Source organism: Delphinapterus leucas, chromosome 3, assembly GCF_059928025.1.
Source record: "Delphinapterus leucas isolate spDelLeu-1000000601 "Yukka" chromosome 3, BTC_Dleu_Yukka2, whole genome shotgun sequence".
NCBI classification, from domain to species: domain Eukaryota; kingdom Metazoa; phylum Chordata; class Mammalia; order Artiodactyla; family Monodontidae; genus Delphinapterus; species Delphinapterus leucas.
Genome location: NC_143131.1, coordinates 64,464,875 through 64,753,232, shown reverse-complemented (window position 1 = coordinate 64,753,232; position 288,358 = coordinate 64,464,875). Strand labels below are relative to the sequence as shown.

The 288,358-nt window shown below is 39.4% G+C and overlaps 2 protein-coding genes, 1 non-coding gene and 1 pseudogene across 11 annotated transcripts; 2 read left to right on the top strand and 2 right to left on the bottom strand.

The window, feature by feature from the left end:
* Positions 1-114,473: 114,473 nt before the first annotated feature.
* Positions 114,474-228,848, bottom strand: CMYA5 (cardiomyopathy associated 5). Of its 2 annotated transcripts, XM_089909058.1 has the most exons (13): positions 225,643-228,848; positions 170,578-180,661; positions 167,535-167,630; positions 165,927-166,160; positions 164,309-164,322; positions 159,845-159,963; positions 154,841-154,990; positions 152,138-152,284; positions 150,629-150,776; positions 130,328-130,461; positions 128,949-129,048; positions 126,680-126,853; positions 114,474-121,537 (listed from the first exon to the last, which is right to left on the bottom strand). In XM_089909058.1, exons 1-13 carry the CDS (start codon positions 225,789-225,791, stop codon positions 121,291-121,293), a joined length of 11,796 nt encoding a protein of 3,931 aa, XP_089765184.1. In that variant the 5' UTR covers positions 225,792-228,848; the 3' UTR covers positions 114,474-121,290. The 2 variants fall into 2 exon arrangements, 1 of the variants encoding a protein (XP_089765184.1); XR_016392711.1 differs by lacking the exons at positions 114,474-121,537; positions 126,680-126,853; positions 128,949-129,048; ... (3 more) ...; positions 164,309-164,322; positions 225,643-228,848 and having other exon boundaries at positions 154,879-154,990; positions 170,578-180,680.
* On the top strand, positions 184,361-184,489 carry LOC115801684 (small nucleolar RNA SNORA72). The gene has a single exon (XR_004021995.1). It is a non-coding gene; the product is annotated as a small nucleolar RNA SNORA72 (small nucleolar RNA).
* Positions 228,849-228,943: 95 nt separating the features above from the next.
* TENT2 (terminal nucleotidyltransferase 2) lies at positions 228,944-287,265 on the bottom strand. Of its 8 annotated transcripts, none has more exons than XM_022593940.3 (16): positions 286,776-287,141; positions 286,481-286,549; positions 280,903-281,076; positions 280,602-280,691; positions 277,582-277,819; positions 262,526-262,640; positions 262,343-262,434; positions 260,467-260,545; positions 258,594-258,663; positions 255,080-255,156; positions 254,572-254,700; positions 249,744-249,787; positions 242,692-242,828; positions 234,219-234,310; positions 231,955-232,034; positions 228,944-230,364 (listed from the first exon to the last, which is right to left on the bottom strand). In XM_022593940.3, the coding sequence occupies exons 3-16, from the start codon at positions 281,037-281,039 to the stop codon at positions 230,290-230,292; spliced, it is 1,455 nt and encodes a 484-aa protein (XP_022449648.1). In that variant the 5' UTR covers positions 281,040-281,076; positions 286,481-286,549; positions 286,776-287,141; the 3' UTR covers positions 228,944-230,289. The 8 variants fall into 8 exon arrangements, with proteins under 8 accessions (XP_022449648.1, XP_022449676.1, XP_022449657.1 ...); XM_022593968.3 differs by having other exon boundaries at positions 260,467-260,533; XM_022593949.3 differs by having other exon boundaries at positions 286,481-286,544.
* On the top strand, positions 244,253-246,422 carry LOC149749582 (NHP2-like protein 1 pseudogene; annotated as a pseudogene).
* Positions 287,266-288,358: the final 1,093 nt, after the last annotated feature.

The window sequence follows — 288,358 nt, the reverse complement described above, 5'->3', positions numbered from 1 at the left end:
ATTCTTAGAAATGCACAACCTGCCAAGACTGAATCAGGAAGAAATAGAAAATATGAACAGACCAATCACAAGCACTGAAATTGAAACTGTGATTAAAAATCTTCCAACAAACAAAAGCCCAGGACCAGATGGCTTCACAGGTGAATTCTATCAAACGTTTAGAGAAGAGCTAACACCTATCCTTCTCAAACTCTTCCAAAATATAGCAGAGGAAGGAACACTCCCAAATTCCTTCTACGAGGCCACCATCACCTTGATACCAAAACCAGACAAGGATGTCACAAAGAAAGAAAACTACAGGCCAATATCACTGATGAACATAGATGCAAAAATCCTCAACAAAATACTAGCAAACAGAATCCAACAGCACATTAAAAGGATCATACACCATGATCAAGTGGGGTTTATTCCAGGAATGCAAGGATTCTTCAATATACGCAAATCTATCAATGTGATAAACCATATTAACAAATTGAAGGAGAAAAACCATATGATCATCTCAATAGATGCAGAGAAAGCTTTCGACAAAATTCAACATCCATTTATGATAAAAACCCTGCAGAAAGTAGGCATAGAGGGAACTTTCCTCAACATAATAAAGGCCATATATGACAAGCCCACAGCCAACATCATCCTCAATGGTGAAAAACTGAAAGCATTTCCACTAAGATCAGGAACAAGACAAGATTGCCCACTCTCACCACTCTTATTCAATATAGTTTTGGAAGTTTTAGCCACAGCAATCAGAGAAGAAAAGGAAATAAAAGGAATCCAAATCGGAAAAGAAGAAGTAAAGCTGTCACTGTTTGCAGATGACATGATACTATACATAGAGAATCCTAAAGATGCTACCAGAAAACTACTAGAGCTAATCAATGAATTTGGTAAAGTAGCAGGATACAAAATTAATGCACAGAAATCTCTGGCATTCCTATATACTAATGATGAAAAATCTGAAAGTGAAATCAAGAAAACACTCCCATTTACCATTGCAACAAAAAGAATAAAATATCTAGGAATAAACCTACCTAAGGAGACAAAAGACCTGTATGCAGAAAATTATAAGACACTGATAAAAGAAATTAAAGATGATACAAATAGATGGAGAGATATACCATGTTCTTGGATGGGAAGAATCAACATTGTGAAAATGACTCTACTACCCAAAGCAATCTACAGATTCAATGCAATCCCTATCAAACTACCACTGGCATTTTTCACAGAACTAGAACAAAAAATTTCCAATTTGTATGGAAACACAAAAGACCCCGAATAGCCAAAGCAATCTTGAGAACGAAAAAAGGAGCTGGAGGAATCAGGCTCCCTGACTTCAGATTATACTACAAAGCTACAGTAATCAAGACAGTATGGTACTGGCAGAAAAACAGAAAGATAGATCAATGGAACAGGATAGAAAGCCCAGAGATAAACCCACGCACATATGGACACCTTATCTTTGATAAAGGTGGCAGGAAAATACAGTGGAGAAAGGACAGCCTCTTCAATAAATGGTGCTGGGAAAACTGGACAGGTACATGTAAAAGTATGAGATTAGATCACTCCCTAACACCATACACAAAAATAAGCTCAAAATGGATTAAAGACCTAAATGTAAGGCCAGAAACTATCAAACTCTTAGAGGAAAACATAGGAAGAACACTCTATGACATGAATCACAGCAAGATCCTTTCTGACCCACCTCCTAGAGTAATGGAAATAAAAACAAAAATAAACAAATGGGACCTAATGAAACTTCAAAGCTTTTGCACAGCAAAGGAAACCATAAACGAGACCAAAAGACAACCCTGAGAATGGGAGAAAATATTTGCAAATGAAGCAACTGACAAAGGATTAATCTCCAAAATTTACAAGCAGCTCATGCAGCTCAATAACAAAAAAACAAACAACCCAATCCAAAAATGGGCAGAAGACCTAAATAGACATTTCTCCAAAGAAGATATACAGAAGGCTAACAAACACATGAAAGAATGCTCAACACCATTAATCATTAGAGAAATGCAAATCAAAACTACAATGAGATATCATCTCACACCAGTCAGAATGGCCATCATCAAAAAATCTAGAAACAATAAATGCTGGAGAGGGTGTGGAGAAAAGGGAACACTCTTGCACTGCTGGTGGGAATGTGAATTGGTTCAGGCACTATGGAGAACAGTATGGAGGTTCCTTAAAAAACTACAAATAGAATTACCATATGACCCAGCAATCCCACTACTGGGCATATACCCTGAGAAAACCAAAATTCAAAAAGAGTCATGTACCAAAATGTTCATTGCAGCTCTATTTACAATAGCCCAGAGATGGAAACAACCTAAGTGCCCATCATCGGATGAATGGATAAAGAAGATGTGGCACATATATACAATGGAATATTACTCAGCCTTAAAAAGAAACGAAATTGAGCTATTTGTAATGAGATGGATAGACCTAGAGTCTGTCATACAGAGTGAAGTAAGTCAGAAAGAAAAAGACAAATACTGTATGCTAACACATATATATGGAATTTAAGGGAAAAAAATGTCATGAAGAACCTAGGGGTAAGACAGGAATAAAGACGCAGACCTACTGGAGAACGGACTTGAGGATATGGAGAGGGGGAAGGGTGAGCTTTGACAGGGAGAGAGAGTTATGGACATATACACACTAACAAACGTAGTAAGGTAGATAGCTAGTGGGAAGCAGCCGCATGGCACAGGGATATTAGCTCGGTGCTTTGTGACAGCCTGGAGGGGTGGGATACGGAGAGTGGGAGGGAGGGAGACGCAAGAGGGAAGACATATGGGAACATATGTATATGTATAACTGATTCACTTTGTTATAAAGCAGAAACTAACACACCATTGTAAAGCAATTATACCCCAATAAAGATGTTAGAAAAAGAAAAAAAAAAAAAAAAGAAAACACCAAGTAGCGTAAATGAAGAAAAATACACTGAGGCATATCATTTTCAAACTGCAGAAGATCAAAGATAAAGAAAAAAATCCTGAAAGAAGCTAGAGGGGAAAAATATATTACCTATGGAACAACAAAGATAAGAGTTAATCTGACTTCTCTTCAGAAACCATGCAAGCAAGGAGAGAGTGAAGTGAAATATTTAAATTATTGAGAGAAAAAATCCCACCAATCTAGAATTCTGTACTCAGAGAAATTATCCTTAAAAAGTAAAGGAGAAATAAAGACTGAGACAAACAAAAATTGAAGGAATATGTTGCCAGTAGACCTGACTTGCAAGAAATTTTAAAAGAAATTCTTTAGAGGGAAGGAAAGTGATATAAATGTAGATCTACATTAAAAAAAGAAGAGCATTGAAGAAGGAATAAGTGAAGGTAAAATAAGAACTTTTATTTCCTTATTCTTTTTTTTTGAATTTTTTTAATACAGCAGGTTCTTATTAGTTATCTATTTTATACATATTAGTGTATACATGTCAATCCCAATCTCCCAATTCATCCCACCACCACCACCCCCCTCTCACCACTTTCCCGCCTTGGTGTCCATACGTTTGTTCTCTACATCTGTGCCTCTACTTCTGCCTTGCAAACAGGTTCATCTCTACAAGTTTTCTAGGTTCCACATATATGCATTAATATAGGATATTTGTTTTTCTCTTTCTGACTTACTTCACTCTGTATGACAGTCTCTAGGTCCATCCACATCTCTACAAATGACCCAATTTCATTCCTTTTTATGGCTGAGTAATATTCCATTGTATATATGTACCACATCTTCTTTATCCATTCGTTTGTTGATGGGCATTTAGGTTGCTTCCATGACCTGGCTATTGTAAATAGTGCTGCAATGAACATTGGGGTGCATGTCTCTTTTTGAATTATGGCTTTCTCTGGGTATATGCCCAGTAGTGGGATTGCTGGGTCATATGGTAATTCTATTTTTATTTTTTTAAGGAACCTCCATGCTGTTCTCCATAGTGATTGTATCAATTTACATTCCCAGCAACAGTGCAAGAGGGTTCCCTTTTCTCCACAGCCTCTTCAGCATTTGTTGTTTGTAGATTTTCTGATGATGCCTATTCTAACTGGTGTGAGGTGATACCTCATTGTAGTTTTCATTTGCATTTCTCTAATAATTAGTGATGTTGTTGAGCAGTTGTTCATGGGCCTCTTGGTCATCTATATGTGTTCTTTGGAGAAATGTCTATTTAGGTCTTCTGCCCATTTTTGGATTGGGTTGTTTGTTTTTTTGATATTGAGCTGCATGAGCTGTTTATATATTTTGGAGATTAATCCTTTGTCCACTGATTTGTTTGCAAATATTTTCTTCCATTCTGAGGGTTGTCTTTTCATCTTGTTTATGGTTTCCTTTGCTGTGCAAAAGCTTTTAAGTTTCATTAGTTCCCATTTGTTTATTTTTGTTTTTATTTCCATTACTCTAGGAGGTGGATCAAAAAAGATCTTGTTGTGATCTATGTCAAAGTGTGTTCTTCCTCTTTTCCTCTAAGAGTTTTATAGTTTCTGTTTTTACATTTAGGTCTTTAATCCATTTTGAGATTATTTTTGTGTACGGTGTTAGGGAGTGTTCTAATTTCATTCTTTTACATGTAGCTGTCCAGTTTTCCCTGCACCACTTATTGAAGAGACTGTCTTTTCTCCATTGCATATCCTTGCCTCCTTTGTCATATATTAGTTGACTGTAGGTGGGTGGGTTTATCTCTGGGCTTTCTATCCTGTTCCATTGATCTATATATCTGTTTTTGTGCCAGTATCATATTGTCTTGATTACTGTAGCTTTGTAGTATAATCTGAAGTCAGGGAGTCTGATTCCTCTAGCTCTGTTTTTTTCCCTCAAGATTGCTTTGGCTATTTGGAGTCTATTGTGTCTCCATACAAATTTTCAGATTTTTTTGTTCTACTTCTGTAAAAAAAATGCCATTGATAATGTGATAGGGATTGCACTAAATCTGTAGATTGCTTTGGGTAGTATAGTCACTTTTACAAATAGATTTTTCCAATCCACAAACATGGTATATCTCTTCATCTGTTTGTGTCATCTTTGATTTCTTTCATCAGTGTCTTATAGTTTTCTGCATACAGGTCTTTTACCTCCTTAGGTAGGATTATTCCTAGGTATTTTATTCTTTTTGTTGCAGTGGTGAATGGGATTGTTTCCTTAATTTCTTTCTGATCTTTTGTTGTTAGTGTATAGGAATGGAAGAGATTTCTGTGCATTAATTTTGTATCCTGCAACTTTACCAAATTCACTGATTAGCTCTAGTAGTTTTCTGGTGGCATCTTTAGGATTCTCTATGTATAGTATCATGTCATCTGCAAACAGTGACAGTTTTATTTCTTCTTTTCCAATTTGTATTCCTTTTATTTCTTTTCTTCTCTGATTGCTGTGGCTAGGACTTCCAAAACTATGTGAATAAGAGTGATGAGAGTGGACATCCTTGTCTTGTTCCTGATCAAAGAGGAAATGCTTTCAGCTTTTCACCATTGAGAATGATGTTTGCTGTGGGTTTGTCGTATATGGCCTTTATTATATTAAGGTAGGTTCCCTCTATGCCCACGTTCTGGAGAGTTTTTATCACAAGTGGGTGTTGAATTTTGTCAAAAGTTTTTTCTGCATCTATTGAGATGATCATATGGTTTTTATTCTTCCATTTGTTAATATGGTGTATCACATTGATTGATTTGCATATATTGAAGAAGCCTTGTATCCCTGGGATAAATCCCACTTGATCATGGTGTATGACCCTTTCAATGTGTTGTTGGATTCTGTCTGCTAGTATTTTGTTGAGGATTTTTGCATCTATATTCAACAGTGATATTGGTTTGTAATTTTCTTTTTTGTAGTATCTTTGTCTGGTTTTGGTATCAGGGTGATGGTTGCCTCATAGAATGAGTTTTGGAGTGTTCTTTCCTCTGCAATTTTTTGGAAGAGTTTGAGAAGAATGGGTGTTAGCTCTTCTCTAAACGTTTGATAGAATTCACCTGTGAAGCCATCTGGTCCTGGACTTTTGTTTGTTGGAAGATTTTTAATCACAGTTTCAATTTCATTACTTGTGATAGGTCTGTTCATATTTTCTATTTCTTCCTGATTCAGTCTTGGCAGGTTGTGCATTTCTAAGAATTTGTCCATTTCTTCCAGGTTGTCCATTTTGTTGGCATAGAGTTGCTTGTAATAGTCTCTTATGATGCTTTGTATTTCTGTGGTTTCCATTGTAATTTCTCCTTTTTCATTTCTAATTTTATTGATTTGAGTCCTCTCCCTCTTTTTCTTGATGAGTCTGGCTAAAGGTTTATCAATTTTGTTTATCTTCTCAGAGAACCAGTTTTTAGTTTTATTGATATTTGCTACTGTTTTCTTTGTTTCTATATCATTTATTTCTGCTCATTTTTATGATTTCTTCCCTTCTACTAACTTTGGGTTTTTCTTGTTCTTCTTTCTCTCATTGCTTTAGGTGTAAGGTTAGATTGTTTTTTTGAGATTTTTCTTGTTTCTTGAGGTAGGATTTTATTGCTATAAACTTCCCTCTTAGAACTGCTTTTGCTGCATCTCATAGGTTTTGGATCATCGAGTTTTTGTTGTCATTTGTTTCTAAGTATTTTTGATTCCTCTTTCATTTCTTCAGTGATCTCTTGGTTATTTAGTAACATATTGTTTAGCCTCCATGTGTTTGTGTTTTTTACATTCTTTTCCCTGTAATTTATTTCTATTCTCATAGTGTTGTGGTCAGAAAAGATGCTTGATCCGATTTCAATTTTCTTAAATTTACCGAGGCTTGATTTGTGACCCAAGATGTGATCAATTCTGGAACAATTCATGTTCCATGTGCACTTGAGAAGAAAGTGTAATCTGCTGTTTTCGGATGGAATGTCCTATATATATCAATTAAATGTATCTCGTCTAATGTGTTATTTAAAGCTTGTGTTTCCTAATTAAGTATTTGTCTGGATGATCTGTCCATTGGTGTAAGTGAGGTGTTAAAGTCCCTCACTATTGTTGTGTTACTGTTGATTTCCTCTTTTATAGCTGTTAGCAGTTGCCTTATGTATTGAGGTGCTGCTATGTTGGGTGCATATATATTTATAATTGTTATATCTTCTTCTTGGATTGATCCCTTGATCATTATGTAGTGCCTTCCTTGTCTCCTGTAACATTCTTTATTTTAAAGTGTATTTTATCTGATATGAGTATTGCTACTTCAGCTTTCTTTTGATTGCCATTTGCATGGAGTATCCTTTTCCATCTCCTCACTTTCAGTCTGTATGTATCCCTAGGTCTGAAGTGGGTCTCTTGTAGACAGCATATATATGGGTCTTGTTTTTGTATCCATTCAGCGAGCCTGTGTCTGTTGGTTGGAGCATTTAATCCATTCACATTTAAGGTAATATCAATATGTATGTTCCTATGACCATTTTCTTAATTGTTTTGGGTTTGTTTTTGTAGGTCCTTTCCTTCTCTTGTGTTTCCCACTTAGAGAAGTTCCTTTAGAATTTTTGTAGAGCTGGTTTGGTGGTGCTGAATTCTTTTAGCGTTGGCTTGTTTGTAAAGCTTTTGATTTCTCTGTCAAATATGAATAAGATCCTTGTTGGGTAAAGTAATTTTGGTTGTAGGTTCTTCCCTTTCATCACTTTAAATATATTGCACCACTCCCTTCTGGCTTGTAGAGTTTCTGCTAATAAATCAGCTATTAATCTTGTGGGAGTTCCCTTGTATGTTATTTGTCATTTTTCCCTTATTGCTTTTAATTTTTCTTTGTCTTTAATTTTTGTCAATTTGATTACTATGTGTCTCAGCGTGTTTCTCCTTGGGTTTATCCTGCCTGGGACTCTGCACTTTCTGGAACTGGGTGGCTATTTCCTTTCCCATGTTAGGGAAGTTTTCGACTATAATCTTTTCAAATATTTTCTCGGGTCATTTCTCTCTCTCTTCTCCTTCTGGGACCCCTATAACACGAATGTTGTTGTGTTTAACGTTGTCCTAGAGGTCTCTTAGGCTGTCTTAATTTCTTTTCATTCTTTTTTCTTTATTCTGTTCCACAGCAGTAAATTCCACCATTCTGTCTTCCAGGTTACTTATCCGTTCTTCTTCCTCAGTTATTCTGCTATTGATTCCTTCTAGTGTATTTTTCATTTCAGTTATTGTATTGTTCATCTCTACTTGTTTGTTCTTTAATTGTTGTAGGTGTTTGTTCTTTAATTCTTCTAGGTCTTTATTAGGCGTTTCTTGCAACTTCTCGATCTTTGCCTCCATTCTTTTTCGAGGTCGTGGATTGTCTTCAATATCATTATTCTGAATTCTTTTTCTCGAAGGTTCCCTATTTCCACTTCATTTAGTTGTTTCTCTGGGTTTTTATCTTCTTCCTTCATCTGGTACATAGTCCTCTGCCTTTTCACTTGGTTTATCTTTCTGTGACTGTGGTTTTCGTTCCATAGGCTGAAGAATGTAGTTTTTCTTGCTTCTGCTGTCTGCCCTCTGGTGGATGAGGCTATCTAAGAGGCTTTTGCAAGCTTCCTGATGGGAGGGATTGGTGGTGGGTAGAGCTGGGTGTTGCTCTGGTGGGCAGAACTCAGTAAAACTTTAATCTACTTGTCTGTTGATGGGTGGGGCTGAGTTCCCTCCCTGTTGGTTGTTTGGCCTGAGGTGACCCAGCACTGGAGGCTACATGCTCTTTGCTGGGGCTAATGGCAGACTCTGGGAGGGCTCACGCCACGGAGTACTTTTCAGAAATTCTGCTTCCAGTCACTTTGTCCCTGTGGTGACCCACAAACACCCCCCCCCACCTTTGCAGGAGACCCTTTAACAGTAGCAGGTAGGTCTGGTTCAGTCTCCTATGGGGTCACTGCTCCTTCCTCCTGTGTGCTGATGCACATACTACTTTGTGTGTGCCCTCTAAGAGTGGAGTCTCTCTTTCCCCCATTCCTGTCAAAGTCCTGAAATCAAATCCCGCTAGCTTTCAAAAAGTCTGATTCTCTGGGAATTCCTCCTCCCATTGCCGGACGCTCAGGTTGGGATACCTGACATGGGGCTCAGAATCTTCACTCCAGTGGGTGGACTTCTGAGGTATAATTGTTCTCCAGTTTGTGAGCCACCCACCCAGTGGTTATGGGATTTGATTTTATTGTGGTTGCGCCCCTCCTACCATCTCATTGTGGCTTCTCCTTTGTCTTTGGATGTGGGGTATCTTTTTCGGTGAGTTCCAGTGTCTTCCTGTCAATGATTGTTCAGCAGTTAGTTGTGATTCTGGTGCTCTCACGAGAGGGAGTGAGCACATGTCCTTCTACTCTGCCATCTTGAACCAATCTCTTATTTTCTTTTTCTTTTTTTTTTTCTGTATGCGGGCCTCTCACTGTTGTGGCCTCTCCCGTTGCGGAGCACAGGCTCCGGACGTGCAGGCTCAGTGGCCATGGCTCACGGGCCCAGCCGCTCCGCGGCATGTGGGATCCTCCCAGACCGGGGCACGAACCCATGTCCCCTGCATCGGCAGGCAGACTCTCAACCACTGCGCCACCAGGGAAGCCCCCATTTTCTTATTCTTAATTGATGTAATGGAAAACAGTTTGTTCAAAATAATAATAGCAACAATGTATTCAACTATGTATGCTTTTATATTTATATCTTATGTGCCTATATGTATTTTATATATATATATATATGAAATGAATGACAGCAACACAAGGGACAGGAGAAAGGAGTTAGAATTATTTTGTTGTTAAAAGGTATGTACACTACCCGTGAGGCATTATAGGGTTTTTTAAAAGTGGACTTGGATTAGTTGTAAATGTATATTGTAAACACTAAGACCACCACTAAAAAAAGTAAAACAAAAAAAAATATATATAGCTGATATGCTAAGAAAGGAGAGAAAAATGGAATCATACAAAATGCTCAATTAAAATTACAAAAGGCAGAAAAATATTACAAAAGGCAGAAAAAGAGTGGAGGACAAAAACAGGAACAAGGGCAACAAGTAGAAAACAGTAACATATATGGGAGATTTTAATCTAATAATATCAAAAATCACTATGAATGTCAATGGTCTAAATGCACCAATTAAAAAACAGGGATGCAGAAACAGATACACAGATGTAGAGAACAAACATATGGACACCAAGGGGAGAAAGCGGGGGTGGGTCGTGGTGGTGGGATGAATTGGGAGATTGGGATTGACATATATACACTAATATGTATAAAATTGATAACTAATAAGAACCTGCTGTATAAAAATTAATTAATTAATTAAAAATTAAAAAACAGGCACTGTCAGAGTGTATCAAGGAACAAGATCTGACTATATGTTGCATACAATAAACTCACTTTAAACATAAAGACACATATAGATCAAAAGTAAATGGATGGAGAAAAATATTACATGCTAACATTTCAAAATTTCAGAAGAAGACAGGAGTAGCTATATTAATTTCAGACAAAGTAGACTTCAAAATAAGAAATGTTATCAGGGATAAAGAAGGGCATTACATAATGATAAAGGGGCCTATTCTGCAAGAAAACATAACAATCTTTAACATGTGTGTGTCTAACAATAAAGTACCAAACTACGTGAGGCAAAAACTGATAGAAACACAAGGAGAAATAGATGGATACACTATAATAATTCGAGACTTCAACACTCCTGTAGCAGAAATGGACAAATCCAGCAGACAGAAATTGAGGAAGGATATATTGAACTCAACAACACCATTAATCAATTAGATATAATTTATATCTATAGTCTACTTCATCCAACAATAGCAGAATAGCATTCTTCTCAAGGTAACACACAACATCCATTAAAATTGACTATATTGTGGGCCATAAAACACACTTTAATGAATTTAAAAGAATAGAAATTATACAATGTCTGCTCCTAGACCACAGTGGAATTAAACCAGAAATCAATAACAGAAAGATAACTGGAAAATGGCCAAATGAGTGGAGAGTAAATAACACACTTCCTAATAATGCCTGGGTCAAAGAAGACATTTCAAGAGAAATTTTAAAATATTTTGAACTAAATGAAAATGAAAACACAACTTATCAAAATTTGTGGGAGGCCGCAAAAGTAGTGCTTAGAGGGAAATTTACAGCATAGAATACATATATTAGAACAGAAGAAAGACCTGAAATCAATAATCTAAGTTTACACCTTAGGAAACTAGAAAAAGAAGAGCAAATTAAATCAAAATTAAACAGAAAGAAAGAAATAATAATGATTAGAGCAGAAATCAATGAAATTGAAAATAGGAGAAAATCAACAAAACCAAAAGCTAGTTCTTTGGAAAAAATTAGCTTAGAGAAAGCCTTGCTTGTTTTTCATCTCTCAATAGAGAGAATCAACAAAACCAAAGCTAGTTCTTTGGTGGGGGGAAGCAATAAAATTAATAAGCTCTATCCAGACTAACTGAGAAAAAAAGAGAATACAAATTACTAATATATGAAATGAAAGAGGGAAGATCACTACACATCCCACAGACATTAAAAGAATAATAATGGAGGGCTTCCCTGATGGTGCAGTGGTTGAGAGTTCGCCTGCCAATGCAGGGGACACGGGTTCATGCCCCGGTCCGGGAAGTTCCCACATGCCACAGAGCGGCTGGGCCTGTGAGCCATGGCTGCTGGGGCTGCACGTCCGGAGCCTGTGCTCCGCAGCGGGAGAGGCCACAACAGCGAAAGGCCCACGTACCGCAAATAAAAGAAAAAAAAAAAAGAATAATAATGGAATACTTTGAACTACTCTATGCCCCTAGATTTGATAGCTTAGATGAAATGGACAAATTCCTTGAAAGATACAATCTACCAAAACTCACACAAGAAGAAATATACAATCTGAATAAGCCTACATCTACTAAAGAAATTGCATGATAATTAATGACCTCCAAACCAGAAAGCACCAGGCCCAGAAGGTTCACTGGTGAATTCTACCAAACATTTAAGGAAGAAATTATACCAATTCTCTACAATCTCTTTCAGAGGATAGAAGCAGGGGAATACTTCCTAATTCAGTCAAAGAGGACAGCATTAGCCTGATACCAAAACCACACGAACACAATATAAGAAAACTACAGACCAATATCTCTCATGATCATAAAGGCAAAAGTCCTCAACAAAATATTAGCAAATCAAATTCAAATAACATATAAGAAAAATTATACACTACAACCAAGTGGGATTTATCCTAGGTATGCAGATCTGGTTCAACATTCAAAAATCAATTAATGTAATCATCACATCAACAGGCTAAAGAAGAAAAATTATATGATCACATCAATAGATGCAAAAAAAGACAAAAAAGCATTTAACAACATCCAACACCCACTCATGATAAAAACTCCTCAGTAAACTAGGAATAGAGGGGAACCTACTCAACTTGATAGACTACAAAAAAACCTACAGCTAACATCATACTTAGTGGTGAGAAACTCGAAGCTTTCTCACTAAGATCAGGTATGAGGCAAGGGTATACCCTTTCACCACCTCTTTTCAACATTGTACTGGAATTTCTCGCAATGCAATAAGAAAAGAATAAGAAATTTATATGAATTGGGAAGAAAGAAGTAGAACTGTCTTTGTTCATAGATGACAATAATTGTCTATGTAACAAATCTGAAAGAATCAACAACAACAACAAACTCCTGGAATTAATACATGCTTACAGCAAGGTTGCAGAATACAAGGTTAATATAAAAAAGTTAATTGTTTTCCTATATACTACCAATGAACAAGGGAATTTGAAATTAAAAACACAATACCATTTATATTAGCATTACAAAAATGAAATACTTAGGTATAAATCTAATAAAATATGTACAAGATTTATGTGAGGAAAAGCACAAACTCTGATGAATGAAATCAAAGAAGAACTAAATAAATGGGGAGATATTTCATGCTCAGGGATAGGAAGAATCAATATGTCAAGATGTTAGTTCTTCCCAACTTAATCTATAGATTCAATGCAATTCCAGTGAAAACCCCAGAAGTTATTTTGTGGATACTGACATACTGATTCTAAAGTTTATTTGAGGAGGCAAAGACCCAGAATAGCCCACAAACCATTGAAGAAGAAGAATAAAATTGGAAGACTAATACTACTAGACTTCAAGACTATACTATAAAGCTACAGTAATCAAGGCAGTGTGGTATTGGTGAAAAAATAGACAAATTGCCTAATAGAACAGAAAAGAGAGCCCAGAAGTAGACCCACATAAATATAGTCAAGTGATCTTGACAAAAGGTAATACAATAGAACAAAGGTAACACAATGGAGCAAAGATAGTCTTTTCAAAAAATGGCATTGAAACAACTGGACATCCACATGAACAACAACAGCAAAAAAATCGTAGACTTTTAACTCAAAATGATCATAGACCTAAATGTAAAACAAAACTGTAAAACTTTTAGAAGATAAAATAGGAGAAGACTTATATGGCCTTGAAAATGTTGATAACTTTTTAGATACAACAACAGTATAATCTATGAAAGAAATAATTGATAAGCTGGACTTCATTAAAATAGAAAGCTTATGCTCTGAAAAAATATAATGCCAAAATAATGAGAAGACAAGCCACAGAGAAAATATTTGCAAAAGACACATCTGATAAAGGACTGTCATTCTAAATATACAAAGAACTCTTAAAATTCAACAATAAGAAAGTGAAGAACCCAATTAAAAAATGGACAAAAGACCTAAACAGACACCTCACCAATGAAGATATACAGATGGCAAATAGCATATGGAAAAGACGCTCCACATCATATGTCAGCAGGGAAATACAAATTAAGACAACAATGAGCTACAACCACACACCTATTAGAATAGCCCAAAATCCGGAACACTGACAACAAAATACTGGCAACAGATGAGAGCTCCCGTTGCTCTCTAATTCATTGCTGGCGGAGATGAAATTATATAGTCATTTTGGAGGACAGTTTGGAAGTTTCTTACAAAACTAAACATACTCCTACTATATGATCCAGTAATCACACTCCTTGGTATTTATCCAAAGGAGGTGAAACTTATGTCCACACAAAAACCTGCAAACAGATATTATAGCAGCTTAATTCATTCATAACTGCTCAAACTTGGAAGCAACCAAGATATCCTTCAGAAGGTGAATAGATAAACAAACTGTAATATATCCTGACAGTGGAATATTATTCAGCACTAAAAAGAAATGAGTGCTTAAGCCATGAAAAGAGACGGAGGAAACATAAATGCATATAAACAAGGAAAGAAGTCAATCTGAAAATGCTATACACTCTGTGATTCTAACTATTTGATATCCTGGAAAAGGCAAAACCTTGGGAACAGTAAAACATCAGTGGTTGCCAGAGGTTGGTGGGGGTGGTGGAGAGGGATAAGCAGAGGATTTTATTCATCTCTGTGAGGACCACAGAGGATTATTAGGGCAGTGAAAATACTCAGTATACTATAATGGTAGATACATGTCATTATACCTTTGTCCAAATGTATAGAATGTACAACACCAAGAGTGAACCCTAAGATAAACTATGGACTTTGGGTGGTTAAGGTAAGTCAATGTAGGTTTATCAATTGTAACAAATGTTCTACTTTGGTGGGGATGTTGATAATGGGGAGGGGGATATATGAGATATCTCTACACCTTCCTCTCAATTTTTCTATGAAACTTAAACTGCTGTAAAAAAAAAAAGTCTAAAATAAATTCAAACAATAAAAAAGTGAAAATCACCTGTAAGTCCCCCTCATGAATAGAACAATTGCTAGTTTTTGTACACTCACACAATTAAAATGGGAATATGATATGAATGCTTTTTTGCTACTTGTTTTCTTATTCAGCAATGTGTTGTAGCCAAAAATAATATGGATCAACATCTTAATTTTTATGTTGCCTCTATGTATGTATATGAGTGTGTGTAGATGTGTGTGTGTATATATGTATGTGTATACTCATCTGATTATCAACATATTATAAATTTCTGGAAATGGAATTAGTGAAAGGGAATGCCCATGTACCATTTTAATACATAATGCCAAATTTCCCACCAGAAAGCTTTTGCTAATTTACACATCCAACACTGTTAATAAGAGAGTTCACTTTTCCAGTACTAGGTATTGGAAATATTTTTTATCTTTGCCAATCTTTTAGGTAAAGAAATGATATCTCTTAAATTTTTTTTCCTTTCCAAAGACTAGGAGCTCTACCTGCTAGTTCTCTCTTTTATTGTTATTTGGTTTTGTAAAATATATCTCAGTATTTTTAACTGGCATTTTTTTGTTTCCAGAAATGTTGCACATATTGCCATGCGTATAGTGGCCATTTGTGTTATCTCTTTTAAAATTTTCTTGTCTGTGTGCTCTGTCATTTTTTTCTGTAGGGATGTATTTTCTCACTAATTTATTTTATTTATTTATTTTAAAATTTATTTACTTTTTAAACATCTTTATTGGAGTATAATTGCTTTACAATGGTGTGTTAGTTTCTGCTTTATAACAAGGTGAATCAGTTATACATATGTTCCCATATCTCTTCCCTCTTGCGTCTCCCTCCCTCCCACCCTCCCTATCCCACCCCTCTAGGTGGTCACAAACCACCTAGCTGATCTCCCTGTGCTATGTGGCTGCTTCCCACTAGCTATCTATTTTACGTTTGGTAGTGTATATATGTCCATGCCGCTCTCTCACTTTGTCACAGCTTACCCTTCCCCCTCCCCATATCCTCAAGTCCATGCTCTAGTAGGTCTGTGTCTTTATTCCCATCTTACCCCTAGGTACTTCATGACCTTTTTTTTTTTTCTTAGATTCCATATATATGTGTTAGCATACAGTATTTGTTTTTCTATTTCTGACTTACATTCTATTTCTGACTTACTTCACTCTGTATGACAGACTCTAGGTCCATCCACCTCACTACAAATAACTCAATTTCATTTCTTTTTATGGCTGGCTGAGTAATATTCCATTATATATATGTGCTCTCACTGATTTATTAAAACTCTTTGTAGATTGGGAATATTGATTCCTGAACAGTGCACAATGATCTCATTTAAATATAATTTTCATGAAGTTGGTCTGTAACTTTATTTCTTCTCTTCCCACTAGGTTTGTTCAATCCTGGAACATTCTATACAAGCTCTGTAAAATGCCTGTTGCTTGCTACCCTGGGCATATTTTCTTTCTGTGTATAGTATTGTGTTCTATATCTTTAAGTTTGCTTACATTCCTTAATGATGAGAAGGAATTTATGTACTTAGGTTTTTTGGTGAAAAGAGATCATCTTCCAGTTTTATAACTATCTGGAAAAATATTCTATTCCCTACCTGTGCTCTAAGCCCTACACTCTAATCACATTATTAGCCTTGATGGCATAGCCAGCCTCCATCCTGAGCCATCTTGTTAGTGTAAATTTAGTTGTGGTCGAGGGGCCCACCATGAATAACAGAGACACTTCTATCCCTAGGAAAATTCCAAAAATTTAGAGGTTGTCTCCCAGGAACTAGGGAGAAAGGCCAGCCACATTTTTTTATTATATAACAATGATGATAATGACGATGATATAATTTCTAGTGTACCCTACTTCTCCCATTTCAAAAAACATAATGCCCTAGCCCAGTGAAACTCCTATCTTTTAAGAAAATGCTTAAGAAGTAAGTGTCACGGGGAAATCTGAGGTACAAGTGTGGATCTGCATTTCAATTCCTGCTTTGGTATAGAAGAGATTCATGGCCTCAGCTTCAGGTAAGAGGCTTCCTGTTGGTTGATGCTCCCTAGCACGTACTCTGAAATCTCATCAAACTGTTAATTTCCTTTCCTGTGAACACTTCTCTTGTTAACCAGCCCCTGGGCATTTTCCAATGGAAAATGGAGTTGTTGGCTTTCTCTGGCTCCTGTTTATAGTCCAGTGAATTTAAAGATGGATCAAGTAATTACTGTATTCCATACTGATAGAATACAGGTGGAGGACTGAAAACAGGAGAATGTCAAGTAGTCCATTTGGGTCCATTGGGACCAGTGGAGGGAAAGAAAACTGAAAAGGAGAAATACGCTGAGACAGAAACAGCGGAAGACACAGCATTTAAATAGGAGCCGTCTTAATGAGACTGTGTCACCTCAGAGCCAACAGATGTCAGCAGATGGGATGCACCTTTGAGAAACTCACAAAGCAAAATCAAGTACCAGAGCCCAAAATGGAAACAGGAAAACCAAATCACACTCCCAGATATGTCTTAGCAAATAAAGTCTGGGCTCCCCAAACAACAGGTGTTGTTCAGAGGGGGTGCATCTAACATTCCTGCACACCTCTACAGCTTCTGAGAGAAGAGCAGTCTTCAGGGAATTTTAGAACCTGCTTCTTTGGTCATTCTTAGAGCAATCGATTTTCACCGCCAACACTCGCTCATCTGTAAAAATTAAGTCAGGTTGCTCTGGCTATAAAGAGCAGCTGGAGTTAGACCAGCCCAAGTCTCTGGGGTCTGTTTTGCAAGAAGGTAATTTTAACTCAGGTGATGAATTCACTAGGATTTTGGAGGATGGCAAGAGGAAACCTGGTAGAGTCTTTTTTTCTAGCTGTCGTTAAAGGCGGGACCCTAGAGCTCTTGGAACAAAGGAGAATCAGGAGATGGGTTGGCTGGTATTTCACAGCGTCCATGCTAGCCTAACTTAACCCCCAGTGTGCAGTGCAAATACTTACTGAGCTTTTGCTGCCTGAGGAGGATGGTTGGTGGAGGAGAGGTTTCTACGTGAGGCTGCTGATCTGATCATTCAGACCTCTCCCTTCCTCCCCAGCACATTCGTGTTAATTCTCTACTTGTACCAGGGAGGAGCACTTTGGAGGCCTTCATGATACAGGCTGTGGCCTCAGACTCCACTCCCTTCTTGCAGAATTGCTGCTCCTGGGGCTGGGTACAGACATGAAGGGAAAGGTTATTCCAGGAATATTCCATTTCAGCTTCTAAAGGATGACGTTCCAGGGACAGGTTTATACTTTCTGAGCTGCTGCTCTTCGACACAGAAGCCAATAGTGACTTAAGGAGAGAAGCTGAACCATAATAATAAGCAGAGGCCAAAATCAGAGTGAAGGGTTGGGGCAGGCTTCCCACCCAGTTTCTAACTCCTTTCACTCCAACAGGGCGAGGACCTTGCCTTTGTTGATATCTTTGTAGCTACAACAAAGGCTTTCCTTTCCCCACCGCTACCCCCATCTCCACGTTCCCCTCCCTGCAAAGATGTGGCATCTCTTATAAACCCTGGGATCGTGCTTTAGTCCCCCAAGAGATCTCAAAATTACTGTAAGGGGAGGCACACTGTTCCTTGGCTTTTCACGTTGCTACTTAGTCGCAAAGATCAATGTTATGAAGAAACAACAACAAAAATAAGTGTGGCGGGGTTGGGGAAGTGGGCCTTCAGACTGTGTTGATGTTCCCTGGGGTGGGGTGGGTGTGCAGTGGGGTGGCAGAGACATATTTGGAAGCAAGTAATGGAAAGGATGGGAAGGACATTTTGGTATCCTTAAGAGTGTCCTGGGTGGAGAGACTCAGGCCTTCAGGCCAGATCAGCCCCAGGAAAAGATGTGAAGGAAGCAGCCTGACCCCCATGGCTCCCTGTTCCCCATGTGTTTTCCTTCCTTTTTCCAAAAATTATTCCGGTGGTGAATCGTGTGACCCATGGTGGTTGCTGGTTACCCCTCCCGGAAGTACCTGGGGATGATCCTTTCATTAAAAAAGAAAAGTATTTCTAGCCTTTGCATTTTCAGTTTCATTGGGTGATAAGGACATATTTGAGGGCAGGCTACAAGGAACGGGGATGTTTAACCACTTGTTCATTCAACAAATAATTATTGGGTACCTGTTATGTTCTGGACCCTGGCAGGAGCAAGATGGAGGGCCCTTCATGCCCAACATCAATACCATGGCTGGTTTCCTCCTAAATTACCCAAGGGCAGTATTCACCACAGTGAATATTGATTTTCTTTTAAAGTCAATATATTCTGTTCTCAGTGAGGAAAGCATTAAGGTTTTAAGAGACATTTGACCTTTCCTCGGTCAGATTATATTGCAAGGGTCCCAAACTTAGCTGAGAATAGCTCTATATGAGTCATGTGCAGTCGGCTCCAGATTTAAATTTCTAGATTTCTCTTGAGCTCCATACACATACCTCCATTTGCTTGTTAATCAGCTCTGTTCATTTTTCCTACAGGCACCTCAAATTCCACATGTCCAGAGTCAAACACCCTGTCTTCCTGGGAAACTTGCTCTCCTCCTCCTATGACCCCTGTATCACTGAACATCTTCTTCCCCTACTGGTTACCCAAGCCGGCAGCCTGGGCATCATTCCTGAAGAGTCTTCTTTGCCCAATCTTTCAAACAAATCACCAAGTCCTGACTATCCTAACACCTACGGAAGAACAACGCTTTGTCATGTATTTAGATCAGAATTGGCCGAAGGCATGTTTTAATTTCAAGCAATTTGCAGGGAGAAAACTAAACTAAGCAGTCAGGTGCTTTCTGTCTAATATAATACATTGAGTGGTAGATTAATAAGTGTCAAAATGATTACTGAGATCACTTACAACTTAAGCAAGTAAATTCACTTTCCCATAACGAACAGACTTGTGACTTAAATAATTTCTTAAAAGAATGCATTTTCCTCTGAGGTTATCATAAGACTTGAATGGTTATTCTGAGAGAATAAATAAGAGCTTTGTAAATAGTTGTGGATCTTGGCAAAACCCTTTCTCTTTCTTACTGAAAATCTTAACCATAGAGAGGAACTGGCATCATGATTCAAGATGCAGAACATGTACATTTTAATCCTATTTCAGACCTTTGCCCTACATGGATTATTTTTTAATTATACTCCTGTTGTCACTAGAATGTAAATATGGAATATTCTGTAAATTTTCTTCCTTATTTTGTGGAGAAGGGCAATAAATAACACAGCATTTAATTTCTTAAAGTACTTATGTCAACAATATGAGTTTTTTCTTGTCTTAGTCTGTTTGGGCTGCTATAACAGAATACCATAGACTTAGTGGCTTAAACAACAAACATTTGTTCCTTACAGTTCTGAGAAGTTCAAGATCAAGGCACTGGAAAATTCAGTGTCTGGTGAGGGCCCACTTCCTGGTTTATAAATGGGCACATTCTCCCTGTTTCCTCACATGGTGGAAGTGGGGAGGAAGCTCTCTGGGGTCTCTTATAATCCCATGCATAAGGGCTCTACCCTCATGACCTGATCACCTCCCAGTGGCCCCACCTCCAAATACCATCACATTGAGGATTAGGTTTCAACATATGAATATTGAGGGGACACAAACATTTAGCATTTCTCTTTACAGAGCTTCTCAGAAAATATCTTGGTGACCTAAGTTTTCAATTTTAGCTGTGGTTAATCAATGTTTGAGACATAATTTTTCAGGCCATATTCTTAAAATTCTCTTGTACCTATCCTCTACCTCACCATCTCTACTGTTATCACCTGAGTTTAGGCCCCATAATAATTTGCTTGGAGGACCAACCAACAATCCCTAATGGGTACCCTCTTTCTAGCCTTGATGTCTTCCCACCTATTCCCTAGACTGAATGTTTCCAAACTGTGCAGATATGCCCTTGTAATTCTTCTGTTTAAAACTATTTATGGGCTTCCCTTTGCTTATGGATTAAATAGAAACTATTTACAGTGGCATAATAGGCCCTGTATAGAAAATAAATGAAGATCTGTGATATTGTGATTTATAATAAGAAATATATATTTGGTCTTTGTCCCTGTTTCTGACACAGAGCTCCTAAAACCCTTGGAATTTTCTAAATGATAAGAGCAATAAAGGTGTCTTGATATTCATAACAAACTGCTTTCAACCACACCTGAGTTTATGGTAACAAAGTTGGCTTTTGGAAAGCAGGAATGATGGGGCTGGTTGCCAGGTGAACCAACCCTGTGATTGGAGGGTTGGAACTTCCAGTCCAACCCCTGATCTCTGAGGGAGAGGGAGAGGGGCAGGAGGCAGAATCAATCACCAATGGCTAAGGATTTGATCAATCATGCCTAGTTAATGAAGCCTCCATAAAATCGCAAAAGAACCAGTTCTGACAGGTTCTGGTTGGTGAACACATGGAGATTTCACACGTGAGGATTTAGGGAGAGTGGCATGCTCAGAGAGGGCATGGAAGTTCTGCACTCCTTCTCACTTATTATACTTTGCCCTTTGCATCTCTTCTATCTGGCTGTTCCTGGGTCATATTCTCTTACAACAAACTGGTAAACCTAAGTGAAGTGTTTTTCTGAGTTCTGTGAGCTGCTTTAGCAAATTAATTGAACCCAAGGCAAGGGTTGTGAGAACCTTCGATCTACAGCAGTTGGTCAGCCCAGGTGACGACATGAACTTGTGATTAATGTCTGAAGGTGGGGGTGGGGAGTCTCGTAGGACTGAGCGCTTAACTTGTGAGATTCGATGCTATATTCATGTAGATAGTGTCAGAATTGAGTTCATTGCTTGGTGATATGGAAAAACACACACACAGAAGATTCCTCCCTGAAATAACCCCTTCATTCAGTCAGTATTCAAAAAGAAAAAAAGAAACCACTGTAGATCTTTTATGCAGAAGAGGATTGGTATAGAAAATAGGTGTTTATTAAAGTGTTGGAAGAGCTTTGGGTATAACCAGATCTCCAAGAATACCATCACAACTGACCTGCCAGGGAGACGGTACCTTTGTCAAAATTGGGAAGGTAGGGAAACAGAACACACTATAATGGCTACAATCCATGTGCTAGGAAACTGCTACCTCCAAGACAACTGACCAAGCGTGAAGCTATCAACTAGGCACTAGAACACTGCTGCGGAAAAGCTCCACAACTTCAACAGAAATCAGCTAAGAGCATCAGGACTATCAGCCTCTGTCTCAGCTCTAAACCTTCTAAATCTTCAGTAGTACATGGAATTTCTGGAACCTAATTTGCATCCAGACCTCTGGTTGCAAGAGAATCTTGGAAAAGAAGTTTTTAGCTGTCCAGGAAGACAAATAGAACAGAAAGTAGGAATGGGCACTAAGTGCCCATTGACCACACCCAACACACCATTCTCTTGCCTTCTGTTATGACACAGTATTCTGGTTTTCTCCATAACCCTGTGATGCCTTATCTTCTACCTGTTTCTTACATGTTGCTGTTACTCAGGACTCAGACCTATCCTTTTCCCACTCTATATTCCCCTTCTGGGGAATTTCATGCACTCAGTATGTAAGGATTCCAAAATCATCATCTCCAGTCAGGTTTCTTTCACACATGGTACCCACATCTCCAGCTGCCTACTGGATCTCTGCCTAGATATGTCACAGGCATTTCAAGCTGAACATATCCAAAATTAAACTGATCATGTCCTCCTTCCTCAGACCTGCTCTGCCTCCTGATGTCCCTATCTCAATAAATGGCAAGATAAACTATCTCACTTCCCAAGCAAGACACCTAGGAGTCATCCTTGACTCCTCCTCTTTACCTTCCGTGTCTAGTTAATCCCCAAGTGTTGAGAATTGTACATATTAAATATCTCTCATACCTACCCATTTCTACTATCATCTCCAACCCGAACTCCGGCAAGGGTGTCTCAACTGGTTTCCCTGTCTCCAGTCTTGCCTTCCTTCAACCTGTCCTCCAACTGTATTCAGCAAGCTTTGTCAAAATCATACATCAGATCTCTTAAAACCCTTGTAGCTCTCCATAACTTTAGGATAGAGTCCAGAGCCATTAATATGGCTTTCAAGGTGCCAAGGCTAATATACAGCTGCTGTTTACCTGTACAACTAGTTATCCTGGCTGTTTTGTTTAGTTGCTTGTTTTTTTTTTGGCTGCGTTGTCTCTTTGTTGCTGCACACAGGCTTTCTCTAGATGCAGCAAGCGAGGGCTAGTCTTTGTTGCGGTGCATGGGCTTCTCATTGTGGTGGCTTCTCTTGTTGTGGAGCACGGGCTCTAGGCACTCAGGCTTCAGTAGTTGCAGCACGCAGGCTCAGTACTTGCAATATGTGGGCCCTAGAGCACGCGGGCTTCTGTAGTTGTGGTGAACGGGCTCAGTAGTTGTGGTGCACGGGCTTAGTTGCTCCGCGGCATGTGGGATCCTCCTGGACCAGGGCTAGAACCTGTGTCCCTTGCATTGGCAGGTGGATTCTTAACCACTGCACTAAGGGAAGTCCCCTGGCTGTTTAAATATTGAAATTCTCCCATACTTTGAACCTATCTCCCCTACCTCTGCACTATCCATCAACTGAAGAGTTAATGCTGAATCTGTTCTAATTAGTTGATACTTATGCCAGTCAGTACCCCAAAAAGTACAGACTACTGGGCTCTGCCATTGGTTTCCACCATAAGAGGGTTGATACAGGTCTGTGTCTTGGTGCTCCCTTCCCCTCAACCCCCGGTAGGTGTTGCTTAGGGATCATTCTGGTTTTCTTCAGTACACCAATCCAATATGCTTCCCAAGCTCCATTCCTTGTCCCAGTGAAGTCCTCTACCAGTGTTCCCAAGAACACTCCATGGTCAGGGGATGATGTTGGTCCTGGTGGACATGCTGGCACCCCAGGGCTCTCTGAGACTGTGGCCAACTACCACAGGCCAATGCTCCCTCAGAGTCACCCTCATCTGGCCACATGTGGGAACTTCAGCCTCTGTTGGACTTGAGTTCCCAGAGAATGGGATGAAAAGTGGGAGAGCAGATGGGTAGATGGTCAAAGGTTCCTACAGGTCACTGTTTGGCACCAGGCAGAGTTTCTTCAGGAATGATGAACACTCCTGAGAAAGATGGGCACCCATAGGGATGGTCTGGGGACTAGTGTGAAATTCATCTCTGTTAAATTCCTCTGTTATTTATTGGAAGGGCTTGGTTAAAACCCACCTGATGCCCACCTGTCTTGGGCATTTATGATGTTAATTTTATTACTAAATAGGGGAACTAATGAGTGTATAGTGCCAGCTCTGCTCCACTCTAAATGTATATTAATTCACTTGAGGACTATGGATGTGATAATCTCCATTTTCTGGATGAGAAAACTGAAGTACAGAGAGGTTACCTAAAACCTAAGTGGCTGAGCCAGGATTTCAACTTATGGTTCAGTATTTATCTACCAACTAGAGCCTCTCATCTAGTCTGAAGGATTAGGTGAGACCAAAGTATGTCACTCCAGTAGACAATTTTCATAATTAAGTCAATATAGAGATATTGAATAGATAAAAATCTAAAACAGTATTATATGAGCTAAGACATTTTGTCAACATAATTGCTGTTGATTCTACAAATGCCGAGAGAAAATTTAGTGTCTTGAAAAATATCACTGAAGTTAAGTGAATTCTCCTCTTACTGAGCCTACAGTTTACTTAATGTCCTGCAAATTAATGGGAAAACCTTTGGAAAAGTTTTATCTTGACTCAGGGGACATCATTTCTCTAGTGGCAGGTACACCAATCACAAAAATTATATCTTTGAACAATTTGTACTGTTACTTAAGTCTCTTAGTAAGCAAGAGAATATCTATAGTTTCTCATATTTAGAGAATAAAATAGGATATATTTTTAAAATGGAATATATTTTATAAATGGATTTATTTTATAAATGGGGTACATTTTAAAAATTAGAGTTATATAATTATTGACTAATTTATATTCACGTCTCAGTTAAATGTTTTTATCTTACTCCTATAAGGCCTGTACATTCTAGACCCTGCCTTCTTTTATAATTCTTCCCCTCACTCTGTGCTCCAGCAATTCTGGAATCTTCAGTTCCTTGGAGTCCTCTCCTCTTCTTGGAAACTTCTTCTCCTGACAATCTCAATTCTGAGCAACAGCTTAAGAATCACTTCCTCTGGGAGCTCTTCCCTGCCCTCTGGGGTCCCCTGGTTATACATTAGCAGAACCAGCTAGAATTCCCCCAGCAAAACCTCTTCAGCTGTTATGGTGATCACTTATCCTGGCCTGTCCTTCTTGCCAGGCTACAAGCCCAGTGAGGGCAGGGCTGCCTGCTGCATCTCCAAGGTCTACCAGATGGCCCTAAACATCATAGCTACTCAACAGCTATTTGTTGAATGAATGAACATCTGTGTGTGGTCCCTCAAAGCACTTTGCATTTACCTTTAAGGTAACAGATGATATAGATGTTTATTTTTAAACTGACTACTGAAATTTTGCAGAAAGTTAAATTCAAAGTATTTTCTAAAGGGGTTAAAATTGGGATTGAGAGTTTTCTGACTGCCAGGAGTCTCTCTCTAGGGCTGGTTGTTTAATTGACTGAACAAGACCTCTCATTATTCTTAGATTTTCCTTTGTTGTCCAGGGTACCTCGACCCACAATTCACCACCTTCAGAACCTCCAAATGTAAGCCTGGGCATGCCCCTCATGTTGGTTTGACTTGGATGGCATTTTGACCACTAGACCTTTGTTTGCTGTGTGTGTGTGTGTTTTTTTTTTAACATGCAAATGTTATGTTTGGTTGATCTGTGGTTAAACACTTCTTGAAAGTCTCAGACCTCAGCTTCTTGGTGATCTCATAAAATTTCCACAGACTGTGTGTCACTCACAACCTAAGTATCTGGAAGGAAACCCAACTTTAAAATGCAGTTCCCTGAAAGGTGATACGTCTGTTTTTCTAACATCTCCAAGTCACTGGAATGTGCATTGGCAATATTTCTAGACCAGATTTCTGGGGAACTGGCTCACTTGTCTAAGAGACACAGTTAATTTAAAGACACTAAAATCTCAACAAGCCTCTTGGCTACTCCATTGCAACTACACAGATGGCTGAGTTGGAGACTAGCATATATATTAGCTGAAACAAACAGGCATTTGTCCTGAAAGAAGAGTACTGTCCATTCTAAGAATGCCATTGACAAGATCATAAATGTGGTACGTGGTAAGACCATTGGTTGATAAAGCTCAACATTCCTTCCTTCATTCATTCACTCATTCATTCAACATGTACTTTCTGCATGGGGGCTATGGGCCAGGCTCTGTGCTAAGCCCACATGGAATAGACACAATATCTGTCCAGTTGGGTAAACAATTACAGCGCACTGTAGAGTTGTTCCACTGGTGGAAGAGTGACCAGCCTTGCCCTGGAGGAGTTGTGGGGACTTCCTAGAAGAGGCTCCACTTGAATTGGGTCTGGAAGTGGTAGTTTTCCAGTCTTAAAAGAGAGTGGCAGGGGAACCTCAAGGAAGTAAGTGTGACAAAGGCATGGCATCGAGTAAGAGCACCCTCTGTTCTTAGGAACTTGGAGAGCCCAGAACACAGGGGCACCAGGAACATTTCTGTGGGAACATGGTGACTTGGTTTTCGTCGGTTGACCTTCACAACATTTCTATCTAATATCCAGGAATTTATCTGACCTCTTCTTGGACCCATTTTTAATTTTCATCTTGAACACATTATGGGGGTAACACATTCCATTTATAGGCCACAGGTTGTTAAAGATGTACTTCCTTTTATTTGTCCTAAAATACTTCTCTGAATGATCACCAGCAGGGTAATTTTTTCTCTTTTTATAATTGCAGCGTGTTGGTGCTCCTACCTAATCCCCAGGAGTCACACAGATAAAGAATGGATTCAAAACGCACTGTTGAAATCCTGACTGTGGTAACTGGGGCCACCTAAAAGCCAAAATCCACCCTCCTCATCTTCCACGTCACACCCACATAGGCTACATGTTGCTTTTTTTGTAACGTTTCCCCTCTTTGATGACCTCCCTCGATGTTAATGTTCTTTTATTTGTTTTGAAAATAAAACCAGAAACCCAATTTATTAATGGCAATGAGAACTAGATCTGCTGAGTGACTTATGGTAGCCAGAGCAGGACATTCTCCCTGTGCAGCTGGGAGGAATCTGAGCCTGGGCTGCTGGTTGGAAGGATCTAGATGCTGAATGGCAGCAGGTGCTGATAGCCTGTGGTGTCCATCTCCACAATAAAGACTCACCTGGGCTAGACTGGCCAAGTCTGAGGCCTGGGATGGACCCTCCCAAGGTGAGACTCTGGAGAGCCACTTGCTTCTGATACCATAAGGATAAAAATGTTCCCGGAAGGGAAAAGTCCTTATAAATGGAATAAAAGATGGCTTTGGGAACAATGTTCCTCTATACCCCAGCACCCTTTGGGATGCTGTCCTGAAACAGGATGCTATTATCCAGAGCCATTCTGGAATTTTAAAAGGAAGGGACAGAATTCTAGTCTTGAACAATCCCTGGAGTAAATTGTTAGCTCCTTGTGTGTGACTTTTTCTCCTCCTACTGAGAAAACCAAACTTGTACAGTTCTGCCCTGGGCCCTTTCCCCTTGGCTTCTCCTTGCCTTTTGGCTCAACTTACCTCAGCCTTCTCACCCTCCCTGTGTAGTGTCACCCACTCTCACGGCAGCCAGTAGAACTGAGGGGCTGGATAAGGAGCACAATGCCAGTCTGAGACTAAGTGAAGGAGAGACGGGAGGAAGGGCTGGTGGAAGCATCTCGAGCCACCAGCAATCTAAGGAAGTTTGACAAGCCTGCGGGGGTGCCCTCGAGCCAAACTGCCATCAGAAGCGTCCTGGCCTCCAAGGAACAGGCTGCCTTAACACCCCCGCCATGTTCAGTCACTGGCCGGAAGTGCGTGTGGTAAGCATGGCCTTGGCGCATGGTGATAGATTTCAGAGCACAGCAGCTGGGCCTTGGGCAGTTAAGTTCCTTGAACTTGGAGGTCTGTGAGACTCACGCTTATGGCTGCCATACTTGGAGTCCTCCTCACCTCATCCCCACCCACCCAGCTTCTACCACCCTTTAGATCTTAGTTGAAACATCACTTCCTCAGGGAAGTCATCTCAAACCCTTGGATTGACCAGGCTTCCTTGCTCTCGGCTCCCACAGCACATACCTTTTCTATAAGTTCCTGTTTAATTACCTGACTCCCCAGATGCACTCTGAACTCAGAAGGGCTGGAACTGTGTCTATATTGCTCCCCACTGAATCCACACTACGTGCAACACCTGGCCCCTGGAAGACAATAAATGTTTGTTGAATGAACAAATGACTAGTCGCTGGTGCAGCTGAGATAGCTCAAACTGTGTGACAATCTTCGTTTCAGGGAATATGCTTATGAAATTGCTCGTTCTAGATAAATCTTCACATTTATGTGGTATTTTCAATTTTCAGGCTGAGCTTTCAGAACAATTTAAGAAACCCCTTGAGGGAAACATTTCAAGTTAGAGCAATGCTCCTGAGTCACGGTGGCTATTTCCCAATTCCATCTTGGAATAGAGTCTGGGGCAAAAAGAGATGAAGACAACAGGTTTCAGGAGAAACCTAAATCCTCATACTGATTTGATCACTAAGAGGATCTTAAATTTCTCCTCTGGAAACCCGTGTTCATACTTCTTGGGTTAGTAAGAGCTCTAAACGACATAATAGATGTAAGAAGGTGCTGGCTAGTTCTGATGCCAGCCCAACCTGGATAGTATTACTACTGCTATTCTTTATGGACTGTAGGTCAGGGTGAGGGGAGTACGGAGGTGAGTGAGTGAAGGGGAGGGAAGATGTAGATCAGGACATCAAGACTCCCCAAAATATTTGGGGGGAGAAGTTGTGCCTTGGAAAATAGCACAGGGGTTCAGAGAAGACAGTTTCCTGAAAGGACACCAGACCTGTCTGAAAACTAAGGAGGGATGTATAAGCCATGGAGACCCATTCACATGACTATGCATTGGGTGTAAAAATAGGACCCTGAGGTTGCCAGACTCTGAAATGATTGCCTTAGTTCTAACTAATACTCTTAACTGGGAAAAATGTGGGCAGTTCTGTGGTATGAAGCAGCACTTCCTGACAAAGAAGTCTGTGGATCCATTTAAGATGTTCCGAGCAGTGTCCCTCAAGATGTCTAAAATGCCTCAGCCAAGTTGGCCAGAGCCTTAGGAAACATTACATGCTGCTGAGAACCATGTGGGTTGGCAGAAGCTGCTCTGTGCACAGATCAGTTCATCCTCAGCCCACCAGGGACGAGCCACTGGGGCCGCTCCCTGCTGCCAGAGCACCCAGTGGAAGCACCTAGGGATACGAGCCCCTTCCTGGTTGTTCCTGAAGTTGCATGGCATGCTTGGAATGAATACTGGCATCAGAGAACCCAGAGATCTGGGTTCAAGCCTTGAGGTCACCAAATCAGCTCTGGGACCTTGGGCTATCTCCTTAACGATGACATTTTCATCTATAAAATGGAGCTATAGTAGCAGCCTTCCTCACAGATTTGGTATAAGAATTTCATATAATGTATGTCAAGTATCTGGAACACAGTAAATGTTCAGTAAATGAGAATTATTCTTATTTAGCTTAGGAGTGGAAAACAGACCTGATTTGGACACTGGTTTTGCTACTTAGTAGCTGTGTGATCTTGGGCATGTTACTTAATCTCTTTGAACCTCGTTATTTTCCTTATTTGTAAATTGGGAAAATACTACTTAACCTGCCGTGGTGTTGTAAGAATTAGAGTTAATTTAAGAAAGGTGCCTAACTAAGTAACTGGCACATAGTAGTAGTACTCAATAAAAGTTATCTGTCAGGATTATTTGTAGATCAAAGAAAGAATAAAAATTCTTGATTTGGTTTGTACAGAGCAAGTATGTGTAAGGACAACAAGCCAATTTGAATTGTTCTGTGGGAAACAAATTGTCTTCTAAGACAGGCTGCCTTATTTCCCCAGGTTAGACCAGTTCTGAACCTGTGGGCAACAGAGGCAGAGGCTGGAGACTGGCCCTAGGGCCTGGAAGGGTCAGACCCCAGCCCCCTCCTATGTGGGCCTCCTTCATCTGTCCATTTTCCAGGAAACATTTTCGCCTCCAGCCTCAGGTGCCCTGAGAAGAGGTGAAGCATTAGGTCACCATTACTTATACTGCCACAGAATTTTCAGACCATGAGACTCCTATCTCTCCCCAGGCTGGGCTGGCCTGTCCCCAAGAAGGAAGGAAGCCAGGAAGTGGATGAGGTTACAAAACTATTTTATATCTGTTCTGTTTTTAATTGATTTCACAGTGCAGGAAGAAAAATCGGAATCCTTCCTACATTACCTTTCAACGCAGGAGTCCTCCTCTGGTTAGGAAACCCATCTGGGGAAGAGCTGGAGTTGGTCTTTGTGTGGTCAGTGTTCCTCCCTGCATCCTGCAAGCCCGGGCAGCGCCAGCCCTGCTCCCATCAGTGGGTCCCCTGTGAGCCACCCCCTTTACACACTGGTTTGGAGAGAGGGGGAGCCCTGCCTTTGCCCTGGGCTCCAAAAGGGCCCAACTCTTTTCCACTTAGTGTAGCCTCCCTGTCAGCTGGGGTCTCCCAGACCCTTATATCCAGGTACCACAGGCTCTGTGGAAGCCCAAGTCCTCCTGGGATTTTCATGGATTCCTGGTGGGATGCAGGGGTGACTAACTTTTTACAATTATCTTTGGCCTTGCAAATTTTTTGCACCTTGTGGCAGAAAAGCTGCCCCCCGCCCAGCACCCCTGCAAATGGTGTGTGATGTGTTCTTTGTCAGGATTTGATGGTTGTAAGGAGTGGTCACATAATGAGCTACAAAGAAATCAGTGAACACATGTATGTTTCAGACTTCCGTTCTTATAAGGCTGTTCAGCCATCCAGCCATTCATGTGGGAGGATGGGGGTACATCTGCATTTATTAACTATTTTTTAATATGAACTCTGCCTTTATGGAGGGAAACTGGGTGACTGAAGAACAAGGAGGTGGGAGATTTTGCTATCTTTTTAAAATTTTGTACCATTTATATGTACAACTATTGTGTGCCTACATGTGTGCGTGCACACACACACACACACACACACCCCACATCCCACATCCCTCATTCTTTCTCCCTATGCCATCTAAAATGCTCTAGCCCCTTCTCTCTACAGAGCTAATCCTTCAAGGGCTGACTTCAAAAAGTCTTCTTTTCCCAACTACTCACGTCCTCAGTAGTCCCTTTCACCCTCTCTGAACCCTGAATTTCCAGTCAGTCTTGCTAAGGTTGGGACCTACTGCACAAACCATCTCATAATGTAAGAGTGTAACATAGTGTCAGTTTCCTGAGAGCTGTGCTTGTCTCTAGTCAATTCCTTAAAGGTAGAGACCAGCCACAGCTTAGTTTCTCTGGATCTCTTACAGCACGTAGCTGAACAAATGAATTAGAGGCAAAGGCAAAACTAGACAATTCTGAAGGAAAAGGGCATGGCTAAAACAAAATGCCCTTTGGAACCTATATCACGTACCTGGTATTAGCTCTTACTGCTCCCAGAACCAGTGGGAATGATGGAAGTGAGAAGCTGCTGTCACTGGACCCATTACCTGTCTCTGTTCCATCGCAATGAGAACAGTTGGGTCTTTTCAAGGGGGTGTGTTTTGGATGAACATCCCCATATAGGAACATACATGCTTATACAACATATACCTCAGCAGGCAGTAATCTTTTTGCTGATGGAGGGTTTTGCCTCGATGTTGATAGCTGCTGACTGATCATGGTGCTGGTTGCTGAAGGCTGGGATGGCTGTGGCCATTTCTTAAAATAAGACAACAATGAAGTTTGCTACACTGATCGACTCTTTCTTCCATGAATGATTTCTCTGTAGCATGCAATGCTGTGTGATAGCATTTTACCTACAGTAGAGCTTATTTCAAAATTGGAGTCAATCTTTTCAAACCCTCCCACTGCTTTATCAACTAAGTTTATGTAATATTCTAAATCCTTTGTTGTCATTTCAACAATCTTCACAACAACTTCACCAGGAGTAGATTTCATCTCAAGAAACTACTTTCTTTTCTTATCCATTAGAAGCAATTCCTTATCTGTCAATTCAATTTTTATCATGAGATTGCAGCAATTCAGTCGCATCTTCAGGCTCCACATCTAATTCTAACTCTCTTGATATATCTACCACATCTACAGTGACTTTCTTCACTGAAGTCTTGAATCTCTCAAAGTCATCCATGAGGCTGGAATCAACTTCTTCCAAACTCTTAATGTTGATATTTTGAGATTTTCCCATGAATCACACATGTTCTTAATGACATCTAGAAAGGTGAATCCTTTCCAGAAGGATTTCAATTTATCCTTCCCAGATCCATCAGAGGAATCACTACCTATGGCAACAATAGCCTTGCAAAATATAATTCTTAAATAATAAGACTTGAAAGTTGAAATGACTCCTTGATCTGTGGGCTACAGAATGGCTCTTGTTAGCAGGCATGAAAAAAACATTAAACTCATTGTCTCCATCACAGCTCTTGGGTGACCAGGTGCATTGTCAACAAGTAGTAATATTTTGCAAGGAGTCTTTTCTTTTTCAGAGCAATAGCTCTCAACAGGGGGCTTAAAATATTCAGTAAACCAGGTTGTTAACAGATGTGCTGTCATCCAGGCTTTGTTGTTCCATTTACAGAGCACAGGCAGAGTAGATTTAGCATAATTCTTAAGGGCCCTAAGATTTTCAGAATGGTAAATGAGCATTGGCTTCAACTTAAAGTCACCAGGTAAGGGCTTCCCTGGTGGTGCAGTGGTTAAGAATCTGCCAGCTGGTGCAGGGGACACAGTTTTGAGCCCTGGTCTGGGAAGATCCTACATGCCATGGAGCAACTAAGCCCATGTGCCACAACTACTGAGCCTGTGTTCTCAAGCCCATGAGCCACAACTACTGAGCCCACGTGTCACAACTAATGAAGCCTGCACACCTAGAGCCCGTGCTCTGCAACAAGGGAAGCCACTGCAATAAGAAGCCTGTGCACCACAACGAAGAATAGCCCCGGTTCACCACAACTAGAGAAAGCCCACACGCAGCAACGAAGACCCAATGCAGACAAAAATAAATAAATAAATAAATAAATAAATTTAATAAAAATAAAAAGGTCACCACGTGCACTAACCCCCAGCAAGAGAGTCAGGCTGTTCTCTGATGCTTTGAAGCCAGGCATTGACTTCTCCTCTCTAGCTATGAAAGTCCTAGATGGCATCTTCCTATAGAAGGCTACTTTGCCTACACTGAAAATTTTAGTGTTGCCACATTCATTAATTATCTTAGCTAGATCTTCTGGATAACTTGCTGCAGCTTCTACATCAGCATTTGCTGCTTCACCTTGCACTTTGTTGTTAATGGAGATGCCTTCTTTCCTTCAACCTCTGCTAGCTTCAAACGTTTCTTCTGCAGCTTCCTCACCTCCCTCAGCCTTCATAGAATTGAAGAGAGCTGGGGCCTTAAGCTTTGGCTTAAGGGAATGTTGTGGCTGGTTTGATCTTCTTTCCAGATCAAGGAAACTTTCTCCTTATCAGCAATAAGGCTGTTTCATTTTCTTATTTTTCATATATTTACTGGAGTAGTAATTTAATATCCCTCGGGAATTTTCCCCTTTGTATTCACAATGTGGCTAACTGTTTGGTGCAAGAAGCCTAGCTTTCCCCCTATCTTTGCTTTCAACATGCCTTCCTCACTAAGTTTAATGATTTCTATCTTCTGATTTAAAGTGAGAGATGATGTAAGACTCTTACTTTCACTTGAAATCTTAGAAGCCATTATAGGGTTATTAACTGCCCTAATTTCAATATTATTGTGTCTCAGGGAATAGGGAGGCCTCAGGAGAGATGGGGGAAGGCTGGTTGGTGGAGCAGTCAGAGCACACACATTTTGATTACTTTTGCTGTCTTATTTCTCCAAAGAAGACATACAGATGGCCAATAGGCACATGAAAAGATGCTCAACATGGTTAATTATTAGAGAAATGCAAATCAAAACTATAATGAGGTACCATCTCACACCAGTCAGAATGGCCATCATTAAAAGTCTATAAATAACAAAAGCTAGAGAGGGTGTGGAGAAAAGGGAACCTTCCTACACTGTTGGTGGGAATGTGCGTTGGTGCAGCCACTGTGGAAAACAGTATGGAAGTTCTTCAGAAAACTAAAAATAGAATTACTTATATGACCCAGCAATCCCACTCCTGGGCATATATCTGGACAAAACTATAATTCAAAATGACACACGCAACTCTATGTTCATAGCAGCACTATTCACAATAGCCAAGACAAGGAAACAATCTAAATGTCCATCAACAGATGAATGGATAAAAAAGGTGTGGTCCATATATTATACAGTAGAATACTACTCAGCCATAAAAAGAATGAAATAATACCATTTGCAACAACATAGATGGGCCTCAAGATTTTCATACTAAGTAAAGTAAGCCAGACAAAGACCATATGATATCACTTACATGTGGAATCAAAAATATGACACAAATGAACTTATCTATGAAACAGAAACAGAATCATGGACATAGAGCACAGACTGGTGGTTGCCAAGGGGTAGGGGGTTGGGGGATGGATGGAGTGGGAGATTGGGGTTAGCAGATGTAAGCTTTTATATATAGAATGGGTAAATAACAAGGTCTACTGTATAGTACAGAGAACTATATTCAATATCTTATGATAAACCATAATGGAAAAGAATATTTTAAAAAATGTATATATATATATATGTGTGTGTGTGTGTGTATAACTGAATCACTTTGCTGTACAGCAGTAATTAACACAACATTGTATATCAACTATACATCAATTTTTTTAAAAAGCTTGCCATCTTCTCTAGGTGTAGTTTGTGGCACCTCAAAATAATCATAACATCAAAGATCACTGATCACAGATCACCTTAACAAATATAGTAATAATAAAAAAGTTGGAAATATTGTGAGAATTACCAAAATGTGACACAGAGAAAAATGTTGTTGGAAAAATGGCACTGACAGACTTCCTCGATGCAGGGTTACCACAAACCTTCAGTTTGTAGAAAACGCAGTTACCTGCGAAGCACAATAAAGTGAAGTGCAATAAAACGAGCTATGTCTGTATAGACTATGTTTTTCCCTATAAATACATACTATGTATAAAAAACTCATAAAGTTTAATTCACAAATTAAGCACAGTGAAAGAATTTCTAGCATCACTCCACTTGCCCTTCGAGGCCATTATTAAGTAAAATAAGGGTGACTCGAACGCAAGCAATATCGCGACAGTTGATCCCATAACCCAGATGGACGGTAAGTGACTAATGGCAGGATATGCTGGACAAAGGGATGATTCACTTCCCAGGCTGGATGGAGTGGGATGGCACAAAATTTTGTCATGTTACATAGAACGGCCCACAATTTAAAACTCATGAACTATTTCTGGAATTTTCCATTTCATATTTTTGGACAAGTTGACCATAGGTAACTGCAACAGGGGTAAGTGGGGACTACTGTACTCCTCGCTTTTGAAAATGGAACCCAAACAGAAGAATGCCTCCCTCCTACAGCTGACCCCCACTCCCCAGGAGGGACTGGGAGGGGTAAGGCGGTCCCACCACCCAAAGCCCTAGAGGTTCTTACAGTGTTCCTTCCCCTCCCCTGTTTAGCATGAATGGTGATGACCCTCAGCTGGTGCTCCCGCATGGAGCAGCCAATCCCAGGAAGCTCCAACCCAACTGACCCAGGCCTGCGGGCCATGCCAAGGTTCCTCCGGGGCAGTCACAGTTCCATAAAACTCCAGGCACAGAAGGCAAAAGGGTTCATCCTCCCTGCCTCAGGCCTTCCAGAAATGCCCCTCCCAGGGACCAAGACTCCGCTGCCCTCCGCGACGCAGCTGAATGCCAGAATTAGCCAGACTCCTCTCCCGCCATCACCTTCCAGAGCCCCTTCATCTCTAAAGCCTGAAAGTCGGACGTCTGCTTTGGGAGCCCAAAATAAAGTCTCATTTCCTTTCAAGTTCAAATTGCATCTGCCTGGGATTAGCAGAACAGCTAGTCTGCCACGCGGTGTCTCCCTCCATTTCTGGAAATCCCTGGAAGATGCAGCCCGGTAAGCGTTTATCTCTCCATCTGCCACTTGTGGTGCCACCATGGCAGTCTGAGCCCCCGGTTCACTCACGCCCTCTTGTAACTCATTTCTCCAGGATGAGTTCTTTTACACACGTAGACTCACTGCAAGCAGGCGCTGGACACCTCCCCCACCCCCTCACCCTCCCTTGATCCCACACAATTTAACTCCCCAGTCTAGGACAGAAGGCAGTGTTTCCTGAATATTTGGGAGCTAAGAAAAGTGGATAACTGTGTTCTTCCTGGAGCTCACAGGCCCCAAAACTCCAACCTCTAGGCCATGTATAGCTCCCAACAGGCTCTCCCACCCTCAAGAATCTTTAGATGAACACTGATTCTAGATCCCCTAAGACCCCTTTCCAGAGAGCAGGGGGCATTTTCCCCTCCTCCTGGCCTATGGCTGGCTCATGCTGCACCAGCACAACTGGCCCTGGGAACCTCCATTTCCTTCAAGAGAAGACCCATCTCTGATTCCCCAGGGCCCAGATAAGACAGCTGCACTACTCGACCTTGCATTGCCTGTGTTATACTAATTTAAACACCACGTGGAGTCTGATACACAGTATAATGGCCACCTCCCTCTACCAAAGATATACACATTTTAATCCCCAGAACCTGTGAATACTGCTGGTTACTTGGCAAAGGGGAACTAAGGTTTCAGACAGAACTGTTTGCCAATCAGCTGACCCTGAGATAGGGCGATTACCTGCAGTGCTGGCCTGGACGCTGGAGGAAGGGGCCATGAGCCAAGGAATGTGGGTGGCCTTGGAAGCAGAGAAAAAAGCTCTACAGTCTCCAGAAAGGAACACAGCCCTGCCAGCACCTTGATTTTAGCCACATGAGAACCATGTCAGATTCTGACTTAGAATACTATAAAATCATATAAATTTGTGTTGTTTTAAGCTGCTAAGTTTGTGGTAGTTTATTATGGCAGCAACTAGGAAACCAATACATGGAGGATACCAAGAATTCAGTCTAAATTCTAACTTCAGGAAAAACTGTTCTAACTCTTCACCACTTAGCATCTAAATCTGCAGCTGTCACACTCAGATTCATGATGTCTTCACCACTTGCTTCCAGAATAACTTGCTTTACTCTGGTGTAAATAGACAGTTTATCCTGGTGACTTCCTTGAAAACAAGAGAATCTGTTCCAAAGTTTCAAGAGCCCATCTCCAGAAACCCAAATGGCAGTTCTCTTTTACAGCAATCCTAAAATGGCATTTCCCTTACTAAAATATAACATACTTTAAATTCTTCTTCTCTCGGAATCCTGATACGTAAATCACAGGTATCTCTCTAAGTCATCTTCCCTCCAATTCAATTGCTATTAGTGAGGTTCAAGGCCAGCTCTATCACTTTCTAGAAACACTGTGAAGGCCTCACTCCACCCCCATTCTATTACTCAACACTACCGTGGAGGGATCTTTCTAGAATCTGATCATCCTCCTGTTGATAAACATTCCATGGCTCCCCATTGCTCTCAGGAGACCACACATGGCTTCCAAGCACATGATTGGCCCCTGCCCATGTTTCTGGCCTCATTTCCAGCACATGTAGAACGAGCACCAGGGTGGTCCTATCAAATGTGTAGTCACAGAGCACTGAGTGTCAACCTGTGGAATGGACTGTGCAAAGCAGATCCCCACACTTTCATGGCATCTAGCTTGTACAACACAGCTATGGCTGTGATGGTTTGAATTGTGTCTTCCCCAAACTCATGTCTTGAAGTCCCATCTTCCAGGACCTCAGAATGTGACCTTAGTTGGAAGTAGGGTTTTTGCAGTTGTAATCTGTTAAAATGAGGTTGTCTTGCAGAAGGTGGGCCCCTGTTCCAACATGACTGGGGATTCTTACAAAAAGGGGCAAGTGGACATAAGCACACATGCAGGAAGTGTGCCATGTGAAGACTGGAGGTACGTGGCCAGGAGCCAAGGAACCACCAGCAGCTAGGAGAGAGGTCTGGAGCAGATTCTTCCCTGGCACCTTCCGAGGGAGCATGGCCCCGATGACACCTTGATTTTGGAATTCTAACCAATTGAACTGTGAGGCAATAAACTTCAGTTGTTCTAAGCCACCTGAGTAGCGGTATTTTATTACAACAGTCCTAGGAAACTAATATAGTGGCCCCACTGGCTCCTCAGCTTCAGACTTCTCCAGCATTTGCCAGCAATGCCTATGGCTCTCTGTGTGGAAATGTGGACACACAGTAGGGCTGTGAAGTAGTGAAGGTCACATTTTCAAAGATCCAGAAAACTCATTACTACAGAAACTGAGAGGCCCCTGCCCTTTGCTCTCTCACTGCTTCTCAACTTCATGGAAACCAGTGGCTAAGAAGAATTCATTAAAGGAGAGCATTAGTCAGTTTGCCTGCAGTGGGTTGGTTTTGTTCTCTTCCTCCTTAGAGATAATGAGGAGTGAAGAAGAATTCAATATTCTCAAAACATCAAATGTTCCAGTGAGGTCAAAGCATGGCTTTCATCTCTTACCTTTGTTCCTGTTTCTTACTGCCACACAGTTTACTCCAATCCTTGTGTTCTCTTATTTTTTTAATACATTTATTTATTTATTTTTGGCTGCATTGTGTCTTTGTTGCTGTGCGCTGGCTTTCTCTAGTTGCGGCGAGTGGGGTCTACTCTTCGTTGCAGTGCGCGGGCTTCTCATTGTTGTGGCTTCTCTTGTTGCAGAGCACGGGCTCTAGGCATGTGGGCTTCAGTAGTTGTGGCATGAAGGCTCAGTAGTTGTGACTCACGGGGTCTAGAGTGCAGGCTCAGCAGTTGTGGCACATGGGCTTAGTTGCTCCGTGGCATGTGGGATCTTCCCAGACCAGGTATCGAACCCCCGTCCCCTACATTGGCAGGCAGATTCTTAACCACTGTGCCACCAGGGAAGTCCCCCTTGTGTTCTCTTAATTAAAACCAAAATGGACTTGACTTTTCAGTCCCAGTTAATAAGAGGTGAAGCCAGCCTGTTATGTCTGGGCTCCAGAAACTGCTCTGAACAAGATGTACCTGCAAGAAAAGACTGTGCCGGGGAAAAGCAAACACAGTAAGTCACCACCCCTTCCTGGCAGGACTACTGTCTTCTGTGTGGGATCCAGGAGGCTGATTCTCAGGTAGGTCCCACCATCTCTGGGAAGGAGACTAACTGGACACAAGGGCCCTACTTGGAGTGGGTGAGGCTGGAACAAGGGGCCAGAAAGTAGGTTGGGGACTCACGTCAGATTTGCTCTTAATCTCCAGGTGGAGAAATGTCCATAGGAAAGGGTGAGGAGGTGAAGGCCAGGCTTGAGGAGGAGGAGGAGAGGGAGAAAGGAGAAAAAGAAAGCAGAAGGAAGGACTAAAAGGAGGAAGGGAGAGATTGAAAAGAAAATGGTTTCAGGGCTGATGGAGGGAGAGAGCCTGTGTCCTGTGGTTAGGCCCAGAGACTGTCTGTAGTTGGCCCTGTCCTTGTCAACTTGGCCCACCAGAGGTGAGCTTGTGCCCCAGGCAAGACTGCCTTCCCACATAGGAGGACCATGCAGTGCCATGTAAAGGGCTTCCATAAAGGCCAACCCACCCCCAAACGTCTTCCCCATAAGCCTGACATTTGCCTCAGATTTCTTTGCCATTTGTCCCTGTGGATTAAATCTTTGTCTTGAAGCAAATAACTAAAGCTAAGACTTCTTGAATGTTTACATCCTCCAAGCACTGTTCTAAGTGTCGTACATGTATCAGCTGACTTCATCTGTAAAATAGCTTCCCAAGGTAGGTGCCATGATAGTCATCATTCTCTCCACATTTCAGATGAGGAAACTGAGGCACAAACTAGTGGAGCAACTTACATAATGTCATCAAGCTGGTAAGTGGTAGAGCCAGGATTTGAACCCAGTCTGGCTGGTTCCAGAGTCCACATTCTTCCCATTGCACTATACTTATTCCCAAAATGAAAGCCATCAGGAACTCTCCCACCATGGCTTTCAAAGCCATGTGTTGCTCCTTAATTGGGTTTTTTAGTATGAGAGGTTGCTTTGAAGATAATTAATGAGAAGCACTTGGAACCATCACCTCTGAGCACCTCTCTGTAGTCCTCCAGCTGGGTTCACTAACAATTACTGTTCACAGACTCCTGCCTTCCCCCACACACACCCCTGAGCTATGACTGGAAAGCAATAGACAGGCTCCACAAATCATAAAACTCAGCCTCATTACCTCATAATATCATGTGTAAAGGCAGGTCATCAGGCTGGCAAAGCTGTTACATCAAGTACCATTACTTAATTTTTGGAAGCCAAATGACAACACTGGATGATAGAAAAACAAGTCTGCTTGCTATCTGAGTTTACTGACACTTTGCTCTCAAGAAAAATACAACCTAAGCTTCTAAAGGCAGTGAGATTATGTAACAGTATTATTACCCAAAACAACAATAACAACCATCACAAAAATAGTACTCTTAGGCAAATTTATCCATTAGAATGGAATGGTAGATCTGAAAATTACCTGATTTTACAGTGGAGAACACTGAGGCACAGAAGGTATACAGGTTTAAATGATTTACTGAAGGTCGCATATAAGTCAGTAGCTTTTAATCCTAACAGTACATCAAAATCACCTACAGAAGCATCTAAATATGCAGCTACTTGGGAACCACTCCAGACTTGCTGAGTCAGGACCTCAGGTGGGTAGCATCAAAGGGCAGCTGGACAGGTTTATTAGTGACAAGAACCAGAAGCCAAGGGTCCTGACCCCCACACATTCTCTCCCCCACCCCCTGTTGTCTGCTTTCCCACTCTCATTATTCCCAGGATATATAAAAGAGAAAGACATACACACAGGCAGCTCTGTTTCATACACATACACAAAACCTTTAAGCAACATTTCCCTGTAATTGCACAGCACCTACCCCTATTTTGGTACTTATAGTGCATTAAAAGTATCCCCGATGTCTGACAAGGAAGTGTCTTCATTTTCTTAAGTTTTCTATATCCTGATAACAATATAAAGGAATAGAAATGAGGATATGTGGAAAACGCTGAGTGTGTATGTGAATAGGGACAATTAGAATCTTTTACTTGATGGGGCCCAAGATATTCTGAGAATAAGTATGTGACAGGAAAGGACATGTGTCAGAATTACTTAAAGACCATGAGGAAATCTTGGTCAGTGGCACAGATTCAACCAATGTGGGAAGTTTCTCATTATGCTCCAAGCCCACATAAATTTTGGGTAAAATATAACAACAAAATGTTATTGTTGTCATCATTATTACTGTCATTTCATAGCCAAACTCAAAACTAAGCAAGGAAAATTCCCAGGTACCAGGAAGGAAGTAGAAACTCAAACTCATAAAGTTGAGCAGGGGCTAAAAGCAAACTGTCCACAGGGACATGAGAAACAGGTGCTGGCAGAGAAGATGTGTGTTAACAGCAATGGGAACAGAATTAGGCTTCAGGCCAGCAGGTGGTAAGAAGTAGAAACTGACCTCTTTGAATAAAGCTAAAAGCCAGAAAGAGATGTTCCTCCCATGAAATAAGGACTAGAAGACTCTGCCCACTGGTCTAAGGAACAGCAGGAAGCTGACCATCTGGCCAACACTGTGGGTGGTGAAAGAGTAGACCTATAGAAATCAAACTTCCAAAATTGTACCATGTGTAGGTGTTAGTCAGAATTTCTCCAAACCATAACCAAATGAAGTTATACTCAAAAAATAAATATAAAAAGTACCCAGGAATGAACTCTGCAAAGGCAAATGTGAACCAAGTGATACAGATGCCTGCACAATACAAGTTCACAGAGCTCTAACAGGAAACTTTACCTACTGAAGATAAATTCATGGTAAATATGTCTAATTCTAGGAAGAAAGGAACTATCTTGAAATATAGTCAACAGATGAGATAGTTGGGAAAATTTGTACCCCAATAAACTACACATGATGGAATAATATGAAAAGATTTTTTAAATGAGTATGTCTAAAATATTCAAAAAGAGTAAAAGATACAAAGTAACATGAAAAAGACACGTTACTTTTTTATAATATCTTTTGCTTTATTTTAGTAAACAAAATAGTAACATGCAAATACAAGAAAGCAGCATTTTCTGATATTATTATATATACCTGAAAAATATAAGCAAATGAATGGGAAACAATAATGGGACACAGTAAGGTGGTTAGGACAAGGTTAATAGAGAAATCAATGATCTTCCAATATAAAAGCAATAGCCCCTTAGAACATAATAACAAAAGATCTCATTTATAATAAACACAATAACCAAAACATTAAATACCTAGAAATAAATATGAAATATTTAAGATCTATATGAAGAAAACTTTAAAATGCTACCGAGATATGCAAAAGATGACTTGATAAAATGTAAAGACAAACCTTACTCGTGCATAGGAAGATGTGATATCAAAGAATGTTAAATATCCCTAAATTTAATATATTCTTGCCTATTTATTTTTCAGAAATAGAATTTGAAGAAATAATGGCCAAAATTTTTCCAAACTTAGTGAAAACTATATACCCACAGGTCCAAGAAGATCAGCAAAATCCAAGCAAGTTAAAGACAAACCACACAAAAATGTATCATAATCAAATTGCTGGAAACAAGAAACAAAGATAAAATTTTAAAGGCAGTCAGACTAAAATAAAGCAAAAGACATTACACATAGGAGAACAAAATTTTAAATTCCATTAACCGGGCATTAAAAACAATGGAAGCAAAAAGAAAAGAAAATGACATCTTTAAAATGCTGAAAGAAAAAAAAATAAAACTATTAGTCTAGAATTTATATCCAGCAATAATATTGTTAAAAAGCAAAGGTAAAATAAAAACAGTTTCAGGCAAACAAAAGCTAGGTGAATTCATTGCCAGCAGACTTTCACTGAAAGAAATGAAAGAGGATATTTTTCAAGCAGAAAGAAATACCAGACAGAAATTTGCACCTATACAAAGGAATAAAGAAAAATGGTAAATATCTAATATAAAGTAATTAAATATAAAATACTTATTTCTAATATTTAAACTTTTTAAAAAAGACATTTGGTTGTTTAAAGCAAAAGTAATTTACCGTGGGATTTACAACATATGTAGAGGTAAAATGTATGACAAGGAAAATACAAAGGAAGAGAGAAGTAGAAACATACAGATGCCATGTGATGTAATATGTGAAGACAGGTTGTAATATGTGAAGACAGGTTGTGATAAGGTGAAGATAGATACTGTGAATTCTAGAATAACCACTATGAAAATAAGTTAACAAAAAGAGCTATAGCCAATAAACCAATAGAGGAGGGAAAATAGAATATAAAAAACACTCAAAAAATTCAACAGAGGATAGGACAAGATGAAAAGAAGGAACAGAGATCAATTGGGACAAATAGAAAACAAATAGCAGGTGGGGCTAATGGCGGACTCTGGGAGGGTTCATGCCAAGGAGTACTTCCCAGAATTTCTGCTGCCAGTGTCCTTGTCCTCATGGTGAGACATAGGAGACCCTCCAACACTAGCAGGTTACTAGAAGAATGCCAAGGAGAGGGCAGACAGCAGAAGCAAGAAGAACTACAATCCTGCAGCCTGTGGAACAAAAACCACATTCACAGAAAGACAGAAAAGATGAAAAGGCAGAGGGCTATGTACCAGATGAAGGAACAAGATAAAACCCCAGAAAAACAACTAAATGAAGTGGAGATAGGCAACCTTCCAGAAAAAGAATTCAGAATAATGATACTGAAGATGATCCAGGACCTCAGAAAAAGAATGGAGGCAAAGTTTGAGAAGATGCAAGAAATGTTTAACGAAGATCTAGAAGAATTAAAGAACAAACAAACAGAGATGAACAATACAATAACTGAAATGAAAAATAAACTAGAAGGAATCAACAGCAGAATAACTGAGGCAGAAGAACGAATAAGTGGCCTGGAACACAGAATGGTGGAATTCACTGCTGAGGAACAGAATAAAGAAAAAAGAATGAAAAGAAATGAAGACAGCCTAAGAGACCTCTGGGACAACATTAAATGCAACAACATTCGCATTATAGGGGTCCCAGAAGGAGAAGAGAGAGAGAAAGGACCCAAGAAAATATTTGAAGAGATTATAATCAAAAACTTCCCTAAAATGGGAAAGGAAATAGCCACCAAAGTCCAGGAAGCGCAGAGAGTCCCATACAGGATAAATGCAAGGGAAAAAAAGGCCGAGACACAAAGTAATCAAATTGGCAAAAATTTGTCTTGAAAGCAGCAAGGGAAAAACAAGAAATAAGATGCACGGGAATTCCCATAAGGTTAAGAGCTGATTTCTCAGCAGATATTCCACAAGCCAGAAGGGAGTGGCATGACATATTTAAAGTGATGAAAGGGAAGAGCCTACAACCAAGATTACTCTACCCGGAAAGGACCTCATTCACATTCGGTGGAGAAATCAAAAGCTTTACAGACAAGCAAAAGCTAAGAGATTTCAGCACCATCCAAGCAGCTCTACAACAAATGCTAAAGGAACTTCTCTCAGTGGGAAACACAGAGAAGGAAAGGATCTAAAAAAACAAACCCAAAACAATTAAGAAAATGGTAATAGGAACATACATATCGATAATTACCTTAAATGTGAATGGATTAAATGCTCCAACCAAAAGACACAGGCTCACTGAATGGATACAAAAATAAGACCCATGTATATGCGGTCTACAAGAGACCCAATTCAGACCTAGGGACACATACAGACTGAAAATGAGGGGATGGAAAAAGATATTCCATGCAAATGGAAATCAAAAGAAAGCTGGAGTAGCAATACTCATATCAGATAAAATAGACTTTAAAATAAAGAATGTTACAAGAGACAAGGAAGGACACTACATAATGATCAAGGGATCAATCCAAGAAGAAGATATAACAATTATTAATATTTATGCACCCAAAATAGAAGCACCTCAGTACATAAGGCAACTGCTAACAGCTATAAAAGAGGAAATCAACAGTAACACAATAAAAATAGGGGACTTTAACACCTCACTTACACCAATGGACAGATCATCCAAACAGAAAATTAAAACGGAAACACAGGCTTTAAATGACACAATAGACCAGATAGATTTAATTGATATTTATAGGACATTCCATCCAAAAACAGCAGATTACACTTTCTTCTCAAGTGCGCATGGAACATTCTCCAGAATTGATCATATCCTGGGTCACAAATCAAGACTCAGTAAATTTAAGAAAACTGAAATCAGATCAAGCACCTTTTCTGACCACAACACTATGAGATTAGAAATAAATTACAGGAAAAAGAACGTAAAAAACACAAACAGAGGGAGGCTAAACGATACGTTACTAAATAACCAAGAGATCACTGAAGAAATCAAAGAGGAAATCAAAAAATACCTAGAGACAAATGACAATGAAAACACGATGATCCAAAACCAATGGGATGCAGCAAAACCAATTCTAACAGGAAAGTTTATAGCAATAAAATCCTACCTCAAGAAAGAGCAAACATCTCAAATAAACAATCTAACTTTACACCTAAAAGAATTAGAGAAAGAAGAACAAACAAAACCCAAACTTAGTAGATGGAAAGAAATCATAAAGATCAGAGCAGAAATAAATGAAATAGAAACAAAGAAAACAATAGCAAAGATCAATAAAACTAAAAGCTGGTTCTTTGAGAAGATAAACAAAATTTATAAACCTTTAGCCAGACTCATCAAGAGGGAGAGGACTCAAATCATTAAAATTAGAAATGAAAAAGGAGAAATTACAACAGACACCGCAGAAATACAAAGCATCCTAAGAGACTACTACAAGCAACTCTATGCCAATAAAATGGACAACCTGGAAGAAATGGACAAATTCTTAGAAAGGTATAACCTTCCAAGACTGAAGCAGGAAGAAATAGAAAATATGAACAGACCAATCACAAGCACTGAAATTGAAACTGTGACTAAAAATCTTCCAACAAACAAAAGTCCAGGACCAGATGGCTTCACAGGTGAATTCTATCAAACGTTTAGAGAATAGGTAACATCATCCTTCTCAAACTCTTCCAAAAAATTGCAGAGGAAGGAAAACCCCCAAACTCATTCTACGAGGCCACCATCACCCTGATACCAAAACCAAAGATACTACAAAAAAAGAAAATTACAGACCAACATCACTGATGAATATAGATGCAAAAATCCTCAACGAAATCTTAGCAAAAAGAATCCAACAACACATTAAAAGAATCATACACCATGATCAAGTGGGATTAGTCCCAGGGACGCAAGTCTTCTTCAATATATGCAAATCAATCAATGTGATAAACCATATTAACAAATAGAAGAATAAAAACCATATGATCATCTCAATAGATGCAGAAAAAGCTTTTAACAAAATTCAGCACCCATTTGTGATAAAAACTCTCCAGAACGTGGGCATAGAGGGAACCTACCTCAACATAATAAAGGCCATATATGACAAACCCACAGCAAACATCATTCTCAATGGTGAAAAACTGAAAGCATTTCCTCTAAGATCAGGAACGAGACAAGGATGTCCACTCTCGTCACTCTTATTCACATAATTTTGGAAGTCTTAGCCACAGCAATCAGAGAAGAAAAAGAAATAAAAGGAATACAATTGGAAAATAAGAAGTAAAGCTGTCACTGTTTGCAGATGACATGATGCTATACATAGAGAATCCTAAAGATGCCACCAGAAAACTACTAGAGCTAATCAATGAATTTGGTAAAGGTGCAGGATACAAAATTAACGCACAGAAATCTCTTGCATTCTTATACACTAATGATGAAAAATCTAAAAGAGAAATTAAGGAAACACTCCCATTTACCATTGCAACAAAAAGAATAAAATACCTAGGAATAAACCTACCTAGGGAGACAAAAGACCTGTATGCAGAAAACTATAAGACACTGATGAAAGAAATTAAAGGTGACACCAACAGGTAGAGAGATATACCATGTTCTTGGATTGGAAGAATCAATACTGTGAAAATGACTATACTACCCAAAGCAATCTACAGATTCAATGCAATCCCTATCAATTTGCCAATGTCCTTTTTTACAGAATTAGAACAAAAAAATCTGAAAATTTGTATGGAGACACAAAAGTCCCCGAATAGCCAAAGCAGTCTTGAGGGGAAAAAACATACCTGGAGGAATCAGACTCCCAGACTTCAGAATATACTAAAGAACTACAGTAATCAAGACAATATGGTACTGGCACAAAAACAGAAATATAGATCAATGGAATAGGATAGAAAGCCCAGAGATAAACACACGCACCTATGGTCAACTAATCTATGACAAAGGAGGCAAGGATACACAATGGAGAAAAGACAGTCTCTTCAATAAGTGGTGCTGGGAGAACTGCACAGCTACAAGTAAAAGAATGAAATTAGAACACTCCCTAACACCATACACAGAAATAAACTCAAAATGGATTAGAGACCTAAATGTAAGACTGGACACTATAAAACTCTTAGAGGAAAACATAAGAAGAACACTCTTCGACATAAATTCAGCAAGATCTTTTTTGATCTGCCTCCTAGAGTAATGGAAATAAAAATAAACAAATGGTACCTAATGAAACTTCAAAGCTTTTGCAAAGCAAAGGAAACTACAAACAAGACGAAAAGACAACCCTCAAAATGGGAGAAAATATTTGCAAATGAATCAATGGGAAAAGGATTAATCCCCAAAATATATAAACAGCTCATGAAGATCAATATTAAAAAAACAAACAACCCAATCCAAAAATGGGTAGAAGACCTAAATAGACATTTCTCCAAAGAAGACATACAGATGGCCAAGAAGCACATGAAAAGCTGCTCAACATCACTAATTATTAGAGAAATGCAAATCAAAACTACAATGAGGTATCACCTCACACCAGTTAGAATGGGCATCATCAGAAAATCTACAAACAACAAATGCTGGAGAGGGTGTGGAGAAAAGGGAACCCTCTTGTACTGTTGCTGGGAATGTAAATTGATACAGCCACTATGGAGTACAGTATGGAGGTTCCTTAAAAAACTAAAAATAGAATTACCATATGACCCAGCAATCCCACTACTGGGCATATACCCAGAGAAAGCCATAATTCAAAAAGACACACGCACCCCAATGTTCATTGCAGCACTATATATAATAGCCAGGTCATGGAAGCAACCTAAATGCCCATTGACAGACAAATGGATAAAGAAGATGTGGTACACATATACAATGGAATATTAGCCATAAAAAGAAACGAAATTGGGTCATTTTTTGAGACGTGGATGGATCTAGAGACTGTCATACAGAGTGAAGTAAGTCAGAAAGAGAAAAAAAATGTGTATTAATGCATATATGTGGAACCTAGAAAAATGGTACAGATGAACTGGTTTGCAGGGCAGAAATTTAGACACAGATGCAGAGAACAAACGTATGGACCCCAAGTGGGGAAAGTGGTGGGGAGTGGTGTTGTGATGAAATGGGAGAGTGGGATTGACATATATATACCAATAATTATAAAATGGATAACTAGTAAGAGCCTGCTGTATAAAAAAGCTTTTCAAAACAAAAAAACCAAATAGCAAATTTTGTATTTAAACCCAAGTGTATCAATAACTACATTAAATATAAATTGTCAAATACTCAAAATAAAAGTCAGAAATTGACAAATTCGATAAGGCCAACAAGTGCAAACTTCAAGAGAAGCCGAGTGAGCGTGGGGCAGAGCCTGGCACAATATACTCTGGATGATCTCCCAGGCACAATTTCTTAGCAGATGTTAGTCTCCAAGAAAATGTGGTTGACTGTCAGTATGTGAAGAAATCAGTGCAAGGTGAATCGTTTTTCAAAAAGAAAATATGAATTTCTGTCCCCGTTTCAGTTTATAAATATATTTTAGAACTCTAAAAAGAGAAAAGCAGAGTGAAAGATGGCAGAAGAGTAAGACGCGGAGATCACCTTCCTCCCCACAAATACACCAGAAATACATCTACATGTGGAGCAACTCCTACAGAATAACTACTGAACGCTGGCAGAAGACCTCAGACCTCCCAAAAGGCAAGAAACTCCCCACGTACCTGGGTAGGGCAAAAGAAAAAAGAATAAATAGAGACAAAAGAATCGGGACGGGACCTGCACCAGTGGGAGGGAGCTGTGAAGGAGGAAAGGTTTCCACACACTAGGAAGCCACTTTGCGGGCGGAGACTGCGGGTGGTGGAGGGGGGAAGCTTCGGAGCCGTAGAGGAGAGCACAGCAACAGGGGTGCGGAGGGCAAAGTGGAGAGATTCCCGCAGAGAGGATCAGTGCCGACCAGCACTCACCAGCATGAGAGGTTTGTCTGCTCACCCACTAGGGCGGGCGGGGCTGGGAGCTGAGGCTTGGGCTTCGGAGGTCAGATCCCAGGGAGAGGACTGGTGTTGGCAGTGTGAACACAGCCTAGAGGGGTTAGTGCGCCACAGCTGGCCGGGAGAGGGTCCGGGAAAATCTCTGGAGCTGCCAAAGAGGCAAGAGAGTTTTTCTTCCCTCTGTGTTTCCTGGTGCATGAGGAGAGGGTATTAAGAGCACCGCCTAAACGAGCTCCAGAGATGGTCGCGAACCGCGGCTATCAGCTCAGACCCCAGAGACGGGCACGAGACGCTAAGGCTGCTGCTGCCGCCACCAAGAAGCCTGTGTGCAAGCACAGGTCACTCTCCACACCTCTCCTCCTAAGAGCCTGTGCAGCCCGCCACTGCCAGGGTCCCGTGATCCAGGGGCAACTTCCCTGGAAGAACGCACAGCGCTCCTCAGGCTGGTGCAACGCCCCGCCGGCCTCTGCCACTGCAGGCTCACCCCGCATCCGTACCCCTCCCTCCCCCTGGCCTGAGTGAACCAGAGACCCCGAATCAGCTGCTACTTTAACCCCGTCCTGTCTGAGCGAAGAACAGATGCCCTCAAACGACCCACCCGCAGAGGTGGGTCCAAATCCAAAGCTGAACCCCAGGAGCTGTGTGAACAAAGAAGAGAAAGGGAAATTTCTCCTTGTAACCTCAGGAGCAGAGGATTAAAGCTCCACAATCAACTTGATGTACCGTGCATCTGTGGAATACCTGAATAGACAACGAATCATCCCAAACTGAGGAGGTGGACTTTGGGAGCAAAGATATATATTTTTTTTCCCCTTTTCCTCTTTTTGTGAGTTTGTATGTTTCTGTGTGTGATTTTGCCTGTATAGCTTTGCTTTTACCATTTAACCTAGGGTTCTGTCCGTCCTTTTTTTTTTTTGTTTTTACTTAAAAAATTTTTTTTCTTAAAAATTAATTTTTATTTTAATAACTTTATCTTATTTTATTTTACTTTATTTTATCCTCTTTCTTTCTTTCTTTCTACTTTTTCTCCCTTTTATTCTGAGCCGTGTGGATGAAAGGCTCTTAGTGCTCCAGCCAAGAGTCAGTGCTCTGTCCATGAGGTGGGAGAGCCAACTTCAGGACACTGGTCCACAAGAGACCACCCAGCTCCATGTAATATCAAACGGTGAAAATCTCCCAGAGATCTCTATCTCAACACCAAGACCCAGCTTCACTCAATGACCAGCAAGCTACAGTGCTGGCCACCGTATGCCAAACAACTAGCAAGACAAGAACACAACACCATCCATTAGCAGAGAGGCTGCCTAAAATCATAATAAGGACACAGACACCCCAAAACACACCACCAGACGTGGACCTGCCCAGCAGAAAGATAAGATCCAGCATCATCCACCAGAACACAGGCACTAGTCCCCTCCACCAGGAAGCCTACACAACCCACTGAACCAACCTTAGCCACTTGGGACAGACACCAAAAACAACAGGAACTACGAACCTGCAGCCTGCAAAAAGTAGACACCAAACACAGTAAGTTATGAGAAGACAGAAAAACACACAGCAGATGAAGGAGCAAGGTAAAAACCCACCAGACCTAACAAATGAAGAGGAAATAGGCAGTCTATCTGAAAAAGAATTCAGAATAATGATAGTAAAGATGATCCAAGATCTTGGAAATAGAATAGAGAAAATACAAGAAACGTTTAACAAGGAACTAGAAGAACTAAAGAGCAAACAAACAATGATGAACAACAGAATAAATGAAATTAAAAATTCTCTAGAAGGGATCAATAGCAGAATAACTGAGGCAGAAGAACGGATAAGTGACCTGGAAGATAAAATAGTGGAAATAACTACTGCAGAGAAGAATAAAGAAAAAAGAATGAAAAGAACTGAGGACAGTCTCAGAGACCTCTGGGACAACATGAAACACACCAACATTTGAATTATAGGAGTCCCAGAAGAAGAAGAGAAAAAGAAAGGGACTGAGAAAATACTTGAAGAGATTATAGTTGAAAACTTCCCTAATATGGGAAAGGAAATAGTCAATCAAGTCCAGGAAGCACAGAGTCCCATAAAGGATAAATCCAAGGAGAAACACGCCAAGACACATATTAATCAAACTATCAAAAATTAAATACAATGAAAACATATTAAAAGCAGCAAGGGAAAAACAACTAATAACACACAAGGGAATCCCCATAAGGTTAACAGCTGATCTTTCAGCAGAAACTCTGCTAGCCAGAAGGGAGTGGCAGGACATATTTAAAGTGATGAAGGAGAAAAACCTACAACCAAGATTACTCTATCCAGCACGGATCCCATTCAGATTTGATGGAGAAATTAAAACCATTACAGACAAGCAAAAGCTAAGAGAATTCAGCACCACCAAACCAGCTTTACAACAAATGCTAAAGAAACTTCTCTAGGCAGGAAACACAAGAGAAGGAAAAGACCTACAATAACAAACCCAAAACAATTAAGAAAATGGTAATAGGAACATACATATCGATAATTACATTAAATGTAAATGGATTAAATGCTCCAACCAAAAGACATAGACTGGCTGAATGGATACAAAAACAAGACCCATATATATGCTGTCTACAAGACACCCACTTCAGACCTAGGGACACATACAGACTGAAAGTGAGGGCATTGAAAAAGATATTCCATGCAAATGGAAATCAAAAGAAAGTTGGAGTAGCAAATTCTCTTATCAGACAAAATAGACTTTAAAATAAAGACTATTAGAAGAGACAAAGAAGGACACTACATAATGATCAAGGGATTGATCCAAGAAGAAGATATAACAACTGTAAATATTTATGCACCCAACATAGGAGCACCTCAATAAATAAGGCAAATACTAAAAGCCATAAAAGGGGAAACTGACAGTAACACAAACATAGTAGGGGACTTTAACACCCCACTTTCACCAATGGACAGAGCATCCCAAATGAAAATAAATAAGGAAACGCAAGCTTTAAATGATACATTAAACAAGATGGACTTAATTGATATTTATAGGACATTCCATCCAAAAACAACAGAATACACTTTCTTCTCAAGTGCTCATGGAACGTTCTCCAGGATAGATCATATCTTGGGTCACAAACCAAGCCTTGGTAAATTTAAGAAAATTGAAATCATATCAAGTATCTTTGCCGACCACAGTGCTATGAAACTAGATATCAATTACAGGAAACAATCTGTAAAAAAAACAAACACATGGAGGCTAAACAATACACTACTTAAAAACCAAGAGATCACTGAAGAAATCAAAGAGGAAATCAAAAAATACCTAGAAACAAATGACAATGGAGACATGATTACCCAAAACCTATGGGATGCAGCAAAAGCAGTTCTCAGAGGGAAGTTTATAGCAATACAATCCTACCTTAAGAAACAAGAAACATCTTGAATGAACAACCTAATCTTGCACCTAAAGCAATTAGAGAAAGAAGAAAAAAAAAAACCCAAAGTTAGCAGAAGGAAAGAAATCATAAAGATCAGATCAGAAATAAATGAAAAAGAAAGGAAGGAAACTATAGCAAAGATCAACAAAACTAAAAGCTGGTACTTTGAGAAGATAAACAAAATTGATAAACCATTAGCCAGACTCATCAAGAAAAAAAGGGAGAAGAGTCAAATCAATAGAATTAGAAATGAAAAAGGAGAAGTAACAACTAACACTGTAGAAATACAAAGGATCACGAGAGATTACTACAGGCAACTCTATGCCATAAAATGGACAACCTGGAAGAAATGGACAAATTCTTAGAAATGCACAACTGCTGACACTGAACCAGGAAGAAACAGAAAATATGAACAGACCAATCACAAGCACTGAAATTGAAACTGTGATTAAAAATCTTCCAACAAGCAAAAGCCCAGGACCAGATGGCTTCACAGGCGAATTCTATCAAACATTTAGAGAAGAGCTAACACCTATCCTTCTCAAACTCTTCCAAAATATAGCGGAGGGAGGAACACTCCCAAACTCATTCTACGAGGCCACCATCACTCTGATACCAAAACCAGACAAAGATGTGACAAAGAAAGAAAACTACAGGCCAATATCACTGATGAACATAGATGCAAAAATCCTCAACAAAATACTAGTAAACAGAATCCAACAGCATATTAAAAGGATCATACACCATGATCAAGTGGGTTTGTCCCAGGAATGCAAGGGTTCTTCAATATATGCAAATCAATCAACGTGATATACCATATTAACAAATTGAAGTAGAAAAACCATATGATCATCTCAATCTATGCAGAGAAAGCTTTTGACAAAATTCAACACCCATTTATGATAAAAACCCTTCAGAAAGTAGGCATAGAGGGAAATTTCCTCAACATAATAAAGGCCATATATGAGAAACCCACAGCAAACATTGTTCTCAATGGTGAAAAACTGAAAGCATTTCCACTAAGATCAGGAACAAGACAATGTTGCCCACTCTCACCACTATTATTCAACATAGTTTTCGAAGTTTTAGCCACAGCAATCAGAGAAGAAAAGGAAATAAAAGGAATCCAAATCGGAAAAGAAGAAGTAAAGCTGTCACTGTTTGCAGATGACATGATACTATACATAGAGAATCCTAAAGATGTTACCAGAAAACTACTAGAGCTAATCAATGAATTTGGTAAAGGTGCAGGATACAAAATTAATGCACAGAAATCTCTGGCATTCCTATACACTAATGATGAAAAATCTGAAAGTGAAATTAAGAAAACACTCCCATTTACCATTGCAACAAAAAGAATAAAACACCTAGGAATAAATCTACCTAAGGAGACAAAAGACCTGTATGCAGAAAACTATAAGACACTGATGAAAGAAATTAAAGATGATACCAATAGATGGAGAGATACACCATGTTCTTGGATTGGAAGAATCAACATTGTGAAAATGGCTCTACTACCCAAAGCAATCTACAGATTCAATGCAATCCCTATCAAAGTACCACTGGCATTTTTCACAGAACTAGAACAAAAAATGTCACAATTTGTATGGAAACACAAAAGACCCCGAATAGCCAAAGCAATCATGACAATGAAAAACAGAGCTGGAGGAATCAGGCTCCCTGACTTCAGACTATACTACAAAGCTACAGCAATCAAGATAGTATGGTACTAGCACAAAAACAGAAATATAGATCAATGGAACAGGATAGAAATTCCAGAGACAAACTCACGCACACATGGTCACATTATCTTTGATAAAGGAGGCAGGAATGTACAGTGTAGAAAAGACAGCCTCTTCAAATAGTGGTGCTGGGAAAACTGGACAGGTACACATGAAATTTCTACATGAAATTAGAACATTCCCTAACACCATACACAAAAATAAACTCAAAATGGATTAAAGACCTAAACGTAAGGCCAGACACTATCAAACTCTTAGAGGAAAACATAGGAAGAACACTCTATGACATGAATCATAGCAAGATCCTTTTTGACCCACCTCCTAGAGAAATGGAAATAAAAACAAAAATAAACTAATGGGACCTAATGAAACTTCAAAGCTTTTGCACAGCAAAGGAAACCATAAACAAGACCAAAAGACAACTCTCAGAATGGGAGAAAATATTTACAAATGCAGCAACTGACAAAGGATTAATCTCCAAAATTTACAAGCAGCTCCTGCAGCTCAATAACAAAAAAACAAACAACCCAATCCAAAAATGGGCAGAAGACCTAAATAGACATTTCTCCAAAGAAGATATACAGAATGCCAACAAACACATGAAAGAATGCTCAACATCATTACTCATTAGAGAAATGCAAATCAAAACTACAATGAGATATCATCTCACACCAGAATGTTCAGAATGGCCATCATCAAAACATCTAGAAACAATAAATGCTGGAGAGGGTGTGGAGAAAAGCGAACCCTCTTGCACTGATGGTGGGAATGTAAATTGATACAGCCACTATGGAGAACAGAATGGAGGTTCCTTAAAAAACTACAAATAGAACTACCATATGACCCAGCAATCCCACTACTGGGTATATACCCTGAGAAAACCATAATTCAAAAAGAGTCATGTACCAAAATGTTCATTGCAGCTCTATTTACAATAGCCAGGACATGGAAGCAACCTAAGTGTCCATCGACAGATGAATGGATAAACAAGATGTGGCACATATATACAGTGGAATATTACTCAGCCATAAAAAGAAAGAAAATTGAGTTATTTGTAGTGAGGTGGATGGACCTAGAGTCTGTCATACAGAGTGAAGTAAATCAGAAAGAGAAAAACAAATACCATATGCTAACACATATGTATGGAATCTAAGAAAAAAAAAAGGGTCATGATGAACCTAGGGGCAAGATGCGAATAAAGACCCAGACCAACTAGAGAATGGACTTGAGGATATGGGGAGGGGGAAGGGTAACCTGTGACAAAGTAAGAGAGTGGCATGGACATATATACACTACCAAACGTAAAATAGATAGCTAGTGGGAAGCATCCGCATAGCACAGGGAGATCAGCTAGGTGCTTTGTGACCACCTAGAGTTTCGGAGGGAGGGAGATGCAAGAGGGAAGAGATATGGAAACATGTATATATATAACTGATTCACTTTGTTATAAAGCAGAAACTAACACACCATTGTAAAGCAATTAAACTCCAATAAAGATGTTAAATAAAAAAGAAAACCCACCTTATTTTTTTCAACTTAAAAAAAAATTTATCTATTTTATTTATTTATTTGTGGCTGCATTGGGTCTTTGTTGCTGCGTGTGGGCTTTCTTTAGTTGTGGCAAGCCGGGGCTACTGTTCGTTGTGGTGCGTGGGCTTCTCACTGCGGTGGCTTCTCTTGTTGCAGAGCACAGCCTCTAGGCATGAGGTCTTCAGTAGCTGTGGCATGAGGGCTCAGTAGTTGTGGCTTTTGGGCTCGAGAGCACAGGCTCAGTATTTGTGGCACAAGGGCTTAGCTGCTCTGCGGCATGTGGGATCTTCCTGTACCAGGGCTCAATCCTGCATCCCCTGCATTGGCAGGTGGATTCTTAACCACTGCACCACCAGGGAAGCCCCAAGAAAACCCACTTTAAATACAAACACTCAGAAAAGTTAAAGGCTGGGATGGGAAAAGATATACTGGGATGGGAAAACAATCCTAAGGAAACTGGAATGGCTGTATTTATATGAGATGAAATGGATTTCAAGACAATGATTACTGTCAAAGACAAGAGATATTCTGCAATAATAAAGTGGTCAAATCCTCAAGAATACATAATCCTACATGTGTATACATCCAAAAACAGATCTTAAAAAAATACAAAAAGCAAAAATGAACAAAACTGCAACAAACTTTTAACACTGTTTTCAGTTATTGATAGAAGTAAATAGAAAATCAGTAGAGATATAGATCAGAACCACACTTGGCCTAATTAACATTTACAGTTGACCCTTAAACATCATGGGTTTGAAATGCATGGGTCCACTTATACATGGATTTTTTTTTTCAGTAAATATCTGCTACAAAATTAGTGCAGCCATTGTGGAAAATGGTATGGAGGTCTCTCAGAAAACTAAAAATAGAACTACCATATGACCTAGCAATTACACTCCTGGGTATATGCCTGAATGAAACAAAAACACTAATTTGAATAGATACGTGCATCCCAATGTTCAGTGCAGCATTATTCACAATTGCCAAGGCACAGAAACAACCTAAGAGTCCATCAACAGATGAATAGATGAAGAAGCTGTGAGATACACACACACACACACAATGGAATACTACTCAACCATAAAAAAGAACAAAATTTTGCCATTTGCAGCAACATTCATGGACTTGAAGGGCATTATGCTAAGTGAAGTAAGTCAGAGAAAGATAAATACTGTATGGTCTTTGGTGGGGCTAATGGCAGACTCTCGGAGGTCTCAGGCCAAGGAGTACTTCCCAGAACTTCTGCTGCCAGTGTCCTTGTCCCCACGGTGAGCAACAGCCACCCCCCGCCTCTGCAGGAGACCCTCCAACACTAGCAGGTGGGGCTCCCCTGGGCAGCTGACGTGAACCTGGTCTTCTCAGGACCTGCTGGGGCTTTGGCTTCTGGAACACATGGGGTTGAGTCCATGCTGACAGTGCGGGGGCTTCGGGACAACACAGGGTCGAGTCCACACTAACGGGAGCCAAGTATCCTCAGGAGTTGCTGAGGCTTCGGCTTTGGGACGTTGTGGAGTCCAGCTCACACTGACGGGAGCCCCGTTTCCTCAGGACCGGCCGGAAGGTGATGTGGCTGACGGAAAAGCCGTGTAGATGAAAGGCTCTTGGTGCTGCAGCCAGGAGTGAGTGCTGTGCCTCTGAGGTGGAAGAGCCAACTTCAGGACACTGGTCCACAAGAGACCTCCCAGCTCCACATAATATCAAACGGCGAAAACCTCTCAGAGATCTCCATCTCAACACCAGCAGCCAGCTTCACTGAACGACCAGCAAGCTACACTGCTGGACACCCTATGCCAAACAACTAGCAAGACAGGAACACAACCCCACCCATTAGCAGAGAGGCTACCTAAAATCATAATAAGGCCACAGACACCCAAAACACACCAAAGACATGGACATGACCACCAGAAAGACAAGATCCAGCCTCATCTACCAGAACACAGGCACTAGTCTCCTCCACCAGGAAGCCTACACAACCCACTGAACCAATCTTAGCCACTGGGGACAGACACCAAAAACAACGGGAACTACGAACCTGCAGCCTGCAAAAGGAGACCCCAAACACAGTAAGTTCAGCAAAATGAGAAGACAGAAAAACACACAACAGTTCAAGGAGCAAGATAAAAACCCACCAGACCTAACAAATGAAGAGGAAATAGGCAGTCTACGTGAAAAAGAATTCAGAATAATGATAGTAAAGATGATCCAAAATCTTGGAAATAGAATAGACAAAATGCAAGAAACATTTAACAAGGACCTAGAAGAACTAAAGATGAAACAAGCAACGATAAACAACACAATAAATGAAATTAAAAATACTCTAGATGGGATCAATAGCAGAATAACTGAGGCAGAAGAACGGATAAATGACCTGGAAGATAAATAGTGGAAATAACTACTGCAGAGCAGAATAAAGAAAAAAGAATGAAAAGAACTGAGGACAGTCTCAGAGACCTCTGGGACAACATGGAACACACCAACGTTCGAATTATAGGGGTCCCAGAGGAAGAGAAAAAGAAAGGGACTGAGAAAATATTTGAAGAGATTATAGTTGAAAACTTCCCTAATATGGGAAAGGAAATAGTTAATCAAGTCCAGGAAGCACAGAGAGTCCCATAAAGGATAAATCAAAGGAGAAATACGCCAAGACACATACTAATCAAACTGTCAAAAATTAAATACAAAGAAAGCATATTAAAAGCAGCAAGGGAAAAACAACTAATAACACACAAGGGAATCCCCATAAGGTTAACCACTGATCTCTCAGCAGAAACTCTGCTAGCCAGAAGGGAATGGCAGGACATATTTAAAGTGATGAAGGAGAAAAACCTACAACCAAGATTACTCTACCCAGCAAGGATCCCATTCAGATTTGATGGAGAAATTAAAACCGTTACAGACAAGCAAACGCTGAGACAGTTCGGCACCACCAAACCAGCTTTACAACAAATGCTAAAGGGACTTCTCTAGGCAAGAAACACAAGAGAAGGAAAAGACCTACAATAACAAACCCAAAACAATTAAGAAAATGGGAATAGGAACATACATATCGATAATTACCTTAAATATAAGTGGACTAAATGCTCCCACCAAAAGACACAGATTGGCTGAATGGATACAAAAACAAGACCCTTATATGCTGTCTACAAGAGACCCACTTCAGACCTAGAGACACATACAGACTGAAAGTAAGGGGATGGAAAAAGATATTCCATGGAAATGGAAATCAAAAGAAAGCTGGAGGAGCAATTCTCATATGAGACAAAATAGACTTTAAAATAAACACTATTAGAAGAGATAAAGAAGGACACTACATAATGATCAAGGGATTGATCCAAGAAGAAGATATAACAATTGTAAATATTTATGCACCCAACATAGAAGCAACTCAATACATAAGGCAAATACTAACAGCCATAAAAGGGGAAAGTGACAGTAACACATTCATAGTAGGGGACTTTAACACCCCACTTTCACTGATGGACAGATCATCCAAAATGAAAATAAATAAGGAAACACAAGCTTTAAATGATACATTAAACAAGATGGACTTAATTGATAATTATAGGACATTCCATCCAAAAACAACAGAATACACATTTTTCTCAAGTGCTCATGGAACATTCTCCAGGATAGATCATATCTTGGGTCACAAATCAAGCCTTGGTACAATTAAGAGAATTGAAATTGTATCAAGTATCTTTTCCGACCACAACGCTATGAGACTAGATATTACAGGAAAAGATCTGAAAAAAATACAGACACATGGAGGCTAAACAATACACTACTTAATAACGAAGTAATCACTGAAGAAATCAAAAAATACCTAGAAACAAATGACAGTGGAGACACGACGACCCAAATCCCATGGGATGCAGCAAAAGCAGTTCTAAGAGGGAAGTTTATAGCAATACAATCCTACCTTAAGAAACAGGAAACATCTTGAATGAACAACCTAACCTTGCACCTAAAGCAATTAGAGAAAGAAGAACAAAAACCCCCCCAAAGTTAGCAGAAGGAAAGAAACCATAAAGATCAGATCAGAAATAAATGAAAAGGAAATGAAGGAAACGATAGCAAATATCAGTAAAACTAAAAGCTGGTTCTTTGAGAAGATAAACAAAATTGATAAACCATTAGCCAGACTCATCAAGAAAAAAAGGGAGAAGAGTCAAATCTATAGAATTAGAAATGAAAAAGGAGAAGTAACAACTGACACTGCAGAAATACAAAAGATCATGAGAGATTACCACAAGCAACTCTATGCCAATAAAATGGACAACCTGGAAGAAATGGACAAATTCTTAGAAATGCACAACTGCTGACACTGAACCAGGAAGAAACAGAAAATATGAACAGACCAATCACAAGCACTGAAATTGAAGCTGAGATGAAAAATCTTCCAACAAGCAAAAGCTCAGGACCAGATGGCTTCACAGGCGAATTCTATCAAACATTTAGAGAAGAGCTAACACCTATCCTTCTCAAACTCTTCCAAAATATAGCAGAGGGAGGGACACTCCCAAATTCCTTCTACGAGGCCACCTTCACCTTGATACCAAAACCAGACAAGGATGTCACAAAGAAAGAAAACTACAGGCCAATATCACTGATGAATACACATGCAAAAATCTTCAACAAAATACTAGTAAACAGAATCCAACAGCACCTTAAAGGGATCATACACCATGATCAAGTGGGGTTTATTCCAGGAATGCAAGGATTCTTCAATATATGCAAATCAATCAACCTGATACACCACATTAACAAATTGAAGGAGAAAAACCATATGATCATCTCAATAGATGCAGAAAGCTTTTGACAAAATTCAACACCCATTTATGATAAAAACCCTGCAGAAAGTAGGCATAGTGGGAACTTTCCTCAACATAATAAAGGCCATATATGACAAACCCACAGTGAACATCGTCCTCAATGGTGAAAAACTGAAAGCATTTCCACTAAGATCAGGAATAAGACAAGGTTGCCCACTCTCACCACTCTTATTCAACATAGTTTTCGAAGTTTTAGCCACAGCAATCAGAGAAGAAAAGGAAATAAAAGGAATCCAAATCGGAAAAGAAGAAGTAAAGCTGTCACTGTTTGCAGATGACATGATACTATACATAGAGACTCCTAAAGATGCTATGAGAAAACTACAAGAGCTAATCAATGAATTCGGTAATGTAGCAGGATACAAAATTAATGCACAGAAATCTCTGGCATTCCTATACACTAATGATGAAAAATCTGAAAGTGAAATTAAGAAAACACTCCCATTTACCACTGCAACAAAAAGAATAAAATATCTAGGAATAAACCTACCTAAGGAGACAAAAGACCTGTATGCAGAAAAGTATAAGACACTGATGAAAGAAATTAAAGATGATACCAATAGATGGAGAGATACACCATGTTCTTGGATTGGAAGAATCAACATTGTGAAAATGACTCTACTACCCAAAGCAATCTACAGATTCAATGCAATCCCTATCAAAGTACCACTGGCATTTTTCACGGAACTAGAACAAAAAATGTCACAATTTGTATGGAAACACAAAAGACCCCGAATAGCCAAAGCAATCTTGAGAACGAAAAACAGAGCTGGAGGAATCAGGCTCCCTGACTTCAGACTATACTGCAAAGGTACAATAATCAAGACCGTATGGTACTGGCACAAAAACAGAAAGATAGATCAATGGAACAGGATAGAAAGGTAAACCCACGCACATATGGTCACCTTATCTTTGATAAAGGAGGCAGAAATGTACAGTGGATAAACGACAGCCTCTTCAAATAATGGTGCTGGGAAAACTGGACAGGTACATGTAAAAGTATGAGATTAGATCACTCCCTAACACCATACACAAAAATAAGCTCAAAATGGATTAAAGACCTAAATGTAAGGTCAGACATGATAAAACTCCTAGAGGACAACACAGGCAGAACACTCTATGACATCAATTTGCTACAAGCATATAAAACATCAAGTGCTTTCTTGGAGTTTCAAGTCACCTCTTTAAAATGAGATCTTGCTTGCATATATAGTCTTTCTCCAATAATCAGTGTGAACTTTTTTTTCCCCAGGAGGTTTATTTTCCAGGTACATTATAAGCTCAAGAAAACGGACCCAACAATTATGCAATGTAATTATGTCATAACAACTTAATTGCACATAATGCTTTAAAGTAGGTTTGGATGAAGTTCTCAAACTCTTTGGTATATGTTCTTCAGGGACTCCTATTAGAAAAAGCAGGAATTATAAGTCCCTTCAATCCACATTTTGCTTTAAAATGGACAAGTCTTTAAAGTTCTATGTTTTGGGCATTTATTATTAATTAAAATGGTCTCCAAACCAAGAAATGGGGCTGATGTATTATTTGTTCACAAGACTTCATTTAACTTGTTCCTGATGCAGTGGGAGGCTACAGATATTCATTTATTATAACATGTCATTGATAGTTTCAATCTTTCACTTTTAAGCAGAGAAATCAATAGGTTTAGTCAGTATTTCTCTGTTCATTTTCTATTATAATCTAAATGAAACAGTAATTTGCAGTAACTATCAATACTGTTCCACAGTATATGTGATTACGATTGGAAAGATGTATAGAATTAAATTTAGAGTTACTCAGGCTAAGTCAATATTAGACTGTTCAGTAATTCTGCATTAACTATAGTAGGTTGTCAGGTAATGCTTATTTTAAAACCCCAAACCATTCCATTTACAAGAGAAATTGTTGCAAGTGTATAAAACAGCAGGTATACAAGGAGAACATCAAACATACTTTATTTTGCACAAAAAAAGCAGCCATAACAAGGCACAGCAAGCAGAAACATACATTAGCAGTCAAAGGGTTAGTGTTGCATACAAATGTGCTTTTTTTGTGTGTGGCCTTGGCGATAGCCATTGGGATGTAAAATAACTTTCTGTAGCAGCAGGTAAGGAAACTAAGGAGCACTCACCAGTGGTACAGAGCACGTTAACAAAAAGACACAAGAATGGATTCGACTACTTTAGTGCAAAATGTCTAGGACGGAACAGTAAATTCAGTTCAATACTAAGAAGCAAACACTAGAACTTGGTATTACTTCCAAAATGGCTCACTCAAGTAGTATTGCATACTATTCTAAGTGACAAAAAGGTGCTAAGTTATTTATAGATACAATGGTTGTACAGTTAACTTAAAACACATTGGGAATAGCTGCTGCAAGGTAGGCCTGCGTGTGATTTTTTAAGTTGACATGTGCAGTCGAATCACGGATTCATTAAAGTTGGATCTTTTTCTATGCCTGTGATGACTTTGTGAACCATGAAGAAAATGAGACTAGAGGATTCCCAAACAAATCAGATAAGGATAACTACAGTGGTTGCTGACGGTTGAGATTACTGTTAAACTGTAATTCATAATTTGGATGGCAGTATTTATCTCTGTTGTAAAGCCTCATAGCTGAATTGCTTAAGTACAAGTTATAGAATTTCAGCACACTTAATTTTTAATAGAATAACATCTTTTCAAGTATACATAATCAATTTATAGACAATGGCTCTAGGCCATGAAACATGCCTCAAGGCATTTAACAGGATTGAAATTATACTTAATGTGTTCTGTGATGACATAAGAATTAAGCTAGAAATCACTAACAAAAAATATATAGGCAGAGCCTCTAAATATTTAGAAATTAAACAATGCACTTCTAACTATCCCATGGGTCAAAGAGGAAATATTACAAATATTCTCTACACAGAAAATTAGAAAATATTTTGAACTGAAATATTATGGAGATACATCATATTAAAATTTGTGGGATGCAACTGAAGCAGTACTTAGAGGGAAATTTATAGCTTTAAATGCTTATATTAGAAAAGAAAAAAGTCTTAAATCAATTATCTAAGCTTTCATCTTAAGAAGCCAGAAAATGAAGAGAAAATTCAACCAAACACAGGAGAAAACAGACATGGGCCAAGATGGAGTGAGACAATTACACTGACAGGCTGTTACACTGATATAAACTAAAATACTGGACAAAATACTAAGGGAACTACATGAGAACTCTGAAAAGTAAAGAAAAACAGGCAGATTGAGGAGTCCAAATATGAAGAAGCAACCTATATGGGGGTGAGTTTCCAGGGTCCCCCCGCCCCCTTGTTTTGCTTGTGCTTTTGACCCAAGGGTGGGCTGTAGTCATGGTCCCCATGGAGTCTCCAGTCATTAAGGAAAATCAAAAGAGTTCTAAAAGAAATGCTAAAGGAAGTTCTTCAGGCAGAAGGAAGATGTTATCAGAGGAAAACTTGGAACTTCGGGAATGAGGAAGAGCATCAGATATGGTAAATATGTGTACTAATAAAAAACTATTTCTCTCCCCTTAAAATATGTACGACTGTTGAAAACAAAAATCATAAGATTGTATGGTTCACATTTCCATGTATGTAGGTGTAGTACATTTGACAGTTATAACATAGAGAGGGGAAAGTAAAGACCAATAGGATTTTAAGTCTTCTACATGTTACTTGAAGCAGTAAAATATTACCTCTAAGTAGACAAAATTTATATATATAGTATATCCTAAAGCACCACTAAAACTAAAACAAACAAACAAACAAAAAATCCCCACAAAAAAACAAAAGTTAAAGTCAAAAAGCCAACAGAAAAATTGAAATGGAATACCTATAATTCAACTGGAAATTAATCAATAATATTAAATGTCTAAATAATCTAAAAGAAGGTGTGAAATAGAAAACAGAGGAACAAAAATTAGAGTGGAAAACAAGACATAAGAAATCCACTTCAAACATAAAAAAAGAGATAGGTCACAAGTAAAAAGATGGAGAAAAATATACCATGCTGGATTGGCTATACTATTATCAGACAAAGCAGATTTCAGAGCAAGGGCTTTTTCATAGATAAAGAGGGGCGTTTCATAAAAATAAAGGCTCAATTCTCCAAGAAGACATAGCAATTTTAAATGTGTATGCCCCTAACAACAGAATTTCAAAATATGTGAAGCACAAACTTAACTGAAAAGATAGACAGATCCACAATTATAGTTGGAGATTTCAACACTCTTCTCTCAGTGATCAATAAAACGAGTAGACAGAAGATTAGCAAGCATATAGAAGACATGAACAACAAGATCAACAATCTTGACCTGAATGATATTGATATGGAACACTTTACCCAACAGCAGCAGAATACACATCCTTTTCAAGTGCACGTGGAACATTCACAATAGATCACATTCTGTGCCATACAGAAAACTTAGCAAATGTAAAATAATTGAAAGCAAGCTCTATTCTCTGAACATAATAGAATTAATCTAGAAATCAGTAACAGAAAGATATTTGGAAAATGCTAATATTTTTAATCACCAGAGCATCTGTATGTTTACATATTACTTTTCTGTTTTGTATACTTAAAAATTTCACAGTAAAAATGTAAACTAAAACTTTAAATGTTTAAACTAGTACAGAAGGATAGCTTGGTGAGAGTTAAAATAATGAGAGCCCCTCCTTATGACTAGATTGTTCTCAGAGACTCTGATAAAACTCGGAGGAGGGAGTGGGATGGATGGAAGAAAAGTGAAGACCCCTCCTAAACTACATGGAAAAATCCATAATAATTAAGAACACCATAGTGTTGTCAATAGCAAATGAAATCTGCAATGTAAATTGTTAAATTGTGAAATGTAAGCCGTGGTTTTGTTTGTTCTGTGACATTTGGTAAAGGTAGAAAATAAGAGAAGATTGAGAGCTTGCTGTCCCTCCAATAGCCTCTATTTGCCACTCCTCCCTTTGTCGGCCTCCCTTGTCTGCCACCACCAACTCTTTTCAACTTTAGAATCCCAGGCAGAGACTGGACAGAATCACAGCCTCCAGGTTTCATGAGCGATGTCGATCCAGGCCATGGAGAACATCCCACTGCTCTTCCCGCAACATAAGATATTTTGGTCAAGCTCCACCTAAGCTTAGCAGACACCACTATTTCCAGGACGTGGCAATGAGAAGACCCTGAGTCTCAACTGTGGGAATTTGGGCATGCCACCTGACTGCCTAGCCTTGGTTTCCTTATCTGGGAACTAGAGGTAATTAACCCACCTCACAGGACTTGTGAGGATGAAATAAGATAATTGGTGTGAAAGTGCTTTGTCAGCAGGAAAAGTGCCTCTCAAATGATTTACTGCTAAAGACACCAGTCTCAGGATCTGGAGGTGGTGCTCACCTGGAGTAGTGATCACTTTCTCTCAACCTCCTAGAAATGGTGTGACCTGAGTCAGTGAATCGTCCTGTCATACTTACTAGAGGGAGGGCAGAGATGGCCAGCTGACCACTCAAATCCCTGCTCCCCCTCCCATGGTGCAGATTTGGTGCTAGAAAGTGGCTGACCAGCCAGAAACTGCATTTCCCAGTGCCCTTGGCATCCATGTGAGACCAAGGGTCTAGTTCTTGCCACTGGAATGTGAGCCACAGCTTTTACGAAGCAGAAGTGCTTTCTTGTTGCTTTTTTCTCTCCTTCTAGCTAGCTAAACGTGTAGGAAAACGATCCGACCCAGCTAATAGGCAGCCACAGGGCAGAAAGAACCCGAGTCCTGAATCAGCACATGGAAGAAGAGAGGCATCCAGTCACAAGAAACGCCTGCCTGGGGCCATTACATGAGAATGAAATAAAGATCTATGATGGATGTTTGAGCAATCATACATTTTTGGAATATTTGATAAAGCAGTTGGCATGACCTTAACAAGGAGGGTACATAATGCTTCTAGGTTTAATTCCTCACTCTGTCAAGCTTTTGTGACCATGACCATGGTCCCATGGTACCTATACTCTTTATACCTCAGTTACCTCACCAGTAAAATATGGATGATAATAGTTCTTAATGTGAACTCTGGGCTGTTGTGAACGCTAACTGATGTCACGCATACAAGGTAACAATAATGATAAATGTTCAATAAATGTGGGCCACTATTATTATTAAACAGCATAGAATTACCAAGCCTTTTTTGAAAGTTCATTCATTCCAGAAAAAAAAATTCTAACTCTGTAGCTTGTCTCCAGGTGACTGTGGCCATTATGCTCATATCAGATATTTTCCAAAGAAATTTTTTCAGGGCCTTAGCATTTTTCCTGGACAGTTTTTAATCTTTATTTGAACACAGTTAACTGGCAAATCTCCAAGTCTAAAGCTTAAGGCTCAGCTTATACCTGAAGGGTCATGTGTATTGATTTAATGATAGTTTGTGACTTGACCAACAACTTCTTAGAAGCCTCACGGACCTGCCCTCTCCAGGGTGTGGTCAAGAAGCCAAGGATGAGTTGCCTTACAGCTGCAGGTCCGACTGTAACCAGCAGAGGGAAATGCTGCACACAAACCGCTGCAACTTTTGAAGATGCCCAGGGCCTTTCCATTATGAAGTTTTTTTTCCTCCCCATTTTCATTCCTTGCCTTTAGAACAATGACCATGATATTTCCAAAAAATCTGGTTATCCTCGGTTGAGCTCAGTTTTTACAGATCTTCTGAGTCTCTTGTGTGGTCACTGGCACTGGTGTGGTTGGGAGAGGCGTATTCCCTGAATGTAACAACAGGAGACCCCGTGCTCTCCCGGATCTGCTGGTCCAGCTGCCTGTGCTCCTCGCCCTCCTTTCCTGAGTCATTTGACACCCACCACTTTCTGCGAATGATCCCCCCCATCTTCTCCCACCCATGGCAGATTCCAGGACTCCGGCCTGTTACCTCAGTCATTCTCAGCAGTGTGTTGGAAATGGGGTGGGAGGTTATGATGCATTTCAGAGTCTCCTATATGAAGTGTTCTGAAAACACACGTGCCTGGGTCTCACTCCAGAGCTCCTGAATCCGAGGCAGGGGTGGGTGAGGCTTTGAAGCAGCTCCTGGGGTGATCAAGGTCTGACAAGCACTCCCACTGCCACCCGGCATGCTGCTGGCGTAGTTAATAAGGACCCAGATGAGGCAAATGGCAGGCGAGGGAGAGGAGGGCCCAGTTGGGGCAGGGGTGGGTGAGGCTTTGAAGCAGCTCCTGGGGTGATCAAGGTCTGACAAGCACTCCCACTGCCACCCGGCATGCCGCTGGCGTAGTTAATAAGGACCCAGATGAGGCAAATGGCAGGCGAGGGAGAGGAGGGCCCAGTTGGGGGTGGAGTTGGCATGACTCAGTGATTGAACGGTGCTCTTACTCTCCCCATTTTTCTCCAGAGGGAAAATCTGAAACCCACTCCCTCCCAACAGGTGATTCACCTCTTTCTTAACTGAGAAAATTAAAGCTCTCCAAGAGTTCTGCCCTCCTCTTAACACTGACTTCTTATCCACATTCTCCATCCTTCCTCCCCACTGGGTGCTCAGCCTGTCTTGGCCTCCACAGGTGTCTGGAGCCTGCCCACCTTCCCTTGGCTCTCTGGGGACCCCTCTACTCCGTTATCTGTTCCCCACCTGTACCTTTGGTTCTCCCTCTCTGGGGCTCCTTTCCTCCTTCCACAGCCCCATGGCCTGTGCTCAAAGCTTCCCTGTTACTCGCTCTCTCATGCAATCATCACCAGTTCTATGAGTTCTCTCTGCTCTGGATGATCCTTCCATTCCATCCCCTCTTCCCTGTCCTGTGCTGACCTCTGTTACTCCTTCCATGACAACAACACATCCTCTGAACTGGCCCGTGTCCACAAAGCTCACTCCCCAGACTGACTCCAGAGAGATTCTCTTAACATGCTAATCAGACATACTTTGCCCTGACTGCAGACTTTCACTGTCCCCGCCCACCACTGCTGGACAACCCCCCACACACACCTCACACATCACACAGGCCCTTCTCCATTTGCCCTTCCCCAGCCCTGCACTTCTCACTATGCACCCGCAAGCCTCTTAGGGAATCTTTGCCTTTGCTTAGTACTCCTTTCCCCATTTCGCTTCCTGAAGCAAACTCCCATTCATCCTACAAAACCCAGCTTGCGTACCATCTCGCATGAAGAGCTCCCTGATACCCTGAGCTCCCTGAGAAGGATTTCATCCTTCTCTCTTGAAAGATAACTCTGAGCTAATATCAGGCTCTCACTGGTGCCCCTTCCCTCTCTTCAACGTTGGAGTCACTAAGTATTCCTTCTCTGCATACTCCATTCATTCACAATTCTCTCTTCCTTTCCAAGCTGTGAGCTTCTTGAGGGCATAGGCTGAGAATGACTCATTTCAGCCCTCCTAGTGCCTAGCACAGCGCCTCTCTCAGTAATTGTGGGGAAGGGTTAGAGCTAGCCTCTCTGCTTCCTTTCACCGATCAAGTTCTTTAAAATATCAAATCCCTGCCTCTTCGGTATTTCCACTCCCACTCACCCCTGCACCCCCTAAAATCTGTTCTCCTCCCGTGTTTCTGATCTTTTAAAGAAACAAATGACTCAGTCACATGTCTAAAGTACACTGTGCCCATTCCCTTCCCACCTTCGTTGACCTCTGGGTCTTCTGACCCTGGTGGCTACCACCTGCTTTGACATTCTTCCCTTGGTTTGTGTAGTGGAGAGTCATTGTTTTGGCTGTATCCATTCTATCTCCCTCTGGGAACAGCACCCCAATCCTCCTCTAGGGAACTGTCCCTCCCTCATTCTCAGTCCATGTGGTTTGGATGCCTCCATTCGTAACTCGAGATGGATGTTGACTTAATTCTAAGCATCAGAGCGTGACAACCCATTGGCTTAGAAATGGGCATATAATGGGCTACACCAGAGTCAGACTCATTCATAGAACTTCACTGAAACTGTCTGAAGGAGAACTGCTCTTCCTGATGGAGAAGATAGAATGGAGCTCCTAGCAGCTGTTTTGTCATCATAAGGACAAGGTTCCTGGGCCAACATAGGGAAGAATAAGGTGAAAAGAGTAAAAACAAGTCCCCAAATCACTGAGCCCCTGAATACATCTGAGCCTGGATTACCCTGGGCTTACCTGTTACGTGAGTCAATATACTCTTTTATTATTATTAAACCAATTTGAATTGAGTTTCCTATCACTTGTAAAAAAAAAAAAATCCTATACACTACTATATGTAAAGGAGATAACCAACAAGGACCTGCTGTATAGCACAGGAAACTCAATATTTTATAATAATCTATAAGGAAAAAGAATCTGAAAAAGAATATATATATATATACATATATATAAGTAAATCACTTTGCTGTACACCTGAAACTAACACAACATTGTAAATCAACTATACATCAATTAAAAAAAATCCTGACTAATTATGGTTATTATGATCTATAGTATATGAGGCCTCCCACAACATTCTCTTTCTCCTTCACTGGTTTCTCATTTTCCTCCTATCTCACACATGTAATCCTGATGCTAATAGAAATTTTCATTTGCAGAATGTTTACAGCTCACAAGCCGCCTGGACAGAGCCCTCCCAGCTTTCACACATACTCTCCCTGTTGAACACACCAATTCTGTAGCTCCAGTTCCCCTATCTACAGGATGACCCAAATTCTCATCTCCAATTCCAACTTCTCCACAGAACCCCCAGCCTCACTATTCTAACCACCTGCCATTCATTAGCATCCCACCAATTCCTCTGAATTGCCTGAAACCCAATTCTTCCTTTCCAATTTCTTCTTCCAAAACCAGTGCTCTTTCTGATTATCGTTTTTTCTTTTTTTATTGAAGTATAATGGATTTACAATATGCTGTGCCAATCTCTGCTATACAGCAAAGCGACTGCTTTACACATATAGTCATTTTTTAAAAATATTCTTTTCCAGTATGGTTTATCCCAGAAAACTGGATATAGTTCCCTGTGATTATCTTAATTTTGGTCAAGGTATTAAACTTTTCCAGTTTCCCCTAGTCTGAAACTCAAGAGTTACCCTTCATTATTCCTTCCCTCTTAGTTTGGGAATCAGCCCTGACTCAAGCTGGGCTAACGAGAGTGCCCAAGACTAGTAGGAAAGAGATGTTCTCTCCTTCCTGAGTTCCAGGCTGGTAGGAGCTTTGAGTTGGGGGGGTCACCGTGCCTGCCTGAGGATGAAACCAAGCTTGAGGGAAGCAGGGCTGAGAGAGGGAGAGGGCAGAAGACTCCCAATGGTGCCATCTGAACCCCTACACCCCGCCTTGATTGAAGCCAGACCTAAGCCCTGGACATTTCAGTTATATGAGCTATTAAATTACCTTTTTTGCTTCAGCCAGGTTGCCAATTTTCTCTTACAACCCTCTTGTAATACTGACACAGACTTTGTCTGTTGCTTGTCTCAAGGGTGCCAGAGCTGACTGTAGATGTTTAAAGAAAGGTCAGACGAGCACTGGCTGGTTACAGCTCTCATAGGGATCTGGACGGGATGGACTTAGATGTCCTTCCAGACTCTGAGAACCAGCGCTGGGTTCACTTGCGAACCTTCACCCTTTTGGGAACATGGCCCCTCCCTTCCCAACTCTTTCCCGCAGGCACGTCTCACGTTCCGCCCTTCATCAGAGCTGCCACTGCTGCCATTTCCTGTCTTCCCTATTAATGCAGGACCTCTTTGAGGGGATGTGGAGGCTGTGAGCTTTTCTTCTTAGTTTGGTCAGTGTTTACGGGAAAGAAGGGAGGGAGGAAAGGAGAGAACGGTACAAAGGGAAGGGAAAGAAAGGCGAGAAATCTACTGTTCACGGTATTCTAAGCACTTAATTTTGAAGCTCCATGTAGTCTCTTAATTATTGATTCAAAATCCCTCCTTGTGGTATTTGCTACTTTTTAAAATCTGAAATGCTCCTTTATGCTTTCAGGTCGATTTTAAAAATACAATCCATAGAGGACAGTGCTATGTAGCAAAGACATCTGCAGCAAAGACGCTTTCACTCTAAACTCCAGTGTCGCCCTCTCTTGACCTTGTCTTCCTGCTCACCTCTCTTTTCTCTTGTGATTTTCTTAGTTTCCTTCTTTATCAGAATGAAGTGCCCGGACCCACAGCTGATACACTGGCTCGTAATGGTGTATCGGGGCATAGTTGCCAAGGATCCTTCCAGAGATATTTAGACAAGTGACACTATTGTCTAACTTGTCAAAGGAAAACTAGATAATGAGATAATACTCGCCAGCGAGTTACAGAAGCAAGTAATCTAAGATATGCCCTCTCTGTTTTCATTATCAGAGACTTGACACCTCCCACCAAAAAAAAAAAAAAAAAAAAAGGAAGAAAGAAACACCCTAGGCACCATCTACTTTCCATTGTCTGGGAAGTTTTTCCATCCAGACATTTCTTAAGTGGTTAGAATGGTGCTGAGTGTAATAGTGGTGATGGGTCCAGCTGGCCCAGACTTCCCTACAAGGACCTCTGCATTGCAGCATGTTTAAAATAATAGTCACTGCCTCAAGTGGATGAGATTTCTAAGCGAATGTTACTGTTTCTCTATGCACCCAAGAATTCATATTTAAATGCTTGCTGAGAACCCATTGTGTACTGCACTGTGTTAAACTGAGGGGGGGAGATGCCAAAACAGGGAGGCACTGTCCTCGCTCCCTGGGTGTTTATCATCTAATTAGAGACAGGCTACATCCCCACACCTACAGATTTCACTTCAGCTGAGAACCTGAATCCAGGGGTTCTCAACTCTGGCCACACATTAGTGTCACCTGAGAAGCTTTATGAGCACTGTTGATGCCCGTGCCTCATGTTAAACAATTAAATGAGAAATATCTGGGTAGAGCCCAGGCATGTGAATATTGTTAACCCCTGCCTCGCCCACCCTCTCCCCACCTCCTGGTAAGTCTAAGGTGCAGTCAGATTTGAGAAACTTTGGCCTAAATGCTACCTCTTCTTAAACACAGAGATCAGTTTGTCCTCCCTGACTGCCCCAGCCAGAAGGACTAAATATTACTGATTCTCAAAAGCCCAAGTGTTTCCATCAAAGAAACACTCAGGAAACTTCAGGCCAAGTCCTCTTTCCCAGAAGGCACAGGAGGAGGAGGTGGCAGCACAGTCGACATGCTGTAGCCCTTGCCCTCACCTGGAAGGTTTCTTTGCTCAGTACTAACAAAAGGCAGGGCCAATCAGCCAGCCTGGGAGATCATGGAGGTCCATCCAAATACATCCCAACTCTTGGACTAACCGTATATTTCTTTGCAGCCACTTGACTTGCTGGAAGGTGCCTCCATTCATAAACTTGGGGTCTGGAAGTTACCTGGACCAAATGAGAAGTATATTTCAAATCATAAAACTGAAATCTTCAGAGGCAACAGAGATTGACCTAGATTTTCTCCTCCTAGGCCTCCATCTCTGACCACATTCCTGGCCAGTGCAGGTGCAGCGTCCCAGCTAACAGAAGCGGGCCGGGCCTTAGTGTCCCAGAACAGACATTCTTAGGCCCTGACTACAGCTGCCTGGCTGGGAGATATGACTTAGCCTTGATTAAAGTAGTCTTTTATTTCCCCTGAGTGACCCCATTCAGCCAACATGAATCTGTTGGTCCAACTGATTCTAACCTAATCGCCGGCACAGCAGCCAAAACCTCTAAGGCCCTGACCTCTCTCTGTAATTGCTCTGACCAACATATCTGCGTCCTCTCTCTGACAGTTCAGACGAGCCGGGCTCCAAGCTCTACCTCAGAATGTGATTCATCCAGAACATCAGAGCACGGGAGACGCAGACTGGAAACTTTTATGTTCTACGGGCAAAAATAAAGCGAGACTGAGCAATGGAGATGTAAGCTTCCATTTTTATAATTGTTTCTTAAGGGTATGGGCAGGATGCTTTGTTCAGAAGGTGGAAAGTTTTCCAAGGCTCCAGAGGGGGTCCTACTACTGAGAAGGAAACAAGAGCTTTGTCACCAGTAGAAAAATTCAGCCCTTGAGCCCACTTGGACACCCAGTGTCAGAGTGGTCCGGGCCTCCCAGAAGGAGCCTGGCATCATAAAATCTCACTTGATCACAGCTGTGGTTGCTGGGAAGCAGTGACACCTGTAGCTCTGGTCCCTCAAGTACCTCCCCCAAATGTTGGCCCTGCCCTGAGGGGTAAGATCAGGCCATTTGACCCCCTTTGGCCCTCAGCCCTCCTGCCTCCGAGTCTCCAAGTATCACGATCATAAATGTAACCTCAAGACCATCTCTAGTCAATTCTCTTCTTCCCAGCCCTTATTTTGAATGAGCTTGGAGGGAGAGTGGAAATGCCCACCTCGAGCCTGTGTTCACAGAGGGCATTTCTGCAACAGCAGCAACAGGAGGTGGGGCCTGCTTTCCTGGGGGAGGCCCCTCACAGCACCAGCTGCATTGTAATGGTTCAAGCCACCAACATTCACTCTGTTTCTACTACATGCCAGGTAAGAGATAAGCTGCACGCTATACAGGATGCAAAGCTGAGCACAGAGTAGCCCCCAGGGAGCTTCTTCTCTAACAGAGAGAAGGGAGGCTAGTGCTGCTCAGGATTCCTGGGGAGGGGCAGCAATATCAAGTGCTGTGATACTGATGTTGATCTAAAAGGATATCTCATAACTTCGTTCAGGCCATTTACAAAAGGGGAAATTCCTCATCCGGATTCCATCTCAGAAGGAATTTGGAAACGTATCCCCTGTTGTCTCAGAGCTCCTCACTGAGACACTTGCTAATTTTCTGCTGTCCTGGCAGGGCACCTCCACAGGTGATTCATGTGGATTTCTGTATGGCTGTCCTGTTCATCACTGGTCATTGTCCTTCTTAAGAAGAGACCAGCCTTAGGTAGTCTACATAAGAATACGTGTGTTCCCTTCTGAACTTATTCTATGAGGTCAGCATCACCCTGATACCAAAACCAAAGATAACACCAAAAAAAAAAAAAATCACAGGCCAATATCACTGATAAACATGGATGCAAAAATCCCCAACAAATAATTAGCAAACCAAATCCAACAATACATTAAAAGAATCATACACCATGATCAAGTGGGATTTATCCCAGGGATACAAGGATTTTTCGGTATCTGCAAATCAATTAATGTGATACACCACATTAACAAACTGAAGAATAAAAACCATATGATCATCTCAATAGATGCAGAAAAGGCTTTGACAAAATTCAAAATCCATTTATGATAAAAACTCTCCAGAAAGTGGGCTTAAAGGGAACCTACCTCAACATAATAAAGGCCATATATGACAAACCCACAGCTAACATCATACTCAATGGTGAAAAGCTGAAAGCATTTCTTCTAAGATCAGGAACAAGACAAGGATGCCCACTCTTGCCACTTTTGTTTAACACAGTTTTAGAAGTTCTAGCCACAGTAATCAGATTAGAAAAAGAAATAAAAGGAATACAAATTGGAAAGGAAGAAGTAAAACTGTCACTGTTTGCACATGACATGATACTACACATAGGAAATCCTAAAGATGCCACCAAAAGAATTATTAGAGCTCGTCAATGAATTCAGTAGTTGCAGGATACAAAATTAATATACAGAAATCTGTTGCATTTTTATATTAACAGTGAATTGTCAGAAAGAGAAATTAAGGAAACAGTCCCATTTATCATCACATCAAAAAGGATGAAATACCTAGGAATAAACCTACCTAAGAAGGTAAAAGACCTGTACTTGGAAAACTATAAGATGCTGATGAAGGAACTTGAAGATGGCACAAAGAGATGGAAAGATATACCCTGTTCTTAGATTGGAATAATTAACATTTTTAAAATGCCTATACTTCCCAAGGCAATCTACATATTCAGTGCAATCCCTATCAAAATACCAATGGCATTTTTCACAGAACAAGAACAAATAATTTTAAAATTTGTATGGAAACACAAAAAACAACTTTGAGAAAGAAGAACAGAGCTGGAGGAATCACATTACCTGACATCAGACTATACTACAAAGCTACAGTAATAAAAACAGTATGGTACTGGCATAAAAACAGACACATGGATCGATGGAAGAGAATAGAGAGGCCAGAAATAAACCAATGCACTTATGCTCAATTAATTTATGACAAAGGAGGCAAGAATATACAATGGAGAAAAGACAGTCACTTCAATAAGTGGTGCTAGGAAAACTGAACATCTACATGTAAAATAATGAAATTATAACATTCTCTAACACCATAAACAAAAATAAACTCAATATGGATTAAAGACCTGAATGTAAGACCAGATACCATAAAACTCCTAGAGGAAAACATAGAACACTCTTTGACACAAATTGTAGCAGTATTTTTTTTAACCTGTCTCCTCAAACAAAGGAAATAAAAGCAAAAATAAACAAATGGGACCTAATTAAACTTAAAAACTTTTGAACAGCAAAGGAAACCATCAACAAAATGAAAAGACAACCTACTGAATGGGAGAGAATATTTGCAAATGATATGACCAATAAGGGGTTAGCATCCAACATATATAAATAGCTCATGCAACTCAACATCAAAAAAAAATCAAACAACCTGATTTTAAAATGGGCAGAAGAACTGAATAGACATTTTTCCAAAGAGGAGATGCAGATGGTCAACAGGCACATGGAAAGATGCTCAACATCACTCAACCTCAGGGAAATGCAAATCAAAACCACAATGAAATATCACTTCACACCTGTCAGAATGGCTGTCATCAAAGAGAACACAAATGACAAATGTTGGCGAGGATGTGGAGAAAAGGGAACCCTCATACACTGTTGGTGGTAACGTAAACTGGTGCAGCCTCTGGGGAAAACAGTATGGAGGTTTCTCAAAAAGCTAAAAACAGAACTACCACGTGAACCAGAAATTCCACTCCTGGGTATATCTCCAATAAAAACAAAAACACTAATTCAAAAAGATACATGCACCCCAATGTTCATAGCCGCATTATTTATAACTGCAAAGATATGGAAGCAACCTAAGTGTCCATCAACAGATGAATGGATAAAGAAGATGTGGTATATATACACAATGGAATATTACTCAGCCATAATAAAGAACAAAATCTTGCCATTTGCAGCAACATGGATGGACTTGGAGGGCATTATGCTAAGTAAAATAAGTCAGAGAAAGACAAATACTGTATGATATCACTTATATGTGGAATCTAAAAATACAACAAACTAGTGAACATAATAAAAATGAAGCAGACTCACAGATATAGAGAGCAAACTAGTGATTACCAGTGGGAAGAGGGAAGCGGGGTGGGGCAATATAGGGGTATGGGATTAAGAGATACAAACTATTAGGTATAAAATAAGCTACAAGAATATATCATACAGCACAGGGAATATAGCCAATATTTTATACTAACTATAAATGGAGTATAAGCTTTAAAATTTGTGAATCACTAAATTGTACACCTGTAACTTATATAATATTATACATCAACTATACTTCAATTAAAAAAAAACTAAAAACCAATTTTTTAAAATGGCAACCATTAGCAACAACAGGGATGGACCCTGAGGGCATTATGCTCAGTGAAATAAGTCAGACAGAAAAAGACAAATACTGCGTGTTCACAATAGATACATATACCAAATCATTATATTGTACACCTAAAACTAACACAATGTTATATGCCAATTATGTCTCAATAAAAAGATAATTTAAAAAGTTTAAACAAAACAAAAAAGAGTACGTGTGTTCCCTTAGCTAATTCCCCCCACCCATAACGCAGAGCGGGGCAAAGAACCACATGAATTGGGGGATTTAGCACCCTTCTCCCAGTGCTCAAAATAGTTCATTTGGAATAAAGATTAATTAAGGCAAAAGTGGGGAAAGTGTTCTTACATTCAGCTGTCCAGCAAAGTCCCACGGCAGTTCAACCAGAGAGAGTGCAGTGTCTTCGACCACGACAGGCCCTGCCCTGCATTCTGACCTCTTGAATCACCCCCAGCTTTTGTTCTCAATCACTCTTCCAGGAGAAGGTTTTGCGTGGCCATCCCCCATCTCATTGCAGCTATTTCGGTACACCTTCCTTTCCTAAGTCAGCCTTTTTGGGACACATCTCTTAAACTGGGCTTCTTAACCTTGGCAGGGGGCTTTAAGTACTGATGCCTGAGCACAGCCCCTGGGTTCTGACTGGGTTGGTTTGGGGTGGGGCCAGGCATTGTGGGTTTCGAGCTTCCCAGGCGATTCTCATGTGCTGTTAAAGGGCTGCGCCTTTGGTTTTGTCTTGCCAGGCTTTCTCTTACACTTTGTATTCTATGTGCTCATTGTTATAAAGAGAGGGCTGAAGCCAGGGCAATAGCTCGCTTCTGGAAGTTCAACATTACGCCACTGAAGGAATTTATCTCCCTTGTCTTTGGCCAGGGCTAAGAGATCTCTGGTTCCAGGGTCTTTTGAAATTTTATCCTCAATGTCACCAGTTCCCAGGAGAAGTACTCCCCACATTTCTGCTTGTATTTGTGGAAACCTAACCACATCTTTATAATCTAAACAGCCACACAATGGGGCTGTGACTTCATATAAGTTGTGGCCATGTGTGGCACTCTGAGTGTGTCTTTTTCCATTTCTTTTTGTCTCTACTTTGCCCCTCAGTTATTTCACCTTTAAAAAAGTCTTTGAATTATTATAAAATATAACTAAAATCCTTAATTTTTTCATGTTTATTTCAGACAAATTTTTGACCTTCATTCTTATTTTTTTTAAGATACATTTCTCTCTGAAAGAAAAATAAATGCATTGCTGCTTAGGTGGCCTCCCTCCAGTTTGTAAAGGCTGGGTGGGGTGGACAGAGCACTGTCCAGAGGTAACTAGAAGGCCCAAGCTTGCCTCCATCATTCACTAGCTACGTACCCTGAGATGCAAGCCACCAAAACATTCCTCTCTTCTCTCAGCCAGAAAATGTAGGATAACAGCTTCACGGTCCATATCCACAGCCCACAACCATGGGTCATTATGAGAATCAAATGAGCCAGTATCTGTGAATAGTCTGAGGGGGAGGAAATGATTCCTTTTCGTCAGGTATACTGTGAGCTCGAATCTTTCCGCAAGAGAAATTTTCCATGCTCATTTCGATTTCTTTGGAAACCTTGCATTCAATCGTGTGATCAGAGCCCTTGCTGGTCTATAGGAGGCTCTTCTTTTTCTGGGAAGGCTGATCTGTAGACTGTCTGCTGTTTTCTGGAAGTTCCATTTCAGAAGGCAGCCCTGGGGAGGCTCCATCTCGACATCTGCAAATCACATCCACGGGGAAAATGTGACTCACTTGAGTGACTGTGTTAAGTTTTCATGGGTATTGTTCAGGGAGTAGGTGTTGTCTTTGGGCCAAGTCACTTGAAACCATCATGACATCAGCCCCATCACTGAAAAACCGACTGTGCCCGCAACAGGAAGCAGAGAAAAAGGTGGAGGCTGGGAAGCAAGGTTACTCTAAGAAAAGTCGCTTTCCCAGCTCTCTGAAGTATTAGAGATAAGGCAGTCAACAAACACAGCAGAGCACCCCGAGTACAGTAGGAGAGCAGTAAAGCGTGACCAGCCAGTTCCGGCCCTCTCATAAATAACCCAGTACAAACTGAAACAGCTAAGGTGACTCAACTCCTGCGAATGAGGAGAGACGCAAACAACCCACAGTTGAAGCTGCACAGGTGATGAGTATATAAAATTCCCACTCCCCACTCCCTTTTTTGGCTACATCTGACATCACTAATTGGTCATCACATTGTCTGCAGGTGACCCTTGATGCAACTCCAGAATCCTTCTCGACTCAGTTTCAACAGCTGCTACCCAGTCAATCCAGGATGTCAATTGCTATGAAACTGTTGGACGTTCGCAGTGAAAAGGTTTCAATTACCAAATCAATTCATGCATGTCAATAGGTCAGACACTCAGATCCCAGCTTCCTCCTTCTCATCTTCATCATCAGTGACATCACTGTACCTATCACCATAAAGCAGATGAGAAGAATAGCCCCCTGAGGGGCCTGCAAACAAACAGGGGACCCAGCCCCCACCTCCTCTAGTGCAGGCTCTCCTAAGGCAGCTTAGCAGGCTCTGATAGTGCAGCTGTCAAAGCTGGTGGGCCAGAGACATGGCCACCTGCCCTTCTGAAGAAGATTCATGAGCATCTCTTTCCACTGCCACCAGATGAAGACTTCTACCCTAGGCTCATACGAAGGCTTCTCCGGGATATAAGCTGGAAGAGAATATGTTGTTAAGGTATAGCTGGAGGGTGAATGTAGGACAAGATGAAACTTAAAAAAATTACTTTTAAAGAAATAGAATAAATGCCCTAAATTGTCTGTAAGTCATCACTTAGAATTACCCTTGAATACAGTGCTGGAGAGATACGATGACCCAGTCAAATTAGAGAAACCCAAGAGGCCTTGATTGATCAGGAAACACAGACTGCTGTATGGAAATGAATGAACTCACCACTGAGCCCTCCAGCCACTCCCACTGGATAGCCAGGCTAAAGTGGAGCTGAAGCATCAGGAGCGCCAAGCACACGTGCTGTGGGTGTGTGCTCACATGGGGGGCAGCTTGGTCGAACACAAACCTGAGCAAAGAGTACAAGGCTCTTATTCAGACACACCTGTCATCACCTGGTCTCAGCAATCACTGTGGGAAACAAAGATTCCCAGGGCAGTGAGTCACGAAGGCCAGAAAAATCAGAGAGAACAGAAGTTACCCCATTTCAAGACTGACCAAGGAGCAGGCTGTGAGTAGACTCCCACTGAATATCCAAGGTCCTTCCCTTAGAATCTGAAAGATGGATGTGAAGGAGGGTTGGAAGCCCTGAGTTTCCTCAAGAGCTGCCCAGTGAAGGTAGCTATGGACATAAGACTCTGAAATCCTAGGCCAAAAGCCACTAGGGCCCCCAATTCCAGCTTCACCGGGCTCTATGTTCTAGATGTGATGGAAATTGAGGCTTGAGGTGCGATAAGAAAGGAATTGAAATGATCACCTGTCTTGTGACGGGTCAAGATCCTTACTTATATTTATGTTTTTAGAGGTGGGAAAGAGAAATGTAGGATACAGATGGGAGGGATGAAGCTGATGAGAAGGGAGTAGAAATGCCATTAACATTTCCTCATTCTGGAGCAAAGGGAGTTTGGCTCTGTAAATAGCTTTTTTACCCCAAGTAAAACCAGTCATCACATCCCAACTCAGCCTGGGCCTATAATTTCCCAGGATAGTGTTACATCGTATATGACACTGTCATCCTCTGTGAATTCCTCAGCAATGCTACGGCACCAAGGTAGGTAGATACTCCCACCTCTTAAGGAAATACTTGTCTCAGTCTCCCTGACCAGGACTGGGTGCATCATTTGATGTCCTCCTGTTTTGAAGGAAGCCTTCCCTGATTTCACCGCATCCTTCCTCTCACTCTCTAGCTGATACACCTCTCATTGGTACTCCACAATATCTTGCCCACTGTGTCTCCATCCCATTAGAATGTGAGATTACCGAGGGCTGAACATTTATCATATTCCTGATATGTCCGCAGGGTCATATTACGGTCCATTAAACGTTTCTGGAAGAGAAAAGGGGGATCAACTGACCAACTTGCCCAGGCTTGCTGGGACTTTCCTGATTTTAGTGTTGTAAGTCCTGTGTCCTGGGAAATCCCTCAGACTTGGGCAAACCAAACAATTGGTCACCCTGCCAGATGGGAAAGAGGGAGGGAGGGAGGAAGGAAGCCAAGAAAGAGGGAGCAAGGAATGGGCCTGGGGCAGGACCCTGGGTGCTCTGACTTGCTGGCATGGGAGTGGCCTGCCTTCCTGTCCAGGTGGTGGCAGCTGAGCAACAGGTGAGCTGCTGGGGATTGCGGGACATTCTATGAGCTCATCCCTACAAAGGAGCAAAGAGACAACGGGCCAGCCGTGATCCAGTCATAACTGAATTCTGAAAATAGACCTATTATATTCCCTCAGGGAGCATCTGTTGAGCACCAACCCTTTGTCAGGTTCCAGACACTGAGAATATGGAAGAAGTAAGGACAGGCCCCGCCCGCTGGAAGCCAGAGGAGGCCGGACGCGCTGAGGGAACGTGCTGCGCACGTCCTGTTTCATCCCGTGGGTAGAGCTCTGCACACACAGCTGATGCCAGCTGATGCCACAGTGGGCAGTGTGTCTGCCAAGCTGGCAGACGCATTGTCTACCTTGGGAATCCTAGCGGACACTGTTACCACCTCTAGAACAGAACTTCACCACGCATTCCCTTGTCTGTAAAACCCACAGTGTAAGAAGGCTATTGGCTGCTTGGTTTGTAACCAACATGCAGGCCTTCTCAGAGGGTTGTTAAGAGGATTACCAGGCCCCTCGCTTAAATTAGACTTGATGTCACGGCCAACAGGCATGAGGCTGCCAGGACCGGCTGGGGGCCAGGCACCACGAGGAGGCCCAGGGAAGAGAAGGATGCGGGTTTCTGCTGAGCTCAGGGCTGATGGAGCTAATCCCCAGGTATCAGCCCCGCCTGCTCGTCCACCGCCCTCCAGTGAGCAGCTCCAGGGCCAGTGGCCAGGCAGCTGCCTCCGAGCCCAGAGACGTGGCACAACCAGGCCTGTGGAACTGGACACAATGTCCTGCCCTCTTTTTCTTTACTCCTGATTCTCCGTTCTCAGTCACAGGTTGTGGACCAAGAGGACTATTGCGGTGATTTTCTATCACGGCCCACAGAAGACAGACACGGCAAATGTAGAGTGCAGCTGACCATCTATCTCTTGGTTGGTCTCCAACCTATCCTGAGCATCAACCTCCACAGATCTGGCATTGTGTCTATTTGGCTCTTAATAACAGATGAATGATTTTTGTCCCCAAACTCCCGCCCCACCCTGATCCCCTACAGTGCGTTCTGAGAATGGATTGGTTTATGGAAAAAGAAATATCACCTCTCTGAGTTGTTTCAGAACTCAGAAACATTGTGCAAGGCACTTTATTTTACAAATCAGAGGGAAACAGACATGGAATAAGTCTCGGAATTAAGATAAAATCACCAAGCCTATAAATGATTTCTTTCCCTCTCCTCTTATCTGTTTATAGAATTTCTCTTTCTTCCTTCCCTCCCTTGTTTATGGCCATGAGCTGGGTGTATAACAGGAAAACTGGACGTGTTTTATGCCTTCTGGGAATTCACATGTAATTGGAGTTTATTACTATCACAAGGCAAAGACTTGGAGTTCAGCTCCTTAACAAGCAGGGTCATAGATGAAGCCCTCCCTCAATCTCCTGCCCATTGCATTCATGTTAATAAAGTATTTAAACACAGTATGCTCAGCAAAGAGGGATTAACTGGGAGGGCCGGGGGGGAGAGAGGAAGGAGTAATCAGAAAGGCTTCACAGAGGAGTTGACATTCAAGTTGAGATTTGGAGGATGAATAAGAGCATATTATGTAGTTAAACACAATTTCTCAGCAATCCATGATTAGGATAAGTCAAAAACATGAAAAAGGAAGTTTATAAGCAGAGATTTTGCTTTCAGGATAAACATGGGGGTTCTACGTATATTTCACCCAGGCTGGGACGCCTCCTTCCACAGACTCTCCAGCGTGTAATTGGTGTTCATGTCCAGGCTGCTGCCCTTTCAGGTGCTGTAAGATCCCATGTTCCCCATCTGTAATGGAGATAAGAAAGTGAACTAACACTCTATAGAAAGCTTTTCTAAATTTAGGGTTAAGACAGAAAGATTTTGGCTCCATTTGTATTTAACTAGAAACTTCCATTAACCAAAATGTGCCATTCCCCAGGCCAGCTGGCTAATGGAGGTTGTGGCATTTCTCTCTGTTTTGCTTTCTTCCTTCTGTTGGCTCCGAGGCCCTTCCTTTCACTCTGGGTTCCTGTGCTCCTGTCTCTGCAGCAGCATCTTCTTCCCTTCCTCTCTCCTCTCCGCCCTCTCACTTGTCAGTGCCTGACTCAGCGGAGATGTGTGGGATCGGGTGGGGAGTGAATCAGTGAGTTGAGATGCAGAAGGAGATTCACTGTGCATTTACTCTTCACTTGCTAAGGTACACCTAGTGCCTCCCCAGCTGACCACTCTCGGTGAAGCTGTCTTTGTGGGCAAGGCCATAATCCCAAACCCCAGACCAAGTATAAAGAAGCAAAGCTCGTGGGATGGATGGTCAGAGAGATTTATGCTTCCGAGGGAGGAGACTGGAACCCTGACAAGACACAGCTGGCTGAGGGAGTGAGCTGGAAGACTCCGCCCTGGGGTGAGGCAGAAGAGGTGGGGGGGGCTTTAAATAGCAGGTGGCTTCACTGTTTCTATAAGTGAAAACAGTACGTTTTCACTGAACACTGATTACGAAAATGGTCTTTTATTAGATAGCTGCCTCAACCCAAAGGACAGCCCTGGAGATGCTGGCTGGGGAACCTTCCCTGCAGTTCATAAACATGGTTGACTGCAGCTCACCATGGCGCCAGGAGTGTTTGTTATTTCTTTCTGCTCAAGGACTCTGCACAGGCCAGGAATGAGGGACCCGTGAGGGTATAAGGGCAGTAATAGTCCAGGGCTTTGCTTCAAGCGCCTGCCAGATGTAATTATCCTTGCCGTTTGTGTATTTATCTGAGAGTCATTCATCCTTCGAGGAGATTGAAAAAGAGACCCACATGTTCTGCCTTGGGGCCTTGGGGGAGGGCAGGGAGGAGGGTGCTGGGAAGAGCAAAGCTTGTAAAGACACCACTAAGTCTTCTTTCCACAAGGCAGAGCTGAATGTAATTGGTCTCTCCTCTCTCTAATTAACCGAAAAAGCCCTTCTGAAATGGCAGAGTTGGCAAGAGACTGAGGAGCACTGAGTAAATTACCTCTGAGTAAATCACCTGCCTTCTAGCTTCCTTGCTTTGAGGAAGCTGACCCCAATGTCTCATGGCAGGTTGGGGAAGCCCACTCCACTTGCCAACTCCCGGGAAAAACATGGCGGCCCAAGTGGTCGAGAAACCACAGTCAGGGATGAGTCCAGACCTCACCACCAAGTCCCCATGCTAAGCCAGAGGGTTCGCTGGTATTTCCCAAGAAGGAGTGAATAATAACAGCTGACATTTATTGAGCACATACTATGCGCCAGGCACAGTGCTAGATGTTTTATACCCATGAACTCATTTCATTCTAACAACTCCATGAAGAAGTTCTATGTTCAGATAAAGCTGACAAGAAGAGAGGAAAGAAATTACTCACAGAGACACAGCTGGTTGGTGGCAGAGCCAGGATGCACACCCAGGTTGGTCAGAAGCCTAACACTCTTAACTACCCCCTACACTGCCTCTCTTCACGCTGCATTGGGAAGGAGCTCAGAATATGCCACCCCCAAACAGGCCACTCTGGCACATTGACTATTTTGAGGAAAAGGCACTTGAAAAACAACAAGTACAAGAAAAACACTCTGATCGTCCTTCTTTTTCTTAGAAGCTGGAGATGAAATTCCCGCGTGAAAGATGTCTTCACCATAGAAAACAAATGTACGGCTACCAAAGGGGAAAGGAGGTGAAGGATAAATTAGGAGCTTGGGATTAACAGATACGCACTACTACATGCGAAACAGATAACCAACAAGGACCTACTGGTACAGCACAGGAACTCCGCTCAACAGTTTGTGATAACCTATAAGGGAAAAGAATGTGAAAATGAATAGATACGCATAACTGAATCGCTTTGCTGTACACCTGAAACTAACATGACATTGTAAATCAGCTACACTTTAATAAAATAAAAAAAATAAATAATAAAAAAAGAAAGATGTCTTCCCTATACCAGAAGAAAAGTAACATTCATATCACCAAGAATAAGTTCAGATCGAGAGAACTCTATGCGAACAGACCTCGTTCAAAGAATTCCTATCTTCCTTTTGACTCCCCACGTAGTTTAGTCACTTTACAATTGCCTCTCTTTGTTCAACCTCATATAAAAGCAAGTAGGCTGCACCATTTCTTGGGTCTTCATTTCCTTATGAGGGCTCCCATGTCACATAAAACTCGTATTAAATAAATGTGTATGTTGTTCTCCCGTTGATCTGCCTTCTGTCCGTTTAATTCATAGGCCCAGTCAAAAAGAACCCTAAGAGGGTAAAGGTCAAAATTTGCCTGCCCCACAGCTGTCCCCGTCTAAATTCACCCTGTTCTCCCACCCTCATTTTATCTACTCATCTGTCTTCCCAGACTTTCCTATGGACAGGTGGCATTGCAGTGGGGACTCCGTCAATGTCAGGTTTCCTTGGGCAGGTTTGCTTAGTGTGGGACTTTCTGCCAAGATATATCAGGGATATTACCACTTTGGATAATGCAAGCAGAAGTTGTGTGCGATCCATGTGTTAGGTGATGAAAAGAAATGCTGAAAGGCTACCTGGTCGAACCTCCCTCTTTAGAATCCTGAGAGGACAAGGAAGCCATAAGTGGAGTCAAGATCCCATCTAATCTAAGCCCTTCCAAGAGACAGCATTGTCCAGAGGCACATGATTCAAGAATATCCTACAGAATGAAGGCCTCTCTCAAATGTACATGTTGTAAAGCCATTTCAGCCAAGTGAGGAAGACTGATTTCTCAACATGGAAAGATAGTTTTGCCAGCAGCCCTGGAAAAAACACTGGGTCTTGAACATTCAATCAAGTAAATTAACTTGGAGGCTCAGCTGGGTTCCCCAAGCAAAGAGTGTGCAGCTTTGAAAACCCTTCTCGCCCTCAGAGGGACGGTAAGCAAACAGACACCCAAACGTTCCAGGAGCAGGCCTCGCAGGCATCTTGTGGTGTGTCCAGTCCCCAGGGGGAGCACAAGGCAGCTCATCTACTTCCCAGATGGCGTGTTTTGACAGGGGCTGGCTGTTTCCCAAGCCCTTTCCTGATGGCCTGACTTTGGCTTAGGGACAAGGGTGGAGGCTGCTGCTCTGAGAAATGCATTTGCTCTTCCGTTGCAAAACATCTCCGGGTGATTGATGAACCAGCTCCAGGGAAGAAGAAATAAGTCACCAGCACCTGAAACACAGCCGCCGCTAGAAGAAAATATTTCATCCTTTCAGGAAGCCCCCAACCCACATAGACATTAATTAGAACAGAAATGAAAGAGGGTCAGATTCTGCCGCAGTTGTAGGGGCGATGGGCAGGCAAACAGAGGAGCCATGGTCCTCGTAAGAAGATGAGAAATGTAATCACTATAAACCGTGACCTTTGTTTTCCCCTTTGGCTAAATGTCCCTAGTATCGGATCCAGCCCCCCGCGGGGGCTATAACTCTTTCTCACCAGATGCTGTCGGCCAGCCCTAGGAAATCAAGCAACAGCCCTCCAGTCTGCATGTGGAAAGGTGGCAGACCCTACTGGCCAAGGGCACACTGCTGGCTTGGGGCAGAGCTGATTTCAGAGCTCTTCCCTCAGGGAAACCACCAGTCTTGTTCAGGACAGATCACCAAACTTGGTGTCCTCATTTTGTGACCTTGTGACAGCAAAGTCACCTCTCTGGGCCTTTGATTCTTCTTGTATAAAAGGTAGGGATCAGACTAGAGATGTATTTTCACGCCTGTACGAGCCGTGGAACCCATTTTATAGACTAAATACTATAAGACACCCAATAACACATAAAACAAATGCAAAGAGAGCTTCTTCAAGATTGGTGTCATGTGATGGTTAGGAGTTTTATCATTCACGTTTCAGCTCTGTCACTTACTAGTTGTGTGACCTTGAGCAAGTTGCTTATCTGCCAAGCCCTAGTCTTCTCATCCATAACATAGGAATTATAATAATACCTACCTCATAGAGTGTTGAGATAGTGCACGTACAGCACTTCCCATAGAAGGGTTGGCTAAGCATTTGTGACTACTATTCACCATTATCAGATTGCAGTGGGTGGCGAGGTCTCGAGTTTCATCCACTCAATCCTTCCCCTTCATTTGACTGCATCCTTCTGTAGCTCCAAAGAAGTGTTGAGAGGCCTCGGGGCTCTGTGGGGCTCAGCTCAAAAACCACTGGATGGAGAGATGAGTGTTGCCCTGACTTTCTGAGATCGGTGTCTCCAGAGGTGCTTACCAGATACCTAGGGGACCAGACTTCAGGAGGTATGTGCAAGTCCCAGGGCTGTGTGCTTAACCTGCACACAAGGTGCTTCTTATGTTCAAGTTCTCTGGGGGAACACCGGAAGAGGATCCCAAGAGTCCCTTCAGCTCTAGTATGCCCGGATTCCACTTTGTTCTTTGCCTCTACCAGGCTGGTTGGGAATGGCCTGAGCCCAGCTCTGGGGCGCCTGCTAGAAGAGACGGGGCTCACCCTCTCACTGACCTCCAGGACTCTGGCCTCTCACTCTAAACCCATGGCCCTTGCCTGTCCTCTCAGCCTCAGCTGACTTACCTGGCCCTCGCATGTGCCTGCCCAGAACCAAGGTCTCTGCTTGACCTCCCCTTGGCCTGCCCTGTTCCATTATTGCCAGCATCCTGGTGGGACAATTTCACAGGTGGAATCAGACTGAGTTACATAAGAAATTCCAAGAGATTCTATTTTCTGCCTAATCTGTTTTCTCTCCATGGGTCAATTTGGTTGCACTTTTATTTTGAAATAAAAGAACCTAGAAACAAATGAGCAAACACCTTATTATTGAGAACCATCTGCAGAAAATCCCATGGAGCAGCTCCAAGGTCAAAGCTTATCTGTTCTGCCTCATACACAAAACAGCCAGCAGGCAGGCAGGATGGGAAACCATAGTATCGTAAGAAGTCTGGGTAAAAACAAGTATCTTCTTTTCAATTGAATATAAAAGTAAGAGTTCTCTCTGCTACCCAAATCTTGAAACTAAGAGCTTCACAGAAACAACAATGATCCTATTGAGTTGGCTGGGGTGTCAGGGAAGAATCCACAGCAGCCCGAAGACTCACGCTTGACTCTTTCCTTCTCTTTGATCTCAGATTTTCATTTTTTTAAAAAAGTGCCATCTGTTCTTTCTGTCACTTTCACATTGAAGAAAAATAATTTCAATTCTTGAAATTGTGTATCTTCTGACATTCTTTCCCCCAGGCTGGTTCCCTCTTTCGGCACAGGTGAACGTAAGGGAGGGCATCAGAATTGAGTTTCTATTAATACTGTTTGTGACTAACTCCCACCAGAAAGGACGAGCCCTGTAAAGCCAGGCTCGTGAGCAGTGTTCCGAGTAGACACACAGTAGGGTTGGCTTGGCTTTGCCTGATGATGGGAACATTCTATATCTGCATTGGTCTGTAGAGTGGCCACTAGCCACATCTGGCTCATGAGCTCTTGAAATGTGCCTAGTGCAAAGAGAAACTGAATTTTTAAATTTATTTCATTTAAATTAATTTAAATCTGAAGTTAAATATTTAGATATGTGACACAGTTTAGGGGATTCGTTTTGTGTGTGTGTGTGTATGTGTGTGTGTGTGTGTTTGTTTATTAGGGGAGTCTTTAGGGGAGGTAGGCCATGCTAGGATGCTACAGCGGCAGGCTTTCACCCCCTCTGTCCTCTCTTGGTCTTCTATTGGTCCATGGCCCTCCCATGCACCACCAACAATTGCCCCCCAAAATATGGATGACTTGGAGGTGCATTTATTAGGCTGTTATTGAGTTATTACGGTTCATAGGACTTCTCTGTTACCAGTAGGCTTGGGGAAACTGGGTTATTCAGTCATAAACAGAAACACAAAAGTCTGAAATTAATTTTAAAATGTGATCTCAGCTCTTACAAAGGATCCTTCCCTGCTCAGGCAGTGTGGTCAGACCCTCAGTGTGATCTGAGGCAGAAGAAAGCCAGTGAAGGAAGTAAAACAAAGCACAGCACTTTTACAAAATGCTCACCTGTTTGCAGAAAAATATGTTTTCAAAGAGAAGGGGGAAAAAAAAGAAAGAAAACACCTGGGTGTCTTAGTAGTGGGCCAAGAAGAGACCCTGGAGGAGCAGGTAAGGCTACCAGCAACAACAACTAGCCCAGATCAGGCCTCGTGCCCTTCTGGGGCACAGCGAGGCCAGGGGGTCTGGCCTCACTGCGTCTAGGGAGGCTTGCAGGCCTCCAAACACAGGATGCTCAACGAATACTCGTTAGCTGACTACCTAACTTTAAACTCTCAGGCATTTATATTTTTCAAGGAAATTTGGCAAAGGAAACCAAGTAACTATTTTTGGTTTCGCTTTAGGTTACACTTTATTCTGCACAATTTTGAGCCAATACAGTAAGAATATATAATTACATATGGGGTAGCTTTAGCAACTTCACAGAAGATGAACTTCCTGCCACTGGTATTTATGTTCTGGTGCAGAAGACATCAAAAGGAGGTGTTAGTGAACAGTTCACAGTTCTAGACATTTTACCCTCTTTTCACCCATTTCCATGTCTTCTTTTCCTGGGAGAGTGGGGCTGAGGGTTGGGAGCATAGCCCAGCAAGATCGAGGGCTCTAGAACATTCCTTTCCTTCAGGGCCTCTCGTATAGGGATGGTGAACCAAGGAGCAGGGTCAGCACAATCCAGGCCTGTGGGGCAACATCCAGGACAAGGAGGGAAAGAGGGGCTCTTGACTTCCTGTCACCTGGCTCTTCACCCCCCAAAATAAATGGCACCCCTTGAAGTGCTGGCCACTTCCAGGGAGAAGCTGTGTCCACACAGCTGATCTGTGTCTTCCTCACCCCCTTTGTCTTTCACCCAACTCTAAATTTTAAAACTCTTCATTTTCACTCTATCCTACATATGTATATTTTAATTTTATATAGTGTTTACAAATCCCATGTTATCATTAGCTTCACTTACTAACATGTTTTAAACCTCTCACCTCATGGCTTTTGGGTTCGATTTTAATCATGTATCACTTCATTTTTTATGTTTTTAATCCCCTGTTGGAGTTCAGCCATTTGTCTTATTTTAAATCTCGTCTAGTTGGAGTGTCTCTTTTGGAAAAAAAACCTTAATATTCTTTTATCAGAATAACTTTTCTTACAATTTCCTAGATACAAACTTTCTTACATCTTATTTTTCGAACTTGAAGACTTTTATTTCTCTCATTTTAAAACCCAATTTATTTTAATTATTTCTTCTTTATGTATTTTGAAATTTCAAAGTGCTTATTTTTAAACTTATTTTGATATAACTTTGTGTTTAATATGTTTGATTTTAAGCCCATCCTAATATTTCAGTCTTCCTTTGTTTTTTGAAATTAAATCTTCAGAAAGGTCATAACCTTTCTGTTCTTCTTATATATAATATGTATTTATGTGTATATATATGTATGTGTATATGCACATATATGTGTGTATATATATATATTTTTTATTTTACATGACTTGTTTTCCAAATGGTCAGTGAAGTTGTAGCCCCAGGAGTGTTAATAGTGGGGAGCTCCCCATAGACAGGTTGGAGGTCACGTTCACTCCTGCTGCCCCTGAAGGCTCCCCTCTCTTCTCTTAACAGAGGAACCGCCCCAGTTCAGTGCTGTTTGATAAAGACCCTCTCCTCAACCAGCTGGAGAGCTCTAAATGTTAAAGCCCACCAGCCCCCAGGCAGTAAACCTCATTGTACACATGGAACCTTAGGAAAAATAATCCTATGGGCCTCCATCCATTTCTGCCTCTCCTGTGCTCTGAGGATCTCCGGGGCCTGCCTAAGATCTGTGTGTCTGACTCTAAGCTTCCCCACTCTTCTCCGCTCTGCCATGGGGAACAGGATGCCATTCTGAGGAGATTAGCAGACATCAGCATGCCCAGGATGCCTGGCTCAACTTTCAGAGCCCCACTGGATTGATGAGATGCTGACACTATGTAATTTGCCTCCAAATCCCCTTTGAGTCCCTTTGGAGGAGTCCCCAAGGGGGGCCGTCTTCCCAAGATGGGGTCTGCCCCACTACTGCATACTCTGCATACTCTACGTTCCCACCTATTTGGTGAAGGGTATCTTCCTTACACCTTCCCTGACAAGAGATTGGCCATAGCAACTGCCCTTCACTCCTGTCCCTGATGGTTCCGCCCCTGGTGGCGCCCCTTGAGAATGCTCCGCTGGCTCTGTTACTGGTGAGCTACCCCAGTGTAGAAGGCATGGCTCAGAGAGCCTGTGAGCCCCTTAATTCCAGAAAGTGTCTAAACATAAACTGTCGTAGCTTGGAGAAGTTTGGCCCACCAGATCTGATGAGCCGTCTTACCAGGAAAAGTCCAACCAAATTCCACTCTAAAAAGCTGGACCTAAAGTCTCTGAGTATCAAATAAGAGAATCAGGTGGAGAAGCAGGTAAAGAATTCAGTGTGATTTGGGTATATTTAGGCCCAAATTTAGGCTGTGGAATTGTCTACTTAACCTGGGTAAAAACTGTCCTGTTGAGGAATATTCACAGGATCCACTTTGTTTGGGTACATTATTCTCTGGGGAACCAAGAGCCGAAAAAAAAGGGTTTTTTTCCCCAGGAAACATGCCAGGTTTGCATTCGCCACAGTCCAATCTGCTGCTTTCTGTAGTTCTGTACCCAGAAAAGTCTCCTGCCTGTACCCAAGGAGCGAGCAGATGGGTCGGGGTGGGGTGGGGATCCGTGGAACTGGTGCCATAAAAAGCTCTCGACAGAAATAAAACCTTATCTTTCCTACCGCACTTAATACTGCCTTTCCTACGGCGGATGCTTATTAAAATGTGTTGCATGGCATCAAACCCAGGCCACAGGCTTCCCTTGCTGCCTCTGGGATGGCTAGACGGAGACCTCCACATCAGTGGTGCTTCCTGGCCTCCAGAGGAAGCTCAAGGTTCCTCCAATCCTGAGCCCTGGGGTAGAGAGAGGAGAGAAGGAGGTGCAGGGAGGAGCCTCAAGCAGCGTGCTCTAGGCATTAGGACAGCGCTTGGCCCACCAGCTCCCTGGGCAGTGCTTGGCCGTGGTGCCACCTTGCCACTGGAGCTGTGAGTGTGGACAGAGGGGAAAGGAGCTGTGGATGCCCGTGGCCATTCAGGGGTGCCTCTCTCCCCCAGGTACTAGGTGGGGTGTGGCAGCAAAGGTTTGTGGCAACAGGGAGCCTGCATGTGCTCATCCTCATTCTCTGTACTTGTTCTGCTTCTCCCAGGAGACTCTGGGCTGGACTGGGAGGGAGGGAGGGAGGGAAGGAAAAAGGGAAAGAGGGAGGAGAAAGAGTGACAGGAGAAGCATTGAGGACTGACAACCTTCAAATTCAGAAAAAGACCCTCCACCTGATGACAGTGACCTATAATATTCAACGCCACTGGCTATGCTGAAGGATGAGCGCTCTGACAATACTGATGAAGGCTAAGTTGGATAACCTTTTTGAAGGACAATACGATCACAGGAAACCAATGCTTTTAAAAAGTTAATATCCTGAATTTGTGGACCATCCCTTAAGGGGTGAAAAATCATATTTGGAGCAAAGACTTAGGTACAAGGAAGTCTATCACAACATTATCTACAATCCTAAAGAAACAAAGCAAACCAAAAAACCCCACAACTTAAATGCCAAGGGGTAGAGCTTAGTTAAATACGTTCTAGTACATTCAGATGATGGACTATTTTGCAGTCATTATCCATCAGATTCTCACTACCTATTGACACAGGAAGATGCTCTAGTATAATCCCTATCTTTAAAAAACAACGAAAATTGGCCATATTTCCTCATTTTGAAGATACTAACAACTGAATGAGGCACCAGAGGCTTAACAAAAGTCTTTTAGGGAGAAACAATAATAGGACACTAAACATATATCAACTGTAAAATACATCCCAATTTAAGGAACATTAGAAAGTGAGAAATATGTGCCTTAGAATAGAAGAAATATATCTCTGGGATTACGGCTGATTTTTATTTTATTCTTTATACTTTTCTGTAATTTCCAAATCTTTAACAGTAAACATAATTGGGCTGTAGGAATGCCTGGACCCATGTCTGATGTTTTCTGCCATGTGAAGGCAAGTACCACTGCGGTTTCTCCCTGCCCCGGCTCCCTCCATTCAGGGAGACCAAAGGAGTCACCAGATTGGTGGGTTTAGAAGAGACACTGAACTTCCCAGATCCTGCCAATCCCCTTCCTTCATGGAGCCCACCTACCAGCCCAGAGCACATCCTCTAGATCGCCCCAGCTCTTGGGAGGAAGGTTGGAGGGGCTGTCATTTGGGGATTCAGTTCAGCTCTGGGAGTCAATATTAGGAAGCCCACTTGCCTGCAGATATAAGCCCCATTCTCTAATGTCAACTTTATCAGTGAACTGGTCATATTTTTTTGTCTTTTGCCTACTTTTTTGTCTTATTTCTCAGTTCAAAACCCAAGCATGGAAGACGGGTGCTATACAGAACCCTCTCAAAACCTCCAACAAACAGGCTGAATTTTATAGTCAGATAAGATCATTGAGCAAAGAAGAAATCCAGTTAAGCATAGCCAAGCCCCTTAGGGAATGATGCTTCCTGCACAGTGAGTTCTGTGTGGGCTCTAGGGAGGGGACAGGGACCAGGGCATTCAGGGCAGGCCTCTCTGGAGACCAGCGAACAAGTGGGAACCCTAGGTCAGAGGTGCCTCTTCTCTTTGTGCTTCCACATCTCAGTTACAAGATGCCACTGAGAGAAGAATCTGCTTTTCCTCTCCTTGCAGCATCTCTTGGTTGCTAAGCAGATCCCTTGGGTAACTATGTGGGCACAAAACCTTTGCAGAACTGCCAGGAATCTGCTTCACCCAATTGTCAAAGTGAAAAATGAAATCATTCCTCTCACCTGTCACTACTTTGCACAAAGCTTCCATTATTGAATGGTGATGGCCCAGAATGTTATTCTCACCTACTTGTGGGAATATAAATGAGTTTTGCATATTTCACCCCCAAGAGAGTGGGAGGGGTGAAAGGGGGTGTTGGGATCTCTCAGGTTGATACTCTTGTGAGTTAATGATTGCAGAGAAGCAGGTGGAACAAATCAGCAGTGTCCTCTGCCCTTGGAAAAATGGTGCTTCAGGCAGGTGAAGACTATTCTGATTTAGAGGATGCTCTCCTTCGGCCCGGAGATGCTCGTGAACCCCTCTGATGACCTCCTGAATTAGAGTCAGAATTTCTGAAGAGGGGGACAAGAAATTTCTGCATTTTAAAAATTCCTTAGATGATCCTTATGTGCACTGTGCACTTTAAAGTTTGAAAACCACTGCTTTCTCTAACATGGATATGTATACAAACAAGTGCATTAAGAGGTGTTACGATAAATGTATGTCCTGGAAGGAGTGAGACACTATCGGAGGGAGGGTCCATTTTAACTGAGTGCAAGGAAAGTGTTGTTTTGAGTCTTGAGCAATGAGTACACGTTGTCCAGGCAGAGGAGGAAGGGGAAAAGGACATCTTAGGCAGAGGAGAAATGCTAGCAAAGATACAGCTGCCTGAGGCTGGCCTGATGAGCTAAGAGTAATAAAAGCTTGAATGCACAGTGTTAGGAGGGGAACCACAAGTGAGGGGATGACAGAGGGGAGGATCTGGAGGTTAAGGAGTTTGGAATTTAACCTGTGGCCTGTGACTTGCCCCCAAGAGTGGTATGTTCAGATCTGCATCTTAGAAAAGTCACTCTGAAGACTGGTACAGAAGATAGGTTGGGAGGGGCAAAACAGGAAGCGGGAAGACCACTAGAGGCTGTCCTAGCAGCCTGAGCCAGGCCCAGGCTGGGTATGAAGGTGACAGGAATGAAGCCACTTTTCTTCCTTGGCCCTGATCCACTCAGCCACCAAGTGTACAGCACCAAACTTGAACCAAATACCCTACCTGTGTATTGGAATAATCAAAACATACGGAAGTATTGCTTAAGCACCAAATACGATGATGATACTGCTTTCCAGATGCTTAAAAATACAATTTTAAATCATCTCATGAAACAAGCTGCAATTCTTAGGCAAGTGGATTAATCTGGTGCTTCTCAAACCAGGGTATGATGGTGCTAAGGGTTACCAGAAGCCCCAAGGTCAGAAGAGTATATCTTCTAGGAGCATACAACTTCTTTGAAGATTGGGGGGCATTATTTTTTATTAGTTCAAATGCAAACATACTATACTGTGGCACACCAGTTTGGACTCTGATGGCGCATTCTTCTCAGCTATTGGCACATCTGTAAAATGCAGGGTTTGGTTTCCATGACCTCTAAAGTCTTTTCACACCCCAATATGTAATTATTTTTTTCCTAACTAGTTAACATCGTCCTCCTTTCCCTCTAGATCTCAGAGATAGGTCATTTTTGTCTATTTCTGTAAGGTCACCCTCCTTAATTCGTACTCCTGCTGTTGGCAGCTCTTCTCCCAGCTCTCAGATCCTTTTAAGCATGATGTGGGGCCTCTCACCCTCCGCCCCTGCAACGCTTGCTCAGCCAGAGTTTCTTGATCTCCCTCCATCTATCTTCTCTAGAGTTTGTCACCTTCCTCATCTCTAATTTAAAAAAGGAGGAGTGGGGGAGGCAATCAAGACAGAGTAGCCCTTTCTTCTGGACAGGGAGACTTCCATCCTCCTTTTGACCTTTCCCTCAATTACTGCTGGTTTGACATTTTTCCCCTTTCATTCTAAGTCCCTCCTGAACTCTCTCATTTGGAGTCTGAATTATTTTGCATTCAATGACTTTTTCAGGTTTTGGTTTAACATTTAACAACTTTGCCTGTCAACCTCCCTTCTTTTTCCTCCAAAATGCTGAAATGCAGTAAAAGAGCAGAAAGAACTTTCCCTCACTTACAGTCATCACATCACTTAGAGTGGAATTTGGCTGAAACTTGAACCAAAATGTGATTGGTTTCATCACGCAAGGAGTGAAGGATGTACACCTGACGTCGCTAAGTTCATCATCTGCATTTTCCCAAACTTTTGATGTAATCACACACACACACACACACACACACACACACACACACACACACACACACACACACATACACACACACCCACACACACACACCCACACACACACACACACACCCCTCACTCCTAAAAACTGTATTTTTAGGGATTTGGTTGGAGATTGGAAAATACTGTCATGAAGAGAACATGGGTTTAAGACAGAAAACAAAGGCTAGGGATAAGTAAATTGATCTTTCAATGGAGAAGGAACCACAATAAAGTTTCTAGGGAGCACTCATTTAAATTTTAAAAATTCAGTGTAGAGTAAGAAACACTCACGAGGGCTTCCCTGGTGGCGCAGTGGTTGAGAGTCCTCCTGCCGATGCAGGGGACATGGGTTCGTGCCCCGGTCCGGGAAGATCCCACATGCCGCAGAGAGGCTGGGCCCGTGAGCCATGGCCACTGAGCCTGCGCATCCGGAGCCTATGCTCCGCAACGGGAGAGGCCACAGCAGTGAGAGGCCCGCGTACCACAGAAAAAAAAAAAAAAAAAAGAAACACTCACAAAACCTCCAGTTTTCAGAAGTCTTTTCACGTTATTAAATGATAATCTGATCAGGGCAAACCACAGAGTGGTCCCTCAATGATAGATGAATGGACGAGAACCTTGATAAAAGATCAGGGAGAAAAAGTGTTCAGTTACATATTTAGGGAGAAAGAATTTAAGTTATACCTGTAAAATAATATCTGAATTTTCTATTATGTCCCAGAAAGTGTACCACATCATAAAGAAATACAAATTAAAACCACAGTGCGATAACTCAGTACATGAACTATGCTAGTCAATATGGAACTTAGGAGTCATTGTAGGTTTATTAAGGAAATTAACCTGGTTCAATTGCTGGGGCTGAAACTAGAATGAATGCTTTTGTATATTTAATGAGGATGTTGGGAACCAGAGTATGTGTGCGATAATGACAATGACAATAGTAGTGATGACGACAGTAACAATAAAGGGTAGAAGAAGCTACTCTTTACTGTGCATACATATGTGCCAAAGAAGGCATATTAGGAATTGAAACAATGGGGCAAAAGAACACTAAATAATTATTTGAAGTTTCTGGATAGGGAAGAAAGAGAAAAATCAAGACTTCTCAGTTTAGAGAGACAAAGACTAATGGGATTTTATTAGTTTGCCAAACACTGATAGCGTTAATTCCAACTAACTCCAATTGATCTAATTGCATAGTTTCCAATCAATCTTCCAATAATAATTTGGCTTTTCACATGGATTTGCCTATAGAAATATAAGTGCTGCTCCTGTGACCTGGCCTCTCCAGACCCTTGCCCTGTTCCAGCTTTGGGACTGGCCAACTGCAGGACCAAGTTCAATCATTGATTCTTTCAGGGATGCTTTCCCATCAGCTATAAAATGAATGAGGTCTGAAAGGAGGAAATAGTTCTTTAAGCACTCTGAACTCTTGCATATGAAGGTGCCATATACATGTAGGTAGAACTTAATATAATTTATCCTTCAAACTGGAATACTTTTGAAAGCACTATTAATAATTAGGCTGGGCAACAGGTATACATAAAGACTATCATTCTGCACCATCACTGTGAGCAAGGACATGGGTTCCAAATGCTAGCTCAATGACCAGGAGAAATTTCCATTATCCCACTGCAAAATCAGAGAAACGAGGGTCTGAAATAAATTTTTCTTAAATATTACAAAATATTTCATGCAAACAAAGAAGATTTGCAATTTATGTGTAAGGCATAAAGAATAAAATAACAGATGAAGTCTTTATAAATTTCTTCTCAAGCACATTCCTCTCCCTCTTCCCTAGATTTTATCATTATTCTGAATTTGTTTATCCTGAATCTTGAATTTGTGTTATCATTCCCTTGATTTTCTTTATAGCATTACTAGATATATATGTATCTCTAAAAATATTTAGTTTGTAGGGTTTTTTTTAACATTATGTAAATGGAATAATCATTTGGTAGGTATTTTTATAGGATTTTTTTTCCTAACATCTTATAAGTCAGGAAGGACACAGCATCACTTCTGCAGTATTCCTACCAAAAAACCTCAACCTGAATCAAATCATAAGGAGACATCAAGGAACCCTAATTGATTATTCTACAGATGACTTGCCTATAATTTTCAAAAGAGTCAAGATTATGAAAGTCAAGAAAAGACTGAGGAATTGTTCCAGATTGATGAAAACTAAAGAGACACAACTAAGTGCAACATGTGATTCAGAACCATATACTTTTGCTATAAAGGACATTTTGGGGACAATTAATGAAACATGAATGGGGGTCTGAGGATTAGATGATAGTAATGTATCAGTACTAATTTTCTGATTTTGGTACTTCTATCATGGTTATATAGGCTATCATTCTTGCTTGTAGAAAGTATAAATAAGAAATTTGTAGTATCTAATTTTTTCCCCAATAGCTAAATGTTCCAGTACCATTTATGGAATAGGCATCCTTTCCACGCTAATATCAGTGCTAGTTCTATGGCATTTCAAGTTTCCATACATATTGGGTCAGTATCTGGGCACTCAAGTCCATTCCATTGGCCTTTCTGTCTGTCCCTGAGCCATAGAATCATGTTCATTTTTCCTGAAGAACATTTGGTATAAAAAAATTAAAATCCACTTACAATCAATTTGTACTATGACGGGGCCACCAGTCTGAATTGCTTCCCCCAGCCCCTCCCCCCCACCTTATATCTCACATGCCAGCCACTAAGAGGCTGCTGGCTTTCTGTTTCTCACACACACACCAAGCCTGTGAAGCTGGATGCCATTTCTGGAGGAGCAGCCCCAAGCCCTTGGCTTCACCCCATGCCTCGGCTCCTGCCTGTAGCTTTTTTGATTGTGATGCCTCCATTGCTTGGTTCTGGACACCACCCTCCTTTCCCAACCCCGGACATTCTATGCTTGGAAATGAAACACCAGAGATTTCTTTTCTCAGCATCTTTGGAAAGCAATGGTGCTTCGGAAAGAAGTAGCCATCAGTTAAAATTTTAGTGCTCACTGATGAGGAAAGCATGCGAGCAAGGAAAACAGGTTATAAGGCCTCTTCCACATGGGAGCTGTTAGGCCCCAGCTCACAAAAGAGGCTCTTCCTTTTGGAGCCCGACAACAGCCTCAGGCAGCGGCTCTCAGAGTGTGGTCTCCTGATCATCAGCACCACCACCACCCAGGAACTTCTTAAAAATGCCTCTTCTCGGGACCCACCCTTGACCTAACTGAATCAGAAACACTGGGCTTTAGGAAGCCCTCCAGTAATTCTGATGCACTCAAGTTTGAAACCACTGGCCTAATGAATCTTCAGCCTGGACAAAAGTCTCTTCCCCCAGCTCTTGGTGGTACACAGGTGTGCTCAAATGTATAAAATTACTTTCTGCAGCAGAGCCCCAAGAAATCATCTGTCCGCACAATCAGCAAATGACTCATTGCACAAGTCTTGTCTCCTGAGCCAAGCCAAGGTTTCTAAGCACCTGCTGGGAACCTTCCCCACACCTGTCCTCCTGGGATGTCAGGCTCAGTGTTTCTTCTCCCTTAACCATTGCCAACTCCTGTGTAGGTTCCTAGCCTAGAAACCTTGATACTTTCTTCAAATCCTCCCTCATCCTTGCTGTTCACATGCAATTACCAAATCCTATAGATTCTAAAGTCTCTGCTTTTCCATGTATAAGGGCTTTCTAGGTGTACTGCTTTTTGCTAAGCATTTTACGTGTTACTTTATTTAGTCCCCACAACAAACCATGGAAGATAATACTACGATTATCATCCCCATCTTACATGGAGGAAACTGAGGTTTAGAGAGGAAGAGGAACTTCTCCAGAATCATCCAGCTATAATACTTCAAAGGCAGATATTTTAAAGGCAGATATGTCTGTCATGCAACTCAACAAAAAAAAACAGACAACCCAATTGAAAAATGGGCAGAAGACCTAAAGAGACATTTCTCCAAAGAAGAAATACGGATGGGCAATAGGCACATGAAAAGATGCTCAACTTGGCTAATTATTAGAAAGATGCAAATCAAAACTATAGTGAGGTACCACCTCATACCAGTCAGAATGGCCATCATTAAAAAGTCTACAAATAACAAATGATGGAGAGGGCGTGGAGAAAAGGGAACCCTCCTACACTGTTGGTGGGAAGGTACATTGGTACAGCCACTATGGAAAGCAGTATGGAAGTTCCTCAGAAAACTAAAAATAGAATTATCATATGATCCAGCAATCCCACTCCTGGGCATATATCCAGACAAAACTATACTTCAAAAAGACACATGCACTCCTATGTTCATAGTAGCACTATTCACAATAGCCAAAACATGGAAATAACCTAAATGTTCATCAACAGATGAATGGATAAAGAAGATGTGGTACATATATACAATGGAATACTACTCAGCCATAAAAAAGAACGAAATAATGCCATTTGCAACAACATGGATACAACTAGAGATTATCATACTAAGTGAAGTAAGTCAGAAAGAGAAAGACAAATACCATATGGTATCACTTATATGTGGAATCTAAGATATGACACAAATGAACCTATCTATGAAACAGAAGCAGACTCAGACATAGAGAACATACTTGTGGTTGCCAAGAGGTAGGGGGTTGGGGGAGGGATGGAGTGGGAGGTTGCGGTTAGCAGATGTAAGCTATTATATATGGAATGGATAAAATGCAAGGTCCTACAGTATAGCCCAGAGAACTATATTCAATATCTTACGATAAACCATAATGGAAAAGAATATTTTAAAAAGAATGTATGTACATAGATATGTATAACTGTATATATATGTACACTTTGCTGTACAGCAGAAATCAACACAACATTGTAAATCAACTATACTTTAATTAAAATAAGTAAATAAGTAAATAAATAAAAAATAAATAATAAGTAATAAATAAATAAATAAGAAAGGCAAATATGTCTGAAACTGAAATCAAATTCTGGATTTTAACCATCCTTATCTCCTTTTTCCCAAAAGAACTCTAAAATCATCATTACTTTCCTAGTGATGGTTTCTAACTGGTACTTGGTCTTCAATTAATCCTTAATAACACCTTCAGGGATCTTTCTAGGAAGAGGGGGCATCCCATCACTCAAATCTTCCATGGAACTTCACTGCCTAAAGAATAATTCTAAACCCCCTAGTGCCTAAGGCCCTCCACACCCAGGCTCCACCTTCTTCCCCAAGCTTGCCTCCCACCCCATTCCTCCAACCTAAATCACATCTTGAACTTTGCATCTATTGCTGCTCAACTCAGGCAACCTGAAAGACCTTTAACCAGTCGTACTTATCACTCAGATTCTCCCACTGTTTCAAAGATGGCATATAAACGTCCCACCAGTATGTGTAAGTTAAGGTGGTAATTTTACAATAAAATGGAGAAATAACTCCCTCAGTGACCAAATGTGGCAGATTGTATTATTTTCCACAATTATCTCATACTGTTCCCTGGGGGAGGATTATCTTTTCCCTGTACCACTGACAGCAGACTTGGCCATATGACTGACTTTGGCCAGTGGAATTGTAGTGGAAGAGCCTTAGGTGACTTCCAAGCAGAAGTTTTAAAAGCTAACAGGTGGTTCACTGAACTCCCCAGCAGGAAATAGCAATGTTCTACTTAGGGCCTACTGCATCAGCCTCAGTCCCAGAGTAGAGATAAGATGGGACACAGCCACAGCCAACTCACAACAGACATACAGCAAAAGCAAGAAATCAAACTTTGGTTTATAAGCTATGGAGCTTTCCGGGGTGTTGTTGTTGAGGCACCATCCTGACTAAAGTAACAGAGATTTATTTTTTTTAATCTTCTTTCAATGGAACCAATTAGCCCTAGTCTGCATCCCTGACATCAAAAGAAGTAGAACTTGGCCAGTAGGGTGGGTGTGTTCTGTGTGATAAGAAGATGCTTGACCTGACTGACTTGGCCTTTCCCTGGGGCAAGTGAATAGATAGAACTTCAGTCCAGCTGCACCACAATCTAGATGGGTAATTACTATCCCACCCCCTAGTGCCACAGATAGGAGATAGAGCATCAGCTGGGAAAATGTCCTAACATAGGGGAGGGTAGAAGAGGAGAGTTGTGTCTATGTTCCCCACTTCCAACAGGCTCCTGCTTGAGGAGCCTCAGTGTCAAAAACTCAAAGCCATTGGCTCCGGTGGCTCAGCAGTTGGAAAGAATTGGGATGCACCCCTTCCTCAACCTGAGCCAGTTCATCCCAGAAAGGTCAGACTCAATGCTGAACCAGATTAAAGCCAGGGGACCAAGAAGAACCTCCTGGTCACCCCACACACCTGTCTTGGTTGATAAGGCCCTATACACAGACTGGGATTAAGCTCAGGACAGACTGGAAGACTCCTCCTGGCTTTGGGACAGCTTATATGCTGCCTTCCTCAGGAGTGACCGCTGTGCTTTTCACCTCTGATCCAGTGATCTCCTCTGCCCTTTCTGTAAAAACTAACCCAGGGTTGCCTGTGACAACATTGGACTTGTTCCTGAAGGTCAGCTCTGATGACACTTCCTCCACAAAGCCTTTCTTCCTCCGACTGCCAACTTTCTCCTCATTCTGGAAAGCGGTGGGCACTGTGCCAGACTGATTGAATTCTACAACCCACCGTCCACAGCAGCATCCTTGAGTAGTCACAATATTTATCATAATGGAGCAAGAACCTCCCACACATTCTGTCTTATTTATTAAACCTAGCATTGATTGACCAAAGCCAATATAACAATTTCAAATGAAGCATGACATTGGCTTTAAGATTAGTTGCTAAGAGATGACGTCACTGTAACTTCAAAATCCAGAATCTCATTTTAACCTGCTTGATTCAATGTAAACTTTGTACCCTTAAGAGAGAGACAATCATCACTAAGACTCAGGCTTATAATCAGTGTTCAGGGAGTGAAGAGTGAGAATAATTGTACTTCAATCACTTTTTTAAAGTATTTAGCTGCTAACACTAAAAAAAGTTCAGGTACCACAACAAAGTGAATACAGTTAGTTCCACTGGTCTGAGGGGGGATACGGTCCAAGATCCCCAGTGATGCCTGAAACCGCAGACAGTACTGAACCCTGTATATACTATGCTTTTTCCTATACAGACATACCTATGATAATGTTTAATTTATAAATTAGGCATGTAAAAGAATATCTGAATTGCCAGCATCACTATTCTTGCACTTTGGGCCATTATTAAATAAAGTGTTACCTTGACAGTTGATCTGATCGTTGTCACGGGAGGGATAGAAGAGGATGGCATGAGATTTCATCATACTATGCATAATGGCATGCAATTTAAAATGTATGAATTGTTTATTTTTGGAATTTTCCATTTAACATTTTCAGACTACAGTTGACCGTGGGTAACTGAAACCACAGAAAGCAAAACCACGGGTAAGGGGGAGACTGCTATACACTTATCCCTAAATCACACATTTAAAGATTGTTACGACTTTAAATGTATGTTATATGCTTTTCACCAAAATTTTTAAAAAGTTAAAGTCCAACTAGAACTACATAATGTGCCTTGGAAGGTCTCAGCGCCTCTGAATCCCCGAATGTGACGAGGGTAAGTCAAGCTGTAAGGGAATGCTATAGGCAAGAACCATTCTGTAGCTAAGTGCAGTTCTGTCTTTTTGCTCATATCTCCTGTGTCACTCACCACAGCAGGGGTGCTGTAAGCCCCATGGCCTGCTCATGAATGTCCTAGGGCTGCCATAGCAAATTCCCACACGCTGGGAGACTTAAAACAACAGAACTGTGTTCTCTCACAGGCTGGAGATCAGAAGTCTGAAACCAGGATGTCAGCTGGGCCATGCTCCCTCCTAAGCTCTAGAGGAGAATTTCTCCTTGCCTCTTCTGAGCGCCTGGTGGTTGCTGGTTGTCAGCAATCTTTGGCACATCTTGACTTTTAGATGCACCACTCCAACCCCTGCCTGCGTCTTCACATGGGCCTCTTCCCTGTGGGTGAATCTCTCCACTCACACGGATTTAGGGCCCACCCGCCTCCAGTTGACAACATCTGCAAAGACTCTATTCCCAAATAAGGTCATGTTCATAGGCACCAGGCTTAGGATGTCAACATACATTTTTGAGACACAAGTCAACCTACAACAGTCTGAAACTATTTTTTTCTTCACATTTCTTTGGCCAAGACAAAAATCAGAGACTTTCTAAAGGGACATTATGAAGAAAGTAAACACAAACAAACAATAGCAACAATACAACAGAAAGTACAAAGGCATGAAAATGGAGATGTTTATTCAAAGATTGTTGAAGTCTGGCCATGGTTTGACTTGTCTGCCAGAACGCATGAAGCCCTCTGCGGAAACCCTCCCCAAAGCATCCATTTCCTTCTCTTCCTTTTAGGGTTTCAACTCCTACAGGCCCAGGTGCCTTCCGAGATGGTCAGTGGAGGTGGATGAGCCCCTCCTGAAAGGTATACACACCTCCAGTTCCTCTGGGAGCTCTCAGGCTGCCCTATCACCTTCCTCAGTCAGAAATGTAAAAGAACAGTTTCCTCCCCAGTGCTTATAATTATTACCCAACCACCATTGTTTTAGATCCGGCACAAACTACACAAGGGCCCTTCCTTTGGGGCCAGACAGATTTCTCTGGGCCAGCCCAGGAGGCAGCGGCAGACCTGCAAGTGTTAGAGAGTCAGGCGCTGTCTCTGTGGCTTACATTCCAGCCAGCCCTTCTCAGCCGTCCAAATCTACTCACAAAGACCCTGTTCCTGAATCTTAAGGGATACAGTTTTGACTTTGCTTGGAAGAATAAATCAGCACCTTTGTGAAGGTAAGTCAGAGCCCTCCCACTAAACCCTGCATCACCATGGCAACCGAGAGTCCCCTTCTCTAATTCAGAAGGGCGTCTTTTGTGAAACTCTGCAGAAATAGCCATGGTGGCACCTTTCGCTCAGTCTGCTCGGTCTGAGAAAAGGTGACTACAATTAGTGTGCAGTCTTTCTAAGTCTTTCATAATCCCTTTAGAGTGGGAACTCCACCTCCCCTGATGCTGCTTCTCCTTTCCTCCGTCTCTCCTTTCCTCGAAGAATTGTGGGCTAGGGTATTCAGGAGCAGTTTCCTACCACCACCTCTCCCTTCCCCCCACCAATCAAGTCCTCCATGCCTCCAAAACACCATATTATCTCCATGCCATTCCTGCATCCTCTATAGCCTATGAAAGAAAAGAAAATGGCAACAGCAAAATAAAGGAAAAAAGGACTCTATGAACTGAAAGAGACAGCAGGGATACTGTGATGAATATAAGGACTACTTGCTCCCCTTGCTTGCATTCTAAGCTTCAAGTACTAGAAATAAATAGGCAGGCTTTTATGTTGAAATTTTTTTGTATCCTCAGACAGCCAATCTCACATTTAGGGCAAGTAATTTCCAATCTGCTGAATTCTATTGTCATTAGGAAGGTAAATAGTAGAAAAAAATCAGTGAAATTTATTAGAACAAAAGTTAAATAAATACATTTGTATTATCAGCTTCTCTACTGCAGGATTGTAGTACTTTAAAAGCACATTCTGCACATGCTTCTTTTTTCAGGTTGTGTTTAACTCTATGTTGATTTGGCAGTATCTATCAAAAGGCTTTAAAAATTTGTACATTTTAACTCACAATTCCATTTCTAGAACTTGCTGAAAGAAAATAATGAGATGTATGTGCAAATATTTATAGACAAGGATACTCATTTTAGAATCATTTATAATAACCACAAGTTGGAAACAAATGTCCAGCATCAGGTTATTGGTGAAATAGATGATGCTACATCATTATAATGGAATATTTACCACATATTAAAAATTATACTCAATGAATATTTAAGGATATGAAGGAAAATACTGCATACACACTCATACACATACACATACATCAGATGGGATTCTCTGGCTGCTGGTAACAACAAAAAACAATTTGAAATGGCTTAAGCTGACAAAGGTGACTTTGCAGTGCATTGGAGAAGGGATGATACTCCATGAATGGGACTGGATCAATTCTTTGTCCATGAGGGAAAAGCTGCATTTTGATTTCTACCTTATACCATACATGAAAAATCAGTATCTATATATGTAACCTAAATGTGAAAGCTAGAATAAAACAGGAAAACTTTTAAAAAGAAACATACGAAAATCTCTCGATTACTACAGGGGTAAGGTAGGCAAAGCTTTCTTATATTGAACACAAAAACTAATGGTAAAGGAAAAAAGATAAATTGAATTTTACTAAAATAAACTTTGGTTTATCAAAAATCACTAAGAGAGTGAAAAATTAAGCTACAAAACGTTGGGGGGCTTGCAAAATATATATCCAACAAAGAACTCATTCAGAATATATACAGGAATCCTACCAAACAAACAGACAACATAATAGAAAAGTGGGCAAAAGATTTGAACAGAAACTTAAAAAGATATCCAAATGGCCAATAAATCAATAAGTATATACAAAGATGTTCATCTTCTATAACCATCAGGGAAATGCAAATTTAAACCATAATGTGGTACCACTATATAACCAACAGGATGGTTAAAGAGAAATAGACAAATAATACCAAGTGGTAACAAAGATATGAAACAACTGAAAATCTCACACAGTGCTGGTTGGAACTCAACTTTGGAAACATTTTGGCAGTGTCTACTGAAGCTGAACATAGGCATGCCACAACCCAGCAATTCTGTTCCTAGGTATTTACCCAGAAGAAAGGGTACACATACTCACTAAAAGATAGGTACAAGAATGTTCATAGCAGTACCATTTTTAATAGCCCCAAAATGGAAACAACTCAAATGTCCACCAACAGCAGATGAATAAATAAATTGGTGCATTTATAAATTGTACTACTGTATAGCAAAGAGAATGAACAAATAATGCTACAAACAACAGCATGGATAAATCTCACAAATGGTGAGCAGAATAAGCCAAAAACAAAGGAAAAAAATATTGTGATTCCATTCATATGAAGTTGAAAAAACTAATTTATGGTTACTTGCAGATACTGGTTACCTAAGGAAGTGGGAGTGACTGGCAATCAATTATTGTAATGGTCTTTTTCTCGGTATACATATATTACATGTCTACACATGGATTAATAGCATACATGACTATACACATATCAGCTTTGAAAAAAATTCATCATGCTGTAAACTTGCGATTCATTTTCTGAATGTACTTCAAAATGAAAGCTATATTAATGGCTTAAAAGGGTAGAGGTTTATTTAACTCAAGCCACTCAAAGTTTAGAATTACGCACTAAAGAACGGGACTGTTGTCTCAGCAATGTTGTTGAGAATCCCGGCTCCCATCTTTATGCTCCTTCATGCTCAGCATGTGAATTTCATCCTCAAGTTTGCAAGATGCCTGTGATACCTCTAGGCATTGCATCTGCATTTGAGGAAGGCAGAAGGCAAAAGGCCCCAAATCAAAGAACCTACCAACTGAGTCTAGATCTGTGGAATTGTGCATGCTGTTTATTTTAGTCATCATTTTCCATAGTTTCCAAAAGTTCCACGGTGATACGTATTAAGGTTACTTTTTAAAAGAAAGCTCTATACATGTAAAAGAATCAAATTAGAAAACTCCCTAACACCATACACAAAAATAAACTCAAAATGGATTAAAGACCTAAATGTAAGACTGGACACTATAAAACTCTAAGAGGAAAACAGAGGAAGAACATTCTTTGACATAAATCACAGCAAGATCTTTTTTGATCCACCTCCTAGAGTAATGGAAATAAAAACAAAAATAAACAAATGGGACCTAATGAAACTTAAAAGCTTTTGCACAGCAAAGGAAACCATAAACAAGACCAAAAGACAACACTCAGAATGGGAGAAAATATTTGCAAATGAAGCAACTGACAAAGGATTAATCTCCAAAATTTACAAGCAGCTCAACATTAAAAAAGCAAACAACCCAATCCAAAAATTGGTAGAAGACCTAAATAGACATTTCTCCAAAGAAGACATACAGATGGCCAAGAAGCACATGAAAAGCTGCTCAACATCACTAATTATTAGAGAAATGCAAATCAAAACTACAATGAGGTATCACTTCACACCAGTTAGAATGGGCATCATCAGAAAATCTACAAACAACAAATGCTGGAGAGGGTGTGGAGGAAAGGGAACCCTCTTGCACTGTTGGTGGGAATGTAAATTGATACAGCCACTATGGAGTACAGTATGGAGGTTCCTTAAAAAACTAAAAATAGAATTACCATATGATACAGCAATCCCACTACTGGGCATATACCCAGAGAAAGCCATAATTCAAAAAGACACACGCACCCCAATGTTCATTGCAGCACTATTTACAACAGCCAGGTCATGGAAGCAACCTAAATGCCCATCGACAGACAAATGGATAAAGAAGATGTGGTACATATATACAATGGAATATTAGCCATAAAAAGGAACGAAATTGGGTCATTTTTTGAGATGTGGATGGATCTAGAGACTGTCATACAGAGTGAAGTAAGTCAGAAAGAGAAAAACAAATATCATATATTAATGCATATATGTGGAACCTAGAAAAATGGTACAGATGAACCGGTTTGCAGGGCAGAAACAGACACAGATGTAGAGAACACACCTATGGACACCAATGGGGGAAAGCAGCAGGGGGGTGGGTGGGTGGGGATGAATTGGGCGACTGGGATTGACATGTATACACTGATGTGTATAAAATGGATGACTAATAGGGACCTGCTGTATAAAAAAAATAAATAAAATTAAATTTAAAAATTTTAAAAATAAAATAAAAAGAAAGCTCTAATTGAATGGGAACAAAGCAAAAATAATTTTCCGATTTTGTACTTCAAGCCCCGTAGAGGTAATTCACAGGGTTTCCCATTGGGCTGAATAACTGGAGACTCATTTCTATGCCTATAAGGGCAAAAAAGTAGCCCCGAACTTATTCTTGGGAGAGTGCAGAACAATGCACGGCTCCCCACTTCTCACATTATAAGGTGCATGCAAAGACTTTGTGTGGGGGCCCCCTAAATGCTACTCTTTGGGAGCAGAGGTGTTTCTGACCTGAAATGACTTGGGGAAAATGGCAGCATCCCACACAGCCAGGGCTGGTGTGTAGGTGTCTGCTGCTGCTGTTCAACATTCAAATGCATATTTTATCCATTTTCTGGAGCTCTGCAGGGTAGAGCTTAGCTCAGAATAGTTAAGGAGGAATGCAAATCAAGAAATAAGCTTAGTTATAGTTTAATTCACTGAAGGAAGACAAGTAAAAAGCATTATAAATATTTCAACAGAGGTGATTTCCTGAAAAATGCCATTGATCAACAATTTTTCCTTAGAAAACGACCTTTGAAATAGCTTGTGTTTTGAATGAGTCAGGTTTATTCTCCCTATCTGGGTGATAATGCTTGACCTTGAGGTTTCAATCCTTCACTCACCTCCAGTCACTGAGAAAACTAGGTGACCGGCAAACAGACTCTGTTTGGAGCTTCTGCTTGAAGGACCCAAACATTTTTCTCCTTCTGACTTACAATCCAAGGACTGTTTGGAGACAGCCCTCAAATATTCAAGTGGAGAGAAGCAGAAAGTTGACACACAGTGATTCTGAATGTTGAGAAGGGAAATTGTGTTAAAGAAGAACCAAAAATCTATATGATTTTCAGACTTCACTTTCAACAACATTTATTTACCACCCGATTTGTATGAGGCCCTAAGCTAAAACCTAGGGTCTTCAGAGACAATCTCTCCCCCACAGGAGCCCTCCACTGCCATGCCCTAGAGTCATCCCAAAAGCCACTCCTTCCCCCTCCCTCCTTCTCCCCATCCCCAAGAGCCACACTGACCTTTGAGTCCCTCTCAGGCATCAGGCTATTTCTCACCTCCTCACCTTTACTCTATGTCAGGAACACTCTCCTCTCCCCTCCTCTTGCTTCCATAACCCACTCCCCTCAATCTGGCCAACTCCTATTCAGCCATCAGGTCTTAGTGCAGACATTTCTTGTAAGAAAGCCCACCTAAGTCCTCCCAAGTGCCTCTGCCTACACTTTCACTTAGAACTTCTTTCCACTGAATAAACTTTAAAAGGCACAAAGAGACAAAAATAAAATGTCTTTTATGACTATACTTCTGGAGTCTTGCTTATTCAACACGCTAGTGATGTAAAACTAATATTACTTGGTCACAAGATATGTTCTCTCCCTGCTTTGTACCCCATGATTCTTCAGCCTATATGCTCATTAGATCCCTGTGCTCCTGTCCTGGCCTCCTTGAAGGTGGGGATTGCATCTTACTCATCTTTGTTCCCAGCAGAAATCAGTATGGTATCTTGATACGGTAGATGTTAAAAAATACATATTCAGATTGAACATAGTTAAATATAATATATTGAATTGACTCTAAATAAAGATGGGCACTAAGCTTGCACCATCAAGGTGTCTCTATTCAGTCTTCCCAACTGGGTTTATACAAACTGGTTCAAGTTCACAGTAAATATGGAAACAATACACAATTTCCCATGACAAATTCAAGAAAAACTCTAGGCCAAATAGTGAAGTTGGTGCCTTTAAAACCAGACTTTTATAGAAATGAAAACTTGGAGGTCTACTGAATACCTATCAATAATGAACTGGTTGAGTAGTCTATGATCCATCTTTCCAGTGGACTACATTTGGGCATTAAAATAGTGACGTGAATCTGTTTGTTGATGTGAGAAGATGTTCATGACATAGCTTTAAGTAACAAGAGCAGACTATGTAACAGTGATTTTATTTACATTTTTTAAAGCATGTGTGTGTCTGTGTGTGTGTGTGTATGCGTGCATGCACGCACGTACGAGGGAAAAAAGAGAAGAGCCTAGGAGGACACACACCAAATGTTAACACTGCTTCCCTCTGAGTGGTGAAATTAAGGATAATTTATCTTTTGCTCTAAATACTTTCCCTGAATGTTTGCAATGAGTAAAAACAGGAAAATATTAAGCTTTCATTGGAGATACAATGGCCATGGATAGTATGCCATGGAGAGCATGCCAAGGTGTGTGTGAGGACGCTCTGCTTTTCTGAGGGGTACACTAGGCTCTTTGATTGTAATAAGTCCCTGCATTATAGCTGAATTAATAACAGCTAAAATCTTTGCTATTGTCATGTGCTAAAAATTTTACATACGTTAATTCTTTCTTTTACATGACACAACAATCCTTCCCTGCTTTATGCTTTTTTATAGCACTTATCACTTTCTGATACTAAACAGTTTACTTATTTATCTCCTTTATTGTGTGTTGTTCCTCTCACTAGAATGTAAACTTCCTGTGGGCAGGGCTATTTGTTTTGATCACTGCTGGATCCCTAGTACCTATGGCAGTGTCTGGCAACTTAGTTAGTACTCAAATAAATGAATGAATAAATGAACAACCTTATGACATAATAGCTAGTACTATTCCTCCCTTACAATGAGGACTCTAAAGGAGGCTAAACAATTCGCCCAAAGTCACACACTGAAGGAGCAGAGCCATGTCTCTCTCAACACAGATCTACATGATGATCTGTGTTCTAACCCGCTCTCATCAGTTACAACAAATCCTTGAATGAGAGTGTCCTCCTCCTCCCCCAACATGCAGTCAGTCCCCAGGAGAGACAGTGAGATGTCACATAACAACTTTCAACTGTGGTTTCCTTCTGACTATTAAATTGGTAAGATCTTGACATAACAGAAGATGTTCTATCATTTGCAATGGTCATCTAACAGGCATGATATTTTTTCAGATCAAAAGCAGGAGGAACAGGGCCTAGAAATCTAATCAAGTATTCACTAAACAAAAAAAAAAAAAAAATAGAGCCTGGAAAATGCCCTTAAGGCATCTTCTTTTTTTTTTTTTTTAATTGTGAGTATAAGAATTTGGACTGAATAGATAAAACCCCCAAAGGACAAGGATTTTCTCAGGGAAAAATCCTCAGGGATGATGCAAGGAGAAAGTACTTGGAGCAGCAAACCCAAGTATTTGGGCCCATGGCTGGTCATGGCAGTTTAATAATGCTGACCATTAAGATCTTGCACATAACTTGCTTTGCTTTCCACATAACCAAACAATCTTTTGACTTACACAGAGCTTCCCATGTAAAAATCTGTCAGTTCTCCTGAGCATGTGGGATTTGAGAGGTAAAGCCACAGGTAGTATGTGCAGCCCAACACTGACCACAGTGGGTACCCGCAGGTCTTGGAGCTCAGGGCCCTAGAGAGAGAATCCTCTGACCAGAGATGTATGTTCTCCAGCCCCTTTGGCAATTTGATTTCTCACTATAGATTAAGCGATTGGCATCCTAAATTATCAATCAGTCTTCTGTGGGCTTGATTAATGTGGGTGAATCCCTGTGGAACTGACAACCTTTGGGAGCTCTGACCAATCCAGTTCCTAGATCTTCAGTGGGAAAACCAGCCCTGAATTGTAATGACAATTCTAACCCGGGAAAACCAGACCCTTCCCCCATACACACACATGTCCACACACACATGCACACACATACGAAATATGTACAATATACAGATGCACACACAAATACACTCACATACACACTTATATACAGACCCGTGAGGCCCTGTCTGAAGCCCTGTTTGGCCAGGCAACTCCTTGGATGACATCATTATCTCATTTTCCCTGTAACCGAAAATTCATGCAGTTGAAAGATATAAAACATTTCCTTCAAATTTCCTTGTATTTCTCCATCTTTGGTGGTTGCCAACTTTTCATTGAGGGTAAACAGACTCAGTTCAACACAAAGTCTGCCCAGGTACAACAGCAGTTTTTCCCCACAGTTCTGCACTAGGCTGGTTCTAAAGGCAACTAGTGGTACATGTAAAAGTATGAAATTAGAACACTCCCTAACACTATACACAAAAATAATCTCAAAATGGATTAAAGACCTAAATGTAAGGCCAGACACTATCAAACTCTTAGAGGAAAACACAGGCAGAACACTCTATGACATAAATCACAGCAAGATCCTTTTTGACCCACCTCCTAGACAAATGGAAATAAAAACAAAAATAAACAAATGGGACCTAATGAAACTTAAAACCTTTTGCACAGCAAAGGAAACCATAAACAAGACCAAAAGACAACACTCAGAATGGGAGAAAATATTTGCAAATGAAGCAACTGACAAAGGATTAATCTCCAAAATATACAAGCAGCTCATGCAGCTCAATAACAAAAAAACAAACAACCCAATCCAAAAATGGGTAGAAGACCTAAATAGACATTTCTCCAAAGAAGATATACAGACTGCCAACAAACACATGAAAGAATGCTCAACATCACTAATCATTAGAGAAATGCAAATCAAAACTACAATGAGATATCATCTCACACCAGTCAGAATGGCCATCATCAAAAAATCTACAAACGATAAATGCTGGAGAGGGTGTGGAGAAAAGGGAACACTCTTGCACTGTTGGTGGGAATGTAAATTGATACAGCCACTATGGAGAACAGCATGGAGGTTCCTTAAAAAACTAAAAATATAACTACCATATGACCCAGCAATCCCACTACTGGGTATATACCCTGAGAAAACCATAATTCAAAAAGAGTCATGTACCAAAATGTTCACTGCAGCTCTATTTACAATAGCCAGGACATGGAAGCAACCTAAGTGTCCATCAACAGATGAATGGATAAAGAAGGTGTGGCACATATATACAATGGAATATTACTCAGCCATAAAAAGAATGAAATTGAGTTATTTGTAGTGAGGTGGATGGACCTAGAGTCTGTCATACAGAGTGAAGTAAGTCAGAAAGAGAAAAACAAATACCGTATGCTAACACATATATAGAGAATCTAAGGAAAAAAAAAAAAGGTCATGAAGGACCTAGGGGTCAGACGGCAATAACGACACAGACCTACTAGAGAATGGACTTGAGGATATGGGGAGGGGGAAGGGTAAGCTGGAACGAAGTGAGAGAGTGGCATGGACATATATACACTACCAAACGTAAAATAGATAGCTAGTGGGAAGCATCCGCATAGCACAGGGAGATCAGCTCGGTGCTTTGTGACCACCTAGAGGGGTAGGATAGGGAGGGTGGAAGGGAGGGAGACGCAAGAGGGAAGAGATATGGGAACATATGTATATGTATAACTGATTCACTTTGTTATAAAGCAGAAACTAACACACCATTGTAAAGCAATTATACGCCAATAAAGATGTTAAATAAATAAAGGCAACTAGTCAGCAGGGCTGCTTCCCTAGAAGCAGGGAGTGAGCAGGGCCACAGGGCTCCTTGACAGAGCTGAGAAGGAGAGAGAGAACACTTTTTCTTCTCTCCCACCCATACCAGGCCCTTTCTTTGCAGGAGCTGAGAGCTGGCAAAGGCCAGCCCAGGGGACCTTTATGAAACATCCTGTTTAATGCTGAAAAACACAATACCCAAACAAGTGAAAAGCCAGTTCTTTGAGACTGCCATTGCATTACTCCTCATACCTGTTACTTCTTGTTAACTCACCCAGAATATAACCTAAAGTCCTTACTTGGCCTTTAAGGGCATTATGAACTGGTCCCCAGCTACTGTCTGCATCCATAGCATTCTCTCCTCCTTGATTATTCCACTCCAGTCCCATGGCCTCCTCACTGGTCTTTTAACACACCTCCATGCTGCTGCCTCAGGACCTCTACACTTGCTGTTCTTTCTGTAGGGAATACTATTCCTTTGCAGATATCCACATGACGTGTTCCCTCACTTTATTTAGGTCTTTATTCAAATATCACCTTACTAGAGACGCTGTCCCGTCATACCTCCAATATATGGCAGTACCTGCCTCCTTTTACTCTTCATTCTCTCACCCTGATTTATTTTTCTTCCTAATTCTTATTCCCCACTGACATACTATGTATGTGCTTATTGTTTGCCTTCCTCCACTAAAATATAAGCTCCTTGCAAGCAGGGACTTTGTCTGATTTGATGACTGCCATTTTGCCAGGGTCTAGAATAGCACCCGACCCATAGTAAGTGCTCAATAAATCTGTGTTGAATGAATGAAATGTGCTTCTCCTTCCCCATTTTCCTTTTTCCTATTCATTTTTCCTGAGGCCTCCAAAGTTACAAAGTCCTCAAATAACATGTTGACTCTGGAAGTGTATCATTCTCCCTGAAGTGCCTAACATGTAGTAAGGTCCTCCGTGGTGTCAGGCAGCCCAACACGAAGTCTAAGAGCTCAGGTTAGGTTGAGAAAGGATTTCCAATCATTAGCTAGTTGTACAGAAATCCATGGAAGGGAAGATACTAAGGGATTCTAAAACCATTCTAAGGAGTAATGGCCAAATTCATCTTTGGAAAAGAAGTGCTCTTTGGTTCAGGGAATTGCTTTTAATGGACCTTTTAGTTCTGCAAAGAAAGGCCTAAAGTCTGGGCAGGATAGAAGAGCCTGAGATAGGAGGGCACAATTTTGCTCTCAGTCTATTACAAAGGTGTCTATATTGGTAAGAGAAGTGTTTTTATGTTTTCTAGTTGCACTGGCTGATCTGAAAAAAACAAAATTTAAACAGAGCTAGAAACTTAAAGAATAAAGTAGAAAGGAGAGGTTTGTCTGTTCAATATGTCTGGAACACTGGGCTGAAGAAGGTATCAGAGGGGGCTCCTGGCAACATGAGGTGCTTCACATTCAGTTTTATTTTGTCTCATAATCTATGAAGAAATTTCCCTTATTAACCCCAAGTCTTCAACAGAAGCTATGTTAACCGCTGCCAACGTCAGCCTTGTGTTAGCACTGCCTTAAGGAATCAATGGAGACTATGTCAATGTTTTGGATGGTGAAGGTCAAATGGGACCAGGGAAGCATGAAGAAGTAGTGGTGAGGCGGCTAGAGGAGGTGGAGGAGAATTTGGAGGACAGATATGTCAACAAGGAGAATGTAATCACTTAGAGAAATTCTTGGAAATTTGACATAGGAATCAGAATTTCTTGCAATCAATATAATATCCGTATTTGGATAGTAAAAGAAAAGGGACTCAGAGAGAATGAGAAATTTAGGGACTTTGTGGTCCCTAAAGTGAATTCTGCATCACAGAATTCAGACTTGAATCTCAGTGGTTACCTACTTGTAAAACTTTATTTAACCATAGAAACCTGTTCATCAAATAAGCTATTATACAGAACCCAGCAGGTAAAACAGAATAAAACTGAGCCACTGTGATGGAAAGGGATAGAGGTTTGAATTTATGCCCAGTTGGCTTTCCCGTTGGATCCCACGTTGGCCCTCAGGCCCCTCTGGGGAATCCCAGTACCCCAGGAACATAGTTTAAAAACCATGGATCTAGAACTCAAAGCAAGAATATACTCTTTAATATTCCAGATGGTTGATCTTTCAGCCTGACTCTGAGGGCTCATTACCTGCTAAGCAGCATGTCTCTGAGCCAGCTGTCACTGATGGGGTGTTCTCCTTTCTCTTGAACCAAATTCCTCAACCCTGGGACTTCTACCCACTGGTCCTGGTGTAAAAATCAAAATAAGCCTATTCTTTCCATATAACAGCCCTTCAAGTCTTTGAAGACCTCTAATTTCCTTCCTTAACTTGTCTTTGTTCCAAGTTAAACATGCTCAACCCTCCAACTATTCGCAAACTATTCTTACATTCATAGGCTATTTGGGCACCTGAAATTACTGATATTAATTAGAGAAAACAAACAGCATAGAGTTAAGACCAAAACAGGGGCACATAAAAGAGGGGTACAACCACACACACTATGAGGGTAGTAAAGGAAAATGAGAGATGTTGATCTGCTACTCTGAAAGCTGTACAGAAATATGTCCTCCTCCCTACCCAACCCTGCCCGCCCCTGGCACTGTGAAGTGGTCTGGAAATCAGGTCGAACTTCATTCAGCTCAGGGCTGCGCCCTGGATCACTCCCTAAGAGTCACCAAATCAGGGATACGAGGGGATGGCTATCGACAGTGGAGGCACTCAGCTCTTACTATTATTATTTTGAAAACATCCCCCAGCAGCTGGGCTCCGGAATTCAGGACAGTAAGTGCCTAGCATGGGTTCATCCCCACTAGTCTTAACTGACCACATGTGTATCCACACAGTTATTGATCCTTGCCTAATGCCATGGACTCTATTAACTAAAAACAAGTGACATTCTGTAACCATGGATCCATCAGTTGTTTCGAGCAGGATGTATCAGAATGTCAGCATCGTTTAGTGGTTATTATTGGATTTATCTTAGGCACTGGCTTTGGTGGAGGCTGTAGGGGTCAGGGAGGTGAGCTGCAACACGTAGGGCTAGTTGCACAGCTGGAAAGTATGCGACCAGCTCAGTATGAGGGCGCCCCACCAACCTCCCTGAAACAAAACTTCGGCCTCCTGCTGTCGAGGTGTTTCACACACACCCTATTGGTGGCTTGAGGCTTGGAGACACATGCATGTTGCGCATACCAGCAGTGGGCAGACAAGGAAAACTGCACTTGACATAGGAGGGTCCTTTCAGTGCCGATCCTGCCTCTGCGTGCCTGGACCGTATCCTTTGCCTGTGATAAAGCTCTTCCATGAGTATAAAACTGCTTCAGTCCTGTGAGTTCTTTCAGAGATGATTAATGGGTAATTAACACAGCAAGGGTGAGAAGGGACTTCAGATACAAGCCATTCTGCGGCCTGAAGGGTGCTTCTGATGGGAAAGTGTTAGTGTTTGGTGCTGAAAGCACACAGTTTTGTAAGTGGGTGTGATGAAGTACAATTCTTAGTTCTGTTGGATGTTAGGGAAGCACGTCCAGAAAAACAACAGGCACGTGGTCTGGTTTGCTCCAACAGAAAACTATTTCTAACTTGGACAAAGAATGCATCCAGCCAGAGTTGCCAGGTATGTGTGCAAACAGATAGAGAAGGCCCACAGTGTTCGTCCTCATTTTTTTTCTTTTCCCCACACGCTCCTTTATTTTGGCCCTGTACCTGTTAGGGGCAACACTGTGGTTTCATGTATGTGGTTTCATGTCTTTTTTCCACAAATAGAATATTATACATGCTTCTGAATCCTAAATAACGTCATTGGTATTGAAGAAAGAATCAAGGTATCCCATGTCTGCCAGGACTATGACAGCATTGACAACAAAACAGAGGCTTGGGAAGGAAGTCAATTCAGGAGGGAAGAGAATGTGTATATATGAATGAATGTATGTGTGCATACATGTATATTCAGATGTGTATGTGTGGTATGTGTGTGAGAGAGTATGTATACACACACGTAATTTTCACACACCACATATACGTAGAAAAAATGATCTGCGATTAAAAATGAAACAAAATATAACCGTTTTATTCTCTTAGCTCAGGATTTGAGCTATATCTAAATCCAGGCTCTGCCACCTGCCGGCTGTGACTATGTACAAGTCAGTTAACTGCTCTGAGACTGGTTTCCTCATCTATAAAATGGCAATTTTTATTGTGCAAGGTTCTGATGGGGATTAAAAGAGATAATGCATGGGCTATATATGTCATCAACCATCAACAGATTTCCAGAAGAGAAAGTTTGACCAAAATTTGCTAACTTCCTTTCTTTTCTCTGAGGATCTGTAGTGAGAAGAGGAAGGACAAGAAGGGAATGGAACTCAGAGAAGAAGGACCAAGGAGGAGGACATGAGGAAATAGCATTAACTTCACTCTACTTGTCTGCAATGGAATAATCCCCTAGGAACCAACCAGGAACTCGCCTATCAGTCAACAAAGGCAGCTAAAACATGATCTCCTGACCCCACTGTCCTCCCTGCCACCATCCACTTGCTATGGAGTCAGAGACAGGAGGCCACTTACCGGGGATGCAGTGGAGGGTTGGCCACAGAGGGTCTCCAGCATCCCCTGTCAGAAAGTTTTATAAGCTAAAAATGCTGTGCCATTTCACATGCTTCTTTAATCTCATGTTTGCAATTATCCTGAGAAAAAGGCATCACTAAAGCATCTGAGTTGCGTAACGCGCTGACCTGTAAGGACTGTATCACGATTTGAACCTAGTTCTTCCCATTACTACACGGCTTCCTCCTCGATACCAGAGCTGCTTCCAACTTGATGGTGGGCGTTGCTGGTGTCCTGTCCCATTCGCCCCAGCTCACCTGAGTGCACCAGCAGCTGTATTAGAGGGTTGTCAGCCCACTGTCAACTGTGTCAGGCACCTATGTTTCTTGTACCCTTTGAGGGTTTTCTTGTGACCACAGGAGCTTGCAAGGAACACAACCTGGAAAGGTAGGGAAAGGGAGTTTAATGTCCCCTAGGGTCCCCTGGGGCAATGCTCAACCAACTGGGGTTGGAGAGAAGCACTTACATTTCAGCCTCTGGCATGTTCTGAGTGGTTTCTGGGGGTGCCCCCAGCATGAGAGCCCCAGGTGTTCACAGTGTTAATAACCCACCCATAAAACATGTCCTTCATCTGCTCTTGCCCCTTCCTGTCTCACTTTCCCCACTTCCTCACACGTGCTTCCTCGGATACCTCCTATGTAAAGAACCCACGCTAAATCTTTACCTCGAGATCTACTTTTGGAGGAACCCCAACTGAGTCAAATTCTAAATTCCATGTGGTTGCTGCTACTGCTGTTATTGTTTTGAATCACACTACATTCCCACCAAAAAACGTAACAATGACCGTGGGGTGCTGACCAGTCAGAGCCTCATTAACACTTTTAAGGCTTGAAAAAACTGAAGACGGTGTTTCCCATAAAGCAACAAGTTATTCCTCCTGTTTCACGAAGTACCCTTCTTCCCAGCAGCTGCTCCAATTTCAAAGCAGGATGATGAAGGCTTTGAAGGCGCTCTGTTAATGCAGTTACAGATCCAGTTTGGGCATGCTAGCTATTAAACAATGGGCTTTAGGATATATGCCAAAAGTGGGACATTGTCTCTCTACATAAGAAAACAACTGAATTGGTAATGTTAAAAAAAAAATCTGTAAGTATGATCAAAGTATTTATATTCTGGAGAACAAGAGCAGTCATCTCCACATGCATTCTAGATTTATCAACTCTGCACACATATTTTAGGAAGATTTTGAGAGATTTCAATACAATATCTAAAAATGACCCACCATTTTATTTTTAGCAAAAAGAGATTCTCAGTTTCTGGTAGTTGTCTGTAACTATAGGCTGAAAATGTTTCGATTTTAAAACATATATGTGTAAAATTCTCACATGAAAATGAGCCGTAGCACAACCCACTGCAGTGTGATGGCTCTTTATTCACAGTTTGTCCCGTCCAGAGATGCCAGACTCACGTCACATGCAGTAAGTTCACATAACACGTTTTGTTTTACAGACTCTAAACATTTATTTAACAAAATGGAAATTTCTAATATCTAGCACTTTTCTACATTTAAAATTACAGGGAAAAGAGACTCGTGTTCTACAGTATATAATGATTACAAAAGAGTTCGTTATCAGCTCTGAATGGTTAAAACACTTTCTGTGCTGATTCGGACTCCACATCCTTTAGTGAAGTGAGATGACATTTTTCTTGTGGAAAAGGCCAGTGTTTCTTGTTGGAGGAGGTGTGTCACCAGCACAACCCTCCCTTCACTCAGACCTGTCTATCTGAGGGTTTCTTTTACCAGTGAAACAGGTGGGAGTCCATTTCACTATTTTGATATCCAAGTCAGATATCAATCCTTTTAACTTAGGGAAGAACTCAAACGTATATAAACCAAAAGGCGGAGATTGCTTTTTCCATCCTTTTTACTCACGTGACGCTCTGGAAAGTCACAGTTTTCTCGGTGGTTTTGCTCACGTGCTGATCCCTGTTCATGGAGCTATTACTAGTGCTAATGTGCAGAAGACGTTTTGAATGATGTCTAGCACCCACAGGAAAGAACAACGGACCCCCCAAATTTGAATTTTGTTCTTGCAAACTCTAAAAGCCAATGATCACTTGTGCCTTGCAGAATCTGGGGGCTCTATTCCCAGGTGCAAAGTGCATTTTCCGGGTTTCTCCAGAGCAAAGGCAGGGTGGACGCCCTCATTAAACCTGTGCCTGATGATGAAGAGCAACTGTCCGGTCTCAGAGTTTATAAACAGGAGCCTTTGGGCGGTGTAGTCCAGTAGGATGCCCACTCTGGAGGGACGCTCCGTCACGTGGACATCGCTCACAATGCCACTGTAGAAAAATGTGTATCTGAAATGGAATGGAATGGGAATTGAAAACTTTGGAAATCTTGAAGGACCATGATAAAGAAAATCACTTGGAGATCACCGATTGTGCAGTTGTTCACCTCAATTCACAATGAGTTGCAATAACATTGTCCCAAATACTTTAACCAGATCCCTCCTAGATGCTAAAATGCATAGCTCTTCCCAACAGACGAGTATTTTTAATAATTTTGCTCCTTCTACATTAGGAGGCAGTCCCAGAATAACCAACATATGCCTCCCTTGTGATTTTTCTCAACATTTTAATTCTTTCCCAGCTGCCCACATGTTTTAACTACTGCATTCATGGTGTGTCATTCTTTTGAATAAAACTCCTCTGAGGCTGCCATGTACTTTAAAAAGTACCGCGGGCTTGCCTTCCATAAAGTGTATTAATTTTACCATTTAAAAATTCTGTAAGTAACTTACATAAGGACCTTTATGAAGTTTAAGAAATATTTCATTATTTTTGCCCAACTTCATCTTTTGTACACTCCCACTGCCCCAAATCAACTTTCCTTTTCATCTTCTCACCCTTACAGCCAAGAGGGGGAGCCTTTGATTTCTTTCTTCAATTCAAACAAATTCAGTTCAACATGTAGTCATTGGGCATATCTGTGTGTCCTGTACTTTGCTAGACCTCTGCACCTCTGGGGGATATGCAGACCATAGCATACTGTCCTTGCCCCCAGGGACCCCACACTCTACTGAGCAGGAATGAAAATTGTTGATGACTTAAACATGGGCTGGGGCTGAGTGAGACTCCAGTTTAGAGCACAGATTGGTAAAGCGTTTCCTTACACATTTAATGGACCTGGTTTAGTTGTGAAAGGAAAGGTTCAAAGCCAGGCTGGCAAGGAGAAATTGCTGAACAGAAGAAGTTAAATTGCTCTATGCAAAAAAGTAACACAAGGTGGGAGTTTTCTCCTGGCAATCTTAGAAACAGAGGGTGGAGCCCTGAAAACAGAAGAAGAGAAGAATTGAGAGATGGAAGAGAAGAAAAGAGATGAGGGACAGATCTGTGGATATGATAGGTCTGAGGGTGGGAGTGACACTGGGAAGACTGGGGCCGGAGAAACTGGGTGACTCTGGTGTGGCTGAGAAGGACAAGGACCTTGAAGACCTGTGACATCTCTCTTAAAGGCCCAGAAGCTTGAGTGCAGGAATATTTAGGAAATGGCAAGTTAGCAATTTCCTCGCTGAACGAAGCTCACGTGAAAGGGCAGAGGTTCACGGGGATGGAAGGTAAGCGAGGCTTCCACAATGATAAAGGACCTCTTCAGTGCCTTGCTAATGTGAAATATGGCAGAACATTATGAAGTTTTAGAACCTGTAAAGCACACAGAGGCTGCAGGTGGCAATGATGGACAACAGCAGTGGGCTGTTGTTGGGCTGCCCAACTTCATCCTTGGAGAACAGATGGAGAACAGGCTGGGGCTCTTACAGAAGGGGCTTGGGGAGCAGATGGGCTCACATTCAGCCAAAGAAGAATGGTCAGAACCGGATGGGGAAAAAAGGGAGAAGGCGATCCAAGCCATCGGGGCAGCAGAAGCAGTGATGAGGTGGCAGAATAAACCTGTATGTCATGGAGAACATCACCATCTGATTGATGGGTTAGGAGGGGACATGTGAATGGCTTTAAGGATATTACCCGGATAGGTAGGTCAGAGGCCAGGCTCTAGACCTGCCCTGTCCAATATAGTGGCCACCAGGCACATGTGGCCACTTGAATTAAAATTAAGTAAAATTAAGTAAAATTCAAAATTCAGTTCGTCAATCCTATTAACCACATTTCAAGTTCTCAAGAGCCACATATGACACCATTTTTCTATTTTTGCAGAATGTGTGATTGCGCAGCACTGGTCTAGAGGGTTCTGAATACCCACATAAGCCATTTCCCTACCCTGCTTAGAAGGTCCCCGGTGCCCACAGGCCCAGCCCCGGTCAGTCCCTGAGCTAATCGCTACCATGGAGGTCAAGGAGGGAAAGACATTCCTTGAAGCCTTGGACCCACCAGTTCTACAGGGCCTGGAATTCGCCCTGTCTTGTTTCTGCCTCCATTTCCTACTGAGCACATCGCTTCCTTCTCCAACCTGCACTCCGGCCTGAAACCAAGCCTATCTGCCGTGGCCTGACTCCCTCTCTATCCTTTGGACTGCTGGTCCCTGTTCAAACAAAGTTCATCCAGAAGCCTGATTCTTGACACCTGCATGACCCTGGAACTACCTTGGCGAGGTTTCCCACCTGGGTGGACCACCCTTGTGAATCTCACTGATGGCCCAGAATGAGCCCAGCCAGACTCCTCTCCACCCTCGTGGCCACTCCCCTCAGGCCTCCTCATACTCCAGCCTGGTCACATTCTTCCTGGCTTCCCCCTTCACTGTGGTCCCACCTGAGTGTCGACACCACTGTAGATGTTTGTAGATTTTTAACAGAAAAGGAAGGGACGTGATGCAAATGATGTTTGAGAAATATCTGTCAGCTGTGACACATAGAATGGCTTGGAGTGGGTGGAGACTGGAAGAAGAACACAGGCATGTTGGCTGTGGTTGAAACTAGTAAAGGAAACAAAGCCTTGAACTAGAGAAGTAAGTTAGGAACAGACAGGATGAAATACCGTTGATTCTTTCTCCTTAGACTCTCTTCATTTCTCCTATCCAGTTGTGACATCTTAAAGCCTGATGCAAGTAGAATCAAGAGTAATACCGCTTGGGGCTTCCCTGGTGGCGCAGTGGTTGGGAGTCCGCCTGCCGATGCAGGGGACATGGGTTCGTGCCCCGGTCCGGGAAGCTCCCACATGCTGCGGAGCAGCTGGGCCCGTGAGCCATGGCCGCTGAGCCTGTGCGTCCGGAGCCTGTGCTCCACAACGGGAGAGGCCACAACAGTGAGAGGCCCGCGTACCACAAAAAAAAAAAAAAAAAAAAAAAAAGAGTAATACCGCTTGGTTTAAATCATGAAGCGAGAAAAATGGAAAAACACAGGAGGGTCTGCTATAGCAGTACTCTCAGTAACCTGAAGGCCAGGGTGCTCTAATTTGGAACATGAAATGAGGCATTTAAGACCTGACCTCTCTGTGCTGTGACCACACACAGCACACTCCTCCCAAAATCTACAGAACCTACCCTGGGCCCACAAGAGCCAAAGACCAAAGTTGTTGAACCTGCTGAATGAAATTAACAGTTCTGTTTTCTAGAGTCTAGAACTCTGTATTGGACTCTCGTCTTTGGTTTGGGTTTTTAAGGGTTCAAGTGTCTAAGGAAATTTTCATGAAATCAATACCTAGTTCCGGCTCTAAGTCTACCGATTATAAACTCTGGGTTTGAATGATCTTTCAGCTCTAGGAGGAGGCTGAATATCAATTAATCATCATGGCTCTGCCTTGATGGAATGTGACTTTAAATAGCTCTTGGAGATGGTGTCCTTATGAACCATGTCAGAGAATCAAACTCTGTCAAGTAGGATGCAGGGAGAGATGTGCAGCCAGAAATATGCAAAATCCCAATCTGTGGGCCTTTTTCTGGGAACTTGCGAGCACTGCTTCCTTTTTAAGCATTACATTTGAATAATTCTTCACATTTGATTCTTTATGATTTCAAAGCTCTTCCTTGTACCTGACTTCATGTGATCCTCACAACCCCAAAATGTAGCAGACCAGGCATCACTGTCCCCTGACAAGACAGATGAGGCACATCAGATATGCTCATTAGATTAACCAACTTCTGGTGAGTAGTCAATATGAGGCTAGTCGAGAATGGAGCCAGGACTAAAATCAGGTTCCTGGCTCCAGTCTCATGCTCTTTTATTAGACTATCTTGTGCACATATTCAGTTCATAACATGCTCGCCTTATCTAACGCAGGTTAGCTTTTTCACATCAAGCGATTAAACAATACTAATGAGACAGGCTGGGACCTGGGACCCTTTGCTGCAGCACTTGCACCTAGACAAATGTCTTCTTGAGCAACAAAATACAAAGAAACTATAAAGGACTAAAAATAACTGCATGCATGTCCAGTTGGGGCAAAGTATGAACAACAAGATACAAAAAGGCCAAAACCCAACTGCCACTTCTGAGGTGCTGGGAGCAAAAGCAGGGTACTGCGCATGATCCGTGTCCGCAGCACCGCCAAGGGGGTGGGTGGACCACCTAAGCCACGCCTCCCGCCTGACCCAGCAATCCTCCCCTACCCTCAGCCCATATAACGGACCAGCTCACTCCCCCTCACGGAGCGAGCGTGGGTACCTATTACTTGTTCTCGCTCTCTCCTGCTGAGGCAGGAGTCCCAATAAAGCCTTGCCTGCATTACTCATCTGGCCTCTTATCAATTTCTATTGATTAAAGAGTCCAAGAACCCAGGTCGGTAACACTAATAATATAGACCAGAGGTTAGTCAGCTTTGTCTGTAAAGGGCCAGATAGTAAATATCTTAGGCTTTGGGGCCATTCAATCTCTATTACAACTAGTCAACTCTGCCATTGTAGCACAAAGGCAGCCATAGGCAATACGTAAACAAATGAGCTTGACTGTGTTCCAATAAAACTGCATTTACAAAAAAAGCAGCGGGTCATATTTGGCCTGTTGGGCTATAGTTTGCCAACCCTTAATATAGACCAACGGTGGTGGGGTAGGGGGGTGGTACTGGGGACCTACTTCTTCCTCAGTCCTGTTGACTCCTCTGTGGAGGGAGCCCTTTCGGCCTTACCCTTGTGGTCTCTCCCCACCCTGGGGTGAGCTTTGAAGGAAAAACTGGCCATGCATGTGTTTCCCTAACTCTTCCTGACGAGTTTCCTGAGGAGATGCACATGCTTCTCCAGGAACCTACTCTGCCCCACAGGATGGGAAGCTGCCCTGGCCAAGGCTCTGCGTGGGTACAAGTCTGTCTATTAATAGGGTTCGATATAAGAAACACTCTTGCTTTCACATATGAACCACATTCTCTAAAACCGGCTTCCTCAGTAATCAGAGTAGTAGTTGAATCTCCAAATACTTGAGTCTTCTGTTTTCTTTCTCAGCTGACTCAGAACTTGGGCAGGGAAGTGAGAGGTTATTTATTAGGTCCCTCAGAGCCCTCTGCCTAGACATCAACGCATGACACTGATTAAGTGGGGAGGGGCAGGCTCCGGCTTACCTCTGCGGCTCAGAGCAGTGCATGTACCACGCGGTCTCTCCTTGTCCCAGGGCACCAGCCTGCACCGCCGAGCTGGAGCAGATGCCCAGTCGGTACGCTGGGCAGTCTGTGACAGTGGTTTCCCAGTAGTGCTGGCCACAGGCAGGGAGCTCCTCACCCAGCACTGATGGGATTCTGCAGGCAAAGTTGATCAGGAATTGCCAGGCTTTATCTCATAAACACCAACATTCATAAATGTGTACACAGTTTAAGCAGGATTCTATCCTCGGAAACTGCTGGAGTTTGACTAAAGACATTCATTGTTCATTGTGCCCCCGACCGTGACCTGATGGCCACAGAATTCCCCAAACCCTCAACATGCATTTAACATATTTCTACTGCCACACTCAACACACATGTATTACACATAGCATCTCTTGGAGGGACTGGGAACCAGGAAATTAGAATAATGGCAGGATAAAAAGAAATGGCACAATCTCTGCTTTCAAAGAGAATGAGGAAATATAAGGGAGGCAGGTGGAGAATTCCAAGAAAGCATGACTTGCAAAGTTTTCTTCCAAAACTTGCACATACACAAAAAGGAGTCTCTAAAACCTTCTCTCACAATGGGTTCCAGTGTCTGCTGACTTTCCTGGGCACAGAGACTGAAAACGGTGCTGCTCCTGAAGAGCAAGCTGTCTGGGGAGGCCAGAGCAGAGCGGAGTTCCACCTGGATGAACCAGGTGTAATGCTTGTGCTCCTCAGAGGCTTATGGTCAACAGTCTTTGGGACTCTGGCCTCTTTAGATGGTAGCAGGTACACCTGAGAGGTTGTCGAAAGGTCTCTTTTTGTCTCACCTCAGCTATTTTTGTAACAGACCAGGTGAAGTGAACCAAAGCACTTTCCACTGCGGATGGGTGACCTTGTTTGCATGAATTGCTCAATTTTGCTTTGAAATGGCTGAGACAGCAAGGAAGCATTTTTAATTTAAGCAGTATTAATATTCAGTCAGCACCCTCTCCCCCTCCCCTTTAACAGATGAGAAAGTGATTAATGCAAAGGAATGTACTTCATTTTCTTGTGTCTTTACCCAACAACCTCATCTCAGAGAGGGGGCTACTGATGGGCCCTTGCTCTCTGGAGCAAAGCCCAGCTACCTGATATTTATGAGTTAATTTTCAGGTTAATAATAAATAAGTAAAATTCTATCAAATACATTAGTTATTATCTATGAACTCTTACCAACCTCCAATCTATTTCTTTTCTCTTTGATGTTTTTGAGAAATCCAAAAGAGACAGAAAAGCCCAATCTATTTCTTAAATCTTTTTTCCCCCTGAATTCGCTCATTTGTACATGCTTAGCATCTCCAGTGTTCTGGGCCCCAGGCTAGATTCCGAAGATTAAAGATGCGGAAGACGAGGCTGTTGCTTGAGGACTAGTCAAAATAGAGCATCTGACCAACGACTCCACAAGTGCTCAGACCTTTTTGCGGATAAGATCAAGGGTGCCAGGGCCCAGAAAAGGCTTGGTCATTTCCAGGAGCAGGTAACACCTGAGCTGAGCCACAGACAGATGAATAGCAGACTGACAGGAAAACAGCACAAGTCGCCGTTGGTGGGCTCAGGGCTATACTGTGAGAGCACCCTGGGCGCATCAGTGCCAACAGCAGTGTGTTTCACATGCTTTTCACGTACTTTCTCCCATTTGACCATTTTGACCCTCAAAATAACCACGAGAGAGTGCAGGCAAATTGCAGAGCAATCTCCCCACCGTGCCCTCAGCTTTTGGATTTCTTTACTTTGCTGCTTCCTTTTATGGGAGCTTCTGGGGGATGTGGTGGTGGGGGGGGGGGGAAGGGCAAGATCCTGAAAGTCCTGCATGTGGCCAGAACCAGAAACTCAACAAAATGTCATTCTTCTCTATTCCTTTTCAAGTGGATAGATTCAAAATCTGGTTTGCTGTTGAAATAATAGAAGAATTAACCCAGGCTCTTTTTTCATTGAACCAGAGATAATGCCTTAGAACAGCCTATGTGTTAAACAAAACCATCTGTGCTTATATTTCCAATAAAAATATTGACACTTGCTCCAAGTGTGAATGATCTCTGTCACTTTCCCCCTAGTAACGAACCATAACTGAACTGTATGTGTGCGTACCAATTTATGCTCCATGTCACACATACCAGGCATGTGCACTAAACCAAGAATGTGCTCAGGTGAGGCCACACTGAGGTGACACCCTCAGAAGACTCTCCTGCGGAGGCATCTCGTGCTTTCTTCTTCTACTTACTCTGTCAGCCGTCTCCTCTCAGCGAAGCTGATCTCTGTTCCATCTGAGGAAATCTGCAGAGCGGGATGAGCCGTTTCCCTCAGCAGGAGAAATCTCGTTCCTATTGTAGTTAGAAAATAGGATTATAACATTACTGCAGTGTCGAGCGCTATCCCTGGGCCAAGCCCCGCATTTCAGATCGTAGTCTCCCTTGCTTCTAACATCAAAATCCTCTGCTCAGTGTTTTCAGATCCACAGCAAAATTGCATCCGTGGTAAGGACTAGTGAACATCAGTGGCTGGTCACCTCACCCGGTGTGCTTCTCCTGTACTAGCCCTCACTCTGTTAGGCAAAGTATGCTCCCTGCACCAGCAGCACCTACCTACCTCACCTGGAAGCTAGTTAGAAATGCAGAATCTCGGGCCTGCCCCAGACCTCCTGAACCACAATCGGTATTTTAACAAGCTCCTTGGGAGATTCACGTGCACATTAAAGTTTGAAGGTGCCATGGTCTATGTAACCTCCAGGAGTGGTTCTAACAGTGGACAGTACAGGCACCATTTGGGACTGCAGGGAACACACTTCTGGACAGACAGCCCTCATGCCCTCTCTTTATAAACATCAGGCTGGCCCTAACCACATCACACCCAAGGTGCGTGCACAAGTTTTTGCTGGTTAAGCAAATCACGTAACGTGCCACCCTCAATCTTGCCATCTTTGGGTCTAGCATAAGATAATAAAATGATCACTCTTCCACTCCTCATCTCTTTTCACAATAATTGAGAACAGCCAAGCATTTTTTTGTTGGCACCATCAAGGGTATTTTCCCCAAAATGCCCTTGAACAGTTTCATCACTTTTTTGAGCTGCTCACTCATTCATTCATTCAACAAACATTAATGGGCACAAACCATGTGCTAGGCATGGAAAATAAACAGAAGAATAAGACTAGAAGTTTGTTCATAGAGTTCACAGTGTAATAAAATAAGAATATCCTCATCCCACTCTTCCCCCAACACACATACACTCAAAACATACCCACAAACTATAGCACATTGTGAACCAAACAAGAATCATCTGAGGAGATTTAAAACACTTGTCAGAGCCCATATCCAGGTAAATTAGACCAGGATCTCCAGGAGTGGGCTCCCCACATCAGTATTTTCTTAAGCACCTGGACTGATTGCTAATGGGTGGCCAAGGTTGAGAATGTCTTAAACCAGAAAAACAAAAGAAACACCTTGACCTTTGGCCAATCTTGGGTCCTCATGCCAAAAACCTAGCCCTGCCAGCAGGTTGGGGGCGTGAAGAAGTGGCCCTCTAGGATGTCTTCTCTGGGTGGTGGAAGGGAAGGAATGGGAATGCTTGGAAATAGTTCTCTGTGTGCAAAGGAGAAGGTACCTCTGGTGGAAATGAGGGCAGCTTCACTCTGTTCACTTGTCCCAAATGCACTGATGGCTTTCACGTAGAAAAAGTAATTGTCATTGGGTTGGAGGTTAACTTTCAGTTGGAGTCCTTTAATTCCAGAGAAAGATCTAAATATGAAGGGAAAATAATAATTTTAAACATAACCCTATATGCTAAACAACTCATCATATTTCAATCCTGTAGTGAATGAACATCTTTTATTAAAAACAAATCACTTATTTTTCCCTTTTTATGACCATCGAGTTAGCAAGCCAGATTTTATAAAATGGCCATTGTCCACTAAATTTACTTTATCAAATCATTTCTACCTTGGTCAACTTTTGTCCAATATTGTGACTTCCAGAATGCTCTTTGGAAGACAGCCAACCAAACTTTTTTTTTTTATTCAGAAAATAGACTAATTTTGTGAGTCCCCAAGGATATATTGTTTTCTTTATCAAATTTTGGCTGAGAGGGCACTTGTGGATTAAGATGATATTAAACCAATCTGTAATGCAAAAGACACCATCTCATTAACAGATCCTGAATAGTGGAAAACTTAAGGTGAGTGTTGATTTTGTACATGGTCATCATGCCAAAGCCAGCCAACTTATAGAAACTGAAGATCTCTAAAGAAGACAATATCCTTTAGAGCAAACTTCATCCTGGAGAGAAAAGAGAATTCTAACTGCCAAATAAAATCCCCAAAGCTGCTGTTCCTAAACCTCCCATTTACATTAAAAGAAAAGTGCTGGTCGTGGTATCTAAATGGCAGCAGGCTTGGCAAGAACACTGTAACAGCCCAACCATTTAAGCACAAATGGACTTGTTGGATTTGAAGATGGAGTTCTGAACTTGCCAATGAGCTGGAATAATTTTTGTGCCTCTTTTCCATTCTCTTTTATCTGCTTGATATCACGTCCTAGAGCATTTATACAAATAAAGTATACAAGTGCTCTTTCTTTTAGCCTCCATTTGGAGAGGCTTTGGAGAGAGTTACAAGTTAGGCTCCTTGCTAATAAAAGAAGTCCTAATCTGAGTACTAAAGAATCAGAATCCTGTTCCTGTTAGATGTGCATTGGATACTAGTCATTGAAAACAATAGTACAATAGCCTTCAAGTTCATTCTCAGAGGGAAATGCGGGTTTTTTTAATCTGTTTGTTTGCTTTGTTTGTTTTTTATTTTCTTTGTGTTTGTTTTATTATTAATGAAGGTACCACGAAATCATCAGAATCAAAGAGTGGCCACTGTTCATTCTCAGACTGCTTTTTGTTTTCAGGTTATTTCTACTTCTGTTGACTTACTTCATTCTCAGTACCTACCTTAGAGAATACCATGGAGAACCAAGAGAAGGAAAAAGTATCATTGACCCAGAAAACAGATGAACTTAGACTTTTTAGAAGCAGAAAATCTGTACAGAGTAACAATCCCTCCCCCATCAAAGCCCCATGTCTAAAAGCACAGAAAACTCACAATGTGTTCCTCAGCAGGAGAGGCCAGGGAGGGGAGAAGCCTGGGTCTATTTGTATATTTGCTATTTAGTGCCTGCATCTGGTAAAGGTCAGTACAAACTCCCCAAACCTCATTGGTTGTTATTTCAGAACCTACCACCTGAGCAGGTCCTCACAGAGTACTATCTTTAGATGCATGGAGAATGCATGGATTGAGCCACATGTCCACTGACAACTAATAATGCTTCAATTTTTTAACAAAAAAACCAGGTCCTATGACTGAGAATGCAATTCCCAACTAATACCTAGATTATTATTCTGGGGTAGATGTATTGCTGATCTTATTTGCATTGATGACTGAAGAGATGTTTTCAATGTACATTAATTATAGCAAGCTTATTGTCTCAATAAGCACACTCAGATCTGAACTGAATTTCAGACTTCATCCACTCATCAAATAAATGTTTATTGATCACGTATCATGTGCCCAGGCCCTGTCCCTGCTTGAGGGGTAAGTGACAAGGAGAGGTGAGGAAATTACATCTCTAGAAACTGGATAGAACATATGGGTTTCATTTTGTGATAATGCAGTTGTTAAATGCCAAGGATGCTGCTTTTTGGGTAAGTTTTATGAAGTCTGTCAAGGAGGAAATTCCATATATATAGTCAATTGTATGCTATGTCTTATTAGTCATTTAAAAAATAAAAGTTTACATGGTACAGAAGCCAATACATGGGATAAGATCTGCTTTCAGTGCGCGAACATGTCATGCAGACGTGACAAATATGCCTAATGCCCTCGCTGACTCTATAAAAGCACCAGGCATGAAAATGAAAGTAATACGAAATATGGTAGGGCTTTATTGTTTATAAGTTGCTGTCTTATGCTCAAGCACCAAGAACAAAGCAAAAAAGCTCAGCTATGAATGGTTCATTTCCATGTCTATTCATTGTCTGACCTCACTTGAATGTCATAAAAGCCTCATGTCAGCTGTCCCTGCTGTTTAGCCAAATGAAAGCTTCAAAACTTTTGGAATTTGAAATCTGAAGAGTGGCACTCTTCCATAGATTATATTTTTTATTTCAAAACCAAAAACTTGTCATAACTGCAACTGAAACCACATGAGTTATAATAAGTTTTGCATAGTTTGGAGTAGAATTCAAATTCACAGAATATCCAAACTGAAGTAAGTGATTAGACAGCAAATGGAACCACAGCAAGTTGTTGATGCTTAGGTAAGAAGAGATTTCAGCCTTATCAATAATGTGACTAACCTGACGATGTTAGAAGTCTAGAGCCAGTAATAAAATTCAAAAGGCAATAAGAAATTTGACTCAAAGGGTCTCACTTTGGGTCATAAGTGTGAGATCCTCCCTACAAGTATCATAGTGCAATGGAAGGGGAAGGCTTTATATGTGGAGGTTCCGGGAATGTGAGGACAAGGAAGCATCTAGGAACCCTGACACAGCAAATTAGCTGATTGCTGGTAGGGCATAAGCATGCTGTGGGGTTTGATCACAGAGCTCTGCACCCAGCAGGTCTTCAAAGGACTTCCGGCTTGCTCATTGGTAGGACAAAGCACATTTGTTAAACTCCAACACTGTAAGGCAGAGAGAAATGATTCAAAGGAGACTCATTGTCTCCTCAGAAGTCTGAAGGGCTGCCATGTAAATGAGAGTGGTCTCCTCTTCTGCTGTTTCAGAAGGAAACGAGTGGAAGCCCCCAGGAGGCCGACGTTTGTCCAATATAACAAAGACCTCTCTAGCCTGAGCCTTTTCCTTCTTTAATTTTTGCAAAGAATGATGGAAAAGTTTGCCACAACTAACCATAGACAATGGGGCAAGAATTATTGATATTTCACATGGGAATTGAAAAGGATCTTTATGAAGAAAAAAAAATTAGGGATTTAATGCTTAATGGGAAAATACTAAAAGCATTCCCATTAAGTCAGAGAGACAGACATGAGGTTAAAAAAAATTGGGAGGTAGGAGGTAAAATTATTACCATTTGCAGATGACATGACTGCTATCTAGAAAACCTAAGAAAATCAGACAAAAAACTCAGAATTTAATGGAAGAGCTAGATGTGAAACTAATATATCAAAATCGTTCATATACAAATAACAACTAGATAGAAGATAAAGCAAAAGAAAGATCTTATTTAGAATAGTGGCAAACATAACAAAAGTATATAAGATTTATATGAAAAATATTTTTGAAAATGGTACTGAAGGAAAGCACACAAAAGACTTGACTAAAAGGAAAGGCATACCAGTTCTTGGGTACAAAAATGCAACATCACAAAAATTTCAATACTCCCTAAATTAACCTATCAATTTAACATGATCTCTAAAAATACCAAATTGTCAGGGGCAGGGCAGTAGAGGTGACTACACAGTCTGATTCTAAAGATCATATGAAAAATAAACTAGCAAATAGCAAAAAAGAAAAAGTCATGAAGGGGCAACCTAACCTACATGAATTCTAAAATTATAAAGCTATAATAATAAAAATAGCATGGTACTAGGGCATAAATAGATGGGTCAATGAAATAGATTATAAAGGTGAGGAATAGACCCAAATACATAGGTTCTTTAGTATATAATAGTGGAGGTATTTCAAATCAGAAGGGGTTTTCTTCCTGGCACAGCGGGATAGCCATAGTAGAAAAAATAAAGTTGGATTCCCTACTGCGTACTTCCTCCTGAAAGTAGATCTAAACTAACATTAATATTAACAAATACGTATGGAGAGGAGCTTTAAGATGGCAGAAGAGTAAGACACAGAGATCACCTTCCTCCCCACACATACATCAGAAATACATGTACATGTGGAGCAACTCCTACAGAACACCTACTGAACGCTGGCAGAAGACCTCAGACCTCCCAAAAGGCAAGAAACCCCCCCACGTACCTGGGTAGGGCAAAAGAAAAAAGAAAAAACAGACAAAAGAATAGGGACGGGACCTGCACCAGTGGTAGGGCGCTGTGAAGGAGGAAAGGTTTCCACACACTAGGAAGCCCCTTCGCGGGCGGGGACTGCGGGTGGCGGATGGGGGAAGCTTCGGAGCCACGGAGGAGAGCGCAGCCACAGGGGTGCGGAGGCCAAAGCGGAGAGATTCCCGCACAGAGGATCCGTGCCAACCAGCCCGAGAGGCTTGTCTGCTCGGCGGGGGCTGGGAGCTGAGGCTCGGGCTTCGGAGGTTGGATGGCAGGGAGAGGACTGGGGTTGGTGGCGTGAACACAGCCTGCAGGGGGTTAGTGCACCACGGCTAGCCGGGAGGGAGTCCGGGGAAAAGTCTGGACCTGCCGAAGAGGCAAGAGACTTTTTCTTCCCTCTTTGTTTCCTGGTACGCGAGGAGAGGGGATTAAGAGCGCCGCTTAAAAGAGCTCCAGAGACAGGCGCGAGCCGCAGCTAACAGCATGGACCCCAGAGACGGGCATGAGACCCTAAGGCTGCTGCTGCCGCCACCAAGAAGCCTGTGTGCGAGCACAGGTCACTATCCACACCTCACCTCCCGGGAGCCTGTGCAGCCCGCCACTGCCAGGGTCCCATGATCCAGGGACAACTTCCCCGGGAGAATGCACGGCGCGCCTCAGGCTGGTGCAACGTCTTTCTGGCCTCTGCCGCCGCAGGCTCGCCCCGCACTCAGTACCCCTCCCTGCCCCTGGCCTGAGTGAGCCAGAGCCACCTAATCAGCTTTACTTTAACCCTGTCTTGTCTGAGCGAAGAACAGACTCCCTCAAGCGACCTACACACAGAGGCGGATCCAGATCCAAAGCTGAGCCCCTGGGAGCTGTGAGAACAAAGAAGAGAAAGGGAAATCTCTCCCAGCAGCCTCAGGAGCAGCGGATTGTATCTCCACAATCAATTTGATGTACCCTGCTTCTGCAGAATACCTGAATAGACAACGAATCATCCCAAATGGAGGAGGTGGACTTTGGGAGCAACAATATATATATATATATTTTTTTCCCTTATTCTCTTTTTTTTTTTTTTTTCCGGTACGCGGGCCTCTCACCGCTATGGCCCCTCCCGTTGTGGAGCACAGGCTCCAGACGCGCAGGTTCAGCAGCCATGGCTCACGGGCCCAGCCTCCCCGCGGCACGCGGGATCCTCCCGGACATGGGCACGAACCCGCATTCCCTGCATTGGCAGGCGGACCCCCAACCATTGTGCCACCAGGGAAGCCCCCTTTTTCTCTTTTTGTGAGTGTGTATGTGTATGCTTCTGTGTGTGATTTTGTCTGTATAGCTTTGCTTTTACCATTTGTCCTAGGGTTCTGTCTGTCCGTTTTTTTTGTTGTTGTTTTATTTTAGTATAGTTTTTAGCACTTCTTACCATTGGTGGATTTGTTTTTTGGTTTGGTTGCTCTCTTCTTTCTTTCTTTTTTCATTACTTAAAAATAACTATTTTTTACTCTAATAACTGTATTTTATTTTATCTTCTTCTTTCTTTCTTTTCTCCCTTTTATTCTGAGCTGTGTGCATGACAGGCTCTTGGTGCTCCAGACAGGAGTCAGGGCTGTGCCTCTGAGGTGGGAGAGCCAAGTTCAGGACACTGGTCCACAAGAGACCTCTCAGCTCCACGTAATATCAAAGGGCGAAAACCTCCCAGAGATCTCCATCTCAACGCCAAGACCCAGCTCCACTCAACGACCAGCAAGCTACAGTGCTGGACACACTAAGCCAAATAACTAGCAAGACAGGAACACAACCCCATCCATTAGCAGAGAGGCTGCCTAAAATCATAATAAGGCCACAGACACCCCAAAACACACCACCAGAAATGGACCTGCCCAGCAGAAAGACAAGATCCAGCCTCATCCACCAGAACACAGGCACTAGTCCCCTCCACCAGGAAGCCTACACAACCCAATTAACCAACCTTAGCCACTGGGAACACACACCAAAAACAACGGGAACTAAGAACCTGCAGCCTGCAAAAAGGAGACCCCAAACAGTAAGTTAAGCAAAATGAGAAGACAGAGAAACTCACAGCAGATGAAGGAGCAAGGCAAAAACCCAGCAGACCTAACAAATGAAGAGGAAATAGACAGTCTACCTAAAAAATAATTCAGAATAATGATAGTAAAGATGATCCAAGATCTTAGAAATAGAATGGAGAAAATACAAGAAATGTTTAACAAGGACCTAGAAGAACTAAAGAGCAAACAAACAGTGATGAACAACACAATAAATGAAATTAAAAATTCTCTAGAAGGGATCAATAGCAGAATAACTCAGGCAGAAGAACGGATCAGTGACCTGGAAGATAAAATAGTGGAAATAACTGCTGCAGAGCAGAATAAAGAAAAAAGAATGAAAAGAATTGAGGACAGTCTCAGAGACCTCTGGGACAACATTAAATGCATCAACATTCGAGTTATAGGGGTCCCAGAAGAAGAAGAGAAAAAGAAAGGGACTAAGAAAATATTTGAAGAGATTATAGTTGAAACCTTCCCTAATGTGGGAAAGGAAATAGTTAATCAAGTCCAGGAAGCACAGAGAGTCCCATAAAGGATAAATCAAAGGAGAAACACGCCAAGACACATATTAATCAAACTATCAAAAATTAAATACAATGAAAAAATATTAAAAGCAGCAAGGGAAAAACAACAAATAACACACAAGGGAATCCCCATAAGGTTAACAGCTGATCTTTCAGCAGAAACTCTGCAAGCCACAAGGGAGTGGCAGGATATACTTAAAGTGATGAAGGAGAAAAATCTACAACCAAGATTACTCTACCCAGCAAGGATCTCATTCATATTTGATGGAGAAATTAAAACCTTTACAGACAAGCAAAAGCTAACAATTCAGCACCACCAAACCAGCTTTACAACAAATGCTAAAGGAACTTCTCTAGGCAGGAAACACAAGAGAAGGAAAAGACCTACAATAACAAACCCAAAAGAATTAAGAAAATGGTAATAGGAACATACATATCGATAATTACCTTAAATGTAAATGGATTAAATGCTCCAACCAAAAGACATAGACTGGCTGAATGGATACAAAAACAAGACCCATACATATGCTGTCTACAAGAGACCCACTTGAAACCTAGGGACACATACAGACTGAAAGTGAGGGGATGGAAAAAGATATTACATGCAAATGCAAATCAAAAGAAAACTGGAGTAGCAATTCTCATATCAGACAAAATAGACTTTAAAACAAAGACTATTATTATAAGAGACAAAGACACTACATAATGATCAAGGGATCAATCCAAGAAGAAGATATAACAATTATAAATATTTATGCACCCAATACAGGAGCAACTCAATACATAAGGCAAATACTAACAGTCATAAAAGGGGAAATCGACAGTAACACAATCATAGAAGGGGACTTTAACACCCCACTTTCACCAATGGACAGAACATCACAAATGAAAATAAATAAGGAAACACAAGCTTTAAATGATACATTAAACAAGATGGACTTAATTGATATTTATAGGACATTCCATCCCAAAACAACAGAATACACATTCTTCTCAAGTGCTCATGGAACATTCTCTAGGATAGATCATATCTTGGGTCACAAATCAAGCCTTGGTAAATTTAAGAAAATTGAAATCATTATCAAGTATCTTTTCGGACCACAATGCTATGAGACTAGATATCAATTACAGGAAAACATCTGTAAAAATTACAAACACATGGAGGCTAGACAATACACTACTTAATAATCAAGAGATCACTGAAGAAATCAAAGAGGAAATCAAAAAATACCAAGAAACAAATGACAATGAAAACACGATGACCCCAAACCTATGAGATGCAGCAAAAGCAGTTCTAAGAGGGAAGTTTATAGCAATACAATCATACCTTAAGAAAAAAGAAACATCTCAAATAAACAACCTAACCTTACACCTAAAGCAATTAGAGAAAGAAGAACAAAAATACCTCAAAGTTAGCAGAAGGAAAGAAATCATAAAGATCAGATCAGAAATAAATGAAAAAGAAATTAAGGAAATGATAGCAAAGATCAATAAAACTAAAAGCTGGTTCTTTGAGAAGATAAACAAAATTGATAAACCATTAGCCAGACTCATCAAGAAAAGAAAGGAGAAGACTCAAATCAATAGAATCAGAAATGAAAGAGGAGAAGTAACAACTGACACTGCAGAAATACCAAGGATCATGAGAGATTACTACAAGTAACTCTATGCCAATAAAATGGACAACCTGGAAGAAATGGACAAATTCTTAGAAATGCACAACCTTTTAAGACTGAACCAGGAAGAAATAGAAAATATGAACAGACCAATCACAAGCACTGAAATTGAAACTGTGATTAAAAATCTTCCAACAAACAAAAGCCCAGGACCAGATGGCTTCACAGGTGAATTCTATCAAACATTTAGAGAAGAGCTAACACCTATCCTTCTCAAACTCTTCCAAAACAGAGCAGAGGGAGGAACACCCCCAAACTCATTCTACAAGGCCACCATCACCCTGATACCAAAACCAGACAAAGATGTCACAAAGAAAAAAAACTACAGGCCAATATCACTGATGAACATAGATGCAAAAATCCTCAACAAACGAGTAGCAAACAGAATCCAACAACACGTTAAAATGATCATACCCCATGATCAAGTGGGGTTTATCCCAGGAATGCAAGGATTCTTCAATATACACAAATCAATCAATGTGATACAGCATATTAACAAACTGAAGGAGAAAAACCATATGATCATCTCAATAGATACAGAGAAAGCTTTCGACAAAATTCAACACCCATTTATGATCAAAATCCTCCAGAAAGTAGGCATAGAGGGAACTTTCCTCAACATAATAAAGGCCATATATGACAAACCCACAGCCAACATCATCCTCAATGGTGAAAAACTGAAACCATTTCCACTAAGATCAGGAAGAAGACAATGTTGCCCACTCTCACCACTGTTATTCAACATAGTTTTGGAAGTTTTAGCCACAGCAATCAGAGAAGAAAAAGAAAGAAAAGGAATCCAAATTGGAAAAGAAGAAGTAAAGCTGTCACTGTTTGCAGATGACATGATACTATACACAGAGAACCCTAAAGATGCTACCAGAAAACTACTAGAGCTAATCAATGAATTTGGTAAAGTAGCAGCATACAAAATTAATGCACAGAAATCTCTGGCATTCCTATACACTAATGATGAAAAATCTGAAAGTGAAATTAAGAAAACACTCCCGTTTACCATTGGAACAAAAAAAAATAAAACATCTAGGAATAAACCTATCTAAGGAGAGAAAAGACCTGTATGCAGAAAACTATAAGACACTGATGAAAGATATTAAAGATGAAAAAAACAGATGGAGAGATATACCATGTTCTTCAATTGGAAGAATCAACATTTTGAACATGACTATACTACCCAAAGCAATCTACAGTTTCAGTGGAATCCCTACCAAACTACCAATGGCATTTTTCACAAACAAGAACAAAAAATGTCACAATTTGTATGGAAACACAAAAGACCCTGTATAGCCAAAGCAATCTTGAGAAACAAAAAAGGAGCTGCAGGAATCAGGCTCCCTGACTTCAGACTATACTCCAAAGCTACAGTAATCAAGACAGTATGGTACTGGCCCAAAAACAGAAATACAGGTCAATGGAACAGGACAGAAAGCCCAGAGATAAACCCATGCACATGTGGTCACCTTATCTTTGATAAAGGAGGCAAGAATATACAGTGGAGAAAAGACAGCCTCTTCAATAAGTGGTGCTGGGAAAACTGGGAAGCTACATGTAAAAGAATGAGATTAGAACAGTCCATAACACCATACACAAAAATAAACTAAAAATGGATTAAAGACCTAAATGTAAGGTCAGACACGATAAAACTCCTAGAGGACAACACAGGCAGAACACTCTATGACATCAATTACAGCAAGATCCTTTTTGACCCACCTCCTAGACAAATGGAAATAAAAACAAAAACAAATGGGACCTAATGAAACTTAAAACCTTTTGCACAGCAAAGGAAACCATAAACAAGACGAAAAGACAACCCTCAGAATGGGAGAAAATATTTGCAAATGAAGCAACTGACAAAGGATTAATCTCCAAAATTTACAAGCAGCTCATGCAGCTCAATAACAAAAAAACAAACAACCCAATCCAAAAATGGGCAGAAGACCTAAATAGACATTTCTCCAAAGATGATATATAGATTGCCAACAAACACATGAAAGAATGCTCAACATCATTGATCATTAGAGAAATGCAAATCAAGACTACAATGTGATATCATCTCACACCAGTCAGAATGGCCATCATCAAAAAATCTACAAACAATAAATGCTGGAGAGGGTGTGGAGAAAAGGGAACACTCTTGCACTGTTGGTGGGAATGTAAATTGATACAGCTACGATGGAGAACAGTACGGAGCTTCCTTAAAAAACTACAAATAGAACTACCATACCACCCAGCAATCCCACTACTGGGCATATACCCTGAGAAAAGCATAATTCAAAAAGAGTCATGTACCAAAATGTTCATTGTAGCACTATTTACAATAGCCAGGACATGGAAGCAACCTAAGTGTCCATCGACAGATGAAGGGATAAAGAAGATGTGGCACATATATACAATGGAATATTACTCAGCCGTAAAAGAAATGAAATCGAGCTATTTGTAATGAGATGGATAGACCTAGAGTCTGTCATACAGAGTGAAGTAAGTCAGAAAGAAAAAGACAAATACCGTATGCTAACACATATATATGGAATTTAAGGAAAAAAAAATGTCATGAAGAACCTAGGGGTAAGACAGGAATAAAGACGCAGACCTACTGGAGAACGGACTTGAGGATATGGGGAGGGGGAAGGGTGAGCTTTGACAGGGCGAGAGAGAGTCATGGACATATACACACTAACAAATGTAGTAAGGTAGATAGCTAGGGGGAAGCAGCCGCAAGGCACAGGGCTATTAGCTCGGTGCTTTGTGACAGCCTGGAGGGGTGGGATACGGAGAGTGGGAGGGAGGGAGACGCAAGAGGGAAGACATATGGGAACATATGTATATGTATAACTGATTCACTTTGTTATAAAGCAGAAACTAACACACCATTGTAAAGCAATTATACCCCAATAAAGATGTTTAAAAAATAAAAATAAATAAAAAAAAAAGATGTGGCACATATATACAATGGAATATTACTCAGCCCTAAAAAGAAATGAAATTGAGTTATTTGTAGTGACGTGGATGGACCTAGAGTCTGTCATACAAAGTGAAGAAAGTCAGAAAGAGGAAAACAAATACCATATGCTAACACATATATATGGAATCTAAAAAAAAAGGTCATGAAGAACCTAGGGGCAAGATAGGAATAAAGACACAGACCTACTAGAGAGTGGAGTTGAGGATACGGGGAGGGGGAAGGGTGAGCTGGGACAAAGTGAGAGAGTGGCATGGACATATATACACTACCAAACGTAAAATAGATAGCTAGTGGGAAGCTGCTGCATAGCACAGGGAGATAAGTTCGGTGTTTTGTGATGACCTAGAGGGGTGGGAGGGAGGCTCAAGAGGGGGGAGATGGGGGATATATGTATACATATAGGTGATTCACTTTGTTGTACAACAGAAACTAACACAACATTGTAAAGCAGTTATACTCTAATAAAAATGTATAAAAAAAAAGAAGAAGAAGAGATTAGGACACAGACAGACACAGAGGTACCATACGAAGACACAGAGAAAAAACAGTCACCTACAAACCAAAGAGAGAGGCCTCAGAAGAAATCAACTCTGCAAACACTTTGATCTTGGATGTTGAGCTTCCAGAATTGAAAATAAATATCTACTGTTTTAGCCAAAAAAAAAAACACGTGTGGCAAAAAATTTTTAAATTGCAACTCATATGATAGATGAAGGCTAATGTTCTTTATAAATCAAAGAGCTTCTACAAATCAATAAGAAAAAAATACTACACTCTAACAGGAAAAAATGGGTAAAGGAAATGAACAGTTCATAGAAAAGGAAGTACATGGGTCTGAAACAGACAAAAAGATGTTCAACCTAATAACAGAAATGCACAATTAAACTATAATCAGATTCCATTTTCTACTTATCAAACTGTCAAGTTTTATCACACCCTGTGTAGGCAAAGGTATGAAGAACCAAGCACACTTACGTGTTGCTAGCCAGAGTGTAAACAGCTACAGCCTCTATGGAGACAATTTGGTAATATCTATCAAAATTCAAAATGTTCATACCTTCTCACCAATCATGGTACTTCTAGGAATTTATCCTACAGATATACCTGCACATGTATGAAACGATATATGCACAAGGATTTTTCTGCAGCACTCTTTGTGAGAATGGAAACAACTTAAGTGCCTCTCAACTGGTCAAATTAATTACAGTCTTAGACTACAACAGAATTGTTTTTTAAAAAACGGATGCAGTTCCATTTGTACTGATATGAGATACCAGGAAATATTTTTAAACAAGAAAAGTAAGATGGTAGAAATATATATATAGTATGCTACCATTTGTTGACAAAATATAGATGCTGTGTATGCACAGATTATCTTAAAAGATAAATATGAATCAGATAACAGTAATTGTCTCTGGGGAGGAGAACTAAGTAAATGAAGTATAGATAGAAAGGAGACAATTTTCACTGTATTCCTTTTTGTATCTTTTGAATTTGTACCATATGTATGCATTATCTATCCGAAATTAATTAAACAATTAACTTTTAGAGCTATATTACAAGTTCAGGAGTTGGTTGAATGTGTTTGCAAAATGCAAACATTAGTTAGAACTCTGTAAAGTAACTTCTCTAGGAATTTTATAATTCAACAATTTGTGTTGGATGGAAGGAAGGGGTGTACATGTGCTCAAGGTAAGCTGAGGGGCTGGTCACCACAAGGAGTGGCTGTCCTCTGCACTGCCATGTCTAATACCTGGATCTACACATGTCTTCTCCCAGGAAAAGGGGGCAGCATGTGTACAAACAATATGGAGGAACCCAGTGCCGTGACTCCTGGAAGCAGCCTACAGATGGTGCTGTCACTGCAGTGCACAACAGATGGCTAAGTATGAATTGTTTTTTAAAAACACAGTGGGCTCTTACTGTTGGCAGCACCAACATTCAGCTAGTCAATCAACACCATTTAATGTGAACTGTGAACAGAGCACACTGCTGGGCCCTATGGGGACCAGCTAGTAAAGTAGTGTTCCCCATACCTGCCTGGGCACAGTAGACCTTCTGAATCGGAATCTCTTAAGAGGAGCCCGTGAATATAAACTCCAACAAGCATCCCAGTTGTTTTTCTATGATCAGTTAGGTTTGAAAAACATAATCATAAGATAGTGTGGGGTGAGAAGGGGTGGGCAGGAGAAACAGGAAAAAAGAAGAAAAATCCATGAGAACATAAATAACATGAAATACGAGAACAGCTAACTAAATAGTTTTAGCTATTGGAAGCCATTTATAAAACCTTAACCATAAACATGGAATTTTTTGTTTAAGATGAAAAATTTTGGTTAAATCAAGATTAAGAAGAACATTCTTTATATACTGACTTTTGGGTTTTTTTTAAACTTGGTAGATAAAAATTTTTGAACAGGACTATTCTTCATTTGATAAATGAGGATATTATGAGACTCAGTGGTAACTAAACATCACTATTAGTTCATAATAGTATAGAAACATAACATGAGGGCTGAATCCTGCTGACGCACGGAACTTAGGCTTTCCTGTAATTAGCATCTCACACAAAATCAAAGAGAGCCAAAGGATTCCAGCAGAAGGATCCTGCAGCTTTGTTTTCTCTGTAGCTAGTTACCCTCCCAAGTTTGAATGATACCATTTATATTTCAGGCAGAGAATCCCAGGAGCCTAGTAACATTCATTCATTCTTCTGGATTCTCTAAGCTCTCCTTTACCACTCAGAGGTCACATAGGCGGACAATTACTTGAGGTCCCATAGAACTGCCTGCACAGAATGGCGACTTAACGTTGTGCTTTCAAGAGCCCCTTTAAAAAATGGTTACATAGGGAATGTTTTTGCATCTTTTGTAAAACTGTTCTTAAAGACAATCACTACTATCTTGTTCAATAGCCCTTATATAAAGATCTACGTGAAAAACTCATCTTAGAACTGAATGTCAAGAAATATAATTGTCTCTCTTAGTGAAGTGCTGTGTTTCCTTTTATTTAAAAAAAAGATGAGTTATGTAATCTCTTTCTTTCTCCCTCTTGCTCTCTCTCCCCACTCTCCTGTTTTCACTTTAGCTGCCACGAAGTTCATATTCAAATTGTATGTTCCGTTGAGGTACTGTTCTTAGCCTATGCTTTCTGATACAACCTCCTTCTGCATGACCTGGCTCTTGCTCTTACAGGGTTGTTTTTAGTGGCTCTAGCGTGCCTGGGTCTTTTATTGTGAACTAGAATACTTTGGGAAATTGACAGATCATACGTTAGAAGTGAAGGAATAGGCTGGTTTTCCACTGACTGAGGTTTTACTACACAACCAGGAGGTGTATAGGATTTCCAATGATCAAAGTTAAGTCAGATTCATTTGGGAAGAAAATTCATTTAGAAAAAGCTGAATGCCAAGAATTTCAGTGGGAGCCGGGTGGGGGGGGGGTGTGTGTGGATTATCTTCCGGTAACTCTCTCTCCCAAGGGCTCCCTGAAGAGGAATATTACAACTTGGGTCAGGAAAACAATACCATATGAAGATTGTCTATTACCTCTTAATTACTCAATGCATTTTCTCCCAGTCATGTCAGTTGTCCTTCCTGTCACCCTGTGAAGCAAGCACAGGGCAGGAATGACTGCCTCTTTTACCCATAGGTTGTGGAGAAGGTCAAATCATTTGCCCTTGGCCCTACGGTCAGTCATCACCTCTCCAGCTGAAAGCTTCATAAAAACTTTTTAAAAAGAAAAAAATTCCAGGATTCTTCATCTCCTGCTCAGGCACTAAGTTCATTAGGAAATTCACCCTTATTTGTCCTTATTATATGGACAAAGTGGCAGTCATCCCCAGCTAGAATACCCAGCTGTGACAGACAATCCTGTTCCTGTCCCATCACGTGTAACCCCAAAAGCTAGAAGCAGGAGCTCACGAGTCCAGCACCGAGAGCCTCACCCACGCTGGGGAGGCTCCCAGGGAGGGTGGCCCGGGAGGGTCTCCCTGCCCACAGCCTTGGCCGGGGCTGGGGAGCAGGAAGTTCACTACCAACCACTTCTGTGGCGTATTGAGTCTCACAGATTTGTCATTCAGTACACAGCTTCTTTCTGCACAGCCTACACAGCTAAGCCCTGTACTATATTTCTCGCAGTTTTCCCTCCTCCACCCACAGTTCTGCTGACTTCTTTCCACACAGGAGAGACAGAACAGCTGAGGAAACAGCAGAGCGGTGGAAAATTTTTGCAAGTGTTTTGAGCCCACCCAACCTGAGGAGAGCATTCAAAGAAAAACAGGAAAGGGTGAGTAGGAGCTCCCTCAGCCCCCGCACACAAGCCGGGGATTGTCACTCCCGCCCACCCCCAAGCCCAGTAGGGGCCGACTGCTGGGACAGAGCCGCAGTGCCCACACACCAAAATATGCAAATGTGTCTTCTGTAAGGATGAGGGAATGGAGGCAACTGCTCGGCTATTTCAGACACCACATCATGGAACTCGGAGCACAGTAGGCACATTGCATTCAAACACCTACTCTGAGAGGTTAACCAGCAACTTTGGTCTTAGATTGGAATTTCTAGAGGTCATCATACGGGAGAGTGAATGCAGGTCCGAAGCTGGATGTGTTTCTGTTCTGGCAACCAAAATTAGACTCCCTAATCTAAAGGGTAATCAATGCCCTCCATGTGTGTATGTGCAATTTCATATTACTCATCCTTTTCTCCCTTTTCATTTCCTTTCAACTTCTCTTCCCACTCCAGACCGGAGCTTTTAAGTCTGTCTGTCTTTTCAGGGATTGAGGGTGAGAAAGAGATGTAAATTCATTTAGTTCTTAGTCCTGTTGGGTTCTCCATCTCTCCTTTGCTAGAGATTCCAGCCAGTTAGAGGACTTGGAGTTGGCAAGGGCAGAAGGAGACCGGCTAATGCCATCATTCATCTACTCGTTCACTCATTAAATAGACCTTTAATAAACAGCTGCATAGATAAGGTTCCTGTCCTTACCCATTTTTTTGTGGGGTTTCTTTTGTGGTTTGTTTTCTTTTCTTTTTGCATCTGATTTAGAATAGGGGTTTTGCATAGAAACTAAAATGTATGTAAGGGTTATGTAACCAATGGATCAACAAGATTATCAGTGTCCTTCCCTACAAGTGATCCATGAAAAGGCTTCCAGTCCACAGGTTAGACTAGTCTTATCTCCTACTTAAGTATCCAAGCACTAAAATTAACTCATTCACCATTCTTCTTTACTTTGTTGGCACAGTTTATGTTTTTTCCCATTGTGAATAGGAGATTATCCTCAAAGCTGACCTAACTTTTTTTGTTGGTGTCAATATTATGTGTTCAATGTTGATGATATTTACCCATCCAGGTAACACATATGTATTGAGTAGCTACAATATGCCAGATGCTGTCTCAGGCACTGACGCTGCCACTTTAAATAATAATCCCTTCATGGAGCCAACAAGTGAGCGGGATCAGACAATCCTTGGCTTGCTGTTCTTTCCAAGACACAAAATGACTTTAATTATGCACTGCTATGCAGAAAAACAAAGTGAAGAATGTGGTTCTAATAGAATGGAACAGTAGGGATTGTTTGCCTTTGTTGGCTAGGGGTGATCAAGTGTTGAGGTTCTTTGTTTATCAATTCTACTGTCTGACTAGCTGTCTACAACTGACATCCTAGAGATTGGGCCATATAGATGATAGTAAATAGTTAATGTTTTGTAGGGTTTTGAACCATCAGACATTGTAGGGAATGTTTTAAAGTTGGCTGTAAGAACCAGATGGTCAAAGACCTAAGACACATGGCTACTCCAGAAGAGTAGAATTTTCCTTCCCTCCTGAACTCTTAAATTGGAGAACAAAAGGGATACAGATGCGTTTTGCAGCACTGGGACTCTGAAATTAAGGATGAATTATTTCACAGTCTGTTGATGCCAACCAGAGGTATAAGGCATTGAGGTTTCTTGTATTCGTGAGGGATCACAGGGTAGTGATTTGTGGCCAACACAAATGTGCTTGCCTCAAAAAATTACCTATTGTAAGATTCAGCAGGGATCCAGAGAGGCTGGAGAGTCATCCCTGGGCTGTGGATTGAACATACCATTCTACCTCCTGGCACTGAGGGGTCTTTTAGCACCTAATTGGAAAAGAGCTCCATCTCCAACACAGCCCCAAACTGTCAACAAGCCTTCTGCATGTGGAATTTCCCTTCACTTCTAGTTTGCTGGACCACATCCATTCAATAACAAAGGATTCTTGTAGTGTTCCGTAACTTCTACAAACTTCTGCTTATCCAGCCTCTCAAACGCTCTCCTTTGGCAAGAAAAATAAAAATGAACCCACTGGCAAAGTCTCAAAGGGATAAACTAATGACAAGTCAAGTCATGTTTTAATAAGCTCAACTTTTGTCATAATGAAATTGGTGGATGGCCATTTTTTCCCTAGAAATGGAACCGTCAATGATTTCTCTGGCTTTGATGAAGGATTTGTTTGGAATGCATTATTCCCTGTTGATATCAAATGGACTTTTTTTTTTGAGGGCCCCAGGATGATCAGAGAAAGGAAAAACTTTAATTAAAGGGGTTTTGAATGGTACTGTATTCTCTCTTTACATCTATGTTTTTCGTGTGACAAAGGAAACCCAGGATACACGATAACTTCCAGTTGTCAGGCTGTTAAGGTATGCTAACTCAGTCTGTGTAATGACACAAGATTTAGAACTAGTGGAAAGAATAAGACAAACCTGAGTGTGCATCCTGACTCCAAACTCTCACTCCGTCATTTAATACCTTGGCCAAATTATTTAACCTCCCTGAGTCTCATTCAATGGAAGTCATGACCTCCCTCCTAGAATTGTCGAGAGGGTTAGATGAGATTTAGCACAGCTCCCGGCATGTTGAAGGCCCTCGGTGATGCCATTCCCCCTTCCATCCCCCCAATTCCCTTCTCCCTGTAGCCGCATTTATGAGATGACATCACAGTTCCCTCAGTGGGATGGCTACTAGGTCTCAGGGTTTCTCTCAGATTTCTGCTGATTTAAGAATCCAACTGTGCTGGTATTATTTATGCACATGTCAGCTGGGGACCGATGCTATAACAAGGATGAGTCACTTCAGAGCATTCCTTCACAGTCTCATCTTGCCTCAGAAAGAACTGGGCTTTCCTCACTGATGGTGAAGAACGATGGGAGAGATTGCCCTGGGATTCAGGCACTCCAGACCAAATGCTCTCCTAGCATCAAGAGTCTTTTGCAGAGAATGTCCAGGACTCTCCTGGGTGACACTCAACAGTGGTTAGCAGCTTGGACTGTGAAATCTAACAAGACGAGGTTTGAATCCTGATTGCCACTCACCACTAACTGCTAGCGTCTCAGAGCATATGTTTTCTCTCAGAGTTCGTTTGAGGATTAAATAAGGCAACATACATAAGGCACTTAGAATAGTGACTTGGCACATAGTAAATGCTCAATAGAAGCCAGTTATAATCTCTTTCTCTTTGTCTCTGTCTTTGTCTCCCTCTCTCTCCCTCTTTTCTCTCTCTTCCTCTGTCTCTCTGTTTCTGTCTCTGTTGGTCTGTCTGTCTGTCTCTCTCTCTCTGAGTTAACCTCTCGGCTATTTGCTGATCATTGAAACCTGCCTTCTAGCAATTGGCACATTAACAGATACGTTGTTTCTTGTACATTTACTACGTTCTCACTTCTGCTGAAATGTCTACAACCCACCTATACACACTCCACTCAACGTTAATTTGTCCTTTGATCGTTATTTTGTGAAGCCTGCCTTCACATACTTGAAAGAAACTATAATTATTGCTCAGTCATATGAAACCTCAAATCATAACTAAATAAATAGCTGTTGATTGATAATGAAAATAATCAAGAGCTTAAATAATATACTTTATTAAAAAGCTGTCTAATTTCATACCATTATTTCCAAGTTCCATATCCTACCAAAATAGTTTATCTCAGTAAATTTGGTTTAAAAATATCCCTATCAAAATATGAATATTAATAATAATGATTTGACTCTTCATCATGGAACACAAAGTTGCCCTATTGCCATGGATTGGAGGTTAAGAAGTCAATGAAGTAACAGTAAACAAAGTAACATTTACCAAAGGTCCTCTGGATGCACAGCCCTTTATTGATAAATTTTAGCTTCATAATTTTAGTGAGAGAGCTTTACATTTCTTTTTTCCAGAAAAAGTCTCTAGCTTCTTCATGCTCTTGAAGAGGCAGGTATATCTCTGTGGTAATATATATGTCATTAGGTCCTTTACGTTACCAATATATCACAGAGACATTCAAATTTACATTATATACAAGCTTGCTATTAGTTTCCTGAGTTAGGTGGTACCTATTCTGATCTAACTACTAAAAAGCAGACAACGTATGCATATATCCTGTCTAATGACTCAAGTTAAATATACCTCAAAGAATGTTCTATCTTACTAAAATTCACACATATTTTTCTTACAAGGGAGTGATTCTTCTGCATTGCAGCATGTGTTTATTACAAACTTAGAGTTCATCGACGAATAGTGATGGAATTGCAAATCAAGTCAACGGCTTAATTAGCTCAGGAGGATTTTAGGAAGCTTTTCTCCCTCTGTGAGCATAAGCTTAGAGGTTAGCTTGGAGGCCTGCGCTGGGTTCCTGGCACCCCACGCTCTCCCCATGGAGAGGGATCTTTACCTGAGGCCCTCACCCTCGGGAGAGTGCTGTCTGCAGTACTCCAAAGTGTAGGTCTCAGTGGCCTCTGGGTTGGCAGGCCGCCATCGGATGGTGGCCGTGTTCCAACACACAGTACAGTCCTCGGCACAGATCACAGGGGTGGAGGGCGCTGCAGAGAGAGAACCAAGTCAATTGTGGAGCACTCTATGGCAGTTCTGCTTCCCTGGTACTCTGGGAAGAATGCTTGGGCATGATTTTATTTTAATTTTTGACTAAAAAATACATTCTGGGTTGAAAATCCAAAAGGTATAAAAATGTATACAGTGAAAAGTCTCCCTCTCACCCCTGCCTTCCAAATTGCCCAGTTTTTACCCATCCCCAAACAGTCTCTAAAAGTAGCTTCCTATAAATCCTACCAGAGCTTCTTCATACATATACAAGTAAATAAAAGTATTCTTGTCCCCTTCCTTTACACAAAAGTTAGCCATGACTTTGCCATCAATAGGTGCTCAATAAATACTTGTTTTAAAAGGCAAGAAGAAAGGATAAACCAGTGGAGGTAAGTTAACTGCCTCAGAGGGGTATCCAAGACAGGCCAGGGCAGGCACAGTTAGAATTATCTTAAAGGTGGGCTTCCCTGGTGGCGCAGTGGTTGAGAGTCCGCCTGCCAATGCAGGGGACACGGGTTTGTAACCCAGTCCGGGAAGATCCCACATGCCGCGGAGTGGCTGGGCCCGTAAGCCATGGCCGCTGAGCCTGCGCGTCTGGAGCCTGTGCTCCGCAACGGGAGAGGCCACAACAGTGAGAGGCCCGCGTACCGCAAAAAAAAAAAAAAAAAAAAAGAATTATCTTAAAGGCAATGCAAACTCAGCTTATCCTACACCTGCTTCAGCCCCCTGTGAAAAGGTTCCATCATGGGAATGCATTCCCAGCTGAATACCATTGCTGAGAAACATTTTGGGGTCTCCCAGCACCTATATGAGGAAGCCTGAGCTTCTTACCTTAGCAAATGTGGACTCTATACACTAGCCTTTCTCATCTCATGTCTCCCCTCTCCTTGTTTTTAAGTCAAAGAAATAATTCTTTGACTTAAAATAATAATAAAAATTCTTGTTGTGTCCTGCACACTCCATACTCTTTCTTACCTGGGCACCTGTGCTCATTTGTCTTCTTCAAATGGAATACACTCCTTTAACACATTATTCCTACTGATCCTTTAAGGATTCCATTCAGACATCAGTTCTAGGAAGCCATTCCTGACTCTGTCCCTGCCCTGGCCTGTCTCAGATACTCCTCTGGAGTGTTGTGGATCACGGCCCTTACCACACATTTTTTATAATCTTTTGTTTTGTGTCTCCCACACTTGAGTATGAGCTTTGTGAGAAGAGCCCAGTCTTATTTCTTGTTGTAAACCCAGCACTGCATAACACCCAGCGCACAATAGGTGCTTAACAAATGCTTATTGGTTGATCTTAATAGTCTGTGAAGAATTGAGTATTGCCTCCTAACATCCCCTTAACATCTCTTTACCTGTTCTAAAAATTGCCCTTTCGCTGGGCAGGCTACATCCGGTGAAATTCACAGCCATTACCCATACTTGATAGCATCGGTCAGGTTCTAAATCTTCAAAAACGCAGTAGCTTTCTTTCACTGTCACTCTGTATTCTTCTACCAAATCTAGCATAAAACACAATCATAAACTCTAGGGTATCTTCCTAAGTTAGTTGAAAGTTATATTTATTGGAAAAATGACACATTTTTCAGTGGGAAACACACACTGATAAGCTTACAGATACTACTGTGTGATAGATAACACTTTAGAACACTTAAAGCAACAGCATTCTGAAAGATATTTAGAGTGACACAGTATTACTTGTGAACACTTACCAGAAAATAATAGTATAGTATATTATTATAGTATAATATTAATATAGTATAATAATATACTAATAGCATATTAGTAAGATCCTGAGCTTCATATTCTGCAATTAAAGTAACTTATTTCAATAGCACATACTACAATTGCAGAGTTTATGTTAACTTAAATCTCAGTAATACAGTCTCAAGAAAATTCTTAAGAAGCAATGCCAATATTTCGGGAGAGTATGTAATAAAATAAGGACAATCCCATGTTTTCTAAATTTATGATGTTAAAAAGCCTCTTTACAGATTAGTAAATCATTTGTATTCAGTATGGTTTTCAAAGTTTCAAATCCTGCTTCCTTCTCATGAATTCCAGAATCCTTTCACCTAGAGATTTCCACAATTTATAGAAATACTTAAACACCTTTGATAGAGCATAAACTATTCTAAGAAATAACTTTGTTTAGTCAAGACGTTTCCTAAAATTACTTACATTATTTTCAAGATGTTAGTAGTAAATATTACTCAATAACATTCTGAACACCTGCCCCTTGGGCCAATCTGATTATTCTTACTGAAATTTTCTCTCCTTTTAAAAGAACAATTTTCTTTTCTAAATTAGCCTATGGTAATTCCAGTTATCCTCTCTTATTACTCTATGATGTTACATCTTCAAAACCCCTCCAGTTAAGAAACCCAGATTGTTCCCTTTTAAAGTAAATTTAAGAGATCTTCAACTCAGAAGGTTTCTTCAACTGCATCTCTCTTTCCCAATGAGCTATACTTTCTGCGCAGAAAGTCTGGCTTAAATAATGTCATAAAGACATATACACTGAAAAACATTTCCCCATAACCTAGAACTTGTGACTGCAGTTTTCAATGGAATTATCCTTTTAGGCTAAGTCCTGTTGGCCTGGTACTCCTTTTAACAGAGCACATAACATATGTTACTGGAGACCTATTACTCACAGCATGGTATCACAGTCTAGACCATCAGATTAATGAACTGGCATCAGCAGAGTTCAAGGCATGGAATGAATGAGACACAGGACAGGTAAGTGGGGCATGGTGCGGGGGGTCGGGGGGCGGTGGCAGCGAAGCACTTTTAAAAAGCACTCCAGGAAATAAACAGTTGTTAAGAGGAGTCTTGGAGAGCCATGAAGTTCCATGATATAACTGGATATACACAGTGAAGTGTGGTATAACAGAACAAACACAGAGTCAAGCAAATAAAAACATAAGCTTTGGAGTCTGAAAGATCTGTATTTAAAACCTGCCCTGGTCCCGAGTAACTTGCGTGGTCTTGGGCAAATTATTTAATCTCACATCAGTTTTCTCATTTGCAAATGTGGATAAGGGCACTTTCCTTGTTGTGCTGTGACAGGTATATGGTAATAGGTCCCCAATAAGATAGGAGTTCTTATACACAAACTTAGCCAATGCTTTCTTACTTTTTTTCTAATTTAAGTAAGTATCATATGACATCTGAAAAGACTTAAATACTGGTTAACAGTGAAATACATTATAATTCATTCCTTATTACAAATGGGGGTCCTATGCCATGTCAGTCCTGTCACATGCTCATCTGATTTCCAAAATACATGGGTCTATCTTCAACAAGCAACACAGAATGCCAGCAGTCCCAGCTCTGATTCATCAGGAAGTACAACCTCAAACTGCCTGGCTTCTAGGTCTTATTAGAGGTCCTAGAGATACTTACAGAGGCTCAACTATATGACGTGCCACCCATTCACCCTCCTAAGCATTTTCACCTCTATCTTCGCATTCATTTGGGACACCAGAAGACTACACCATACAGTCTTCTCGTGCCTTGAGAAGTGTGAACTCTGAATTTACCTTTATAGTTTGTTTTCAGCTTTTATCAAAGGTGGATCTGAGAAATGCCAACCATGACATCCAATGCTGCATTTGCACTAAAATTACTGTGGAGGACAGTGTCCTATATTCAGCTCATTTCTCCTCTACAAAGTGGCACACTTTATACTTGTCTTTTAGACTCCAGTACTGATTGAAACTTTGTTTTCAACACTTTGGTACATTACCTCCTGCCTGAAAATGAGAATCACTTAATTTCTCCTGTTAACCTGAATACTCAAAGCCAAATCTGAATTTGAATTACAGTATTCATGTTGATCGTTAGGATGATATTTATGCATTTTTGTTTTCCTTGATCCTGATTTCCAAATTTTGCTTACATGTTATTTCATTATACGATTGTTGGTTCATTGTTGTTTTTGTAAGTGGCTACAAGTGCTTTGTGGAAAGAGTCATAATATGTATATGTTTAAATATTACATATTAAGATATAGAAATGTACGTATGCATCTGAATTTGTGTTAGCAATCCTACCATTTACTTCCTGGTCATCTTGTGGCTCCTCCATGCAGTAAACCTGGAATGAGTCAACGACATCTTCCTTGTTCACGCTCCAGTAAACTGCAATCGTTGTGCTAGTGGCAGAATTTGGTTCCTGAGGTTCTAATCTAGGAGGCTGTGGAACTGGAATATAAGCAAGATTTATTATCACTAATGCTGCTTTTATTGATTGATTTCTTTTTCTTTTTGCAAAAGTCACTTGTACTTACTGATAAAAATGGAAACAATACAGAAGTTCATGGAGTAAAGCTGGAAGGGCTACCTTGTTCCCAACAGCCCCCAACCCTAAGGATATTCCTTGGAGGCAACCACTGTTACAGTTGAGTGTGCCTCCCTCCAAAATGTCTTGTCTGCATGTGTACATATATACATATAATATACATAGAAATAAACAAAAAATGGATCTCCCAGTGGGATCACTTGATAATATTCTTCTGTAATCCTATATTTAGAGCAATAAACTTATACAAGTTAGAGGATTCATCAAATGATTTGGTTTTCCTTCAAAACAAAACTTTGAGAACGCATTGCTAGATAACCAATGTTGTATCCTTCTACATCAGTATAGAAACTATATTCAAATAGAGACAAATGAAACCCTTTTTAGCTATAGTTGCTATATCATCAAGGCTGACAAAGACTTGCATGAATAAAATATCAAAATATACTTTCTGAAACTACTATCCCATTTTTCCATCTCCAACATGACTATATCTACAACTTTTTAAAACAAAATGTAAAAATTACATGGGGGAAAAGGTACCCTATTAACTGATTCAAATATAAGGTTTAGATATCTAGTATAAATCCATTGTTCTGAATTTTAAAGACAACAATATTCTCAAGTGTTTTACTAGAGATTTCAAAGGTTTATAATTATGCATATTGAACATTAACAGCATATACGACACCATAAATCAAGCTTCTATACAATTCTCCTCCAAAATTTTTGAGATATAAAAGCATTGAACATAGTTTACAAATTAGAGGAAAAGGTTATTCCCATAGCTGAAAAGATGTCCTGTTTTTAAATTTATTTGTGTTGTTATTTTCCTGTCAACAATTTCCTGAGGGATGAGCTTGCTAAATAATACAGGCCAAATTTTATGAGATTACTTTATTAAAAGTCAACACTGAAGGGAAAGAAAACAAAGGTTAGTTCAACAGGGAAGTGGAAAGTAGAAGAAATAAATGGGTCTAAATTTAGTAAATGGAACAAAAAGAGACACATTGAAAAGATTCAATAAAGAGATAAAGACCTGAGGAAATACACAGTTATGAAAAATGAGAAGCAGGATAAGAGAGTGGGCAAGTGGGCTTTGGAGCAGAGAGGCTGGCCTAAGGTTAAATGCCAGATCCCCCACTTAGGAGCTGTGTTATCTCAGCTTCAGTTCCTCCATCTTTAAAAATAGGAAAACGACAATAATACCATTTCCTCCCAGGGTTGTTTTATTAAAAAGCAAGATAATGTATATTAAGTGCTTAGCAATGTATCTGACACATAACTGGTGTTAACATTCAGAAAGCAACATGGCCTTTTTCAGGGGCACAGAAAATGGAGGGGAGAAGGCAGGAAGCCCCTGAAGACGGGAGTTGAAGTAGAGACCCATCATCTGGTAAATCACAGAGGGACCACAGAGGTAAGACATGCTGGGAGCCTGCATGATAAGGCAGGAAGCCTGCCTGTCAGAGCACCTCCGCAAGGACTGATAGTGGTTCAGAGACTCGTTTATACTATCTTTGACTCTTCTGTCTTTCCAGCAGGAAATCAGTGTCACATTGTAAAGGAGTCCATCCGGATAAATGTAGTTCAGTAAATTTTCATGTTGCCCAGGTTTATGGAAGAGCCAAGCAGACTGACTCTTATCAATCATCTTTGAAGCAGTGCTGGAGAACTTCTTGAGGCATGAACAACGAAAATGCTGCTTTCTTCTCTATGAATTATAAATTGAGCTATAGCTGCTTTTTAAAACTGGCAACATCTTTTCAAAAATCTCTCTCTCAGGTAACTTAACGAACTTAAAATTGATAATTGACCCCCAAATCAACAAATTTTAAGGAATAAGCAGTTGTAGGGAATTAAATAAAGAATGTAGGCTAGAAATAATTTTGTACTTAATCTACTCCTTTAAAAACATTAAAATTAAAACATCTTTTTTCAAAACAAGAACCACTTTTATTCTTCAAAGTATTCTAAAACTAAGAAGGGAGTATGAATATTCCATAGATGTAATCTAATAACAGTTGGCTGGATTTATAATTCCTGTGCGGCAAAAGGACATCTGAAGCTCAGATTTTATACGTTAGCAATGCTATTTACGCTTCTGTAGTAATAAACTTGAGTAGGAGTAATGCCAAAAAATGCAAAATGATTTTAAGGCTTCTTTGCCAGAGGCTAAGGAGCTAGGCACAGCATCACCCCATGGATTCCCTCTGCCTGACAGTGTGCCCATAAAGAGCTGTCATGCTCGGCAAGCTAAGCATTAGATCAACCTGCACTTCAGCCTGTGGTGGAGACAGATTCCCACTAAACCTAGCTTTCAAAAAAGTCCCCAGGAGAACAGCATTATTTGCAGTAGCCAAACAGCATTATTTGCAGTAGCCAAAATGTGAAAGGAACCCAAAAGTACATTGATGAGTGAATCGATAATGGATAAGCAAAATGCAGCATACACATCCAATGGAATTTATTCAGCTTTAATAAGGAAGGGCATTCTGACACATGGTACAACACGGATGAACTTTAGGACATTATGCTAAGTGAAATAAGCAGTCACAAAAAGACAAATACTGCATAATTCCACTTATATGAGGTACCTAGAGTACTTTAAATTCATAGAGACAGGAGGTAGAATGGTGGTTGCCAGAGGCTGGGGGGAGGGGGTGGGGGCAGGAGGAATGAGGAGTTGTTATTTAATAGATACAGTTTCAGGGCTTCCCCGGTGGCGCAGCGGTTGAGGGTCCGCCTGCCGATGCAGGGGACACGGGTTCATGCCCCGGTCCGGGAGGATCCCACATGCCGCGGAGCGGCTGGGCCCGTGAGCCATGGCCGCTGAGCCTGCGCTCCGCAGCGGAAGAGGCCACAACAGTGAGAGGCCCGCGTACCGCAAAAAAAAAGATACAGTTTCAGTCTTGCAAGATGAAGAGAATTCGGGAGATGGATTAGTGGTGATGGTTGTACGATGGTGGCTTCAACATGGTTAAAATGGTAAGTTTTATTTTACGCATATTTTACCACAATTTTAAAAAAAAGGTCTTAGGAGCAGAGTCCAGGAAGCCTTGGATGTCACTAATCTATAGTTACCCCTCCTTTCACAGCAGTGCACTCAGCCTCTTTGGTGTAGAGCAGTGGTTCAAGTGCAAAGACTCTGAAGCCAAACTCCACTCGCCACACACCCCCCAAACAGCTGTGTATCTAGGGCAATATGAGAGGCGTTTCTCTGTTCCCTTTATTTCCTCACCTGTCAAATGGGAATAACAATAAAACCTACCTCCTAGAGTTGCTGTGAGATTAGATGACGGTCTAATTAGATAACAGTCTCCACACTGCCAGGCATCATGTAAGCACGGAAGAAATGTTAGGGGCTGCTCTGTTTCTCATCATAAAGTTTACATCCTTTCCTTATTGTATCTGTCTATTACAGTGATCAGATTAGCTTTTCAGGCATCCGGTGAGGACTTTATAGCTGAGAGATGTTGTTGGTCACAAAATGAGCAAAAGCTATCTAGCGGCAAGTCAACACCCTGGGCTCCAATTCTGGGAAGCAGATGTACAACGAGTGGCATTTATATCTCAGAGACCAGTTTCCCCATAACAGTTTGGGACTGCCACCTGCACTGTTTCTGAATGAATCATTAACACTTTGTGACAAATTTAACTCTGTGACCTCTAAAATATACAAAATGCCCTCTTATTGCCCATCAGATATTCAAAAGAATATCCTTCTAAATGAACAACAGCATATAACGAATCCCTTAAAAGCAAAAGAGCTACTTTCTTGACCAGAATTTCTTGGTTTGCAATCGCTGCTCTATTCAAATGCTTCTTAAAGACATTACAAGAAAATACCCTTTTGTTCTGAGATATTTCTAGAGAAAACCCGTTAGGACAAATGACTGAATTTTTCATTTTATATAGGGTTGATGGGTTTTGCGGGGGCGGGGTGGTTTTTGTTTTTCAGTTTTTTTTAAAGACACAGTAACCTTTTACTAGTTACTAAATTAAAACTCTTCCCACAGGAATGAAAGTTAATTGTCAATTTGAAAACAGAAGTTGTCTTTAAGGTTTGCTTTGGAAGACTATAGCATCTTTTAAGGAGGGCATCTAAGTACATTTTACAGTAAGTGGAACTTGGATACTTCACTGAAACACAGCAGCTTTGAAAAATCTAAAGAAATGTCATTGTCTTGTTTGTTAAAATAGCACATTAAAAAATATTCTGAAGAGCCGGCAGGATGCTTTTCACAGCTGAGTAGGAGGCTCCTGGCTACAGAGCATGATGCTGAGCTGTTAGTTCTCTAAGTTAATCTGTTTAGTTTGAAAAAAGGAAAAAGAACTCAATTGAAGAGGGGAAAACCACTCAGAAAGAAAAATCTGTTCAACACATATGAAAATATTTGATTTATCTTTCCTTCTATACCTGGCTGCTGGCATGAAGCAAATAATCTCTAGAAGAGAGAGAGAAATCCTCTTTTAAAAGGAAAAAAAAAAAAAAAAGAGAAGACCCTTCGATTCCATTGCTACTTCCTTCCACCTCCACAATATCCCAGCACAGTCATAAAGCTTCAAATGGAAATGCAGTTTATAACTGAAATGGTTTGCTAGTCTCACGCTTTATTTCAGAATCTAGCTTTAAATTTTTACAGCTAAGATTTTTCTTTTTCCAGTTATATTTCCTTACGTTCAAAAACTTTACAAATCAAATAGGAAAAAACTGTCAAATTTCATCAAGGTAAATAATATATTGAAGTTCCTACCAGCCACTTGTTTTAACATCTGGTCGCTTCTTGCCGAGCTGTCGTCATAATGTTCAAAAAGTGAAAACGCAACAGGCATTTTCTCTAAAGAAGCAGTGCTCTCCATTGCAGAAAGCAACCTATCAGGAGGAAATATTTCTATATAAGTCAAGAAATTATTAGCATACAAAATGAAAGCTCAGAACAGTTATTCAAAATGAAGTTGGTGGTGGTGGTGGTGGTGATGGTGGCGGTTTCTATGAGGTGTTGTATCCAAAAAGAATTTAAACTGTTTCAAAATCTGGAAATATATGTATAAAATCTATTCACAGGATTCTTCAGTGCAACTGGTAATATTAGAAACTCCATTCCTATATCCTTAAATCTGAATAGATTCCATTGAATTATACAGTCTTAATTTTGCCTCTATAAAGTTAGTCCTAAAAATGATTACATTATAATGGTTGTTTATACTCTCTAAAGATAAAAATGTTTGGAGTCCATCTGGAAATTCACATACTGTGTGATATCTTTGCTGTTTTCAACCGTCACTATTATACATCTCACCATTTAGTCTTTCAAGAAAATATGTTCACCTACTATGTGCCAGGCACTGTTCTGGGTTCTGGGATACAGCAACGAAGGAGGAGAGTCTATCTATTCTTAAAAGACTAAATAAGCCACAGTATATAAATTAATAGCTTTCTTTATACTCAAGACCGTCTTAGGAGGGATGCCAACAAATACTCAGCATTTGTATCCAGGTGAAATCTGGGCTTAAAATTGAAAAAAAAAAAAAAAAAAAAAAGGTAGATTCTGAAGAGGGAAAAGGGGAAGGGAGAATTGCAAAAACATTTATCTTTAGCATGAGGGGCCTAAACTTTGGTTAGGCACTCTCCTCTGCGCACCTCACTCACAGAGGACTGGAATTACTTTCCAGAAATTAAGGCAACCACTAGGAACTCCATCAGCTTCATAATCATGGACGTTGGGGTTTGGGCAGCACAGACCCATCTCGAAGCCTCTCACCTGCTGTTGGAACTTTCTTCTCCTAAATACTTGTGTGTCTCCTTCCTCACTAAATTTAGATCTCTGTTCAAACGTCAGCTCTTCAGAGAGGGCAGCCCCCTCCCTTCTTCTATTCCTTACTCTGTCGTGTTTTTTCCTCAAACTCATTACAACCTATTTGTTTTTTGTCTGTCTACTTCACCTGACTATAATCTACATGCAAAAAAAGGACTTTGCTGGGTTCACTACTGTACTGAAATGTGTTACTTGGCACATAGTAGGCTTTTAATAAATATATTTTGAATGAATAGGAGGACAAGGTTTCATTTGGATGAGAATATCAGGATCTCAGGTCTGGAAAATTTATCAATATGAGGGGAAAAGATTATAAAATATAACTGAAATATTTAGAGTGCCCACTATGCTTACTTGTGTTAGGAATAATAAAATTCACTGTCATCTGATTTGGGGGAGATGTTCCAGTAGGGGCTTCGAAGAGGAGGTGACATTTGGCTGAGTCTTAAAGAATAAGTAGGAGTTTCCTAGGCAGAAAAGATAGTACGGGTGTTGCAGAGAGAAGAACAGCATGAATAAAGGCATGGAGTTGTGAAAGAGGCACTCAAGGCCCAGAGGGGACCATGGGCTACCTTGAGAACAGGGAAAGGGAGACAGAGATGAAATAGAAAGGTGATTTGTGGCTTGACTGGGAAGTCTTTCATATCCACCAAGAGTTTCCATTTTGTTTTTTAAGGCAGGGAGAGCCAGAGAAGTGTTTACACAAGGGAAGTTTAGAAGAGTACCCTGGCATGATTCTGAGGGAGGATCAGAGCAAATAGACTAGAGAGGTAGTGAGGCCAGTTGGGGGCACCCCACGACGCTCTTCATGAGGGAAGACAACACGAGCCTTAATTAAGGCTTTGGAGACATAGAGGGTGGAAATGATAGGCTCAAAATGAATAAACAGGGGTGACTAGTGCACATACTAAGCCCTCTCAGTACATGTCACTGACGAAATGGAGGACTTTTTTGTAGCACAGAAGCTGTAGCTCTAGATAGAACACATAAAATGTTTGAATTTTCCCTTATGCACTGATCTGTTCAATTTTAACATCAGTGTGTGTAAGGGCATCTTCTTATGAGCAGGTCCTACAATGGTTGTGACTCTCTTTCATTATTAGAACACAAAATAGCAAAACAGAGGAAAAAAAATTATCCTCTTAACAGAACAGCATTTTCTAAGCAAATGTGTTTTTTAAAATATGCAAATTTTGAGTCTAAATATCCTTGACAGCATTCTTTAATTTAAGCATTTTCAGTGTCGAGAAAAATCATTTAATATATGAGCACTGCCTTTAGATATATAATATGATGGCAGGGAAAAAAAAAAGCAGCAAGGGGAAAAAACTAGGAGAAAAAGCTAGATAATTAGCATTTCTCATAGAAAGGAACACCAATGACATTGAGACTCTGAGGCAGAAGTTGTCTTGAGAATGTGAAAGGCTTCATTTTAGTGAAAAAATCAAGCTTCATCATGTGTGTGCACATTTAACAGGATTTTCTTTAATTGCTTATATTGCTTCACCAAATCCTGAATTTTGTCATCTTTTTTCTTTACAGAAAAATAATGGTTATCCCACGTGTATGTTCCTTTAGGCAACATGCAGCTTCTGCAAAGATTAATTCATCGTCAATTGGACAATGAGATCAAAATTAATTAAAATGACACACAGATGAACAAGTTCAAGCACAAAACCAAAAAAAATTGTATTTAGAATTAAATGCATGTCAATTCGTATTAGCAAGTTAATATTCTAATGTTTAGAAAAGTAAAAACGTGAAACTATAGCATTTTTAAAGGTAAACACATTTGCAAATTTTCATTCATCAAGTTTTCTTGCTGATCAGTATCTTCCACGAGTGAATGAAATATAATTAATAAGCAAATATGCCCCTACATTGTCCAGTGCATACGGAATGGCACTCTAAATCCATATACTTTGGGGGTAAAAATAAATATCAATAATACTTAGAAGAAATGTGTAATTTTTAAAAAATAAAGAAAACTGGGAGCAAGGCCTGGGTATCAGTTTCCAGACCTGCCCGGTGTGCCTCTGACTCCTGCGTGAGAACTGGTACATGTGCAGGTGCCTGGTCCCACCTGGATTCTCCTGTAGTGGATCTGGGGTGGAGGTCCAGAAGCTTTGGTTTAACAAACTGCACAGGTAACTCAGCAGCCAGTCTGGGGTACCACCAGGCCAGAGGACAGGTTGTTATAAACCAGAGGTTCTCAACCCTGCCTGTGCACTGAAATCACCTAGCAAGCTTTAAAAATACCCTGGCCACACCCCACATCACTTAAGCCAGAATCTCATGAGATAAGATAGAGGCATCAGCATTTTTTAAACCTCCCCGAGTAATTCTATTTATAACAGAGCCACTATAATACAACCCTTATTGATTAATGCCAATATTAATATACAAACTATTAAAGCATCTTGACAATATTCTGTTGAACATATTTTTTTAAAGATAAATAAGATTCATCTGTACAGTTTTCATTATCTAAAAAATCAGGTTTCTAATCCAAACCCATCTTTCTATATTTTAATATATCACAAATACACATTTCTGATTTGACTTTATGCTATTTCACAATTTGGCATTGAATGAAATGAACTGAAGATAATATTTTCAATTTTAGAAATTTACATTAAAGTGGTAAAAATGATTAAAAAAAAAAAATTAGGCTGTAACAGGAGGAAAGACCTCAGGCCTGGCTATGAGGCAGAAGGGAAAACGTGTCGTATCAGTATGAGCACTTCACTATCAGATGCTCCAGACGATAAACACAGATCTGCTACGCGTTTTTATAGACACATCATTTCCTAATTTCTTGTTGAGTGCTTTGCCTTTTAAATGAATGAAGAACTTCTCTTAGATTGAGTGTTAAAAAACAACAACAAAAACAAAACAAAATCAAAAGAGGAAGATTCATTTAGGTGAGCTGAGCAGAAAAAGAAGATAAATTCATGCCTGTCTTCTGAAGGGAAAATGAGAGAACATTCCCTTAAGATTACATAAATCATCAAATTGCTCAAGGCAGATATGAATGATCCTTTCAAATACTCATATTTAACCAGAAAGTCTAAGTATCTACAAAATGTTCTGTGTGCAGTGACAGGAAAGATAGCCTAGTCTAGATTAGGCTGGAAATACAGAATACATCTCAACGAAGCAGTTAAAAATCTACGTTATGATAATTGTTATTTAACTAAAGCACATGCAATTTCCTTTCAAAAGCTGTCATTTAGCTTTCAAAAGCACTGTATCTATAATAAAAGTGCAAATCCAGGAGCTCACTAAATGTATGCATTTTTTAACTGGCAGCTCATTTTCTATAAAGCATCAAAATATTAAAGTAAAGCATGCAGTCATGCTAGTCTCAGTCGCCACTACATTGTGCCACATTTTCTATACCTTTCATTGATTTCCTCAAATGACTTATGGGGGAATGAGAGAGATTGAGAGAGGGGGAGGGAGGGAGGGAAGAAGGGAGGGGGGAGGGGAGAGAGAGAGAGAAACTAATTAACAACCAAAAGGAAAACCAACCTCAAGCATTAAGATCACGTATGTTCTAAAAGTCATTACTCCTCAGCTACCTTTGAGGCTGTTTCCTCTGGGGGGCTTCATTCCAGGCAGCAAAGAAATTAGTGCTCAGAAGGGGTGGCGGACAGGGTCTGGGATGGAGGGGGCTTTAGTTTTACTCTCTACCATCAGCAAGGCCAGCAACAGTTGCTTCTGCTCTGCTTCTCTCTATTCATTAATAAATGGCTTAGCTTCCAGAATAGAATTCTCTGAAGCAAGGAAAGTGACTTAAATTCGTTCAATGTGGAGATAAAGCAAAATGTAATCAGTAGTTATCTCTGGGTGATACCTTCTCTCGGCTTTTCCGTACTTTCCAAATTTTCTGAAATGGATATACATTACTTTTATAAGCAGGAATAACATGCTTCCTTTTCTACAGCTTGTTCTTCTGGAGAGGAGAAAATATTTTATCAAACCAAGGTAAGGTTCTTAGGAAACACAAAGCACTTTATTAGTGCTAGACTTCCAAGGAGGTGCTTAATTTTAAAATGCTAAAGCTTTGCCTTAATTAAGCATAAAGCAACTGAATGATTTTCATCCTCCTTTGAGGATGCCATGTCCACCTCACCCAAATTTGCACTGGATGGAGGCATCCCCAGAGGCAAATCAAAAGCCTAACATTGCCCCATTTGGCCTTGTTCTATCTCCAGTCTTTAGTAAAAGGCTGGGAGGATTGAGGAGCTTTGAAAGGGAGGTTCCCACTCATCATAAAATGGTGCTTTTCTCGTTTGACAACTAGGTTTAGGATTGCCTTCAGGGAAAACATCTCCATCACTCCTGGTTAATCCTGGCTCCATGGAGAACCAGTATTCTACTGAAGGTCCTAGGGAATTAGGAGAGCAAAGAGCTGTCTCTATGAGTAATTTGAGGAGCACCCAAGGGACTCTCTGTCCACAAGGTACTTGTTTGAATTAAGGAATCTGATCACCAGGAAGACCCTTGTAAAAAGATCAACATGTTACCTGAGAGAGGTATCATGTCATCCTTTTGCATGCTGAAAGTGTACCAAAATGTTACTCTCCACTTGGTAAGGTTCAGAGGCAATGGTCCCTATGAGAGGTCATTTCAGATTAGGGAGTGGGAGTGGAGGCGGGGAGAGGCACTGGAAGATCAGGCCAGCACCCAAAGGGAGCACGGCATGAATAAAGTTTTTAGGCTGCTTTCCCTCCCTCTTAGAAGGTGACCAATCCATTGTGACAGAGCAGACAGATGATGCTGCGGCCTGGCTTCCGTGTGTCCTTCAACTGGATCTGGGTGTTACGGCTTTAAGGATTGGCTGGGCCTTTTCAATAGGCATGGGGCATGCCCTAATAACTTTTAAATGAGAATTATATAAACCCCACATAGAGATATAAATCAACTTAGGGAATAGTAAAAGATGAGTTTTTTTAAAGTAAACTTGGGTCAGAGTGGGTTCAAGGTGTCTGGACCTGTTTGAATTGGTGCTTACAGTCAAGAAAACGGTCTCGTCAAGCTCCTCGACTTCTCTCACGATGGTCTCCAGGGTGTCCTTGGCAGTGTCCATGCTCTGCAGAAAGTGGACCATCTGGTCATGCAGGAACTCCATCTTCTTTTTCTTCACTTCCTCAAAGCTCTGGGCTTTCTCATCATACTGCGCTAAAACCTTTTTCATCATTTCCTCATTCTGTTCTTCTAGGCTTTTCTCATTTTTACTACAGTTTTCCTTTAAAAACAAACAAAAAACCCCTTCTGAATGAAACAAGAAGTGCGTGTGTGTGTGTTTGTGTGTGTGTTTTAAGAGAAATACTAGCCATTAAAATAATTAACCTCTGGCATCCTGGTAAGAGAATCACAGATTACATGCAGAGTCTAAATTTCCAGCCCACCAACCCCCTTTGCCATAGTTAGCTTTGCAACAGAATTCACTGTAAGAGAACTGTCAAGAAGGATTTAGTTAATGAAACACACATAAAAATGTTTGTAGCGAAGTATTGCCTACCCGCATTCCCACATGATAAAATTTGAAAGTGGCATCACGGTGAATGAACATCAGGTAGCAGAGAAGGTTTAATGCCATTTTCACCACTCCACTAAAATCATAGTGTGAGGGAGGGCACAGCCAGGGTATTGGACAGGGTGCTACATTCATAAATGCTCTCCAGGGAAGGGGTAGCTTCCGCCAGAGCAGGAGAAACTTTATTGCCCGTCTGGACAAACTCAGATGCTTAGAGGGCTAGTGATAAGGTGATCATATTACTTACTGTCTAAAAGGAACACTTTGGTGGCAGTGAGGGGTAGGGGGCAATAACACTAAAAATAATCAACAGGTGTTAACTGATCTACAACAGGAATTAAGCAGACCTCTCACAAGCAAACTGGGATGAGGAGTCACCCGAGTGATGGGGAAACTGGGCACCAGCCTTCCACAGGGGCCCTCTACCAATCCTGACTGACAACTAAGATGCCTGGGCCGTGATTGTATATGGATGGAGCACTGCTACCCCCTTCCTTCACTGCAGAGGGAGCAGGGTCAGCATGAACTCATCGAAGACAGTGGTACCATGAGAGGCACTCATCTGTCCTGGGCATGAAATACTGGGCAGTGCTTTAGAGCACCTCTGCAGAGCTAACCCAGTGAAAAGCAGGATGGTAGGGCAAGTCAGAACTCAGACCTGAATTCAAATCTTGGCTCTCAACTTACTATAAACTTACTATGACCTTGGTTAATATATTTCACTCTAAGTCTCAGTTTCTTATCTATAAAATGGGGGTAATAATAATAACAATAATAGCTCCTATTTCATATGGTTACTGTAAGGATGAAATTGGATAAAGCATGTAAAGCAGTTGCCCTATCATAGTAAGTGCCTAATAAATGTGCATGTGTTTTTAAGGGCAAGTCATTTATCCTTAGAAAGTAGTCTCACTGATGAAACAGAGGGAAGACTTAAGGACTTTACTTTTAATGGAAGAAAACCAACAATGGCAAACCACATATGCACACACAAACCCCAATTCAGGTCCTTTTAGCTTAGAATCATTTATTTGTGATGCCATGAGCAGACCAAGTTAAAGTAAAAAGGATAAGGTAACCTACCTCAATGGTATTAAAAAAGGATTCTATCTCACTAACAAAGGCTTCAATCCTCAAGGATTTTTCTTGTAAATCTTCTAGAAAGTCTGCTAATTGAACCTGAAGAAAAGAATTAAGATATCCTTAGTATATGACATTTGAGAAAAGAACTTCAAGCAGCGAATTCCAATTTTCTTATAAATTTAGTATGTTTGGTAGAGAGTCACTATATCATGTTCACTAACAAATCAATCTTTAACTTTTCTTTGCTGCTTCATCTAAATTGACTATAGGTAATGTATGATAAACAATTAGGAGGTTTGTGAGTGACAGCAATAGTTTATTTTCTTATGCAAGAGGAAGGACTTCTTGGTAAGCTGGTGAGTTCAAAGCATACTTGTTTTAGTAAACTATGAATTGAATTCTTCCTCCTTAATTAGGCCTTGATTTTTATATATTGTCATTCCTCTAAGATGGCAGACTTTTTTCTGAACTGGTCCAACATATCTGAGTAGACTTCTCACATTTGCACCAATGGTTTCAGGTGTTCCTGCCCCACCTGATCCTGAGACGGTGAACAGAGTGTCACCAGGCCGAATGTCTAGTATACCAAATGATGAAAACTATCTACTACAGAGACCTTAAGGTTCTAATGACCCTCAAAGGGTTAAAATACTCTCAAGGAGTGACAGCCAACTAGAAAATGTATGGGTGATGGGGGAAGATGGTACCTATTAGTTATAAACCTAGCTGCAATCTATCCTGTGAAACTTAACACGTAACAACACAGAATAAAAGAGCTTCCGTCTGCCTGATTCACTATCCACAGAATGATGGAGAAATTACACTGAGAAAAGTCCCTTCAGGATGTGGTCTCTGCTTCTCTCTCTAGCCCCTGCCTCTTCTCCACAAGCCCCCAGGCTGCAATCACACAAGCCCCACCTTTCCTTGGACTCTTTCCCACCTATGTGCCTTTTTATATGGCATTCCCTTTCTCTAGAATGTCCTCCCTGACCTTGTTTACTAGAAGAACTCTATCTTACTTAAGGCTCACCCAAGCTTCACCCTTTTGTGACACCTTTCCTATCTTTCCCAGTCTCCCTCCACCATTTCATTTACTCCCAGAGGGTTCCTGTCTCAGAACACTGTGCTCCCATAATGCTGTATGATCTGGGGGAGCTACAAGTCTATCTTCCTTTATTTTTGTTTTGTTTTCATTCTCTATGATTAGCACAGTTCTTGACATGGAATGGAAGGTCAATAAATATTGAGAAAGAAGGAAGGGAGAGAGTGAAGGAAGAAAACAAATGACAGATAAAAGATAAGGCACCACAAAGGGGATGGAGTGGTGGGGAGAAGCCAGGACCTAGATAATCTACAAATGCAGCCATCAGTTCCTGAATAATCACAAATGGCCTACTCACAAGATGCTAGAGAATTCTCGAGTGACAATTTTTTAAATTTAATTTTTAAAATGTGCCAACCAACTCAATCTTCACAGTTGATTTAATGAACGAAGCAAGTCTCTGGCTTAGTCAATTTGTTTTCCACTTTCTCTTCATAGTATATGGAGAAGGTCCAGAAAAAAAACTTTAAAATGGTTTTAAAGCAGGAGACATCATATCTCCCTGCTTTTGAAATTTGTTTTAAATTAACAGTACTTAGAATTATTTTTTTAATTTCTAAAACTCATGGAGATAAACAAAACATAATTAAGAAAGCTAAAGAAAATCTAGTCTTCTTTCTACTGACAGTACCCAGTAGTTGTTAGTTAACAAAACCAAGTGTCATCAAAGAATGGGGCATATTTCACTGGTGTTGATGCATCCCAATGCCTGAGATTCCAAAAAGAAATTGACCCATGCCCTACCCCAAACTTGACCAGGTAAAGTTTCAACAAAATTTCACCCTGGAGATATAAAACCAATATCATATCAGTTGAGAAGGATTACTTTTCCAGGAAAAAAAAAAAAAAAAGCCAAGATTCTAATATGTTTTCCTACTGAATCAAAATGAGCCTGACAATCATTTATCAGTGACCTAACTGAATAATCATATTGAAAATTGCTACCATTAGGAAGGCACTAAGCAGAGCAACATGGATACACAGTCAAGGGCATGAGCTCTAGCATCAGACAGACCTGGGTACCAGTCCTAGTGCTGTCTTCTATGACCTTGGACTTAAACTATCTGAGCCCATGTCATTATCTGTAAATCGATGACAATGACAGGGTTGTCATATGGATTAAAAGATATCTTGTATATAAAGACCTTAACACATTGCCTGGCCCACAGTAAGTGCTCAATTCTTGCTATTACTTGCAATTTTAGATGATTCTGGCTACTGTATGGAGAATACATTGATGAGATAAGAGTGGAGATTCCAGTTAGAAGGCTACTGAAAGGTAGATGAGAATCTTAAAGACTAAATGTTTGATTTCCAATAGTATCTCTGAGGGAGTAGAATACTTATAATCACATACATAAGGATATATGTTGCGACTAACTTTCTAACATCGGGAGTCTATAGACATAGCCAGAAGGAATGCAAAAGTTTTCCATTTCTAACATCAATTTTATAAGTAAAGAAGAAATGTGGAGAAAACCAAAATTTAAAATGTCTTACTGTCTTGAGTATTTTATAAAACTTGCAATAAAATTGCTTAATATAATATAAATGTGTATTTTTAAAGGATGATATTGTAGATAACAGAAAATAAATTGTGCTTTATGCTCAAGTGCATATTTTAAAATTTAAAATTATTTGCCTTTTTAAGATAATGTTAAGGGCTACTGTCATAAGATCTCTCAAAGGCAATGCCCCATGTTACTTATCCTGGTATCTCCAGAATCTAGAAAAATACCTGGCACATACTATGTACCCAATAAACGTTTGTCAAAGTGAACTTAACTAAATAACTAGGGAAATATTCTTAGTTTTTTTCAGACTATTATGCCTAAAGATGAATGTATCAAATATTGGTCATTTTTTAAAATTGAGAAAATGAGAAAGCCAATTAAACATCTATGTATGATTACACACTTGTATGCTTTAAAATCTATTTACCTTTATAGCACTTATAGCTGTATCAAGCGTTGAAACCTCATGGTCTTTGTGGGTACCAAACAGCTTGTCAACAGCAGAAATTGGGCTTTTACATGTGTGGCAATATGTGTCAATCTGGGACTTTTTCAATTCCTTTTGTTCCTTCTCGGTTACCAACTCTGATGATAACTGGTCTTGTTCTGTCATCTCTCTGTCCAACTCTTCCTGTTCAGCAGACTTACTTTGTTCCACCTCACTCACAAATTCATTTTCACTGACACGTTCAGAGGATTCCTTTCCATGAGATAACACATCTTCAGGGGTGGATTCTGAATACAGTTCTTCTGATAAAGTGTCTTGAGTAACCACTTCGTAATTCAGGGATTCAGCAAATTCATACTCATCCTGAACAGGGCTACTGCAGAGCCGGTCTTCACTCAGCTCAGGGGGAACCATTATTTGAGGTTCTTCTTGCAGTGTTTCTTGAACACAAGTTGCACCACATGCAAATTCTTCCTCTGGGAAGGACATTTGTACTGGGACATTCAGACTGACCTCTGGATTTGCATTTGCTGCTTCATTAGTCTGGCTGCTCATTTCATCTACTCTCTCCAGGACATGATGAGTGTCTTCAAATGGAACCGCATAGCTTACCCTCTGGGTAACCACTCTGACTTCCTCGGTGATGGAAGCTTTCCTCTGCATAGCTACACTGTCAAGAGCCTCCACGTGGCCTCCTGATTCTCCTTCCCTGTAAGCTGCTTTCTGTTTCTCTTCCAGACTCTCCTCCCCGCAAATAGTTTCAAACCTCCCCCAAATTTCCCCTTCTTCAATTATTGATTGGTATGAACCATCCTTACCAACTGGCTTTTCTTCTAGACCTTGGCCTTGGTCCTTTTCAGTTACAGATGTGTCATGGAGAATGTCATCTTTGAGTATGTACTTCTCAAAATATATTCCTGTTCCATCATCAGTGTCAGAATTTCTGCTTGGAAATGATGCTTCAGAATTCACACTGTCACCTTCAGAAGCTGTCTCCCCTTCTTCCTTTTTCTCTCCAACTGCTTCTTCATACAGATCTTTATATAAAAATGCCAGTGCGGGTGGCTCCTCCAGAAGTTCACGATTAATGGCTTTAGCAGTGGTAGGAAATATCTGGGTTCGTGACAAAACTCCTTCCTCTTCATCAAATAAAGGCATCCCAGGTGACTTTGAGTCCACATCTCTATTTATGTTCTTTGGAGCATCTCTGTCAGCTGATTTTTGGCTAACCGAAGACTTTTGGGTCTCTGGGTCAGATAATTTGCTGTAGTCCTTTTCTAGTCCATAAAAACTTTCATCTAATTTCACCAATTCATATTCATATTCTAGGGCACTTTCCTCTGAACGTTCTGGGAGAGAGACAGTTTCTCCTTCAACATTTAATTCCAATGGAGTTCTCTGTTTTTCTGGGTCTGGGGAGATGTTATAATCAATCAATGTATATTTTTCAAAATAATCCTCTTCACTGGGAATTTCAGGCTGATTAAAGGCTAAATCACCAGTTTCTGAATCTGTGGATATCTCCTCTTTGGTTGTATGAGTTTCCTTTTTTTGGTCTTCTTTCGATGGTGTAACTTTTTTATCAGAATCTTCTAACTTACTCTGTAATGTTTTATAGCAAGCAACTGCCTCACTCTCATCACGGAAGGGTACAGGCTTAAATGAGGCCTTCTCTTCCAAATATTCTAACTTATCTTGGATTTGTTCACTTTCTTCCTCATCAACTGAAGAAATAAATGCAGGAGCATGAATGTTCAATATCTCACAACCTTCGGAAATGATACTGAAGGCACTCTTTTGCTCTTCTGAAAGTCCAGCTGGCTTACTAGTCACGGTAAATTCTTCATCTCTTACATATGTGTCTTCAGGCTCCTTGGAAATCACCTCATCAATACTGATTGTTGTTGCATTAGTTATAAATTGAGCATAGTTGCTGCTCACTGAAGAGCGTGGTTCATTTACATGGGCATCTTCCACAGCTTCCAAGTGGTGCTTTGAAACAAGAACAGATTGTTCAGACATTTCAGATGCTTGATCTTGAGATGTTTGAATAGTATGGACCATATGCCTCTCTGGAGTCAATTCTGACCATGGATCTAAAATCCTTTCAGATTCTTTAGATGGAGATCCTTGTTTACTTTCTTTTGTGGTATCTACTGAGCCACCTTTTGGCAGCTCTGACGCTGTGACCTGTCCCTTTTCTTCATTGTGACTTACCACATCCCTGCTTGACTTGTCCAATACCAGATTTCCTTCCTTCGGTAAAGAGTGATCATTTATTTCATCATGATAAGGAAGATCTACTGGAAGGAAAGTCTTGGTTTTCTCCACCAAAACTTTACGTTCTTCTAATGGATGTGGTTGGGTTCCTACTGCCTTTGTTTCCCTGATTTCTGGGTGAGCCTCTGAGATTATGGTTTCTGATTTTTCAGTAATTTCTGTAGTTTTAACTAATGAAAATGGTTGAGTTTCACCCAAAGAATGACTGAAAGAGATATCTGACTCTTCAGGCATATGCCTGGCTATATTCATGGAATAAGGCTGAATTTCCTGCTGCTCTTTTCCTTCTAAAAATGCATGTGACAGCTCTTCTTTTTCTTCTCCTTTACCCTCCTCAATAATTTTGTATCTTTCTTTGTGGTCATCATTTTGATAGACTTGCTGCAGCGCAGTAGCAGCTTTTGGTTCTTCCAATTTAATAGGGCTAGATCCGTGCGTAATTTGTGCCTTCCCTATTTCATTATTACCTCTAAGCTCTAATGGGGCCACCGTTTCTTGTTTTTCTGCCACCACCTTCTTTTCTTCCAAGGAATATGATCTCATTCCCAAGTTACCTTTCTCCTCAGTTGGGCTAACAGGTCTGAGTTTTATTTCCTCTTCAGAAATTTTCAAGGAAGTAGGTTTTGGCATCTCTTTCTCTAGTCTGTCTTCACCAAGATCAATTAAACTGTCTTTAGATTCTTCTACTGGCAAAATTATTGACTGCAGCTTCTCTGATTCCTCTGTGATATTTTTACTTGCAAAGCTAGATGAAGCTGATTTTGGTGGTTGTGGCACCTTATCTATTGCATCAAATAAAAAGAGTGATTTTTCTTTTTGATCACTTCCTGGCTCTTCTTTAAGGACAGAAATATTCCATTTAGATGGAGGGGAGATTTCTGGCTTCTGGGGTCTTTCACCATCAGTGATATGAAGACGAACAGAATTTTTGGCTTCTTCCATAATGGATTTCTCACCCATGGGAGAATAAGATTGAATTCTAAGATGTCCCTCACCATCAGCAGAAGTAACTACTGAGTTTAGGTCCATTTCCTCTGAATAGTCTAGGACTTCTTTCTTCCCATAATCTTCACTAGATGCCTCAAAGTTGGATTTTGGCTGTGGCAAAACTTCTACATTTGATAACAATGTGGGTTTTTCTTTAAAGTCTTGACCTTCACCAGATTTAACTAAAGAACCTGTGGATTCTGCAGCAGTTTCAGGTTTGGCCTCTAGCAATAGATGATCCGCTGGCTTCTCATTTGCATGAACGTCAGCTGGAGCAGGACCTCTAGGCTCTATCACAGTCACTGCTTTTTCTACAGATGGGCTTGGCTGAGCTTCTAAATTTTCTTTTTCAGCAACTTTGTTATCTGGAGTGCTTGACTGTAAAAATAAACTGGACATCCACGATGTGAAAAATGAAATTCCTTTCTTTCCCTTTTCCTCAGAGAGGCCTGGCTCCACTGCCTTCTGCTGCTTGGGCAGCTTTTGTATGACCTCAGGTGACTCTGGGGGTTGAGGTTCTTCATTTTCTTGGGTTGAGGAGAGGGGTTTTATTTGTGTGGGTGTTTTCACTTCAGATGCTGGTTTCCCTCTCTCAGCATCATCTACAACCTCTGACTGAACCACTTTTGATTCTTCTCCAGGTAAGGGAGATATACGCCTGTGTGCTTCTTTTTCATTGCCCAGTGCAAGTTCTGCCTCTTCTGCCAGGAAATGGGCTGCTTTGGCAAGAGAGGGAAGAGTTTCTGATTTGACCTCTTCTGTTGATGGGCCACACACTGGTTTCTGGAGGATTCTTTCAGATGGTGTTTTGATTTCTTCCCAGCTGTCTTCTTTGCAAGGCCTGGAAAATTCTGTGTTTGCTTTCTCCGATACCAAACTTTCACTCCCTACTAAAGAAAGGGTCTGCTTCCCTTCTGCTTCATTGCTCTCCACATTTCCAGCTGGAACTAAAGATTTTGGTTTGGGGGCCAGCTTTATTTCTTCAGAAGAATAAGTTTTAGTTGCTAAGGTCTCTACGTTACCACTAGAGGTATCGAGAGTAGACACTGGTTCTTGTAATGATAAGTGAGATTCTTCTGCAGAATGTGGCAGAATTTGCCTTCTGATTTCAGTTGCGTGGTCTTTCTCTGACAGAGCAGGCTTGAGCTGCCCTGTCATCAGATCACTGGTACCAGAGGAACCCAGCTGCACAGATCCAGGGACTCTTTCTTCATGGTGACTTGCCAAGTCTCTCTCTGGCTTTTTCAGCATCCAATTTTCATCCTTTGGAGAAATAAGGGCCTCTTTCATGTGTGTTTCTTTGACATCTGTAGGCTCAGTTGTCATAAATGATTTTGATTCTTCCAAAGGCAAATTTTCTTTCATAGACAAAAATTGTTTAATATCCATATCTTGTTTATCTGCAAAAGATCTGTTTACGTCAGGTAATTTAACAGCTTGGTCTGAATGAAGTTCTTTTTCAGGCTTCTCTTCTTCCACAGGGAGGTCAGAAGAAGCAACCTTTGATGGCTCTGTTATACTCTGGGGTACATGAAATGAATTTGGTTGGTCAGTTTCTTCATTTAATTTAGTTACAGTATTATCTGTCACTTGTGCCTTCAAATTTCCTGTTGGCAGTAACAGGCTTATTTCTTGTTTTCTTTCTTTTTTAAAGTCAACTGAATGGTTCAACTCTCCTGATAATCCTTTTAAAGAAAAAGTGTATGGCTGAAGTTCTTCTGGGTTGTCTCCTTTAACTAGAGAGGTAAATGCTTCCCTTGATCCTAAGCTAACTACCTTAGGAGAGAAAGATTTAATTTCTTGAATCTGAGGTTCCTCACTAAGGCACGATGAAACCTCTGAAATTTCAGGCACTGTAGTTGACACATGAAGTCCCCTGTTTTCTTCTTTTCCTTCTCCTCTGCTCCTAAGTTCAGCTAGGCCCTTTCCTAAGGCAGAATCCCCTGTTTCAGTTATGGGAGATTTTATTTGTTTTGTATCTATGGATTCACTTTGCCTACCTAAACCACCAACGAATTCAGAGCCAGAATTTGGTAATTCTGATACTTGATGTGGCTTGTCTTCCTTCTCAGGTTCCAAAGAGAGCTGTGCCAGAGCAAGATCTTGATTTTCTGACAGGAAATCTCCCTGAACTACAGAAGGTGTCTCCACTGCCTGTTTGCTCTTACCACCACAGAGGGTTGGTAATGTTGAAGCTAAATCTTCTGATGCTAAATATTCTAACTCAGGAAAAGAACTTGCTGTTTGCTCATTTTTGCCTTTTGTAACTACATATTTAAGTGCAGGTGACACGTTCTGTGAGGAAGGAAGTTCAGTTTCTGTCTTCTTTATCTCACCACCTAGGTTGAGCGAAAGTACATGGTCAGGTCCTGACATCTCTGAGGCAGACATAGAATTTTTTTTCTGTGACACATCCAAATATTCAGAGTCGAAGACTGTAGAAAATGAAAGATCTTGTTTGTTTTCCACCCTTGCTTCCTTTGATACATCTGAATGCTGAGAAGACAATGTTTTGGTTACTGCCAACCCAGGTTTAATGTCTTCAGTTTCTACCTTTGACAAAACAGACTGCTCTGGTATAGAGGATATGCTTGCAGGTAAATCAAATTTAATTTCTTTCCCTACTTCTGACCAAGCCGGATGTCGGGATGCAGCAGTTTCAGCGGGAGAAGAACTAGCTTTAATTGCTGCCTTGTCTTCTTCTTTAAGAAGTGAATGCTTATCTACAGATGTTACCATCTGAAGCGGCAAACCAATTCCTAATTCACTCTTTCCTACTTTTGTTAAGACTGGATATTCTGTAGAGGTGGGAAGAGATAAATCTGTTGGGATTTCTTCTTTTGCTAATTTGGTTAAGCTTGAATCATGCTTTGTTACAGATGTCGTGGTTATTGAAGAACTGGGTTCAATTTCTTTCTTTATGTCTTCTGACAAAGCTGAAAATTCTGACATGGGTGGTGCATGCTCAACTTCCTTTTCCACTCCTGGTGACGCTGAATGCAGCACTCTAGGTGTACCAGTTATTTTAGAATCATGTTGCACTTCTGCAACACAAATCTCAGGTCCAGATAAAGATGTTTCCTTTAGAGGTGAATATGGCTTTATTACTTCAGGCTCATTCTCTGACAACCTTCTCTGTTCTAGTTCAGATGTCACAGTTGGAGTTAAACTGGGTTTGACATCCTTCTTTGGCTCATCTACCAAGTCAGGCAGAACTGAATCTTTCATCCCAGACTCCGGAACATTTGGAGGCTGAGGCTCCATTTCTTGATCCCGTAATACATGTGCTATAGCTTCTTGAGCATCAGGCACAATTTCTTCCTTACTTTTAACTTTTAACAAAGCCATCTGTTCATCTGCAGATTTTGGAGTGAGTGACGTTTTGGGTTCTTGTTCTTTCTTAATTGCATGGACTGAACCAGGTGAAACTGAACACTGAGATACAGGCAAAACAGGTGTGGTTTCTTCCTTTACCATGGACAACTGTGCAGGTGTTGCAACTAGTGATGAACTAGTCTTAATTTCTCCCTTCTCTGAATCACCAGTTGAACATGGCGGAATCAAGTCTTCAGACTCAGGTTCTAAATATGCTCCAGTTCTCTGCTTCTGTGCCATAATGAGATATTCAGATACAGTCGTTGATGCTGTTTGAGCATCTGGCTTAATCTCTCCCTCATTTGTTGAAGGGAGCCAACTCAAGTCTTCAGGTGCAGACACCAAAGGAGACGCTTCAGTTCTTTGCTTCTGTGATGAACTTAGATGCTCAGGTACAGGTGTAGCAGTTGGTGCAATTTCTTCCTCACCTGCTTCTGAGAAGCAGGGATATCCTGACACAGCCATTGCAGTTAACAGTGAATCAGGCTCAGTTTCCTCCTTATTTGTTTCTGCGATCCTATATGGTGGGATGGAAGCTTGTGATGCTGAATCTGGAGAAAAAAGTTCAGCTTCTTCGGTGTCTTCATCTGACAAAATCGTGTGTTCAGATGGTGATGTTAAACATATTGGAGAATCACACTCAAATTCTCTTTTCTCTGTCTCCTGAGTTCCATAGGGTGGAAATGAGAATTCTGACACAAATGCAGAGTCTGGAGAAAAAGGTCCAATGTCTTCTTGCTCTTCTTCTGAGAAATTCATGGGTGAGGAGGCACCTTTTAGATTTAAAGGGGATCTGTGGACAATTGCTTCCTCCTGTGACTCCAGTGTTGCATATGGTGGTACTGAAAATTCAGATGCAGAGGTGGAAGAGGGTGTGTACCGCTCCATCTCTACTGTCTCTTCTTCTGAGAGGACCACATGTTCAGATGGGGTGGCTGAAAGTGGTGGGGCCTGGCATTCAGGAGTCCCCTCAGTTGTGTATGGTGGCAGAGAGCATTCAGATACAGAGGCCACCTCTGGAGGATAGAATCTGGTGTCCTCCTTCTCTTCTTCTAACAGAGTCTTGTGCTCAGAAATACCTTTTGATTTCAACAGGGAGACATCACCAATTATTTTCTTTGGGGATTCCTGTGTTACATTTGGCGGGACTGCATATTGGGAGGTCAGTGTTAAATCTGGTGTGAAATGCTCATTTCCTAGGTTCTCTTCTTCTGATAGGACCATGTGTTCAGATGTAGCAGTTGAAAGCAGTGGTGACTGGCATTCAGAAGTCCCCTCAGTTGTGTATGGCGAGAGAGAATGTTCAGATACAGAGGCCACCTCTGGGGAATACAGCCTAGTGTCTTCCTTCTCTTCTTCTGACGGAATCAGGGGCTCAGACACACCTTTTGATGTTAATGGGGACTTATGGTCAGTTGTTTTCTTTGGTGACTCTTTTGTTGCCTGTGAGGGAATTGAATATTCAGAAGCAGATGTGGAATGTGGTGTGTAATGCCCATTTTCTGAAGCCTCTTCTCTGGACAGGACCATGTGCTCTGCTGTAGCTGTTGAAAACAGAGGGGACTGGCATTCAGGCGTCTTCTCAGTTGTGGATGGTGAGACAGATGTAGAGGCTGAAGCTGGGGAATAAGGCTCAAATTCATCATTCTCCTCTTCTGACAAAACTGCATCTTCAGATACAGGTTTTACATTAGGTGAAGAAACTGGCTCAACTTCTTGCTTCTCTCGTTCATAGTTCAAATCCTGTGTGACTGAATACTCCGATATGAAAGCAGAATCAGTAGAAACAGACTCATTTTCCTCTCTTTCTTCCTCAGATAAGGTGACATGTTCAGGTGTTGATGTCGTCAGTAATGGCAGAATGGTCTCGTCTTCTTTCTGCTCCACTTCAGGGGCCAAGCGTGGTGGGAAGGGCTCCTCAGAAACTGATGGACTTTCTGGGTAATCAAGTTCTATGATCTCTTCTTCCACTAAATTAGAATCTTCAGGTTCAGGGGTAGCAGATATTGGTAGAGGCGTTTCTATTTCTCCTTCCTCTGGTTCCTCTAACACTAGAGGTTCAGAAAGAGAAATGGATGGTTTGGGCATGCTTTCATCCTTCTCTCCTTTGACAGCGAGATGAGGAGGGTTCAGTCGTTCAGAGACTGGTTTTGCCCTTTCTGGTGAAGTCAGATCCAGTTCTTCTCTCTCTGGGCCAAAATCTTCCTGGATAGAGGCTGTCAGACCCGGTGAAAGTGTTTCCAGAGAACCCTTCTCTGCCTCCAGTGAAATGGAATGGTCAGCAGAAGATACGTCTTCCCTCTTTACCTCATCCACTAATGGCAGTGAGACTGAAGAGTCATGCTCTGCAGTTACCATTTCTCGTGAATCAGCCTCAGATTCTTCCTTTGCTGTTTCCAGGAACGCAGGTGCAGATGTATTGGGTGTAAGAGAGGAAGGCTCTATCTCACGGGGTTTTGCTTCATCAGCTGGCAGCTGTGGCACTGACTGTGGCGCGCTGAGCTGTGTTTCTTGTTCTGCTGTGTCATTACTTGTATAAGAGGAAGGTGTGTGCTTGGTAGTAGATGCAGCCCTTAAGGGAGAATCAGCGTAAATTTTCTTTAGATCTTCATGACTGAATGAGGTCAGGGACTTTGATCCTTTGGAAACTGCACCTCTCCAGGGTGCAGCAAGCTCTTTTACTTCATCATCGTCTATGCTTTGGGCTACTGATTTGCCTGTTTTGGAAACTACATTAGAATCATGATTGCCCAAATCTGGCTCTAGACTAATGGACGCATCTTTCCCCTTCCTATAATGTATTTCTTTAATTACATAACCCTTTGGCAATGTTCCATAAAATTGTAAAGGAATTAATTCTTCTTTAACAGAATTAAACATCTTAATTTTATATTGTACTGTTCCTATGTAGACTGGCCTTAACACTAACGGTTTGTGTTCTTTGTATATCGCTCCAGTGATAGGAGGTGTATTTGAGGTGGTCTTCTTGTTTCTCATCTTATCGTAAATGCCAGTAGATGAATTCTTTTTCTGGCTCTTTAGTTCCTGGCTTTCTGAAATTAACGGATTACTTGTTTTGTTTGCTGGAACATCTTGGGATTCAAAAGAATTTCTTTTTTTGTTGCCTTTCCGACGCAATGATGGTGAGCCATGCTTTGACTTAGGCTTTCTTTTCCGAACTTTTTTAACTTCATCCACAATAAAGGAAACATTCCCTGGAGGAGACTTCAGAGTCGACCCTTCCAGACTACACACACCAGAGGTCTGACTTTCTTCCAAGGCCCAAGGAGTGGAAGACCTACTTGAATTGGTCTCCCAGGTTATTCCACTATCTTCCCGTTGAACTGTTACCATGGAAAAGGAGGGGTCAGATATGATACACTTCTGCTTGGTTTTGCCCTCTTCATTCTGGTCTGATAACCTAGAGTAAATAATGATATTATTAATAATTCTACATATATTAATAATAAAAATAACAGTAATTACATATTCTAATAATAAGGTCAATGTCCTATTCTTACTAGGTAAAGGATTGATGTAAAATTAAAACATACAGATAAGTAGTGCCATCCATATCAAAAATAAGGATGTACACAAAATAAAGTTTAAAAATTGAAGTCAGGATACCAAATACAATAACACATCCCAGGCTGGAATAAATCAATATCCTGCCAAGTCAAAAAAAAAGCTAAAGTGAAATTCCCTACCTTCCCCTATCAGGATTGCCCCCAGACCTCCTGTGGCTCACCCAGTCCCTCAGGCTCACTATCTAGTCACCAGTACCTTCATAATGGTCCTTGCATCTGTGCCTTCCCTGTTACTGCTATCACTACCTTGACCTAGCTTTTTATCACATCACCCCTTGATTATTTCACTAGCTTCCTAACTGGTCAGCTAGTATCACGTTTACCTCCTGCCCTCCCCCCACCCTCAATCCATCCTGCCTATCTTTCCAGACCAAGTTTACTAAAAATTTTCATCATGCCACTTCCTGCTCAAAAACGTCAGTAAATTCCTTATATCTATAGGAAAATAAATTCAAAATACTTAACTCTCTGATCCCTACCTGACCTTCTTTCCAAGTACCCACTTCCACCCTATCCCTACATGGTACATTTCTGTTTTAACTAGATAATTCTGTGTTCAGTAAATATATCACGGACACTCTGAGTCAGGGCCATGAAGGGAAAGTAGTGAATATAGAGAGATCACAAAAAAAACAGCAGCCTACTGTGCTGTATTTAACTCATCTGTAAACAAGGGATCATAATAGAACCTACTTCACGGGATTGCTGTGAGGTTTAAATTAGCTAATACACATGAAATGCTTAGAAAATGTGCCTGGCATGTAATTAACACTCAAAAAACATGTTCTGTAATCAGGTCTTCCGTATAATCCTTGAACTAGAGATCAAAGGAGCCTGGGCATGTACATTTTCAATGGCTAAAGAGGTTTGGAAAGATGGTCACCTTGGACTGCTCTCATATGCCCTCAAGAGATGGCTGGCTTTGGCTGTCCCTTTCAATTGCCATTGGGCCTTTGTCTCAGACTCTGCAGCACTCTTCCCTGGAATTTTCTTACACTTTCTCCTCCCCTGTGCTCATGCCATTCTTCCACTTACAATTCTTATCCCCCACCTTAATCTACCTTTCCTGCATATTTAAATTCTATCTACTCTTCAAGGCTTAGTTTTAAAACCTCCAGTGTTACCATCCCTGACCAATTCAGCGGGCATATTTGCCTTTAAGTTCAAGACTGAGATAAATACAGAACTATTGACTGACTTATACACTTTTCTACAACAATAAAAACAAAACCGAAAAAAAAATCTATGCTAAAAAACCACTAAGCATAAGTATTCAATTAAGGCACTTTTAAAAAACATACAGAGTTAAAATTTAGGTCCCTAACCAATCATTTTTTTTATCATCAGTCACTGCTTATATTAGCAGTCCTTAATTCTGGATACATTTTAGAGTCATCTGTAGAGAGATTTTAAAAAATACTGATGCCACACTATACCCCTTCCCACAGAGATGCTAATTTAATCGTACTAGGGTAGGGAGTTTTAAAAGCTTCCAGGTGACTCCATTATGCATCCAGAGTTGCAAATCACTGGGCTAAACAATCCTAGCTATGAAACTTAACTAGTACATGCCTTTCTAGCTTACCCTGAACACTTTTTAGTTTGTTAGATTAGGCTGAAAGCCAAGACCATAAATCTTTGCAGGTACATTCAACTCCCCTTTCTGAAACTTCAGAGTTTCCCCAGTAGTCAGGCGCAAAGGGCTGCTGAGATCCTGATCTCCTTAGATCTCACCCATGACCAAGTCGAGCCTGGGGCAGCCAGAACCCCTGGACCACTGGTCTTCAGTAGCAAGCATCCTCATCCATTTACCCCAGGGTGCTGAAAACAATTTCATTTTCTACACATGCAGTGAGTGAAAATGGCTGGAAAGTGGTGAGAAGAACTGGTTTCTCCATTTCCCTGGTAACTCTGATCTCACTTATTTGCTTTGGTATTAAACTACTGAACTTAATTAGTAATTGATACCTTATCTTGGTTCTGAACTGAATCTTATTTTTAATGTTTTTCAGCCTCCTTTACATATCTAATTAAACTTATTCCTTGAAATTTTCAATTCCTTCTACCCCTTCTCCCTTCTGTTTAACTTAACAAAGGCAGAATGAAATTAAAAGTTAAGGTTATAGCATGCAACTGAAAAGTCAGCATTTCGAATGCCCATCATTGTAGTAGTATTACAAAAGCAATTATAATTCAGTTTAAAGTTAATTATTGATTGTAAATTCAATGTACTCAACCAGAGAAGTTTTCATTACTCATTAGAATGAGTTCATGAGTGCTTAGCAGAATACCCAAATGTTGATCATAAAAAGATAGAGGCCTACTGAGGTGGGTTCACTCAATCATTTACTTATTCATTCACTCATTTATTTCTTCATTTAATAAAATTTTATTGAGTTTAAATACTAGGAATACAAATATAAAGACACAGAATCTTCTCTCAAGAAATTCAAAATCTAACAGGGAGACAGAACTAAACATTTTAGCACTGTGGTAAGTTCATTTACAGAAGATAGGCAAGATACAGTGAGAACATAAAGAAGGGAAGACCTCAAGAGGAAAGATACTTGCACTGGATTCTGAAGAGGAAATAGGAGTTTGCCAAATGGATAAAGAGTGGTGGTGGTGTAAGGATGGGAAGCTCATTCCAGGAAAATGTCACAGGATATGAAAAAAACGTACACATGAATAAATCAGTCTGGCTCACTGAGAAACCCAAAGTATTTGGGGATGTCTTGATTATCGGACAGGAGCAAAGGAATAGAAGAATAACACAGCCAACAGGAATCAGAGAATAACTATATTAGCATGTGTAAAGTCATAGCCCAAGTATTCAAATTACACTCAGTGTAAAGAAACCATTTTCCTTAATAGAAGACCAATGATCTCCCTAGAATTCAGAAGTATTTCTTACTCAGGAACACAAATGTTCTCATCTATGCAAAGATGTATACATCAACTTTCCATAATTAATGGATATTGTCTATGAACATGATCTTATTCATTCTCCTCTGATTCTCACAAAGCAACCTTCTGATTATTACTTGGCTTCCCAAGCAGATTTATCTGAGAGTGAGAAGAAACACTTCTTGATGACCTGGGGAGCTCACTTCCTTCCTCCTTTCAGAATTGGTCAAGGAGAAGGTTCAGTAGATTTGAGTTAGATCCAGGAAAGAACAGACTGATACCAAGTTGAGTGCCAAAGACTTCTTCCTTTTCAGGATAAACTTTATCTGATTTCCTCCTATTCCTATTTATTAAGAGAGATTTTTAATAATGAATGAATGCTAAATTTTATTATACAATTTTTATGCAAAAATGAAGATGACCATATTCTTTATTCTGTTAACGTGGTGAATTACGATTGATTTCCAGATGTCAAACCAACCCTGAACTCCTGAAATGACTTCAACATGGTTGTGATGTATTATACTTTTTATATTAAAAAGCTGGATTTTGTTTAGGAATTTTGCTCCTGTGTTCATGAATAATTGGCCTATAATATCCTTTCTTACAACGTGCTTGTCAGGTTTTTGTATCAAGATTGTGCTGCCTCTTGTAATAATCAGGGCAGGGTAAACATTTGCTATATTAAGACCATGCATGTGCCCCCAGACCTAGTTCTTTCCCAAGGTCTGGTTTTGTAAATGCTGAGGATAAACCAAAAAAGAAAAACAAAACAAAATAAAACATTGTGCTGCCTCAAAGAACAAATTGGGAAGTGTTCTCTCCTTCACTATTCTCTGGAAGAGTTTGTAGAAGATTGTATTATTTCTCCCTTGAGTGCTTGGTAGACGTTACTGGTAAAGTCATCTGAACCTGTAGTCTTCTCTATGGTAAGGTTTTAATTAGCAGTTTAATTTATTTAATAGTTATGTGACTACCTGAAATTTCTTTTTGTGTCACTTTCGATATGTTGTATTTTTCTAAGAATTGACATATTTAACCTAAATTTTAAAAAAATCATTGGATTAAGTTTGTTCATGGTATTCTTTCAGGATCTTTTAAGTTTTTGTAAGATCTAAAATTGTATCCATTTTTTCAATTCTGATATTGGTCATTTGTGTCTCCTTTTTATGTTCTTCATCTATATAAAAATTGGCAGACATTATCATTTGGTAATCTTTTCAATAAAGTTTGGCTTTATTGATGTTTCCTTTTTCATAAATGTCTGCTTTCTATTATTTCCTTTTTCAACTTTGAGTTTAATTAGCAAGTATTTTTCTACCTTCTTGAGATAGATTCTTATATCATTAATTTCTATCTTTCTCCCTTTCTAATGTTTCTAATATTTCTCCTTTACTATAACTTAAGACTAGGCATTTCTCTTTAACCAAAGATTTTGATGCATCACATAAAAGTTGGTATATAGTATTTTCATCATTATTATTATTAATCTCAAAATATTTTTGAATTTCCATTGTGATATCTTATCTGACCCAGAAATTATTTACTTCTTTACTTCTTTCTCTTCCAAGTTTACTCAGATATAATTGACATAGAACACTGTATAAGTTTAAGGTGTACAGCTTAACAATTTGACTTATATACATCATGAAATGATTACAATAAATTTAATTAACATCCATCATCTCATATAGATATGAAATAAAAGGAAAAGAAAACATTTTTCCTTGTGATGAGAATGCTTAGGATTTACTCACCTAAGAACTTTCATAAAGCTAATTATATTTATCATGTTGTATATTACATCCCTAGTACTTGTTTATTTTATAACTGCGAGTTTGTACCTTTTGACCACCTCCATCCAATTCCCTCGCTCCTTGCCTCTGGTAACAACAAATCTGATCTCTTTTTCTAAAAGTCTGTTTGTTTGTTTGTTTTTTAAGTATAACTGACCTATAACACTATGTTAGTTCCTGGTGCATAACGTGGTGATTCAATATTTCTATACATTTCAAAATGATCACTATAGTAACTCTGGTTACCATCTGTCACCATACAAAGATATTATATCATCACTGACTATATTCTCCACACTGAACATTTCATACCTCTGAGTCATTTATTATGCAACTAGAAGCTTGTGCCTCTTAATCTCCCTCACTTATTTCTCTCCTCTCTCCATTCCCCTTCTTCTGGCAATGACCTCTTTGTTCTCTGTGTCTATAACTCTGTTTTTGTCTTGTTTGTTCATGTGTTTTGTTTTTTAGATTCCACATATAAGTGAAATTATACAGTATTTTTCTTTCTCTGACTTATTTCACTTTAGCATAATAACCTCTGGTCTACGCATGTTGTCACAAATGGCAAGATTTCATTCTTTTTTATGGCTGAGTAAAATTCCATTGTGTATATGTGTGTGTGTGTAGGCTGCTTCCATATCTTGGCTATTGTAAATAATGCTGTAATGAACATAGGGGTGCAGATATCTTTTTGTATTCGTGTTTCATTTTCTTCAGATAAATATTGCTGGATTTATGGAGTGGAATTGCTGGATCATATGATAATTCTATTTTTAATTTTTTGAGGAACCTCCATAATGTTTTCCATAGTGGTGGCACCAATTTACATTCCCACCAACAGTACACAAGGGTTCCCTTTCCTCCACATCCTCACCAACACTTATTATTGTTGTCTTTTGGATACTAGCCATTCTGACAGGTGTGAGGTGATACCTCATTGTGGTTTTGATTTGCATTTTCCTGATGATGAGTGATGTTGAGCATTTTTCATGAGCCCGTTGGCTACTTGAATGTCTTCTTTGGAAAAAGTGCCTATTCAGATCCTCTGCCCATTTTTTAAGTAAGTTGTATGGTTTTTTTTTTTTGTTGTTGTTGTTTTTGATGTTCAGTTGTGTGATTTCTTTATATATTTTGGATATTAACCTCTTATCAGGTATTTCATTAGCAAATATCTTGTCCCATTCAGTAGGCAGTCTTTTCATTTTGTTGATAGTTCTCTTGCTGAGCTTTTTAGTTTGATGTAGTCCCATTTGTTTATTTTTGCTTTTGCTTCCTCTGCCTGAGGAGACATATCAAAAAATATTGCTAAGATCAATGTCAAAGACCATACTGCCTATGTTTTCTTTTAGAAGATTTATGGTTTCAGGTCTTATATCTAATCCTTTAATCCATTTTGAGTTTATTTTTGTATATGGTGTAAGAAAGTGGTCCAATAAGATTTTTTTGCATGTAGCTGTCATTTTCCCAACACCATTTATTGAAGAGGCTGTCTTTTCCTCACTGTATATTCTTGTCTCTTGCATCATAGATTAATTGACCATATAAGTGTGGGTTTATTTCTGGGCTCTCTATTTTGTTTCATTGATCTGTGTGTCTGTTTTTGTGCCAGTACCATACTGTTTTGATTACTGTAGCTTTGCCGTATAGTTTGAAATCAGGGCACGTGATACCTCCAGCTTTGTTCTTCTTTCTCAAGATTGCTTTGGCTATTCAGGGTCTTTCATGGTTCCACACAAATTTTAGAAATATTTTTTCTAGTTCTGTGAAATATGCCATTGGTATTTTGATAGGGATTACATTGAATCTGTAGGTTGTCTTGAGTAGTATGGTCATTTTAACAACATTAATTCTTCCAATTCATAGGCACGGTGTGTCTTTCCATCTGTTTATGTTGTCCTCAATTTCTTTCATCAGCATATTATAGTTTTCTGAGTACAGGTCTTTCATCTCCTTAGTTAGATTTATTCCTGGGTATTTTATTCTTTTTGATGAAGTTGTAAATGGGATTGTTTTCTCAATTTCTCTTTCTGATAGTTCATTGTTCATGTATAGAAAAGCAATAGATTTCTGTATATTAATTTTGTGTCCTGCACTTTTACTGTATTCACTGATGAGTTCTACTAGTTTTTGGTGGCATCTTGAGGATATTCTGTGTATAATATCACATCACCTGCAAACAGTGACAGTTTTACTTCTTTCTTTCCAGTTTGAATTCCTTTTATTTCTTTTTCTAATCTGATTGCTGTGGTTAGGACTTCCAATACTATGTTGAATAAAAGTGGTGAGAGTGGGCATCCTTGTCTTCTTCCTGACCTTAGAGGAAATGCTTTCAGCTTTTCACTGTTGAGTATGATGTTAGCTGAGGGCTTGTCATATGTAGCCTTTATTATGTTGAGATATGTTCTTTCTATACCCACTTTACTGGGAGTTTTTTTTTAATCATAAATATATGTTGAATTTTGTAAAAAGCTTTTTTTGCACCTATTGATATGATCATGTGATTTTTATTCTTCAATTTTTTAATGTGGTGTATCATACTGATTGATTTGTGGATACTGAACCATCCTTGCACCCCTGGGATAAATCCCACTTGATCATGGTGTATGATCCTTTTAAAGTATGGTTGAATTTGTTTGCTAGTATTTTGTTGAGGATATATGATTATTTTAAGATGCTGATCTCTTAAGGTCAATCACATTTTAACAATCTTGCATTTTTACTCCCCTCCCCCCCCACACACATTTAATGCATTTTACATCATATTTTATATCTTTTTTTGCATCTTTTGTATCCCTTAACTACATATTGTGAATATTGATGATTTTACTACTTTTGTCTTATAACCTTCCTACTAGGTTTATAAGTGGTTGATCTACTACCTTTCCTGTATATATGCCTTTACCAATGAAATTTTTCCTTTTGTAATTTTCACATTTCTAGTTATAGCCTGTTTTGTACACTCAGAAAATTCACTTTAATGTTTCTTGCAAAGCTGGGTTTTTTTGTTGCTGAACTCTTTTAGCTTTTGCTAGACTGTAAATCTCTTGATCTCTCCTTAAAATCTGAATGATAGTTTGCCACGTGGAGTATTCTTAGTTGTACATCTTTTCCTTTTATCACTTTAAACATATCATGCTACTCCTTCTGGTCTGAAGAGTTTCTGCTGAAAAGTCATCTGATAGCTTTATGAAAGTTCCCTTGTACATAACATGTTCATTTTCCCTTGCTGCTTTTAGTATTCTTTTTCTTTAATTTTTGCCATTTTAATTGTAACATGTCTTGGTGTGGTCCTCTTTAGGTTGATTTTGTTTGGCACTCCCTGCTTCTTGGACCTCTTTCCTTCTGTTTCCCTTCCTTGGTTAGGGAAGCTTTCAGCTATTATGTTCTCTGCTCCTTTCTCTCTCTCTCTCCTCTCCTTCTGGGGCCCCTAAAATATTAATGTTAGTATGTTTGATATTGCCCTAGAAGTCTCTTAAACTGTCCGCATTTTTTAAAATTCTTTTCTCCTGTTTAGCTTGACTGATTTCCACTACTCTGTCTTCCAGTTTGCTGATCTGCCTCTCTGTATCATCTAATCTATTGTTGATTCCTTCTAGTGTATTTTTTATTTCAATTATTACATTCTTCAGCTGTGTTTCGTTTTTCTTTACATTTTCTAACTCTTTGTTAGAAACTACTGACAGCTCACTGTGTTCATACATTCTTCTCCCAAGTTCTTTCAACATCATTACGATCATTACCTTGAACTCTTTGTCAGACAGACTGCTTATCTCCACTTCACTTAGTTCTTCTTCTGGGGTTTTATCTTGTTCCTTCATTCAGAACATATTCTCTGTCACTTCATTTTGCCTAACTCTCTGTTTTTATTTCTATGTATATGGCATGTTGATTTCATTTTCCAATCTTAGAGAAGTAGCCTTAAGTAGGAAACATACTATATGCCCCAGCAGCACACTCCCCCTCCTTTGGTCACCAGAGCTATAAGCTGCAGGGGTGCCCTCTATATGGGCTGAATTGGTCTTTCTGCTGTGGCAGGCTGACTACTGTGGGTGCACTGCTAGGTAGATGTGGCTAGCCCTCAGCTCAATTGGTTGCCAAGCCCTGCCTAGTCAGAGATTATCTTAAAACATATTCCTTAATTTCAAAATACATGGGGATTTCCTAGTTATCTTTTTTGTTAATGCTTTCTAGTTTAACTGCATTGTCACCAAAGAATTTATTTTATAGAAGTTATACTTTGAAATTTATTGAGATTTGCTTTATGGCTATATGGCCAAATTTTGTTTGTTTGTTTGTTTAAATATTTATGTGTTCTGGAAAAGAATATGTGTCTTGCGGTTTTTCAGTATTGTTCTATGTATGTCAGGTAGGTCAGACTTATTAGTTGTGTTATTCAAATATTTTTATTATTATTTTTTTAATATTACTATGTGCTTTACTATGTGTTGTATAATTCTCATACAACAATTCCATAAGTAGATATATTAATTTACCAGATGAGGAAACAGGCCTGGGGGATTAAGTATTTTTTGCAAATCAAGTCTTTTTATCTTTAATGATATTATGGGATCTTAGTTCCCTTGGTCCAGAGCAGTGAAAGTACTGAGACCTAACCACTGGACCCCCAGGGAACTCCCACAAAGATTTTTTTAAAACTCTGCCAATTTAAATGGAGCACTTAGTCCATTTAAGCTTAATATAATTACCAATACAATTACCATATATTTGGGGTTAAATCTTCCATCCTATTATGTGCTTTCTATTTATACTACCTAGTCTATGTTCCTTTTTCTCTCCTTTCTTGCCTTGTTTTAAATTGAACATTTATTATTATTCTATTTACCCACTTTATTAGCTTGGCAGTTATATTTTACTATTCTTTTAGTGATTATCCTAGAGATTTCAACATGCATCCTTGAATCTTTAATGTCTAACATAAATTGGTATTTTTATCTCTTCTAAGACAACACAAGGACCATAAATTATAATTTCAACTTACATGCTGTTATAATTGTACATTTAAATTCTGTAAATATTTTTAAATCTCATAGCCATAATTTTATTATTGTTTTAAACTGCCAATATTCATTTAGATTGCCCTATATATTGAATTTTTTTTAATTGTGTTCCATTCCTTCCTCCACCTCCAATAATCCATCTGGAATCATTTTCCTCCTCCCTAAAAAATTCGCTTTAGTACTTCATTTACTGTGAATTTTCTGCTGGTAAATTCACCCTACGTATTCCTTAAAAAGTGTTTTTACACATCCATTCTAAGAGTCTCTTTTCAGGGTATAAAATTCTATATTGGCAGGCATTTTTCTCTGAAGACTTGATTCCACCATGTTTAACCAGTATTTTCTCTCAATACCTTATTTTTTAAATTTTTATTCAAGTAGAGTTGCTTTACAATACTGTGTTAGTTGCTACTGTACAGCAAAGTGAATCAGCTGTATGTATACATATATCTCCTTTCTTTTGGATTTCCTTCCTATTTAGATAATCACAGGGCACTGAGTAGAGTTCTCTGAGCTATACACTAGGTTCTCATTAGTTATTTATTTTATACATAGAATTAAGTGTCAATACTGTATATATGTCAATGCCAGTCTCCCAATTCATCCCATCACCCCTTTCCCCCTAGGTATCCATATGCCTGTTCTCTCTGTCTGTGTCTCTGTTTCTGCTTTGTAAATAAGATCATCTATACAAATTTTTTCAAATTCCATATATATGCATTAATATACAATATTTGTTTTTCTCTTTATGACTTACTTCACTCTTTATGACAGTCTCTAGGTCCATCAACGACTCTACAAATGACCCAATTTTGTTCCTTTTTATGGCCGAGTAATGTTCCATTAAAAATGAATGTCATTCTGGGCTTCCCTGGTGGCGCAGTGGTTGAGAGTCCGCCTACCAATGCAGGGGACACAGGTTCATGTCCCGGTCCGGGAAGATCCCACATGCCACGGAGCAGCTGGGCCCATGAGCCGTGGCCACTGAGCCTGCGTGTCCGGAGCCTGTGCTCCACAATGGGAGAGGCCACAGTGAGAGGCCTGCATACCACACACACACAAAAAATGTCATTCCAAGAGGGAAGACAGCAGAAGCAAGAAGAACTACAATCCTGCAGCCATGGAACAAAAACCACATTCACAGAGAGAGAGAGACAAGAAGAAAAGGCAGAGGGCTATGTACCAGATGAAGGAACAAGATAAATCCCCAAAAAAACAACTAAGTGAAGTGGAGATAGGAAACCTTCCAGAAAAAGAATTCAGAATAATGACAGTGAAGATGATCCAGGACCTCGGAAAAAGAATGGAGGCAAGGTCGAGAAGATGCAACAAATCTTTAACAAAGACCTACAAGAATTAAAGAACAAACAAAAAGAGATGAACACTACAATAACTGAAATGAAAAATACACTAGAAGGAATCAATAGCAGAATAACTGAGGCAGAAGAACGGATAAGTGACCTGGAAGACAGAATGGTGGAATTCACTGCTGCGGAACAGAATAAAGAAAAAAGAATGAAAAGAAATGAAGACAGCCTAAGAGACCTCTGGGACAACATTAAATGCAACAACATTCACATTATAGGGGTCGCAGAAGGAGAAGAGAGAGAAAAAGGACCAGAGAAAATATTTGAAGAGATTATAGTCAAACACTTCCCTAACATGGGAAAGGAAATAGCCACCCAAGTCCGGGAAGTGCAGTGAGTCCCATACAGGATAAACCCAAGAAGAAACACGCCGAGACACAGAGTAATCAAATTGGCAAAAATTAAAGACAAAGAAAAATTATAGAAAGCAGCAAGGGAAAAATGACAAATAACATACAAGGGAACTCCCATAAGTTTAACAGCTGATTTCTCAGCAGAAACTCGACAAGCCAGAAGGGAGTGGCATGATATACGTAAAGTGATGAAAGGGAAGAACCTACAACCAAGATTACTGTACCTGGCAAGGATCTCATTCAAATCCGATGGAGAAATCAAAAGCTTCACAGACAAGCAAAAGCTAAGAGAATTCAGCACCACCAAACCAGCTCCACAACAAATGCTAAAGAAACTTCTCTAAGTGGGAAACACAAGAGAAGAAAAGGATCTACAAAAACAAACCCAAAACAATTAAGAAAATGGTAATAGGAACATATAAATCAATAATTACCTTAAACATGAATAGATTAAATGCTCCAACCAAAAGACACAGGCTTGTTGAATGGATACAAAAAAAGACCCATCTATATGCTGTCTACAAGAGACCCACTTCAGACCTAGGGACAAATACAGACTGAAAGTGAGGGGATGGAAAATGATATTTCATTCAAATGGAAATCAAAAGAAAGCTGGAGTAGCTATACTCATATCAGATAAAATAGATTTTAAAATAAAGAATATTACAAGAGACAAGGACACTACATAATGATCAAGGGATCAATCCAAGAAAAAGATATAACAATTATAAATATATATGCATGCAACACAGGAGCACCTCAATACATAAGGCAACTGCTAACAGCTATAAAACAGGAAATCGACAGTAACACAATAATAGTGGGGGACGTTAACACCTCACTTACACCAATGGACAGATCATCCAAACAGAAAATTAATAAGGATACAGAAGCTTCAAATGACACAATAGACCAGATTGATTTAATTGATATTTATAGGACATTCCATCCAAAAGCAGCAGATTACACTTTCTTCTCAAGCGTGCACGGAACATTCTCCAGGATAGATCACATCCTGGGTCACAAATCAAGCCTCAGTAAATTTAAGAAAATTGAAATCATATCAACCATCTTTACTGACAATAACGCTATGAGACTAGAAATGAATTACAGGGAAAAAAACGTAAAAACCACAAACACATGGAGGCTAAACAATACGTTACTAAATAACCAAGAGATCACTGAAGAAATCAAAGAGGAAATCAAAAACTACCAAATGACAATGAAAACACGACGATCCAAAACCGATGGGATGCAGCAAAAGCAGTTCTAAGAGGGAAGTTTATAGCTATACAAGCCTGCCTCAAGAAACAAGAAACATCTCAAGTAAACAATCTAACCTTACACCTAAAGGAACTAGAGAAAGAAGAACAAACAAAACCCAAAGTTAGCAGAAGGAAAGATATCATAAAGATCAGAGCAGAAATAAATGATATAGAAACTAAGAAAACAATAGCAAAGATCAATAAAACTAAAAGCCGGTTCTTTGAGACGATAAATAACATTGATAAACCATTAGCCAGACTCATCAAGAGAAAGAGAGAGAGGACTCAAATCAGTAAAATTAGAAATGAAAAAGGAGAAGTTACAACAGACACCGCAGAAATACAAAGAATCCTAAGAGACTACTACAAGCAATTCTATGCCAATAAAATGGACAACCTGGAAGAAATGGACAAATTCTTAGAAAGGTATAACCTTCCAAGACTGAACCAGGAAGAAACAGAAAATATGAACAGAACAATCACAAGCACTGAAATTGAAACTGTGATTAAAAATCTTCCAACAAACAAAAGTCCAGGACCAGATGGATTCACAGGTGAATTCTATCAAACATTTAGAGAAGAGCTAACACACATCCTTCTCAGACTCTTCCAAAAAATTGCAGAGGGAGGAACACTCCCAAACTCATTCTATGAGGTCACCATCACCCTGATACCAAAACCAGACAAAGATACTACAAAAAAAGAAAATTACAGACCAATATCACTGATGAATATAGATGCAAAAATCGTCAACAAAATCCCAGCAAAGAGAATCCAACAACACATTAAAAGGATCATACACCACTATCAAGTGGGATTTATCCCAGGGGTGCAAGACTTCTTCAATATACACAAATCAATCAATGTGATACACTACATTAACAAATTGAAGAATAAAAACCATATGATCATCTTGATGCAGAAAAAACTTTTGAAAAAATTCAACACCCATTTATGATAAAAACCTTCCAGAAAGTGGGCATAGAGGGAACCTACCTCAACATAATAAAGGCCATATACGACAAACCCACAGCAAACATCATTCTCAACGGTGAAAAACTGAAAGCATTTCCTCTAAGATCAGGAACGAGACAAGGATGTCCACTCTCACCACTATTATTCAACATAGTTTTGGAACTCCTAGCCATGGCAATCAGAGAAGAAAAAGAAATAAAAGGAATATAAATTGGAAAAGAAGAAGTAAAACCGTCACTATTTGCAGATGACAAGATACTATACATAGAGAATCCTAAAGATGCCACCAGAAAACTACTAGAGCTAATCAATGAATTTGGAAAAGTTGCAGGATACAAAATTAATGCACAGAAATCTCTTGCATTCCTATACACTAGTGATGAAAAATCTGAAAGAGAAATTATGGAAACACTCCCATTTACCACTGCAACAAAAAGAATAAAATACCTAGGAATAAACCTACCTAGGGAGACAAAAGACCTGTATGCAGAAAACTATAAGATGCTGATGAAAGAACTTAAAGATGATACCAACAGATGGAGAGATATACCATGTTCTTGAATTGAAAGAATCAATATTGTGAAAATGACTATACTACCCAAAGCAATCTACAGATTCAATGCAATCCTTATCAAATTACCAGTGGCATTTTTTACAGACCTAGAACAAATCATCTTAAAATTTGTATGGAGACACAAAAGACCCTGAATAGCCAAAGCAGTCTTGAGGGAAAAAAACGGAGCTAGAGGAATCAGACTCCCTGATTTCAGACTATACTACAAAGCTACAGTAATCAAGACATTATGGTAACAGAAACATAGATCAATGGAACAAGATAGAAAGCCCAGAGATAAACCCATGCAACTATGGTCAACTAGTCTATGACAAAGGAGGCAAGGATATAAAATAGAGAAAAGACAGCCTCTTCAAATAGTGGTGCTGGGAAAACTGGACAGCTATATATAAAAGAATGAAATTAGAACACTCCCTAACACCATACACAAAAATAAACTCAAAATGGATTAGAGATCTAAATGTAAGACCGGACACTATAAAACTCTTAGAGGAAAACATAAGAAGAACACTCTTTGACATAAATCACAGCAAGGCCTTTTTTGATCCGCCTCCTAGAGTAATGGAAATAAAAACAAAAATAAATAAATGGGACCTAATGAAATTTAAAAGCTTTTGCACAGCAAAGGAAACCATAAACAAGAGAAAAAGACAACCCTCAGAATGGGAGAAAATATTTGCGAACAAATCAACGGACAAAGGATTAATCTCCAAAATATACAAACAGCTCATGCAGCTCAATATGAAAAAAACAAACAACCCAATCCAAATATGGGCAGAAGACCTAAATAGACATTTCTCCAAAGAAGGCATACAGATGGCCAAGAAGCACATGAAAAGCTGCTCAACATCACTAATTATGCAAATCAAAACTACAATGAGGTATCACCTCACACCGGTTAGAATGGGCATCATCAGAAAATCTACAAACAACAAATGCTGGAGAGGGTGTGGAGAAAAGGGAACCCTCTTGCACTGTTGGTGGGAATGAAAATGGATACAGCCACTATGGAGAACAGTATGGAGGTTCATTAATAAACTAGAAATAGAATTACCATATGACCCAGCAATTCCACTACTGGCCATATGCCCAGAGAGAACCATAATTCAAAAAGACACGTGCACCCCAATGTTCATTGCAGCACTATTTATAATAGCCAGGTCATGGAAGCAACTTCATGCCCATTGATAGACGAATGGATAAAGAAGATGTGGTACATATATACAGTGGAATATTACTCAGCCATAAAAAGGAACGAAATTGGGTCATTTGTTGAGACATGGATGGATCTAGAGACTGTCATACAGAGTGAAGTAAGTCAGAAAGAGAAAAACAAGTATCGCATATTAACACATATATATGTGGAACCTAGAAAAATGGTACAGATGAACCAGTTTGCAGGGTAGAAATTGAGACACAGATGTAGAGAACAAACATATGGACACCAAGCAGGGAAAGTGGCAGGGTGGTTGGGGTGGTGGTGTGATGAATTGGGCAATTGGGATTGAAATGTGTACAATGATGTGTATAAAACTGATGACTGATAAGAATCTGCTGTATAAAAAAATAAAATAAAATTCAAAAAAAAATGTCATTCCACTGTTTTCTACTTCCATTGTTTCACCTAGATCAGCTGTTAGTGTGTTGTTGCTTTCCTGAAGGTAATCTGGGTTGTTTCCCCATCACCACACACAAGCTGTTTTTAGGATCTTGTTGTTGTCTTTAGTTTTCAAAAATTTTACTAACATGTGCTTAGGAATCTTATCCTGCTTGGAGTTTGTATGGCTTCTTCAATCTACACATTGATGTCTTTCATCATTTTTGAGAAATTCTCAGTCATACTCTGTTCAAATATTACTTCTGTCCCATTTTTCTCTTCTTTTGTTCTGAGATTCTAATATTTCATAAATTAGAACTTCTCACAGTGTCTTATCCGTGCTTCATTTGGATGTTTCTTCCAATCTATTATCCGATACACTAATTCTCTTTTCAACTGTGTCTAAACTGCTACTAAAATCATCAAATATGTTACTTTTTGTTATTGTATTTTTCAGTTCTAGGATTTCTATTCTACTAATTGTTTCCAGTTCTCTGACAGTTCTCAATCTTGCCTTTTATATCCATGTCCCTACAAATAACTTAAGCGTTACATAAGCACAGTCCCCCTCCAGGAGCCCTTCCCTTTCCATAACAGTCCAGCTATGCCCTAATAAGTATGACTCTTTGTGAGATAAGAACTTGAAGGAATTGTGTGCTACGCTATTTCTTCATTTCTAAACTTCCCCTTAATAAGCCCTATATTTGCATTGTGTGACATAGTAGTGTGTATATGTCCATGCCCCTTTGTATAGTAAGGCTGAATGTGATAACTCCTTAATGGTGTTTTGGTACGCTTGCCGATAATATCCTTATATTCCACTGTTAAACTGACATTATATTTTCTAAATTTATTTTGAGTTGTACTAGTATAAATCATTTCTCAAAAGATGAATTTGGTTAAATGTGCTGGAAAAATCTAACTTCTGAAGTTCCAGAATGGAGGATAAAGTCCTGGAATATGACCATGTCAAAAAGTCCCTGTTTCCTGTTTAAGCCCTTTCACTTTAGCTGAAACTGAAACTACTAAGTTGTTGAAAATTAAGTAATTGATCATGAATGGAAAGAGCCTTGTGGTTTTATAATATTTCTTATTTTATAAGTAAGGGAACCAAAGAAAGGTAATACATATATATCCAAATTGAAATTTTTAAAGAACAAAATGGCTACCAAAGAGGAGCTACCAAAATAATAATTTCCCTTATTTTATCATATTTGTTTCGAATTGGCACTTTGATTTTTTTACTTAAAGAAAAAAAAAAAACTACACTTCTGAAGAAGTGAAACAGGTCCTCAAACTATTTTTATCTGAAAGCTAAGATTTATAACTATTAGATTTTATTTTTCTTAGGCTAAAGATTTGTATTTCAGCAACTGGTAGTCCTGTCCTCTGATTAGCAGTTAAAGTGACATTAAAGTTCCTTATAGGAATATAACTATGAACAATACCTTAGCTTTTTATGCTGTCTTATTCTACTCTCAAGCAACCACAGTGCACTAACGGGAAGTTTATCAAACAAAAGAAGGTAATGGGTAGAATTTTTTCCTACTAAATCTGCCAAAATGCGTTTAGTATCTATTATAACACAGCAATGAAGTCATATATAATCTTGCTTATGTTGCAAACTTTGAAAACATGTTTTTAAAGCATAAAATGCTAAGCAAGCTTGTGATTTTATAATATGATTTGTTAATATTTTATGTGGGCCCTAAAAAAAGAACCAGCAGGTCTTAAAAGCCTAATCACTAATTCTACAATTAATATATCACCAAGAATTAACTGAATAACCACGTCCTTCATGGAAAATTAATCATATGCATTGCTGAACAAAAGTAATATAAAATAGCTTGGGTTAAAAGGAGCTTATAAGCCATGAAAAAAACCATGAAACTATGAATGAAAAAATTATTATACGGATTATCATGCCCTAATATAAAGTACTAGTTTTGTGGGTATAATAAAGACCACCCAAGTTCATTGTGGATGAGAAGAATAAGCGTCTTATTGTCACAGTGACCAGACATTTCATAAGCCTGGAAGTTAGGGCCCCATACTATTTGAAACCCAGTTATCTTTCTAGCTTTACCTTCTGCTCTTCTCCTTCATGAATCCTGTGCTCCAGCCAAACATTGGCCTTACCCCTCATGCTTTGCTTACATACTTCTCTTCACTAGGAATGAATCATCTCTGCACATTCTAACTTTACAGCCTTCAGAGACCAGCTCATATATCAACTTCTCCATGTAGCTGTCAATGACTCTTCAAGCCAAAAGTAATTTTCTTCCTCTGAAATTCTAGAATCCTCATGTAATCTTCTCCTATGGCATTTACCACCATACATTAGAGTTATTTTGTCATATATCTTAGCTACTCTACAAGGCTATAAACTACCTGTGAGCAGGGTGCATATCTTCTAGCGCTTCTTTTAGGGGCTTTCCTCTTGCGAAGTCTTTCTAAAACATTCACCTTCATTTTCAGAGGAACGAGTATTTTACTTTTGCACTCATTCCATCAGCTTTGGTAATATTTAATTATATCATGTAATAACAAGTGCAACCAGGATAAAAAGGTTTAGAATAATCACAACTGACCCTTAGTAAAAATGCAACTCAAAATGATGGGTATTATTAGATAGGAGCCTGCTATGAGGAGTGGTTAACTTGCCTTAGGCATCAGTCTGTTTTACAGAGAAAACGGGGAGCTTTGGTTACACCAGCCAATTAGGTTTAGTGGAAAGTAATTTTAAAAAGCTTATATTCCTTTCTCTTTCATTTCTAGTTTCCATTCATTAGCATTTATACCTATAAAATTTCTGTTTCAGATAATTTCAAAACTATGAAACTTCAACCAACATTGACTTTCAACTGATTTCACATTGAAGCCCAAGGTCAAGATTCATTCATCCAACAGGTATTTATTGAGCTCCAATAATATACTAAGTACTATATTAGACATGATTTTTTACAGCAAGACAGCCATTTGCTGCAAATTTTCTAGAAGATCTTTACAGTCACTTTAGATTAACCAATTTGGTCTGAGCTATAGATTTATGGTAGAACTGTAAATTAACTTTTCCTTATTTTGTTCTTTTGAAATCTAAGGTGATTTCAATGTTGCCACTAGAGGCAGCTCAACAGTAAAGCAAAATAGGTGCTTGCCTCAGGCCTCACCCGTATAAGAGCATCACTAGATACAGTCAGCATTCTCCCAGCCTAGCTTGATAACACTCAGTGTGTGAACATTTTCCTGCTTCATCCATACAAGGGTGTATGAAGAAACTCCATTCACACCTTTTTAGTCTTTTTAAAGGACTTTTTTAATCTGTAAAATATTTTTAAATACATGATAGCAATTAACTTAAAATTATTAGCTGGGACATTAATTTCTCATTCCAGGTGCTTCTTTCCATGTGGAAGGACATCTATTAGTGTAACACTCCTTCCTGGCTAGCTTCCCTCTATCTCTTCCCCATTCTACTCTGTTCCTTTTACTGTTAAGTACACAGGTTTGTTCTCATGCGGAGAGGCCTGTAGGTCTTCAGAGATCATGACTGGGTATATAAATCCGTCTGTTTCTGAGATCTGGAGAAAGCACATTGTGGTCCTATACCTGAGCCACATTCTTTGATATGAGGTTTATCAGTAATAATTGATGTTTTGATCTCTATCTGCTATTCCTTTGATTATCTACCAATTGTTTCAGAACTTAGGCAGGGAAAAGAGGTCATTATACTTGCCAAAGCCCAATATAAATAAATGGACACATGTACAGCAGTTGGTAAAGCCCAAAGGACATCACTTGACAGCAAGAACAGATATGATAGCTAACCTACATGCTTGTGATTATCCACCATAAACTGCTATGTGGACCAATCAGACCAAGAGAAATTCGCCAGTCAGACTCAGTAATGCCCTGATGACGTAGGGGTCTCCTTCACAAACACACAGGCATGTGTCTCTTTATATGCACAAGCTTTAAGAACCCCATAACTACAATGGTTGAAACGATGCTTTATAAGCAACATAGACCAATTTTAAAAGTGTACTACCCATGGTCAGTGATAAATAATAGTATATCCATGGCAAAAATGTCCATGAGCTGTCAAGAATAAGGGTTGACAATTTGAGTCAGAATATGCAAAAAAGATAAAAGTTGGTATTCTATTTTTTTTTTTTTTTTTTTTTTTTTTGCGGTACGCGGGCCTCTCACTGCTGTGGCCTCTCCCGCTGCGGAGCACAGGATCCGGACGTGCAGGCTCAGCGGCCATGGCTCACGGGCCCAGCCGCTCTGCGGCATGTGGGATCTTCCCGGACCGGGGCACGAACCCGTGTCCCCTGCATCGGCAGGCGGACTCCCAACCACTGTGCCACCAGGGAAGCCCAAAAGTTGGTATTCTTAAATGCCTCAGGTTACTTTGGCTTAGGGCCATGCTAGCTCTAAGGCTGATTCTTCTGCCACCAGCTAACAGGAAGAAGGCAACCTGGATTTTCTCGTGCTTGCTCTGACGCTTATCCACTGTGTGGTTTTCAGCATGTAAACAAAACAAAATCTATGCTCTCATGTTGCTTAAATTTTATTAGAGGGGAAGACAGAGAATGAATAAATGTTGGGTGGTGATAAGTGCTATGAAGAAAATGAAACAGGATAAATGGGATAGAGGGCAATGGTTATGATTTGGGGTGCTATATTACATAAGGTAGTCAAGGAAGAGCTCACAATTAGAGATATTTGAGCAGAGATTTGAAGGGAATGAGCATGCAAATATTAGGAGAAAGAGCATAGCAAACAATAGTATTAAAGTTGCTGATGTGAGACTGCTTGGCAAACACAAACAGCAAAGACGGCAGTGTACTGGAGTATAATGAGAGAGAAAGGTGAGGTCAGAAAAGCAGCCAGGAGCCAGTTCACTTGGGCTTATAGGCCACAGGAAGGGTTTGGATTTCACTCCAAATGAGATGGTAAGCCACTGGACTGCAGCCCTGCCATCTTTGAGGAGCTCAGAGATTGGCAGCTACTCAGGCTAAGCTGGTTGGGGTTCATTTGCCCCCCGCCCTACCTCAATCAGGAATTTGAATCTTAAGCAGGGTGACCAGAAGGCTGAAAATCCACAGCACTCAGGCCAGATCATCAGTCCTTCTTGTTCCCTGGACCCTACCCAGCACTCCGCTGGTTCCTGCCTGGTTCTCCAGTCTACCTGTGAGCTCTTTAAAGTTCTTCTACTAGATTCCATTCTCTGTTCGGTATATAAAGAGTTGTTTCTTTGCTCGCTGTTAGAGATGGCTAACTTACCACTGCTTATTTCTCGTCTTCGGGGGTCTCCAGATACTCTCCATTTCCCAGCCTCCCTTGAGTTAGGTGTGGCCAGGTGGCACTCAAGTGATGGAGTTCCAGCCAATGGAAGGTGAGCACTAGTAATGTTTCTAGGCATTTCGTGACATGGATCGCTAAGATCTCCCAGACATGATCCTCCGTACTTTTTCCCATGCATAGCTTGAAGCATGGCAACCTTAAATGTCACATACTGAAGAGGATAGAGCCACAACAGCTAAGGTGTCTCAGTCACTACTTGGAGGAGGCCTGCCTAATGAGGAATACCTGCATAGGACTTTTAATCAAGCTCAAGAGAAACTTTTATTATACTAAGTTACTGAGATTTGGTTTGCTACAGCAGCTAGGGCTATCTTTTTTTAATAAATTTATTTATTTATTTTTGGCTGTGTTGGGTCTTCATTGCTGCACATGGGCTTTCTGTGGTTGCGGTGAGCGGGGGCTGCTCTTCATTGCGGTGGGCATGCTTCTCATTGCGGTGGCTTTTCTTGTTGCGGAGCACAGGCTCTAGGCGTGCGGGCTTCAGTAGTTGCAGCACATGGGCTCAGTAGTTGTGACTCAAGGGCTCTAGAGCGCAGGCTCAGCAGTTGTGGCACACGGGCTTAGTTGCTTCGTGGCAGGTGGGATCTTCCCGGACCAGGGCTCGAACCCACGTACCCTGCATTGGGAGGCAGATTCTTAACCACTGTGCCACCATGCAAGTCCCTAGAGCTATCTTATCTAATACCTTTCATTTAAACCCTAACTACACCTCAGTCATCATTAAACGTCTCACTCCAACATTAAACATCTGTACTCCTTGACACAGAAAACATTTTTTTGAGATATATATAAATATAATGTTAACTCTGATTACACAAGTAAATGAGAATATTCTTGCTGTAAAAAATTAATCTAGGGGCTTCCCTGGTGGCGCAGTGGTTGAGAGTCCGCCTGCCGATGCAGGGGACACGGGTTCGTGCCCTGGTCCGGGAAGATCCCACATGCCGCGGAGCGGCTGGGCCCGTAAGCCATGGCCGCTGAGCCTGCGCATCCGGAGCCTGTGCTTCGCAACGGGAGAGGCCACAACAATGACAGGCCCGCGTACCGCAAAAAAAAAAAAAAAAAAAAAAATTCATCTAACATTGATAGGCAAAATCTCCCATAACTACCACAACCCCCATTTCAGTCCCATAACCAGAGATAATGCTGTTAATCGATATTTTGCAAAGTAAAAAACAAAACAAAAACTGAGCCTCGTAAAACAAATAATGGAAATTCCACTTTTAAATTCTAACAAGTACTCACCATGTGCAAACTAACGGGAATCTAAGAAGAATAAACACAGTGCCAGCCTTCCAGGAGCTTAGAGCTAGCATGTAGGAATATCTGCAAACGGATCATTATAATACAGTGCAACACATGTGAGAACAGAAAGAATGTGCAAAACGCATCAGACACGTATGTACAGAGACGGAAATTTTTTAAAATTTGGAGTGGATTCAGGCAGGCTGTGTGAATACACGTGTGAAAGGAGGGGTCTGGAATATAATACAGAGTTTAAAAGGCTGATGTAAGGTTTTGCAAGATGAAAATTAGTTTTCCAGGAGGACCAGGTTGGGGGTAATTCAGGTAAAAGGAACAACATAGGCAAGAGGAGGGAGGTGTGACACCATACAGTATGTCTGGGGGTACTTTGGGGCACCTTCAAAAACGTCTGTAATCTCCTTAAAAATCAAAAGACTCAGTGGCACATATGTTAGTATTAGGTAGATGCTTCCAATGCTACTCCAACCCCAAGCAGATTGGAAAATACCCATCACCCTGTCTTTCCCAGGGCTTTAGAACAGTCCTGATAATTAGTTAATGATGGGCTGCACATATATTTGCTATTAAAGGCTGAGATAACTTGAGTCATTGAGTGCCTAAGACATGTGCTTGACCTTACAACAAGGACTAGATGAAGAAGTGATCCATTTGAAAGTACAAGGTTTCAAAATAGTGACTATCTTCCTTCTTTCTTACTCCCACCCCTCCCCAACCAAATTATTACATGTGGACCACATGCCTAAGCTTTTCCATTTACTTCAAGTAAGAAATGTCTACCTGCTAGTGGATAAAGGTGTTATATGACCCATAAGTACAGTGAAATTATAGGAGTTACTTATCTGCCCAGAGTTAAAAAGAGTACTTTGAATTTTGGACTGAGTAATCAATTTATAAATACTTAGGGAGTGGACTTCCCTGGTGACACAGTGCTTAAGAATCTGCCTGCCAATGCAGGGGACACGGGTTCAAGCCCTGGTCCGGGAAGATCCCACATGCTGCGGAGCAACTAAGCCCATGCGCCACAACTACTGAGCCTGCGCTCTAGAGCCCGCGAGCCACAACTACTGAAGCACACGGGCTCTAGGCACATGTGCCTAGAGCCCATGCTCCGCAACAAGAGAAGCCACCACAATGAGAAGCCCGCACACTGCAATGAAGAGTAGCCCTCGCTCGCCACAACTAGAGAAAGCCCGCGCAAAGCAACGAAGACCCAGCACAGCCAAAAATAAATAAATAAATTTATTAAAAAAAGAAAATACTTAGGGAGTATCTATCCATTCAGGGCCTGCATGAGCTGGGGGCTATGTCTCAATTGAATAAATTGCAGGCAGACGTCTGAATGCACCAAAGAGAAGTATAAAACTCATCCACTAAATTCTCCACTATCGTAGAAAACTAAGGGCAAAAGATGCCAGGTCTAGAGAACCAAAGTAAATGACCTACGTACGGTGTGACAGGGCTAGTTCATAGCTTAGTGCCTACCACAAAGCAAAACATGGGCAAGTCAATTATTTGTAGTCTTGGCAGCTCCTCGACGGTGGGAGTTCCTCAGTGTCACTATCGACATTTTGGGCTACATAAATTTCTTGCTGTGGGAGCTAGCCTGCGTGCTCAGTGGCACCCTGACCTCTACCTACCAGATGCCAACAGTACCCTACCCCTAGTTCTGACAACCAAAAATGTGTCCTCAGAATTATACTAGCTGAGAACCACTGGTATAGATATACCCAAGAGTGAAAGAGTAAATGAATAGATAAATAAGTAAGTAAATAAATAAATAAATAATCAACCACGGGCAACATTAACCTTGGCTGAGGATATAAGGAAAAACCACGGAGGATAAGAACATTCCATGTTCTGGGATTCCCAGCTGAGGAGTTAAATACAGGCTTAGCTCTTTAGCACTAGAATTCTTCAACAGCTACTGAGTATTAACACAGAACAGAAACGGTACCCCACCAGCCACTGCTGTCACATTCCTGTGAAAGTTGAGTGGTGGCTACTAAGAGACAGAGTACTTCACCTGAATAGAATGTGTCAGGCTGGGATCTTTTAAAATAAATCAGTGAGTCGGGACAGACTTCTCTCCTGCTGTTCCACAGACTTTTTTTTTTTTTTTTAACTACAATTATAATTCCATAAAAGCACAGAGGATTAGGGCCAATTGATCCAAAAAGTAGGAGAAATTTGATCAAGTTCCCTCATTTCCTTAGTGACCCTCCTGCAATTTTTCTTAAGTTTGCAACAGAGAAAGAGCCATTAAATTGTGACCTTGAAAATAAAAATAATACATTTAAAAATGAAACTCAGCTCCTCTATTAGATGAAACGGGGGTTTGCCCACATGCCTAGTATATAATGGCAACAGTTTTTCTTTTTTCTGTTGTTTTTTAAAGGAAATAATAGTAATAAAACACAACTAAAGATCCCGCATACCGCAACCAATATCCTGCATGCAGCAACTAAGACCCAGCGTAGCCAAATAAATAAATATTAAGACACACACACACAGACACACACAGACACACACACACACCAAAGCCTCACTCCAGCAGATACTAGAGAAATGAGCAAGGCTGGGTGAAAATCCTCCCAGCACTGAAGCTTCAAGAGGGAAGACACTTCTGCCTGTGTCAGCAGAGAGGCTTTGGGGCCAGGGGGTTGGCTGTCCTGGGGCTTTCTGGATCAACCTCACAGAGCTATACCACTGGAGGCACAATGAGGGCGCCCTCCAGCTATGGAGAGAACATCCTTGAGAATCTTGTGTGCTACATATAGAGGAGTACCAGATGTACAGGGGAGAGGAGTTAAACCAGAACATTCTGACTGAGTGACAACCACACACCTTCTCTTTAATTCCCAAGTGCTCCTCCAGGGACTTTTGATCTAGTCCCCAAACTAATGCTGCCAATAATCCCTCAAGGAAAATTAATCATAACGTTACAGTTACTGACAAACCCTCAGACATTTTTTGCTAGATCAGCTCTGGACAATAGCTCATTAACATCATTAACTGTATGGTTTCTGCAAGTGCGGTATTAGGAAGTGTGTTCTTTTGTGCACACGTAAAATGTTTAGAAAATTTTCCAATCTCCATTTTTTTCTTTATTCTCAAATCAATGACCTATAAAGGTTGTGCGGGACACTTTATCTTTTTTAAATATGCATTTTTTATTTCCCTCTCCAATGCAGCCTTAATACGGGAGAACTGCAACCCGAAAGATTCATCTCTCAAGAACACAGTTTACAAAGTCTGGTCATAAAATCTACATTGATAACTAAATTTTGTATCTCTCCTTTTCAACTTTCCAAGCAGTTGTCTGGGTATCTTACATTCTTATACTCATTCTACCTTTAGTGGTTATTACACTTTAATCAAACTCTGTCATGCTAGGTTGGCGGCAGGGGTACCTGATTCCCACAAAGTTGAAAGCACATCAGCAGTATCCTGGCTAGAGCCGGCAGGTAAGAAACTCCGGAAGAACCTATCTGATAGTCTCTCCTCATCAGGCTCAAACACCACTGCTAGGAAGCAACAAGGAATATTTGACCTACAACAAAATGCAGACAGCAAAGCCAACACCATGAAAGGAAGTATCTCAAATTCCAGAGGGAAAAAGAAACAAAGATATTAAATAAAATTCCTGTTGATACGTATTCTAAACTCACACAAGAGAATGCAAGTGGGAAATGCAAACCTCAGTATTACGATGAAAACAGTTTTGCCCTTGAGGATGCCCTGAAATGGGGCCACACTTTGAGAACCCCTGTCCTACAACCTCCTATTTAATGGTTAGCCTAGCATTCTACCACAGGATATAACACTTTATCCAACACCATGTTGTTGAACATTTAGACTGTTTCCAGGTCTTTGCCATTATAAAAGAAGCCTCAACAAACATCCTTAGAGATAGCTCTTTCTGCACATTTGTTTCCTTAGAATTAACACCTCAGGAAGTAGAATTTGAGAGTCAAAAACAAAGTTATTTTTTCAGGCTTTTTATACACACTGCCAATTTTCCCTCCAGAAAGGTTTATTAATTTGCATTCCTATCAGTGGCCTGTGCAAGTGCCTTCCATCCTGACCCACATGCCTATCAGCACCAGGTACCATGTGAGCCCTGTCCCGAGAGCTGTTTTTAGAAAATCGAAATGTGACTGAGCTGGAGGTTAGTGAGCTCTGTCTCTTAGATGAACCACAATACTTGAGATTAACTGGAATTCTCTGCTTGCAGAGTACTTCTCTGATAATTCTACCACAGTGTTTATTTACTGCTACTTTGAATTATTACATTAGTATTACCATGTGTTTTCCACTTCACAATAAGTTTCTTGAGACAGAAATCATGCCTCATTATCACAGAATATACCACAGTGCTGAGCCCATGGGACAGAGACTGCACGGGGTAGTAGTGCAAAGAGCACTCTTCACCTTGGTGAGACAGACCTGGGTTTAAATCGTCGCTTCCCACTTACTAGCTGTGCAAGCTTGGGCGAATTACTTCCCCTTTCTTCCCTGAGCTTGAAGGTCATCACGGTAACAGGGAGACTAATACTTACTTCATAAGACAGCTGTGCTGAAATGCTGTGTGTAAAATGCATCATACCATACTAGGCAAATAACAAATGTTCCATTTGTTTGTTCTCTCCCTTTTCCTTTCCAGTGTTGAACTAACCTGTGAAATCCAAACTCTGAGGATCTACAAATTCACTTTGATTTACGAATAAGCCTATAATTAATGAAGGCAGAAGGCATCTCTTTAACAATGATTACCTCTGGGAAGTGTAACTAAGCAAAATTGACAAGCATTCTAATTATTCTTCCTTGCGTCACTCAATCGTTACTCAGTCTCTCAGTCAGTCAGTTATCTATCAGTGTGTACAGTGCGTTCCAAAGACAGATTACACCCAGTCCCTAAACAAAACAGAAATGTAAAATGAAATCCTTTTTAGTGCCAGAATGCTAATTCTCTGATCACACTGAAACCTGAATTCAGAGAGAAGCCATTCAGAAAGTTATGCTGAGAGAGCTGTTCTAATTGTACATCTCTGTGGCTGCAGGAACATCACCCCGGGCCCTATTCTGGTTCAAAGCTGACACTTATTGCAGTGGGGCTTTAGGACTAGAATATTTTAATGTGACCCTGAAATGTATCCAAATATGAACAAGAAGGCTTTGACATTTTCTGATAACCCAACCAAGGAAATTAGAGAAAAGACACTAGTGAGATAGGTGCAGTCCAGGTTGAAGTTCACTCCTGGTTTTATCTCAAAATTTAAACAAAGCACAAATCAAGAAGAGTCATCTGTGCATCTGGGAGTACACCCCAACAAAGCTGTGGGGTGAGGAGTGTTCTCTGGGGAATAGCATTGCTAGAGATGGCAGTATGAACCCACAAAAATACTCAAGCCAGGGTATCTATACTGGAGGGAGGGAGGGGGAACTGACACTCATTCATGCTTTACTCTGTCCCAGGCACACGTGATTTCCTTGTGCATTTCATATTCTTGTTTACCCCACCCCACTGACACCTACATCTTTCAGAGTCTGAGGCTCAAAGAGGTCAAGTGGTTCTCAGAGGTATATTCTGGAGAACTGTGCGTGCTCAGGCTTTAACTCCAGGAGAGATGTAAAGAAACTCTGGGACTCTGATGCTTGAGGTCAAACTGAGATTGATCAAGAGCTTTTTGCTACCAGCACCTGAACGGTATATGCTAAAGTTGGTGTTAGTTCATCAGAAACTTCTCTTCAGGTCTATAACTCTATGTTCAGTAGACCTTAAAATATTGGCAATGGGAAGGCATGTGGATGGGAAGGATTAGTTCCTTCAGATCTGAGACAGGTTTTAAAAAATATGGGGGTGGCATGTTGTGGTCATGATATACCAATGGCAGCTTTGGGTTTTGATAGTGTGGCTATCGATGTTCAAAAGATTCCTGATGGTGGGGAAAAAAAAGTATTTCTTGAAATGTGGGGCATGACTCCAGCTTTAGGGGGTTCTTTTGACTAGCCCTGAGGAAGGGCACATGTGTAGCCAAGGTCTGTAGGGGAACAAGAATGTTAGAAGAGGTGAGGGAGTCGTGGTATTAAGAAGCAAATGCCCTCAAGCTAGCTTAAATAGAATGGATTTATCTTAAGGAAACAGAGATGTCTCATGAAATCCAAGGGCAGGCAGGAGGGGTATCCAGGTCTCACAGCGAAGAGAAAAAAGGAAAACCACCAGGAATCAAGGGATGTGTCTCTCTGTCTCTGTGTATGTGTCTCTCCTCTAACACAGGTACCTCTGTTTCTCTTGCACATGGCTCAACACAGCTGCCACCAAACGACACCTTCAGTCCCAGAGTCTACAAAATTGTCTTGGAGTTCTTAGGGTTTTTTTTTTGTAACACACAATTTGTTCCCAAGGAGATTAAGCGATACACCAAAAACAAAAGCAGAAGCACCTGGCTTTCTGAAAAGGTGTTTTATTGCTTCTCCCTCTTCCCATCTCTAGATTCCAGAGAACAAAGAGAAAGGGATGGGAAAAGCGACATTACCTCACCTCTGGCTGTTGGCCTAATCTGCCTTGATAAAGGATGGAGCCCTTGTGGGTGACAGGACAGCTTCAAACATCTTTCTCTCTCTTACAGATGGGTAGACAGTAAGGTATACTCACAGAATTCTGAGCCAGGCATTCCTTGTAGGTGCTCTGTTTTGGCTGGATTGTTTTCAGGTTTTAGAAACTCATTTGGGTGATCCTGAATTCAGAGTCTTAGCCTTCCGCTCTGTATAGGGTCTCCTCAAAACCCGTCTTCTATACAAAAGTCCTCCCTTCTTCACAATTTCACTTTCTATGGTTTCAGTTACCCACAGTCAACGATGGTCCAAAAATATCAGATAGAAAATTCCAGAAATAAACAACTCATACGTTTTCAATTGCGTGCCATTCAGAGCAGCGTGATCAAATCTTGCACCATACCGCTCCATCCCACCCCACATGGACATCGTCTGCTCCTGACATCCAACCACCGACATCACACGGGCTCCATGATCCAGATCACCCAAAGCTGATGATCCTGCTACTGACATACTGTCAGGTCAGTAGTAGCCTAACCCTACATCATAATGCCTACGTTATTCACATCCCTTTATCTCATCACATAAGCATGTTACCATCTCACAGAACCACAAGAAGAGTGAATGAAATACAGTAAGATATTTTGAGAGAGAGACCACATTCATATAACTTGTTATAATATATAGTTGTAACTGTTCTATTTTGTTATTAGTTATTGTTGTTAATCTCTTACTGTTCCTAAGGGTTCAGTACTACCTGTGGTTTCAGGCATCCACTGGGGGTCTTGGAAAATATCCACTGTGTATAAAAGGGGACTACTGTACTCTGGGCTCCCTGCCCTGACAGATAGCTTTTATTTAGCATTACACAGCAATTTTTTCTGGATACCATCCCAGATACCAAATTATGCTCAGCAATTTTAGCTAATGTTCTTCTTGGACAGATGTAAATTTAAAATCTTTTTTTAACTAACAGAAAAATAAACTAATAATTTTCGAAAACATGACAACCAATATTCTATGACAAAATGTTATTAAAAAGATCAAAATAACATTGAATAGATCTCCAAAAAGTCGAGACCTGTCCTCAAACCCTTCTCTTCTAAAACTAGCTAAACAGAATTCGTGTCTCCACTTCTAAGTTACCAGAAAAGAGAATCTGACACTACTTGAGTCTCATTTCTCCCCGTGACCAGGGTCAGAGCAGCCCACTTTGTGAGCTGCAGCACAATTCTCCACAGGATTGACCTAGGTATACAGACTAAAAGGATTAGAAGGCAATTAATTTTCTGATAATAGCAAACAGATAGTTGACAGATTTTAATAGGGCTTTGAAACCCCAAAGCAGAGATACCAAGGTACGTAAGATAGGCCATGCTGAGGCCTAAATGAAAGAATTGTTTGTTTGTATCATAAAATGTAAAGTCAAGGCTAGAATAAACAGGGATATTCAGATTCAGTAGATATTTAACGGGAAAAGGTACTTCAACCTTATATGGTTGTATATTTGGTCATTGCTCTGTGTTGTATTTTCAATTAAATTCCTTATGGAAATGTTAACTAGTTGATTTGCTCTGTTGTTTAAATAAAGTGTTGTATATCCATAGAAAAAGCAAAATCTACTGCATCATATGTTAAAAATCCTGAGGGTCAGGTAACACCTGGTGAAAGCCTAGCCCAGTGCCCCATACTGTCCTAGTGGACATCTGACATCCTTTTTGACTGTCCAGCTTCTGACCTCTCTTCCCATTTGGTACATTCCCCACCTTGGGGGTCCTGGAGGAGGTAGATCTGACAGTGCCAGCTACTCGTGATGACCTTCACACCCATTACAGACTGACTTGAGAGCTAGCGACGGAGGAAGTGGAGGTGGGGTTCCTCACTCTCTCTGAAGGTAGTGGAGGTTACAGCTGATGCCATGTTGAGCTGCTGGTATGGAAGTGGAAATAGTATAAACTATGACATCTAGCGCCCAACAGTAATGGCAACTGTTTCCAGAGAACTTTAAAAAAAAAAAAAAAAAAAAAAACAGCTTTATTGCGATATAATTCACATACCATACAATTCACCCACTTAAAGTGTATAATTCACTGGCTTTTAGTATATTCACAGAGTTGTACAACCATCACCACAATCAAGTTTAAAACATTTTCATCACCCCAAAATTAACCCCACACTCCTTAAGCAACATCCCCTAATTCCTCCCCCTATCTCCCTCCCAGCTCTAGGTAACCACTAATCTACTTTCTGTCTCTAAAGATTTGCCTATTTCTGGACATTTTATATAAATGGAAATACACAATGTGATCCTGTGTCTGCCTTCTTTCACAAAGCATACTGTTTTCAGGGTTCATCCACGTTGTAGCAAGAATCAGTATTTCATTCCTTTTTATGGCTGAATAATATTCCATTGTATGAATGTACATTTTTTTTATCCATTCAATCGTTGATGGACATTTCTGTTGTTTCCACTTTTTGGCTATTATGAATAATGCTGCTAGGAACACTTGTGTACAAGTTTTTATGTGGACATACATGTTCACTTCTCTTCAGGATATACCTAGGAGTGGAATTGCTGGGTCATATGGTAACTTTGTTTAACTGTCTGAGGAACTGCCAGGTTGTTTTTCAAAGCAGTTGCACCATTTTACATTCCCACCAGCAGTATATGGGGATTCTGATTTTTCCATATCCTCACCAACACTTGTTATTATTTGTCTTTTTGATTATAGACACCCTAGCAGGTGTGAAGTGGTATATTATTGTGGCTCTGATTTGCATTTCCCTGATACCTAATGGTGGTGAGCATCTTTTCATGTGCTCATTGGACATTTGTATATCTTCCTTGGAGAACTGTTGATTCAGATCCTTTGCTCATTTTTAAATTGGGCTATTTGTCTTTTTATAATTGTGTTGTATAGTCCACCAGACCAGTTTTGAGGCATGGTTTTAAGAGTTGTTCCTGGCTACAATAAACCTACTTTTCAACAATTCTCACAACTCTGTGAGCTATCAACATCTTTTGAATAAAGTCATTTTCTGCTTAAATCGGTCACAGTTTCTATTGCAACTCAAAACACTGACTGGGGGCTTCCCTGGTGGCGCAGTGGTTGAGAGTCCGCCTGCTGATGCAGGGAACACGGGTTCGTGCCCCGGTCTGGGAAGATCCCACATGCCGCGGAGCGGCTGGGCCCGTGAGCCATGGCCGCTGAGCCTGCGCGTCCGGAGCCTGTGCTCTGCAACGGGAGAGACCACAACAGTGAGACGCCCGCGTACCTCAAAAAAAAAAAAAAAAAAACACTGACTGACACAGACTCTGGAACCCAAGGCAGCACCCCTCACCTAGAGAAAATCACTTACATATGTCTCTACCGGCAACTAGAAACCTGTTCAATGTCAGTATTGTTACTAAAGTTTGGGTTTCTGAATTCATGATTCTAAACTCTTAATCTATGCAAACTCAGTCCATGGGAACTTATGGGATTGACAAGTGGAAACTTTGGCAGGTTGAGCAGCAAGGAGGAACTGGAGCAGAGAGAAATAGAAAACTCTTAGGAAGTGGCTGCCATTTCTTGCAGTTTTCCTTCAAGATAAAGTAGGTCATTGATTCTTGTTATTCAGATGATAAGGTGCTGACTGATGCTGGCAGTCCTCTCTCTGCCTTGGTCCTCCATCACCCTGCCAACCTAGGTTGCCATCAGGGACTCCACTAGGATTTTCTTCCAAATGGTCAAATATGTAAATAAAGTAAGAGTCCTAATTCTATCAGCCTGAAACAGGAGGGAAGGGGACAGGGCACAATCTTTAAAAGAATGACACAGGGCTTCCCTGGTGGCACAGTGGTTGAGAGTCCGCCTGCCAATGCAGGGAACACGGGTTCGTGCCCCGGTCCGGGAAGATCCCACATGCCGCGGAGCAGCTAGGCCAGTGAGCCATGGCCGCTGAGCCTGCGCGTCCGGAGCCTGCGCTCCGCAATGGGAGAGGCCACAACAGTGAGAGAGGCCCGCGTATGGCCAAAAAAAGAATGACACAACCCTTGAGGATGTGACATAAACTGGTTAGAACCAACTAGGTCCAAGATGGCGGAAGATTCGACTCCCAGTAGACCTTGAGCCTCACTATATGTTCACTGTACTACATTAGCATGCTAAATGACACACTCACCAGCACCCTCACAGTTCCGAGGCTGACCATACTGGGCATATACCCAGAGAAAACCATAATTCAAAAAGACACATGCACCCCAGTGTTCATAGCAGCACTATTTACAATAGCCAGGACATGGAAACAACATAAATGTCCATGAACAGAAGAATAGATAAAGAAGATGTGGTACATATATACAATGGAATATTACTCAGGTATAAAAAGGAACGAAATTGGGTCATTTTTAGAGACATGGACGGACCTAGAGACTGTCATACAGAGTGAAGTAAGTCAGAAAGAGAAAAACAAATATTGTATATTAACGGGTATATGTGGAATCTGAAAAAATTGGTATAGACAATCTTATTACAAAGCAGAAACAGAGACACAGACGTAGAGAACAAATGTATGGATACCAAGGGGGAAGGAGGGGTTGGAATGAATTGGGAGATTGGGATTGACATATATACACTATTGATACTTGATACTATGGATAAAATAGATAACTAATGAGAACCTACTAGCACAGGGAACTCTATTCAGTGCTCTGTGGGTGACCTAAATGGGAAGGAAATCCATAAGAGGGGATATATGTATACATATAGCTGATTCACTTTGCTGTACAGCAGAAACTAACACAACATTGTAAAGCAACTATACTCTAATCAAAATTTTTAAAAAACAAAAACAAAACAAACAAAACAAAAAGGCCAAAAAGTGGGCAGTGGCCAAATCCTGGAAATCTCCGCCCTTTCTCCAAGATAGGTGGAATAATCCTCCCATTCATTAGCCTATGAAATTACCCAGCTCATAAAAACTACCCACCCCATATTCTGGGGTCACTCTCACCTTTTGAGATGGACTGCATTCTGTCTATGGAGTGTGTATCTCTCTCAATAAATCTACTTCTTACCTATAACTTTGCCTCTGGCTGAATTCCTTCTGCACTGAGACATAAAGAACCTGAACTTCAGTAAGTCCTGAGACCAGGTGTGCAATCTCAACTAAAAGACAGTGGGGGACTTCCCTGGTGGTGCAGTGGTTAAGAATCTGCCTGCCAATGCAGGGTACACAGGTTCGACCCCTGGTCTGGGAAGATCCCACATGCCGCAGAGCAACTAAGCCCGTGCGCCTCAACTACTGAGCCTGCGCTCTGGAGACCACGACCCACCACTACTGAAGCCCGCGTGCCGCAACTACTGAAGTCCACGTGCCTAGAGCCCATGCTCCACAACAAGAGGAGCCACCACAATGAGAAGCCCATGCACCACAACGAAGAGTAGCCCCCGCTCACCGCAACTAGAGAAAGCCCGAGCGCAGCAATGAAGACCCAACGCAGCCAAAAAAATAAATAAATAAAAGACTGTGGGTTCAAGTCCCAATCTGAGTTTTGGCTGGGTTTGAGTCCCGGCCTGTGAGTTCAAGTCCCAGTGTAAGTTGTGCGGTTTCAGGCCAATTGAACTACACATTCGGTTACCAGGCAATTTTAGTTCAGATATCAACACTGTTAACTTTGTGTATGCTTTCTCCCCACCCCCATGCCTCTTTTGATAAGAATATCACTGCCTCCCAGGGCTGTTAGTGATCTGAAGCCAAGGGTTTGGAGAAAGTTGTTTTCTGCAGTTTCCTAGGTAATATCCTTAGCTCCCTCCTCTGTGCAGCATACATAGGGGTGCAGCTATAATGCCAGTCTGCCCTTAGTGCCCTCTCACTACTCTTCTAAGCACTCATTTCCCCTTCCAGGTCCCCTCTTCTCCCAGGAGAGTCTCTTAGATCCTATATATGAAGGTATCTGTTCCAAAGGGAATCCAACCTAAAACAGATGCTGATAGGTTTAAGCTATTAACCTTCTCAAAGGCATTTACATTTCAATGTCATTAATCTCTCTCTGTTGACTTGCATTTTCCAAATTCAAAGACCCCTCTCAGTTCTCATTCTCCCTGTCCTTGCTTTGGCACCTAAGAACAAGGTGTTGAAGAGTGGTATTGATCTGAGAGAAGGAAACCTGAGATCCTAGAATGAAACATTTTGTGTTGCAATCCAACCACTTATGCACTTAACCATTTCTTAAGCACCTACTGTGTGCCTGACACTGTGTTCTAGCTGCTGGGGATGCAGCAGAGAAGAGAAGCAAGGCCCCCGCCCTCATGCAGCTTCCACTCTAGTGGTGGCAATAAACAATAAATACACAAAAAGATACCATTTCAGACAGTGACAGGTGCCATGAAGAGGAATGTGAAACAATGAACAATGCGATAGTGAAAGATGTGAAGAAAGCCCATCAGGCAGGATGGTTGCAGAAAGCCTCTTTAAAAAAGGTGGCATTTCCACCGAAACGTGAAGGGTGGATTTAAGGAAAAAGTGTTCCAGGGAGAGAAAACAGCAAGAGCGAAGGCCTGGATTCAGGGACAGGCTTAGCACAGCACACAGGAGGTTCAGAAAAAAAGCCAGTGTGGCTGGAATGTAGTAAGAGGAAGGGTATGAGATGAGCTGAGAAGTAATGAGGTCAGGTAGGGCCTTGGAAGCCATGGTAAAGATGCAGAGAGGCTATCTTGCCCCAAGTCACACAGTTGGTAAATGGCAGAGCCAGGATGATAACCCAGGTCTTTTCAATCCTATCAAGTGTTTTTGCATTGTAATCTGGTTTATGCCCAAAATGGCGCTAGATGAAGAGAGACTTTACTGGACATTCCAAAACTGTCCTTCTTGGACATTCCAAAACTCTAAGAAGAGACAGGCTGTTGTCTCACTCTCTTCTCTTCATTCTCTCTTAAAAAAAAAAAATACTAGATACGAAAACTTCAGAGTATACCATGCTAAATCATACAAATTCTGTCTTTTAAACAGAGGATCTGAATTTTATAGATATTATAAGTAAATACCTATTGAACATTCATCATATGATCCCATAGAGCATGCAGAGAAGTTATTTTGGTGTTGCTATGTTTGACCTTATTAAAACTCAAGCACACAGGATTGCCTAACATCTTTTTTTTTTTCCCTAACATCTATTTTTAAACATAAGACCTACTCTCCCTATTACACACTAGGAAACTTAATATAGCTGAGGTGCTGGTCAGGATTAGCTACTACATAGATTGTCTGGGGCTTTTATGTTTTGCTTTTAAAATCAGAAGTAAATCAAAATAATTGTTTTTTAAAAGTAAATTTATGCTCAGAAAAAGAAAGAAATTGGCTAATAAACACCAGATGTGTGTTAGAGCTGGTGATGAGCACTGAACTCATGAGTGTTCCAGGATTGGCTATGCCATTAGACTAGGGTTAGAATCCTAGCATACTTACTAGCCATCTGACATTAGGTAAATTACTCAAGCTTGCTAAGTCTCCATTTTCTCTTCCATAAAATGGGAATGAAAACAATGCATATATCATAGAGCTATTGTGAAAATAGACCAAACTAACAAGTGACCATGCTTGGAATAGACTAGCTATTCCTTGAGTTGATGTCGGTTTCCCTTCCTTCTCTGGGTCTCTGTTCACTTATCAGAAGCATAAACAGGTCAGGGAGATGATGCTAAAGTCCTGTCTAGGATAAATGTCATCAGCAGCCAGGCCTTCCAGCAGTATGTGGACCACAGGGCAGTGAAACCTCCTGTTGTAGGCAGATAGAGAAGTTGCTAGCAAGATGACAAGGAGACCAACAGAAAACTCCCAGAGGAAGGAGCAAGGAGGCCTCAGAGACTGGGACTTGAAGGACCGGGATCCTAGCAGAACCCTGCATCTGCTCCCCAGGCCCAATTCATTTTACCAATGCATTTGCTTCAACTAATTACTTGTGAGATTATTTGTTTAATGCCTGCCCTCTCCAGAGACTCAGCTCTAAAGATTAGGAACTCTGTTTTCTTCACTCATTCTGGATCTAATTTACTTTGTTTCGCACACAGTAGGCCCTCATCAAATATCTGTTGAATGAATGAGCCTCTTTTCTTTCAGTAGGTACATTTCTGAAATTGGAGGTGTCTCGAATTTAGCTAAGCAACATGGTGGCATTGCTGCTCTGGCATTCATTTTGTTGGACCAAGTGGCCTGCAGGGGCCTTAAACTGACACCAGCCTCCTCATGTAAGAACATGTCCCGGAGACAGTCCTCATAGTAAGCTCCTGATATGACTTCCCCAACAGTTTTTGTGATCAATAGTCTCCCTCACCTTCCATCGTCTTCCCCTGTGTGCCCCTTAGATAAGACCCCTGTGAAATTTACCAAAACCCCATGCATTTTGGTTTGAATTGACTGATCCAGCCTTAGCCCAAGAACCCCCAAGAATTCCACACATAGACCCTAATAAAGGCATGTGTGCCAGGTTTTGTCTCTCCCTTTGCCTGTACTCACTCTGCCTTGACCTCCCTGTATGGCCCCTTGAGGTACGCTGTGCATTTCCTCCAGGACTTGTGAGTAGTAAACTTCTCTAGTTCAATTTCTCTTGTGGTCTTTTGTTGTTGAATTGCTACTCATGCTCACCATCCGGCACCCTATGTTCCACTTAATAAATGTTAATTTAATGAAGTCATAACAGGAGGAAATTCATTTTATTTACAAGTCAACAATTTTAAGTGCCCTAGTGAACTCAGCCAATAAGAGGAAATTTGTGATGAAAATTTCTGTTTAGCTGTGGATTTTTTTTTTTAAGAGAAGTGTACCCAAACTAAGAAAGCATAGTAATGGCTCCATGAGAGGGCTTTGAGCATTTAGAGTTTGGTAGCATCAATTAACCCTCCCACATATCTTGGACTTTATCAGACTAGGATGTAGAGTTTTGGAACTGAATACACTCCGGTTGCCTTAATAGAGGACTTTTCTCTGGGCAAAATGCAAAGCCTATTCTTATCTGTCCATCTATGATCCAGCTCAAGGGTCAGTCTAGGGGAGGCTTCCCAATGAGTCACAGAAGGTGGGAATGATAACCACAGACATCCTAATTGAACAATCCCTCAGTACTTATCAATGTCCCCTCCAAGCTATTGTGTTTCCAGAGTCCCTGGCTATTGTCAATCCCTGGAAAATGAATGGTCAGCAACTAATGAAATTCTACCTAATCTAACAGGTTCAGCATCCCAACTAAATTTGCTTCTCAAGGGAATTTGGATGACTTGATATTCACCTGCTCATTCATTCACTCATTTATTCATGCCACTCACTTATTAATTCAACAAATATTCGCAGTCCTGGAAATTCTGAGTGATTCTGGATGAGAAAAAGAAAGCTCAAACAGAGCAGTAATTAGCACAAGAGCTGGAACCAGGAACTAAAGAATATCTAATCACATATTGTGTCTGGAATATCTTTCTGCCCAGCTGGAGTATCACCTCTGCAAAATCTTTCTAAATTTCATTTTAAGAAGAATATACTTCTTTTCTCCGTTCCCTTGTTAATATCCTCAGTGTAGTGCTATGACATTATGTTGGAGTTAACTGCTTCCCCTCACCAGGCTGTGAGCTCCTTAAGAAGGAACTGTGCCATTCAACCACCCTTATGTCTCTGGTGCCTTGCATAGGGCCAAGCATATAGAACTCATTATCAGTGGGACAGTTCTCTGCATTCCAGTGAAGTTAATGGATTTCTAGGTATTATCAGGCCTGTACTGTCCAATATGGTAGCCACTAGCCACATGTGGCTACTGAGCATTTGAAATGTAGCCTGGGGGTGGGGAAGAAGAATTGAGACGTACTGTAAATGTAAAACACACATCAAATTTCAAAGACTTGGCACACAAAAATGTAAAATATCCCATTAATAGTTTTTATATTGATCATATGTTGAAATGATAATACTTTGGATATTGAGTTAAATAAACATATTATTAAAATTAATTTCATGTTTCTTTTTACTTTTTTAATGTAGCTGTTAGAAAATTATAAATTATATATGTGGTTCACATTGTAATTATTTTATTATCCAATAGAAATATTGGATAATACTGGGCTACATCAAAGATTACTATTTCAGGTACAAACCACATCCAGTCTCTTATACCTGATTCTCTCTTTTGGTAGCAAGGAAGGGGAATTTGGTTACTTTGTCCGAATTGAGTCAAGGCTTTCACTGAGCCTAGGTTCAGAATATCCAGGGAATATAAGACACTTTTTTTTGGCAAAATTCTATCAGTTAAAATGTCCCACATTTTGGTCGGTTTGCTGTTTTAAAGAAAAAAAATCCAACTCTTGCTGTAGTCCCCTATACGGAGTCAAAGTCTCACCAAGGGCATGTAATACCCATCCAGCCAACACTTAAACAGCTCAATTCCTGGCTCCAAGAGCCTCTGCTTTATCTTCTCTCCTCCCTCAGTCTCTGGCATCCTAAGTAGTCACCCCTCCCATCTCAGCTTTTTCCACTGACCTCAAAAGAGGGCTGTCTCAAATAACACCCTTGTCAAAACACCTAGGTAAGCACAGAAGTGAGAGACATCATATAAATAGACATATGGCAACAGACTGCTCCATACTGATAACAAAAACCATTTACAAACTCCCCTCACCTTCCAATAGGTTTCTTTCTTACAATGATTAAACGTAAATGTCACTAATAAGTTTAATTCTATCCGCTTAGGCAGACTTTTTATACAGGCACTGGCAAAGCTGCAAATGAACATGATTTTTAAGATTTGGGCACTGTTGTAGCAAAAACCTCTGCGCTTAAACAGAGAAATTAAAATTGACCAAAGAAAAGATCCAAAACAAAAATTCTGAAAAATTTCCAAGTGATCTGTGGGAAAGACCAAAAGAGTCAGGCTTCGTCGGACTACAGTCAGAAAAATACAAAAATCATGGATGTCTATTTACGTAACTTCCTCCATACAGGAGACCACAAGCTTGAAACATTTAGTACAGTGTTGGGCACCCAACAGGTGTTCAATGAGTATACGAGAGTACAGGCGCTTACTATTTAATGGGATAATGCAATCACCGTGGTCTTCTTTTCTTTTTTTAACCCTGAGTGGTATGGTAGGCAGAACCCAACTTCCTATTTTACTCTGAATACAATCAGAAGGCCTTATCATGGCCTGCAAAGTCCTACATGATTTGCAACCCAACCACCTCTTAGACTCATTTCCCATCACTCTCCCCTTATTTACTCTGCTCTTGTGTTCCTCAAATAAGCCACACACAGTCCTGCCTCAGCGCCCTTGCACCAGCTCTCCTCTTTGCCTAGAATACTCATTCCTTCAGTCTCTGCTCAAATGTCACCTCATCACAGAGGCTTTCTTCACCACCTGATCCAAAACAGTATAACCCTTATCTGCTGTACTTGTCCTCATATCACTGATTGCCACCTGCCATACTACATATTTGTTTGTTTATTTGTCTCCCCAACCTGGAAAGCCACTCCCAGGAGGGCAGGGACTTGGTTCATTTTGTTCACTGCTGTATCCTTTGTGCCTAGAAAGTGCCTGACACATAGTAAGAGTTCAATAAGTAGTTGTTGAATGAATAAACAAACGAACATAGATTGGAGTCCAGACACCGGGATCTAGTCCTAATTCTACCGCTAAAAAGTTGTGTGACTTTGAACAAATGTTCCCTGAAACTCAGTTGCTGAATCTGTAAAAGGATTGGTTGGGAAAAGATCTTTCTATAGCCTCTCCTAGCTCTCAAATCCTGCAGGTTTTATAGAGATGCTTTTTACATACAACTTTTGTATGAAGTTTTAGCAATATGAAAATCTTTTTCTTATATCCACAAACAATGAGCCCTCTGGGCACTTCATTATGATTGAAGACCCTGCTCCAAAGGCCCTGGATGAAGTCTTCCCCCATCCTTCCAGGCAGGATAGACCTCAGGACTTCCTGTCTACTTTGAGGTGTTTCATACAGACCTTTTCTTCCTTATATCTCTTATAACAGTTAACGACATAATTACATTTTTCTGTTTCTCCACCTAGAATGTGACTATCTTGAGGACAGTAATGGAGTCTTAGTAATGTTTGTATCCCCAGCACGGTCCTTGGCAATTAGTAGGCATTCCATGAATGTTTAGTGAATGAAGGAACACAGGAAAGCCAAAGTGGAATAGGACCATTTCTCATACCGAAAATGGAGACATCACTCTCCCCTCATTGATGAATGGTGGGCAGAAGGTAGCTTGGCTGCTAGTAATGATTCATCTGAAGGGATGTAAAGAAATTAAAACTTACCGGTAACCTACTAAAGGCCAAGCACTCTTACACATGTTCACATAGTTTATTTAATCCTGTGACAACCTATGAATTAGAAATTATCACTAATTATCCCTTTTTATCAATCTGTAAAATTATCCCAATTTAGAGATGAGAAATATGGAGCTCAGAGAGGATGGGAGATTTGCCCATGATGGAATGGCAAACAGGGTTGCCACTCAGGACTCTTCCTGCCAATGATATTCATATCACTGAATGATATATCAGAAGGGTAGTTCTCTAATCTAATACAAATACTGGCATGTATAATGGTGAGCTTCCCTGCACTTTACAATTAAAGGTGATTTTTTTCCTTGATTCAGAAAGGTGGCTATAGATAATTCTATATATTATTGCTGGAAGAACAAAGAAAGGATGCACAACCAGATGATGCTTTGTACCTTTTGAGTTTTTAAAAGTGAAGTTTTTTCCTGATAATAAAGTGCACTGTCTGTTCATTACAGAAAAACCAAAAAATATAGTTAAAGAAAAAAGTTTAGTCGACCATTATCCCATCACTCAGAGACAATGACTATTAACCTTTGTTTAACCTTAAGGTTAATAAAGTTACTATAACCTTTATTATGCTAAGCTTTATTAACCTTTTAAGCCTTTTTCCAATACACACTTTATTTTATAGTGAGATCGTTCTAAATTATAAAATGAACTTTTTTTCAAATTCAATATATGCACTTCCCATAATGTTAGAAATCTTCATAAATAACATTTTAATAATGGCTTAATAATACCAAAAGAGATGCCATCATCAATCATTCTGTTATTATTACTTAAGCTATTTCCATTCAGTTACTTTCATGTTACTTTCATGCCTCTCAATTAAAAAAAAAAAATCAGTCTGTAATTCAACTTCTGCAAATAGTTCTGATCTTTGAGGAAACACAGAGACAACTTTTCCATTCAAGAAGAGGAAAACTCCCATTATTATTCAGAATAGTGAATAAAAGGTCTTTCCCTTTCCTCCAATAATCTTTCCATATAGAAGTTAGTTGGAGCCATTCAAGTTTCCCCTACAGTAAGAAAGGGTCTTTCCTCCAAAAGAAGGGAGGTGTGGAAGTCTAGCAGTGGCTGGGAGTAAACAGACAGAGGCTCACATCTTGGTTCTTACATTTACTTGCCTTATACCCTCAGTAAATTACGTAAAGCCTCGGTTTCCTCACGTATAACAGGACAGTTACCTCACAGCGCTGCTGGGAGGGTTTAAAACGAGAACTGAGCCTGGCACGGAGTGAGCCCTTTTTTAACTGTAAAACTTGGATGCAAGATCTGAGAGGAAGAATGTCTCATCATTCTTCCTTCCCATAAATTAGAGAATATTCGAAGCTCTCACCTCTAGTCTCAGAAGAAAGAAGAACTTTAGGCCATATTTGTAAACTCACGCCCACCAAAATGGTTTGGTTTCTGATCACACTTTGAGGTTAGAAAACATTCAAGAACTCCCACTTCCCAGAGGAGTTCCTGCCAACAGAAACCTCTCTCCTGAAAGAGCCTACAGTTGCCACCTCCCTTCGCCTTGCCCCACCATGGAGCAATCCCTACATATCTCCCTTCCTTCTCTCTGCTGCTGCCTCTCTGCCCTGAGCCCTCCCCAAACACAACTTTCCAATCTGCCCGTCAGTCTCCTTTCTCAATGACACCAATCTGTTCTCCTAAATCCTCTCCAGAAGTTTACTGATTTCTTGTTACCCATGTCAAATCTAAAATGTTTTAAATGGGATGGCTTTCAAGGCCTCCACCACCACCATCTACCTCTTCCCCCATATTTCCCTCCACTCTACATTCCGACGCTTGGCCTGGTGTCCACCTTATCATCTGTAGTCAGAGCAGGCTGACATTTACTGCAGATAAATCATGCCTTTACCTGAAGATCTTGACCTTTGGCAAAGGGCAACACAACCCCAAAGTGGTATTTTGAATCTCTATCAGCTGCTCACATTTTAGAGTAAACGAGTTTTCAGATTCTTGGGTGGCAGGGGTGCAAATTTTGCTTGGGCAAAAGGATATGAGGATCCTGGATGCCATTAAGGGAAAAGGCTGGATTGATAGACTTCCCCTTCTCAGTACTGCCCAGGAATCACAGGTCCCTACTCCTGTTCCATCTCCCACAGGTGCCTTCTCTTCTGCGTCTCCTTTCTGCAATTCTTGCCCATTCTCCAGGGCCTAAGTCATGCCCACTACTTTTGAAGGCAGCCGCAGATCTACACACTCTTCTGACCTTCCACGGTACCATGGTCTGTCCTTCCCTCCCCTCTCGTGTATTCAGCACATTGTCTCATGGTCCCCATATTGCTTCCTAACTTCTTCCATAAAGTCTTTGAGGGCAGGGACTGTGCCTGCTCCCCACTTGGTAAATATGTGACCGATATTCCAGACTTCTTATCTGACTGACAGTTCACCCTAATCAATGCCCCTCTGTGGGCTGTTTCAGCTTCAGCTCTGCTGTCTTTGGTTGGGCGGCACTTTTAACTTTGGGTAAGATGGGCGCTCTGCAGTGCTGCACAACCATCTGTCCCCTACAAAGCCTTTCTACTGATATTAATAGATTTAGGAAGGGACACAACTGACTAACAAACCGAAAAACAAACAAAAAACCTAAAACTAAAAACAAACACCCTACCCCCATCCCCATACTCAGAGAGAACAAGGAAAGGTAAAAACAAATCCAAATCGAGAGGAGATGATTCCTGCTGTTCTCATTTTAGGGCCTACAAGAAAGAAGGGAGGCAGGGGGACCCACATTTGTGTATAGTTATTACCTAATTGTATTCACATGTAATGTTGATAAATGTTTGAGACCAAAAAAAAAAAAAAAGCAGAATTTTAATAACAGGGGTGACTGAAATTCATGCTTCTTTTTTTCCAAAGAATGTATGGGCGTTTGTACCAAAATTAAGTCCTCTTCTAGCAACCTAGGTCAGTGCTGGGCATCCAGGAGACTTTCAGTCCTTTGAAGTTTCCAGAACGGCTTCTCGGCCTCCACCCCACCCCATACCCTCTTCTCCTCTAGCTCAGGCTTTCAAGATTGTTCCTAGGCTTTGGGCCAAACGTAGGCATTTCTGCGCAAGTCTGCAGTTCGGCAGAACCCGAAGTAAATCCCCAGGAATAAACAAGAGCAGCAGCAAGTCACAAGGAGCCGGCTGGGGGGAGGGGGTGGTAATGAGGGCGGAAAGGGGGTTGGGGAGGGATGAATTTTGCTGCTCCAGCCGGGCCTGTCACTCCAGCTGACAGCAAGCACCTTCACCTTCAAGTTCTTCCCAAGGCAGCGCCCCCAGAGAGAAAGTGCTTAGCTCGAGGGAAATGAACCCCAGCGCTTAAAAAGAGGGAAAGGAAGGGTGCGGCGTTTCCCCCGCGCAGCACCCGCCCAGCCTCGCTGCCGCCCTCCCGGCCCGGGCGGCGCGCGTCTGGCTGCGGGCCCGGAGCGAGGGGCCCACGCTACCTGGCGTCCGGCTCCGACTCCGACTCCGCGGCCGTCTCGTCCTCCTCGCCCCCCGACTCCTCCTCAGTGTCCAGCCCCCGGGTCACCTCCTCGTCCGCGTCGGAGCCCAGGGCGCTGTCCGCGGCGTGGCTGCTCTCGCTGCTAGCCATCGCGCCTCTCCCGGGCCGGAGCTGGAGCCGGAACCGCCCGCGCAGCGCCTGGTGTTCTCCCTCTGACGGCGCCTCCGGCCCGGCGCGGCCCTGCCCTGTCCCGGCGGGGCGGCTCGGGTTCCCTCCCGGGGGCGGGCGAGCCCCGCGACTTTAAATAGAAAGCGTCAGAAAGTTTCACCACCGAGCTTCTGGGGCCGGGGCTCAGCGTCTCCTGTTCCCTGCGCATCTAACTTCCCGCAGCCCTCCCCGCCCCAATTTAGGCGGGTCCCTGGCGGGCCCTTTGGGCAACTGGAGAGCACCACTCCGAGGGGCGCAGGCTCCTGCTGCATCCGGGAGTTGGGAGGAGGAAAGGCACACAGCCCCCCTGCTTCTCTTCCCTCTAGAGTGGGTTTGGTAGGCTTCAGGTTTGGAGCAGAACTGAGCTACTCGATGGGCCCTTACCCCAACCAAATAACTCCTCCCTTTTACAGAGCAGAACACTTACTACTAGTTCAGGCACTCGTAATTTCCCCCTCACAACTCTGCTGTGGTAGGTTTAACTAAGATGCTGGTTTTATAAATGAGAAAACAGGCTCAGAAGAGCTTGGGTACCCAGCTTGCTCAAGGTCTCCTTTTGCTAGCAAAGTGACCCAATGGAAAACAAAGTCTGCCCATTTCAAAAGCCCAGTTTTGAACCATTGTTCAGTATTGGCTCCTTTTATATTTGCAAATCAATATTGTGTATTCTCTTCCTCAGTGACCCCTGGATTATTCAGCCAGGAAACTTTTATCTCCACAAATCTTAAAACTTTGAAGAGGAATAATTTCCCTACATTGGCCAAAGTCTGTTTTGTCTGAAATTCAACCCAAAGTCCCAGATCATGCCATGCCCATGTTTAAGAGCCCTCAATGGCTTCCCACTGTTCTAGGACTAAAGCACAAGGTCCTTGGGAAGATAAATGCTAACAACCCACATCTTAGCTATCTGGTCTTGTCTTTGGAAGTCAGGAGTTCTAACATTTGCCAAGTCACACCACTGTGCCTTTATGTACACAATTCCTTCCACCTGAAACGTTCTTCCCGTCTTTATTTACCTGGGTACTCATCATTCAAGATCACACCTTTCTCTGAAATCCCCAGCTTAAGTTCAATAACACTGTTTTAGGTTCCCACATTATCCTATATTCAAATTATGTTTGTGTCTCTTTCCCCAGCAGACTGACTGAAAGTTTATCTTTGTCCCACTATCCCCATCTCATACAAGCACAGAAGCTTAGCAAAGTACTTAGCACATAGTAGGTGCTTAATGAATGGTCCCTGCACTGAAGAGAACAGGCCTGCTATGTACAACAGGTAGAGATATCTTCACAATACATAAAGATCTTTTTTTTCATAAGAATGATTTTGTGGCTAGAAGAGCTAACACTGATTTTTAATTACAGCAAATTCTATTCACAGAGTTGTTAAATATGATAAATGTAAATTAGGTAGTATTCCCCAGTTACAGTTATCCCTAGCTCATATGTGTGCATTGTCTGTGGGCAAAGAACCGCAGGTAGTTGAGGTACAGTACAGAAGCATCAGCTGGGGGGCATGAGAGGGAAGACAATAGTCCAGGGTTCACTAAACCAGGTGTAACATCAGCAGTATGCATTCTCTTACAGCAGGTTGGCTTTTGCATTAGTAATCCCAAGTGTCTGCTCATTAGGACAAAAAGGAATCAACTGCAGCTGTGGGATCTATTAAACACTAATCAAAACTACAGGTGGGCTTCCCTGGTGGCGCAGTGGTTGAGAGTCCGCCTGCCAATGCAGGGGACGTGTGTCCGTGCCCTGGACTGGGAGGATTCCACATGCCGCGGAGCGGCTGGGCCCGTGAGCCATGGCCGCTGAGCCTGCGCGTCCGGAGCCTGTGCTCCGCAACGGGAGAGGCCACAACAGTGAGAGGCCCGCGTATCACACACACACAAAAAAAACTACAGGTATATTCCCTCCATTTAACTCAAAATTTCTTAGGAACACTAACTATAGTCAACAAGATTTGTGAAGATCTTAGCTCAAACCAATCCAAAATTTAGAACTGCAGTACAGATTGCACATTTTAAACTTTCTAACACTACTTTCCTGAGTAACAACATAGAAATGGCCAGATCAATACAAATAGAAAAGAATGTATTATTCACAACACAATTAAATAATTCATGTTGAAAATAATTTAAAAGCCTAAAAATTCTCTCAGGGCTTCCCTGGTGGCGCAGTGGTTGAGAGTCTGCCTGCCGATGCAGGGGACACGGGTTCGTGCCCCGGTCCGGGAAGATCCCACATGCCACGGGGTGGCTGGGCCCGTGAGACATAGCCGCTGAGCCTGCGCGTCCGGAGCCTGTGCTCTGCAACGGGAGAGGCCACAACAGTGAGAGGCCTGCGTACTGCAAAAAAAAAAAAATTCTCTCATATATTGATAGACCACTTATCTGACATATTTAGCAGTCACAAAGTGCATAATCTTAGGTTTCAGTCTATTGATTTACAACTGGGTGTAAATTTATTAACTTCTTATCTGTTATAGCGATATGGCTGAAAAGCAGCAGCAGTGAGATAGGGGGCCTGGTGGTCATTGAAAGCTGAGAAAACAGTGGCATGAAGGAGTCCATAGTAAATTCTGGGGCTTTACTAGGAAATGTCATAATACTGTAGAGGCAGAATGCCCCAGACACTTACCCATGTCTGACAGCTACACAGTGTTACTGTGGAGTACTATGGCTATTATTTATTGTTTATAATTATTACCTGGAGTCATTACTAGAATATTAATTATACTCAACACATTCTGATAAAGAAGAGTTGCATATTGTAAATTACATTTTAGGGAAATTTCCAAGAAAAAGAACTAGTATATAAAGCTTAATTGCTTCAAAAGCATTAATCATCAGTAAACTGAAAAATTCACCTGTGTGGAAAGCTTCATTCCTAATAATGCCAGAGAAATAGGGCGTTGATGTGGCTAGTTGGCTTAAAGATGAATGAACTTGATTCCAAGATTCTCTGCATAATCTAAATAATTACACACAATAACTGGATTCGGTTCAGCTCCAGATGATAACTACAGCCTCAATCTCATCTCAGAAGTAAAGACTTTCACAGAAGAAAGAAAAAAAAAAAAGCAAAAAACACATCGACAATTTCCATATATAAACTTTATTCCATTTGATCATACAAAAATTTAAACTTAAAGAAAAAAATGAAAATATGCACCTTTTATGAGTCAAAAAGCAAAAGTCTTGTTAGCATTTGAATTGGTCTGCAAAAAAACCAAATACATTAGAGGTACAAACTGTGCTACAGCAGGTCTAAAAGAAGTTGTACACAGTCCTTTTGAAAAAGTTAAAACTGTTTTTAAGATTATTTATATTTAAATTTACAGGCACTGACCAATTTACAAATATTTACATAAACCAAAAACGACCTTAATAAACACTGTAGCATTTTTAGCAGCCACCACTATTTCTTCTTGTGGAAAAGATATCTTTACAAACATTAAGCTTTTATTTATAATAATGTTATGTCTTATCTAGAACATTTTATAGTGGCTTACTGCCTAAAAATTCCAGTTTAGATTACAATCCTATAATTATACACAGAAAAAACTCTGATACTATCAATAGGATATAATCTCAACTTTGATCTTTCAGTTTCTGTTGCTTCATGTCACAGGAAAAATAAAAGCAGGAAAACGGGAAGTAAAACAAAAGTGCAAATTGCACTAAGCTATCATAAAGCACAGAGGACTTAACCTTTTCAAAATGTCTACACTGAACTGATTCTTCAAAACAATTCCCTAACTGCTGTACAATACAGAGTTAGTGCTCATATTATTACAGTGCAAAATGTAGTTGTTTCAACACAAAATTTAAAGCAATCACAAGTACACCAAAAGCATGTGAGGTACTAATGAAATGCTAATATCGACACAAAGCCTCAGTTTATCCTGATGAGTCAGGTGAGGACTTAAGGCAATTGTCCAGTATTCCATGCCTCTGCAGTGATTTCACTGAAATAAAAGATTTCATTTTGCTTCAAGTAACTGAATAACTGACTCGAATCTTCACTTCACTAGAACAGACTCAGGCAACAAACCATCTACCGAAGGTGATACTTTTAAGTATGTATACATCAGACCCTTTCCAACAGTCCACACATCTCTTCAGTATTAGTATGTGGTACAATTAATTACAGTTATAGCAAAAAACTTTTATTTGATAATTCTCAAAAAAATATTTTATTTGATCTCCTGAAAATTCATGCCATAATATTACTAATTATCAATGTAAACATTTTCAAAAATACATCTTTAAATCAAAGGGTTTTATTAGGAAATGTCATAATAAAATATGCATATATAAGTATGTCCTCTTAAGAATAAAACATGAAAACAAGAAGAACAATTAAAAAGAAACCATGATGAAGGTAAACAAAATGCATTATGATGTTACTACTGTTCTTTATTAAGAAATAGAGGCCAGTTATCTTTTCAGGACAGCAGTTCTTAACGGTAGTATACTGTTCAAATCTCGTTTGTTTTTCAATCTGTGCCATGACTGGAAGAGAAAGAAAAATCATTCTTAAAACCTAAAATATATGTGGAACAAAAGGCTGAAAGGAGAGTTACTAGAATGTTAACAGTGATTTCTCAAGGCAGTAAAATTTGGGATGACTTTTTTGTGTCTGTGTTTTTATATCTCAAGTTTTTAACACAGTAAAAGTATTGTTTCTGTCATCAGAAAGATGTTATTTAAAAACTTTACACCTGTGTAGTTCCAATTCATTAATAAAGAAATGAGCACATAGGTGGTACAAAAAGATGCAACTGACAATATTAACATTTATTCACCGATTTAGATAATGTCATTTAAAACAGCAAAGTAATTAATACAAAACCTTTGGGTTTGAGAGGGTAAGGAAAGATTACTTCAATTATTTGATTAACTATTTTGTATCTAGAAAGCTCTTCCAATTAAAAACTATTTATAAAGAGAGAGTAAATCTATAATAAAGCACCTTATACAATACCTCTAGACAAGAAGAGTGAAAAGAATTTTTAAGAGAAAAAAGAAACTGAAATTCTTGTTCATAAGCTAAAAATCTGGCCCACTACCAAAAAATGTGGCTGCAGATCTTTGCAGTTTGTTCTTACTTCAGTTGTTCAACTGACTAAAAGTACTGGTTTTATAGCTAAACAATCATAAATGAAAGCTCACCCATCAGTAAGAACAGCAATGTAGAAATGCTATTTTTGAGTTCTCAATTTAATCTGATAGAGAAAAACATTCCCTCTTGGATACTTGTTTTGCCCTACAGAATTCCATTTCATTTTAAATTTTCTATTCTGGTTGACAAACTGAGAGGGCCTAATTTGAAGGACAGCCTGTAAACATGATACACTTGCATTTTTAATAATCATCAAAATAAAGTCCACTTTGATGTCTTGGTAATGAAAAAATATGCCTCTAAAATGATCTTCACAAGTTCCTTGATCTTTTTATTCTATGAAGTATTCTCTCCTATATGTCTCATAATATTACTATACATATTTCTATCAATGTGTTTCTACTCTGTATTGTTGAATAACTTGAAGCTAGGAATCAAACCTAGCAAAATCACTGATGAAAAAATTCATACTGTGGACTAGAGAGCTAAGGAATAAACTACAGTTTACATATATATGACTTTATATATATAAAATGTGTGTGCACACAAACACATACATTTTGTGTAACTTCTCAGAATATAAACAAAGATAAAATGGAGCTCTAGTTCCTTGTTACAGGGGGTATATAGAAGAAAAAAATGGAACAGACATGGCTTTCTTCTAAGGCTATGTTTCTTCCCCAATATTTTAAGGAGGGAAAGGAGTCCTTTAGGTTTTATTCATTCATTTTGAGAGCTTAATAAGCTCACTGTGAAAATGCTTATTTCCACAAAGTGAAAGCCATGTGAGTAAAAGCGGAGTCAGATCTCTCTGAAGGAGTATTTCTAAATTCAAGTAATAAATTCCCTATTGTGCCACATTAATTGCTTCACAACACAGGAACCAGAGCTGTTCTTTCCTATTACCTATATGTTTTTTTTAATTTTCAAAGCACACTAGTGCACTAATGCTTCTAGAGTTAATCTGATGCATTGTTTACCTTTAAAAATTGATCCTTGATCATGTCAAACTTCTGCTTTTCATGCACAGCTCTGGCTGTATTTGTTCCATCAAAAGGTTCTACAATGTTAAATGCACATATAAACAAGAAATTATTAAAATGAGAACTTCAGTTTTTTATTTGGTTGAATTATATGAAATTGCCAATATTTGACAGTTTCTGACCTACACAGTAGCAATTGCATGTGGTTTAGCCTAACATCAGATTTATGTGTGTAATAAATAGTTTTATAATAGCTATGAGCTGTCTAACAAGGTAGATAAAATTCAAGTGAGAAGATGTCTAAAAGTGAAGTAAACAGCATAGGTATATTAAGTCTAAATCATAAAAATAGGTAAGATTTCTGAAGAATCATAGAGTCAAGAACCTACTGTGAGGTACTTCCCTGGTGGTGCAGTGGTTAAGAATCCGCCTGCCAATGCAGGGGACACAGGTTCGAGCCCTGGTCTGGGAAGATCCCATATGCCACGGAGCAGCTAGGCCTGTGTGCCACAACTACTGAGCCTGTGCTCTAGAGCCCGCAAGCCACAACTACTGAAGCCCATGCACGTAGAGCCTGTGCTCTGCAGCAAGAGAAGCCACCGCAATGAGAAGCCCATGCACTGCAACGAAGAGTAGCCCCTGCTCGTCACAACTAGAGAAAGCCCGCACACAGCAATGAAGACCCAAGGCAGCCATAAATAATAAAAAACCACTGATTTGTCTAGTAGGAGAAAGGTCAATGCCTTTGAAAGAAGAGGTTTAATACCAGGGAGGATGGAAGACAGTGCAGAGAATTATGGTGTGACTAAATGGCTTAAAAAAAATGCAATGAGAACGGTAACTTGTATTAGAAATTTGGCAGTGAAAGACAGAAAAACAGGATAGAGAAAAAAGTGGACAAGACAGGAAGAGAACAAAATAAGAGATTTTATGTGTGTGTCTCCAATATTACTTTCCATGTCTCTACCCTCACCCCACTCACCCTTCACCCACAAAATAAGAGAGAAGAGTTCATATATAGAGACAAAGAAACTGATTCTATATAAGAGAATAAGGAAACTGAAGATAATAGTGAGAAACGAAGGATAACTAAAGGCATCAGGAGTGAGATGGGAGCTGAAATAATGCCAGCAGTAGGTTAAAATTACTAGAGTTGAAGAATTTTGGCATAAAAAAGAGGAAAAAAAGTACTCAGAAAAGCCAGTAGGATCAAGTCAAGAGTATTTTTCAAGGATGAGAAGACCTATGTATGCTGTAAAGCTGAAAGAGAGAGACTAGCGAGAAAGAGAATGAAGTTGCTAGAATGAGGGGAAAGACCTCAAAAAAGGTGTGAAAGAATAGGAAATTTGATGGAGATGTTAATTTTAGATTTGTCATATAATCAGGCACGTAATTTTAAAAACTCCTTTTGCTTATTTTTTTATTGCTCAGAAAGGCTATTTCAAAAAACTTTGTCACAGTACTTTTCAAAATAAAATAACGCCATATGCCAAACTATCAGATCACAGTGCGTAGCACTTTACAACTGTATTTAATATTCAAAAGAACCAAGTAACTAAAATAACATACACACACTGTGCAATTTAGCAAATGAAACACCAAAGCAGGAGATTCAATTTCACATTTATAAACTCTTAAGATGTTGCATTATAATTCAAGATTAAAATACTCTAAATCTGATGTTTTCCTGCAAATACCAAATCTCAACCCTTTATGTTACCTCAAGATTTACAAAAGTCATCAACTTGGCATCTGTGAGAACAATATTGCCTCTTGAAGTCAGTTTCCACTGACTTAAAGAAATATTCAACTACATGTAAATTAATTTTAGAGAACAGACTATCTGCAGGCCATTTAATTTTTAAAGGAAAATCAATTTAATATTCATAAAAATCTAGCTTGTATTAATTATCAATATTTAAGTATAAAAGAACTAATTTTATTTCAAAGAATCATTTTCTTCTACCTGTAAGTCACGAAACTAAATTTCAACCAACTACAAGCATGAGAGGTGCGTGAAGACTGCTCAAATCCTACTGACTGGAAAGATTCGACACCTAAATTCGTGTTTATTATTTTACAACTAAAGAATTTTAAATTATTTTTTTAATTAAAATCTTACGATTAAAAGACTTATAAACCACTTCAGAACATAAATGTATTACTTTTAGATGAAATATAAGCTGAAAGTATTCAAGTAATTCTCTCAGTACCATGATGATAGTTGGATAGGAAATAGAGAGTAGTTGTGGGAAAGCTACCTTCTACACAGATGTATTTATTTCTCCACTCAATACCATCAGGCCTGGGAATGGCTTTGGCTTCACGAACTGAAATCATCTGACTGTTCCAGCTATCAAAAGAAAAACATTAATCATGTTAACTATTTTCTTAACTTCCCTTTTATTATTTTTATTATATCAGTAGTTAAGCCTACTCTGATCTTCTCATAGAACTGGAATTTGCTTCAACCCTCTGCACCTCGATCCCCATTTCCCCTTCTCTACTTCGTTTGTCTCCACAGCACTTACGTTCTAACAATTTGCTTATTTATTATGTTATTGTGTGTCACCCCTAAATAGAATGAAAGCTCCAAGATGCTGAGCTATTTGTGTATTTTTTTTTTACTCTTCACCTAGTTGCTTAGTATAAACTAGGTATTCAATACATATTTTTTGAATAAATGAAGTAATATGAAAAATAAGATGTAAGTAAGCAAAAAAACTATGTTCCTTGTTAACACCCCAGTAAGAAGTTTTTATTTGGTAAGAGAGAGGTAATCTTGTGTTGTTTTCTGGCATCATTAAATAATTTCTGTTCAGGTGCACCTCTACCGATATGATTTATGGTAGAAAAATTTTTAATTTTCCAGTAGAAGCAAGAAGATGCTGTTTTAAGAAAAAAAAATACTCTATGAAAACATACCATTATTGCTGTATATCAGACGTAAATGTTAACAGTGAAGTTTTATTCAAGTAAAACAATTTTATCAGCATGCTTGAAGGTAAACTGTCCCGTCTTTAGTATATCCTAACCTTACACTGTTCTTTTAAATTTATAATAATTTTGTACAAGTTCAAATTATAATAATTTTATACAAGCACAATTTTCCTTTTTTCAAAAACATTTTAAAAACACATAACCACTCAGCTTGTATTCAATAGAAAAATGAGTTTGGGGTATAGCTGATATCTTTTTTTTCAGCTGTATTTAGCTTTCTCCATCATTTCAGTAGGAGAAAGACCATGGTTTGGGACATTCCAAATGTAACACTTGTCCTACTCTGTCTCTATTTATTAGAGAATCCATAAGGATATAATCGTGGGTCCAGTATGGCATTTGTTTCTGGAAAATTGACTAATTTCTATGTAAAACATGCAAGAAAATATTGCATCTTGTGAAGTTTGATAACTGAAAAGAATCCTCAAAGTATGATTTTCTATTTTTTCTTACCAAGAATACAGTTTAGAAATAGTTTGCAAAGACAGCTTTAAGTTCTTTAAAAGACATATCAGAATTTATGTTTTTTAAAAATAAGTGGGTTGTCAAAAAGAAATACTTAGGATTGGTTACAGTAAGACGTTTTAGATCCATCATGTGCAGCAGCTCTGTTAGTTTGGACTCCAAACAGAAAAGAAGTACACTGCTCTACTGGTCCAAGTGTGTTACCAAAATTTTCTTAAAAATAACAATGTAAAGGGGAGAGTTATATAACCACATTGCTGACCCACACAAAATTACAGTAGAATTACACTTTGTGCTACTTCACTTTATACCGCATAAGACAAATTTCACTAATAAAATGAACTTTTTCCTGAGACTACTTGTTTCTAATTTCAACTTATAGGACAGTGGAATCTGCAGTAGAATTAAAATAGGAAATATTATGTTAAAAGGGGGTGGACTGATTTTTTTCTCTCAGACAAGTTTAAAATATTGAAATACTGTATCCTGCTGTTAAACTAAAACTTTTACTTTCTTAAATCAAAGGAACTCTCTTCACCACTATATTTCTATTAAATTCAATCCTGAATTTATATTACATGCCAGTATTTGATTCTAAACTGGATCACAGAAACATATGTGACACATCCATATTCACTTTTTCATCACTAACCAGATAGTGTTTAATCTTCAACCTATAAACAATCCAAACAATTCAGTTATTTAAATGACTGTATCATTTGAAGTACTTCATAGAGGAATTAAAAAAGAATATTTGAACCACTACTATTTGGACTGATTCAATCTACTGCATTTTTGAAGAACTTTCAAATATTTGAAATTATTAAATATTTCATATCATAAACATGATACATAACTTATATACTACTTTTAATCTTAGAGGTGAATTTAAATGTAGAATTCAAATGGTAATTTAGAAATATTTTCCCTACACATTTCCTTCTTTAAAACAGGCTCTAAACTAAGCCTTTTATCATACCATATTTCTCTACCATAATTTGCTTGCCATGTGAAAATCTGTCATTGTCACTCAATAATTAAAGTATAAAATAAGATACAATCTATAAAAGAGGGATGTTTCAGAAAAGACGAGAACAACAGATATGGGGCTTAATCTAAAACAGATCTGATAATGTATGATAATCTTTTGAATATAAAACAGATTTCTGACTATATTGGTAAGATGCTTGCTTTTTTTCTTCAGTAATGATAATGAGCTGGTACTCATTTATTAATTCTCTTCTAGCCATTCTTTTTGTAACAAAGTATTTTGAGACAATTGATTAAATTGGAAATGCAGACTTCAACAACATTACAAAGAAAAATTTAAGTCTAATAAAGACAAAATTATGTGTCTGATACCACATGGCTGCATATATGCTAAGACTAGTCAAAGTAAGTGAAAAAATTGTATATTTTTATTCTATTACTAAGGGCTGGGAAGCAAATAATCAAACAAACAAACACTTAGTTAGGGATTTCAAATCTTGTAAACAGAGAAAAAGCTTGACTCTAATCCTGGAGTTTTGTTTTGTTTTGACTGGCTCCTCTTCTGCCTGACCCTTTAAATGCTGGTGTCTATCAGGACTTTGTCTTTTTCAATCTTTTTCAAATGCTAGAGCACCCATCCGGGCTTCAGTGCTCTGATGTTTCTTTCCCAAATCATCTTCTCCAGCTACTAAGCCCCACGCCAAAATTTACAAGTAACTATTGGAAACTGCCACCTAGATATCATGTAGGCAACACTGTGCCCATTTTCAAGACTGAATTTAATATGTCCTGTCCATGGTCAATTATTAAAATCACTCCCTTGCATATCCCTCAACTCTCTTACCTGCTCTTGCTGCACTGAACTTACTTGGCTGATACAACTATAATTAAATCTTTGTTTACTCCAATCCTTTCCCAAGCAGCTAAACAGCGCTGGAGAAAAAATGCAACCATATTGACCTTTCCGTTTATGATCACTTTAAATTCATGATGTCTTAGCTCAAAATGATCCTAAATGCCACTACCCACCAATCATACTATATTTCCATAGTTAATTCACTCCTTTACTCTTCTACGTGACAATTCATACCTTCTCCTCACTTCTCAAATCTACTCCCTCACAATCCTTCCTGGCTGATGTCCATGCTTCATTTCACTAAAAAAACTAGAACAATCAAAAAGATAGTTTCCTCTAGCTCCCACCACATCAACCTGCATTTGTCTGTATCTATATATTCTTTTTTTCCTCATTATTATTAATGAATTGTCAGCGCTTCTATTCCACTTGTGCTCTAGATTCCAATCCTTCTCTACTCAAACAAGTAGACTGTTCAACGATTTACTACAATTTTTCTGGTATCACCAATTTTGCCATAAAGATGGCAAAATTTCTTTCTAAAAACAAAATCTCAACCGTGCTTAATCCTCCAATTTCTACCCCACTTTTTCTGCTCCCTTTACAAGTATGTAAATTTCCCTAGAGAGTTAGCTATACTACCTAAATCCTCCCCTCCTCTTCTCTCTTTAGCTCACACCAATGACACTTTTTTTTTTTTTTGATAGGGAAGAAGTGGATTTATTTAGAGAGAAACACACTGCACAGAGAGAGTGTGGGCCATCCCAGAAGGCGAGACTGGGCTTGGGAGAAACACACTCCACAGAGTATGGGCCATCTCAGAAGGTGAGAAAGGCCCCAATGACGCTTTTTATCCACTGCTCCTATCAAGGGTCCAGTAGCCTCCACATGGACAGATGCTTCAGTGGTCAGCTTTTAGTTCTCATCTTGTACTTGATCTATCAAAAAATGTGACGCACATAATCACTCCCTCCTCCTCAAAACGTTTTTCCCCGTTGGATTCCAAGATACCACATTCTATTGGCTTTCCTCCTTTCTCAATGATTCTTCCTTTTTTGATTACTATATATTAGTTCCTTCTCATACCTAATCTATTTTTATTTCACCTCTGTATTGACATTTTTCAAAGGGAAAAATGAAAAGCATAAAACTTAAAAGCAGTGCAACAGTGGTTAATATTTTGCCACATTTGCTTGTGTGTGTGTGTATATGTGTATGTTTTGAACTGACCCTTTTGTTAAGCTGCAGACAGAGTGAAACTTCATTTCTTTATCCTTTGGCATATATCTAAGAATAAGGCTATTCTCTTTTGTAATACCAACAGCATCAAGAAATTAATGTAACTCAAATGCCTTTTATAATTTTTCCACCCTCTCTACAATCAGATTGTAATCCAGGTTCATCCATTGTATTTGATTGTTCCATCTCTTTAATCTGGAAATGTCCCCTCCACTTTTTTTTTTTTTAAGATATTGACTTTTTGAGAGACTAGGCCAATTATTTCACAGAATATCTACATTCTGAATTTGTCTTTCTCTCTTCACTGTCATTTAAAACACTCTTGTATCTTCTGTATTTCCTGTACCCCTCTTAACACTGGAGTATCTAAGGGTTTAGTCTTTGGACTGAACCTTTTCTATCTATATTCCCTTGGTTTTCTCAAAAAGTTTCCTAGCATTAAATACCATCTACCTGCTGACAACTCCCAAATATAAAGCTCTAACTGTGACCTCGCTCCTGAACTCTAGAGTTGTATATCCAACTCTACTCAGTATCTCTACTTGAATATTTTGTGGGTATCTCAACCTTAAAATGTTCAAAATCAGTAATGTTCCTCCCTTGTATTCCGCATCACACCTAATGGCAACTCCACCTTTGCAGTTGCTCAGGCCAAAATCTTAGAAGCCATTCTTGGCTCCTCACTTTCTCTTAGGTCACATCTAATCTATGGCAAATCAAAATGTAAGTGGAATCTGACCACTTCTCATCCACTTCCACTGCAACCACCTTTACCCAAGCTACATGACTTCTCTTAGATTACTACAACACCTTTCTAAACAGTCTCCTTGCTTCTGCCTTCGGCTCCCCCTTCAGTCTATTCTTATCCACCAACCAGGATGAGCATGTTATAAACTAAATCAGGTCACGCAATTTCTCTACTGAAATCCCTCCAGTGGTTTCCCATTTTACCCAGAGGAAAAGCCAAAGTCATCAAAGTTAACCACAAGACCCTACATGACATGGACTTCCTTAACTCTCAGACATCATTGACTTCTACACTCTCTTCCAGTCACACTGGCCTCTTTGCTGTTCCTTGAACATGTTAGGCAAACCTCCACCTCAGGGTCTTTGCAGTTGTTTTTCCTTCTGTTTGGAAAGCTCTTCTCCCATATAGACACATAACTCACACCTTCCTCTCCGTTGGGTCTTTATTTCAAAGGTCACCTTTTCGGTGAGACTGTCTTACCACGCCAGGTATTAAACGGCAATACAGGTATTAAAATTGCAACAACTACACACACCAGAATATCCTTTCTTGCTTTTGCTTTATTTTTCTCTACTTACCACCATCTAACATACTGTACATTTTATTTGTTTACTGTCTATCTCTCCATACTACAAGATAAGCTCCATAAAGACACTTTTGTTAACTGCTATATCCCCAGTGCATAGAAAATAGCTTGGTATAGAGTAGGCACTCAATGATTTATTGATGAAATAAAATGAGGAAAAAATAGTAAGATAGGAGATAGAAAAATTGTCCTTTGTATTTCCTTTTTCAAAAAATGTATGTATTTAAGTATATAGGTATGTATTTTTAATTCAACAGATAAACTAGCAGTAATGACATGTGATTGGGCATCCAGAAAATAAAGAGAATTATAAAACAGATACCTTTTAAGGTTCCTAGACTCTCCAGTAGCTATGAGTCTGTAAGATATTTAGAATTTAAAATTTTCTTTTCTTTTCTTTTTTGTTGTTTTGCTAAGTTACAAAGTGATTAAATTCTGACTGTATGTTTTTCTAGACTCCTGAACCACCTGATCCTTTTTTTTCCTATTTTGTCAGTTCCTCGTTCCTAGGTACATTTCTAGAAAGCTGGCTTCATTTTAAGAATTTTCAGCAGCAAGGTTTAAGGAGAAAGCTGCGAGTGAGGTAGGTAAGAAAATCTTTTTAATGGTAATTTTAAATGGCCATATAAAATTTCTGCACCATTCATACCAGGTACTCAAGCATCCTTTCACAGGCACTTAATTCTTTGTCTTCAAGTAAAGGGAATTTTTTAATAGTATCTCAAAGTTCAGAAAACATCCTTACAAATGCTTCTAATGGCTGCCAGAATTCTTCTGCACAGCACCTAGTTCATTACCATGACTACACTCTTGGCTATGCTCCCTACAGTCAAATTTCTGAAAATATCTGGTATGAAACAACAATGCACTATATGATGAAACAGTAGGTGAAGATGTCACCTAAATCATGTAGCATCATAACAAGTGCATCCAAAAGTTCAAAATCTCTTAGCCAGATTCATTTGGCACAGCAAGCTAGTTTCTGTTAATACTAAACTAACATACAAACCTGCACATCTACCATTTTGTTTCAGTCCAACAAAGCAGATGATTTTCAAAGTATTTCTCTAGATGCTCTAATCCTAAACTCTACATGGCAGAAAAATATCTTTCTTCTATGAACTTCCCCCAATATCTAATTTACATGACACAACAGATGATGCCAATACAGTCTAACAACTAAGAATGTGGTTTTAGTCACCTGAATTTGAATCCCAGTTCTCTGGCTATCTAACTGTATCGTTACGGGCAAGTTTCAAGTTCACAAATTCCCAAAGTTTGAAAGGGGTTATTTTGAGAATTAAATGAGATAATACATGGGATTCACTCGGCATACTGCAGGACACTAGGTAAACATTCACGAAACATTAGCTATTATCATTGCAACATCTTAAAAAATCTTAACTCTAGAATAACCTTTATATTCTCTTATGTCCCATGTCTCATACAGTCTTAAATCTTTCCTCATCTTTATACAGATGAAAGCTCCTTCCTTTTTATCTTTGTTGCCTAGACTTACATTCAGGTCCTGGTCATTTTTAACCTGGATTATTATAACTTCATTCTTCTTGAACTACTTTTCTTCAGCACTTTTCTTACTCCTTTTGTTTAACCTAATTCAGTAATTTCTAAGTCACCTTGAGGATCTGACTCATATCCATAATCTTACTTTCTGCTTCAAAATTATTTACCTATAGCAAGTATTTTTCAAGTACCACTACCTGGCATTGGGCTAGGTAATGGAGACACAACCATAAACAAAACAGGCAGTCTGATAGAAACTTTACTTGGAGAAATGTAAAGAACACTTCTTCCTTCAGGTCCTATGTTTCAAATCATCTTATATGAGTCAAGTTTCTTTAAAACTCCTGTATGATAGCAGATAATATCAACATTTCAGTAAAGTATCATAGTTAAGAGAGTGAATTTTGCAGTCAAAACTATCTGAAGTATTCCCCTTACTACCTGTGTGATCTTCGGGCCAGTTTCCTCATCTCTCTATATGCCTCACTGGTAAAATGGGCATAAAATAATACCAACTCATTTGGCTATTATGTAAACTAATGAGATAATACATATAATCTGCTTAGAACAGTTCTTCCCACCAAGTAATAGCAATTTATTAGGCTTACTATTATTGTTCCCCTCTCCAAACCTCTTCAAACTGGCACCCTATGGTCACTGTACCCTCCTCCTCTAACTGTACAACTTCTAAGTTCTCTCATTCATTCTCTCCTTCAAGCTTTTCCAAATTGATCAGAAGAGCTGCAAACAACCCCTAATCCCACTCTATCTGGACTAAAAACTCCTGTAAGAACTTTCAGTTATGGCCAGCCTGACTGTACACTTTACTGTTTCATGTTTATGTATCACCCTCACCCAAAAAAAAAAAAAAAAAGGAAAAGGAGTAGTCCTTGATTTGTATATCATACAAACACAACTATTTATTCAGATATCAAGTATTAAGTAGAACTTTTTCCAAGTTTGTTTTAGCTGTGTTTTTTATTACAAATTTTAAGTTCCTGGAAAACAGATGTTCCATACTATACAGCACCTACACAGGACCAACACAAACATTTATTCAGGCCCTACAGTGGAAAGAGGTGGCTAAATATAAAATGGGATCACTACTGAAATCAACTAAAACTGGGCTTATTGAACTATAATTTTTTTTATTAGCTAGAAACAGGAAAGCTATTTAGTTTCTAATAATTATTAGATATTAAATTTTATAAACTACACATTTTTGGAGTAGTTTACAACACTGAAATTGATAAATACAGTTTATGACCCAATTTGTAGCATTCACTTATTTACAAACGAATAAACACAATTTGAAATTTCACTTACTCAAATTCTGTAGCATAATATTTAAGAAAGCCCAGTAAGAGGTCCCCAAGATTTGATTCATTCTTTGAGAGGTAAGGAGGAACATTACACGGAGCTTGATGTACAAGGTGCAGCTGTATAGCAGGACTAAAAGATTCCTATCAAAAAGAAAAAGGGAAAGATGTGAGGCCATTTAAAAACACACCAAAAAACTTTATAAATCCTAACATAAGGCTGTCTGAAGAAGAGAGAATTTTCTTTATGTTGGCAATTTGGAAATCTGAAGATTTTCTTCCAGTAAAGGTTTCACCCATGTTTGGAGTAGGCCAGAAAGGACCTGAAAAACTAAGATATTCTAACCCTGACTGAGGTATATCACTCAGTTAACCAAATGAATTCCTATGGTAGCAAAAGATTTTCTAATTCATAAATAAAACCTTACTGTACATACCAAGATTCCATCCAATAATATTTAGATTTCTTTATAAATGTATATCCTTCTCAATTATTTCTATAAAGAGCAGTTGTACTTTCTGAAGTGTATCAAGGACAAGATGAGAGCTTTCTCCAACTGTCACTTAAAATTTCTCTCAAAGGTCATATAAGTAATTTTAATACATAAATAGTACTTACACTGATTTTAAGATTTTTTGAAATTTTATTTCATTTTGTATTTTGTATCTTAGAGGGAACAGAAATAATGATGTTCAACATGAATTGAACTTGCAAAGACAAAGAAGGCAGGGAAAAGAAGAAAGATAGGAAACATACCAGCAAGCAATATTCAGCAATTTACTTTTAGCACAATATGCATAAAGGAGGATATCATCTGCTTGCAATCCAGGCCCAAACAAGATACTTATTAGAAAGAATACTAATGAGTACTTATTCTTTTTGCCTATGGTATGCCATTCATTTTCATATCTGATTTTTCCTCTATTAGTTGCAAGTTATGGCTCTAAAATAAACTAAATGAACTATAGAAATTCTCAAATAATACATATCTATTACATTAGAAAATACTCTTTCTCAGGTAATTTTCACAGTGCCCTCAAGAAAGGTTTTCTATATTCCCCTTTGCCATCAGAAAAGAAAGATTTAAAAAACAAACAAAAAAACCCAATTGGTTAAGGCAGCAGAATGACAACTACACTTAAGGTTCTCAACTACCCAACAGATCAACTTTGGGTTTATAGATATTAATTCAATTAGTAATATCTGAATAACTCCAATATTTAAAAAAATAGAGGGTCCCCAAATAACTAAGTGGTAATACTGAGAAATAGGGTAGTGCATCTATTTAATGATAGTCCGCAAAAAACATCAGTAAAAACAAAGAGCAAGAAAATAAAAATATATTCTCTCCCTGCCCCATTACCTATAATTCTATCAACAATTTTTAACTACCAAGAAGTGATTACCTTTCTGTCAGAAGAAAAATTCTACTCCAACCACAACTCACAAAGTTGGCATTCCTAAATGTGGGGCTTCCCTTACACTTCTAACAGATTTATTATTACATTATATGACTCAAGTAGAAATCTTATTTGTCTCTAGGACTAGGGGGACTAGGAGAGAAGCACTAATTTGTAATAAAGAGTAAAGGCAGAAGGAAGAGCAGGTTTCTTACTTGTCTTGCTCTTACTTGTTAAGTGTAAAGTTGGACTTAGGATAACATTATTTAAAACTGTAAAACCGGCTCCAGCTCTGACATCACCTGTGCTCCTTGAGGAGTGACGATACCATGGAACCGGAGCCATGACTGAGGCTGATGTAAATCTGAAAGCCTACCCTCTTGCAGATGCCGACCTCACCAAGAAACTATTGGACCTCGTTCAGCAGTCATGTAACTACAAGCAGCTTCACAAAGGAGCCAATGAGGCCACCAAAACCCTCAAGAGAGGCATCTCTGAGTTCATCGTGATGGCTGCAGACACCGAGCCCCTGGAGATCATCCTGCACCTCCCACTGCTGTGTGAGGACAAGAATGTGCCCTACGTGTTTGTGCGCTCCAAGCAGGCCCTGGGGCGAGCCGGTGGGGTCTCCAGGCCTGTCATCGCCTGTTCTGTCACCATCAAAGAAGGCTCACAACTGAAGCAGCAGATCCAGTCCATCCAGCAGTCCACTGAAAGGTTCTTAGCCTAAACAGGTGGCCTCTGCCACACTCCCTGCTGACTCCTACCACAGGGGTTATGTATCATTTGTCTGTTAGCATACAGTATTTTGAGCTACCTTCTATTGTTATAAAATATTATAGTGCTCAAAAAAAACTATAAAATTTAATATTCTCTAGGGAATTAAACAAAAAAGGTATAAGTTCAAATGACAGGGAAAAGAAAAGTGGGTCACTGTTTAATAGTTTCTGCTCTGAAAGCTTCTTATTTTGATTTCTAGCACCTAGCACAATAAGCATTCAACTTATGAAATGATGCTGAGACAGAGCAGCCATTTTCTTACCTGAAGTTTAAAACTGTTTGAACCCCCTTTAAAATTTTTATTTTGTTCAGTAATTTAAAGAAACATATCAGTAATTGTGAGATTAAAACTATAGAGTTGTGAGACCTACTATATTAAAATGCTGAAGGACCCTGAACCAACAGTTTGGCCAGTGTTCTCTTAGCTTCACTGTTCTTTTTCAAGGTTATATATAAAAAGGGCCATGTCATACCTATTGAGGGAGAACTGAAGGAGAAATCCAAGCAAACAAACAAACAAAAAATAGGATCCAACTAAAAGAAGCTACAAGTAAATAGGGATTCTATTTAACCTTAAGTAATCCCCATTTTTGGTAATCATTCATATTACAGAAAGATTTTCTGCTTTAAGAAAAATTTCATTGAAGAATTTTTTTAAAAGGAGCTCCCCAACTGCATTTATGTATTGAAGAACAATATATGTTACTTCAGATAGGATGAGGGCACGTAAGCAGCAATCCAAAAGCCAAAGAAATAAAAGCAGCCTTTAAAATTACAATCTAAATCCAGAGAAAAACAATTTAACCAATACAACATCTATTTCTTAAAGCATTTTTTCCTTTGGATTATTGATATTTACTGTTTTTTTTTAACTTAGGGAAGATATCTCTATTATTTTTTAAGGTTATATCTTATTTTGGGCTTCTGATATCCAGATATGTAATAACTAAATCCTGAAAACATTTTCCATATGATATTTAAATGCTGAAGACACATATCTTCCATTTTCTCTTCACAATGCCAAGTTAAGAAAAATTTAAATAAGTAATCTCTTGAAAAACATTTGAAAAGTCTCACTGTTTTTGCCCATATAATTGCCTAGCAAAACACCTTTTGCCAGATTCCATGATCTTTTGAGGCTGTGTCATCATATCTTACTTTACCTTCAAAGTTTGAAAATTTGGATAATTAAACACTTTCTGGACTAAATTAGACCTGCTGAACATTTACTTGGTAACTGTTCTTTAAAATGATGTATAGCTTAAATGAAAGATGACTGTTTTCCATTTCTAGGCAAAGAAATTTAAGTTGCACAATTTTCTAACAATATGAATTTTTAAAGCCTAGAAACGTTGAGGAAGATCTCAAAGAACAGGATAGCTGATATGGAGCATTTAAGTGGAGTTTTACCTATATAGAGAAAGAACTAAATGATACATTGAAGTTCTACCAAGACTTCTTAATTTTATGCAGATCACCACTAATCTAGTGATGTACATTAAAGACTGATCATTAAATTGCCTTTAAATTATATCTGATATGAATGAGATCTTTAAAGTTTTGAAAGGAATGTAAGTATTTAACACAAAGTAGAAGTACTATTATGAAGTGGTTAAGAGCATGAGCTCTGGAGTCAGACCTAGGTTTGCAACCTTGTTCTTCTACAGCTATGTGAACTTAACCAAGTTATCTAGCTTTCCAAAGGTTAAGCTCCTTCATCCATAATATAAGGAAAGTAACAGTATTCATAGGGTTGTTATACAAATTAAATGATACAATGTATGGAAAGCATAGTAGCAATATTATCTATTTATTAATTATTCAGTATATGCGAGGCATGATGATTATTTTAACTATACATTTACAACACAGTATGTGGTTACCTCCTGCAACTTTCAATGCATTATTGTGGAATTATCTTTGGCTTCTGAGAATAGGAAGATACCACTAGGGAAGGAAACAAATATAAGTTGTCTTGATAAATCTACCTAGCATAAATCTAGGTGAATCTCATAATATGCTTGCATTAAAATAAAGATCCCTTCATACGCCTAATCTGGGTTTATATATTTAAACCTTCTCAACTTCATTTCTTTAACTCAACAGTAAACACTCTGTCCTCTAACATTTATGTTGCTTTTTCAGTCAACAGTTAAGGAGTAATAATCAATAATGCTATATATCATGATATAGTTGATAAAGATGTTTATAATCTTTCATCTTTTCCTTTCATAATTTAATAACAACTGAATTGCAACACCATACCAATTTTTTAATTGAAAGTTTGTTGCTGTAAAGTTTTAAATCATTCTCAAGCTTTTTTATCAAGCTGAAATTTTGTCATATCAATTTTTCTTAAAGGTATATAAATATATCTGTATAGGAGCAATCAGATATATACAAATAAAATGTGGTAAGCAATGCAAATTAGATGAAATGGTATCTTAGTGACTACTACTATCATTTTGCCTTTCCATAGGCAGCACAGTCTAATGGAAAGAATACCAGTTGCTGCATCCATAAGTTGTGACTAAACAGCCTGGATCAATCATGTAATCTTTCTAACATTCAACTGTGAAACAAGGGGAGTACTTTAGAAGTTTATTTGCTTAGGATTGAAGATACTGTATATAAAATTTATATGTGCTGATATAAAATAGATACTAAATAAATGATAGTTACTGTTAGTAATAAGAAACAAGCTAATTTGCTTGTTCCATCAGATGGCCCACTGAAAAAAGCGCTCCACTGATCAGTTTACAGGTTTCATACAAAACAAAAAAACCTGCTAAGAAGGGGTATTAAGTCCTTATCCATGTAAGTATCAATCTTATAGTAAAGATAATGTGGTTTAAATATTTATGACAATGTAAGCACACATGAAAGCAAATTAAGACATTCTTAAGTCTAGTAGGGCTTGCTATTAGTACTTTTTAAAGCCTTGGGGCTGGGCAGGTATTAAATCTATTTCCTGGTTACAGGTGTAGAAATAAGATTATTAGCAAAACAGGGTGGAGAATATAGGCTTAGAGGTAGTACATGTGAACAGAAATCAGGACCCTGTCATGGGAGAAAGCTAGGTGATTAGAAAAATGAAACACAGAAGTAAAAATGAGGTTCTTCAAACTAGCATATACTAGTAAGAATCTATCTTATAAAAGTAATACCTCTGTCTCCCAGCATAGTGCTATTAAACTGAAATTTCATCAGTATTTTACATTAGTAAAGAGAGTTCCAAGTAGTACATGGTTTTAAGTGAGATCTCTGTAGAAGCATCTTTTCAATACACAATAATAGATTCTTTAAAGGGTAAGTTTAACTTAGATCCTTTGTATGTTGAAAAATATATGCAGCTCTTTCTACACTGAAACCTAGGTCTTAAAGAAAAATAAAGTTGAGACAATGCAATGAAATAGTAAACACCCAGTCACTATCTTTGACCATTCAGTATGAGCTAAAGAATAAAAACTGTAGAGGGAGGAAAACATTCAAGAATAGGCCCAAAAGTTCATGTTATTTTCATTTCTATACTTTCTGATGCTTTCATTTACCATAATCCTTAAAAAAGCATAAATACTTATACATAGCTATACTGTAAACTCATTATAATAGTTCTCCACAGCAGAAATTTGTTTTTAAAAGGAGGAAGATAAGATAGCCAGATTCCAAAAGGTTCTTGTGTTAAAAAGTCTCTTCTAGTAGATGACACCACAAACTGGGAGGCCCCCACTACAGCAAGACTCTATTTACAGTGAACCCTTTATTATCCAGTACCTCATATCTGTGCATTATAAGAATAACTGATGTTCAAAAACAAGAACATCAGTTCTCAATCATCAAAGATTAAATTACATTTAATTTAGGTTCCATGTCAATATATTTATTATATTTTGTCTGACACATATAAAATAAATTCTTTGAAAACTGATCACTCAAGATGGATGTTATGTTTTCCTGTGTAATATGATTATTTAGTAAGTTTAGAAAACACCTCTTCTTATAAGTTTATGAACTAACAGGTAAAAAATTATGTGGTTTCAGAAGGTTGGTCAAACATTCTAAACAAGCTGCCTAAATATTATTTCCAAAAAAAACCAGGAACAAGAATGACTATGGAAGAAAACAGAAATGGTAAGACTATAAACAAAGAAACAGCAAATTCTGGAGAAAAGAACACAAAAACCAGAAAAGAAACAAAAATACTCCTATAGATTATGAATAAGTACATTACCTAGGTTTCTCTAAACTCAAACTGAGTACATACTAAACTTTTTCTAGTAGGCACACTTCATTTCTTGAGTGTTTCCAATTAACTTCACCAGGATTCTTAATAGTGTACACACAAGGACAGTGTACTAATGTTACCTCTTAGAATATTACTTGGTAAGATCAAATGAAAGATAAAAAGATTACCCAATTGTTCATCATCTTAATTTTTTCCCCTGATTTCAAATTATACATATGTTAGGCTATAAAACTTCTGAGTTACTAACTAAAGATATGTTCTAAACATGAAAAAAAGTAGCAAGAAAAAACTGGTAGCATGAAAAAAACTGGTATGAGTCCAAATGGGCCTTCACCAACTAAGTATATTTAATTCCCATTAGTGATAATCATGAGCATCACACAAAAAGTTCCACCATTAACATGAATGACAAGATTGTCTGCCAATAACCAAATAAAATAGCAGAGTCTTCTGAAAAATTATATGAAACATTTTTGCATTCTAGTGGCCAATGCCTCAGTCTATGTAGAAAATGTTATCATATATTTAGAAGGTAATTAATACTACTTTTATATTCACGTTAATACTGCACATAATAGTTCCACATATACTTGTCATAACATGTATTGTAATAATTTATAAGGAACACTTACTGGGTAAATTTTTTGGATGGATGGAAGGATGGGTTCAGGTAGGGCTATAAAAAGAAAAAGTTTAAAGCTTCCGTGATTCACGTAATTCATTTTACAAAGCAATAATTTGTCAGCTACACCCCAGGTATGAGACTATATGGGTTTATGCTAAAATTCAACAGCTTTCATATACTTTGTGAAATTAATTCTGATCCCTAAAAATTTAAATTCAAAATATATCTAAGTAGACAATTTAAGGTCTGTTAATAAATTACATATATTTCTATGTAAACCAATGTTCCTAACATGGTTTTAGAATAATAGGTCATCGATAAATGGACACACATCATTTGGTCCAACATCAGACACACACACAAAATAAGCAAGACAATTGTTGTGCTACAGATATCAAAAAGACATTGTTAAGATGGATGTAGCTATCAAAACAAAAATTTTTTAAGTACAATCCAATGGCACATCATAAGAATAACAGCTCTATCATAATTGTCCCTTTATTATTTAATTTCTTCTAACAATAATACCAAAATTGAGATAGTTTTGGGAAATTGATCTATTGGGAAAAAAACTGAAAAGATCTTCAACTTCATTAATACATTTTTAAAAAGAAAACCTCAGCAAAGGTTAGAAATCTAAATCAGGAGATTTGTACCAATCTGCTATATAATAAATAAAATTTCATAAAAAATAATCATTATCGTCATATGTCTCTGCATTTTTTAACTGCCATTCTGCACCCTTCAACAGCTTTACCCAAATCCAACCTCATTAAATGTGCTAACTGTAATCTCACATCATTAGAATGTAGATGGAATAACATGAAAGGCAGAGTGTTTAATATTCACAATATAAGAAGTAACTGTAAAATAAGGTGTCTTGAATATAGTAAGATACAAATAATACATTTTCAAGATTTCTTTAAGATTAAAGACCAAATATAGTACTATAATTTGATAAACTATGATAAACTATGCATGATAAACTATGTATTTAAGAATTAGAAATAATTACATATACAGTTGACGCTTGAACAATACAGGGGTTAAGGGTGCCAACCCCTGTGCAGTCCAAAATCTGCATATAACTTTATAGTTGGCCCTCCATATCTGAGGTTTCAAATCTACAGATTCAACCAGCTGCAGATCATGTAGTAAGTACTGCAATACATATATACCGAAAAAAATCTGTACATAAGTAGACCCGCACAGTTCAAACCTGTGTTGTTCAAGGGTCAACTGTAATTAAATAAATTCAGTAACAAAGAATCATTACTTGACTTTTAATTTGCTATTTAGCAAAAAAATTTTTAAATGACTCCTGGAATACATTAATGAACACATAATCAACCATTATGACCAATTTACATGGTTTCCAACTATGATTATAAATGTATAAATTTCTACCACATAGTACAAAGTAGGATGCTTTATTTAAATATCTCTTCATCATGCTTTATTCCCAAGTTGAAAACTGGAAACTATAATAAAATAAAATTCCATGATAGTATGGAACGTTCACAGTGTATGACTAAGAATATTAGGGGGAAAAACTCACTCGTTACTTACCAGAATCGCTCTCAGGAAGTAAGGATACATATTTTTTTCCCCAAAGACATTCAAATGCTAAAATTCTAGAAGACCCTACAAATAAACTCAAGTCCCAGTCACTTAATTCTAAAAGTCTCTATATTTGTATAACATTTTTAATGGCTTTTTAATAATTTTCATTATAATATAGAAGTCAAATTGGAAACTCTTATTAGAAATTAGTTTAAGTTTTAAATCTAAAAACCTGAGTTCTATTCCCATGTAACACTGCTAGTAAAATAAAATTATAACTTAAAAAAGGATGAAGAAAAGACTGTAGAAAATTAGAAAAAAAATATTATCTCATTCTAGTTATCTCATAACTAGAATGCTAGGAGAGAAAAATAAGCACAAACCACTGGTATAGGGTCTTTCAGTAGACAAAGAGCTTTTAGAACTAAGCAATTTGGAAGCTTTTGGGGGCAAGGTTATCATTCAAAAACCCCCTACCTTACAACCTTAAAGATTTTAAAACACTCGTCATTAGAGAAGCAGTTAGTGTACCCTGGCAGTTATTTACCAATGTTATCCTGATAGTAACCTCAAAACATTTAGTAGTTTTTCAAATGTTTACTTTATTCCAAACCAACATACACTCTGAAAGAACCTCTCTGTAACAACATCTATTTTGATTTCAAAATTTTGGACTTCAATCTTTTACTTTTCTCTCTCAAAAGCAAAATAAGACAAAAGTTTATTATTGAAGGATATGATCAATAGATAATGCCTTGAATATATTTAATCTATAAGATTTTACTTTGCCTGTAGTTTGGATGAGAGCTTTCTGGTCAGGCCTTCACAAATTTATACACATAAAAGTTAACATACTAATTCATCAAAAGTTAAACTAAAAAAAAAAAAAGCAGACCTTCAACAACACTAAACAACCACTAATTTTGAAAACACAAGAACAATTTTAAAATGCCTAAGAGATACTTCTATACCTGGTAATACGGTAAACATTCCATGAATATTCATTCATATTGTTGTTTCTAACCAACTGACACTTTTGCCTTTATTATTAACTCATAATCTTAAATTGCTATTAAATTCTCTTCTCAATAGGTTTTTCCCTTCATGCTTTCATCAGTCACTTTTTCAAGCATATGTAGTTTGTAACTGACTGCTGAAATTCATTCTAGGAAATGCTTTAATCTTTTCAACCTTTCTACATAGAAAGGACCTGTTTCCCTTCTCTGTTCATGGCAGAAAAGATATTAAAGCATTTAAACAAAACTTAAAGGTCATCTAATCCAACCATTAGTGTTACAGATGAATATTAAAGCCAGAGAGGTAGAATAACTTGGCCAAAATCACACAAACTAGTTCACTGTGGCAGAGCTGGAACTGCTCAATACACCTTGCAGACTCTTGTATGACAAGAAAAGCAATTATTAATACTTATTTCAATCTCTGTAATTTCTTCTGTGGAGTAGGTTAAATCTGCCAAAGTACAGAACTACACAGTAGGTCTGGTTAGCTGATGTCTTTTAACAAACACCTAGAAATGGTTGATGAGAGTGCCATTAATTACTAACCATCTTAGTAAACAGGACCACTTTATCAAGAATAAAATGTTTAACAAAATCTAAACCAAATTTTAACATGATTTCATTACACTGGTAAAATACTAACATTTGAATTTTTAACTTGCTTACAAAACCACCAAGGGGCATCTGTGATTAAAGTACATTTTTCTAAAAAAGCAATCAAATTAAAATGTCTAATGTAACCCAAAAGAATGGAGGGATAGGGCACACATTATGAATGTTCATGCATGTTATATGCTTTAGTCAAATCTAATGTTTAAATCTCAACTAAAAAATGAATAGACACTAGGTGGTAGTACATGAATGTTAGTCTTATTCTTCTTCATATATTCTATATGTATTTTACAAGAAGTATTTCTAATCTATTCAATTTTTAATAAAAGTGAACTGCAATCCACAAGATTGGACAGAGTTCACTAAAAAAGCATCAAAAGTAATGTATGTTTCAGATTGAACTATAAAATTGGACAAAAATGATCAGTGATATATAAAGAAGTATCTAAAGCAGCCAACATCATGTTTCAAATCCTTTTGGAAGGGCAAATCAATCATCAAATTAGTATATATCCAAGACTGTTCAGCAACAAAAATACATGTATTATAATTAGCCTGAAATTCTTTAACAACAAAGAGGAAGATTAACCTTTCTGATGATTACTGATTCACAAAATTTTGGTCCATTTAAACTATTTTAAGTCTCTCTCATTACCTCAAAAAAATTCACCTGATTCCACTGTTCAAATAAAAATATACTCTCTTATGTAATATATTATAAAATATCTACAAATACAGTAATATATAAAGAAAACGAATCCTACTGTCCATAAGTAATAACACCTGATAAATTTTTGGCACATACCTTTTCTGTATTTGTATACATATGAATATATACAAATTCAAGTATAGCTACTGTCTTTTAAATAAAATTGGTATTATGTTGTATATGACATTGTTATCAATATTTTCTTATATCAATAAATATCTTTAAAACATGGTTTTTAATATCTGTATAAATTTCATATTAGGATATATCATAATTAATTTGACCATTCCTCCTACTCTGAAAAACTTAGATTATTTTTAATCTTTCATTATTTCAACAAACACCATGAAAAACAGCCTTATATAAATTCATATGTACATCACTGATTATTTACCTTAGGATAAGTTCCTAGAAATGGAATCACTGAGTCAAAGAGTATAAACATAAATATTACAACAATTGTTTTCTAAACTGTGCAATATTAACCCACAACTTCCTGGTAAATGGTCTTACATTAATATCAAGTCTTTCACCCAATCTCCATGCCAGTTCACAGGAAATAAAAGCTTCTTTAAACCAACAAGAAAATCATTTAATTCCTGTCTCAAGTGAAAAATAAAAAACATGATGAATGGTGCTTGAGCAAGATAATGGGTCCACAATACAGTGGTGAAAGTTCTTTGAATACAAGAGCGAATACAGGAAACTGTCAAAAAATAAAAACACAGTGAAACTTCTTTATAATGTTTTCCAGGGATAACATTACTAAAACATCTCTTCAAAGCAACAAAATAGGAAATGTGGTTGTATGTGCCTTAGAAAAAACTTTTTAAAACAATGATATTTGAATATAAGGTCAACAGGGAAGACACCATAATGAAGTTTAACTGCATTTCCGTTTTAAAAATTGGGAAAAACTCCACAATACTTACTTTGTAAATAGTGCAAAACCATCAATACAAGACTATAGCTGCTTAAAGTACCACGACTGGCATCATTTATCTCATGGTGACTCGCCCACTTCTTAATCACCAGTACTAACGGACGAACTCGATTTTCAACTGAAAGTAAAATTAAAACTTAAAAATGGTAAGATTTTACAGTTTCTTTGAAAGTTTACATTATTTCCGAACTCCATGCCAATAGAAAGAGCAATGCCTCCAGTTATTAAACACTGTTCACCATAAATGTGTCTTACTTCTAAAATGTACTTGTTACCTTTTAAAAATGACCAATTATTAAAATTCATTTTATTGACCTATTACTCTGGTAGTATGTGATTTTAGTGTAGCAACATATTATGTATATGAGAAAATGAGACACACTGTACATAAACACAAAGAGGTATCAGTATTTACTACACACATCTTTATGAAGGAATAAAGAATGAAGGATAAATACAGAAGGTGTTAATTGTTTGGAAATAAACACAAAACTTACGGTATGCATACGTTCTGAGAAGGAATGTGTTTCTTATTCCAACAATATTGTTTACATTCAAGTCGAACTCCACACAACTATTTTAAAAAATGAAAAAAACTTCAGCTCAAATACAAACTAAACTAACTCCCTAGTAACTAAATTCATATCCATCCATCCATCCAATGATACAAAATAGCATGGGCCCAAAGACCTTAAAATGAGACACTACAGAAATAAGAATGAAAACATACTTTTAGTATGATCGGGGGTCTATTAAAGATATAAGATAAGGTTACTGTTGAAGGATCCATAATGTACAAGTAAGGCTTCAATTATTCTTAACAACAAAAAAAAACTTTTAATTTTGTAATCTTTTCCAGATAAACAAAATTATATGGCCAAACACATTTCTGGGCAAGTTATCCCACTAAGTTATATATTCTCAATCAATTTTGAACGACAGCATCATCTGCTTTAAAATAGGAACCAAATAAAGTACAGGTGAAAAAATAAAAGTTCTGTCTACACTTTATATTCCCTCCAAAAGGGTTGCTAAATTATAGTATCATGACAAATTTGGCTACTGACATCTAGGAAGAACTATAACAACCAAACACATAACAGAAGGGACACTTCTTTGAAATCAAAGATATCATGCAGTTCACAATTTAGAAAATATGGCAATAATGGTGGGATACATAAAGAATGTCTAAACTCAAAATAACAAGGACTAACTAATGCATAAGTAACAGGACCATATACTATCAGGTCCAACTTCTGAACAATGAGCCTTTCTGTGAAAAGTGTCTAAAATAAAAACTTAACGAAAGTCCTTTCTATAGCTTTTAACTGTAAAATTTGAAATTTACCTTTTCAGATTTTCTAGTTACGGGAAAAGAAATCCTATAATCTTTCAATTATCCATACACATTAATAAAAATTGATAGTGAAATTAACACTTCAGATATATTTAGCTTTGGGAAGCTTATGGTAACAGTAAAGTTACATTCTTTGTGTTTGTACAAATCTAACACTGAAACCAGTTTGCACTCCCTGTATATAACTCAATAAAGAGGAAAAAAACACTTAGATGGAAACTAGTGTGCAAATAAAAACTTCCAAAAATATGAATTCAGAGCTTTAAAAATATCCACAGTACTTGCTTCAAATTCTACTTCTAGAAATACTGAAGTAACCCTTAATAAGGAAAGAATTTTACGCACAAAATGCTTATTTAAACAGGGAGTGGTTAAGTTAAAGTCAATAAATTCACACAATGAAATACTGTAAAGCAACTGAAAATGAAGCCAGAAGATATTCAATGATAAAAGCAAGTATTCATGATATACTGTTAAGTAACAAAGTACGATTTCAATTTTAATTTTAAAAGCTTTTATGCAGGGCTTCCCTGGTGGCGCAGTGATTAAGAGTCCGCCTGCCAATGCAGGGGACACAGGTTCGTGCCCTGGTCTGGGAAGATCCCACATGTCACGGGGCGGCTGGGCCCGTGAGCCATGGCCGCTGAGCCTGCGCGTCCGGAGCCTGTGCTCCGCAATGAGAGAGGCCACAACAGTCAGAGGCCCGCGTACCGCAAAAAAAAAAAAACCTTTTATGCACTCATACGCATAGAAAAGGGTCTGAAAGGCTTATACTAAAACGTTAACATCAGTTATCTTTGGATGTTAGAAGTGCAGTTGTTTTTTTCCTTAATGGTGTGTATAGAGAAGAATTATAAAATGGTACTTATATAGAATACTTAACAATGAAAAAACCTTGTATAATAATCTTAAATAGAAATAGAATTGTTTATATAACTACATTTTTCAAAACAATTATAATTAGCTAATAGTTTTACTTACATTTACTTTATGTTTTATCTCTCTATATCTTCGTGCTTTAAAAAAAACTTCACCATTAAAAATAGGAAACTCCATCGTTACTTGATAGAAATTCAGTAAATATTTATAGATTAGATGGATGTTTGGATGAATGAGGGGGAAAGTTTGAGCCAGCACTTATCTAAAGATTTGTTTAAAATATATATATTCAGTCAATTCTGATTATTCACAGTAGTTATGTTCTATATAGTCGCTGCAAACACTAAATTAGTGAACAGTGAACCATTGCTCCTAGAGGAAACAAAGGATTAGGTTCCTAGGAGCCTCCAGTCACATTTTCATCAGCGGATCAAGATGTCTCCAGTCACATTTCATTGGGTTGGCCAAAAAGTTTGTTCGGGCTTTTCTATCACATCATATGGAAAAACCCGGACGAATATTTTTGGCAACACTATATTTTATTTTATTTTTTCGTGGTCGCACTGTATGGGATGTGAGATCTTACTCCCCTGACCAGGGATCAAACCTGTGCCCCCTGCAGTGGAAGCACACAGTCTTAACCACTGGACTGCCAGGGAAGTCCCTCCAGTCATATTTTCCTCAACTGATCAATATGTAACTTTGTTTTATGTATGTTTCAACTTAAAGACACCTCATTTAATATACTGTTCATTCAGTAACAGTGAAGTCATTGCAAAGAGCACTGTACTCTACTCGTGCTTGAATGAAGCACATCTAACACACATTATTTCCTCCATATGGCACATCACAGCTTTGTGCAAAAGGACCCTAGACAGTACCTCAGCATTATGTTCCGGACTCACTTTAAGCAGCAAAATCAAGCACAAAAGCACAAAAATGTGAAAAACAGCACTAACTAGACTGTGAAAAGGACATTTGTTTATAGTATGAGAGCTGAAACAAGAAAACAGAGTGTCACATTGTTAAACTCAGTTGGGAACACCTACATCAGGTGACTCAAAATTTTCCCCACTCTGTGCATGTCTATGAATAACCATAAAAGTGTTGCAAATGTTAATTTGGGGGGTTACAAAATATATTTTATCAAGTATGCAAATTCATAAATATGGAATCCATGAATAATGATCAACTGTGTATATACTTATATAATTTCAGTATTACTTTTATAAACTGGGCTAGAAAATGTGATTTATCACAATCCTATATATTTTTTAGAAAATAAATCTTTTTTAACCAATAAAACAAACACCTATTTACATTTTATAAAATGTAAATAGATATTATATAAAAGATTCTAATTCCAATGCCTATAAGAAATCCAGAACCCAAACAAGAATACGTAGATAGATATAATTATATTAGTAACAACCCCCTTTGATATAAATATACATCAAATTTCATTAACTAAGATATGTTCTCAAGAGCACATTTCCAAAAGGCAAGAAGATCATTTAAAACTCTAAAATATAAATACGTATATATTCTTTCAATTGGATAGTCCCAAATACTCAAAACGTCAACCAGAATAACTAAGTACAGTTAAGTATGAACCACTGCTCAAACTATTTTAAAAAATCATTTCAAAAACCAAATCACCTCTAAATGGAGATAAGCTATTACGTGATAGCATACACTTTTTAATTATCTACCTCAGAAGAATACCTAAAAATTATCTAAGGCAACTTAAAAAAAAGAACTCAATAATCACTGACCTGACTTTATCCCTGAACTTCACAATTGGCACTTTTGCTCGAATCAGCTGAGGTCTCTCAATGTAACCAGCTGAAGGATAAAAGATAATATGGATATCTGTAAATGTTTCTCAAATTCATAGTGTTCCAATGCACATTTTTTAAAAGTAATATTTTACTTAGCTAAAACAATTTGAGAAAATATAGTCTTTGAGACAGAAAGCAAAGACAAAAGGACATTATCAAATTCTTCTAAGTTTGGAACTTCCAATACCATGTACAGGACTTTATATATTAATACGTTATTTTCAGAAATGTGATCTAATATTTAATAACATCTATAAAGAATTTCATCAGAGCATTATAAGAGAAGTATCTATGCCAGCAGCAGGGGGATAGCTAAATTCTGGTACAGCACACGGCAAGATATTATGGCAGCCATAGAAATCACATTTACAAAGAATCTTAAATGTGGAAATGTTGGCAACATGATACAGGGGGCAGTGATACATTCAAATAAGTATGATCTGTAAGAGGAAAAACACATATATACGTATTTTTTTATTCCACCAAACTTTAAAAAATGTTTTTTTGTGAGTTGAAATACATGTTCATTGTAGAAAATTAGGAAAACACAGAAATGTACATAAAAAAGAAACTGCGAACTTTTCCCAAAAGAGCAATTTCCTAATGTTTCAACTACAAAAAAACGTAATAACATATTGTAACACTAAAAATTTTCTGTTATAATGCTTCTAACACAAAAATCATAAAATACATCAAGCTTGAAATAGAATTATGTGCAGAAATTCAGTGAGGTTTAATGAAAAATAAGATTAAGAGTTAAAGGTTTTGAGTTCCAAGTACAGGTTCAGACACCAACAAACTATACTCCTCCGGCAAGTTACTAAGCCCACTGATGACCAGTTTCCTTAATTATTAAAAACACTAATTAAAAAGAAAACTTTCATTTGAATTATATGATCTCTTAGCTCCCTTTCACTTTTAATATTTTATGATTTTAATAATAGTTATTAAAAATTCATTTATGGTACAAATTACTCCTTTATTTTACAGACGTAAAATTCAAGTCTACTGAAATAAATCTCTTGATTTGTTTCTTTCCTACGACTGATATGTTATTCAAGGGCAATAACTCATTAAGTGACTTTGTATTTTCCAGCTCAAAGCCTGACACATAAGGAGTATTTGTTAAATAAACAGACAAACTATCTTTCCAACATCACAGTTAGTGTGACTTCAAATGTCCACAATATTCTGTGTAAGTTTAAATAAATTATTTGAGATGGCTTAACATGCGGATTAAAATCTGCTTCGTCAGCTTATTCAAAGAATAAAATCGTACAATAAAATGGCCTAAGTCAATAATTTTGTTTTCTGTTGGAGTAATATATCTGGGCTTCATGTTCAGTGATAATGTTTTTAAAACAAGTAAAGATATATGTCATTGCAAAACAGATGAAATTCTCTCTTCCTCACATGAATACCTATAAGACTTCACCTGTATACTTCTTTTGGCTTGTCAGATACTCTGCATTACAGCTATTTACATTCATGCTTTAGCTTCCCTAATGGTCTACAACCTGTTGAGAAAGAACTGAAGCTTACATATCTTTGAATTCCCCTCTACCTTCAGTGGGACAGCTTACAAGTAAACTCAATAAAGATTTGCTGAATTATACATTTCTGTGTTGAATGGTTTACTCTTCTTTTTAATCAAAAGTTAAAAGGAATTTATTTGGGGAAAAGGATTTACATTATACCTAACCTAACCAGAAAATAAAAAATCCTTACCAGAAAATAAATATAGTGCGAGACATTTTAAATAAATAGTTGTCAAATGACATATGAACGTGAAGCATGTCAGACTTACAAAGTCTAGTACAGAAGTGTTTATGGACTAAGGTGAGGATATGCCGTGCTTCAGTCTTCTGATTTACCTGAAAAAAACACTGAAAAGTTAAAAATAAAGTGTTTTTTCATTATCTTTCTAAACTTAGTGTTTTATTTTCTTAATGTACCTCAACAAAAAGAAAACATAAAGTATACTTTTCATTGGAGTTGTTTTTCAATATACAGTAAATTACATTATTTAAAAGTCAACCTTTATGCTATCTTTTACATCAATATTTCTAAATCAATTTCTGACTTTAAACTTAAAAGCACAATTTTAAAAGAAATACTGAAACAGCCATATGTCATTTTTTCACTTTAGTATATAAATGTAAAAAAACAATCTTCTCCAAGAAAAATAAACAGAATTTTAACTTTCTGTAACATGTTTTATTTCCCTATCTAGACTGTGAGTTGCTTAAAAATAAGATTCAAATCTATGGTGTTTCAGTATGAGTTGTAACAACATGATTCAGACATGTGAATAAGACTAGAGGATTAGTGTGATGTACCTAAGTATAACCTAATTGTATGGGAGAAAGTTTTAATTAAAACTCTAGTATTCTCCACTATGTTTATTATTTCTGAGGGGCTTTTTTCTTTTCTTTTTCAGTTTTCCTTTATATGATTTCAAAGCCTAGAAAAATATCAAGAGTTTCTTTCCTGGAATAAATCTCTTTCTGATTTGCAGTAACTAGAAGTCAATTTTGTTAGTGGACTAACAGGAATAGTAAAAATATATATTACCATTCAACAGAGGTTTTTGTATTTTTTAAGAGGTGGAATATAAGGCATATTAAAATTACACTGAAATTAACTTAATCTTTGGTGATCCAGAAGAGACTTCAGGGCTTCCCTGCTGGTACGGTGGTTAAGAATCCGCCTGCCAATGCAGGGGACACGGGTTCGAGCCCTGGTCCGGGAAGATCCCACATGCCGCAGAGCAACTAAGCCCGTGCACCACAACTACTGAGCCTGCGCTCTAGAGCCTGCGAGGCACAACTACTGAGCCCATGTGCCACAACTACTGAAGCCTGCGTGCCCAGAGCCTGTGCTCCACAATAAGAGAAGCCACCACAATGAGAAGCCCGCTCACTGCAACAAAGAGTAGCCGCTGTTCGTGGCAACGAAGACCCAATGCAGCCAAAAATAAATAAATAAATTTATTAAAAAAAAAAAAAAAGAAGAGACTTCATTCAGCATATTAAAGAGGCTGCTCAGGTCAGCTTAATGAACAACAATTATTGTGGAATTAAGGATACACAAGAGTATCAGTTAACAGGGAATTCAAATAAACATAATACTAAATAGCAAAATTTGGTTGCTAAATAAGAAGAAACAAAGTCAAAATATCAGAGACAATTACGTTAAATCACAGTAGTCTTACTTTAAATTTCAGTGAAATCTCTCTTTTTGAATTCCCAAAATAAGTACTCCAAATCCCATAGTACTTTCAAGGGGAAAACAATAAAGATTAAAAATAGAATCACTGAGAATAGAAATGGAAGGAAATATATCAAGATAAAGAAAAACTCTTCCTCTTTGCTGCATCCTGGTAACATACCCAACCTAATAACATTTCAAAATACAGGCAGAGCTCTTTAAAAACACATAGTGCAACCACCTCACTTTAATAGTTTAGAAATAAATTAATGCTAGAATTTCTGTTACGTTTATTGTGTACATGCCTGAAAAAAAAAAAAAGCAGCAGCATTTCCTGGCTTTCCTTGAATTCTTATAAACAGAGAATTCAAAGAAGCAATTAAACAGGTTTTTTTCCTCAATGACTCTTACATGAAATTTCTTAAATGACTTAACATGAGAAACACACTTGGAATAAATGTTTTATTACTTACTGGTTCCTCTTTAACAACTAGACATAAATCACCATCACTGCTCCGAGTACCAAATCCATTTAAAGAGGACCCAACTAAAAAAAGTCTGCTTTCTAGAGAAACAGAAGAGAATTATAAGGTATTATTTAAAATTTAAAATTGGGATGCATGTACTTAAAGGGCATGCAAAACAAGGAAACATACGTGGAAATATCAGCTGAATTTCTCTCTGCAGCTCTGTTCGACAGAGTTCTTTCTTCTTTAAATCACTTACTTGCTGCTGACATGCTTCAAATAACTCCAGTATCTGCTGACTCAACTTGGATGCACCACAAAAAAAGTAAAAATTTTGTTCAGAAATGTAAAAGTTATTACTGTATTGAGAAATATAAAATTACTCATAGTATTTTTTAAATATATATTATCTCCTTAACACTTTCTAATACAAAACTACCTTTATTCAAGTAACCATAATTACTTAGTAACTGAAATAGTTACCAACTTTTACATAGTAAAGTATCACTGACAAGTCACAGAGAATTCATAATGAGTGTAATTCACAGGTCATCAAACTACAACCTTCAGTTACTGCCTGTTTTTGTATGGGACATGAGCTAAGAATGGTTTTTACATTTTTAAAGGGTTATAAAAACAAACAAAAATATGCAATAGAAACCATATGTGAGTGGCAAAGTCTAAAATATTTACTATCTGGCCTTTTAAAGAAGAAGTTTACGCAACCCCTGGTATTCATACCACAAATACCAAATACAACAGACTTTAGAAGAAAAGTCCCTGGTTGTCTATGCTCATGCAAACCACCCTCTTCCCTATTCTTACAACACCGCCCTGAACCCTGCCTTCCTGTGGCCATCTATGGACAGATCTCCCTGTTTATCTACCTATCTGGTTCACACTTTCCCCTCCAACTGATCTCTTGCCATCACCACAGGTGACACCCTTACCTAAAATGGGCTAAGTATCATAACATACTCCCAGCATTTCTGAACTTCTTTTACTTTAATATTTTTTATCAGTGTTACACTCCCAGAGCCATATCATGGTCTTTACAGTAAAACAGAACTTCTTTACCTCTGAAATTTAAAATTCCAATATACTATCTTGGCTTCAATCTCCTGTCCAATTTTCACTTTCTTACCCTCCTCATACCTTCTCTAGAACCACACAGACCTGGATTCTCTTGAATCCTCCCTTTTCTCCCAACCCAACAGCTCCTGAAATAGCATGATTTCCTTCTCTACGCAGTCTATACCCCACAATGCATCCCTTGAACCACTCATTTTTATCATGCCTTAACAACATTACACCCTTGTCATGCTCTAACAAAATCCTAATTTTAGGTTCACTACAAACAACTACCTTCTCTGCTCTTATATCTGAGTTGCTAACTTAAAAAAAAAATCACAAGATTGATATCTTTCAAATTTATAGTTTAAGAACAAACCTAAGATTGACCCTTAGCATCTCTCAGCAATTACTTCCATGTCTCTGGTTAGATATTGCTTCCTTTTTTCACCATCAGCATTCCAAAATGTTTACACCTTTCCTCAAGTTCCCTACACTTATCTCACTTTCTTTAGCAGATAACTTCACATTAAAGTTTACTAAGAAAACTGAGGATACCAAATGTGACATTCCTCAGCTTCCTAACTACAAACTTGCAAACTACTATCTGTATGAAATCTCATCTCCTTACCTCTCCTGTCAAACTGTCCTCTTCCTCGGTTCAAAGTTAATCTCTCTATCAATACTTCTGTATCCATCCCTTCTGGTAGCCTCTAGGGCACAAATATTCCATCAGTTTTTTGGTCTGTCTTTTGCATTTTCAACCTCTCCCTCTCTAGGCCATTCCCCAAGTCCATGACCAGGCACAAGTCTCACCCATCATTTAAAACAGTTTCTTTTATCATGTTTAGAATACTCATTTTAAGAAGGCAGAGGCAGTCTGGGCAACTTGGCAGTGAAAGAGACATAATTATTTAATATCCCTGAGTAGCCATCACCCCCCCAAAAAGACAAAGCAACTAGGAAAATAAAACAAACAGATCAAACCAAACCAGAACAAAATAAAAATCGCCAACGAATACAGCACAATTGACTATAAATTACTCATGAACCCTAAAATACTGGCAGTTAGGACCCAACACCAATAGCAGCAAGACCCACATGGTATCAGAACATAACAGAAAGAAGACGAAAGGGATCTGGGACAGCCCCAAAGCCAGAACATCCAGAAATCAAACTGCCTAGAGGTACTACTTCCCACCCCCTTCCTTAAATTGGCAGGTCCAACTTGGTGTGGAATAGCAACCAAAACTGGGAGGGAGCTTCACAGGCTACAACTCATAAGTAAATGCAAGAGGATCACACAAAGATCAGAAATCTCAAAACTAAGTGAAACTCCCTTCTAAAACACAGCAACACACCAAGGAGAAATTGCCAGTAAGAGAAATCTAAACTAAGTAGCACAGAGCCATTAGGTGTAAAGGAAAGAAAGTCTAAAACTAGAATGATTCTGACTTCCAGAGGACATCTGACAATGTCTGGAAACAGTTTTGGTTATCATATTTGGGGGAATGGGTACGACAGGGTGGTCACTGGCAACCAGCAGGTAGAGGCCAGGATGCCACTAAACATCCTACAATGCACAGGACAATTCCCCACAGCAAAGATTATCTAACCAAAAACGTTAATACTGTAGAAAGTGAAAAACCCAAACTAGATAAAAGCAGGGAAGGAGAAGAGAAAAGGTCTCAGAAAGTATATTTTTGAATACTACATAGCAACAGAAGAGGATTCCTACAGCCACAAACCTAGCAAAGCTAGCTTATCCTCATCTAAAAGTAGCATAGGAAAAGTCGCCTCACTTAAACAGAAAGGAACTGGAATCTCAAAAAGAGAGGTGAGAATGGGAGGACAGAAAAATAATATTTGAAGAAATAATGTCTAAAAAGGATTCTAGTCAATTCACATACAAAGTTTTTATTAAAAAAATGAGAAGAGTAACATTCCTACAGATAACGAAGCATACCAGAAAGATATGCCCACAAAACTAATGAACATTTTAATATAATATGTAGAACCAAGGCTTTTTCTCTCATGTGTTAATTTCCTAAAAAGATAACTGACTATAAAGTATACATACCAGCAAAAAATAATTGGGAATTTACATTTTTTAAATTATCAAAAGCAGTTAAAAATATGAAATACTTGGAAATATATTAAACAAAAGATATACAAAACCTGTACACTGAAAATTATAAATATTGATGAGAGAAATTAAACACCTAAATAAATGGAGAGATAGAAGAAAAAAGTTGAAGGATTTACCATACCTAACTTCTAGACTTAACCATACAACTATAGTAATCAAAACAGTATAGCCCTGGGAAAAGGAGAGACAAAAATAATAACAAAACAGAATACTGAAATATTTATGAATGAAATGATGACACCTGGAATTTGCTTCAAACTAATAAGGGAGGGAGGTATAGACAAAATAAGATTGGTCAAATGTCAGTAATTGTTAAAGCTTGGTGTTATGAGGATTTATAATACTATATTCTATTTCTGTATATATTTGATACTTTCCATAATAAAAAGCTTTACTTTTAAGAAGCTTTTTTAAAAAGGCATCCATCTTTACAAAAAGACTTGAAAAAGGCTTCCAGTTAGAGTGGTTAATATAAAATTTTAAATGGCGCTTGAATAATTAAGTTTTATCTGCTCAGAGCAGGGTATTAGTGTTAATTAGTATTAATCCACTTAGTATTTGGCCCTGTAGGCCAAATACTGCCTCTGGCCTGTTCTGTAGGGCCAGCAAACTAAAAATGATCAATATATTTTTAAAGCATTGTTTAAAAAAGAAAGAAAAGAAAAGAAAATGTGACGGGGGGCCATGTAGCTCATATATCTAAAATATTTACTAACTGGCCCTTTATAGAAAAAGTTTTGCCAACCCCATGATCTAGAGAATCCGTTAGGCAGATCAAAACTACTACAAGTCAGAGTAGGTACTCAACATTTGTTGAATAACAAAAAGAAATAAATTTCTTGGGAATTCCCTGGTGGTGCAGTGATTAAGACTTGGCGCTTTCACTGCGGTTGCCCAGGTTCAATCCCTGGTCCTGGAACTAAGATACTGCAAGCCGCACAGTGTGGCCAAAAAAAAAAAAGCAAGGAAGAAATTTCTTTACAACAATGCCCAAATGAAATGTTATTATACTTAAAAAATTTTTTCGTCTGAATGATCATGTTCATGTAGAAACATTCACATATGAAAAAATGTATGACTAGGCAGAAAATACGAAATTCCATATATTTGCTCCTCTTCTTTTTTCTACATTCGTAGAACATTTCTTCTCTCTCAAGTACTATTATAATGGAGACCTAGTAGATTGTTATACAAATGAATTTTCCTCCCTATCCAGCAGCCTTATTGATTATCCTACACCAGACATATAGAGTCCAAATAAGACAAAAACTCAAAAGAAATGCACATATATGCTGAAACAAGACTTCTCTTGCTTAAATTTAGAGAAATATTTCAGAAGATGGCTCAATGGTCTTATAATTCTGGAAAAATAGAGGAATGTATGATATGAAATCTCCTTGGCTGAATATCAAGCATCAAATATTTAGATCATATATGTAATAAGCTGACTATGCATAACGGCATTTCAAGACTTTGTTTTTGTTTCATTCGAAAGTAAAGTCTTCCTAATCATTAGTTTAAAAAAAAAAACTATTGCAACAAAGTATCTGTAAAATACATTATTCCTAAAGTTGCTTAAATCTCTACAATACTACCAGTTTAGGCTGCCTGCCAAGATCTATTACTTTAATTTAAAATTAATTATAGAAGATATCTACTTCTCACTGTATATAAAAATTATATCTTCTCAAAATTGTATAAAAAATAAGATTTACATAATAGTTTAAAATATTTAAATTAATATTTGTTCCAAATATCAATGTTCCTTTTTCCTAAAAAATATTATAACCTGTCCTCAAACTCAGGCTCAAACCAAATTACCAATAAAGTTATCGTTGTCTGAGATCAACACAAGATCAACAACTTAAAGACAAGTTAAGTATGGATTTAGATTCAGAAAAGTTTTTAAATGTGTCAGTAAAGAAAGCTTAAGGTATAACTTTTGCATGGTATTCTCAGCAGATTCTCCATTTGTCCCTGTTAGCTGGGTCCCCATGTAAAAGAAAGTGAAAAAACCTTTCAGCTGGGAGTATCAAGACCTGATCACTTACTATAACACATGAAAATTGGTGACAGGGTTTGGGCTAAATATAAGTGCTATCTACAAACAACAAACACAAATTAGCAATGAGCTTTCAAGACAGGAGAAATAAAATTAAATATCGTACAGAAAATAGGTCATTAGTTCACAAACACTTCAACAAAAACTAGCAATTCCTCAGGCTCTCTCATTGCCACAATCTTTGTTACACATGTAACTGTAGAAAAAGCTAGTAACAATTACTGAGTAAAATAAAGCTAGTTATGAAATAAAAGTTTAAATTCATTCTTGATACTGAATTCCCTTTCTCTTCAAATTAAATAAAATAGAATCAGGAAAATGTCATGCTGAAAACAACCCACTCTTTATTAATGTGTTAAATTACTATGGGTTTTTTTGTGTGTGTGGCCACAATGTAGAGCCTTCACTGGCTTACAAGATAATAAGCCAATTAAGATAAGCTTTCATTGGCTTATCTTAATCAAGATAAATTAATCTCTTGATTAAGTTATCAACTGGTACACTGATTAGGCAGTTTGAATTACTGATTTTTTTCCCTGAACCCTGACTGCTTTTAGGCACATACTATTATCTGAACTTAGCCAAGAAAGAATTGCCTAATAAAAGGAGGATGAAAAAAAACAAACAAAACAAGCTTTCATTTGAGGATCTCTTGTGCTGAGTCCTGGTCTAGATTTTCTACATGAATTTACATCTCAGTGGCTTTAAAACATTTTTGACAGACACATACATCATAAAGATAGAGCCCCAAGAATAAATTTAACCAAGGAGGTAAAAGATCTGTACACTGAAAACTATAAAACACTGGTGAGAGAAATTAAAGACTACAAATAAATGAAAAGATATCCCATTCATGGATCCGAAGAATCAAAATTGTTAAAATGTTCACAGTACCCAAAGCTATCTACAGATTCAATGCAATGCCTATCAAAATTCCAGTGGCATTTCACACAGAAATAGAAAAAGCAATCCTAAAATTCACATGGAACCACCAATGACCCAGAATAGCTACAGCAGTTTTAAGCAAGAAGAACAAAGCTGGACGCATGACACTTTCTGATTTCAAATTCTATTACAAAGCTATAGTAATCAAAACAGTATAGTACTGGCATAAAAATGGACACACAGACCAATGAACATAATAGACAGTCCAGGAAAAAAACCATGCACATATGGTTAACTAAAAGGTGTCAAGACTATACAATAGAAAAAGCACAGTCTTCAACAGTGTTGGGAAACCTGGATATCCCCATGCAAAAGAATGAAAATGGGCCCTTACCTTACACCATACACAAAAATCAACTCAAAACTGATTAAAGATTTAATTGTAAGACCTGAAACTGTAAAACTCATATAAGAAAACATAAGGGGAAAGCTCCATGACCTTGGTCTTGACAATGATTTTTCAGATTTGACACCAAAAGCATAGGCAACAAAAGCGAAAATCAACAAGCGGAGCTACGTCAAATAAAAGTTTTTCTGTACAGCAAAAAAAATCAACAATATGAAAAAGCAGCATAAAGAATGGGAGAAAATATTTGCAAACCATATATATCTGAGAAGGGGTTAATATCCAAAATACATAAGAAACTCATACAACTCAGTAGCAAAAATACAAATGACCCAATTTAAAAATGGACAAAGGACCTAAAGAGACATTTTTCCAAAGAAGACATACAAATGGCCAACAGGTACATGAAAAGATGTTCAGTATTACTTAGCATCAGGAAAATGAAAACCAAACCCACAATGAGGCGCTTCCCTGGTGGCGCTGTGGTTGAGAATCTGCCTGCCAATGCAGGGGACACGGGTTCGAGCCCTGGTCTCAGAAGATCCCACGTGCCGTGGCGCAACTAGGCCTGTGAGCCACAACTGCTGAGCCTGCACGTCTGGAGCCTGTGCTCCACAACAACAGAGGCCACGATAGTGAGAGGCCCACGCACCGCGATGAAGAGCGGCCCCCGCTTGCCGCAACTAGAGAAAGCCCTCGCACAGAAACGAAGACCCAACAAGCCAAAAATTAATTAATTAATAAATTTAAAAAAAAACCACAATGAGATATCGCCTCACACTTGTTAAGATGGCTATTACCAAAAAGTCAAAAGATAAGTGTTGGCGAGGATGTGGAGAAAAGGGAACCCTTACACAGTATTCATAGGAAGTACAACCATATTGGAAAACAGCAAGGAGATTCCTCAAAAAATTAAAAATAGAACTACCATATGTTCTAGCTATCCCACTTCTGGGTATATATCTAAAGGAAAAAAGTCTCTATCTCAATAAGGAATCTGCACTCCCATGTTCATTGCAGCATTATTCACAGTAGCCAAGATATGGAGAAAACCTAAGTGTGTCCACTGATGGATGAATGGATAGAGAAAATTGTAATTGTATGTGTGTGTGTGCGTGTACACATACACAATGGAATATTATTTGGCTTTAAAAAAGGAAGGAAATTCTGCCATTTGCAACATGGATGAACCTGGAAGACATTATGCTAAATGAAATGAGCTAGACACAGAAAGACAAATACTGCATGACCTCACTTATATGTGGACTCTAAAAAAGTCAAATTCACAGTAGCAGAGAGTGGAATGGCAGGGGCTGAGGAGTAGGATGAGGAAAATGGGGAAATACTGCTCAAAGGATACAAACTTTCAGTTATAAGATGAATAACTTCTGGAGACATAATGTACAATTACAGTGAATACGTTCAGTTAATAATAATGTATTGTACACTTGAAATTTGCTGAGAGTAGATTTCAAGTGTTCTCATCACAAAAAAATATAACTGTGAGGTGATGAATATCACCTTAATTATCCTGATTATGGTAATCATTTCACAACATATACATACATCAAAACATCATGTATACTTTAAATATATACAATTTTTATTTGTTACTCATATCTCAGTAAAGCTGGAAAAAAACTGATAGGAGATATGGGCATATACATTTGTTCTGTTTCTAAATAAGGTGGAATATTGAAAATTTTAAAGATAGAGCCTCTGAAAAATCTGCAAGATAACTGTCCCCAAATTGTTCCTCCTAGGGTGTCAAGAGGTTCCATAAAATTTGCTCCTTTCCAAAACTGAACATTACACAAGAAATCTTGAACAATTCATTCATAATCATCTTTTTACTTTATACTCAGTACCAAGAAAACCTCAACCTATCCTCATCTCAACTCAAAATTCAAAATCAATTACTTCAATTCACATAATACCTTCAAACTACCCAGAATTTTCAAAAATCAGTTATTATAGATGGAATTCAGGAGTTCAGATAATTCTGATTCCTCTACAAGCCTCTTTTTTGTTCAGGCAACCATATCTTCACCTAAAAACTAGAATGAAATAAAAGTTAAAATCCAGAAAAGTACCTCAGATTTTTTTACTGAGAAGAGTTCTGTTTGCTAATATAGCAACTTGAAAAACAGAGAAAAGACTTTAAAATGGAGGAAAAATTTAAACTCAGAACGTACTCATTTTCAAAAATTTAATTTTTTAGGTTTAATTCTCTAATTAAAACTTCTACTAACAAAATATTTCCCTGGAACTTACTAAAGCAGCTGACTGATTTATTATTATTAATAGTAAATTCATTATTACCAATGTTAAGTGAGCTCTTTACACTACCCAGCACATACTGTTTCAAACCTTCTCCACTATTCTTAAACCTCAGACATCCCATTTCATCTTCTCTACTCAACAGATAACCTTGCATAGTAATTCAGAGAGAAAACATGAAGAAGCCACTCAACTATGGAAACTCCATTAACTTCTCCATACCATATGTACAAATCGACCTATCTTCCTTTTACCTACACCTATCCTCTCCTCCTATATCCTCCAGTTCCAAAAAGCTTTTCTCTTACCTAAAGCCAATCACTCCACCTATAGGCAGGACCCATGACCTTTCCACCTTCTAAGGAATCTTTCCCATAAACGTTTATATGTGCTTAAAGTTTCTTCCACCTCAAAAACAAAACAAAAAAATTCCTTTGTTCCAACTTCCCATCTTTGGCTCCTCCTCTTCACAGCCAAACCTCCCAAAACAATTGTAAATAAGCTTAGTTTCCGTATCTGTTTTCCTACCCTTTCCTCAACCTATTTCAATCAGTCTTGGATCCAGGCTCACCACTCCCCCTAGACAATCATACCCATCCTCTTGGCTTCAATTATCATCTACATGCCAATGATCACCAAATGTACACTTCTGGTCAATACCTTTCCTCTTAATTCCAGATCTATATGTATTAAACTATCAACTCTAAATATCTAATTTGATGTTTCAAATGCACATTTAAGACAACATGTCCACAGAACTCATGACATCCCTGCTCACCCTTCAATTCCTATTAAATTCACATACTCCTAAAGCTTGCTCCTCTTGCATTTTGTTCTGTCTCAGTGAATGGTATCACCATGCATCCAGTTACAGAAGCCAGAAATCTGGGAGTAATCTTCAATATTTTCTTCTCTACCTAAACCAGCGGTTCTCAACTAGAGGCAATTCTGCCCCCCAGGGGACATCTGGCAATATCTATAGATATTTTTAGTTGTCATAACCAGCGATAAGTGGCATCTAGTGAGTTGAAGCCAGGAATGTGGCTAAACATCCCATGATGCAGATGCTTAGACGACCTAATCTCTAATCCATCATCAAATCCTATCAATTTCACTTCCCCCAAAAAAGCTTAAATCCAGTTTTTCTTCATCTTAACTACCAGCACTTCCTAATTCAAGGCACCATTACCTTTCACAACCATAAATTCCCTACATCCACACTTGTTCAACTGCTTAAAATGAAGTCAGAATAATTTTAACTCATCTCTTTCCTGCTTAAAAAACTCCTAAACCAATCAAACTCTAGCCACCTTGGCCTCCTTTCAGTTCTTTGCATACTCCATGCTCCCTTCTACAATTTTTCGGACCCTCAAATACACTGTTCCCTCTCTCTAAAGTATTCTCTCCACCCCTACTACTCTTTCACTAGTTAACTCCTACTCACCCGTCAGATCTCAGCTCAAACATTACCTCCTCTAGACCATCACTGAAATTTCAAATAAATTCTCTTACCACTCTGCAATTTTCTTTTATAGCACTTATATATAAATAAAACTGTGATTTGCATGATTATTTTTTAATGGCTCTCCCTCTCACTATACTGTATGTACATGTTAAAGAGACCATGTACGTTTACCAAAATGTTTTGGCACAACGTTGTAGCATATAGCTGTCACTCACAAATATTTGCTGGATACTAAAAAAATACAGAATCTCATCTACTTCAGGAGTTTCAATTGTCACTTCTATTTCAGGTGACTTCAGGATTCATATCTCTGGCCCCAGCCTTGCTTCTGAAATACATATGGCCAGTTCAGCTACAACATGTTTTTCTACAATACTGATTAGCTTACAGATGATTGGTAAATAAGGGAGCAGTATCAATTTAATGTATTAATTGGGTTGACTTGTATGTGGAGCTGAAACTGTGGAATTATAACCTTACAAGAAAAAAAAAAAGCCCTCAGCTTGGCTGCTCACAGGCAGGAGTCCTTATAGATCTACGACAACTAAAAATAAGCATCCATATCCAGGGTTCCCACTTGATAGGCATACCCCCAGACTCACACAGCTCTCTGCTGGTGTATTCCCTTCTGAGTCTATCTTAACAGCAGACTCACTGACTCAGAGCGCCACTTTTAACTGCCTTGTCTCAGTGTCCTCCACAAGCCAGCACATCTCAACTCTGTAATGTATATTTTTAATATCCCATGCAGCAGCATCCAACCATGCTAAGCCACCTACCTGGTCTGTCCAAGTCATTTCCTAAGATATCAATTATTATTCTTGATAGCGTTCTGGTTATAAAACTGTTTAGGTTTCGAGTAGTGTCCTCCAGCCCTATTTTCCCATAGCCCTATATTCTTAGTGTGCAATCTGCAGAACATGAAGTCTCTCAAGAGCACAAACGTTACAGCAGATTTCCCCATAGTTCAAAAAAACTCTTGACTACTTCCTCAATCAGCTTATACACCCAAAATCTGAGTTCTTTATCTCTGTTAACAGTCCAGAATCAAATCATTAAAGTTACTGATATCTCTCTCTCTCTCCCTCTCTCCCCTATATTCAATCATTCCACACATCTATCAATTTTCCTTATGCATGGTCTCTCACATCTTTTCCACAATCATCCACTGTAACTGAAAGCTTCAGCACCTCTCATCCGAAAGAATTTGATAATTAATAGCCTTCAAGGTAATCATCCAACTTCCAGGCCCTCCTATTCCAAACCAAACTCCACTATACTCTAAGAACTATCTTCCCAAAAATGCAAATCTAATTGGGATAGTCCTCTACTCAAAAACCTTCAATGGCATTCTACTGTGCATTCAAAGCCTCAAACTACTGCTCCACTTTTATTTCTCACTGAACCTCCCACTCATTTTACAATCCAGCAGAGATAAACAGAGGTAAACCATACAAACTACTGAGCACACTGCTGGCAAAGAAAGACACTCAGTAAACATTAGCTATTACTGCCACAGATTACCAGTTATTATAGTCAGTTCTAAGAATGTCATCTCCCTACTCTTGATTTTAAGCATCTTAAGTTCCTCCTGTTTATATTATTAGAGATGAGGGTCAAATCTTGGTTCTGTCACTTACTAGCTGTGACCTTGAGCAAGTTATTTAGCTTTCTGAGTCTCAGTAAAATTAGGATAATATCCATGTCATGGGGTTGTTGAAAAGACTAAATAATATAGCATATGTAGAATGCCTAGAAGAGAAGAGACATCAACAAATGTTAGTTTTCTTAAAAAGTGTTCACTTAAAGAATGGACACAGAACTAACTACTTGCCTTCTTTCTCCCACAACTAGGCAAGTACAGAGTAGCACTCAAAGAAATTGGTTTAACAACAGAATATTATCTTTATCCCTTGAGATAAGTGCTTATGCCAAAAACATAAGATTTAGGACAATCTTTTTCTATGCTACTAAGCAAAGAAAAAGTTACTGATATGGAACCATACTTTACTAGATGATTTATACTGACTAATGTGAATCATGTTATTACATTTACTGAGACTCAGTATATCCCTGATCCATATGCAGAACTAGTAGTTATTTAGTTAGTTCTAAGAATTAACTATTACAAACATACAAATAAATAAATGCAAAATAGAGAACTTCAATACTCATGCATAATATATTCCATAAAAAATGGGCCTACCTGCATGTATATATCAAAAACCCACACGTAGTAAAAGGTTGTTATATCGTCATTCAAAGAATTGGTCTCATGTGATTTATACCACAGGCTTTCACAATATAGTATTACATGAGTTTCTTTAAAATGAGAAAGCAAAGAAAGGACAAACAGTCGAGGGGGGGTGGGGGGGTACCAAAACATCCCAAGTTAGTCACTCTGCTTCTTCCTTCCTCCCACTGGTATTGACTAAACGCTTTTCCTACTTCACAGTAAGAAAAGAATGACAGCCTTTTTCTTAAACAGTGCTGGGACAATTGGACCAAGAGCAAAAAATTAAGTTAGATCCCCTACTTCACATCATATATAAAGATTAACTCAAAATGGATCAAAGACATAAATCTAAGAACACTATAAAACTCTTAGAATAACATGGAGGCATTAATTTTTGTGACCCTGGATTAGGCAATGATTTCTTAGATATGCCACCAGAAGCTCAAGCAACCAAAGAAAAACAAATTGGACTTCGTCAAAATGAAAAAAGCTTTTGCGCTTCAAAGGAGACCACCAAGAAAGTAAAAGGAGACACCACAGAATAGAAGAATATATTTGCAAATCATCTATCTGATAAAAGTCTAGTATTCAGAACATATAAACAACTCTTACAACTCAACAAGAATAACAAAAACAATTTAAAAATGGACAAAGGATCTGAATAGACAATTCTCCAAAGAAGATACACATTCCAACACACAAATGAAAAGATGATCAACATCATTAGTCATTAGGGAAATGCAAACCAAAATCAAAATGAGATACCATTTCGCACCCACTAGGTTATAACCCACCTGGTTATAATCAAGAAGACAAACAATAAAAAGTGTTGGCAAAGATGTGAAGAAACTGGAACACGCACACACTGCTGGTAGAAATGTAAAATGGTGCAGCCACTTTAGAAAATATGTTGGCAATTCCTCAAAAAGTTATATACACAGAGCTACTGCATAACTCTGCAATCTCACCCCTAGGTATAGACCCAAGAGAAATGAAAACATGTCCACACAAAAACTTGTACACAGATATAGCAGAATAGTCAAAAAGTGGAAACAGCCCAAAAATCCATCAACTGAGGAATGCACAAATAAAATATGGTTTATCTATACAATGGAATATTACTCAGCTATAAAAAGGAATAAAGAACTGAGAAATGCTACGACATGGATGAATCTTGAAAACATGTTAAGTGAAAGAATCAAGACCACATATTGTATGACTCCATTTATATGAAATGTTCAAAACAGACAAATCCATACTGATAAAAAATCGATTAGTGGTTGCCAGAGGCTGGGGGAGAGGGGCAGAGATGAGAAAGGAACTGCTACTGGGTACAAGGTGTCTTTTGGGGGTGATAAAAGGTACTGGAATTAGACAGTGGTAATGGTTGCACAACCTTGTGAATATAATAAAAACCATGAATCATGCACTTTAAAAGAGTGAATTTTACGTGGACTTACTTCCCCGGCAGCACAGTGGTTAAGAATCCTCCTGCCAATGCAGGGGACATGGGTTCAAGCCCTGGTCTGGGAAGATCCCACATGCCACGGAGCAACTAAGCCCATGTGCCACAACTACTGAAGCCTGCACGCCTAGAGCCCGTGCTCCACAACAAGAGAAGCCACTGCAATGAGAAGTCCGCACACCACAATGAAGAGTAGCCCCCGTTTGCCCAACTAGAGAAAGCCCATGTGCAGCAACAAAGACCCAACGCAGCCCAAAAAAAAAAAAAAAAAAAAGAATTTTATGATACAATTACATCTCAATTAAAGAAAAAAAGGAATGATAGGAGAATAAAAAGTAGCACAACTAAGGAATGCAGCAAGTGTTCCTTTTTGACCCAACATTTTCTGTACACTTACTATGTTCCAGACCTATGCTGGTTGCTAGGAACCCAAAATAAAGTCACTACACTCTTTTCAGGCTCCTTCTCCTTAGCCTACAAATGTCATATTTCTCCAGAGTAGTGCAGCTTTGAAAATGCAAAAACAACAAATATAAGCCACAGGCAATTCAAGAGAATGCAGATATTTACATTATAAACTCTTCTAAATCACCCAGAATTTTTTTTTTAGGTTTCACTAAATATGGGGAGAGAGAAGAGATATGCTTCTAATACTGGTATTAAATAACTCATTGTTCCCCAATGCTGATAATGTCATTTCCCAAGAATTATTATTTTAAGAGCTTCATTTCATTTATTTGAAATTTTTTTTACAAATGTTTTTGATAAATCTTTCCTGATCATATCCCTTTGGAAGTATTACTTTCTCACTGACTCCTGGGTTCTCTGTTTTTGACATTAAAAACCTCATGATAAAAACAAATAACCCAAAAGATGTTTTTTAATACTTTACTACAATATCCATATGAAAGCTTGTTCTTCTGTAATAAGAATAGGTAACAACAGAATTCTCTAAACTAAGAAATCAAACGTTTTAGGCTCTAATCCCAGATTTTTATGAATCACAGAAAATCTGATATCCTGATATGAAAGCTGCATTTCCATAGAAGAACAGCTCACAAAAATCAAAGAATCAAATTTAGACAGAAAGCTCTGAATAGTACTTTAAATAGTGCAAAAAAGGGCATGTTCTACTTAATCCAAGACATTAGATATTTCTGATACTTTCAATACACTATTTATATTAACTTCCCAAAAGATAAAACTAAAATCTACATTAAAATTACCTTATCTTTGGCCTCAGGCAGTGTGATTTCTCTAGGTTCTAAAAATGGTATTTCTCGAAAAGGTGGAACACCTCTGACTATATCTGGTACATAGTGTGTATGAAACAATGGCGGCATTGAGTATCTTCTTTCACCTGATAAAGGCACTATGTGGTTAACTATAGTTGGCTCTTGGTGAGGTGAATGGAAACGTTGTCGTTTACCATCAAGAGGAAGATTCTTTTCATCGTTTAATCTCCTGAAAACAAACAATATACCTTAGTGATTAAAGATATAATTTTCTGATTACAAATAGAAAACACTAAAAATATATAAATAGATGACAATACTGACTTTTTCAGCAAGGCCACATTAGCTCTAAATGAATCTTAAAATATTCATTTTCGGCATAAGAGATGCCTTAGAGAACGCTTTAGGAAAAATGTGTAATAATGATGCATATTTTTTAAAAAACAAACCACATATATACATTAGGGTTGGTCTCCTGCATTTGAACTACCACAATACTTCTTATCAGCAGCAAAAACTTGGCAGGAGAATTTCTATTTATAGAATCACTAACAATAAAAGATCCAAACTCTAACATAAGGAGGATAAGATTAACTGAACTGAGTGCTATATACAAAAAAAGGGCTCTTTGAGACCACCTATGTTCTGGTTTATCAGTAGGAAAGACCAAATTAAGAGACAGTTACTTTTTAAAAAAGCTTTATATAAAGACATTGGACAACTAAAGAACTGCAACTGAAAATGAACTGCATTTCAGATAACAGTATTGTACTAATGTTAAATTTCTTGGGCATGATCAATATATTTTTGGTTATACAAGAGAATATCCTTGTTCTTAGGAGGAATGCACTGATGTGTTGCGGGGTAAAGTGCAACGATGTCAACAACCTTCTTTCATATCACTCAGAAAAAAGTAGGGCTAGGGAAGGAAAAAGGCAGAATAAAACAAATCTCGCAGAACCGATCAATCTAGGAAAACCACATACAGGTGTTCCTTGTACTATTCAAATTTTTCTGGAGGCTTAAAAATATTCAAAACAAAAAGGGAAAAATAATTTAAAAGTAATTATTTGTGGGAAAAGAAAGGTATTTACTTTCTTAAGTTGTTTACACAATAGGAAATTATCCAATTCCTTTTGAACTCTAAAATTTTATGAGTCATAGTCACCTGAAGGTTTTTATTTTAATACTCTTGGGATTATATCAATTATTCTCTCCTTGGCAGACCCACAAAATAACTGGTACTCCTACCCACAGGTAAAGATGCTAAAAACAAAAGTGTATATTTAATTTTTTTTTTATGTTTTTAAAATTTATTTATTCATTTAATTTTGTCTGTGTTGAGTCTTTGCGGCTGTGTGCGGGCTTTCTCTAATTGCGGCGAGCGGGGTCTTCATTGTGGTGCGCAGGCTTCTCATTGTGGTAGCTTCTCTTGTTGCACAGCACGGGCTCTAGGCGCGTGGGCTTCAGTAGTTGTGGCACGTGAGCTCAGTAGTTGTGGCTCACGAGCTCTAGAGCGCAGGCTAAGTAGTTGTGGTGCACAGGTTTAGTTGCTCCACAGCATGTGGGATCTTCCCCGACCAGGGCTCGAACCCGTGTCCCCTGCATTGGCAGGCGAATTCTTAACCACTGAGCCACAAGAGAAGCCCCTTTAACATTTTTTAAACATAAAATTTAGAGCTTTATATGCTGAATACCTTCTATTGAGAATGTCAATTTTAGTTTTAAAAATACATATGTATAATTATGAACTAGTGGAATTTATTTTCATTCATGATTCACAAATGGGCTATCAAGGCAATTTCTAAAAAATGAAAATTTGAATAAAGTCAATAATTTAAGCATCATTATATAGTTTTCCACAATGGCAACTTTGAAGAACAATTCACAGTGCTTCTAAGTATGGGATGTAGAGCCAAACCACCTGGTTTCAAATCCCAGCTACGCTACTCCTACCTGAATAACCAGATCATTACTTCTGTGTGCTTCAGCTTTCTCCTCAAAAGAAGAGGCGTAACAGTACTTACCTCATAAAGTGTTGTGAAACTCAGTCAAACCATTATCTGCAAAGTCTTTAGAACAATGCCTACTACACATAGTGAGTGATCAATAATTCTTAGCTACTGTTACAGAATGTTTATACAGACTATAAATAGTAATATCTTGCAAATATTGCCAAATATTATTTTAATAATCACCCCTAAAGTTCTATCATAATTACCCCATGATACATCAATTTCTTTTAATCAAATTGGTTAAAATGAATTGATTCCTGACTTCTCTATAGAAAGCTTTATGTCATGTAGAAATTTTCACTATAATAATATTTATCGTGGAACCTTACCTGTGTAAGAGAAATCAAATAGTAAACTTTACTAGAAAGAAGGTGTTATAGGCTGAATTATGTCCTCTCAAAATTCATATGCTTAAGTCTTAACCCCTAGTACTTCAAAATGTGACTGTATTTGGACACAGGTCCTTTAAAGAAGTAACTGAGTTAAAATGGGGTCGTTAGAGTGAGCCCTAATCCAATATAACTAGTGTCCTCAGAAGAACAGATTAGGACACCGAAAGCACAGACAGAGGGATGACCATTTGGGGACAGAGAAAGAAGGCAGCCATCTATAAGCTAAAGAGGGAGGCCTCAGAGGAAACCAAACCTGCCAACACCTTGATCTTGGACTTCTAGCCCCCAGAATTTTGAGAAAATTAATTTCTGTTGTTTAAGCCACCAAGTCTATTGTACTTTGTTATGGCGGCCCTAACAAACAGATACGGAAACCCATCTTATTTAGTTAAAAATCTCAATTAAAAGTAGTTATCTGAAGACAGTTATCCCTAAAATTTTTTAAATACTTTGAAGTTTTAAAATTCTGTTACAGGACTGATCACACAGGTCCCAGAAAACAAAATGTAGGGCATAGTGTCCATTCAACTTAATACAAGATACAGTGTTAAACAGTTCCCCAAAATGCAATTTTTTTCTTTTAAAATAAGTAAGAAATACTTACTTCCTTCCTCGAAATAATGGGGAAGTTGAGGTCTGTACTGGACTGACATTTCCATATGTCAACTGCTGTAATGATACAGCTCTAGACAAGCTACCAAAGACAAAGAAAGAACAGTAGTAGTATACATTTTTTCCTTAAAAACAAAAAACTAATTTCAGAAAAACTAAACAGTTCACTGATCACAAGAAAACAAGACATGATGACATTTTCTCTAGCTCCAAATGTTTCATATAAAAAGGATTTGTGTCAAGTAGAAAATGAAACTTACAAATGACATGGGCCAAAATAACACCGTACTTACTCTGTATTCTGAAAGTTGAACTGTGCATCTATAAGCTGCTGGCGTGAATAAAGACTTGGTGACAGGGTGAAGAAGTTATTATGTTGTTGATGGTTTGGAGTGAAAGGCGGGCGACCCAAAATTGAGTTTGGGAACATGCTCTTGTTCACTAAGAGTAAACATGTATTCTTCTACCTACAATAGTTTTAAAGATAATTTATTATAGCTTAAAGACATTGAACTCTTTGATAACTAGCATCTGCTAATTAATAAACAATTAGTTACCAAGTTACAAATTTCATTTGCAAAGTTATTTTTTTTAAGTTCAAACAGATCTCTTAAGTCACACCATAAGTAACAAAAAAACTTACTAATAATAAATTTCAAATCTAGATTAACCACATTATTCAAATGATAGTAAAATCTGTGCATTTCTAATTTTATGATGAATTTTCCCTAATAAATTTATCCTAATATCAACAAATCTTTTAGAATCAAGTTAACACCACTATACTCTGATAATAAAAAGAAACCACCCAAGTGAGACATTTAATGAAATCCTACAATTTCTTACATTTATTCCCAATCTAATTTATTCAAAGCTATAAGCTGTCATATGACAACCTGATTCCCAGGATTTAGATCGTACAGATCTGATCAAACAAGGGATGGAATTTGTATCACCTAATAACTATTTATAAAATGCTGAGATTCCCCTTAAAGTCTAAACAACTTATAAAAAGAACTTCCAATAAAAGAGAGTTTGCTCCACACGAATGGGGAAAACCTAGGTACAAAGCAATCAGAATTGTTCACTGCCCCAAGCAGAAGACTAGATATTTATTCTTTGCAATGACTGACCCCAAGAGGCTATAGACTTACAAAGAGTAGGGTAAGAAAACAAACTGAAAACAAGTATTAAGTGAAGTCTACAAAGTAAAAATAGGATCCCCAGCCTGCATTCCCAATTCAGGCAATTAGAAAACTCATCTATGGAATAATGGAACAAGAAACCATATAATACAGTAACCAAAGAACCCGTAACATAGGAACAGTCGCTCACCAAGAAAAAGTTAAGCTCACTCGCAACCTACAATGAAGCCTACTATTGAACTGCCTACTCATGCCCATAAGCTTCCAATTTAGATTTCTAGTTAGAAAACAGACATCCATGGATCATCAAAAGTTAAAAAAAAAAAAAGGCCTAGGAATAAACAGAAACAACACCTGCAACAAATGAAAAGTGAGGAAAAAAAAAACCCTCCATAATTAATGAAATAACATTGAATATGTAAATAAGAATGTGTTTTTTAAAAAGCAGAAAGGGCTCTTGGAAAATTAAAAGCAGAAATATCCAGCAGAAAGCTAAAAATAACATTGAGGAATGAACAAAAAGGAAAAATTGGTGAGGGCAGACAGGAGGCAGGACAGTAAGAGAAAAAAATATAAGAGAACCAAACTATGTGGTCCAACATCCAATACAACAGAAGTTCCAGGAAGAACAGAGAAAACACAGAAAAGGAAATTACTAAGTAAATAAAACAAGAAAATGTCCAAGACTGAAGAACACCAAGCCTTAGATTGAAAGGACCCAATGAGTATAAAGCACAACTGAATATATATATATATATACACATATACATACACACACACACATATAAAGGTATATTACAGTGACATTTCAGAATATCAGGTAAAAGAAGCTTATAAATATTACAGAGAAAGAAATGTTATAAACAAAGGGATGGTATGGATAAACAACAAGGTCCTACCATATAGCACAGAGAACTATATTCAATATCCTGAGATAAACCATAATGGAAAAGAATATAAAAAAGAATGTATAATTGTATCACTTTGCTATACAGCAGAAATTAACACAACATTGTAAATCAACTACACTTCAATTAAAAAAAAAACACACCAAGGGATGGTAATCAAAATGGCTTTGGCCCTCTCAGCAGCAACAGTAGAAACAAAACAAGGAAGTGAATGCCTTCAAGGCTCTGAAGGAAATGCAAAAGGAAAATAAAAACATTTTTAGACATGTAAGGTATCAAAAAAAAAAAAAAAAGAAAATCTGGGATCTAGGAAAAGGGAGCTCTGACACAGGGCAGAGACAAATTCCCCAGGATGATGGTGAAGGGAAGCTAAACAGCTTAAGTTAGAACACATAGAGGTCTTCAAGAAGATATCCAAGGAGGAAAAAGATTAACTGGTAGATTACCTTATATATTTGACCACAGAGAGGAGTTCGGCTAACAGAGCAGAAATTATAGGAACAGAAATGCAGCAAGTTAATAATAAATTACTAAACTACAGACAAAACACACTCAAAAGGTCATATAAAAAAGGAAATATAATCAGTCACCTACTTGGTTCTTACAATAACATGAACATTGAACATACTGATTTAAACAGAAACTGTAATATATTTATTATATATTTACTACACTGTATTTATTTACAGATTACATATGCTACATAAAATACGTTACATATATTTACATGTTTATACACACATAAATCTCACAATTTATGATGAGAGAGGGTACATAAAAGTGGTAAATCCTCATTTTCAGTAGATGTCAATCCAAAAACCAAGCTGTATAAAAATTTCTACTTTTTTTTTTTTTTTTTTTTTTTTTAGAACAACAGAGGAAAATAACATATAAGCTGCTAAAAGAAATGGTAATTGCCTCTGGGACTAAGACAAGATGGCTGGAAAAATTAGAATAGGAGACAACAAGAGAGAAAAGAGAAAGATCTGGGAAGAGACAAATAAGTCACTCACAGAAACTTTATTCCTTTTCAATTCTGTAAGATTAAAATTTCCTAGACTGGCCAAAGAGTGAGATTCACCAGTCCAAGGTTCATAACAGATTATGGACAATAGTCTTGGGCCACCAGATCCCATCCCAAGTGCCTGACTCTAATTTGGACCAGAGACAAGGTGTTACCTCCAGAAAACAAGAGTTTGTCAGCTTTCTTCAGCAGGCCTTTATCCCTTGTTATAGGAAATTGATTAAAACAAAAAATCAATCCTATCAAATCTGCTAAACTGTACTCTCTGATGTTCACTGATCAGAGGAAATATCTTGAACCAAGCAAGATTCCAGAGAATTCTTTATTAAAAGTACACTCAATAACTGTAGAATGCCAGAAGAAGGCTGTCAACTAATGCCTTCTTCTCCCTTTGCCTGGGCTTACACTCCTTCTTGGCTTCCTTGACTCTGCTACTCTGACTCAACTCCCCATAAAACAATTACTATTTCAAAGAATTCATGAGAAAATGACATTAAATACAATTCATTATAATGAATTTTGCTTGATATTTAATTTTGTTGTAACACAGATACTATAGATCTGATCAAAGAGAAGAAATTTGTATTCAGAAAAACTAGAATTAAAACACTCTATATTCAGATTTATTTAAATCAATTCGTAGTTAAAATTCTAGACATTTTGTTTATACCTATAAATAATATGCTTGTGTTTTTCTTCAGGCTTGAGACCCGAAATGACATAATAGCCCAGACCTCACCTAATTTCTATTGCATTACACGGTCAGATTCAAACTTAAGAATAAGTCAAAAGATGTCTTGTAGCCCAGAAGTACTCCTCAAACGACCACGGCTTAAAAGCTGAGAATGATTCCATACTCAAAAGTGTACTTTAGGGCAGTTATCTAAATCAGCCTATCCCTAATTCCCAGATAAGCATCAAAGGTTTTCCAGCGCCTCCAAAACAAAGTTATCTGTCGGGTTTTCCTCAGGATGAATTTTTGGCCCTCAAGTCTGGCTCTTAACCAGGCCAGCCTTCAAAGTGGGGAGGATCATTCCTAGGGAATGTAATCAATGACATTCAATGCTCTCCAACACAAGTATTCTGCATGACCATCTAGAGATAAAGAAGTAAACCAAAAGCCCATGAATTTCAATTCCTCTTTCTAATATTTCTCCTAACACATTCCAACACTAATTTTGATGAAGATAAAAATGACACCAAAATAATAACCTATTATAATAAAACAATATAAGGGATCATTTTTTAAACAGAATAGAGTTTCTGAGAATAAAATCCAGCAAAACTATTACCATACCAGATTTAAGGGGACCTCTACAAAATTTTAAATCTTTTTCTTTATATTCTGAATGAAAGCCTTCTTCACCAAGTAGACAATGATCCATAAAAAAAAATTACTCCACATTAACCATGGTAGCAGGTGTAAGAAATTTTATGATAAATAAAATCCAGATATTGGTGGTATCCTATTTTTCTTAGTTTGAAAATTATCTATTTCTCAATCTGTGCTTGACTATAAAAAAGAATAATCTAGGTAAATTTTGAACTGCTTTAAAACTGTTGCATTGGTTCTTGCCTTAAGGAGAAAATCTTAAGGATTACTTCTTGACTAAGGTTGCCCATTTGGAAGTTACACAGGTTTATTTGTAAATAGTCATATATGAGACAAGGTAGTAAAGGAGTAGTTCACAAAGTAATTCCTAGTGATATAGCATTTGGTCCTATAACTTACAACCCGGAATTTCTGTCTTAAACTTGACCTCTCCTCCAAGGAATTAGAGAACACTCAAGGTTACATAATTCCTTCATCAAGATTCCCTGGAAAGTGGAATCTACCTAGTATAAAAACCAGAAATGTAGTAGCAAATCTAGTTATCTGTCCACTTTCTCCAAATGCCTTTGATCCCCTAAACTCACTTTTTTTCTCCATAATGCAACAAGTCCAACTCCTAAATCCTGCTCACCCTCTGTCAAACCACCCACAGGTTTTGAAAGACATTCCTTTTTTAAAATTAATTTTTATTGGAGTATAGTTGCTTTTACAATGTTGTGTTAGTTTCTACTGTACAGCAAAGTCAACCAGCTATACATATATCCCCTCTGATCAAGAATTAGATCCCATTCAAGTATTAAAAAATAATCTAGCCACATGATTCCAAGTGAACATTTCTTAATTACCTATTTCACACACAGCCTGTTACACTTCCTGATCAGACAGAATTGAGACTATTCACACCAACAGAGTAATGTTACTATTATTTGGCTATTCATCAGTACATATTAAGAGCCTTCTAGCTGTTAATGCCATGTTTAAAGCCTTGTGGTAATAAAGCATACAATATGAGGGTATTTACAAAAGTAGTATGTCGTCTGTAATTCAAATACGCAGACTTAGTGTTCAGTTCTGATCTTTCCCCACAAAACCATACACCACACGTTTGTTAGGTTGCCAATGTAGCTTGAGTTTTAGTTTCATTTTCTTTTTTTTCACCCTATTGGTATACCAATATAAATAAACGACTGCTATTTTAAACAAAGAGCTGAGAGAGGATCAAACAAGGCAGGGAACTTGGATAGTAGAGGATTTATGAGACACATTAAGCCCCCGTGTTCTGACCTAGAAAGAGAGATGGAGAACCTATCTACAAAGGCTGAACGGTGCAAAAACAAAAGGGATAGGCAACAATCTAACAGTCCTAACCTGTGCGGTTTCCTGTAAAGCTAAAAACTGAGACAATTTCACAACCAGTTAGTGAAAAGTCTTAAATTTTAAATTATTAATCCAGATATTTACCTTAGTTCTTCACCACCCTTTGAAACCCCATGCAGTGTCCCAATACAGTCTTCCTTGTTTGGTCCTAGACTGAGGACGGGGCGCGAGAAAGACAAACGAATGGGAAACGTTTAAGAGTTCCTAAGATTCTTCAGAAAGTACCGCAGCCTGGGGGCCGTCCATACGTCTGGGATATCAGAGAGATTATGCCGGAACCTCCCACGCAAAACACTACAGTTTCCGAAAAAGTTAGCGGCGCCCCGCCCCCCACCCGGGCCTACACCGTTGCTTTCCTCTCCGAAACCCCCTAACTCACAAGTGTCCTCGGGGAAGGCTAAGCAGGAGAATCCACCGTCACCGCCAGCCCAGGAGCTCCAGAGCCGGAGCAGGGACGGCCCGGCGCGCTCGGTCCTAGCTTTCTCCCGAGCCAAAGGTGGTAGTGCCCGCGCGGAATGGGTAGGCCCGGCTCCGGCTCCGGATTGCGATCTAATTCCCGGGCTCGGCGTCCGGGGAGGTACGACACAAGAAAAGGCAGCGGCAGCAAGGGTGAGGGAACTCGAGGGAGGTGGCAATAGACGGAAGACCAAAATGTAGCCGGAAAAAAGCGGCGTAGAAAGCCGTGTCGGAAACACCCGGAACACCGACGTGACCCCGGATGGAAACGGCGAGTAGGGGGACGGAGGTCATACTTCCGGCAGCCGCCTCACTCTCTCCTGCGAGGTCTTCGCTCGAGTGCGCAAGCGCACGGCTCCTGGGGGCCCGGCTGGGAGAGCGTGGGACGTTCAGCAGCTGCGAGAGTGAGCGCGAACGCGTAGGGGAAGGGCTGGGACTGCCTAGAGAAAGGCGGAGCGGCAGACGGAGGAGGGTGGTTGGCGGAGAGCTGCCCTGGACCCGCTCCTCAAGCTCACATTCTGATAAACATTTTTTTTTACTGGTCCTTCCTGTCTCTCAGCCGGGTGACTCCTCCCCAGAGAAGATTTTCCTGGCCAAGTTTTCCCAAACTCTTCTACACTGATCAGTATTAAGCTTTGTTTTTCCCTGTTAATGAACTGAGAGCTGCTTGGGGACCCTTATTTATCTATAAAGCCCAGACTCAACTCCCTGCCTTAGTAGCTAACATTCACTAATAAAACAAATAGTTAATATTTCTTCTTGAATGAGCTTTAATAGTTGTGAAAATATAAGTTGTTGAAATTTATTCGTGTAAATCTGTTAACAATATTCCTTTATTGTCCTTTTTACTCCTGAAATTGGTAACTTGTGTCTTTTTTCTTTTTTCCTGATCGACCCGGCAAGAGGCAATATTAACCTCACTGATTTCAAAGTCAACTTTTGGTTTCATAGATTTTCTTTATTTTTCTTTTCTCTTTCATTGATTTCTACTGTTATGTTTATTTCCTTTATTCTTTTTTTTTGAAGTTTTTAAAATTAATTTTCCAGTTTCTTGGAAACTGAGGTTTTTGATTTGTTTCTTCCTTTGTAATATAGGCATTTAGTAGTATGAGTTTTCTTCAAAGTACTGTGTTAGCTGTATCCCACACATTTTAATATATTGTGTTTTCATTTTACTTCATTTCAAAATACTTTCTAATTTCCCTATATGGGTTTTTCTCTTTGATCCTCGGATTATTTATGTTATTTAGTCTCCAAGTATCAGACTTTCCGGATACCTTTCTGTTTTTGATTTCTAATTCAATCCCATTATCATCAAAGAACATACTTCATGTAATTCGAATCATTTTAAATTTATTGAGATTTGTTCTGTGGCCGAGAATATGGTTGGTCTGTCTTGGTAAGTGTTCAGTGTACATTTAAAATAAATGTGTATTCTGTAGCTGTTGGGTGAAATGCTCCACAAATGTGAATCACGTCAAGTTGCCTGATATTACTGTTCAAATC

Coding starts and splice junctions, on each gene's coding strand:
- TENT2 (XM_089909059.1), bottom strand. CDS start 281,039: ATGTTCCCAAACTCAATTTTGGGTCGCCCGCCTTTCACTCCAAACCAT. Junction 249,788..254,571: donor GGTTTTGCACTATTTACAAA/GTAAGTATTGTG, acceptor TTCTTTTTATAG/CCCTACCTGAACCCATCCTT. Junction 234,311..242,691: donor TATTATGCTACAGAATTTGA/GTAAGTGAAATT, acceptor TTCTTTTGATAG/CTGGAACAGTCAGATGATTT.
- CMYA5 (XM_089909058.1), bottom strand. CDS start 225,791: ATGGCTAGCAGCGAGAGCAGCCACGCCGCGGACAGCGCCCTGGGCTCC. Junction 167,631..170,577: donor CAGCTATAAGTGCTATAAAG/GTAAATAGATTT, acceptor TCTTTTCTTCAG/GTTCAATTAGCAGACTTTCT. Junction 130,462..150,628: donor CCCGAGGGTGAGGGCCTCAG/GTAAAGATCCCT, acceptor CTTCATATTTAG/ATCTTTCTCTGGAATTAAAG.